The 227,500-nt window shown below is 41.8% G+C and overlaps 5 protein-coding genes across 11 annotated transcripts; 4 read left to right on the top strand and 1 right to left on the bottom strand.

The window, feature by feature from the left end:
* Positions 1-13,645: 13,645 nt before the first annotated feature.
* e2f7 (E2F transcription factor 7) lies at positions 13,646-28,617 on the top strand. Of its 2 annotated transcripts, XM_084049985.1 has the most exons (13): positions 13,646-13,821; positions 15,362-15,457; positions 15,755-16,057; positions 16,428-16,617; positions 17,238-17,471; positions 18,383-18,541; positions 19,157-19,294; positions 19,632-19,814; positions 19,905-19,989; positions 21,965-22,271; positions 24,483-24,654; positions 25,081-25,448; positions 26,826-28,617. In XM_084049985.1, the coding sequence occupies exons 1-13, from the start codon at positions 13,819-13,821 to the stop codon at positions 26,979-26,981; spliced, it is 2,394 nt and encodes a 797-aa protein (XP_083906111.1). In that variant the 5' UTR covers positions 13,646-13,818; the 3' UTR covers positions 26,982-28,617. The 2 variants fall into 2 exon arrangements, with proteins under 2 accessions (XP_083906111.1, XP_083906112.1); XM_084049986.1 differs by lacking the exon at positions 26,826-28,617 and having other exon boundaries at positions 24,483-24,590; positions 25,081-25,400.
* Positions 28,618-37,579: 8,962 nt separating this feature from the next.
* On the top strand, positions 37,580-49,977 carry csrp2 (cysteine and glycine-rich protein 2). Its single transcript, XM_084049369.1, has 6 exons — positions 37,580-37,732; positions 41,052-41,171; positions 42,410-42,578; positions 45,093-45,222; positions 45,936-46,029; positions 49,749-49,977. Exons 2-6 carry the CDS (start codon positions 41,060-41,062, stop codon positions 49,823-49,825), a joined length of 582 nt encoding a protein of 193 aa, XP_083905495.1. The 5' UTR covers positions 37,580-37,732; positions 41,052-41,059; the 3' UTR covers positions 49,826-49,977.
* Positions 49,978-50,088: 111 nt separating this feature from the next.
* zdhhc17 (zDHHC palmitoyltransferase 17) lies at positions 50,089-87,643 on the bottom strand (the record flags this gene model as incomplete). Its single annotated transcript, XM_084049368.1, has 17 exons — positions 50,089-53,276; positions 53,562-53,656; positions 54,516-54,673; positions 55,145-55,228; positions 56,205-56,298; positions 56,480-56,542; positions 57,841-57,965; positions 62,596-62,696; positions 64,093-64,235; positions 65,770-65,895; positions 66,404-66,566; positions 67,989-68,053; positions 68,455-68,599; positions 71,972-72,049; positions 75,051-75,173; positions 77,634-77,737; positions 87,581-87,643. 17 exons carry the CDS (start codon positions 87,641-87,643, stop codon positions 53,138-53,140), a joined length of 1,869 nt encoding a protein of 622 aa, XP_083905494.1. The 3' UTR covers positions 50,089-53,137.
* On the top strand, positions 70,736-71,350 carry LOC311040041 (chromatin modification-related protein MEAF6-like; the record flags this gene model as incomplete). The annotated part of the gene is made up of 1 exon (XM_084050114.1): positions 70,736-71,350. The coding sequence occupies one exon, from the start codon at positions 70,736-70,738 to the stop codon at positions 71,348-71,350; it is 615 nt and encodes a 204-aa protein (XP_083906240.1).
* Positions 87,644-90,073: 2,430 nt separating the features above from the next.
* Positions 90,074-208,074, top strand: osbpl8 (oxysterol binding protein-like 8). 6 transcript variants are annotated; one of them, XM_084049728.1, is made up of 26 exons: positions 90,074-90,415; positions 100,985-101,036; positions 115,835-115,929; positions 153,363-153,399; positions 160,309-160,485; positions 185,186-185,259; positions 186,241-186,321; positions 187,218-187,319; positions 187,736-187,939; positions 190,422-190,506; positions 190,991-191,156; positions 192,011-192,236; positions 194,353-194,537; positions 195,144-195,225; positions 195,739-195,837; positions 196,271-196,367; positions 196,679-196,777; positions 197,132-197,229; positions 197,674-197,691; positions 199,386-199,475; positions 201,077-201,213; positions 202,252-202,437; positions 203,765-203,852; positions 204,727-204,832; positions 205,020-205,125; positions 205,312-208,074. In XM_084049728.1, the coding sequence occupies exons 3-26, from the start codon at positions 115,888-115,890 to the stop codon at positions 205,445-205,447; spliced, it is 2,721 nt and encodes a 906-aa protein (XP_083905854.1). In that variant the 5' UTR covers positions 90,074-90,415; positions 100,985-101,036; positions 115,835-115,887; the 3' UTR covers positions 205,448-208,074. The 6 variants fall into 6 exon arrangements, with proteins under 6 accessions (XP_083905854.1, XP_083905852.1, XP_083905853.1 ...); XM_084049726.1 differs by having other exon boundaries at positions 115,835-115,932; XM_084049727.1 differs by lacking the exon at positions 100,985-101,036 and having other exon boundaries at positions 115,835-115,932.
* The last annotated feature ends 19,426 nt before the right edge of the window (positions 208,075-227,500 follow it).

The following is a 227,500-nucleotide window of genomic DNA, read 5'->3' as shown; positions in this document are numbered from 1 at the left end:
TACAGAATGCTTGAGTAGTGATTCATAATTTATCTATCTCTCGTGCACGCACGCACGCGCGTGCACACACACACACACACACACACACACACACACACACACACACACACACACACACACCTGCACCTCAACATCATTTCCCGAAAATGCCTGCCTTCCTCATTCATTCGTGTCTATAATCCCGTAAGGGATGGGTCTTATGACAAGACACGAAAATAAAAATGAATTCACACACACACACACACACACACACACACACACACACACACACACACACACACACACACACACACACACGCGCGCGCGCGTTTTACGAAGGTGCCTTTTTAATGCGGAAGTTCCCTGTCTAAGCATAAGAATTGCATTGATTGCACAATTTCTACTCCATCATTCAGCTGCGTCGTTGTGCTTTTTTTCCACTTTATTTTGTCCAACACTAGACTAGTGTCCTTTTAGCACCGGCCTACTCGGAAATGATGCAAGTTGGGAATGCATGCTCCACCTGTTGCAATAGAGCATAGCAGTGGCCGCCACTCGTGACCATAATACATTTGATTCTGTGTCAAAACATATTTTAATAGGCTATTTAATTATATTATATACTATTTAATTATTTATACATTTTTTGAGGTTTTCAAAAATATTTGGACACAGAATCAAATGTGGTATCATTACATACCAGGAGCCTGGATGGCTTGGTTCCATGCTTAAAATAATAAGTTAAAATATTTTCGGAAATCTCTATGAGAAAAATGAATGGGTTTTCTATCTGTTGAGCCACAAAATGGCCACCACTGCTATGCTCAATAACCAATTGTACCCATTGTCTGTACCTGTTGTATCGCCTCCCTTTCTCCCTTTTATATGGAGATATCTGTATCTGTCTGTCTGTCTGTCTGTCTGCCTATGTCCCATTTATGCCCATGTATGGATATCTCTGTATCTGATTGGCATTGTCCCCTGGCTTTATGCCTATGGAGATCCCTGATGTTATCAGTACATGCAGCTTGTTTGAAGTCGATCGGTTGGACGATTCTCGAGATATGCTAAGGACAGATAGCCTATACAGATTATGCACACACACACACAAGCACGCAGAGATTTGCTAAATTTCTAGTTAGATGTTATGATAGGGGTCGATGCAGGCCAAACTATTGGCTCTGGACTGCGGGCTGCCTATTGGGTATCATGGCATAGAGTGAGTGACAGGGTGGTGTCACATAATGGAAAACAGAACTACGGTATGTTATTGTGGTATAGTTTTCTGACTTTTAGTCTCTGTGGTGAGCAATTTAGTCTCTGTGGTGCACCGAGTCATCATAGGTTATTTCGAAATGTTCATTGATAACTAATTATTTCACTCTGTACTCCCTGCAACACTGCTGATTACTGTATATAAAAACAATTGTGGTTGCTCACCATCACGGAGTCTAGGGGTTTGAATCCGGGTGCATCCGGGTTGGCTGAGCGTCTGTACAAACACGGTCGATGTTCAGAGGTGGGGAACTGGACAGGGAGGGCCATCATTGTCAGTATGCATAGTCCAATGGGCTGAGGCAGCGACTGTAGCAGGGGGTTTTGAAAGGGAAAATTAGGCCATTTCACATTCAACTTCAATCAAAGACACGTTTAGAAGACTGTCTCACTTCCTGCATGCATGCATGTCTGGTCTGAATTTGTCTTCCGCAATTTCATAAATGTTAGACTATACAAAAGTGGACATTTTCATATACTTCCCAAAAATAACTATCCGTGCCTTTTGTATCTGTGGTTTGTAGTAATGGACCTCAAAAGTATTGTTCTCCACTCCTAGAACATCTGGCCATAACAGGTGTTTATGCACAAGAAAACAACCTGAGACCTCATTAAAATCTCTTTGCATATGGAGTATCAGGATGTAGCTTAGAAAGGAATCTTATTTTTGGATTCTCAAGGCTTTGATGTTATAGATAACCAAGCTGTCACTGTAAGCATAAGGCATAAGCAACAAGAGTGACCCCTAGTGGTTATGTTCTATAATAACAGCATAATAACTCCAATCAGTGCAACAATAGAATAAGGTTAAACTTCTTGCAAGGGCTACAAGCATCCGGGGCAAGGCCACTGTACCAGACAAGTGATTTACCAAATGTTCCTTCATCCTGAGAAAGAGCATGTAATTTACTCCCAAGCTAATGCATTTTGGTCAATCAATCAAACACCATGTGCAGTCACTTTCATGTTATTGTACAATGCAGCAGTGTCTCAATGCACACTCTTTGCCTAAGGCTGTGGTTTATTCAGCACTGTGAATATTGTGTTTTAAATTACTGCAAATCAACACCGGAGGGCTGAAGTTTGTTTGTGGCTAATGAAGTGTGCCTCAGGTCTTGCAAATGACATCTGTAACATTGTGACAAAGTAATTCACTGTCGCATCTTTCACAGATGAAGCCATCCAACACAGTGTGTGTGTGTGTGTGTGTGTGTGTGTGTGTGTGTGTGTGTGTGTGTGTGTGTGTGTGTGTGTGTGTGTGTGTGTGTGTGTGTGTGTGTGTCAAGCTATTAACTGACACAAAGGAATTTAGGCACCCCCTTTCAGTTCAAAACATGAAAAGTGGGGTCAGATTTTTTCAATTAACCTCCACATAGCACAGCAGAACGCCTTGTACCTTAACAGCAGTGGCCCTATGCATGCATCTACAGTACACATTCACTGAAGCGTGCACATACAAAGCACACAGACACACACACACACACACACACACACACACACACACACACACACACACACACACACACACACACACACACACACACACACACACACACACACACACACACACACACACACACACACACACACTATTGACAGATTGAGCTTTCTGCCCAGTGATGCACATAAAACATCAGTGAGCGCGTCAATGTCCCTCATGTGCACGCGCACTCACACACACACACACACACACACACACACACACACACCAATTCAGCCTCATCTACCTCCTAACAAAGCAGTTCCACAGTGAAAACTGAAAACTACACAGAACTGTGGAGGAACATTGAGGGATGTGAGGTGAGTTTTACGATTCAGCCCTGCTCTGCATTTAGAATAGATGCTCACCTCACTCTGCTCAGTGATGGGCTTAATTGGCCGGATGTCACACTGCAGAGAACAGATAAGGAGAGGATGGAGAGGAGAAGCTGAAAAGACAGAAGGGGACACAGACAAACTACAGAATGAGAGACATATTGACATGGTTTAAAACAGTGGGTCGGGACCTGTGTTTAGGTCGCAGGCCAATTTTTATGGGTCGCGAGTAAATATCCACTCTTTTTTCCTACATAAAAAAAATATATATATTTATATATATATGTAAATTTAAAAAAGTATTTAATAAATAAAATCAAAAAATCAAACCCATAAAAATTAAAATAAACATTTAAGACGTAGTGAAAATAGCAGATCCACAAGCTTGCAATGCGCGTGAAGCAATGCGCGTGAAGCAACGCTTCACGTATTTTCAAAAGTTTGGGTCCAAGGCAAACGTCTAATTTCTCTTTTGGGTCTGGTTTAAAACATGCTCTTTTGTCTATATTACTGTATTGTATGTGTATTGTTGTGTTTTTAGGTTTTGTGCTCTGTTCACACCTGGGAGCAACATATATGTATCCTGTTCCATTCACTGTGACAGAATGACAAAGCACAACATCTAATGTTCGTGTCAGATCCTGTGTTTAGGTGAGACATGACCTTTGACACGATCTAAATGTCTCAATAGAAGAGCAGGGAGACAAAATACAACCACCCCAATTGTAAAAGTTATATTGTATTAACATACTCTACCATACAGATTGGCCAAAATTACATTTTATTTATTAAAAAAGTTAAATTGTGAGGCTTTAAAGCCTAGTTCAGACCAAAGAAGGAAAGAAAGAAAGAGAGAAAGAAAGAGTTTTATTCAGTGTTTTCAGTGCAGAGTGTGACATTGAACAGTATGATGAGTCCTATAACATCCTTGTATCGACATTACTGCACCTGCCCTTCCACTGCTGTCTTCCAACCATAAAACACGCTCTAACATTAAAACCTAGGTCAGACCAAAGAGTTGTGAACGGACAAACCCGTTTTGAGTCAGATGTATACTTCGAAAATAGCCCTAAAAGCCTAAAATCTCACGATGCGTAGTGGATGCAACGCTTTCTGAGCTTGTAGATCTTCTATTTTTGGCGGGCAACAAAGTCATACGACAAAGCAGAAATTACACAGTTACATTGTGGAGAAAAAGCACACTAGCACAGCCTGAATTACCCCTAATCAGTGGTGGGAAAAGTACTCAAATTCTTTACTTAAGTAAAAGTACCAATACTGCAATATAAAAATACTCTGTTACAAGTAAAAGTCCGGAATTAAAAATTTACTTGAGTAAAAGTACAAAAGAATTGGCATCAAAATGTACTTAAAGTACCAAAAGTACTAAAGTACTAAATATTTGAAAATAGCAGATCTACAAGCTCGTTGTGAGCTTGTAGATCGGCTATTTTCAAATAGCCTAGGTATAAAATAGGGCTGAAGTGGTTAATGTATGTTTCATTATATCATAGTTTATATCTGAAAAGTAACTAGTAACTAAAGTTTTAAAGTAAATGTAGTGGAGTAAAAGTACAATATTTGCCTCTGAGATGTAGTGGAGTAGTAAAAGTATTGGAAATTGGAAATACTCAAATAAAGTACAAATACCTCAAAATTGTACTTAAGTACAGTACTTAAGTAAATGTACTTAGTTACTTTCCACCACTGCCCCTAATACATCACACACGTGCATTAACGGCAGCTGGCTGGCACGCCGCACCGCACAGTCCCAATGACAAATTGTTCTGTTCTTGTTTTGCCCGAGTGTATGATGGCCGTATTCAAAGCATCACAATGACATTCAAAATAACTCTCTTCTTCGTATTTTCAATGAGATTATTGGAGCCCGTATGCCGGGAGATGGAAACAAGACCAAATGTCTGTGAACAAAGAATAATGATAGTCATACACACTACTCAGGCAATGGCTTGTAGCCCACAGTAGCCCACATAAAACCCTGTGCCTGTGCATTTTGGTTAAATAAAATTATCCATCATTGTGCTTGAGAAAAGGAAGCACAGTGTCAGAAATAATATTACACTGTAAACAGGGATGCAATCACCTACAATGGACCACTGAAATGTACTGCCCTGTTTTACCATGTGTAATGAGCAGAGAGGATTGTTGTTTTTTCTCTTAACCAGATTACACTATGACAGCTATCATTTTTGCTCACATCATCTACTACACAACAGTATCTTGATTTATCTTATAGATTTATGTTAGTAGAAAGGAATGACAAGCAGCATAAACAATTCTTCTGAGCAAATCTATAGAATCAATACTAATCTCCATGTCCTATGATGTTTTATGGTTAACGTTTGTTCACCAATAATTCCAAATAATTAATAGACATATTTACATATTGTTATCAATGGCGACAGGGAGGTCAGAGCCTCAGTTTTCACCGCCAATTGATTTGGGACACATGACATGTCAACGTTGGGTATGCTAGAGTAACGTACTTGTATTATGACATGTATACATGAAAGCCCCCCCCCCCCCACAAACACACAAACACACACACACACACACACACACACACACACACACACACACACACACACACACAATCTGGAGGAGCCCCCAATGTAACTAGCCTGGTAAACCCCACAAGATTTCCGGAGGGGGGGGGGGGGGGGGGGTTTCCAGGCTACAATGTACCCACCTGGCCTGGAAATGTATGAGATACCTAATATGCTGCTCAGGCAATGGCAGGCAAAAGATGCCTGATCTCCCACATGGACCATGCACGATGCATGATAAACATCTATCCCCTAACAACATTCCATCATTGTGTCCACCATGTGGACACCGGGGGCTTCAGCTCAAAACCATGTTCAACAAATCAGTTCAGGCCCCATACAGTACTTAGGCCTACTGGTCACGCCTACCTTCCTACAGTTTGCATGACTTGGTGACTGGCATCAGTCTTTTACTGTGTAACGGATTCAATAGTTGTAGACATACAAGTGATTCCATTTACAGTCTTTACCACGCATCAAGATAACATAAATTCAGCTGTTTGCCATGCCTTCTGTATAATCGAGAGACAGCAATCTTAAAGTAGTTATCACCACATTGAAACTAAAAGCAAAAACCAGGGCAGATGAATCATGCTGTCATGACAGAGGCTGTTGAATAAGGTGTGGGGATGGCTGATGCTCAACGCTCGATTCACAACAGGTGTGAAGTCCCACACAGCATAGAGTCTACTCTAATTAGTTTGACTCAGGCTCTAATGCAAACGGTGAGGTTCTCGTATATGCCATCCTAGGCTTTCTTACTTCACCGGCACAACACATTTATGTCATCTTTCCAAGGAAAGACGTAGTATACTGTGTATATGTATATGATTCCTGTTGTGCAAATCAATAAATGAATCAATCAAATCAAGGTGTAACTGCTTAAATCAGCCATCACCCACCCTACAGTATAGTATCTCTCACTCTGTCCCCCTTCATCACTAATTTATGGATATCACCCACCCTCCATCCACCCGTCGGTCCGTGCATGTGCTATTTACTGTGGCAAATATGGTGCAGTCACTTTTACAAATACAATGTCCATTTACAACCATAACAAAATGTGTCTTATGTCCACACACCCAGGCCAGTGCACTGATCCAATGTAATAACAGAAGGGAACCAGACTTCTCATGTGACACCCGAATAAACTGAAATTGCAGCAAAACAATTATAATCAAATTTGTCCAGCTGCATTGATTAAACATTTACATTGTAAACATCATCCACTGCATGACAGCAGTTTTTTATCTGTCCGACAGAATTTGTGGCACCAGATGAATAACATGTAAGCAACAGAAATTAAACTAATTAAAAATGTATCCCAAACTAAGTCACCCAGTCTGGATTCTGGCATAAACATCACTATTAGATATGATATTAAAACACACACATACAGAAATAGGAAAGAGAGGAATCACATTCAGTCAGCTGTTCAGGTTAAGAACAAACTGTCAACCCAGCTGAGTCCTTGTCAACCTTAATAGCATCAACAAACAGCTGAGCATAAGAGCAAGTCACAACTTGTTCTTGTGTTTTTACGCACACGCGCACGCGCACAAGCACGCGCGCACACACACACACACACACACACACACACACACACACACACACACACACACACACACACACACACACACACACACACACACACACACACACACACACACACACACACACACACACACACACACACACACACACACACACACACACACACACACACTCACACACTCACAGGTATTACTATAATTGTGAGGAGTCATACATATTTTAGGATGGTAATTTTGTTCATGCCATTGTTTTAACCTACATTCTAAAATCTATTTTAACCATAAAACACTCAAAAAAACAATCAAAAAATGTCCTCACAATGGGCCCGATTCATGAACCGTACTTACGAACAAATTTGTTCTTAGACCCACTTAAGAATTTTTTAAAGAGATTTTGGCATTCACAAATGTTTTCTTAGCTGTGATTTGTTCTTAAGTTAAGAAGAAATCTACGCATACTAGAGAGCACTCTTAGGGTGGCCTTTGAGTTCTTAAGTGTGATATGTTTGTGCAAAAATAATTAATTCTCGAAGTTTCTTCAATTCTACAGTTGTATAATATAGGATTTAAATTACAATAATATATTTATCATATCTTTAGAGCAAAAAAGGTTCTCAAAGGTGTGGTCTGGGGACCCCCAGGGGTCCTTGAAGCTGTTCCAGGGGGTCCACAGCAAACGAGGAACAGTTTAATCACTTTAACCCTATTTTATACTTTGTTTGAAAATAGCTGATCTACAAGCTCACAACGCGTCCCATTACTGGCAATTTTGAACTTGTAGATCGGCTATTTTCGAAACATTTTGATAAATCTTGAAAACATTTCCCTAGCAGAAAATATTTTCAGGTGGGGGTCTGCAGCCAAATGCATCTAACCCAAACAGACCCGGTTGAGTTGAAGCCCAAGCCCCATACCCACCCATAACCCCCCACCCAACCCACCCTCATCGCCCCCCCCATACCCCCACCCCCATATCCCGACATTCGCCACACCCCCATTTTCAAGTCCCCTTCCTATCTGAAAGCCCCCCTATACCCACCCGTCACACCCATCCCCATACCCCACACAGCCCCCTACACCCCTCCTTGCACCACCATATCACCCACCACACCCCTATTTCCACCCCATTACATACCAAGCAGCTGCTACCTTAAAGACCCTCTATATCCACCCACCAGCTTTCAGTACTAAAATGTTTTATATCCACTACTAACGCTACTCCTGAACATGAAATATGGATAACATTTTTAACAGCTAATTTCAGCAAATTTACATTGATATCGAGTGGTGATATGTTGATTAATGTGAGAGAAATAATAAAATACATTCATTAATTAAATAAAATAATTTGCTGTTCACTTCAGAAGTACCTCCACAGAAATATTTATTTATTTTTATGTTTGGAGTCTGGTGTTCCACCATCTTTAGGCTTTAGTTTAGGTATTCTTTACTTTATTCTCTCAACTTTATTTCTCTGTGTGATTTCCTGTGATTTCTGTGTGCAGCAATCACACACAGGTGTGACTGCAGGCAGAGCCTAAGAACATTTCATGAATCTGACTCGACTTCTCTTAGGAATTCACTTAGGAAGAAATTTAAGAAGACAACTTACGAATTTATTGCTGAATGAGGCCCAATGTCCATTTCCTAAATTCTACTATATACTTGTAGGAACATTGGCCCTCAAAAGTAGGCCATAGTAACACACACACACACACACACACACACACACACACACACACACACACACACACACACACACACACACACACACACACACACACACACACACACACACACACACACACACACACACACACACACACACACACACACACAGTGTGTCAAGAGTCAAGAGGATTGTTTGAGTTCTCCCTCCACTCAACATATGAGACAATAGACTCCCCGCCAATCCACTGTGACTGATTGACTGTGGGGGCACGTCACTACAAGAATAATAAGCATTGGCTATGTTCCCCAATCCCCATGGCATTATATATCCTTTCTCACACACAGATCTCCTAATATTAATCTTCTGGCAAGTCCTGACACACTACTTATTACACCTCTCATGGTGATACACTGACGACACCTTGCACCTCTTATAAGGGGGTCACCAAGGTGCTAGCTGACGTTTACCAAACAGACACACAGATGAGGTAAACATTACTTCTTTCACTTGGAATATTAGCTTGGAGTAAACATCAGAAATTGAACAAAATAAGACATGGCCCTACGTGTGTTACACACTTTTAGAGAAGACAGTGAACATTCTTAATTCACAGAGATTGCGTTCACTCACTGTTGAGATTTGTCTCAGTCTATTCCAATACAGCTTCAGGTTTAAGTTCCTAGCAGGGTAGGAGTGTCCTCTGTATAGCCAGAAGTGAATATATCTGGAGAGATTTGGTGGAGGGTAAAAAGGAAGGGACCAAGTATAGACCCTGGGAAAACCCTGTCAATGAAGTAGTATAGGGTTTAAGTGGTTAGAATTCAACTGGCATGCTTTTCACCTAATCAACGAAAGCTGGTAGGCTACTGCTATTCTACACTCTTGGTCCTCTGCCAGGCTGCCCTCAGCAGACACCGGTGGTTTTATACAGCCACTTGTAAATGTGTCACCTCCATCCTTGGCACATAAAGGTGCAATAGAGTCTGAGCATAGGTGATAGTGGGTAGATTCAGAGGATCCACCTAAGCAGAATGGGAGAGATACCCTAGTGCAGGTGTGGTTGATTAGGTTTTCATTTGACCCTGTGATCCATGTGTCTCATTATCTCACATGATCCCATCAGAATGCAACATCTGAATTTAAACATGATGTGCTACTGTAAACTATTGATGAATGGGCCCTAAATGCCGACTGATTCATTATCCTAATCCTGCCCTGTTTATTGTTGACATGGTTACAGCAGCAGTCTCCATCATTTCCCAGCACGAGCAGAGCCAGAGACAGTAATGGGGCAGTATACTCCTGCACTGTTCAGTAGTCTACAGCAGTGGTTCTCAACCTTTTCAGGCCGTGCCCGCCCAAAATAATCATATTTTAACTGGGGACCCCCCACCTTGACAAGCACTTGGAATTGTAGGAGTTGAGGCATTACATTTAAGTTTGACTTGGTTCCACAGATAAATATGAAAATAGCCGATCTACAAACTCACAACGCTTCGAGCTAGTAGATAGGCTATTTTCAAAATCTTCTTATATTATTTGACAATGTGGCCAATATTTATATATATATATATATATATATATATATATATATATATATATATATATATATATATATATATATATATATATATATATATATATATATTTATATTATATCTTTTTTTATAGTATAGTTTGTTGATTACCTTTGATCCAGTAATGGCCCTATTCATTTAATTTCCTTTTTTGTATTGAAAATGCCTTAAAGTCCTTAAATTGTCTCTTTACTGTCACCTGGGGGTCCCGACCCACAGGTTGGGAACCACTAGTCTACAGGGACAATGATAGCTATCCCATTGTTGCTTCACAATGCTTATTATAGTGCTTAGTTGTGAATGCATTTGGTTTTTATACCCGAAGAATTGAAATACTATTCTGAAGAGCAAAGATGCGGGGGGGGGGGGGCTTTCTAGAGAGAGATCAGTTCAGTTCATTCATTGCAGAGATCAGTCTGCAATGTTTTAAAGAAAACAGGCATTTGCAATTTAGCTAGGCCTAAATGAAGTCAAGATAAATGCAGTTTGCAGTTGCAAACATGAAAATGTTCTCCAATAGCCTAAGCAGTTTAAAGCGTTTGAGAATAAAACATCTGTAGAAAGCATTTGCATATTTGCATTAATGGTTTGTGTCAATCGATTTATCTCAAGCAAGCGCGACTGAATCCTAAACCAGCTGGATGGTTTGTGGGCTAGCCTATATGACCAGTCGGATTTGATGATCTAAAATGTGTAACATTTTACGCCCCATTGTATTGGCTTACTCCACTGAAATTGACTGAATTGAATGATCTTGTTTATTGGGGGGTGATTATGCAAATCCACAGACAATGTTGCCATGTCCGCTTATTATAAGCGACTTTGGACTATTTTTCTGTAAAGTTGCTTGTAAATATTGGTAGGCCTAGTTAGTTGCTGGTTGCGGTCGGTTTGGGTCTGTTTTTATTATTATTATTTAAACCAGTGGTTCTCAAATATGTTCATGAAAGTGTTTTGTGCCAGGGAGCATTTGTGTTGTCCAAATATTCCACATTTTTATTGCAAGAGTTTTCGAAATAGTAGATCTACAAGCTCACAACATGTCATCGCGACATGTTGTGAGCTTGACGCAGTTAGGTGTAATTAAAGTGCTCATTCTCAAGTGCTCATGTGGCCAAGTCGCTTCTTTTGGGCTTGTTTTCCTAGACCTGGTTGCTTGTTTCTCTCGCAAAACCTGGCAATGCTGCTCACAGACTGTGGGGACTGCCTGAGGGAAGCCGGAGGCGGAGCTGCCGCGGGACCCCCAGAACGCAGTTCTCACATTACTACTTTTCGCGCGGAGTCCCAGGTAATATTAGCGCCAGCGCCACTCCCTGACCCCCATCTGTCTACAGAACAGACCTCAACCAATGATCATTACAGGAGGAGACAACAAAGCCTCGGTGATTAGGGTTATTAATAGGGGTTTCTGTGTGCTCTACATGACTCCAACAACACCGGGATCGATCTGGGGACAGGCAGTGTTGCCATGTCCGCTTATTATAAGCGACTTTGGGCTAGTTTTTCTGTTAAGTCTCTTGTAGTTGCGGGTTGCGGTTTTTTGTGATATTTAAGTAACCCACTGTTCTTTAAACTCCCAAACACAACACAACAACGAGGTCAAAAGTACAATAAGAGTTTATTTGCCAAAATAGTGCTGAGGTCAAAAGTAGGCCTACATTATAAGAGAGTTTCAAAGTACTATATAAGAATGTATTTGCCAAAATAGTACTGAGGCCAAAAGTACCTACATTATAACAGAGTTTCAAATTACAATATATGTCAAGGCAAACTGGACAACTTGTGGTCTGGCTATGAGACGGAACAGCTGACTGGCAGATGCTTAAAAGCAGGCTTGTGGATTGACTAGCCCTGTGCATACATAGTGATAAAGGGGGGTGGGGGGGGGGGGTCTCTGTTTTTTTCCCCTATCATTTTATAGTGTACTGTTTAGCTATGTTTTCTCCATCTTAACATTGATCATTTGACAATTTTTTTGGTATACTTTTCTTTTTGGTATTTCACCATTTTCCTAATTTGTTCTATTTTTTAACAGTAGACCTACTTTTTTTTTGTCAAATAAACTCTTATATTGTACTTTTGGCCGCCAAATCTTTGTGTGAAAGCATTCTATGTAAAGTAAAAAAACAACAACACTTAATTCAGGTGCCCACTCGTCCAGGTGCCCACATATCCCTAGTACCCAGATGGTTTTGGTGCCCATTTGTCCTGGTGGCCACCTCCCCAGGTGCCGAGTCGACCTAGTGCCCAGTTATCCAAGTGCCCACCTCTCCAGGTACCCACTCATCCAGGTGCCCAGTTATCTGTATCTCCACCCCTAAGTGCCCACATGGACCTAGTGCCCAGATGGTTTAGGTGCCCACCTGTCCTGTTACCATGTAGCCTAGCTGCTTCTTTTAGGCTTGTTTTCATAGAATGGTTGCTTATTTCTCTCGCAGAATCTGGCAAGTGGCAACACTTGGGACAGGCTGAAAATCCGAGTCCTCCAGGCAGAGGCAGTCCCCAGATGACTTCAGAGCGCGCCGGGTTCCCCGCCAACTCCAAGCTCTGCGGGCGCGGGTAATGAATAATGTCATAGATCCATGGGTCACGTTTATTGGACGAGGCGCGATGACGCTGCGTTCCGCGTGCTCTTTGATTGGCTGCTGTGAGTCAGATGGCCGAGAGCGCCAGAAAACAAGCTTGAGCGGGTGTTCTTCATGAAGTCTCTGCCCCGCCCCCCGGTCGGCCGGTCCGCTCTCTACAGACTACAATACAACATACCAAGGACACGACAGGGACGTCACCAGTGGTGGAAAAGGTACTCAGATTTTTTACTTGAGTAAAAGTATCAATACTGTCTGCAATGTAGAAGAAATACAAAAGTAGAAGTCCGGAATTCAAAAGTATTGGTATAAAATGTACTTTTATCTAAAGTAGAAACTACTCATTTTGCAGAATGTCCCATTTCACAACTTTTCTAATGTATTAAATGTATACAATTATTTTAAAAACAGCCGAACTACAAGCATTCCAGACTTTCACTTGTAACAGAGTATTTCTACATTGCAGTATTGGTCCCTAAAGTAAAAAAGTGTGAGTCCTTGTTTCCAACGCTGCGTTTAGTTGTGACGTCGCTGACTTATCCTTGGTTATGTTTATCCTAGGTCTAAGTTCCTCCCATAAGTTCCTCTCAGTCAGTCCCAGCAGAGAGAAGTAGCCTACAAGTTGAAGAGGAGTACTTATACTTAGTACCCGCTTATTCTTCTCAGAAAGGGACATTAATGTGCTGCTATGTGTTGATCTGAAGATAAAAAACACGTATCAACTGTAATATCAACTGTAAATACATCAGGCTGAACTGTGTGGGAATCTTTCATTCATAGGAAGCTGTGGGAATTATGGTGAGAATAACGTTATTTTCCTACTGCATGCATGCATTGCAATTATTATGCTGATCGTCGCCTGCTAAACTAAAGCTATTTTAGATATATTAATGCATTGATCAATAAGTTAAGACTTCTGGTTTAATGTTTCCCATCATCCCACAGCCGTACTGACTAAATGGGTGGGATGTATACTACTATAGCCCTGAAACATGGATGAACTTCAACATAGTGTTTGCACTTTCTCACTTTTTGTCCCGTACATCTACATAAACGATCAGATTTCAAATATAAAGTCCTTACCCCATGGCCACGGATGTTATAATTATGTACGGGCCTTCAGAAGTACTCGCATCTTCCGTATTGTTCAATAAAAAGCATTTTAAACCGATCGGTGTCCATTTTCTCCATATGCTTTCAACTACGCGACTGCACTCTGATACATTATAAATCTATGAGAAAATGGCCGCCGATCGGATTAAAATGCTTTTTATTTAACAACATGGAAGGTACGGGTACTTCTGAGGGCCCGTACATAATTGTAACATCCGTGGCCATAAGGTAAGCACTCTATATATGTAATCTGAAATGTTTATGTAGATGTACGGGCCATAAATGGAGAAAGTGCAAACACTATGTTGAAGTTCATTCACGACGGTTGTGACAGATGACCGTCGTGATCCATGGCTAGGTGGGATGCTACGTGTGAGCCCCGATGTTAATGAAGTTATGAATGGAAATGTTTTAATTTACCCATCAATATAGCAATAGCAATACAGTAAATCTATGTAGACTATTAAAGAGAACATTGCCAATACATGTTGACGTACTGTATATAGTTTAATGCCGTTAGCTTGCTATGCGCTAATTAGCAGTGTCTTTGCGCCAAATCGTTCATAAGTTGCAGAAGTTTACGTGACCCCCCTCAAGCAGTGGTGTAAAGTAACTAGTAAGTACATTTACTCAAGTACTGTACTTAAGTATAATTTAGAGGTATTTCTTTACTTTACTGGAGTATTTCCAAATTTCAGGCTAATAGGCAAATATTATACTTTTACTCCACTATTCCACTTTAGTCTCTAGTTACTTTGTAGCTTTTGATTATTATGATTACAAAACATACATTACCCACTTCAGCCCTATATACATTTGAAAATAGCAGATCTACAAGCTCACAATGCGTCACATCAAAGCTTGTAGATCTGCTATTTTCAAAATATTTCTATATTTGAAAACTTGTGAAATGGGACATTCTGCATAATGATTACTTTAAACTTTTTGTACATTTTGATACCAATACTTTTGTACCTTTACTCAAGTAAATTTAGAATTCCGGACTTTTACTTGAAACAGAGTATTTCTACATTGCAAGTGTTGATACTTTTACTTAAGTAAAAAATGTGAATACGTTTTTCCACCGCTGTCCTCAATCGATCCACATAAGTTTACTACCCATTCCTCACAGTGTTTTATCATTTGATTATCAAAATAGATTACATTACTTACATCTAATTTTGAACTTGATGTTATTCTCATGTCCTTTTTTTCTTTTCTTCAGATGGAAGTCAAATGTCTGGCCTTGAAAGACCTCTCAAGTCCTAGGAAACATGCCAGAATAGATTTGGTGGAGGATGGCACTGAAAACGAGCAAAAGGTAAAGTTATGCCATAATTAAGACAGACATAAACAGCATGGGAGGTTTCTTATGATGTGAGTGAATGTGGGAGCCAAAAAAATCCCAAACCAGATCCCATTCGTGTTAATATGAAACACATAAGAGGATACAAAGTACAAACCTTCTGTATGGCAGTAAGCCTCATTAATATTTGGTTGTTTGCCCAGTTCTCTAGTGTTGCACCCTTTTCCCACCATATTATTGAAATGTCAAGTATACATAATTATTGTAATATGTACTGAACAATAAGTCAAGTTTATCCTCTCTCCCTTACAGGAGAACATCTGCACAGAGAGGAGGAAATCCACTCCGCTGAAGGCAGAGTCCACTGTGCCCATTTTCTTTTTTAACAGCAAGGTCCCGACCCCTGAACTTGCCCACATCACCCCTATCAAACACCCGGACCGAGGCCTCCACGCCGAGCCCTGGACCCCTACGGCCAACCTGAAGATGCTGATCAGTGCTGCGAGTCCCGACATCCGGGATCGAGAGATGCGGAAGGTGCTGTTCAGGCCCATAGAGAACGAGAGGGAGAACTCAACACTGCCGGAGGACGCAAAAGTAGAGGAGTCCTGTCAGGTATGATCAGTTCCACGAATAAAAGCCAAACTTTGGACTTACTGTATATGATAATGACTTACTAATACTGTCATATTAAGATAGATAAAACTTCACTGTCCCCCACCGGCGGGGAGGGGGTGCACAGCTGTGTATTAGAATAATAAAGAAAGACAACATGAGGTACATCATGTGACAACTAGTGCTTTTCAACCTCACGTTAAGATCCAGAACGTTAAGATCAAGATTCTTATCATAAGAATGGATGGTTATGGATGCAGATGGTGCTCCGACATGAACTGAGGGGCATTTATCTTTATTTATTTATGTTATTTGCTTTGTATCTTCTGCCCACATAATAGCTTGTTTTTTCTCTCTCACTCTTGTGAAGTCTGATCAGCTTGATGTCATGGACGAGGGGACAGAGGAGGACGGAGAGACAAAACCGAAACACATACTGGTAGACAGGAAACAAAAGAGTTTGGGCCTGCTGTGTCAGAAGTTCCTGGCTCTCTATCCGGATTACCCACCAGCCAATGAAGCCATCAGGATCTCACTGGACGAAGTCGCGACCAGCCTCAGTAAGAGCCAACAAGCAAAGAGGGTGATAAGGAAATTGTGTGTGTGTGTGTGTGTGTGTGTGTGTGTGTGTGTGTGTGTGTGTGTGTGTGTGTGTGTGTGTGTGTGTGTGTGTGTGTGTGTGTGTGTGTGTGTGTGTGTGTGTGTGTGTGTGTGTGTGTGTGTGTGTGTGTGTGTGTGTGTGTGTGTGTGTGTGTGTGTGTGTGTGTGTGTGTGTGAGACAGAAACACTACTAGTCACAGCCCATGCTTGTGCCGTAATAGGAAAACGACTCAGGGGTGGGGGCAATAATGGAAATGGCTAATATCCATTTCACGAGCATCATAAAGTTATTTTAATGACATTGGATTTTGGGGGGTGGTTGCTATGGCTACCTACCTTTCATACCAACCATCCTATCCCATTGTGTATAGCATAACAGTGCCATAAATAGAGTTGCAATTTGTTACATGGTGCTCTTGTTTTCCAATTTTGCTCAAACTAGTACTACACATCAATCATCATATTGTATCCTCATATATATAACACACGCACACACACAGTATGTGTGTAGTTTATTCTGTTTCATCTGACCACAGTGAAGCCAAAGGCAGATTTCCATTGTATCCTGTTCTCTACTTAGGTGTGGGGCGACGGCGAATATACGACATCATCAACGTGTTGGAGTCGCTGATGATCGTGGGTCGCATTGCCAAGAATCGCTACACCTGGTATGGGCGCCAGCGCCTGAGGGCCACCTTGGAGGAGCTGCAGCGACAGGGACGGCAGCAGGGCTACCACCTCCAAATGGAGCAGGCGGCTGAGGGCAGGGAGGTGGGGACAGGTGTAGAGGCTGGGGACACAGAATCCTGCAATGGTAAGGAGCTGCCATGCGTTGATCTAAAATGTGTAAGCTAGTCTTTGCGGTGCAGTTAAACTGCCATGGCAGCTAACAGATTACGTACGTGTCAGTTGTACAGCATTTCCCTACCTACAACAAATTGAGTTTTTCTAGTTAATAAATGTCACAACTTGTCACCAAGTCTCAACATAATTAGTTTTGGAATAGAGGGTTATTAGTATCCAGCTTTGACAACAAGTCAACAAACACAAATACCTTTCGATAATCACTTCTCACTCATGAAAATTGGACTGGGAGAAAGAGGGGCTATGTTGAGAAGTTGTTATGGAAACTAGGCTGTGTTTTCATTTCCGCTGGCTTAACAGCTAATGGAGGGATGTGGCGTTAATTTGGCTGTGGTGTGTTAATTTAGTCGCTGCTGCTTTGTGGATGGAATGTATTACCCCCCGTTTATTCTTACAAGTAATTTGAGCAAACTCAAGCCCACGCATAATCCAGTGAGGGGGTTTCTCTACTGAGAAATAATTATATCAGAAATACTCGTGGTGACTCAGCATGTTGCCTTTCTTGAACAGAATGGCTTCATTAAGTGTAATTGACAGTAATTAGGTTTTTTCTCTGGATAGCGGGCTGTCCAGGGAGTAAATTAAGATGTTGGAAAACATTTGGTTGTGTTGCCTAGCATTAGCAGAAGCTCTAGTTTAACATACTTGTCCCTGGATGCCGTGGTTGCCACGGTAGTAGCTTGTCCCTCCCCAGGAACAACAAGTATGTCAGAGAATAGGTTTTACTCAATATCAGCCATGAGCCATGTTGTCATTAAGATAAGTTTGGATGCAGCTTCAGTAGCACAGTAATTGTACACAATTCTGTACAGCTTTGTACCGTAGTGATGAATTTGGCTTGCCTATGTGTTGTGCCTGCAGGAGCTGCTAGCAACAGGAAAGACAAGTCACTACGCATCATGAGCCAGAAGTTTGTCATGCTGTTCCTGGTGTCGAAAACCCACACGGTCACACTGGATCTGGCCGCCAAGATCCTCATCGAGGAGAGCCAGGATTCATCAAGTCATAGCAAATACAAAAGTAAGGACACCTGCAATATCACTTAAATGGATAGGTCACCCACAAAAATACTTTTATTGTCGCATTCCTGATCCAATGTTCCAGAATGTTATGAATTGAAGTAAATAGGAGGCCAACATTCGCTTATACCGGTAGTTTATAAATTATTTTTATATAGTTTTTCTGTGGCCTCCTATTTACAGTACTAATGAACTAATGAAAATATTAAAATGTTGAATCAGGAATGTGACAAAAATCTCCATGAATTGCTCTGAAGGGTGATGCTTTACTAACTTATATTTGAATAATCTGATGTTAATAATCTAATGTTTAATCTTAAGTGTCTAGGACCCACAACAATTTGCTATTCCTAAAGTTTTCTTAGCATCCTTTCCTTACAGAGAAGGTTTTGTGTAGTTGAGTATTGAGTATTTTTACATCAGCTACTTAACATTCCCAGTTCCTGCCAGCCTTTTCTCTCACATATCAACAATCAGTGTGACCTTCTGCAATGTGGTTTAGATGCCAGGTGAAATGACACGAGGCAGATAGATGAAGCAGATAAAGTGTTTTTTGGGGTGTTAGCTAGAATGCCTGCTGTGATCTCTCATTCTCTATTGGTGTCTGTTTCTTCAGCTAAGGTTCGTCGGCTGTATGATATTGCCAATGTGCTGACCAGCCTGGGCCTGATAAAGAAAGTCCACGTGCGTGAGGAGTGGGGCAGGAAGCCGGCCTTCCAGTGGATCGGTCCTGTCGATTTCACAAATGCAGACGGTAAGAATAGAAGAATCACTGCACAATGTTTCATGTATAATCTGTCAGTGTCCTGTAATCAGGGGAAACCCTGATTATAGGAAAAGCACTGCCTTTGATTAGTTAATTTTGATCCCTTATTACTGACTCCCTACTGCCTTATACTCCCTTATTAATGACTCCCTACTGCCTACTGCCTTATGTTCCCTTATTACTGACACCCTATCCCTTGGATATCTGTTATGGGGGAATCCCATAAAAATGCTAACTCACTTCCAGGTTTTAGGACTACCATCTGTAACATTTTTGTGCTCCTGACTACTGACTGTTGACTCTTACTGATTCTTTCTGCTTTCAGAAAACCGAGTGAACGAGGCAGCCGTCGGTCCATTCTCATGGGGCGGTCAGACGGTCAGGCAGCTGATTGACCAGACAAAGCCCAAGCTGGCACGCTACGCCTCCTTCAACATTACGCCCACCTCTGCTGCCAGCCAGCGGCTGGTCAACTCCGCACCTAGCAGCCCTCGCAGAGAGCAAACGAGTAAGAACCCCCATAGCTACCCTGATCGCACAATATGTGTTAAGAATTGCCAAAGATGTCTGACAAATTATTTCTCTTTCCCACTACTAGGTTTGGTACCCCAGCCTGTAGACTATTCCATAAGGACTACAAGTAACAGCACAGTGTATCAGCTGCAGTTTGGAAAGAGCACAGAGTGAGCACACACACACACACACACACACACACACACACACACACACACACACACACACACACACACACACACACACACACACACACACACACACACACACACATCTATAATTCTTAACCACACTCAACTCTATCCTGCAATGTCTCTGCAGTCGGGATTATTTCAATTATTATAATTTTCTACAGTAGTCCACCACTGATTTACTGCAATACAGTTGGCAGCAGTTTCTGAATTAAAGTAGCTTCCTTTGCCAACCTGTTCCAAATAATTCTATTATTTGCACATTAAGTGGTGTGTTCTTTGCTGAACTGAGGCCATACTGGTAGTTATCCCATTATTGTGCCACGGCCTGGCCCTGTTCTCTAATTTGAGTTAATAGAATAGCAATAGACAATATATAATGGAACAAACGTATATGATTAGCTGCTAATCGCTGTTTGTCCTGGAGGAAATGGAAGAGTCTTGGAACAAGGTTGCGATGATTCGGAACGTGAGGTCACAGTAGAGGACAGCCATCATGTCTGAAACTCCCATTAATACACCTTTTGTTGCCATTTCAATTGGGTCCACGTCTTTGTGTGGTCGCATGAAAACGTTTTATTCTTACAATGATCAACATCAGCCCTGAACTTTGACTGTGAAGCAGTGGATGAAAGGAGTTCCTGTTGTTTGTGCTTTACTCTTTTCTACTCATACTTTTCATTTGCATTCAGAGGACGCCAGGTTTATCGTCCCCAAATAACAGCCATCACATTCAGGCCACTCAGTGGAAGTTTTATCAACCTTTTTATTTATGAATGCTAGCGTCCCTATTCTGGGCATGATAATTGGTGAAATTGAGAGGGGCTCACATTTCGTCCAAGTCTGCACGGATAATTTAATTCATAAAAGGAGTTTTTCTTATTGTCTCTCTTACATAGTATTTTGCTCTAATCCCTAGTGTTTGCATTGGCTGCTGTGTCTGGCTTTAAGCTAGGTTTTACAGGAGCTGGCGGTACTGTTTTTCTTTAGACTGTTGTTTCTCGAGCTTTTCTCCTATGGATGTGTGTTGTACTGTACTGAGCTGTGCTGTGCCTGCAGTGGCGGACGGTTTGCTTGCTTGTGGCCAAGCCGCATGGCCGCCTTGAGACGGCTGTTAAGTGTTTCTAGAGAGAGGAGGCTGGGGAAAGATTGCTGAGGAGGAATATTTTATCCACGATGCCTTGTCAAAGTGTGCTAGTGGCCTCAGAAACGTGGTACTAATCCAAGGATACCTATCTTTGCACAAAGCAATTCAAAGTTTCACCACCACACACAACACATGTGCTTAACTAAACTTTATAATACGTACGTATGCATGTTTAAGTTACATTTATGGTATACTCTGCCTCCCACAGTATTTTCGATGTGCTATCCACAGGGTTCTTTAGCTTGAGAGAGTAGTCTTATTGCAACAAGAATGATGGTGTGGTTCTTTGTAACTTTCAACACTAACACTAACTACTCCTGTGGCATGTAGTTGCTGCCTATGCATAATTAAGGAATGGCAGTCACCAGGGCAACCATGACATTGCCATAATTCATAATACTCGTTCTTGGGGAACAAACAGGGGGAAGAACCGTCTGTCAGATAATAACAATAAGTAGGGGTGCCACAGTTAATCAAAACAATCGATTTAATTGATTATAAAAAATGATAAAATGGCGAAAGCAAAAATAGAAGATCTACCACCTCACAACTGTGAGCTTTTCGAGTGGCTATTTTTGCAATTTTTGCACGACACCACTGTAAGTCAAAGTATAAAGTAGGGATTAAATGTTTAAATGGACCAATTGATGTAAACTAGTTTTTTTTCATGTGGATTTGCTGACATATAAAACATTTTCTTGATTATTTGATTAATCAAAAAAGTTAGCGATAGCATAATAACACAGAGAATCATCAACAGCACTAAAAAGAGCTGGACCGCTGACGTGTGGCTGTTTCTTTTTGCAGTGACCAGCTAAGTGCAGGAGTGCAGACCTACACCCACAGCAGCAACAACCCCTTGATTCACGCCTCCGGCCAGTTCTCCCCGCTGGCTGTCCCGCTGCACCCCCAGGGTCCCTTCGCCGCCCCGTCCCACCAGCACCACCCCCACCTGGCCTACCTCTCCAGCCTGTCTCAGCCCTCCGTGGTGATGCTGTATGGAGCCGAGACACTGGAGCCCCCCGCATCAGCACCGGAGGAGTGGGGGAAGAGAGGGAGGGATGAGGAGGAAGAGGAGAAGAGATCTGTGAAGAAGAGGGGAAAGTCTGACAAGGTTTGTTTTGTTGTAGTCGGGGCTGTAACTATCGATTATCTTAGCGAATATTCTATCGATTACTTTTTTGATTGATCGAATAATCGGGAAGCAAGTTTTTTTAGAAATGTTTATACTTCAAATCGATTAACCACTTGACTGTTATTTTATACTTGGTCGCACAAATTTATCGTAGTTAGAATAGCAGATCTACAAACTCACTGTGATGCGATGTGTTTATGCTTATAGATCTACCATTTTACACTATTTTCGAAATTTGTTGAACATTTCGCCTATAATAACATGCTCAAAATAGGGATGAATCCCTATTATTTTATGAAATTGTCAATTATTTTTTATAATCTATTAAATCAATTAGTTCACCCAACTGTTGCAACCGTAGTTGTAGTCAGTGTTTTGTAAAGAGTCACCCGTAAACGGGTTTGATCAGACAACGCGGGAGAATTGTGCCACCGCCCTCTCCCCTCGCTAGTCTATCCCTACAGTAAACAGCGCTCTCGTGCATTTTGTTGTCCATAACGAGCTTCCTGGCATCATCGTGCGCCCCCATGTGAAACACAGCAATGCCAGGAAGACATCAAAACAGGTGTGTGAAGCCTAGCTCTGTTGCACGACGAAAATGGAAATGGGGCTCGACACTGACAGGAAATAATGATCATCCTGAATGTTGGTTGTTGCTTTGTCCCTCTGTGCTGCAGAGGTACTTGGGGTTCTGCGTTTTGTTTTCAGAGGAGACATCCAGCCCATCACTGTTTTTGGTTTGTCTCATTTCCTGCTCATTTACAGTTCAAGCATATTTTACACTTGAGTCCCTATGCTGGGCATGTCATAACAGGCACAATGCCCGAATGTTCGCCAAGGTGACGTGTTGTGAGTTTGTAGATTGGCTATTTTTAGCTAAGAGATTTGGTATAGGGGGGGGGGACCAAGTATGGACCCATGGGGGACTAGTATTGAACCAAAGCATAGGGTTTAAGTGGTTAATCGATACTTTTGCGTGTAGCATCAAGTGAACCTTTTAAAGGAATAGAAGATTGTTTTGTATTTAACCATAACCATATCTCCAGTTGTCTTGTATTCATGGATGGGCAGGGGTTAAGAATTATTTCTTTTTCAGCTCTAGGAAACAATAATAATCATAGCATTTGCATCATCAATGTCATTTCCTCTTTTTTTCCCTCAATTGAATTTCACTCCCTTGATCAGAAGATGTTAATAATTCTGGAAGGCAGATCATTAAATTAAAATTATGAAATGATATCAGCATGCTCACTGACTAGGGGAAGTCATTCCTGTTGTAATTAAAGTGTTATATCATTTCAGTGATGTATAGGGTGTTTCTTAATTAGGAAAACCTGTGAAGTTAATCTGCTACTTGGATTTCTCCAATATTCACAAGTCCCATTTTTCATGGCAAGATAATGGTCCTTTGTAAAAAAAAAAAAAAAAAAAAAAGAGGAAAAAAATGGTGGATTAAAAGAGCAGGCTACGAGCACTGCTCCGTTGAGTTATATTGCAAAAATTACGCTAGAAGCTTAGAGAAGTTAACGGTGAACGTTAATGGAATGAATCTATCTGCCCCATGAATCTTAATCTTTTCTGATTGAAGTTATTTCACAAGATGCATGGTTAGAGGTTGTGTACAGGGAAAGGCAGATGATGAGTAGTATGCATGCACTTAGGAGTGTTGCCAAGTGCCATGTGGTCAACACATAGTAACTAAACACACACTATTTACAACATAATGGCTAAAAAGGCTTAAAGCCCTGTAGTTGTTATGCTGTGGCTCTATAGGAGGCAGAGCTGTCTAGAAGAGGGTCTGTCTGTGTTTCCAGAGCTAATCCTTCAAACTGCTGGAGTCTGGACCAATCAGTGCCAGATGTCTTGTGCACACTGCCAGTAGGCCACAGAAATACCTCCACTAATTATGTGTATCGTTTTATACTTTATTACTTTTTGATACATTTAACTGTACATTTATAACGAAAGTCAATGGTGCTTTAAACAGGCTGAAACCTAGCCCAAATATGGAGTCATACATCGTAGATCATCATATTGTAGATGGCTGACGTCACAGACGGCCCACATGGCGTCTGAGATCCACATTGTAGCCACGCTGTGCCCATGTGGATCCCGAGATCCAGTTTTTTTATATTCAATCAACTGGGCTCTCTTCCTAACATATTTTCTTATTTTTTTATGTTCTTCTAGCCAAGTGCTGAAGCGCAGAGGGAGGCAAGGGATGAGTCACAGATGAGTCGTGCTGAGACCCCTCCACGATCCCCAGAAGCCCCGGCAATGGCATCCAGTGACAGGGAGGTGGGTGCATGTAAGCCCACCCACCTTGGCCAACATTACCTCTACGTACCAAATAATGCAGCAGGTAGACATTTCTGAAAACCACTACATGCCAACATCATTTATGTCTGTACTGCTTATTTATTTATTTATATATTTATATATTTATATATATATATATATATATATATATATATATATATATATATATATATATATATATATATATATATATATATATATATATATATATATATATATATATATATATATATATATATATAAAAAAATATTTGTCTATAATGACATACCCAAAATATGGACGCCAGGTTGAAAAGTGGTTAACCTCTTTTGGACGGCTCTGCCTCCACACATCCATGTACGCAGCTATAGCCATTGACATGCACAGGCTGTCTGGGTAGACTCACAGAGGACCAGTGACCTTACTGTACGATAGCGTAAGTGATGATTTTGTGCAGACGACTCATTAATTCTCCTCTGTCCCCGCCAGGCCTTAACTTCCTCCTCCCTGCTGGCCAGTCGCCCGGTGGCCTGGCGCTCCCTCCTGGCGCCATGCCCACCCTGGCCCTGCCCTACGTTCTGGTGCCATCCTCTGCCCTCTCTCACTATCCTCTCCTGGCCAACGGCCTACAGCACACAGAGGCAGACGCCCACGGCAACTTGAACTTCACTCTGCCCGCCATGGTGTCGCCCGCGCACTTCATGGTGGGCACCGCGCCCTACGCTATAGCGGGGTCGTCGGAGATCAGCATGTCATCGGTTCCAACCCCGTCCACCCCAGAGCAGAGCAGACAGTATGGTCCACACTCTCCCCAGGGGTCCAGCCAGCCAATCGGCATCACTATAACGGAACCACTGGTAAGGCCGATGACTTCTCCTCATGTTTTGTTTTCGACCTATGATATGTGTAAATGTAATTAATATCATTATAATTAATTGTAACTGTTGGTTGCACTCGTTTCTTTTTTTAAAGCTCTGTCCTCGCACAGCCACAAGCACAAACTGAATGAATTATTTCTGTGTTTAGGTGAAATTGATGTTCAGACAACACACCAAACCTCCTGTTGTAAATGCTTAACTTGCACATTCCTTTTACTACCAGGCACCTGCAAAATGCCACAACACTTCACACGGCTTCATGCAAGCCCAAGTATGGTGTTTGTTTTCAGGGCACAATTCCTCACGTTTAGGAGGTGTTTCTTTCCACCTCAGTACAGGCTGATTAATCTCTGAGCCATTAAACAGGGATTAATGCTCTTGACGGCAAAGCCCAACATAGCTCCGATGACATTTCTCCGCGTAGCCTCAGAGAGAACAGCTCTCAGACTCCCTCCGAGACCCCCAGGTGCCAAATTAACCGAGTATTATTAACGATGGAACGAGACGATGACTACGTTGTAACAAGGCATAAATCAGGGGCCGTCCGGCGCTTCCCTTCCCAGTTTCAACTTTAACACAGACAAACTGAAGCCTTTACGGCAACAGACACCTTGACTGAAGAAGCTGGGTCACTCTGTTTTTAATCACCAGGAAGTAATTTGCAAACCAAAATATATAGTACATGGAATTGCGTAATGGCAATTTGTTATCCCCAACTGCTATGTCACATTCTAGAACATGTACTCCCTCCCAGGGACTGAACACTCCCAACTGGTCTACAGGCATTTAGAAAGAAACCATTTTGATTGACACCATGCAACTCTCCATTATTGTAGCTATATACTGTATATTATATATTACTTAGAACTAACCAAAGTACTATTTTAACATATTAAGCTGCTTTTTTTGTATGTACACAGAACAGACTTGACGCAACAGTAGACAAATTGCTTCCACTGTCCCAAGTTGTGGTGTGTTCGTTCATTTTCTCCCTTGGAAAGTGCGAATGTTCCATACCCACCCTCCTTTTCCCAAGCTTGTTGGAACATGCGTACTTTCATTCGTCTTCTTTTACCATAGTTATGTGAGGAAAATGTATTCCCATTGCACTGACACTTAATTCTTTAGTGCCCGCTTGGAAGTAAAACCATCCCCGGGGGTGTTTAGTGCGGTGTTCCCTAAGCCTGGTATTTACATGATGGGATAATGGGGGATTGAATCGTGTCACGCTGATACTCAACTGTCAGTGTTGATTATTTTGGGAGCACAGGACACTGTGCAGAGGCGGTGCTCTTTGAGTGCGTGTGGTTTTGAGGGTCTCAGACTTTTCATCGCTCGCTCTCTTTCACTCCACAGACACCACATACGCAAAAGGAGGCTGTGGCGCCCGGCTCCCAGGCTTTCTTCCAAACCCCAGGCACCCTGGGAGGGGTGGTCAACGCCACCCCGGTCGCCCGCAAACGTGGTTCCGCCCAGAGGAGGCTGGACATCGGTCACCAACCGGCCAATTAGTGAAGAGATATGTTAGGCGTGTGCATACCTTGGCCGCTCCTGTGTGGCATTTTGGCATTGGATTTGTCATAACGGCGCCTGCCATCGCAATGTGCTGCTACCTGAGCTAAGCTAGGGTGCTATACGACATTACAACACTCAGGTGTTAGCTTTGTTTTAGTTTTTAGTTTAGTTTTTACAACAAATGTGTTGTATGAAACCATTGGTGCTTTATGTTACTTTATTAAGGAACAAATGCTGAGTGGTACGGTTCAAAGTGCCTCATCATTACATTACTTTGTATGGGTCACTGTCATGATGAATCAGTATTGCCGATGCAACAGTGCCCTCCTGTGGTGGGAGTAGGCCACTGCTGTATTTTATACATCAGCCTAAGAGCCCCAAACATGACCAGCTACCTAATCCCCGTATTGTACACCTGTTATTTATATACATATTGATTATAGGGGCTGTAATTGATCATTACTTGCAACTGTAATATTTTAGCATAGTATTTAAGTATGTATGTCAATTTCTGAGTAATGTTTTTAGCCAGGCCACTCAGGATTTGTTCAAATGTAGTTAAGGAAATCTGCTACTTCAAACGTTAATGTGAGGTGATATCACAAGAGCCTTAATTGTCCTGTCATCCATCCAATAGCACTGTAGCTGGGCACATTTCTCAAGGAGCGGTTTACAAACTACTTGAAATTCATGGTTATGGTTATTATTTGTCACCAGACAGAGTCACAGGCGGTAACTGGTGACCTTTGTTTCTAGACCTGACTCCAGCTGTACGTTGGTATGAATGTGTTTTAATCTATTTTAGTGCTTCACAGAGCGGTGGTCCTTGGGGGATCCCTGCTTTTGCTGCTGGCTATTTACTAGTTGGTTAACTACCTTCACCTGCACCCTAGCTCAGCCCACTAGTCCTTGATTAGACAAGTAGAGTGACTAGGATGGGAGGTGAATGTAATCAACTTCCTGGTATGAAAAAATACCTGCAGTAACAGGCGTAATCCCAATGACCAGCGGTTGGAAGCACTGTTAGAGAGACCACCAATTATAGACTTGACCACTGTCACAGACAGCTTGTGGAAATGTGAAACTGATGGCAATGTTCTCAGATACTTGAATTAACTTGCATGTGACTTTTCCTGAGTGATACTCTGGAGAAATATCGAAGTACTGTAAAATTATTTTATTATTTTTACTCTTGTTGATCTATTGTATGTACTGTAACAGCCACTCTATTTTGGGAATAATTGGGAATAATTCTAAAAGAATTGGGAATAACTTTAAGGATAGCTTAGCTATGCTACACCAAAGGGTGCAAAGATCATCCACTATGAACTGTGGATATGTAGTTCTTAATGTATGTACAGTCATATTTGTTTTATGTCAGTGATGATTTTTATATACTGCATTCCTACAATGCCATTTAATACCTTGATATGCAGAACGTTTAATTTAATGCTGCTTAATATCCTGTTTTTTAATGATACTTGCACTGCTAGTTTCTTAGTTATGACTGCAGAGTGATGACTTGTAGACTTGTTCAAACCTTCCAAAACTTGAACAGTTTCTTCCAACAACTGTGCTGTGCTATTTATGGGTAAAACTGGTTTTCTACATTCACACGCTTTGTAATAATAAAAAGTGCAAAATGTTTAATCATTTTAACGGTGTAGTAAGCTTTTTATTTAACATAGAAAATGTATTATTTATAGTTATAACAGCTTTATAGAATACCATTCCGGATGCAACATCCCAAACTGTTTATATAATTAGATAAACGATAAGCAAGGATTTACATTATAAGAGCTATAATAAATAAAAAGGATCTATATTATGAGCCGATTAATTGTCAATTTGCTGATCGGTCAATTGGTCTATAGATGGCAGCATACCATTTTATTTGGTGAAGTCTGACGATTGTCTGAGGTTATAGGCTATATTCATGAGGCTATTCCACACTCAATCTGTCAAACTACATGAACATCTATCTATACTTTATAGTTAATGTCAGCTGCACTAAAACCAAATGGGTAGCTGGGCTGTCAATCGGCCTGTGTTGGACCCATTAACATTATAGAGGGGACATTTTATTAACTACTGTAGCCAAGTAACTCAGATTAAAACAACTCTTTCCCAGATGAACAAAAAATGGTCATTATTTTCAGTATTTTTAAGATTTATTTTTAATGTAACCACTTAAACCCAATATACGTAATTGACCCCCAGGGGTCTACACTTCGTCCCCAGCTTTTTCCCCTCTATGCCAAATCTCTTCGCCAAAAACTACAAGCTCACAGCGTGTCCTATCGCGGTGCGTTGTGAGCTTGTAGATTTGGCTATTGCAGAATATTTGCCTATTATGAAATGCCCTGAATATGGATTCTATGGTTCACCTAGTCAGTGGTTCTCAACCTTTCTAGGCAGTGACCCTCCAAAATAATCATATTTGAACTGGGGACCCTCCACCCTGATAAGTGCTTGAAATTGTAGGAGGTGACTTGGTTCCACAGATAAATATTGTGAAAATAGCAGATCTACAAGCTCGCAACAGGTTGCGAGGCATTGTGAGCTTGTAGATCGTCTATTTTCACAATTTCTGCCTCCTTGCATTACTTGACTATTTGGCCAATGTTTGACCAGTTTTTATAGTATAGTTTGTTGATTACTTTTGATGCAGTAATGGTCTTTCTTTCTTTTTTTTAGGTATTAAAAAAGGTCTTAAAAAGCCTTAAATTGTCACTTCACTGTCATCTGGGGACCCCCAAAAAAATCATGTGCAGAACCACAGGTTGAGAACCACTGCACTAGGTTACAGTAGAACTTGATGTCACATTGAAATAACGATAGCCAACGGTAGAGAAATGCACCTGCAGCAGACAGTCAGACTGCACATCCATAGACAATGCTGTGTGTGAGACTTGGTCTGCTAGCTGCAAAGTGCTGGATCTTCCCAAATCAATTACTCAGCTAGCTGGGATTTATTCATTCATGTGTTGCTGCTTGTCCAATCCCCAAACCTGATGACCATGCGAGAAACTGCACTCAGTGGCCCTCTATATCACTTCTGAATGCCAATACTGTGTATGTTTACAGTTGAAACGCTACACATGTGGACATTACTCACTGAGGCCCGGTAGAAGGTTTCTATTGGCTGTTCATGCAATAGGCAATTTATGAGGTGCTTGGCTTGCACTTGGAGGCAAGAATATGCATGTTGAAATATTAATGTAATCATTTTAAGATTTTTACATTTACAAAAACAACATCCAAAGATGTATGAAATAGCACTCACCAACTTTTAAAACAACAAAACTATTTATTTTGGCCAAAGTGAATTGGTGAAACTGAGGCACTGTCTCTGTCTTAAAGGTGGGGATGCCATACTGTACATTTGTTTGTTTTTTTAAATATATATGTCTCTGGTTTAGCAACAGAAGAACTTAATTCTGAGAAGGGTCATCCAGCTCCTCCGTTGCAATGTTTGTACTTTCTTTGTCTAGTCAACGGATGCAAGTCATAACGAAGGCAAGGCAAGGCCATAACCTATAGGCTATGAATGTTATGATAATGCAAGTGGTCATTGCATTGAGGACGTTATATAACATAATCATATTTGAACTGGGGACCCCCACCCTGACAAGCACTAGGAATTGTACGAGTTAAGGCATTACATTTTGTTTGACTTGGTTCCACACATATTGTGAAAATAGCAGATCTACAAGCTCACAACGCCTCGCAATGCGAATGAAATGCTTTGCCTCTTATAATATTTGATAATTTGGCCAATGTTGGACCAGTTTTTATAGTATAGTTTGTTGATTACTTTTGATGCAGTAATGATACTTTTTTATTTCATTTTATTTATTCATTTTATTAAAAATGTCTTAAAAGTCCTTAAATTTACTCTTTACTTTCATCTGGGGACCCCCCCAAAATCATGTGGGGACCCCCCTGGGGATCTCGACCCACGGGTTGAGAACCACTGATGTAACTGATGCCAATATTACGTCCGTAGAATTCCTTAGCCATTTCTCAACACTTCCATGCATTGAATACCACTCCAATCTATCTCTGCTGCCTGAGGATTTCCTCCAGGCCTGTGACCATATAAGGATCAAGAGAGAAGCAACGCTACCTGGTCCATCTGTTTTCCATTATCATTGCTCTGCCATTTGTCCTTCCTCTACTGCAGTGCTTCTCAACCTTCTCAGGCCATGACCCCCCAAAATAATCATATTTGAACTGATAAACAGATAAATATTGTGAAAATAGATGATCTACAAGCTCGTGGCTTGTAGATCGGCTATTTTCAAATGCTTTCTTATATTATTTGACAATTTGGCCAATGTGAGCGGTTTTTATAGTACAGTTTGTTTGTTGATTACTTTTGATGCTGTAATTTTCTTTAGGTATTAAAAAGGTCTTAAAAGTCCTTAAATTGTCACTTCACTCTCATCTGGGGACCCCCCCGCCAAAAAAAAATCCTGTGGGGGTCCCGATCCACAGATTGAGAACCACTACTCTACTGCCACAAATTCTTTCTGAATGACATTTTATTATTTGCGTTGAAAGCTATGGCATTAGGAACACCTCACCACAGTGCTCATTCTGCTTGTGTCCGTGGTCATATAATAATGTCTGACATGCTCCACAGTGACGTAGGCCTAACCAAAATATTTTTACCTTTACTCAGGGTAGATTCACTGAGCACAAATGCTTTTTCTCAGCAACGCCCTGCTTAACACTCATACAGTTACTGGGAGCTGCCCAGTACAACCACTGAGCAACTCCACTGGGTTACACAATTATATTGCGAGAATTGCATAATCATCAGCTGCAAAAACCTTTTTAAAAAGCTGGTTGTGCATCGGTTATGCATTGACCCAACTTAAAATTAATATTTGGGATTACATGCAATACATGCAAGCATTGTAATGGTAATCCAATGACAAAGTGTGACGTTATACAATGCTCTTTTACCAGTCTCTATTGTTGGCCATGAATGTAGTACACTACTTTGTGACTTTAGGTCAGCATTTCATGACCTGAATTTGAATAGTGTGGAGCTAACACCCTATACCAGCCCAAATTAGCACATGCTGAATTGGTTTTAGAGCAGATCCGCGGACAACTTGGGAAAAACAGGTACTATGTGTGGACAGCAACCTAGTTGAATGTTTAAACCTGTAGAGGACAGAGCAACACTATTTGTTTGCACCATGTGAAGTAAGGTGATCTTCCTTGGAGCCAAAACAAGTTTTTGTATTGCTTAACCTACTAACCTACTAACACTTAATGTTTAATGTATTTTATAAAAAAGTCAATTTAATGTGTCATAGGGTGGTGTTTATTAATTCAGTTACCAAGCACTTCCTATCTGGTTTCTTGATTAAGAAACTACAAACCAGGAACTTATAAATCAGCAATGACATAATTAATATTGTTTGAAAACTAATTACAGCTTTTCTATATACAAACAGTCTTTAATTTGTCCAGCACCACTACCAGTCATCAATTTGGGCTCCACCTATAATTCAAGCCTATCATACCAGTCCAGTACACTCAACCATACCAGTTCACTCCCTGTGTCCTCCTCATGCAGAATTACAATTGAGTTAATGAAAGACAACAAGTCCATACCTGACCCAGTTTGTTTTGAATAGTTATTGTGCTCCCAGCAGATATTCTAACCTTTGGAACTGTATTTGGGCAGGAGATGAGAAAAAAACCTTTATAATTAGGATACAGAGAGAAAGGAACCTCTCATTCAGCATTCTTTAAGTAACTTGTGCCTCCACCGAAACTTCAATAGCTTTTGGTGTTATTTTTCTTCGATATCAAATGTCTTAACCTCCTGTATCAGCTGTAAGGCATCTAGTCACAGTTTGCTAAAGCCAAATATGAGAGACTGTTAAAGAACACACTAACCACAACTTCCATGTATTAGCCTATGCATAATTATCTAAAATAACATATTGCTCCTTGCTTTATACTTTCACATTCTTCTTCAGTCTCAGACTCACCACAGAAAATAACTGCAAAGCCCAGCTGCTATTCTCTATGGAAACTTGGTCCCTCACACACCGACAGACCCTGGAGCACAATCGCGCTTACGTGGCACATTTCAACTGTTCTATCATTTACCTGACATTAAAGACAAGCAGGGCTTAGGAGAGATGAACGTTGAAACTAAGCACCTGAAAAGCGTCTGAACCTGATGCTCTGGAAACAAATAATGACGTATGGGTAAACATGCAGTGGCCTCAAAAACCATTACTGCTGCTCTTCCTAAGATAGCATAGTTATATGGAGGAGGGAAAAAAAGAAAAACATGACAGAAAGAGCCAGAATGTGTCTGGCTAGCATCAAGCATGATGACCTCAGTGGGGAGGACAGATCTGGGTATGGATGAGTGTGCAAATTCATCACTTCCTTTAACCAAGATTTTTTGTAACATAGGAGTGGTGAGTTATTAGTGTTATGCAAGGGGGTGTTTGATGTGCATTAACTCACTGTCTGTGTGTTTACAATAGAGTAATATTATTTAATTCACTCCCCTAGAGAAGTTCATACTACCACTGTCAGCAGCCTTTAAGTGAATTTTCTTTAGTACGTAATCGCTGAGGTTGTGTGTGAATTCCTTTACTGGGGCATGACCTTGAGTTGCTGCAAAACTATTTGACAAAGTGCTGAAATTACAAGAGCAAAATGATGATTAACACGGCTTTAATATAGCAGCTGTGTCCATTTCAAAAGCGGTGCCTCCAAGTCTGCACATTCCTACTATCTATGATTTTGGCATTCTTTTTACTTTAAGGAACCACTGCATTCCCTTGGTACATTTCTACCTGTTTGATTCTGGCTGCCCATTTGTACATTAGCCAAGGCTCCGTTAACCTAGCCTACAATTGAACCTGTGTGTGTGTGTGTGTGTGTGTGTGTGTGTGTGTGTGTGTGTGTGTGTGTGTGTGTGTGTGTGTGTGTGTGTGTGTGGGGTCAGGTTATAATATATGAATATCTTAAGTTAAGGGTGTTTGTATGTTCTGTTAACTGTTAGTATGCTTGGTTGCAAAATATATAGTTTGCAACCAAAACATACATATATATGTGTGTGTGTGTGTGTGTGTGTGTGTGTGTGTGTGTGTGTGTGTGTGTGTGTGTGTGTGTGTGTGTGTGTGTGTGTGTGTGTGTGTGTGTGTGTGTGTGTGTGTGTGTGTGTGTGTGTGTGTGTGTGTGTGTATACATAGTTTTGGTTGCAAACTATATATTTTGCAACCAAGCATACTAACAGTTAACAAAACATACTAACAAAGGGTGTATCTCTTCAGTAGGTTAGTAAACAACAGAGAGGAGAGGGAGCATATGGAAATGTACCGACAACTGTATTTCCATCATATATGATTCAGTGTACAGACACATGAACTGGCCTATTACTATCTAAATGTATTGTTTTGTTTCTGTTTATTTGACAGGGAAATATATATATATTTAAACAAATTTCAGCAATATACATCTAATGCATTGCACCAGCAGTGGTTTTTTCAAAATTTTTCAAAATTTTTCAAAATTTACCTCAGTAAAAGTACAGAAGTATTGGCATCAAAATATACTTAAAGTACCAAAAGTAAAAGTCCTCATTATCAGAATGTCCCATTTCACAAGTTTTTTAAATGTATGAAAATCCTTTGAAAATAGCAGATCTAAAAGTTCCCAACACGTCGCATTGCGAGGCGTTGTGAACTTGTAGAAGGCTGAATGAAGTAGGCCTAGCTCTGGTTCAGAGCGTTAGTGAGTTCCCTCTAAGTTAGAGGGAACTCACTAACGCTCTGAACCAGAGCTAAAGTAGGCCTAGTTAATGTATGTTTTGTAATAATAAATCAAATCTGCAAAGTAACTAGTAAGTAAAGTTTGCAAATAATAGTGGAGTACAATATATGCTTCTGATATGTAGTGATAGTAGAAGTAAAAGTATTGAAAATTAAAAATACCTCGAAAGTGTACTTAAGTAGGCTACTAGCCTGGTTCCAGACCATAGACCCCGCCCACTCTCTGAGTGGACTGCTCCTCCACGCAGCTTCAGGCTGATAATCAGGCTACTTAAGTACAGTACTTGAGTACACACGTACTTAGTTACTTTCCACCACTATGCACCAGATATATAGATAATTTACATCTGCAGTATCTGGGCAGGTGTACAAAACTACTGATCAATAGAAGAAAAAAAAAATACATTATGACAGTTAGAGACACCATGCTTATTCTTGTCTCCAAGTGCAAGCCCCCCAAGGGGTCCCTGCTTCACCTCTCTGTCTCTCTCAGCTAAGGGGTCCTTGGGCTAAAAAACCTTGAAGACCCCTGATCTAGACTGTTATTTTTTTTTAAATATCTGATGTGTAGCAGGGCTAGGAAAAGCAATGACTACGCCACCCACACATATAGGAGTGAGGGATCCTTTAAACACATTAACCATATACTGTATATGTATAGATATAGGACTGAACAAGGTAAGGTTCCCCAGGAAGGTATGGGTTCAGAATTAACAGAACCAGAGGCTGATGTATCAAATGTGTCAAGTTTATTCAACAGTTGTTATAAAAATAGTCAGGTTAAAATACAGAACGGAAGAAAGCGGTTAGTGTTAGAGTTCTGCAAAAAGGGACTGAACTCAAGAGGCAAAGGGGGCAATAAGGGTAAGGGCTTCGGGGCCTCTAAAGTAAATATACAGAAATTAAACAAATCAAATCCAAATAATGCAAAACCAAAAGAAAATAAAGTAAATAAGTAACCAAAAGCAAATAAGCAAATAAGCAAATCAAAACAAACTACAAATAAGCAAAACCAAAACCAAAGTCATGCAATGCTAGCTAATGGCCCAGTATAGCTCTGTCCTCAGTCAACCCTATTGCACTCAGTCTAAATAGTATTTATATATATATATATATATATATATATATATATATATATATATATATATATATGACACAGTTCAGCTCCTACAAAAATCATAAAACATTAGACCAACCCTCCAACAATTCATCACTTCATTAGGCTCCTATAGCAAGATGACAAAATACAGAAAAATAACAAACATACCCAAATAGTCAATGTATGCTCATGGCTCCAATTGATAAAGGCCTGCACAGCCACAGAGTACTGCTACTCAAAGGACCTGGAGGTTTCTAGAAGTACAGATATATATTAGTATAATTAACAACAGGCCTAATATTGTCAGCCTATCTAAACTCTTATACATATACTATTGTTACAATGAGTTATAAAAACCTTGTCATTTGTTTCAGATTGTCTTACCGAGAATTAGTCTGTACCCCTCATGCCTCCAGGTCTCTCTCACAAACACTCAAACCAGGCTTCTGGCTAGACAGGAGGTCACAAACCTGGCCACCCCTCTTTATGCACTTTCCTTAAAGGGCCAGTGCTACAGATGGAAAAGAATTCCAAAGTACCTGCTTTAAATGAAAAGGTGTCTAGTCTCATTGACAAACACAAACAACACAGTAGAAGCCTAGAAAAAATAACATAAACAAGTGTGAATCCTTATCTCCCTCAAAACCGCTCTAAAGAGCACTTAGTTACAATTCGGAACGGTTTACTGTACATATTTTTCTTTTTGATTACAACTCGTTTATATGATATTTTTGCATAGTAAGTTGGTTGTTGTATATTTGATTGTCACTAATATTCTATGAATTTAATACACAATTATATAAACATGGACCCCAATGGAAACAAACCTGCTTTCTTGGGTTCAATCATTTTAGCATTGTATTTGTATTTGTATTAATTAAACTGTACTTTTCCCCCCCAAACTGTTAATAAAGTATTCAATCAATCAATCAAAAACACTGTCGTACGACTGCGTTGTCTATAGGCGCGCAACTAGCCATGGATCACACGACGGTCGTCTGTCATCGTGATACCTTCAACCTGGTGTTTCTACTTTCTCCCTTTTTGACCCGCACATCTACATAAACGTTCAAATTTCAAATATAAAGTACTTACCCCATGGCCACGGATGCTACAATACTGTACGGACCCTCAGACAGTACCCGTATCTTCCGTATTAATCAATAAAAAGCATTTTAATCCGATTGGTGGCCATTTTCTCCGTTTTTTTGCCATATGCTTTCAACAACATGACCCTATCGGTTGGGAGGTGTATGGCACTCTGATACACTATAACGATATGAGAAAATGTCCACCGATCAGAATAAAATGCTTTTTATTGAACAATACAGAATATACGGGTACTCTTGAGGGCCCGTACATAATTTTGACATCCGTGGCCATGGGGTAAGCACTTTATATTTGAAATCTAAACGTTAACGTAGATGTTCGGGGCTACGGGCTATAATTAGAAAAAGTGCAAACTCCAGGTTGAAGTGTATCGATCTTGTATAGCGTATAGCTTGTATAGCGATCTACAAGCTCACAGCGCGTCTCGGATGCAACCCGCTGTGAGCTTGTAGATCTACTATTTTCACTATAGTCTTTAGATCACGCCCACTTTGTTGAACCACTCCCTCCCTGTGTGTAAAACTATGTGATATAAATGACATAATACTCACGCATACAGTCACAGACAGCGCTGCACTGTCTCTCTGCAGGAGTCTCAGTCTGACCTGAACGCTTTGGACACTTTGTAACTTATACAGGCTTCAATCCAACACTTTTCTTCACCGCTGTTGAATCATTTGACGTCTGGAATTTATATACTTGGAAATCCGCGATATAAGGTAACATTTCAATGCGATTTAAGTTCTATTATTTATGGCCTATTTCCCCAGTAAACTGTATATTTTTTGTACGTCGATATTGTAACACATTTCATCCTGATAATAAAACCACGTATCAGATCACTCTCATACCATGGGGTGAGTCACGTATATTGAACTGTCGGCAGTGGTGGAAAAAAAGTACTGACATTTTTTACTTTAAGTAAAAGTATCAATACAGCAATGTAGACAAGTAAAAGTCCGGAATTCAAAATGTGCTTCAGTAAAAGTACTAAAGTATTGGTATCGTACTTAAAGTACCAAAAGTAGAACGTACTCATTATGCAGAATGTCCCATTTCACATATTTTCAAATGTATAAAAATCTTTTCAAAAAAGCAGATCTACAAGCTCAATGTGTTGCGAGCTTGTAGATCTGCCATTTCAAATGGTTGAAATGTATATAGGGCTGAAGTGGCTAATGTATGTTTTGTAATAATAATCATTAAGTAATATTAATAAACTAAAGTTTTCAAATAATTGTAGTGGAGTAAAAGTATAATATTTGCCTCTGAGATGTAGTTGAGTAGAAGTAAAAGTACTGAAAATTGGAAATACTCCAGTAAACCTCAAAATTGTACTTAAGTAGGCTACTTGAGTAAATGTACTTAGTTACACCACTGGTAGAAACGCTAAAAGCAGAGAAGAGTGAGATCATTTTGAACTGATACAGGTTCAGTGTGTCATTCGTTGTGTTGTCTACATTCTCAACCTTTTTCATTTGAAGGACCACAATCATTTGATATGCATTAGGCCACAGACCCCTTTTTGATATGATTTGATTTGTATCTCTGGAACCCAAATCCACTCTGTAAAATGGCCTAGTCTTCATTTCTGAGATTGTTCAAAAGGATCACAAGGCTCCATTTGGTTCCATTTCTTCCATGTCTAACTTTTTAGGTGTGCACAGTGGAGGAAGGCAAAGTAATAGTAGTAGACCTATATAGTGTGTAGTGTAAACACTTGTGGGTTTACTGTAGCCTACATATGGCAATACACTTGTATCATTTGCACACTCTGAGAGTTTCAGACCCATAAGGGTCCATTTGGTTCCTTCCTAACTCTCAGTCATGAGCTGGCGAGTGGGGAACCCCTGGAACTTCGTCGAGGAGCCCACGTTGAGAGCCACTGGTCTACAATCACCAAGGACCAAGACATTTCAGCCCAGTTCTAGGGCAGTGGTTCTCAACCTGTTGGTCGGGACCCGACCCCCACATGATTTTGGGGGAATCCCTAGATGACAGTGAAGTGACAATTTAAAGGAGGAGTTCACCCAAAAAATGACTTCTTTTCTATCAATTACACACCACATGAAGCCTTGATTTCATGGATTTATTTTTGTTTTTGTGGCATTCCTAAGACAATAATTTGATGACTGTGTGTATTTCTGGTAGGAGACACAAATAATCTACTTTGTGTCTCCTACCGGATACATTAGCCGGTAGGAGACGGGAATCAAATTATTAGCTTAGGAATGCGACAAAAACAAAAAAGAATCCATGGATTCAAGGCTTCATAGGGTATGCAATTGATAGAAAATAAATAAGTCATTTTTTGGGTGAACTCCTCCTTTAAGAACTTTTAAGACCTTTTTAATAGCTAAAAAAAGACCATTACTGTATCAAAAGTAATCAACAAACTATACTGTAAAAACTGTTCAAACATTTGCCAAATTGTCAAATAATATAAGAGGCAAAAATTGTGAAAATAGCCGATCTACTGTACAAGCTCACAACGCCTTGCAGTGCGAGGCATTATGAGCTTGTAGATCAGCTATTTTCACTATTTATCGAAACGAGTCAAACTAAATGTAATGCCTCAACTCCTACAATTGCTTGTCAGCGTGGGGGGTCCCCAGTTCAAATATGATTATTTTGAGGGGTCACGGCCTGAAAAGGTTGAGAGCCACTGATCTACAAGACATTTCAGCCCCACAGGTCATGCACTGTGAGCCATATACCAAAGACATCTCAACAGCCCTCGGCAAGCTGTGGCCCGATGAGAACGCAGGAGCAATTTTCGTCTTCCTTTGATCTCCTCTCATCATGTTTGAGCTTGTCACATAAGCTCTGTAATATAACTAGGAGGATGAGCTTATAGTGGCAGCACACAAGATTAATGAGCTGTACCAGTCTGTGGTCCTCTGCTTAATGAAAACTAAGACTGCTCTATATTCTTCGAAGGGGTGACATCATGACGTGCTGGTTGGCAAACGGGGACACCACAGGGAGCCCCGCTTCTTAACATGGCATTTTATTTGTCACTTTGAAAAGCTCAGCTTGAGTCTCCTAGCAGATTTTAAATGGGCCAGAGTCTGTAATTACAAACAGTTACACTGTAGTGCATGTGTGAGACAGAAAGTGACTGCGTGCGTCAGGCAAATTCCATGCGGTTACAATAGTGTTTACTGACTAACTTGTTTTTTTGCAGCTTTAGATTTATATCCTGCAGCCACAGGGCCATAAGAACAATGCTCAAAGGCATTGTGTTGCACCAGACCATTCCCATGGCTATTTGTCCTATTGTTTTAGGACATGCTCAGACTCTCTGGCTCGGTTTGAGGTTTTTCTGGGACATCCTCTTACTCAGCGGGTAATCAGTAAGCAGGATTAGAAACACTCTAGTGCCCAGTACAGGGTGTATACTTCAGTGAGAGACCCAACTTAGAACAAATTAACACCAAACACAGGACTATATTATTACAGGACTCACATTAGTGCATGTTGCAGAAACCTGCATTCAGAGTCTGTCAAATTAGAGAGCAGACATAGCTGTGATAAATGGTAGGCCTTTACTTTGTTCCACCAAACCATTCCAAAGGCTATTTGCCTGTTGTTTTTTCGAAGTCTGCAACGGCAACATCCTGAGTGCTATGTTAAATCAAGTTGGAGTGAAATGAGCACTCAAGATTTGACCGTATCTGTTGAGTGTCTGTCTGTGGTGCGTCCTGTCGCTCAGTGGGTAGCTTTTCCTCTCGTGACTGTCTTGTTAAACCAACAAGGGTGTGTCATAATATCTGTCAAGTCAAACAGAAGGATTATGCCTCTCCCTGACTGTTTTGTTGAGTTATTTGCACAGCGATAAAATACATAACGGAGGTTTCACACTGAAACTCATTAAAGATGGTGGGAGTGTTATTGTACTGGTGAGATAAAAACATCTCACCACAAAGCAGAAGGAAGAAACCCCACAAAACAACAACATGATGAGTGTCCTAAGGTTTTGTGCATGAAATGACCTGTGCACCATTGTGACATCGCCTCTGTTTTTCCTCTTAACAGCAGACAGAATGCCAAACTGGGGCGGAGGCAACAAGTGCACGGCATGCCGAGGGACGGTGTACCACGCTGAGGAGGTACAATGTGATGGGAAGAGCTTCCATAAATGCTGTTTCCTCTGCAGTGAGTACTGTTCTGTCCAGTTTTGCTCTTGAGCGATTTTGTGCTATATCCTTTTGACAGATAATATATGGTCATGTTTTGTCAAAAAAAACATCAACATTTAATTTTTAATATAATTTATATACTTTTGACATACTGTAATACAGTATCAGTCAAACATCAGTAATGGTCTAGGACTCTCCAAAATTAGGATTGGACCACAAAATCGGCCATCGGTCGGGCTGTACACCTGTGCAACGAGCACACCTCATCACTGGTCCTGAGATGCATTTGGTCCTAGACACTTTCTCCGCAGAGAACAGGGCAAAACATTACATTTGTTCAAGATCTGTCCTCATGTCCTCAAAACCAAGAATCCTTGGTACAGAGAAGCACGTGAAGATCATCGTTGAACTCGATGCGACCTCTGTGCAACTCGTCCACTCCAGAAACAGAGCTCACATTGACGGTTTCTTCACTGACATCTCACTGGTCAATGACTCTTCAGAGCCCACTCAGTGTGTGTGTGCTCACTGGACGGTAGGGGGGTGCGTGTCCTGCTCTCGAACCTCCTCCAAATGTCAGTGAAGATGTTCCAGAGAAACAGCCCTGCTTCAGACTGCAGAAGGGCGACTCATGTTTTCCCAGGCCAAATCGAACTGGGCCACAATAGAAGTGTTTATTTTTCTGGGCTTCCCCTTACAAAAGCTGCATTGTCCAGAACTCCCACTGAGGAGATAATGAATGATCTTAGTAGAGACCTAGTGCTGTTGTTCCTCCCTTGCATTTCATCCGGTGTCTGTCTCTGACCATCTCCAACTGTCCCCTTTTGTCTGTTACCGAACATGACATTATAGTGCATGCATGGAGAATAATGTGGTTAAAAGCCTAAGTTACTCTGTCACACGATGGTGACATTTGATGAAAATCTGTTATTTTGGTGAGTGTCACTTATCTTAGAGTCAACTCCTCATGGGTACTAGATAAACAGTCGAGGCCACAAGTCACTTGCTGATGAGTCAGTAGAGACGATTCCCATTCACCTGAAGCAACAATGTTTCCAACAATGAAACAGTGCTGACTGGAACCAGAAATCGCAAAGGAAAAAAACTCCCACTCAACAGACCATGATCTTGTCTTTGTCCTTGGGACCGCCATCGTTTAATCCTGGAACGAGGGGCAAGTTCAGGTCTTCTCAACCAACAGATTAATGTCTAATCACTATATTACTGTAAAATCATTCATCTCTGTCTCTGTAGTGGTGTGCAGGAAGGGGCTAGACAGTACGACCGTGGCTATGCATGACCAAGAGATATACTGCAAGTCATGCTATGGGAAGAAGTACGGTCCTAAGGGCTACGGCTATGGCCAGGGAGCAGGCACACTCAACATGGACAGAGGAGAGAGACTGGGGATCAAACCAGAAGAGTAAGTTCAAAGTTAAATCCTTTGTCTTCATTTAAAAGATGCTGTAGGTGAAATTGTTTGGTTAAAACAAAACATTTTGCTCTATTCCAATAGTAATCATTGCTATAGAGTGTTCAGTAATAGGTGACAGTGTCTCCCCGTCTCTCCAACTCTTTCGTAAAAATACATTTCATGTGGGACACCAATTCCATCCAATCAGGAGAGAGAACCTATTCATCAGCTTCAATTTATAGTGTTTCCTGCATGCTGTAGGAGTTCTCTCTCCTGACTGGAAAAACATCGTATCCCTACCTGAAAATGAAAATCTGTTCACTTAAGAGCTGGAGAAATGGGGTCCAGCAGACCTCTGTTACTGAACAAACATTCTATAGCAATAATTACTATCAAAATGTAGGGCTATTTAAAGGGGTATTTCACTTTAAAACACCACTGGTCATTTTAACGCTGGCATAACGTCATGGCTACATAAATAGCAGCCATTGTTACATCATCATTGTTACCGTTCCCATACTCACTTCTCAGAAGCGACATGTTGTACATGTTGATGAGAGTTAAGCGCCATTCTAATTTCTCCAGAAGTTATCAGATAAGAAGAGAAGAAAACCCTCCTCGCCCTGGCCTGCAGGGTGCTTCGCTGCACATCTGCCTGGGTTCAAACCATGACCTTTTGTTCTACTGTTACTCCCACCCGTCATCTGTAACATGTAGTACCACTTTTCGGTGCCTAGAGTCACCATGCATCTGGATGGAAGAAAACTCCCACACACTGTTTACTGCTAGCTGTATGTTGTTTTGCAGAAAAATGTGGGGGTTTTGATATCCCATGCACTGGTCATTCATTTTCATGGCAGTAGGGAATATGTTTTATGCCTGCTTCTGGTCAGACTGAATTAGCCAGTCTTATTTGATGTTTATGTTTGATAATATCACAATTTAGCATTTAAAAAAGAAAGTAGGTTAACCACAGTGTTTCCCGTATTTGGGGAAACATTCTTTGATTTATTCTTTTTAATATAATTTAAACAACAAAGTATATCTGCCTTAAGTGGGTAAGAAAAATCCTGCCATTTGTTTGTTTCTTTTCTTTTTTTTACAAAATCCAACCCTGGTTATAACAGCTACAGCATGTGGGAGTTTTCCCTACAGCCAGTTCACTGCCTGTCCTGTTCCTCTCCTACACAGCCTCCACCCCAGCTGACAGGTGTGCAAAAGACTCTAGAACAGTGGTTCTCAAACTTACAATATTTTTGTGAACACTGTGGCGTGATTGGTCGAATACCATTCCGGTCTGACCGTCTGAATAGCTTACTGTTCCTGACTTCTTATGAGGCGTAGTTACAGACTCTGTAGCATTAAAAGATTGTGGAAGAATTGTCTGGCTTGAAAGATTAAGAATAAAGCACCTGGTAGGATAGGTAGTGTCACAGAAATAGTGCAGTACAGTTTCAAACAGTCTGGGTCTTTACCAGATGTTCAAACAGTAATTCTCACTTCTTAATTTGAATGTACTTTTGAGTACCAATGACAGTCCGCACAAATCCAGGAAAGAAAGCACAAGTATTGTGGGATATTTCAAGAGTCATTATATTAGTGCAGCAGTGCATTAGACTCCTTAGTCTCTACTGATCTAAGCTGCCCTAACAGGCCTGGGAACAGGGCATGATGTCCCCTGATTAGGCTTTCATATTATATCCAATCAGTGACAGAGGCGGTCACATACATTCTATGGCAGTGGGGCAGTAACCACGTTTGTACACAAGCGCATTGCGCTATAATTAAACAAACACAAATGTACACACATGTACAAAACTGCAAAAACATCAACAACATGCGCACACACACACACACACACACACACACACACACACACACACACACACACACACACACACACACACACACACACACACACACACACACACACACACACACACACACACACACACACACACACACACACACACACACACACACACAGTTGTTTGTGCTGCAGTCGGAGCCTGGCTCTGGATGTCAGGTGATTATTGTTATGAATGGCTCCATTATGTAATAGGCAGGCTCCTGAGTTGACCTGTTCAACCTTCTCTCCCTCTCTCCCTACAACTGTCCCCAGCACAAAGGCCTTCATTTAGGGGCCGCTGGAGCAGGCAGTTCCCCTTCGTTAAACACAGCTCCAGGGCCCCAGGCCTCTTAACTTTGAACAAATCTCTCCTCTCCTCAGAGAGAGGAGAGGAGAGTGGGTACAGTGGAAAGACACAGAGTTGTCTGCTAAAACATCAAAGATCCAAGAAAAGTACATACAGTATATCTCTCCTGTTAAAAATAAATGTTTTAACATCCAAGATACACTTGCAATTCAATAACTTCAGAGTGTTTGAGTACAGATGTCGGAAATGAACCGCAAATACCTGTTTTTTTTACATAACTACAACTTAAATTAGGCTGGTGCTTAGATAATGTGCTCTTCTATTGCCCTGTGTTTTAAGCTAATTGCATTTCTTGTCTCCTATTTAGAACACATACTCACAGACCCACCACCAACCCCAACCCATCCAAATTTGCTCAAAAGTTTGGGGGTTCAGAGAAATGTGCCCGGTGTGGGGATTCGGTTTATGCAGCGGAGAAGATCGTTGGGGCTGGCAAGGTGAGTGAATGTAAATGTGTGTGTGATGGGGCCACCCTTCACAATGTGTGTTTGTGTATAGCAGAATATAGACAGAGCACAAACAGAACTTCAGGGGTATAAGTTCACTGGGAGCAGGCTCTGGATTGCAAGCAGGTGGTAATACTATACACAGTAGATCTGGCAAAGTCCACTGTCCTATTTTAGTGACGGGTAAAGAATCCTGTTTGTCGGACTGAAACTATTTAATAAATTCTGTCTTAAGAGTGCTGGCTTGCGAAATACCTTGTGTTGTGATCCTGCTGGGCTGGTTGTATTCAGGCTGCGCACGCACACACGCACGCACGCACGCACGCACGCACGCACACACTTGCATGAAACCTGCTGGGTAATGCTCAGTAGGCTGCCCTGAAGACCGAATTAGCTGTTGGGTCTAAAAGGTCAAAGGATAAGGTCACAATCAAGGGTACGGTCAAAATCACACACTCATATCTCAGGTGTTAGAGCAGGTTTGCACTCTACTGAGTGCAAGCTTTCTAGTTGATTCAGAAAGAACTTATACAGTGGCATGCCCTGAGACAATGACAACAGCGATGACATCAGTCAGACACAACATATCAATTACACTCCCATCGTGAATTTTCCTCATAGCTGAATGCAGATTCTGTCACAACTTGACCTCAGCATCTCATATTGTCAAGCACCATGATCACACCATTAATTCTCCTCCGCAGCCTTGGCATAAGAACTGCTTCCGCTGTGCCAAATGTGGGAAGAGTCTGGAGTCCACTACCCAGACAGAGAAAGATGGAGAGATCTACTGCAAAGGTGAGATGAAACCCTCTAGACATCAATTGGCACCATTGTCAGGTATTTCATGTTCAAAGGCGTTGGCTTTGCTCTAGCCCACGTAAATGAACACTTATCACACTGGTACGTGATAAAGGCTCCTATATTTTCCTATCACACAGTCCAGTTGAAGAGTCATTTGCATACCATGGGAAGGCAGAGACACAGAGATCAGATAGTTCTATTAGCTAGCAGGCCAAAGGCAAGTCTGTCTGACATTAAAAGATAGAAAGAAGGTACACACACTATAGTTCCCTAATTATAGTGCAATTCCCTAGTTATAGTGCAAATCATTGGTACATCTGACAGTGGTAGTGACCCGTCACTACCATACTCTTCATCAGACTACACAGAACAATTAGGCGCCATCTTAAATACAGCTGTTCTGGTTACACGATCGGCACCTGATAAAACTTTGTATTTTTCAACATAGTTTTTAAACATTGTCTTTTTAAAACAAATGTCTCCCTTGTTTATATTTTTAAAATTAGTTTTTGAAAACTATGTTGAAAGACAAGGTTTAAAAACCATGTTGAAAGACAAGGTTTAAAAACCATGTTGAAATACAATGTTTTAAAGGATTTCATGTTCTACTCCTACGGTAGGTAATGTTCTCTGGGCTGGAGATTGTAGATTCCTCACTGTGATAGGACATCCTAGTTTGAATTTATTTCATGAGTGCTTCTACAGTATATCCATATTGAAGGTATGATGGCCATTAGCCTTGATGTTATTTTTTCATGCTGTGAGGACCACAATTATTGTACTGTAGGTTTCTTTTTTTTTGCAGGTGACAGTCATGTGACCAGAAAAGATGTATTTAAGATGCTATCTGCATTTTCTGTTGATTCTATAAAATTATTTTGGGCTTGAAACATCACCACTATTGGACATACCGATTGTCAAAGCCGAAAGGCTCCGTTATGCATTATCAATTTAACTAATGCAATTAAGACTTATCTCTAGGTATAAACAGCAACCATCGGTGAAAAATGTTTATTCAACCGGTAAGCACATGTAGCAAAACAGGTGTTTTTCCAAGCATGATTACCTGTAGGCCACAGTCTGTTGGCGTGAGTCCCACTTGACTTGCTGCGATGGGATCACTGGACCAGCCCAAGCGATACCTTACAACTGCAAACTTGCCATCTTGGAAAGGAATTCATTATTTTGGTAGAGTAGGTTCCCTAAGTACTCCACAATGAAAAGGAAAGGGGAAAATGTCTGGACAATTTTCCATTTCACATTAGTTGTATGCAACTTGTGGTCTCATGTTCCCACTAAGGCTTACTCATCCTTACACACAGAAGGATAGCATTTTGTCTGAATCCCATTGACTAAACCTTAGCAGCTGTAGCTGATCTGCTTTTATCAGGCTAACGCTATTACTAACACCAATCAATCAAGCAACCATCTGTGTACTGACTCAAAAGGTGAATTCTCAACTACGACTACGAATGTGAATAAAATGACGGTGACGCCAACCGTCCGAATATATATATTTTTAAAGCAAACATTTGTTTAATATTTTGTTCCAGGGACCTCCAGAAGCAAAGATTTGAGTTGCAAATGTTCGCTTAAAAAATACTCAGAAATAGCAGATCTACAAGCTCTTGGTGCCACGCTATGAGCTTGTATATCTGCACCTGCCTTTAATGGCAGCACCTGCCTTTAATGGTTTATGGATGTGTGTGACTATTATGTGCTGTTGGAAGTCATTCCAACCTGACATGACACAACACAATAAAGGACCACAACACACACAGCCTAACACGGGAAGATTATGTGATTATATCAGCAGAGAGAAAAACTGGATGAACTAGTGTGCTTGTATAGCAAAGTATAGCACACAAAATCACAAGCATTACACACAATAATACTCCGGGCTGTCCCCAGTTTAGTGTTTTCTCAAATTGCGTGTTGTGCGGGTTTGGCTGGCGGCAGTGGACTTGTCAGGCTCGTCTCTCCAACAGTGCCGTTTATCATGCCAGTTCAAACTGGAGGCGAACAATCAGCTGACCTCAACAACTGTAATCCGCTCTCCACAATGACCGCTCTTTTCTCATCAGCATGACAAGGCTGGATATATTTTGGCTAAACAGAACACACACACACGCACACGCGCATCAGGGGTCATTGCCATGCTGGCTTGTGGTGGACATTTTTGTCAAAATTCTATTTTTGCCATGGACATACAAAATGAGTGCACAATGATATTGCCAGAAACACAAAGAGCTAGCCCAGAAGGACCATAGCAGGTCTGTAACTCTTGAGAGTGTAGAAATGGAACCTCACTGGTCCATTTGCTTCCATTTGTACACTCTCAGAGTTAAGGGGGTCCTTGCAAATAAAACATTTGAGAACTATAGTTGGACTCCTATTTTGCCATAGTGTCGTATTAAATAAGTGTCATATACATATTCTGAAGAAAACCTGGAAACTGCCATTCAGTAATTGGGTCTTATGATCAAAATAAGAACATTATAATGGCGTGTAAAAAAGAAAATCGAAAAGTTTCCACAGGCAAGACCAAGTCTTTGCCACGGACACGTTTGTCCGTGTACGGACATATTGATGACCCCTGACACGCATATATAGGTCAACAGATTGATGAAGTTGGACTGAGGGTTCCTGAGTTTTCGAATGAATCCCTGCACTGATTAGCCGGAATGTTGCAGCTCAGCTCCAAGTCCAAACAGAGCCTGCACTGTTATCATCCAGGGCTCTGGTGGTCAGATGGTTTACTATCCTCCTCACCATCAAAACATCTTGACTCCATTTCAGATTTTGTGGCCGACTTTATTCATGATTTCCTGATAAAAAACGTCCATAAAACAGATGCGTTCATCCAACCTTGCCTTCGTCAGACAATATTTGTGAATTCATTCTGGCGTTTCATTTATAGACAACAAGGAGGGTGGGGTTTATCAAAACCAAAGGAATTAAGACCGTGTGAGATATAGTGTCAATCACATAGACATCGACTTTAGCTGCTTAAAGAGATATATACGATTGTCATCGTCTGATACACAATGTGTTGACCTCTGTGTGGCAAATCCCATTGAACATCCCAAGCAGATAACAAAACCTAAAGATTGTTCAGAAAATAAGACACAATCCAGTTGTGGTATGACAAAGCATAAAGCAGGCAAATGAACCCTAACGTTCCTATTCTTGGGCATGTCATAATAGGTGAACATTTGGCAAAAATAGACGAACATCTTACTATAAACGCGTGAAATGTCTGTGTGTCTGCGTATCTGTCCTTTGTGCATCTCAAGAACCGCCCGTCCGATCACCTTCAAGCTCGGCACGCATATCGAGGACTCAAGGAAGTGCAATATCACCGGTTCTCCAGAACCGCCAATCCGACTGATATGTGCAAATCATGTCCATATACTGTATGGCATAATTGATGACATCAATTTTCTCCATATGTAGTATGGGCATAAAAAGGACAAAGACAGACAGATACCGAGATCGCCACATAATATGGGCGCAAAAGGGACAGACAGGAACAACGGTTATTGCATAACCGAGTGAAGCAATCATTCCCAACTAGCATCGTTCCCGAGTTTGTCTAGTTCAGCAAAATTTGCATCGCAGCGTGAAGCGTTGAACATGTGAACTTGTAGATGGCTATTTTCACTATTTGACACAATAACTTAGTCATGTGTTTTCCCTCCTCTCTTCAACAGCATGTTACGCCAAGAACTTCGGACCAAAAGGATTTGGTTACGGCCAGGGAGCAGGGGCTCTGGTACACGCCCAATGATAACCTCTGCTCTGCAAACTAATGGGGTCCACATGAAGACAAACACATATTTTGTACATTCCTCTGTCCAGGTTAGAGAAAAACAGTGAATTCAGACACCTTTTGATTTCATCTTTCCACAAACAGGAGTTTGTTATGTATTCTACTATGCAATATAGAAATAAAAGCTTTTATTAAAAATCTAAATAAAGACCCACTGAACAATGTCTTCCTAAAGTTCCTACAGATGTCTGGGGGGGAAGAAATCACAAGTGCACAAAGCGTCATTTTCACATTTGACTGTATTTTATTATTAAAGCCATTAAAATTGATCCATGCCCAATATGTTTACATCTGAAGCAGAGTTACAGTGATGTCCTGAAGTAGACGGAGAGGCACTGGAGATGAGCATGTGCTTTTCACATGGTGCTGTGTGATGGGGGTGGGGTGGGTGAGAGGGAGATGAACCTAGATTGCTGTCTGGAAGAACTAGTGATGGTTTCTCTGAAATGGCTTTAGATTCATGTTACGCTTGAATTATATGTTGTTCGCAGCATGTCTCACACAGAACAGCAGATCTACGAGCTCACAACGCATCGCACTGCGACACGTGAGCTTGTGGCTCTGCTATTTCCAGTGCGAGACGACGCCACGCAACTAAGTATTAATCAGGCGTATGGGATGATCTATGGGTTGCATGGTGACATCAATGATATACCGTGCCCCTTTGGAATAAAAAGGCTGCGGGGGGGGGGGTTGTGTGTGAAATGAGACACTGTCCCCTTCTGATGATGCAAACACGAGACCCAAAAAAATTGGGAGACCATTGTATAATATACCCCCATCTCTTGAATGCTATCCTTAAAACTATTGCATGAACACGTTTCAATTTTTAGAAAAACAAAACCAAACAAAAAAAAGAATCTGTGCTGTCCTTAGTTCTCTAGTGTCTTTGCTTTACAATTTGTACATCCAGTGGTATAACAAACCCAGCAATATGACATAGAAAAAAACCTTCAATATGACTAGAATTCACCAGCATGGAACATTCAAATATATTACACTTGCACAGGTGGGCCAGACATGATGCCTGGTGCCCTGCTGACCAAAGAGGCCTCAACATAACACACACTGGATGAAGAAAATGAATGAAAATAAAGAAGAGGGAAAAAAAAGACATGAACAGAACAGAGAAAAGTACTTGCAAATACTGAACATTCACTATATACAGACACGTGGCTTGCTGGGCTATCACCTGGGCAGCTTGGATGGCGACGGTTGGAACAACGGTATGGCGACAGCCCAGTGTCCAAGCATTACACATGCAGTGGAGTTGTCTCGCGAGTCGGGCGGGGTACGGGGTTAAAACGCCTATAGACAGCAGTGTCGGACATCACTAAAAGCTACAGTCATACAATTGGATTATAATCACGTATTTTTTTCGTCTTTCCTTTTGGTTGAATGAAAAAAAAAAAAAAAAAAAAACATTATTTCTTTTCCAGGAGCAGCTTCAACTAACACTGAAAAAAAAGTCACTCACAGAAAAAACAAAAGGCTAGATCAGTTTTATGTACAAGATGCACATTCTTTACACTTCAGTCTGTCTGGTTGCTGCTGTTTACAGTCAACTATGTGGGGGATCCAGAAATAAAGTGATGAGAGCTCAGAGGAAGGGGAGGGTCTCTGTGTGTGTGTGCGTGTATATATACACATACATATACATACACACACACACAGAATATATACATACATATACACAGCATGTCTGATTGGCCCCTCTCTCTGTAAACATGAAAGAGTTAATCTGAAGTGGCGTTGACCTCCCTTCAGCAAACGGCAAAAAGAAAAAGAAAAAAGGTGATCAGTGCAATGTTGTAGGTGGACAAAAAAGTAACATAATGGACATAAAGTGAAAAAAAAAGACTTTAGAAGTCTTAAAAGAATACACATGGAATGAACCTTTCTTGTAAACTCAAGACACCATTTCAATAAAGTCACAAATGAAATGATCTTTCCTTCTGTTCGCTCCTCGATTGTTCTCCTCCTAACATCTACTCTTACAGCCTAACTTTTATATTAATAAATATATGTACTGTACCTGCATATAGGTTTTCCTGTAAAAGTTCTTAGGGCACCATGTCAAACAGCTATAAGAATTGCTTTGAATTAGTTTCTCGGTCAAAAAGCCACTTGCTTAAAATGGCATAAAATGTAAAAAATAAGATGGTACTAGGACATACGCATATCATCTATAAATAGCTTTAAAATAAATATACTTGTATCACATTTTCTGTAGGATATCCTCTCTTTTCTGTGTCATCCAAGTAACCACCTTGCTAGGTCAACTCTGACAAGTTCAACAATGTTGGCAAATCCTCATCAGGTCTTTGAGAGGCCCCCCTTGAGGGGGTGGGGGCTACCCACTCAAAAAGTAATGATCACGGTGCAAAAACAAGACCTTAAAAAGGCGTTCCCTTATCTAAATATTACTTAGGAACGCACTGTAAAAAAAAAACCTCCTCCTTCATCTCCCCAACCATCACAATATAACAACAGGAACTGCAGTTTCCACAACTAATCCAAAATAAAACAGATTTGCAGCGACAGTGACGCCGTAAACATGATTATGGTTAAACTGAAAAGAAAAAACAACAACAAAAAAACCCAGGGAGAATGAACGATACTGCCGTTTGATCACGCTGTTCTCTTCGCAGAGTGGCCGTTCCAGTACAACGAACAAATAAAAGATCCCTTTTTCTTTTTGGACTAAAATGTCTCCTCGTTCCCTTTCCCCCACTTCCCCCTCCCCATGCGTGTCTGGCAGCACTGCACTGTCCAATGGGCACAGGAGAAGAGACAAGGGGGGAAGGAGGGGTCAGCCGATGCCCAGCCCCTACAGGGGGGTAGGGCGGGGGCATCGGGTGGTAGCGACAGCGGTACAGTAATTATAAACCAAGAACTTGGTAGAGTGTGGTAGAGCAGTGATAGTAGTAGTAGTAGTATAATAGGGTGGCGGTGGTGGTACTGGATGTGTGTGTGGTGTTGTCCCCTAACAGCATGCTAGTCCCAGCTGAGTTCTCAGTCTATTTGATCGGTGAGGAGAGAGATGGTCCAAACAAAGCAAGCGCTCCCGAGAACAGCATCGCTCCGATATGAACGCCAGTCAGGCAGGGAGGGCGGGACACGGGGGCAGGGGGGTTGGGTGGGTTGGTGGGAGGTAGGGAGGGAGGGAGAGAGAGAGGCAAGCCTTCTTCTTCTCCTTCTTCCCCTTCTTCTTCCTCCCCCTCTGGACTCCACTCGGCTCCCCTTGCTCCACCTTCCTGGTCCCCCTCTCTAGACCAGCTGGTATCCCGAGCCAGACGTCTGGTCATACTCTATTGTGTACTGCGTGGTCCAGTCCGTCGGCACAGGGCGGATCAGACCACAGCAGCGGATTTCGAAGAAGTCTATGAGATTCCGTATGCACCCGTGGCTGTGGACAGGAGGAGCAGAGAGAGAGAGAGAGAGACATGTTTGTGATGAGCAGAGAGAGAGACATGTTTGTGACTGCATTCATTTGTGGGAGAAAACTGTAGACAATGGGACACTTTTGACTGGCTGACTGACAACCAATTACAATGAAATTATTTTTTACTTTTTTTACTGTCTTTTTTACTGCCTATCCGTCGTAAAACGAAGTACATAGCGTTAGCTGTGCGTGAGGATCCCATTATGGTTGAATATGACTACATTACATCACTCTTGCTGGCTTACTTACTTGAAGGGGCTTTCAATGGATGTGGCTGTGACTTTAAAGTGCTTGTACCGCCTTGCGTTCATCCTCTCATTGGTAGTGATTCCCAGACCAGCGATCTGTGAAAGGGCAGACCAAAAAAAGTCAAGGCAAAACTCAGGGAGTACAAAACAACCAGATGACGCTTTGGTCTCCATTTAGAGGGAACAAGACTTTGGCTTTGGGTGCTTTAACTATAGAAAGGTCATAATCTTTATTAAAAAATGTTTCAAAAAAGCTTTGTGAGACTTGGATTTAGTTACATCATGTAACATGTCAGGAGAAAGTTGGGGCTGGCTAAAGGCCATTGAAAGGCTTAATCGTTCTTCAGGGCTGTCACACATTTTTACAGATGAATTTTCTAAACTTTTCCATACTTTTTCCACAATATTTTACCCCATTTCCAGGCCTACTGTATATAGCAAGCATATGGCCCATATAATATATAGTGGTATACTTTTGCATCTGTACAAGCGATAGTAGAGAATTCCATTCCATATTCCGTGCCTCCCTCTTCATTTCTCACATATTTTACAGGCTCAAGTTGTTTTCATAAATGAAGACAGTTGGAAAAGGGTAGAATGCCTCCTGTTCTTGATGAATAACCAACCCTACACAATATAAGATTTAATGAGGACACAAAAGGTCTGTTGCTGCTGTCAGTTAGGGAAACTTGTTAAGAAAAATGTCGGGCTGTAATCAGGTTCAGGGTTAGGAGAAAGGTGCGGTTCGGACAGGATCAGGCTCAGCTTTTGAGGAGCGATTAAAGCTCTGCCTTAGGGCCACCATTTGCTCTGCAATTAGTCTTTGCAGTATTCAACGTGATCGATCACAATGCTTAATTGTTCTTTCTCTCCGACGCTAAAGAAAAGATAATGATAAATAAAATATCTGTAGGTGGGTGGGTGGATGAAGGTATGAGCCGAGACTGATACAGACCTGGTACAGCTGGCACATGATGAGGACGGCCACCCACATAAAGTGGAAGACGCTGTTGAGGAACATCCAGAACATCCAGGGAGAGCAGGAGGCGATCTGGGTCAGGTACAGCCAGAAGCCATCCTTGGCGTAGCTGGTGGCGCAGTGGATCCTCCAGTCTTTGAAAGGAAGGGAGGAGAAAGTGTGAGCGAGGGAGGAAAAAGAGAGAGAGAGGAATGAAGAGAGGGAGAAAATATGAGAATAAAAGAAGATGAAGACAAATACATTATACTGGTGTTTTGGTGGTTTAGTTTTGGTGGTCTGGTAAATGATTTAGCTATAATAAAGAGTAATAGTTTTATTTTAAGTTTCTACAGTTCCGTATTACTCAAGATTCACTTTGATGTGAATGAATACACACAAGAGCAACTAACCTAATCATTTCCTCGTTCTGATTCATAGATAGTAGACTTTCCTCATATATACAATTTTATATTTCTCCCTATTTCCTTCATTTCTAGACAGAATTTTATTTTAAGCTTTTGATGAAAACAAAAGATTTTCCAATATTTCAAACCATCCAGACTCACACAGGAGACTTGGCTATCTAGCATGAGTAGTAGTAGTTTACTAAAAGGAGTTCCACTCACAGGCGATGCACCCGTACATCATCCAGCAGATCATACACAGCAGGAAAAACAAATATCCCATGAAGTACCGGTGGTTCCCACTTCCTGTGGACAAAAGACACAAAGAACAGAAAAGTACATTAAAAAAAAGTAATGGTCCAGACTTATCTGGTTATTCATTCTCTATATCTGCTTGGCATCATTCCATCAGGAGTCAGAAGACAGACATGAGAGGAGGAGAGGCTGGAAAAGCCAGGAAGCTGTCAGATGAGTGTGTCAACACGTTTGGTCTCGCTTGGCAGTGCAAGGAGGCAGACACCGATATCCAACATCATCTGAGACGATATGACAGACTATCGGAATACTGATGCGTTCCAAAACCTAAATGGATTATGTTTTGCTCTTTTCTTTGCTCTATCAAAGCAGGAGAGGGAAATAAAAATAAAAAACACTTAAAGAATTGGGGATCGACGTGCTGTGATCTGGTACTGGAGAGCTTACGTTTATCCTTGCTCAGGGGCTTGAGAATAATGATTCCCACCCAGTAGCAAACAAAACAAGATGATCTTCACTGGGAATGACTTGCTGTTTATCTACACTGCTTCCTCACTAAAAGACAAGAGCCATCCTGCCCACCTGGCATTCCAGAATCATTAAGGACACACAAGGACCCCACCCCCTTCCTTTCCCCATTGTCCCCCTCTTTGCTGCCTAGTCCATTTCAGAGAATGTGTCCATGTCTAGACACACGTCGGCCTTTGGTATGCCTACTTGCCTGTCTGTCTGAAGGCTCCAACAGTGGACAGATAAACAGGCAACGGCTACTACTTGGCTCATGTTCAAACACTGGGCCAATTCAGCTCCGGAGTTCAACCACTCCCCTCCACTTGTCCTTCTGTCTTGTGTCAGACCAGTTAATGAATTCACAAGAGAGGCTCCTTTCAACTTAGACCATGTGCTGCTTCTTAAACTGGAATTTTGTACTCATAAAAAGCAGATTTTAAATCTGTTAACAGAAATTACAAGCAGCTGATTGTTAGGAATCGCGTGTGTTGTTTGAAACTGGAATGTTGTAACGTACCGACACAGTTCCCCACCCATGGACAGTGGTGGTCAAACTTGGCGATGCAACGGTTGCACACGGCACAGTGTTTGGACCTGATGGGTTTCCGTATCTATGAAGAGGAAATACACAACAGTACACAATGCATTTAACATTTATTTAAGAACACCTGCATTGGTTTCCTAGAATGTTTGGCAAACAATTCAATCTTGTAAATACTTTGAAAAGGTAAAACGAAATAGAATGCCTTGGCTGCCAAAGGAGCTGCTTTAGGAAGAAAAGGGACTTCTTACCAAGCAGGTACTGCAGAATATACTGAGATCCAGGCTGCCTGTCTCTGCTAGTTCCACAATCGTCTGGAGGTGGAAAATAACAGAGTGAGACGAGAGAAGTTGAACTGACAGAGCATCAAATAGATCTGTCTACAAATCCTAGTTATTTTGAAGCGGCACCAAAACACAGATTTTGAGGTAGTGATTTTCTGGCTCAGCAATCACCCTGGAACTCAGGCTGTGAGACACCAAGACAATGGTGAAATTTAGCCTGGTAAACCCTCCCTCCGGAAATCTCATTTCCATTTGATTTCAGGAAGGAGTCTGGCATGAACGCCCATTCTGCAATATTGGGGAGTTTCCAGCGAAATCAGGACCTAACCGCGCCTATCAGCGTCGTCGCTCATCGTTCTGTGATTGACAGCTTACGTTGGCCAATCAGGTGGCGAGTTCGAGTGAGCCCGAATGAAGCCGAGTGCAGCCTGAGAGCCGCCGACAAAAGACGAACGGCAGCCATTGTTGTTGTCCGAGTGCCGTCACTTCTTAGTTTCGTTCTTAAAACGGTCTCAAACTTCTTTTTTGAGGCACGGAATTTACTATTAACATATCGTTTGGATAGAATTTAGTTGTTTAACTTCATATATGTGGTCAATTAATCATGACAGAGCCTATTTAAAAATATAAATTTAGAGAACCGGCAGGGGCGGGGAGTGACACGCATGTATCCCAATAAGGCAACCTATTTTCGGCATGGCCGTCCCAAAAGTCCCGTTGCGTCACATAGTCTGGAGCTCGTCAAAATGAACTGCTGATTGGCTGAAGGGGAAAACGATCATTGGTTGAAGGGGTTGTCAGTCAACGGTATTACTCCTGCCCAACTCCAGCCCACAGCCAATATTGCAGAATGAGCAATCATGCCAGACTCCTTCCTGAAATCAAATGGAAATGAGATTTCCGGAGGGAGGGTTTACCAGGCTAGGTGAAATTCTCCTCAGGGGTAAATGTATGGGTCAGAAGAGCACAGAATCCTCCATAAGGCAGTGAGAGATTTTCCTGAGCCTCTGGGCCCTCGGCGGCAGATCGCCAGTCCAGAGACGGATTTAGTATCACACTAGGCGCTAACGATGGTGGCTAAATTTAGCTCGCTCATCAATCACACAATGGGGAACCTAGGCCCTGCAATGAACCAGAGCCTCTATTATACACATCAGGGTCTGCTAATGAGGGACAGAGCGGCCGGAGAGAGAGCCACTGTGGATGCCTGTGGGCTGCGGGCCAGATCAGCAGGCTCAATACTGCACCAACAAATGAAAATACCTTCAGACGAATTCCTCTTTTCAAGGGACCTGACAAGCATGCTTGATGTGCGTCTGTCTGGTTACCTTTTTCTTCTGCTCCTCTGAGGCTTTGATGATGCCAGGGTCGGACTTCCAGGATTTGCCGAAATTGTAGAAGAGGCAGATGCTGTTTAACAGGAAGGGAATGTGGACGGTGGCAAACGGTAGATGTGCCATGAGGTTAAGGAACAATACAAGAGCGTGACAAGGCAGACTACCATTTTTCCCTGTGTCCCCTAAACATTTGACATCATGAACCCTGGAACTTCACATTAAGCCTGAGTGACACACAGTTACTCGTGAGTGTTGCACACTGAAAAGCTGGTTTGATGAAAATGTGGTTGTAGCTCTTAAGATGTGTCACACTCTTGTCTATTTTTAATAATAAAATGTACTCCATCTATATTCCTGTATCCCCTTTTTACCCTTATTATAAACATTTTGAGCATGTTGAATACACTTACACAAATTCAGTAATGGTTTCATTGATATTTACAGTCCTTATAGAGGTGCATGGGTGCTTTGAGAGATTTCCTTTCCGTCACTGGATGCACATACATGGTGCGGCATTCAGCACGATTTTAAAGGTGTCCACTATGGTACCAGGTAACACCATAGACCTAACATGATTATTACACCTGATGTATTGTAATTACCAGTGTATGTGAGTTTGTCAAAGCAATAACTCGGGACAGTTTAAATCCGAATTGGATTAAACTTGGCAGATGAGTTGGGGGTAGGGTCTGGACCTGGACCTTTTCCTCCATTGGTCAAAGGTCATGGTCACAGTGCAAGGACAACATTTATCCCAATGCTTATACATTGCATGATGATGTGACACAGGTGTAGCATCTCTCCAAGTGCATTTATAGCAGTGAAATGCATTCTGAGCAACAGTCTAGACGTTGGACTAACAGATTAAAACGCCTAGGCAACTCTGACTCATCTCCACCCTCCTGCCCTCCACCTGATGAAGAAAGTAGATCTGTTCTCACTCTGACTCACTGTGAAAAGAGACAATTCAGTAATTCATAAAAGGACACCTCTAGGCCAATGACAATGACAACAATGATAAGGCATTGGCCTCTATGCCTAAGTCATATTTACTTAAATATCTATTCAAATAGAACTTTGGTTGTAAAGCCACCTTCATATAAGGTAGTTGGAGAAGAACCACTCCAATGACTTAAATGAAGGTTAGCAAAGGGCAGTCTACAATTAATCACATCCCCTACTGCTGCTGACATATTCAGTAGAGCAGTCTCCTCTAAGACAGTACAGATGACATAGTTAAGTGCTGCTCTTATCCAGAGCACTAAATGAAGCCATAAATCTTCATAATTATCACCATTAAAAGAAAAAAACCTGCATGTTGACATTATCTTTTTCACTACAGGGAGTTAATAAGATAAATACCCTTAAATGACCGGTGTGGAAATCCCGATCCGCCCACCACGTCAACAGCTGGTGATACTGTTGAGATAGAGCTGGTTGATCAATGGAGCCGATGGTAGAAATGGGGTTTAGATGCATCCTTGAGCAGGCCTGCTGTGTATCCGTGCCCTCAACATGCATTCATCTTCTAAATGGATGAGAGGCCAGGGATGTTTCATGAGATGGCTCCCGGCAGCAGATAGCAAAATGCTAAATGAGACAGGGTCAGAGCCACATCCATCAGTCTGGCTGCACAGAGATGGCCAGGGCGTGCATGTTGCATAACGGTCTAGTAACAATGGTAGCTAACTGAAAAGGCATATAACGGTTGCTCTTTTCTTAATGCTTATGGGTTTATTCTCTAAAATTGAAAGAATTAAGTCAGTTTAATTCCAAGCATAGAATGCCTTCTGTTTAAAATCCCTTCAATAATTGTATTCCTTGCAGTTGTTTAATGTTTGCACCAACTCTCTGTTTGCATCAAAGTCACAATCTCGCCATTTTAAGACAGTCAAAGCCCTTTGCTTGTAACTGCTTTCACAAGCTATGCTTTTTTTCCTCCCTTGAAAACTGAGGTAAAGTCTGGTCTGGGCTTGAAAAAGAAAACTAACTAAACTGCTTGCTTGCTCCACCCATGCTACTTGATCTGATTTCATTCAACCACAGGCCTGAGGAGGATAATGGGCCTATAATAGCAGTTAGGGACTGCCTGGCACTCACACACCCATACCTGGGAAACCACACAGACACACTGAGGACCGGGCAATACTTCAGGTGGGACACCAATTTCATCCAATCAGGAGAGAGAACCATTCATCAGCTGCAATTTTGAAGTGTTCATCACTTACAATTTCACTTGTTTATTTAGAGCAGTGGAGCTGGGGAGACCCCTATTACTGAACATACACTTCATAGCAATGATTACTATGGGAATATAGAGCTATTCAACACTTATTTTACCACATAAATAACACATACAGCACCTTTAAGTCCCAAACTCTTCTCTTGTGAGCCAATCAAGAGAACTAGAATAGATTGGATAGTGTAATATAGGGCCCCATCTGACAGTTTATCAAACCAGGCCAGGGTAAGAGCAAACTGGGATATGTCCCTTGATGATTTATTTTACTTAAGGTAATAGAATGGGGATGTTCAGAGCAATGAAGTGAGTGTAAGCAATAGCTGTGGGGCAGTAATGGAAACTGGAGAAACCCGTTTTCAACCAGAAAGCCTCTGCATTTGAGGAAGAACCTGTGCACAGGTGAGACTTATTATGCCGTTACTCAGTGGTAAGTGATCCAGGTGCAAACAGATAAAAGGCTGATGGAATGGGGGAAAAGCCTGTGGGAAATAAACAACAAATAGCAAACTGCAAACGCAATAAACATTATTGCCGTTTGTTTAATCTAACTGGAGTACCAGATGGGTCATATTTACTTCCTCAAAACAATGCAGATAGCAGCGAGTCACATAAACAAACATAATAAATTGAATTCCAAATAGGCTAAGCCTTCAAACACCGCCTTAAAACAGTGTTGTCATTAAAGGACTCTTCCACGGCCTGTTACTGCAGATAAAACTACCAAGGTTAATCTTAAGGCAAAAAAAACTAAATAATGGGTGTTGTAGGTCCGAAAAATGTACATGGGTATCCTAGAGGTATATGCAATAAAGTGATTTAAAGGACGACAAAAGATAACCTCATTACAATAGTTTTGCAATCGTTTCACGGCTCGACTAATACAACTTTCCACAAGGGGCACAATTTTAATTTCTTCTTTGTTTGTGCTCTCCCGTCCCATTTGAATAGCAATGAAGCGTCAAATCTAATGTCTGTCACAGACAATACTCTAACGTCCAGCTATTAGCACTTTCTGTCCTGAAACGATAAAAGTAGCAGCCATCGTGAAGCCAACAGAAACTCATCGACTTGCTTCATTACACTTCAACCAGAGACTTCTGCTCACGACACGCTATTCTAAACACATACAAACACTGTGTACTCAATGAGGGCAACAGGCTCAAACTAAGCACAGAGGAACTAGCATAATATTAATTTATTCTTTTTAATGTGAGGTCTAGTGTTTCTCTCACAGTAAAACGCTATTTATAACGTGACTAACAAGAGTTTGACATTAATAGTTTCATTGTGAGACGTTCTTCATCGCCTCTGACCAATAACTCTTGTAACACTTCACCACTTTTTATGCATACTCATTTATTACACTGTAATTGGCTTTTAACTTAAAGCCACGTCCCTCCATTGACCTGGCATCTAGCGACATCTGGCAGCTAGAGTGGTATGAAAATTATTATTACTGGAGTAGAAAGTTCTTAGATCACAAATGGGACAAACAGGACTGGAATAAATGTACTGTATAGTGCCGTTACAAAACCACTGCTTGACTTATGGGACACCACAAACTAACGCCTCAAGACACCATTAGCTGCAAAGCCTGTACAGTGTACACAGATTATAAATGAGAGTTACTCCTTATTAGGGATGTGCATGACTGACAAAAATGACAAAAAACTGATTGAAAGATCTACCGTTCTCTGTACAGACCCTGATTCATCTACAAGCCCATTGATAGGCTATTTTAGCTTTAAATAATTAGGAAATAAGGAGTGGGCCTAGTATAGACCCCTGGGGGACTCCGGTAAACTAGTTTTATGGGTTTAAGTGGTTAAAACAGAGGTACCCAATGATACGGCCTACGCTCACATCCAGATGGGATTGGGTGGCTTCTCTTTAGTTAGAACGAACACACACACACACACACACACACACACACACACACATAGTGTGTGTGCAAATAAGAGGCAGAAAATGCCAGATGGGGGGGGGGGGGGGGGGGGGGGGGCAACGCCTGTCTATCAGATCCAAAGGACCGGTACACAGCACAGGAGGTGGTGGGCGGGACCAGAATGCAGCTTGACTGACACCCCAACATGCCAATTATAGCCTGTGGGAGGGCTCCTGTCCACACACACAGACACATTCCTCCCCTAAATCTGAAGCCTCTCATTGAGTGAAATGACAGTCAGCTATGATGCCTGCAATCAAGCTTATTCCTGCATTTCACAACTCACTGCCAAGTGAAAAAAACAACAACTGTGAAACCTGAGAATACAGCGCGAAAAAAAAGTACCACCTCCTAAAACGTGCTTGCCACCAAGTGTCACACAAGGACACGTAATTGTACTCGGCGACTTTGCAAATGTAACCAAGTGGACCCTAATGGGTCCATGTCGTTTCATTTGTACCCTCAGAGTTACAAATGGATAAATGAATGCAGAGCATTTACTGTGCACACAAGCCCAACCATAAGACAGTAGGGACTGCCTCTGTGAAAATAAGGATATCATTCCAGAACCAGTAGAACCAGGTGACGTACATCCAGAACTTGGTGGCCAGGTAGATGCCCAGCGGGAGGGCACTGTGCATGGAGTGGTCGAAGAAAGCCCTGCAGACAGGAGAGGAAGAAAATGGAGAAAGACATTTTTAAGCAAACAGCAATCTGTCTGGAATCTCAATAGAATATTCACAGACCATCCTTCGAAACATAAGACATCACATACTGAGTAATGTGTATGTTGGTTACTTGTTCACATATTTTATGCTATACATATTTTCTTCACCACAAATGCTAATGTTATTTAGCTAGGTTTGATGTTTACCCCCTTAAATCCATTTTCTTTGAAGCACACATTTCTTTTCCCCTTTGCACTCTACTTATGTGACCATTTACCCTGTCGTTTGATGACTAGGGTTCCCGCCATTTACTCTGATCTCGCACTTGTAAGTTGCTCTGGATAAGAGCATCTGCTAAATGCCTAAATTGTAATTGTATTCAATACATCAAGGCCAATTCACTATAACACACATGGAGGCCTGCAGAAGAAAGTCTTTGTTCTAACCAGCACAGGGAAAAAACAAAAAAACAACCATACTGTAAGATGCTGACATGCCTCTGCTCCGACTCAACAGTGCTGATAATCAGAACCACTTTTACATCTAATGAATGCCAGTCTGTGTCAATATACACATACGGTTTTGTTGGTTAATGTGTGCTGGTGCCGTTACAGAGCTAAACATTAGAGAGGTACAGCAGGCCAACAGACCAGCAGGAACAGATGGCAGTGGCATTGGGGTGTCAGTTTGCGTGTTCATTTGTTGTGTGCACAGTGCACACGTAAGGGTGTGTATTGTGGATTGGTCTAAGGTTGTGTGTATTCACTGAACATTCTGATAGTCTCGCTTACCAGACGATCAGAGATCTCCACCTACCAATACATCTGGGGACTTCTAAATGCAAACAAGTGTCTAGCTAGCAGGAGAGAGAACAGCCGCAACAAAGCCCCAACAAACAAAAGCCTACCGCTTTGTAAATTAATCATGTCACCGCCCCAATATGAAGGACCGGCCTATGGATTGGTTCTGCAAAGCACGTTTTTACCCTCCAATTGTTTCCACAAAGTTTTAGTAACAAAGGCTGTGTGATTGCCCTAGACTCTAGTTGGGTCGGCAGTGGCTCAGGGGTAGAGTGGCCGGGTAGAGTGAACTGGAAAACCGCAAGGTTCCCAGTTTGATCCCGGGCTGGGGCGCTCCCCTAGAGTTAGTGTCGAAGTGTCCTTGAGCAAGACCCTGAACCCCTAATTGCTCCCGATGAGCAGGTTGGTGCCTTGCATGGTTTCCTCCGCCATCGGTGTATGAATGCGTGTGTGAATGGGTGAATGGCACAATCAATGTAAAGCGCTTCGGACAGAAGCGCTATATAAATGCACCATTTATTTTACCATTTAGTTGAGTGAAACGTTTAGAAACTGACTAGTGAGTGACCCATTCGAGTGAAAACGTACTTGGAGAGGAACTGCACCGATACCCATACACCAGCATACATGAGGCTCTTAACCAGCCAGGAGTCGATGTCCAGGTCAGCGATGAAACCCACCAACCAGATTACCAGGAAGGGAGTTCCCAGCATCACCTTCTGTCTGAACTCCTGCATAGACCAAGGGGGGGGGGGGGGGGGGGGGGTGGGAGCAGGGAAGGAGATGGATGGATGGATGCATAGAGAGATAAAGACTGTGTTTGAAGCACAGCATTGCTGTGAGTGAATGCTACTTTGTAACAATAAACAGGCAAAAACACACTGGGAGAATTGCTAGCAAGTTAAGTTATAATAATAATAATAACACCCAGGTGGGCTGTGTGCATTTATCGACTATCCTTCCACATTTGGGAGGCATTGCTAAATACCTGAGTGGCATACAGTCGATAATGTAGCAAAACACTGCTACTATCTCTATGTGGGGAATGGATTTAAGGATCACTGGGGACATCTATAAGATTATTACTATATATATATATACTGTATCTTGATATATTCATATACCTTGATCCACTAATAACATCCAGATGATGAGTTGAGAGACATCGTGATTCATGAGATTCATTGTGTTTATGACAAAAGTAAAAACAATCAGTTATTTGAGTTACAGTTGAAGCAATCATTCAAGTCATGTTAACAAGTACAGTACATAAACAGAAAAAGTAAAATAGAAAAAGTTCAACACAAAAAGCAAATATTTGTCCAGGAATACTTTTATATTCAATATAAAAGATAGTTAAACAGATAGATGGTGAATTTCGAGACACCGTAATGTTAGTTTCCTGCTTTCAGTCTTGACTGTTCTCCATTTTGTAGTTTAAGACCCTGTTTTTCTATTCAGGGTCTTTCTTTTTTATGACACACACACACACACACACACACACACACACAACATGACAGTGTTGGACACTAGTTAATTGCTACCCAAGACAAGCCAGCACTGGCAGTCTGTGGAGCCGATGTGAAGGTAAATAGAGCGTTAGCTTGTGTTGTGTCAACCAGAGAGCACCAATTTATCCTTGAGGGGCTCGTTTTAGCTCGTCTGGTTTAAACTCTGTCAACATCATGCTGTGTTTGTGAGGGTGTGGGATAGAGATGTTTTCTTCTTGGTTTGGTTTCAGGCAAGAGAACTAGATTTTATTTAGAATAGGAGATAGAAACCTGCAATGCTATAGGCATTACTGGCAGGGTCCAAAATTAACACAAAATTAACACATTTTTCATTTGGTATTGGAAGCCACCCGTGAAGACTTTGGCGGGTGACTTTTATCACATTTGTATCGCCGTTGATGGTTCAGTGCTTAACTATAAAGTGTTATTAGATGTACAGTATGTATGATATGCAACAAAAAAAAGCCTGTGTGTATACATTTTACTTTTTGTCTGGTAAAAAAAAAAAAAAAAAAAAAAAAGGTTTGCCAGGTATAATTTTTCATCTACCAGACATTTGGCTGGTGAGACAAAAAGATAATTTCGGACCCTGATTACAGGTATTATTCTTATTAGTATGTATATATGATATGTATTGGTATGTATTCTTCCTAAAGGGGTGTACTTATACTTTTTAAGTGTATATCCGTCCATCTCGGTAAGTATATACCTATGCCATTGATGGGGCCACTGTGTGTTAAATATTGTCATGTACCTTGTCCATCTTGAGTCTCTTCAGGTAGGAGGGGCTGTCGTAGCCCTTAGCCTGCCGTGCTTCCTGTAAGTGGTTCATCATCCACACATTCTTCCTCTGCTTGGCGAGGTCCAGCGGCGTCTCGCCCTACAGCAAATAATGTTTTAGTCCAACAACAGATTGACCTTTAAGGTTATCAAGCAGGGCAATCAGAAGATGTCAAAGCGTTGTGTTTTTCCTTTGTACAGAAGTAAAAACTTGGTGTAATTTTTTTTATCACATAAAAGACATAAAACGCAATTAGGCGATGACTTCAGACCATAGAAATATTTTCTAATAAATGAATTGTCATTCAACTTCGTTCTACAGAAACTGTAGTTACTGTTTTTTTTACACTGTTCTTAAACACGCAACTTAAAAGGTAAAACAATTTCCCTTTCCATTCTGAATTACAGATTCAGATACATTTCCAGGTATTGGTACATGGCAGTTAACCCTCTTCAATGGTTACCACACAAACAACACCCAACAACATCGCCGTGTTTTCTTCACTGTAAAGTTGAGCTTGTATGTTGTCTATTTAATGTCATGGCCAAAAATTGGGACGGGACGGCAGGTTGAAAGTGGTTAGTATGTACCCCCCACACAGGCTAACCTTTATATTCTGTGCGTCCACGTTGGCATTGGCGTCCAGCAGGAGGCTGATGACTGTGGTGTTGCCAGCCAGCACGGCCCAATGCAGCGCTGTGTTCTTGTGGTACTTATCCCCCAGGTTGACGGACACGTTAAAGGTCAGCAGCAGCCGCGTCGGGTCCACGCTGGACAGTGGGCACACAGACAACATGGGTTAATGAAGTGGGAAACATTTGACACTATTCCTGGAATAGGCAATGAGCCGTGGTTCATGAAATGGGAAACAGAAATATGTAGCATTAACTCTGGGGGGGGGGGGGGGGTATGACTGGTAGATGACTGGATAGTGCATGCCTGGTTCAGTTCTGATTGGAGAGAGTGTTTCATGTCCTACCCTCTCTCTGACCTCAGTTTCCTGTCTCTCTGTTATCGAAATAAAGCAGAATAGCCTCGAAAAACATAAAAATAAAGAAAATTAACTGTATGAATCTATCAACATTTTGCCTGAACTGAAAATATTGAAAAGCTAAAACAGGATTGATAATTAGCTCGTCAGCCAAAAGTTTGTGTAACAATCTAACAAGTTGTAATTTTCCCCCTCCATGTCCTTTTGTTTACTTCTGCATAGTGTGTCTCAACCACATAATCAATACACCCGGAAGAAAACACCTGGCCCTTTAGGTGGAAGCTGGTTGGTAATCATAGTGTTGTGTAAAAGCCTGAGGCACTGCTGTCGTCTAAGGGCAAATTCACACCAGGGGCTCTAATCCGGACCCGGGTCCAATTGCTAGATGTTGTGACTAGTGTGAACACGCCAAGCCAAAAGGAAATCTGTCAGCGAAGCAAGACTTCCATACCAAGGACATTTGCGTGGAAAACACAGTCATTTCCATTGCACTTCCTTTATTTGATGTGTTTGACATCAAAGACATTTACTTGCAAGACTATTCAGGACAATCCAATCGAAGCAGCTGGACACTGTAGGAATAGCAGGATACATCTCTGTGCACAGGATGTCAGGCAGTGTTTATGAATCATGACTGATTTACAGGAGGAGGTCATGGGGTGAGCTGCAGTCAGCACTGCAGAGTTCTCTTTGTATATTCCACTGCATTGCAGACACATGGTGGGAGGGCAGGGAAGCAGGCAAACTTGTATAGTTTATGGGAATAGCCACCATCTAAATTAATTTAATTATTGCTTATGGGACAGGAAACCACTGAATTGGCCAAGAAGATTTGCCTTCTGCCACCCATCCTAAATATTAGGAGCACCCGGGTTACAGTTAAGCCAGAGTTGCTCATTGGTTGCTCATCGTGTCTTGCACCAAAATAGCAGATCTACAAGCTCACAATGTGTCGCAGACTTGTCTTGCAGCACAACACGTTGTGAGATTGCAGATTGGCTATTTTTGGTGCGAGACACTGGCACACAACTAAGTATAAATTTAAAGGTTCAATGTCTTGCTCAAGGGCACAATGCGCGGGAGGCAACTGCTCTATCCCGAGCCACTGCCGCCTGTTAACTGAAAACTAAATAAAAACACAATTTCAATGGTGTAAGTGTGCATGCACACATACAGTACATACTGTAGACTATGCACATACCTGTGTGTCCTGTAAGCTGCCCACATCAAAGGAGTCATGCCATTTTGATCCATCATGTCCACGTCCTATTTGGAAAAGAATACACCATCATCACACAAGCAAAAATAATTCACCATCAAAGATGGAGTGATTGATGTATGTAGGCAGTCAAAAGACAGTCATTGTCAATAGATCTGTCAGTGAAAGGTGATAGGGCACCCCCTGGTGGCCAATACCACTAATAACATCAGGACTGTATTGAAGAGCCTAGTAGACACTACAGATCAATTGCAGAAAGAAAAACAAAAAAACATGTTTCTTGTCGTTTGTGGTAACACTTCTACAACAGAAATGCGGGGAGTTGACTGTAAAAACAATCCAGAACCAGGTATTACATTTGAGTCTACCTCAAATGTAATACCTGTTTCTGTTGATTGTTTTTACAGCGCCTTTGAGGAACCAAACTTGGTTTAAAATCAGATCCTACCTGTCCCTTGGCGATGAGGTAGGCCACAATGGAAGTGTGGCCAAACTGGGCAGCCAAGTGAACACAGCTGCATCCCTCTCCATCGATTAGTGACGGGTCTGCTCCATACTTCAGTAACTGTACCACCATGGATAGGTGGCCTTGTCTAAATGCAAATACACATACACAAAATAATGGTCCAGTTACTGTGAAGACAAATTACTCTTGTACATACGCAAGCCTAGCTGGGAGTGGCGCTTAAAAGTAAAATTCCTAAAATGACTTGAGGATCATTCCACCTGCTAAGCTAAGCGGTGCAAAAATCGTGACATCTGATCTGTATGCCTAAATAGTTGTATTCTGTATGACTGTAGGATTAAAACAGTTCAGTAGTTTTCAGGTCGTACACAAACACTGAATTGTGTTACAGCGGTTGCCGGCCAAAAGTCTTGGGAAGCATCCGTTATGTTCATAAGTAATTTCACAGTGACGTCTAAGCAGCTGGCTATCTGTGATACATTATGGAAAATCAGGGAAAGTCAATCTGGAAACCACTTTATTATGTGTATGTGTAATACAAAGCAATCACATCCAATAATAGACTACGCTGATGTATAAAATCTGTGAAATAAAAAAATACAGATGACAAATAATATCAAAATAAATCAGAAAAAGATCTGACTCGTCTGAAACATGGCCCAGGTCTGTAAAGGTCTGTTTGCAGGTAGGGTGGCTGACATGACAGTCCTGTTTGGGTTGTGTGTGCGTGTGCGTGTGCGTGTGTGTGTGTGTGTGTGTAACAGGATGCAAGTGGATGCCCCCTGTTTAATCTATCAATTATGCAGTAGGAGAGAGCTTTCTTTCCCCCAGGGGATGACTGCAGGAGGTCCCATGAGACCCATTCCTTTCAAACAGGCCATTACACTATGGTAACACATGGCACATACACAGTGGGAACAAGGCAAGGTCTCCAGGAGATGGAAGCTAGGGACACTAAATATAACAACCAACAAACGTAAAAAAAAAACATATGGCCGTGGTTCATTTTAAATGTTTTCTAAAAACTGATATTTTCAAGCATCGTACAGCCTCGTTCAGTGCCTGCTACACCCGGTGTCTGTTGGGACCAGAAAGGCTCTGGGGTGACATGACCTGGGACAAACTGCAAATATTCACCTTTGTTTTAGTTTGCTCAGAGTAGCAGCGAGGAAGTGTTGACTACTAGTCTTTTAAATACTGCCAAGCAAACGCTCAATCACAAAGCAGCACTAAACTAACAGGAATGATATCTTTTGACAGCCTACACCTGAGTATATAGTCATACTTGGCTAACTCCATTCCCATGACAGCCAAGAACTACTACAATACAGAGCAAACATTATTCAGGCAGGATGTGTGTCCAATTCCTTTGAAGAGATATATAAATGCAGTAAAGCTAGGCTTATCTAAAACCAGATAACGTCCGTGTAGTACTATGTAGTAATATAGTGTCGCTGTCAGGCAGGCATTTAGATCTGCATTTTCAAAATTATTTGGGGGAAAACTAAACTTTTTGAAAAATGTCTATGCTCAAAATAGGGACACCAGGCTTAAAGTGGTTTAGTGTGTCTGTGGGTTTTATAAATATTTAACCAATGAAAAGTGTGAGCTTGTGACTAAATAATAACACTGGACCCATTGGAACACAGGTTCTCCCCCCTATTGCCCCCCCCCCCCCCCCCCGCCCCATTTCCTTTCCGTTTTCCACCCGATAGTGACAATATTACAATCCCATTCGCTCTCGTTGAACTGGATTAGGTTATAGCGGTGAGAAAAGCCTACCAGACAAGTCAGACACATAAGTGCAGCGGGGGGGTTTAAATAGCCTAGGCTCTCACACTCATTTAAGAAGCTTCAGATTATATAGTAACACCACTTTCTAGGCGTTTATAGGTTGTGATATTGCATATACAGAGTGGACATTCATTAGTAAGAGTCAAGATGCCAGCATTAGAATCTTCATCCTGTTACGGTTTGTTTCCAATCCGTTTTATACAGTGGAGGTTTACAAAATGTTGCTGAGGAAAATTCAGAAACCTTATATATCGAAGGCCATCAATAAAAATGTAAGAAATCACAGAGCCATCTATGAAGCCATCTTCCATCCATCTATAAATACATTTCAGGAATCTCTGTGTGTGTGTCTGTACCCAAATATGGAGATGACCCACGTCATAGTACTGACATCATAAACTGGCTACCCAAGTACTGATAACAGGTACTGTAGTAGTAGGGTTTTGTTTTTCAAAGAGGATGATCCATCATGCCGATGCACACTAAGGTAACACCGCCAAAGATCCCCAACACTCTTCAGGTGCTCGCAGAACTGGGGAAGAGGAAACAAGAACTGGCTGAAACATTGATGGAATTGGAAGGACAGATCTATGCATTGGAGAGCAGCTATTTAGAAGACACCCAGATGTATGGGAACACCTTCAGAGGATGGGGCAGATACCTCACCAACCAAATGAACTCCAACAGTAAGACGGACAGAAGAAGTAGGAAAGTCAAGGAAGCAGAGCGTTTGTTCAGCAAGTCGTCTGTCACATCAGTTGCAGCGGTTTGTGCACTTGGCGGTATACCAGACCATATGAACAGAAAACGTGAGCCGGGCAGTTGCCAAGAGAGCAACACTTCTCCAGACCTCCAGAACCAGGAGAATGAGCCCAGTCACAAGGATGCAGACGAAACCCTGCAGGATCTGAAGGCACAGAAAGCTGCTTTTTCCTCAAGCAGCCACCATGGCAACCACAAGAAGAGAGAACAAAAACCAACTCGTCCTTCTGCCATACCCATGCTTGACTATGAGTTTGACATGAAATTGAACAAGAAGCCAAAAGAAGACTATTTCAACTTAATAAAGAAGATATCTCCATGATTACAAACCTGAACATCTGGAGAGAGAAGAGGTCTACGCTGACAGTTTCTGGACTATCTGTTCACCTTTGTTGGTTGTCATATTTCTGTCTGTACTCGCATCGATTGACATTCCCCTTCGCCAATTTGTTTATACATGCGTGTTCATGCTTTTTTATAGTATAGTGTATAGTTTAAAATATATATAAAACTCATGTTTCCCCATTGTAACAAAGTTTTGTCTTGAACATTGGCGTACATTTTTGAAGGTGGTGAAGATATAATGTAGATGAATATCAACTTTATCAATTAAATGCACAGAATATTGGGGACAATTTATGTCTGCCGCCACCTGATTTGTGGGAAATCTTTGCCTATATATTCTCCAATATACTGTACAGTATTTCTGATGCTGGTTTTCAAACTTCAAAGACCCACGTGATGTGATGTCATATCAATATATTTTGCAATGTGGTCAAGTCACATCCAAATTTCTATACTAATTCTACAATTATCTAACTTTTGTCTGAGACCTCTGTGTCATTTTACACCAGATGAGGCGATAGAATGTCATGGCGGGTTCAGTCCAGGTGTTCCTGTCACTTTTTCCATAGAGACATAGTTCCAACTCCCTGTGTGTTACCTGGTGGCCCAGTGCAGTGGTGTGGAGTTGAGGTCTCCTCCCAGTTGATCCACTACGGCCCCTTTTGATATGTAGTACCTGTGATGAGAAGCACAAATATATATGATTAATACAATAAAACACATATGGTAGTAGGTTGACAATGTGTACTCTGTTATTGGGAGCTAAGGACAACTTCATCATTAATGGGAGTATAAACAGATTAAAAACACAGCTTTTTCCATGTGTGGAGTAATGTTTCATTAATAGGATATTTTCCCTTGGCTTTCAAACTAATACTTAAAATTTCAACAGCAGCCAAGTACAAGACCTATACTCGGTTTAATTTTTGGCATCATTCCTTGTCCAAAGAGCTGCAGGTGGCCAATGCTTCTCAACATACTGTAATCATAAGCAGATGCTTTAAGCAGCTGTTATGGCAACTTGGATTCTCCATATTCCACATACATACAAGTAAACCAAGTAACAATTTTAAAATAACTCCCTATTACGGCAGGGGTCATCAACATATCCGTAAATGGACGAACATGTCCGTGACAAGCCTGGTCTATGCCCGTGGCACTTTTTTAAATTTTTTATGTTTGAATAATTATGGTGACTCATAAAGTGTCGGGATGACATGCTCATTAATAAGTTGCAGGAGATTTGTGGTATTGTACATGGTACCCGTACATGTTTGCATCAGGTGAGGACAACAAGACAGCTAGAAGTAATGTTTGCTAATAGCTGCCCTGAAAATGTCAAAACGTGCGTTCAATCCTTTGTGGGATATTTGTATTTAAAGACAATGGATTAATGGAGTGTGTGAGGTGCGTCAGACAATGAAACAATTAATGTCAACGGTATGTGAGTGACCACAGTAAAAAATGGTGCAGGAAAAGAGCAAAAACAGATGGCATGTCATCCATTTTTGAGCACCAAGGCAAAGGAGGCCAGAACTGGACAAGTAGAGCTGATTTTTGTCAATTAAGAGAAAGTGTTTCAATTCAATACACTACAATAACACTCCACAATCATAATCCATGAAAACCCTTGATCCACAGCCCCACCATCAGACCTCCTCCTCACCTCTGATCAAAATTAGGCACCTTTGCATCAAACTATTGTGACACTGCATTCCTTTAAATCCTGTCATGCCTGCCATGTACATAATTATCTGTTTTGACACTCAAGTATCTTTTTCCATTGTTGGCATACCATAGACTTTCTCATCAACATAGACTACTGTACCTGTTCACCTTCCTGGAAACCTAATGAACTATTGAAGCTACCATGACAAACACAAAAGTAGTTTAGCTGGTAGAACTTCCTGTCTCCTCCTGTCCTCAAGTAACACTGTCTACTGAAAAGCTACCTGTCTATATAATAATAACCATAGTATAATATACGCACCCACTCACCTTTGCAGTTAAGTGGCCAATTTGCTCCTGCAATTTATGATGGAAGCACTGTCTGTACTGATAAGACCCAATTATTGAAACATGGAATATACTTGGACAATGAATGCCTGTCTCAGGACTGCCCCCTATTCTGTTGTTAAGCCGTGACGTTGCGCCCCGTCAGAACAACTTCCGGGTCCAAGTGTGTGTTTTGCCAATATGCGCAGTGCTGTGTCCCTCGCTGTTTTAACAGATCTGAGACTAAAATAACGACTAAAGTGTCATTCTACCGCTTTCCTGGCAACGACAAAGAGAAGAGGAAATCGTTATTTTATATATAAATATCTATATATAAATAAATATAAAAAATAAATATTATGTTAATAATAATAATAAATAAATAAATATGTATATAAATATATATATTAGCCTACTTTTTACTGTCTATGATATTAGCATTAAGACCCTTTTTAACCCTCAATGGTTCATCTCTGAAAAAGGAGGTTATTGTAAAAAGATTTACGGGTTCCTACATGTTTGTTTACAATAAAGACAAGAGTGGACGGCGCTGGTGCCTCTTGGACCCGGAAGTGACGTCGGACTACAAAATGACGTCTGACTTAAAAAACGATTAGCTGCCAGTATACAGAGGACGACTTCTCCAGGTTTTCTAAGTATAGCTAACCACTTTAACCCTGCCATTTTAGCCATTATAGGCTTTAAAAAAAAAAGAATAGCTGATCTACAAGCTCACAACATGCCTGAAATTTCTGGGCTTTTCCCCAAAAATATAGATTTAGATTTTATGTGTATTAATATACACATCGCTCGTTTTAAAATGTGTAGTGCAGTGGAATAGAGACACTATGACACATCAAGAGAACATTAGTGCTGTATACATTTAGGGCTAGCTAGGCCTATGTGTTTCTGGTAATATTATTGATAACCTGTTTTGCATGTCCGTGGCAATATAAAATATTGATGGAAATGTCCATTACAAGCTGGCATGGTGATGACCCCTGTTACGGTAAGTGTATCTCCATTTCATTTCGACAGCAATAACCCTTCACTTCTGAAAACCTGTCCATATTTTTAGTAATTAAAAACCACATATAGGGCAACCAGAGCACAGCTAATTAATCAAAATAAAAGAGTCTCCCCCCTAAGAGCAACAGACACCAGTATCGTACTGGGAATAAGCCAGCAATTGCAAACCATACTCCCAGAGAAAACATATATTGTATTTGTACAGGCTGCTACCCGGAACACAATGGAGCAGCAATGGTCCTATAGGATGAGCAGAGAGTGAACGTACTGGGTTTAACGCTGCAGAGGGACACTGCTGTCAGCTTCTATATTACACCGTCTTTATTTAAATAATTATTTAAATAATTACACACATTTCATGTGTAAAGTGCAATATCTGTTATATGTATTGAGCATCGGGAGCAAAATAATGAATGTTGGAATTATTTCAAGATACACTATGGAGGCCCATTTCCGCCACGAATAAAAATAAAACACGTTTACAAAAATGACTTAATATGTCATAGTTCTGAGGATTCTTTTTCTCACAAACGTGAGATAAACAGGTTTTGAGAAAGAAAATGAAAGACAGCGGAGATCAATTCAGAATTGCGAGTCAGGCCTACGTGGTGGAAATGGGCTTCCTGATCCATACAGAGAGAGATGTGACTCACTTGACCAGGTCTATCCTATTGTTGATGGCAGCCCAGTGCAGGAGTGTTACGTTCTCTTTGTCTGGCTGCCTCACGTCGTATCCGGCCTCCACCAGCTCTCTGCAACGCTCAAAGATACCATACCTGCGAAACAAATAAAGAATGGCTTAAAGCTATGTCACTACTCACACACACACACACACACACCTTCTGTTATGACTTGGCACACACAGTTAATAATCGCACCCTTGAATCAAAACAGCATAAATTACACATCCGATCTAATAACAAGACAGACAAGACTTTCTTTGTCTTGTCTTCTAAGTCATTTCCACTTGCAGAGAGCAAGTATGTTTGTTTCAAAAACACCAACACCAGAAGAAATCCATCAACTGGAGAATGGAATTCATTTGGGGACTGGGGCATTTAGCTTAGGCTTATTTCTGCTGCCGTCGGTCAGAAAACGTCCCAGGACTGAATCACAACATGGGCATCAATTCTCCTCTTACGGAGGCTTGCAGGAGGCGTGTGGTCGTCAATCTAGATGCTAAAAAACCCTCTCTAAGGAGAGACTGAGAAGCATTTGGTAGCCAAGCTCTAGCTGGCGTACGCCAGGCCTATGGAGAATAAACGTTGACAATGTGAGAGTGTATAATTGAAGGTTTTAGTGGATTCTTCCAAACTCATGGCCGTATACGCAACAATGGACCTGAATGCATTTTGGAAGACTATGTCAAGGTTGAGGACATGCGACTGTAAAGCCTGATTTATACTTAGTTGCGCAGCATTGTGTCTCACCCAAAACACAGCTGATATACCAGCTCACAATGCATTGCGCTGTGAAGCATTGTGAGCTTGTAGATGTTTGGTGCAAGCGTGCAACCAGCGTGCTACTAAGTATAAATCAGGCTCAACTGTCAGAACATGTCACTGCTACAATCTTCCTCCTGGACGGTTCAATGTAGAATCTTCAAACAATGAGGAGTACAGTAACTTCAAATGGTGTTGCAATCTTTGTGAAAAAGCAATGTATGAACTTTGCTCTCATGGCCAAGGATTGATATTCTGAGATCAGATGTAATGTGTTTGTAGATTATTTTGCTCAGCCCTACATATTACATAACAATAATGAATAATGTAGACCTTATTAATCCCACAGGGGAAATTCTGATTTAGCTTTGTCCAGGCCAGCTGATGGCCGCTCAGGTGGTCATATTGAGCGCCCAGGGGTCAAAGTTAAAGGGGAAGACCACTCATTGTCTCCGCCAGGCCGAAAGGCATGGCTAGAGAGTATGTTTTGCCCCCTGTCCGTCCATCCGTCCGTGTGTGTGTCCGTGTGTGTGTGTCCGTGTCCGTCTGTGAACAGCTAATCTCCCGCACCGTTGGCTTGATCGCAGCGAAACTGTGCACACACACTCCCTGGATGCCAATTCAGAATCTCTGCCCCAAATGTTTCACTTGGGCCTGTTATAGCACCACCAGGAGGCCGCTTTTTCCAAAACACATGTTTTGACAGTACTCCTACAGATTTTGGCCAAACATCACACAAATCGGTACTCAGCATCTCTATAGTCATTAAACAAAACCGGTATTTCAGATTTTTCATATTCCACCCTGATTGGCTAAAAATTGCTTCCAAAGTTTGCAGGAGTGCTCCGTTTTGAACAAAATGCCTCAAATCATGATCACAGCATGCAATTTCCCTGCAATTCTGCACGCACATTCCCATTATGCAGAGGAAGAAATGCCACTTAAACATTTTCAAATCAGCCTCATGGTGGCGCTATAACAGGCCAATTCGTGTTTTTACCTATAACTGCACCGATCTGTATAAAACTTTGCATACGCACTTCCTAGAGGCCAAGGGAAAACCTCTGTGTTGCCTAGAAAAGGATAATTGATTGAGGTCATGTGATCAGTGACATACGCAGGGTGTACCTTTTCGGCTCCGCCCCCTCAGCCAAAAGTACACCCTGCGTATGTCACTGATCACATGACCTCAATCAATTATCCAATGGGGGGGGGGCTTTTTTCTTATTTCCACACAACAGCTCTAAGGTGTATTAAAGACATAGTTCAATGTTGAAAATGAGTGGTCTTCCCCTTTAAGTGTTGCTCCTGGACACCTCAACACATAGCCGCCGAGCCAGGGCCGGGAATCGAACCTGGGACCTTCTGTTTTTGCCAGGCCTCTCTACCCATTCAGCTATGGCTGCCCCTAGATGTGCCATTTTCTTGGCTTCACATCATACAGCACTCCCAAACAGTAAGTGTATTGGACACACCTAGACTGTCTATCACAGAGCATTGTGCCAGAAAGATGAAGTTGAAATAATCAGAGCCAGTTCTGCTATTAGATAACACTTTCCTTATCGCACTACACAGGTTGACACTTCCGGAAAAAAGGGAGGGGACACACAGTGCACAGACACACCTACAGTATGCAACAAAAGCCCTACACAGACAACTACAGTATATGTAATAAGGGCTATCAAGATTGCACACCAGTCAGGAATCAAATCACCCTGCATAACCTCCTTCCAAATGATTTCTCTCAGCATGCACATGCATGTATGCACGCCCAAACAAACACAATCCACTCACTGCGTGGCTTTGACGATATCCCAGGTGCTGTAGTCATCCACATGGTTTTTGCGCCCGACATTCTCACTGTAGCCATGGTTGTAGTGACTCTGGGGCTTGATCTCCTGAAGAGAGGGGATAGACGCATATCAGTGAATGAGGGATGACAGAGATGGAGGGGAAGAGAGTTGAAGAAAGTAGAACAAATATAGTTTACAGTTTTCTAATTGTCCCAGCAAAATGTGCCAAATTATGCCTTTTATACTTAGTTGCGTGACACCAGCGCACAGTTAAAGGTAGTGTAAGCGATATTTTTGGTTAAAACAAAACTTTTTTCTTTCCCCAAGTTAAACCTTTACTGTATATTCTGTTCATTGCTATGTAGAGACGAGAGTGCTTGCTCAGTAACAGGGGTCTTCCCATCACTTTAATAAACAGAAAATACTTTTTAAGGTAGGTTGCCAATTTCTTCCAATCAGGAGAGAGAACCCATTTATCAGCTTCAATTTTAATTTTGTCATCACTTCAACATTCACTTGCTTATCGTATCCTGTATGAGTTCTCTATCCTGGTTGGATACAATTGGTATCCTGACCTTACAATGCATTTTCTATTCGCCAAAGAGCTGGAGAACACTCATATAGCAATGATTATTAAAGCTATTTAACCCTTATTTTAACTAAAGAAAATCACTTACTGCACCTTTATGTAAACAGTAACTGTCATGGTTTTCCTGTGACTGTGTACAACAGAGAAAATACGGCAAGAGAGCGAGGTAAGGGAGTCCTGAAGTCAACCTACACACACACTTTCTGTTGTGACTTGACACACACACACACACACACACACACACACACACACACACACACACACACACACACACACACACACACTATCATGTTCAATTTGCATCCACGGCAACGCAACAGAAGCAGCAATTAGCCTCCCTCCCCAACAGTCCACTGACTGTTACGTGCATCTGGAAGACATAAAATGCCTAGCATCCATTCTTGGTCGGTGAAAAAACACTCGGCAAAACAACTGCCAACAGCTGTTTAAAACATATTCTAACTAGAAAAAGTGCTCCTCGGAGCACAGGTCTCCGCCAGGTCAGGTACGTTATTCTGGCCTCCTGGTGGCGCTATAATAGGCCAATGTGAAAAGGGTGCCATTTATTCTTAGGTCTTTCACGGCAATCAGACACTGCATTCATGATTTGAGGCATTTTGTTCCAAAAATGTGTTTTGCTAAATTAGACCTGCTGGTGGCGCTATAACAGGCCAATGTGAAAAGGGTGGCATTTCTTCCTCGGCCTAGTGGGAATGTGTGTGTGAAATTTCACGGAAATCGCAAGCTGCATGCATAGTTTGAGGCATTTTGTTCAAAACGGACCAATCCTGCAAACTTTGGATGTCAACCATAGGCAATCAGGATGGAATATGGGAAATCGGACAGATCCGTGTTGATCTCATGACTATAGAGATACTGTGTACCGATTTGCATGACATTTGGATAAAATCTGTAGGAGTAATGTAAAAAAATGTGTTTTGCACAAATCGGCCTCCTGGTGGCGCTATAACAGGCCCATGTGAAAAAATTGGGGCAGAGGTTCTGAATTGGCATCCAGGGAGTGTGTGTGCACAGTTTCGGAGCGAACGGACCAACGGTGCCGGAGATTAGCTGGTAACACACAGACAGGACACACACACACACACACACACACGGACACACGGACGGACGGAAGGACGGACGGAGGGTAAAACATACTCTCTCGCCATGCCTTTCGGCCTGGCGGAGACAATAAATTGCCATCTAACATTGGGGAACCAAATGGGCACATGGAGGTACCGAGTAGGGGATACTGAGGTTGAGTACTTCTCATGTCAGGATTAAGAACTGAGAACCACTCTGTCAGAAGGCATCATTGCATGTTATTCTGCTTCATAGTAGCCTAGTTTGAGATTAGCATCATTACATTACAAGTAATTTGGTTGAGAGTGAGACATGGTTAATGGAGGGATTAAAATGGTCCCCATTTTATGAAAGTGGCAGTAATATAAAGCTAGACAGCACACTGGACTGATGCAGCCTATGGCAGGGAAATAGAGGAGTAGGTAGGATTGTGTGTAGGACATCTGTAGGACAAATCTGAGCATGGAGAGCAAGAGCGTAGGTGATGGGGAAGTCTTCAAACTCTAGAGCTGTCACAAAAGTAGACAACTGGGATGATTTAGCCATTTGAAATTATTATTAAGTGTTTAACAGCTTCCAAAGTTGATGTGCTTTGTCAGCAAGAACCTAAGCTCCCAAGTAGTAGGGATTTAATGATGCACGCAACTCACGATTCACGATACTGGGTTCACAATGAGATTTTTACCAGCTTGTGAAGCAAGCTGGTCTATATTCAGTCGCTGCGCTAGTAGTGACTTTTTCATGACTTTCTCCTCATTGGCTGTCCTTTAAGCCAATGGGGGTTCTGCTCTGGCCTCCAGTTTCATGCCTGCCTATCGGTCCAATGGTGCAGTAGACTAGCTAGCACCTCCAATGTTTTCATACATATTCTAATCTACCGTTTAGTTTAAGACCTGAGGCCGATTCTACAAAGGCCTCCTAAATTAGTAGTTCAAACACTTTCAAGATTTTTCAAAAATAGGTGTATAACTATCCAAATTTCGGTTTGAGTCTTTTTTTTGGACCCGTGAACAGCCCAAGAGTGTCTCCCTAATTAAAATCAGGTGCGAGTGGAGGAACGTTCATGATCAAGATTAATTTATATTCATAAGGGTCTATCTATGTCATCACGCAGTACGTTTGCAGGAAGTAATTCAAAATAGACTTTTGGGGACTTTTGACATAAGAATCCAAAAATAATCTACTGATATATGTCCTTATAATATGACCGTGGGTATGCTCTAAAAGTGTGGAAAAACGTATTTTTCATTTCACCACGTCTTTAATTATTTCTCAGACAAGAACTAGAAAATGTTATCTCTCATCTTGGTTAATGTACGGTATACTCTTGCTATTTTCAGGGATTAGGTTTCAGTTACTCAGGTCATATATTGTGTAACTTTCATTTCTGTAGTCTTTTTGGTGACACCAGTCATGAAAGCAATTCATAACTGCGATTCCCAGAACTCTGTTCGAGACAAAACTTCTCTTGCCGGAGGCACTGCCTAAAAACAATTACACCATGGTTTGAGGTGAACACGGGACTCCCTTTGAATCTGCTGGCAGACATGCAGCTCCTCCAGATCAGGAACATCTCTAACAGTAGGAGCACTGAAAACAAAGAGGAGTGCTTGTGGTGAACAGGCAAACTCAAAAGAGATTTTGCACTTCCTTGAATTCACTGATTTGAATCATCACATAATTATTTGTAGCGATAATTAATGGTCGTGCGATGCATGTTTTTGGGATCAAATGCAACTATAGCAAGTTAGTGGGTCTCAATGAGTTTTGCAATAATGAAGAACAGCAACTGCACATACTGGTGCTCTGGTATATTCAGCACTTTGACCATGATTGACCACGACTCATGGAGTACATGTAATTACTACTGCTAACCATTTTCCAAAGCATATTGTTAGATTGTGTTACAAGGTAGCCATTGTATTACATTAAATTCAGTATGGTATGTAAATCAACTTGCAGAGATTTGAAACTTGCTTGAGATAGTCGAACACAAACTTTGTGGCGCCTTTAGTTTTAGTCAAAGCCACGTTATTGTTCTATTCTGCATTTTAAAGCATGGATTGATTAAAAAAATTCTAGCTGAAAAGTAGCTTCTATGCATGATGATGAATAACCAGACGCAGCTAAACAGCCCCTGGAGAAAGACTTGACACAAAGGGGTTTTGTGGTTGGCCTTAGGCGTGTGCCTGCCTGTGGGCCATGTAGACTTAACGGTACAGGAGCACAGTACTGCCATCTCGCCTCTCTGAGTTTCACTGGGTATCCCTATGGACCCTGGTGTGATGTGCTGAGCCAGCAATTACATCACAGAGAAGTGGAGTGGGGCTGGGGTGTGTGGTGGTGGGGTATGCAACGTGCATGTGTGTGGGCATAAAACACAGAGCTCTGAGACATTGCAAATGTACTTTTGTGCAAAAGGATGTGTCCAATAACTGGTGAATTACAAACAATGACTTCCAAAATCCGCACATAATTAGACATCCCACTGAAAATAAGCCCCTAGTTTTAAGTTGACGAAAACAAAAGGTTGAGGGCTGTATGCTCACTAGGCTGATGTGTCAACTTATAAAGGATACAATGGGACTTTGATTATGTCTAAATTAGTAATAGCTTGTGTATAAAGGATATATTAAAGCAATAGGCTATAAATTGCCATAAACATCACTTGCTTATGCATGACATAATGAGAATGCTGACAGTGTGCAATGTATTCCGCTATATCATTTCAAAGCTTCCAGACTTTATGCCAGTTCCTTCATCTGCATACTTACTGGAACAAAGTGCTCATGAGTCTTTAACATAGACATTAACCTTTCTGTAGAGGAAGACCTGGGTCCATGATGACCCTAGAGTTAACCTCCAGGTCAACAACCACAGCCCCCACCTTCCTTATTTCTAAAAAAGCATGCTGGTGGTATTCATAACCGCAGTGATAATTGTGGCTAGAATTTTTTAATTTTTTTAATACCTTAATTATTCTGCATGTCGTACTTGTCGATGCATGCAGACTGGGTATGTAGGAATAAGTAGAACAGATAACATTATCCATTGAAACATTTTATCCATTTCTCACTAGCCATTGATTTTCGGTTGGCTGGATCCTCATCCATTTAGTGAAGCAGACTTTCGTCAATATGAGCTGTTCAGCTGGACATATGGCGACCACTCATTGGGGGGGTGTGGTGTGCCTAGAGCCAAAAATATTGGACAGCACTGGCCATGACCGATTAAATTCCCAATTTATGTGGAAAACTGTATCATATGTCATGGACCAGTCTTTCGTCGGGGAGATGCTACTGCCATTCAGATTGTAGTAGAATTGTGCTCTGCTTTCAGCCAAATGAGAGCTGTCTGAGAGCAGTGAGAAGAGTAAGGACCCAGGTAGCTGCAGCTGACTGTCACAATCTGAAATTCAATCTCAAATGAGGGCCATTTTGTAGGGTGGCCTAATACACCATTCCAACGCCACTTTACCTTTATGTATCATTACGATGATTGAGAAAAAAGTCTGTTTGTTATAAAGGAAGCAATCTGGGAACCCATCGCCAAATAAAAAGGAAAAACAGTGCCCTCTGCTGTTTTTTACTTATTCCTTAGGCTCTGGGCGGAGCTGAACGGACTACCCGTGCTCAGGGAAACCGGGTTTTTGGTCTGTCTTCAGCCTTTCACTTCCGGTGGTGCGACTATGTTTTCATTCCCACTAACAATATTTCTCCACAGAACAGTAACACCATTTCTCCCAAAGAACATGGATAATTTTGGTTATAAGCCCACTTGTTTCTATGATGAAAGAGCAATTTAAAATGTTACTAACTTTCCGTGGTTTTGTCGGCTTCGAGGACGCTATTGTTAAATGAGTTTCGGTTTGTTTCCAGGGGGGAACGAACGGCACACACGTAAATCCCGCCCACTACATTTGATTGGGTAAAGCGTGGCCTGCTTCCTGATCTGATGGCACGCCCACTTGTAGCCAATGGGCACGGGTTGTCAACACGGCTACCGACAGATTCTCGCGCAGCGATGGATCTGTTCTTGAGAGATTATGAAGGAAGAAAATACAGTATATTCCAATGATCACATCTTTGCGTTATAGAGCAAGCCTAAATATGGCACCAAAGTCTCAGATTGCACCTCATTTGGGGGAGAAAGATAGAGCAACACACACACACATACACTAATTTGCATTTGCAAATCAGGTCACACGCTGAGGACTTTCATACTTTGCACAACTATATTGAGTAAACATAGCATTCTTGTTTGGAATGAGGCATGTTCAGTATGGCTTTCAGGGTACAGGTGCACAGTAAAAACATTAGCCACATTGTTTTAGCCTATCCATTTGCAACAGATTTTACAAACGTAACCAAATGAACCCTTAAAGGTCTATTTGGTTACATTTGCACAATCTCAAGAGTTAAATGAACACTGAAGATTTTACAGTGTGCATGTCTGAGCCTCAGCTTCTTGTGTTCGAATGCCTTGTACAGTATGTAGGCCTATTTCTCAGGCCTCTGTCAGTACAGTCTTAGACATGACCCAGATTTCTACCACCACACTGAAAAGAAGAATAACTTTTCAGCCAGCCGCTGGAGCATTGGCTGGAAAATGTTTTAACTTGGTTCATGGTTAAGCCACAATTATCATATCCCGGCTACAATGTAATGGATATTACAGACAACAGCTGAGGTGTGTTTATGAACAAAGCCACACGTGTTGCCTTGAGAGGAGAATGTGGTCTTTCAGGGAAGTTGTTGCCATCTGTTGTGTGTTAACCACATGAACTCCTAGCGTCCCTATTCCGGGGGCGAACATTCTGTGAAAATAGCAGATCTACAAGCTCGTAGATTATAAGCTTGTAGTTCGACTATTTTGCCCCAAAGAAAAAATAGACAGAGGGACTCTCTGTCAATGACGTACGTATATAGGGTTTAAGTGGTTAATTTAACTTAAGAGTTTACAAATGGAATGGAAAAAATGAACCCTTTGATTCCATTACAGTGAGTTAAATTAACACTCAGGATTTCACTGTGCGAGAATGCAGATTCATCATGGCAGGTGAGGTCCACAACTCCACAAAACGGATAGCATACAGTTATTTTGTTATTTCTTAATCTATTTAGATATGTATTGATACTTGATTGATCCCAAAAGAAATATTTGCGCAATCAATAAATATTGCAATATATATATATTATTATAATAAAGTTAATCAGATTAACGTTCATGAGGCATTATACAGTATGTTAACCCATCCATTGCGACCTGAGGCCGATTCTATAAATGCCTTCTAAATCAGTAGTTCTCACACTTTAAAGATTTTAAAAAAATGTTCAAGAATAGCAGATCTGCTTGTATATCTGCTATTTCTGAATAGCCAACGCTAAAATGTAAAACGACACAGATGCTTTCCCGGTTTTAATAGGTAGGATGTATATTGTCTAATTATTGCCCACTATCGGATATATCACTGATATATATATATCAGATATATCAGTGCAACACAAACAAGAATGTGAAACAATATCCCCTGGGCCACAATAAATTCAGTCATGTTTCATTGAGCAGCAGCAGCAGAACAACAACAACAACAACAACAACATGTAAACAATCATCTGTCCAGGCCAGGCTTAAACAATTTGACTGGGCTGCTTGTTGTTAGTCATACAACCCTACCATTCAGAGAGACAGTTATGGCAATGGGTCTCTAGTAGTAGCATAGTCTCTAACAGTTAGCTTATAAATATGTCTGGTCTAAGTTTGGCAGAGCTTTCTCAAACATCACAATCTCTCTCACACACACACACACACACACACACACACACACACACACACACACACACACACACACACACACACACACACACACACACACACACACACACACACACACACACACACACATGAAAAAGAGCTAGAACAGATGGTAGATGGTACCCTACAGTACTTAAACCCCCCCCCCCCCCATGACTACCTTTGAGAGGTTAATGTCCTTCATACTCTAGCTTTGTTGCACTCTACATACAGATGGAGAATCCTGGGTTCAGTGCAATTTCTCTATTTTCAAGTTACACTATAAAATCATCTCATGGCGCCAAATAGGCTATACATGTGTATTATTATGTTTTCACTCAATGTTGTTAGACTGGTAGTTAAGAGTCAAGACAGAATTCCCAAAAAGTAAAGGTTTTCTGAAATGTTTACGTACCATAAAATCTATCCAACAAGTTGAAAAAAGCGTTTAATTCGCCTGTAAAGTGGAAAATGTGCAGAAAATTTTCACCCAAACGGCACCGACAAACGAGGAACCTCATCTCGGAGCTATACAGCGGAGGGTGAGGTTCCGATTGTAGCTAATAACACCTCCTGCAATGTTACATTTCCCATCACTTCAGTACTAGACACTGCAGTTGACACCAAATATGAGAAGTAACCTAACCCTGACTAACCGCCTTAACAGTCACACAACTTGCCACTTACAAACCATTGAAATAAATGTTGATTAAAGACCTGATCCACTATGATGTTACACAAGAAAGCTAATGCACATTATGAGATGGTCAGGGATGGTTTTGCTACCATATGTTGCATATACTTATAGTCTCTGGCAAACTTCAACTGATGGTGACATCACACACACACACACACACAAATCCTGAACATCAATCACTAACATCACAGTTTAACAGATAAGTAGGTGATCTGTTGATGCCTAAATAAAAGATTACCATGGAGTTCAGGTTCTACTTTCGTGCAGTTAATAGGTATGTTATTACTGTGTGTATGTATGTATGCGTGCATGTTCGTATTTACACATATCTCTTTAATTATTACTGGTATTTCTTTAAAATAATATGTATACTTTTTTAATATTATTGATGTGTTGCTTTGATTCTACAAAATAGGGGAAGTTATCTAGGCTTCTAAACTCCTCCTGCACATTATGATAATGTAAAAGAAAATCCTGTTTTTAACTCTATGTGCTAATAAATAAAACTGAACAAAAGAATAACAGAAAAAAAAAGTCCTGGTGACATTTCTTGGAGGTGCAATGGTGCATCATCAACGCAGCACATAATAACATTAGCTAATCATCAATATATTTATGAATTGCACGTCTTACATACTGTTTAATAAAAATGTTTGTTTATGCTGTTTTTAGTTTTGGTCTTTTTATATTTCGTAGGTAGGCTTGATGTTTTGTGTTGCACTGCAAGTGACTGAGGGGGAACGGTATTTCAATTTCTTTATGTATGCAAGTACATGGGGAAAGTGACAAATAAAGTGATTGGGATTCTGATCATATTATACACTGATGATGACAGCAACAGAATTGACGACATATCAAATACATGGGGTTAGGGTCAGGTTATTTATTAATGAAGCTAAGCTAGCTGCCTGATTACAGTGAGCAGCAAGGGGGATGCCATTTTCACCGATGTGTTTTGGAACAGTATATTTAAAAAAAAGAGAGAGTTGCATGTTTCTAATATGAAATCGTCAACTGTCAGTTAAGCTGCTTTATTTTTTGGTGCGCGTCTTTGAATAATCATGTTATTATTCCTGTCTGTTGGCTGAAAGGCTCTGATGCTCAAATGGCCTTTGCTAGTCGAATGCTAACTTTAGCTGTTCGTTAGCTAACATCTGCAGCAAGAGGCTAGTAGCAGTATTGCCAGGTTTTGGGAGAGAAACAAGTATCCAGGTCTAGGAAAACAAGTTCAAAAGAAGCCACTAGAGCCACATAAGCACTTATTGGCTATTTGAAAATAGCCAATCTACAAGTTCACATGCAACACATTGTGAGCTAGTAGATCTGCTATTTTCAAAAACTCTTGCCAAAAAAAATGGAATATTTGTGGGAAAAATGTAAACATTCTAACAACACAAATACTCCCCGGCAGAAAACATTTTCATGTAAATTATTTGAGAACCACTGGTTTAAATAAATAAGAATAACAAGCCCAAATAGGCAACTACGTTAGAAACAAGCCCAAAAAGCCGCAACAAGCAATATTTACAAGCGACTTTACAGAAAAACAAGCCCTAATCGCTTATAATAAGCGGACCTGGCAACGCTGGAAGCTAGTAGCGTTAGCAACGCTAGCTACCCCCCCTTCACCCACCCCCCCACTAATGATGCAGGGGGCATCGTAGTTTATCCAAGAAACACAGCGCAAAATGTGCGCCGCCACGCACGCGCATGAACGCACGCAAGGCATTTGCGTGCGCTTTTTTCTTGCAAAATGAGCATACATGGTCCGTTAAAGCGTTATTACCTCTGGGTGGAGGATAGGGACGCAGCCTGCTTCTTTCTCATATTCATCCATAGCGTCTGCCATCTTGGTGGTCGACCTCGCTAAGCATTGTGGGTAATGGATACTAGCTGTGTGGAAACAACGGTAAACGGAAACCTCGCCCCAAAACACGCTCACCCCCATTCTTTTCGCGGACCGTTTGCCCCCACCAGTTCTTGTATTTTTGTTTTTGTTTTACTGAGGATAAGGTTAGAAAGAAGTTTAGGTTTAGGCGTAGTTTTACTGAGTCACGTTTAGGAATAAGGTTAGGTTTTGGCACCGTTTTACTGAGGTCGCCAGATTTGCCCCGGCGCGACTGTGTTTTGGGGCGAGCGTTTTGGTATTCGAAACAACCAGGAGAGAGAGGAGAGAGGAGACTGGAGAGAGAGAGAGAGAGAGAGAGAGAGAGAGAGAGAGAGAGAGAGAGAGAGAGAGAGAGAGAGAGAGAGAGAGAGAGAGAGAGAGAGAGAGAGAGAGAGAGAGAGAGAGAGAGAGAGAGAGAGAGAGAGAGAGAGAGAGAGAGAGAGAGAGAGATGAAGAGCTCTAGCCTACCTCACATGTTGTGGTACATTACGTCATCGCCATCTCCTTGGCCATTGATAGTGGGGGAGTGAATTCATGTAAAGATAATTGATGGCGCTCAAAGTAAGTGTCAAGTCTGGTGTCACACACACACACACACACACACACACACACACACACACACACACACACACACACACACACACACACACACACACACACACACACACACACACACAAGGTTTCTTAAGCGTACACGTACATACAATTTGTTTTCAGACATTGTAGCACAGGGGGGTCATCGTCAACATATCCGTACATGGACAAATGGCAAGACTTGTCTATGTCCGTGCCACTCTTTTTTTAAACAAAAAATATGCCTTTTCATTATAATGTAAAAACATATTATAAATATTCACAATCTAATCTTAAAAAATGTCTCATAAAGTGTCGGGATGACATGCTCTGAATGCTCATTAATATGTTGCAGGAGATTTGTGGTATTGTATGTGAGGACAACAAGACCATACAACAAGATTCCCTGAAAATGTCAATTTGTTTTTAAGACAATGGATTAATGGAGTGTATCACGTGTGTCAGACAATGCAACAATTACAGTCAACGGTATGTGAGTGACCACAGTGAAAAATTGTGCCGGAAAAGAGCAAAAACAAATGGCATGTCATCTGTTGAGAAGGAACACCAAGGCAGAGGAGGGTAGAACTGGACACGTAAAGCTGATTTACAGTACGTCAGTTGAGACTTGAGAGAAAGAGTTTTAAAGTGGCCAATAATACCAATAACAATCCACAGTCTGCTGCTACAACAGGGGTCATCACCATGCAACTTGTAAGGCGATGACCCCTGTTGTAGCAGCATTAATAATACCTCATCATGGGGGAAATGAGGAATAATCAAGGATAGCAGCGCTATTTAGAGAAATAACAGTGCTTTGGCCTGCCTGCCTGCCTACCTACCTACCTACCTACCATTTGATCTGTTGTATGTGCGAGCAAAGAAAATAGATATATAGATTCTAATTATCTATCTAAAACAACAGTTCTTATTTTTTACCGCTGGGTGTCGCCTCTATGTCACAAAATATGAATATGGCAATTACCTTCATAACCCGCTGGTCGTCGCTCTTTCTTTACAAACAAATGTTACAGTACCTGCTATGGAGGAGACTATAAATTACATTATTATGAATTAGTAGCCTACTGTCGAAATTGAGAACATGGCATAAGTATATAATATAATATAATATAATATATACACACACACACACACACACACACACACACACACACACACACACACACACACACACACACACACACACACATATATATATATATATATATATATATATATATATATATATATATATATATATATATATATATATATATATATATATATATAATTATATATACATTTATTTACGGCTTTATATACATATATAGACCCCATAACGTTGCGCGCATACTGGTTCTTATCAGTGTGACGGTCACACTGATAAGAACCAGTATGCGCGCAATGAAACCCATTCTGTCAGGTTTCGCTAGGACGCGCCTCACTAGCCAACACACAAGAGGGGGTTGGGGTGCACCCCGAAACAACAGGTTGGGAATTGATTGCGTGAAACAATCACCTGTGCGTCCAGTCTCAATGTTAGTAAACAAATACGGTCTATACGCACACACACACACACGCGCGCACACACACACACACGCACGCACGCACGCACGCACGCACGCGCACACACACAAACAAAAAGGGGGAAACATACAACATAAATACAATATACCATTTTTGCTATTTCGTTGCATTTATGGACGTAAAAACAGATGAAGATAATATTGTTGTAGTCGAGTCAGACAAACACAATCGAATCAGAATTCTGCATTATAGCAGCAGCGCAGCCAGGGCATCCTAGACGATCACCGAGATGAAAGCAAAGCAGAGGCGATTGTTGTCGAGGGGACGATTACCCACCGTCCGAGAGGGACTGCCTCCTACGAGGCTGACTGAATTGTGGTTATGAAAACATTATCAGCAAGTAATATGACCAACAAAACATTAAAAACGGTAAACGAACGCGGTTTGGACTCGCAAATGTTGACCCAAGAGGAGAACGCCAGCTAATTTCTGATGTGAACGTTAGCCTGGCCAGCGACACAGAGCCAACTGACACCCGAGCCGTTGGCTTCCTTCCTTCCTTCCTGCTGTGGCCGGAGAAATACTCTCTCTGTAACTGGTGGAATAACCCCCCCGCGTGAAGAAGCAGCACAGGTGGGTGGAATAGACTAGTAACCATTACAATGTAGCCGTTATGTTGCCTTTGAAGCGTTTTGCCATTTTCCAGTGTTGTTACATGGTAGCTACTAGCTAGCATGTCTGCTAATAGCTGCTCAGATGCGAGTTGATTACATTGATGACTCTGCAATGTCAGCACTATTATGTAATGGATAGTCTGGAGGCTTTAATTAATGATCCCACCACCACCTCTTGAATTTAATCATCTCTAACCCAGTGGTGTAAAGTAACTAAGTACTTTTATCCAAGTACTGTATTTAAGTACAATTTTGAGGTATTTTTACTTTACTGGAGTATTTCCAATTTTCTGTACCTTTTTACTTCTACTCCACTACATCTAGAGGCAAATATTGTACTTTTTACTCCACTACAATTATTTGAAAACTTAAGTTACTTTGTAGATTTTGATTATTATTACAAAACATACATTACCCACTTCTTTATACATTTCATCCATTTTAAAATAGCAGATCTAGTTCTGCTATTTTCAAAGGATTTGTGTACATTGTATACATTTGGGACATTCTGCATAATGAGTACTTTTTTTTGGGTACTTTAAGTACATTTTGATGCCAATACTTTTGTACTTTTACTCAAGTAATTTTTGAATTCCGGACTTTTACTTGTAACAGAGCATTTCTACATTGCAGTATTAATACTTTGACTTAAGTAAAACATTTGAGTACTTTTTCCGCCACTGAGTCTTTGACACATCTCTACTTAAGTCCACGTGTATTGGTGTACTGTTACTGAGATGTGTATAAATAAGACTAGTAAAGATTATGTAACTGTATCTGTGTCACTGACTCTGCTTTGTTATGCTCCCATATAGAGCAGATAAACTGTTGTTGTTGCTTATCACACCACCAGATCTGTAGTTTGAAAACATCCTCCCGCAGCCATGGCATCCTACACAAAGTACACAACATCCTCCTGATGCAGTGTCACATAGTGTCACATAGTGTCACATGTCACAGCAGATGTACCATGTTACGACTTTCACTTGACTAGAGTGAGGAGAAGAGAAACATGACACTAGCGCACACAGTGGTAGCCTTGGATCAAGACTATCATAGATGTATTTTAACAAGTCTTGGCTTTTACTTTTGTATCTATGATATGTATAGTAATATAATGTATAATATATAAATGCAAATGTCATAATCGATAAAATACGTCTGGATCAAGTGTTGATCCAAGGCTAGTACAGTGGTGTGCTCTGTTGCTTTTGCTAATACATGTAATAACAAATATTATGGTGGGACACCCCAAACATTGGTGCCATTTGAACATAATGGTATGCCAAAAAAATGTGCTTGTTTAGTCCCGGTCAATTTAGTATTTACATATTTTCCATTCTCTGAACATTTGCATGTGAATGATGATGTGTAATCCTGGACTTTCCATGTAAGGAAACATTCCTGTCATCAGTGAGGCCTGCAGTCCAGGGTCACAGGGAGACACAGGTCATTTGCCAGTCAAATCGAGTTTCCATCTGTTCCTTCCCAAATAGCTTATTGCTCGTGCACTGCCTGGTACTGGTAGCTATATTGCTTCATTTGAATGTGTCCAGCTGCATGGATAAGCCCAGGACTGCATCGATCCATGTATGTACACAATGTACCTCCTCCCTTTACTGTACACTGCAAAGATTTAGTGCAGCATATAGACCCTGGCTATTGAGGTTGGTTGTCATTTACAGCCAAGTGTTGTTGCAAGTCATTGTAATTCATTTGAAAGTATAACATTTTCAGCAAATCAAATTTAGCTATGCTAGTTCTATTAGCTACTGTATTATGCCAGTATTGTGGGTTAGTGCCATGCTAGAGAAGCAGTATAATAATATTTCTAAGAACTAATCAGATTTTCAGAAGTGAAGAAGTAAATGGATAGTTTTTTGTCAGAGGATCTTCTGTGCATCGGGGTATTTTAGAGCACAGAGGTTTTGTTTATACATTTTGTGTTGATAATAATGATATCCTCACCTCATGTTAACCACTTTCAACCTGGTGTCCCTATTTTTCAGATGTCATTATAAGTGTAAAAGACTTCAAAATTGTCAAACTAAATGCGATCTACAAGATCTAAACGTATCAGAATGTGTTGTGAGCTTGCAGATCTGCTATTTTCACTATTGAAATAAACACCTAAAGTAAATGTACGTTTTTTTATTATTCTGAGATAGGGCTGTGTGATATGGACAAAATCAAATCACAAATATCACAATTTTTTATCAAATATCTTGAAATCATCAATATTGTGATGGGTATGACTATTGGTGCTTTCACAAATATTCACACAATGAGATTTTTTTATGAATAGGCTTAATCATAAATAATGCATGACTATATAATAAATAAGTGGTTAAAGGCAAATAATACAACAGCTAGAACAGTAAGTTAAGTTCATCACTTTTCTGTAATGCAGCATTTAAAGGCAGAAAAACACACTTATGCTGTATTACAATATCCCAAATCCCAGACGATATCTACTTTCATGTTACACTGTCAACATGAATATATTGATATATTGCCCAGATCTATTCTGAAAGAAGTTAAGAACAGTTTCTTTCACATTCTCTTGACATTTTGTTTCACAGAGTTAATTGCAGATTAGTTTCATTTGTATTCAGTTGCGTGTTTGTGGGTCGTGGGATGCAGAAAAATGACTGTACTGGTTAACCCATTCATAAACTCTCAATCAGACTATACTAGAGAGAAGAGAGAAGAGGTCTTGCTTGATAAATATTTCCAAAGACTGCAGACAACCATGGAAAAGAATAAAACTAAGGCACTCTGTCTTCAGGGGAAAATGTCAATCTATATGCCTGAGCACCTTTTTTCCATGGTTGTCTGCACCATTGGAGGCTATTTATCAAGCAACACTTCCTGATTCTGTTTTGTATATTCACCTGTCCTACTAAGAGCTAACCTGGCATTGCCAGACTGATCATGTGGGATCACTCACAAGTTCTCCAAGATATCGTGGAGGAACTTGTGAGTGATCCCTCGTGATCAGTCTGGCAATGCCAGGCTAACTAAGAGCACCTGTTACCGTATATGATCCATAAGAACGAAGCAACAATTCCACCTTTTGTTGTGTAAACCAGTGTTTCCCAAACATTTTGAAGAAGGAGAAGTTAAACTAGTGAAAATAGCAGATCTACAAGCTCACAACGCATCGCTTCGCATCACATTCATTTATGGAAAGTATTCGATTTTTTGTTGGAATTGCTTTTAATTGATGAAAAGTTGTGACTTTCTTCGTTTAAACCTTTTTAAATCTATTGAAATATACATATCGTTTTATGTTTTAATGTAGAAAAAATAAATAAAAGGGATATGTACTTGCAACCTATACAAATTGTTTGGGAAACAGTGGTGTAAACTATAGATTGCTATTGTTTGTGGCCACAGCAAAGTGGCCATATAGTCTTATAATGGACTATTAAAATGCCTGAGGCTTGTGCATCATTAGAGGAATGTATACATACAGGTGGGACATTTAGGCTCAGACTATTGGCTATTTGAGTGACTGGATGCAATTGTCCTAAGCACCAAATGCCCTCAAAAGATAGGTGGTTATCTCACATTTCACATCCAATGACATCACCCAGTGTAAGGCACATAAACAAGATTTAACAATCTGGCCAGCGTTGCTACTTTTAGCTAGCCGAAGGATTATGTAGTTAAAATTAAGCCTTTATTATGTTGCACAGTAGGTAAGTGAAAATCTAATTGGAAGCAGCTTTTGCTATACTATTATTTCATTTGTAGCTTTACACACGGGCCCAGGGTGATTTATTTCTCCACCGAACCTCAGTTGCAGTTGGCATCTGTTAATCAAGCTAAACTAAAAAAGCATGTCTATAATTAATAACCTGTTTAGTGTGATGAAAGGCCACACTTGAGGATGACTCCTTGTGGCAGCCTTCTACTGTAAGCCAGGTCCAGAGGAAAATGACGGAAATTACTGCAGAGTTTCTGGTTTTATTTTTAGTTTCCACCCCCTTTGTATCTCTGGTTACCATCAGTAGAAATCTGTTGCCGGGAGGCTGTATTCATGTTGCTGTTTTGACATTCAGACATGGTAAATCTGTCATCATTACTCCACTCAAAGTGCTCCACAGTGTCAAGCAGAGCTACAGTATGTGTACTTGAGCTGGAGTTGCTGGACATTATGCCACTCCTCATGCAATGACGGGCTATAGGGGAAAGTAAACACCCACAACCACAGTGATGGTTGTAGTGCGTTTGTGGATTTTGCCAGCACTACTAAATTAACTTATTAAATTAAAAGCTTTACCTAGTGGTGATATTATTAATTAGGTCCAATATTTTTTAACAGTTTTTGTCAACTCGGTCCAGAGTATTTTCCGGGAAATGCAGCAATGATATGTGAAGGCTCTTAGGATAGAAGAGCTGACATCTCTTTGCATAAATAGAAGATAAATAGATTAATCTCTTGCTCAGCCAAAACAACTAAACGTTAGTTGCATCAACCTGTTGGGAACAAATCTTGTTCAAATCAGCAAGTATTAAATAACTTGGATGTGCTGTAGTTGTGTACAAGAGTGCACATTATGAAAACATGAAACATGCATGCTGGTCAGTTCTTATTGCCTGGATTAGTCTATCTGCAATTCTACCTTTGTAACAAGAACGACTTTGATTAATAGGAGAACAAAATAACAAACTAGTTGCCTCTTTTTGATCATGATGAGCCCTGAGTCCTCTGAGGCGTGCTGTCTGGAGTCTGCCGTGACTCAGCCCCTCGCCATACCCTTGTGCAGGAATCTTGCTTTACTGCATGCTGGCATAAGGCATGTGTTATTGTCCACCCCAAAATAAAACATTGCCTGAGCTCCTATATGTTGTTACCTGGCCAGGGTGTGTACAGATGGCAGACATAAGAGCATATAACACAATGTCAGCCAGGTTGCAGGAGGCAACAAGAAAGACATATTTAACAAGGATGATGTATTTGACTGACAACACTGGTGTTGATATAGGCCCTATCTGTTGTTGAGAGATAGAACTATTACACAGCAGTCTGATGTGTTTTGTTTTTGCTGGTCAGAAAACAACAAAAAGACACAAGTCGTTTAGTTTTTCTTTTTTCTTACTGTACACGTGGTGCACAGACAAAACATAATAGAGTGCTACAGGGATGAAGTCTTTTTGAATAGAGACACGAAAGTTGTTCCCGTTATGACTTCCTATGGCAGATATGCATTGGGACTTTCTGCATTGAGTTTTGGATGAATGAAGAAAATAAGCTCTGTTGCAAAAAAATCCATGGTTGAGATACCGTATTTAATGGTTTAATTGCTATAATTAATTAATTTTATCAAACAAAATGGGGAGCTTTACTTGTCTGTCACCACAGAACTTGTTTATATAGCCTAAACTGAGGTTGGGCGATGTGGACAAAATCTAATATGTATTTTTTTGATCAAATACCGATATTGTGACGATAATATCAGTTATTTTTTAATTGTTCAAAAATTATCAAAAATAGCAGACCTGAAACTATAAAATAGGCTATAAGTCAGTGATTTAAAACAAGTCTACTCTCATATCACAATATAATATCAATATATTGCCCAGCTATAGGCTAAACCCTATGGGAAAAAGCATTGAGAATCCGATGAGGGAAACTATTGCGAATCCACTTCCGTTCAAGGACTATAAATTGCTCAAATAACTCATTCATTTCATTCCACAAAAAAAGCAGGACTGTTTCAGAGAAATCTTCCAGGACGGTGTTGCACATCTCTCCCCTGCTGTTAAACTTAGCAGAAGCTCTTGTGATCTATGTGGGTTTAGTCCGAGGCTGGGGAGACGGGAGAGTGCCTCTGACGTACGCCAACATTCTCATAATGTAATTCGACTGATCGACTCATTGTTTCCATTTTCAGGTGTTCTTTCTCTTAGCTTGCATAATTGTCTTTTTAAGTCCAGATGACCTAGGAGAGTCGGCCGTGAAGCTAAATGACTGGAGCTGAATAGAATCAGAGGCTGTTGTAATTAAAGAATTCTTTACAAGCACTGTCCTGCTGGGAATGCATCCAGTCTGCTCACTCTGCTAGAGACATTTAAATCTACAGCCATAACGGACACAATAAAAATGATCACATCGCTTGAGTCACAGGAGCAGACTTCTATTTCAGGAGCCAATTGAGGAAGTAGTTTGTTATTATTTTTTATTGTTTCCGGTGTGAATGCACCTACAGTAAGACTTAACCGTTGGCTTGTGGATGAGGTGGGATATAGTTACAGCTAGCTTGGCATTCTTTGGATGTTGTTGTGTGAGTGAGATGATATTGTTTTATCACATGATTGATGCAATCTGGATTTGATTTGAGTTAAACTTTGCGTAATGTCACCTTTGACTCACAAGTGGAAGAATAATCATATATTTATTTGAAATTCTAACTCAGAACATCACATTCCAGACTTAACCCCCCCCCCCCCCCCACAATGTCACAACAAAGCCACAGTCATTGCAGTTAGTCTTAATTTGTCAGGCTCATCATTTAGTTTGGCCCTTGCTTACTGTATATTTATGAGCTGTATGAGTTTGGAAACATTTTTATTTTGCTGCTGTTTAATTTCATTAGAACGTAGTAGTGTTGGTCAAGCACTAGAGAACTAAATAGAGCAAATGCAATGGCCTGGCCTGTAGAAGCAGTCACATTCACGTTTAATGTCTGAATGATTACATTGTGTTTTTTTTATAGGACAGTGCTCTCCCGGGGCCAAAGTTGTCCTTGTTTATTATCGGCTATGATTCCTAAGTGCCGTCTCCTCTGACCCGTGCGATAAACAGGAAGCTATTCATGCAGTTTATTTCTTCTTTATTTAGGCTCATGTCTCTGCTGTCCATTTAGGTTGTTTAGAGCTTTCTAATACTCAAACTAAGTATAATAGCCATTTATGCTAGTTTAAGGTATTAACTGGATTAGCTCTAAACAGCAGGGTTTCCCTATGCCTAAACAGTTGGCCTCTCATGCCAACACAAAGAAGTCCTTGAATGCACCCGTACTTCTTGGAAATACCTTGTTTCTGAGTCTGAATTGAGACTGTAGGCTCAAAAGCCTGTGCCACTCAGTGAAAGAAATCCCTAGAGACCATCAGCTGTCATTTTTGTTCTCTTCCGTTAAGAAGATGCTCACTAAACCTTTTTAAGCCATCAAGTGGCACCTGTAAACTCTCGTAATAGTCAAGGAAGGGGGTCCAAATCTTGAAGACATTTTGAAGACCCTTTAAGTATGTATTTGATTTTCTCTAGTTTCAAGAAATACATAGTCCCTTTAATCCACCTGGTAAAGCTGGGTGGAGACTGTTGCTTCCATGAAAGGAGGATAAGTCTCCTCGCGAGCAGAGATGTAAAGGCTATGATTACATGTGCTTTGCCTCGTAACGGGTCTCTGGCGTAAAGCCAAATAGTGCACAAATGGGGTTGGGAGTGATGACAGCATTGCAATCATTTTAACCACTTTTTTTATATTGGCACAAAAGCCTTTCCAGATGGGGGTCCACAGCCAACAACATATCAATGTGGGGGTCCTTGACATGAAAAAGTTTGAGAACCACTGCAGTAGAGGATCCACGATACAAAAGAGTTGTGCTGGGATCTCTGATCCCATGGCGGCAGTACTACAAGAGGTGGCCTCTCTCTTTAGAAGTCTGGGATTGTGTTGATTGATTCATTGATTGTATTTTATTTAATGGATAAATAAGAAAGAAAATGAGAGAGAGAGAGAGAGAGATTATTATCTATTTTAGAAACAGTAATACGTAACATCCATAGTATCTCACAAACAAACAAACAAACAAACAAACAAACAAAGGTTGATCTAAGTCCTTGACCTGTTCTCCTCAGCTCTGCCTCCTCCAGGTCCATCTGACTATCATGCTGCAGCCACCTGGCTGTGTTAGCTGGCTTCACTAGGGGCTCCTTGTTCCATGGAAGTGTGTAATGCAATTAACTTGGCCACTGGAGGGTGGAATGGAAGAGGAGGGGACAAGGACCTGTTTTTCCCTTTTACTCTCTCTCTGGAACATTGTTTATACAGACTACCATTGCATATAGATAACTATTTCTTCCCTCATGTTGGCCTATTTTATGCTTCATCACACGTTGGAAATAACACATTTTCAATTGAAATATACGACACATAGGCCAACTTGTCCATGTGCTTCAATGTTTTTCAATACTCGACTGTTCCTGTCATGTATATCAAGACAAATTAAAGGGAAAAACCAACATAAAGGGCCCTATCTTCCACTCAGTGCAAGACGATGCTGAGGGGCAGCACAATCATCATTGCTATTTTCCATCCAATGCGGCTGTAATTTTTCTAATACCCAGCACCCACGTATTTAGATATAAATGATATTGGGCCCATTTAGCGCCCATGTTGGTCTTAAAATGAGGTGAGGTGCAGTGCTATCTTACACACAGAGTGAAGAGTCAAAAAGTGATTTAGACGTGCAGTGAAATGGTGACGGTCTAATGTCTAGCGTAGTACCCCAACACAGCATTTCCCTGCTATTTTAGAGAGAGCATTAGATAGTAGATTGACCTGTTCGTATATTGTATGTGGGTTCACAGTCACAATGCGCCCCCACACTGCTTGCAATCAAAAGTCTGATTCAAAGTACCTATAGAAATGGCAGATAAGGTCTGCGCTATGAGCTTGTAGATCTGCTATTTTTGAATAGCCAAAGTATAAAATAATGGTGGTTACACAGATGTGTTGAGTGTTCCCGGTTTTAATGGGTTAAATGGTGACCATTCAGTGAACCCTGTGGATGTGGAAGAGACCACTCCCATCAGGATGGAATCATAATGATAAAAGTGATCACTCAGATATTATATTGATTTACAGTGAACCTTCCCTCTTAACGGGACAAGTGGACCCAAACCAGAATATGGTGAAGGATGACTCATCTGAACATATAATTGTTTCTCCATAGACCAGTATCCATGGTTTTTACGGCAACGCATTTTCAAACGTGCATTTGTCCCTATAATGAGGGGTTTATATACTGTGCAAACATGTACATGTAGCTATCGACGGACTGTTCTTGCTGACACGGACTGTTCTTGCTGACACAGTCTGATCACCTTCTGCATTGACATTCTCATCACCTGACAAAGAATTGCTCTTCTGTTTTTCTTCACATATTGCACTGAATGAAGTAATGAACGAGCATAAGCATCATGGTCATCGAATGTGCACTTTCGACCACAATTTCCAACCTCATTTACTGATGTCTTTCCCGTAGATGGAAATGCAGAGCTCAATCATGTGATTAGTCACATTAGTCACTGTTGTTTGTGACTAGGAATTAACCCTTTTTCATAGTTACGAAGATATTTTTCTCTTGCCAAAATCGAGGTCAACTGGCCTGCTCAGTATTTTATACATGCCACAAGCTGAGTGATTGGTTGCTAATTGCTCAATTGTGTCATGCTGTACACAGTAGTATACCCCTATGAAAGTAGATGGATTTATGTTATGCTTCTTTAGGTTACTGTTCATTTAATTTGTCACCCGTGTCACGTGTGTGTGCGTGTCCTTTTCTGGCTTCTGTGACACAGCAACCTCAGCTCTGACCCGCCCGCTTCTCCCTGGAGGAGAGTGTTCACAGTCGGATGCTTTCATTGGTAGCTCGTCTTCTTTGACAGCCAGAGCACCAGTACATGTGGCACGTGCACACACGCATGCACACACATAACATACAACACACCCTGATCAAATAACAGTAATCGCCAGCGGCCAGGCGAGCAAACTGCACAAGGAAGAGGATGCTCACACTAGATCTCAAGATCAAAGAAATAACCTCTCCCCCTTTCCGCCCATTTTTTAATGAATTCTCAAGTAGGCATTGCCCTTCTGTTTCATTATTTACTGGGCTCTATACATGCCTCTTACTCTTAGCTTATGCATTAATTACCAAAATGTGTACATGAACAGTGAACTGAGAGACCAGTAAATGTGACGCCTCTCACTGTCAGTAATGGCACCTCCCAGGGTCTTTCTGTTTCTCATGTTTGGGACGTTAGTTAATAGCTCCTCCATGTTGTCCCTAGTTAGTAGTCGTGCCATGCTGTCACACAGCATGTTCCTTCTGCAGGCCTGCATGCTGCTGCTGCCCACTGAGATAAATCCTGTCTGCCAGGACCAACGTTTCCCTGATGGGTCTTAGTTACCCCGAGACTGATGTGCTAATTGGCTGAGCCATTAATGGTCTCCGTCCAACGGGAATAAGGAACAGCGCTTCTGGAGGCGGGCCAAAGCTGCACGCCTACTCTGAGCCCACTGTCATGGATGAGATTAGTCAACCGCTGTTCGTCCATAGAAAAGCCATACACCCGCGCGGTGCGCGCACACATGCATAGAGGAAAATGCACTCTCGGTCCGAATAGAGAGGCGTTGAGAATGTAGGCAGCCTTCTAGCAGCACCAGCTTACATATGGGAGCAAAGGAAAAAACATTGTGATCATCTCTCTCTCTCCCTCTGTGTCTCATAGGCTTGCTGTGTTATTACTGTGAGAGCGCTTTCTGCTGCACAAGCTGCATGAGGTAGGTCCTATATTGGCTATATTTGTCCTCTGCTTGGCTGTATCATGTATATCTGAATGTTTGGGCTTCTCTGGATTTCGTGTGTGTGTGAGAGACTGTGTGTGTGTTTGTGAGAGAGAGAGAGAGAGAGAGAGAGAGAGAGAGAGAGAGAGAGAGAGAGAGAGAGAGAGAGAGAGAGAGAGAGAGAGAGAGAGAGAGAGAGAGAGAGAGAGAGAGAGAGAGAGAGAGAGAGAGAGAGAGAGAGAGAGAGAGAGAGAGAGAGAGAGAGAGAGAGAGAGAGAGAGAGAGAGAGAGAGAGAGAGAGAGAGAGAGAGAGAATACAGGACAGTCATGTGGGGCTGATATGAATCTGTATGAGGTGAAGTATTGTGTCCAAATACTATGGGACAGAAGTCCCGAGCTGAGTGTGCTCTACTGTCAGTGGATAGAGGGTGCAGACTCTCAGTCTATAGGAACAGTCCGCACTCACAAGGTTCCTATAGAGTAGTATAGAGAGTGAAGATGTATGTCACATACTGTACATACGTCACGAATGGATGCCAGGCTTGCCAGGGATCTATCGGTCTGTGTTATGTTTTCCTTTACTGTGCTGTCCCATATACAAGTAGGTGCTGTGCCTCTTTGTAGCAACTTCCTCTGTAATTGCTAATAGTTAATAGTACTAATATTCGTATTGCAAATAAAAATGTCATGCACATTTCACTTTAATACAAGAAATGCATATCAAAGTGCGTTAAATGTTTGCACTATATTAAAACAAATAAGACAATTCACAAGAATTTGCAATATCAGAGTACAATATCAGAGTAAGCTGTCATGTAAATAGAGCACAAAGAAAACAAGTACTGTAAGTGAAGGAAACAATTTGATCCTTTGCCAATTTTGCAAGTTTGCCCTCTGACAAAGAAATTAACTAGTCTATAATTTTAATGGTAGATAAATAAATAGATATAACCTGATTTGCATTTAATTGTCTCGCATACTGTAAGTATTTGATCTCCTTTCTTGGCAACAACGTTACTTGTATTTGGTCACCAGTTTCTCAGGAGGGATTTTGGTTCGAAATTCAAAAATGTAAGGAATACAAAATGACCATCAATCTGGGGCTTCACACAAGATCACGCCTCGTCGGGTATCAATGCTCATGAGATAGTAGGGAGCAGCCCAGAACTACATGGGAGGAACTTGTTACTGATCTCAAGGCAGCTGGGACCACAGTCATGCTTTGGGGTTGTTTCTCTGCTAAGGGGACAGGACGACTTCACCGTATCGAGGGAAGAATGGACGAGGCCATTCAATCTTGGGTGACAACCTAAGTGACAAAATGGGTTGTGGATGGGTCTTCCAGCACCACAATGCCCCAAAACATCCCTCCTGAGATGCGCACACACCTGGTGACCAACTACTAGAAACGTCTGACTTTTGTGCTGGCCAACAAACAATGAATTCTCCTATAAGTCGTGTTTTGATAGGGGTTCAAATGCTTATTTCACACAATTAAATGCAAGTCAATTTATATCTTTTATATTTGTGATTTGTCTGGAATTCTTTTCTGATATTCTGTCTCTCACTGTTGAAATAAAACTGCCATTAAAATGATAGACCATTCATTTGTTTGTCAGTGGGCAAACTTACAAAATCGGCTATTAATAATTTCCTTCACTGTACTTTGTGCTACAAAGTAACTACGATAGCAGTTAGACATCAAACCTAGCTTGTCTAAATGACATGCTCTTTAAATAACATGCTAAATTTCTGTGGGCAAAACGAAGCATAATCTATGATAGATGTATCCTTTATTTTGTCCACAGATACTAATTTTGTTATTCAGATATGTTGTTTATTTGTTCACAGATGCCATGAAGGTTATTTAGATTAAACCTCATAGCATCTGTGAACAAGTAAACAACATATCTGAATAGCATCATTTTAGCATCGATCTAACTAGGCAAGTACAATAAGAAAGAAATATGTTATTAGCTTAGCACTCTTTGTGCTTTTTGTTTTCCCCTTTCTATCACCATTTCTCTGTATTTCTCCCTTCGTTTGGTGTCCTATTTCTCAGGTGTCTCTCTGGGATCCTTCACTGATGTTGATGGTTGATCAGTCAGATAGCCGTGGTAGCATGTGCTTGTAGGGAAATGGGGTCAGACTCGGTGCAGTCTCCTTGACACTGCATGTGCCCTTACCATTCTCATCCAGATGTCCCTCCTGTGGATCAGATCAGTGAGTGATGGCGCACAGCAAAGATTTAGTTTTAGGCCCCTCATTTAATTTCAAAGTGTAACATTGGTTTGATTTTATTCGTCCTTCATCATCACCAATATCTGCTCACACTAGCAGAAATACACCAGTGTATCTCAGACACCCGCATTCGTATTTCTGCCCTTTCCCAGAATCAATGTATCCAACATTGCTTTATAACTTCAATATCAACAGGTTTTCTCAATATTGCTCTCACTGTTTCCATTGCTATTGTATAAGTGAACAATTCATGCTACTTTATAGCTGGCCAGGACTCTCTCAAAAACGAGATGCTGTGATCTCAAGAGACCACCATTCTGGAAATGTGGAAGTTGACAAAAATATAATAAAATATATGAATTCCTCTCAACTGAGCCAGTGAACCTCTGCAAGTTGTGTCATTGAGTGACAGGAGGGACACCAAAGAAGAAGAACCAACATTTTAAAGTGTGTATGTGTACAAAACTGGTATGTTTCCCCCCTTGGCTGATACCAAAGTGTTCAGTCAGAAGCAAAATTAAACAGGAACTAACTAACTAACCTTTACTTGGAATTAATTCTCATTAGCTCACTATAGCATTTGCGTTCCTCATGTGTTGGGATTGGTTATACCACACTGATCATTATTAGCATTATCAGGGAGTATTGTTGTGCAAAACATTCCAATCACTATATGCTCGTTCTGGACATTCTCCAAATTGCTAAAGGTTGTCATCAGTCAGTCATTTAAAAAAAAAAAACAGATAAGATAAGAGATTGGTTATATAAAACACATTTTGTATTTGGATTGGATGAAAATAGAATTTAGTGAAGAATGTGGCTGTGTTCCAGAGTCTGACACAATTGGATTTTTAATTATGTTGGCTTTGGGATAACATGCAACCCCCCCAATCACAGGTTAGCAAATAGTGTTCAATTCTCAGTGGTCATGGCATGGCTTATAATAACACTCCTCCCTCTGCTTACATGCTTGATTAATTTTACACAGACCCTGACCTACATGGGCATTTATTCTGTTTAAAGATGGCCCCTCAAGCACACACGCACGCACACCGCCACTACCACTTCCTGACAGGCTGATATTTCTTAAGTGGCTTGGCCATTGATTTTTCTCCATTGGAGAATCCTCCATCCTGTCCAGAATGCTCTGGCTCTTATAGCCCTCAAAAAATGGACCTCTCCATACAATGTTGGATGTCAGAGGAAATTAAGTGTGTCTGTTTGTCTCTGTGTGTGACCAACCGTGTACTGCTTCACCAGTACATGCGTGGCTGCGAGCGAGAGAGGTAACAGTATCTAGACTCGAAGACAGACAGTGTCCCAGAAGGAAGCTGCCAGCTAGTTCACTTTGTCACCTTTTTTGTCTGTCTCTGGCTGGAAATGCTCTTCCCTGCTCTGTTTTTACACTCCTCTGACACTCCACTAGGGAACATTGATTTACTTACCTGTGTTACACCTGTACCTTGCAATGGGGGAGACAGACACCCCATCCCCCTCGTCTCCCCCTGTCAGACATTTTTGAAATGCGTTTGTCTGTCTGTCTGTTTGAGGAGCAGCAGTCTCAAACCACTCTGGTCAGATTATGATCGCTGTCCCTTCCTACCCTTCGGGACAGAATGACAGTGTCAGTGAAAATGATTGACTGTAATCAATCAGGACTGCGCAACAGCACGAGGCACCTTGGCTCTTCCCTCTCCTGCTAATGACTGTAAAGATAGACAGAGACAGCTGGCCTTTCAATCCCAACCCATGCCTGTTTTATTCATATTTAAAACCACTTAAATCTTATGTACTTACTTGAACTTTTTTGACCAGAGTGCAGCAGGGCTCAATATTAGGTCTGCTTCTTTTTTCACTCAACACCAAATCTCTTCTGCAAAAATAGCAGATCTACAAGGCAAGCTCACAGGCCCCAGGCCAGAATGGGGATGCTAGGGTTGAAGTGAGCAATACAATGTGTGAGGGGTATGGGGGCATGACTTGACCTAAATTGGCTCATGATGTGCTCAACTGTAGCACCAGCACCACCAGTGAATGCATTGCCTTTTGAATCTTTATTTGAGCCACAAAGGGATTACAAAACAATTGTAATGAGACTACGTGTGTCACTCTTTTTTAAATGTATTTTGCTTTACTTAACATAATGTAGTTTGTAGAGCAGCGTTTCCCAAACTGGGGCCCGGGCACCCCTTGCGGGGACACCAAAGATCAAAGGCCTTGTGAGGCCATGTCTGTTTGTAGGTATCTTTTAAACTTGTTGCACAAAGTCATCTCTAACTCCCACATGTAACATCATTGTGAATACTAATACAATAATACTAAACACTAATAATATAAATGTAAGTAAAAAAATCACACCCAGTGTGAAGTGGGCGGTGTGTGGTCATCACAACATGACTCACTTTAAAAAAAGGATAAATGACTTTTTTTAAAGTCCATACTGCTATTCATAGGGCTGCACATGTGTCATGTGTTTCGCTAGCCAATCACAGTCCTGAATTTGCAAAGTCAGCCAATCACATTACAGTTAGTGGTGATGACACTAGCTGTAATGGGATTGGCTGATATGAAAAAAGTATCGATTTGCATTAACAATGGAAGGGTTAGGGAGTACACAAATGTTTTGGTCGGTGTCCAAAACTCACTTATAGGGGGCGGCTACACCGCCCCAAAAAATATAGCAATAGCAGATGTACAACATGTAGCAGATCTCACAACATGTCGCATTGTGAGGAGTTGTGAGCTTGTAATTTAGCAATTTTCGCTATTCTTGTACGAGTATAGAGCCTAAGTTGTTAACATGTTCAAATACACACACAAACACAAACACACACACACACACACGCTTGTTTTTCACATGTGTGTGTGACTGTGTGTGTGTGTGTGTGTGTGTGCACGTGTGGGGGGTCTCATCTTTGTCAGATGTAAGATGTGAGGGAAAAGGGTTGGGAACCACTCAAGTCAGGAAGCTGAGGATAGAGAGGGAGAAGGACATGCTACAATGGACCTTGGCCAAGAATCAAACCGAGGACGTTGCAATTATGTGTTCTTTGGTCCTTTAACGAGCCTCCTCATAGACAAAGAGGGGCCTTCCGCTTAGCCAGCGAGACCGTTTGCCTGTGCTTTCTAGGCCGCGAGGACAATTATACAGCTTAGATGAACAGCCCTGCTTCCACACCGGACCTCATGGTGCTCCAGTCGGCCGTCGCAAAATTGGCCACCTCCATACCGGCCCCTATGGCCGCGTTTGAAGACCTGAAGACCCCTACACCCGAGTCCAAACTCTACACCTCTTTGACCAGACTCGCCACGGCTATGGCCGCGCATGCAGACCTGAAGACCCCTGCACCCGAGTCCGGACTCGACAGAACTCGACTCGACACATTGTGCGCCCACATCGACCAACTGGGCGCCCTGGTGGCCAAATGACCTCCAGAAATGACCTAGAGAAGAAGCCTGCCTCAGCGAAGGCATACCCACAGCGGACCTGCCCGGGCCCCAGGACGCACCTTTTCGTGGCCAGGGGGCAGGAGCCCTTCAAGCAGGCCCTCGGCTGGAAGACCCTCGTCAGCGAGGAGACCCCCACCGCAGACATTGAAGACTTCGCGAGGTTCCTAAGGGCGACCTGCGAGGAGATGGACGCAGCTGGGAAGCGAGCTGTCGCGCGAATTTCTCGTGCTATCGGAACCTTATGGAAGGCATCATTCCGAAGCTACACCACGTCATCAGACACGACTGGCACCGCTATTCGGACAGCGTCATGGACGATTGGCAGCGCAGCGCCACTTTCGCCGACCTAGCCGACTTCGTGTCTCTGTACGCCGAAAGACGGACTTGCTACGAGGCCGGCGTCTATGACCTCCGAGGCCGCCCCCATTTCAGGACGGATGCCACAGACCGGTACCCGCAACATTTGACGCGGTCAAGGACGGCACACAGGCGTGTGACATCCCTACCGTCTCCCCAGCGCCGCCCCATCCCAGCACTGCCTCGACTGAACATCAGGCTGCAGAGTCGGAGACAAACCCATCGGACCTGCAGCCCAGGGTGTGGCAGATGCGGCTGCCCCTCAGACCCGTCATTCCACCTCTGTAGAGGCCGGCATGTGCGGGCTCGAGCAGGGCCCGCCGCTGATGTATGTTCTCATCGACTGTTTGCAGGCAGTCGGCAGCCACCATTCGATAGCGGCTGCCCAGCCGCTGGACCCATGGAGCCACTACGGGATCATACCGAGGAGAGTATTGAACCTGCACTACGCACAGCTATACCGGCGAGCGCAGAGCCAGGTCTGCTGAGCCCCACCTGTACCACAGCGCCGCTGCAGCCCGTGCTCCGCTCTCACGAGACAGACCAGCAGCAGCCTGCGGCAGAACCCACGGTCACACCCACGCCACGTCACCTAGGAGACATCCCTCCTCGTTGCGCCATCTTCTACGCAGATGGCTCAGGGGGGGGAGGGCCCACCAGCAAGACGCCCCCCTCCTGCAGCAAATGACATCAACCTACAGCTTATCCTCGGACACGAAGATTCCTTTAAGTCACCACAAGGAGCGCATGTGGTACCTGGACACCACAGTGACTCCATGCAATTAGTCCCTTACATGGGACCAACAACGATAGCTATCGCCTGGCAATCAAACGAGGCTGGGCGAAGCCCGTTCCAACATCAATGCCAGACTTCGCAGCAGTGCCTGCCCCCCGATGACATAAGACTAGAAATGACAATGCCATGCTCCTGGGGGGGGAGAGGCCCACCTGACGCCTCAAGGTGTGCTGGGAGAATAGAGATACGGCCCCCAGAATTACCACCATTTACAACGCAGAGAGTCTTTATAGACCCACAGGATGCAGACTCCACTGGCAAACCACCCACAAACACGACACGCCGATTCACAGCCGGCAGGAAGGGACCCCACGAGTCCCGGTCCAACCGAAGTACGAACCTCATCGGAAAGAGCCGGGAGCTACGAGAGGTCTTAGGAACACAGGTGCTCTCCGAAGAAGTGCTCTCCATCGCCTTGACCGAAGCCATTCTAAATTCAAGACCTTTGGGCTACGTGTCTAACTTAACAGACCCAGGCCCAGGGAACAGTGAAGCCTCGTTGCCTCAAGCCTTCTACCCAGAGACCGAGGTGGAGCGAGGCACGGGACCAGGAGGTACAATCCAAAACGATTCACATAGAGGTCAGGTAACAGAATCAATGTCGATGTCAAGTGTACGATGTGTGAGCGCACAACGTCTAGCTGGGAGCACGATTGCCATGATGTCGATTGTTACCCTCGGCTTTGTTACCATGGTGTTCTATGTCGTCGTGTTTACACACCGTCACAGACATAAGATCCTCCTAAGCCACTTAGGTCAACCTCCCCACAGCTATACCGGGATCACTGGCTGCATAGCACATCCATCCACATCACTCGTACCCGTCGGAGACGCAGAACTTGACTGGTACGAATTCACTCTCCCGGCCAATCATCGGCATAAAGAGGAGAGCGCACTCACCTTGCCCGACGTCCGTCATAGAGTGCCATCAATTGTGGCACAGCAACGCAATAACGCAATACACCCACGAGAGACCAAACTGGCCCTCCTGCCAAGGGAGCCCCTGGGGATCCGGTATGTCAGAGGCCCCAACCCGCAGGAAGACGAAGGCCTAGCGCACCAACGCGACAATCTGAAGGGGCACTGGCATTCCGCCAGCCTCACCTCCTCTACCCAATTGACCGTTTGGACGCACCCAACAGGATGGGTTTATGCGTTCATGCGTTGGAGGCAGACCCTAGGATGGATATGGTGCATGTTGAACGCCTTGCAGTATCTCTGACAGTCCGAACCGGGCAGAGAGCACGCACAGGTTCTCCACCCCTATCATCAGGAGGACATCAATCAAAGACTAAGAAATAATAACGAACATCATCGCTTGGTGGAATAGTGACATGATCCTGTCACTAGGGGGAGTGTTACCAAGGCGACGATGACGATGAGACGGTCGTCCCGAATATGGACACAACGCCAGTGTGACGTAGTCTTACGACTGCATGACATCATACCCTACCCATAAATGCTAGGGCGCAGTCAGATGGCACCAGTCGGACGGTTTGAATAAGCAATAATAAATAGTAATACTCAATAGTAATAATAAGTAGCAATAATCATTGGTAATAATAAATAGTTATAATATTCATAATAATACTTAGATAAATAGCAGGCCTCTTCACTTCATAGGTTAAGTGATTCAGGACAGTAATCCGGGCCTGTGAGCACACCGCGGCGGTCATAACAGCCAGCGCTTAGAAATACAGTCCTTTTAGATTCTTGAGGCTACCTCCTCAACAGACACTTTATCCAGTCACATACCACCGGCGCACCCTCTGAATTGTCCTTCTGAACAACAACTTTTGCAAAGTGCTCGCATTGGCGCGTCTCAATCACTGACTCCTCTTGGCAGTATCTCATATTTCTGGGAAAGCACACGGGCAGCAGTACAGGACGGACACGTGCAATGCACTGCTCCTAATAGATCTGACTGCCTGACTCTCATCTAAACGGAATTAACCCATTCAGACCTGAGGCCGATTCTACAAATGTCTTCTAAATCTTAACAGTTTTCTAAAACGTCAAGGACCCCCAAAATGATATGTATAATGGCCGCGGACCCCCATCTCAAAATATTTTAGTTCCAGGGACCCCCAGAAGCAAAGATTTGAGTTACAAATGTTCGCTTTAAAAAAATATATTCAAAAGATTTTTTTTTTTTTTTTTTTTTTAAATAGCAGATCTACAAGCTCACGGCACGCTATGAGCTTGTATATTTGGGTTAAGTTGTGTGCCAGCCTGACCAACTGAGCTAGACAGTGCCCAGTGCAAGCGACAGGTCAGTCTTGCACGCAATTCTGAGGATATTTGTGGATCCAAGCTTGGACTCTGCATTCTAGAAAAAGAAACAATGTGTGGTGGTCGTAAAGAAATTCGTAAATCTGTGTGTTGCAGGTCCGCGTGATGATGATGTAGCTTGTTTTCTCCACTAATGCTCATGAAGTAGGAGACTGTCCTTCCCACTCTGAAAGTGGCGTATACTAAGAGAAAATGATGAAGCCAGTGTGATGCCTGCAACCCAGACAGCCCAGAACAGGTGCTTTGGAGTAATCCCCTATAGCCGTTTTCTCCTGTTTCGATTCACAGCCGCTGCCAGGCCACTATCTTGGGATTCCCTGTCCGTGTGTCCTATGTCTTTGGCAGTGATGAATAATTCCAAGCTCACAGAGCGCTGTAGGACAGCTCAGCGAGATTGTGATGGGTAAAGAGTAGCAGGGTGGAGGGCAGACTAGTAGTATAGAACAGGGCGTAACTGGCAGTCCCATATGCTAAGCATTAAGCAGTACATCCAGATAGAGAGGAAGAGGAGGGGAGGGTTTCCATGTGGTCCATTTTACTCAATTCATCATCATGACAGACGATACATTATCAACAACAACACAAATAGCAATAATAGATTTTATTTATTTATGGGGGGTGGGGCTTGACCCAGTAGGTCAAATGGCAAGAGAATAATCAAGTTGGGACTCTGAAACATAATTTACAAATTCCTTCAGCCATGTTTCTCCTATAATTATATGCAATCACTAAGGCTGTTATCTTCAATCCTTTTCATGTCAAGGGCACAAGGTCACAAATAGATTTTTGTACAAGATAGTACAGCCGTATAACTGTCGGTTGATGCTGTGTAAAATTTGAGAAACGTATTTTTTTTAATGGGGATTTTATACGCGTTCTTAATGTGATATTTCACATTTTTATGTGGATGCTCTCAAACACCTCTTGAGGACCCCTTGTGCTTGCTGAAACTCATGTTGAGATCCACTGCACCAGGTTCATGGTATATCCATTTGCGTTGTTACCTCAGTTAGTCCGCCTGTTATCCTTGAGAAGTTAAGCTATAGTTCACACAGCATTGGTTTTACCAAGGCATTCATTGAGTACTAGTATCCTTCCGCTGTTGGCACAAAAACACTCCATTGCTTGAAAATTACGACAGAAATTCATAATTAAGCTTTATATTATTCAGTCTAAAACAAATGGATAAAAGGCTGTTACAGAACAGTGGTGTTGTTTCATGGTATAACTATCCAGATGAAAGTCATTTTTTAAATTGCAACAGGGACTGGAACTGATTGGCACCAAGAACCAAAGCTAACCTTCCCTGGAAAACAAAATAACCCTGAACCCCTCCCACTGCTATGCAAAGCCCAGTGGAGAAAAAAATGCTAGACCTATTAAAGACAACATTTGTTCATGTTTCCCACTTCATCTGTGTGGTAGCTGGTTCGGGCTGAGTCAGAGATTATCGTAAGGTTCTTTTAAGAAAGTATGGAACACATCTGTTATTCTCTGACAGGTCCTCGAGTGCCAAAGGCTTTATGAAATCTGTGTTGGGTCGAGTTAAGGATGCAAGAGTACATTGTCTGAGCAGCAGCAGCTCCGAATTTGAGATTCACTGCCTGCCTCTGTCTGTCTTTTTGCCTATTTGTCTGTAGAAAATCGAGTGGGGGGGGCGTTGCTTATTTGCCTGTGTCTGCTTGCTTGACTGGGTTCAACGGACACTTCAATGACAAAAGGGACCTTTTTTGAGGGTTAGGGTAACTTTCAGGATGAAGTGGATGGTCTTCTAGGCAGAGGAAAGAATATTTGTCACTTGCCATTTTTTCTTTGGATAGATCCATGTTGTCTTTAATTAATTTGTATGCCTTGATTTCCTCATCTGTTCATAGCTAGCTGTCCTTCCATTTTCTGTTGTGGAAGAGTTCCTTCTATTCCCGACCTATACCAATTTTGCCAGCCAGATGTGCACTCGCCTCATCTCATGTGTTATATAGAAGATGTTACATTGAAGACTCATGCATTCACCTTAGGAGCCAAAGTATGAGCAGTTCAGGAAGACCGACAGTGACCGACAGTGACTTTCTCTGTCGAATAAAGGACTTTGTGACGCCGCCACAGAGCGAGAGTCTGTGTGATGTGACACTGTTGATGCCGTGCCCATTGCTCAGTCTATTGCCATTTTGTAGTGTCACGTCTGCAGCCCGTCATCCTATTATCTCTTATCACTACAATGTGGCTTTAATAAATTGAACTTGAAACATCCTTGCCAACTTCCCCGGGGGGGCATGCATGGCCATCACTGTTCGAGAGGTCTTATTTGTTCCTGATGAGATTGCCCTTTCGATGATCAAGTTACTGGTCTGAGAGCAGCGGATTAAGGCTTTTCAAATAGACAAACAATGATCTCGGGGGGCAGGAGGTGGCGTGCTGAGGGGGGTCAGGTGTTAGCCCAGGTAGAACTGTGGAGCAAAAGCTATTAAAAAATATCCACGCAAAATGGCAATCAGCTTAAGTGGCCGCTTCTTATCAGCTTGAAAGCATTGGTGGCATAGCCAAGCTTTGTCAGGCAGCTGCTGAGCAGAATATAATCTTCCAGAAAGCAAACTAGCATGTAGAGCATTAATATCGGCCAGTCCTTCATTGGGTAGTAGAGTGTTGCAGGTAGTACTGCACCTGAACAAAGGGACCTAGTGATAATGCTTTTTGACAGCATACACACACACACAAACGCACACACAGACACACACGTTTGTTTGTTTTTATCTCTGCACAGAGCCTTCCACAAACCATATTCAGCATATATGAGGGTGGCTGCGCCTGCGGCTCACAAGATTCCTGGTTCGATGCCCGCCTCTTCCTGGTTTTGTGTCCTTGAGCAATACACTAAACCCTTAACTGATTCCGATGAGGGTGGTTCCTTCTTTGCATGGTTGTAATGCGCTTTGAATAAAGGCACTGTGGAAATGCAGAGCATTTATGTCAGTTTTATGAAATGGGGCTGTGTTTAAAATCCATTTAAATGTGTTTCCAGTTGCAGCCACTCTCAGCAGGTGTCTAGTTGTGCATCCGAGTTATTTTTGCGTTTGTTTGTCTGATGTCATGCAGAGATTATGATTATAAATTATAATTCTTTAAACGGTGGAATGAGTCATTATCTCGCTTGCAGTTTTCCATACACACACGTGCACACACACATACTGCTGCACGTCCTTTGATGTTGTGATACAGTTTTGTTTGCACAAAACCTGAACTATCTTTTCATCTGTGTGTTCAAGTGTTAACATACTGTGGTAACATATACATACTGTATCATAAGATACAAAGCACAAAACTTATAGCATTTATTTATTTAATTACACACCCCATGAATCCTTGATTTCATGGAGATTTTTTTGTTTTTGTCGCATTCCTAAGTCAATAATTTGATGACAAGGCAGAGACTCCCATAGGAGACTCAAATGCAGGTCATTTGTATCTATAAAGGCACTGTGGAACTGCACAGACCAAAAACTGCACAGACGTGCAGCTGGTCAATTCAGACCGCTGCAACTGGTTGCAAGTTGTAACCTTGTTGCATTGCGAATCGTTGGTGTGGACTGGGCTTTACCATAAAAAGGAAATGGATCATGTTGTGGTCACACACACCATGTGACGACAGAGGAGCACAAAGACATTTTGTCAGGTGACAGTCAAACAATGAAGCATGCGCTTTGTGTTTTCCATGACATTTTTTTTATTTCAACACTATATTATCGCTGTCAGGTGGAAATCTTGTATGTCCAAAAAGAAACACTTCAAGAAAAAAAGAGCCTGTATACCGTTGTAATTATTATTTAGTCAATGCAGTTGTGTAGCTGGAGTTCTGGACCAGGTCTATGGCTGTGCACCTTCTATTTGGCCCACATGCTCACAAAAATGGTGGAGGATTCTGTCCAGGGATGGCTAGAGTTGTGTTTTAAATATCTTAGTAAAATCAACATAAATGAACAGAACCTGCTACCACAAAGTACCATAGCATCCAGACCAGCTACAGAAATAAACATGACATACTGTACCCCATATCAATTATCTATTCATATGCTGTGCTCATTATGTTATTGTACTATTATTGATTATCCATTCATATGCTGTGTTCAAAGACTTAATGTCAAATTAATCAACCATAATCAAAGCGATGAAAAGCCTGTCTATCTAAGTATCTATACTTATTGGACCATATCTATTCACATGCCATGTTTGGTTGTTAATTCACATTTGTATTATTGTGCATATTAACTAACCTTAACTCAAGTTAGTTTCAATTGTGTCTTGTAAACATCCTTTAGTATTCCAAAAACTGGCTCAGGAGGTAGAGTGGTTCCCGGTTTGATCGGCTCAACTCCTCCTGTTAATATTGTGTTGAAATGTCCTTGAGCAAGACACCGAACCCATAACTGCTCCTGATGAGCAGGTTGGTGCCTTGTACCGTTCCCTTTTGTCATCTGTATGTGAATGTATGTGTGCGTGTGAATATGAGACACACGTTTATTTGTATTTTTTTTAATTTATAGTAGCCATATTTCTTTTACCTCTTTTTCTCCCCAATTTAGTCCTTATGCCAATTAATTCATCCCCAGACACATTTCTGTGTTGTCACTGCTGTTGTATCCTACTGACTCACCTGCCAGTGAGGTGCCCCCACCGGGAAGACGTAGAGCCTCCGTCCTACTCCTCCCGTCCAACACTCCCCACTGACGGGTGCCGCCCCAGCCCGCAGGAGTACGTACAGTGACAGATATCACTCTCCCCGCCCGGCTTCCCTCCCCCAAACACAAGCCAATTGTGTTCACATAGATACCCGACAAAGCCGGATGCACCACAGTGGATTCGAACCCACAACCTCGGTGGTGATGGCCATGAGACACACATTAAAAAGCACTAGAAAAGTGCTAAATGCAGACCGTCCATTTTACCATAATCTTCCTTCCTGTATCTGACAACCTGGCAGGATCTCCTTCGCCTGTGTTCACTCCGGAAACAGGCTGTTTATTTATTGTCTTGGCAGTCACCGCCGCACAGCTTTGATGTGGAAACGGTGGTATGGATTGTGATAAATGTTCTGCCTCCCTGGAGAATATCAATCCTTCTGTAATCCTTTGAAGACATTGGTAATTTCCCAAAAGCACGGACTCTGATACTGCTAGTCCTGGTTATTGACTTAAGGAGGTGACAAGGTTGATTGCAAGTAGGATCATGAGAGACACAGAGACGATCTCTCACCTCAGCATGTAGACATTGGGCCTTAAAGCTGCATTATTGAGTCTGCTGCATATGTATTTACAAGGGAGAACTGACACTGGGAGTGTGTACAACATTTGTTTCAAGTGGCAGGTGTGTGCTTTATGGATTACATTAGAGAGCAGATGGGAAATTATCATTGGGGAAAGACACCTGCTGTTGAAGAGCTGTCAGAAAATGTATTTGTTTTAGCCAGGTTCTTGTCATTTAGATTGGTTTTAAATGTTCTGTCTTCTGTTACTTTTGTAGTCCTTCTAATGGTGGGGCCTTAAAGGTGGCTATATCTAACCAGAGGTGATGCGGCATGCTAGCAGGTCTTTTTTTGTTTTCTTTTTAAAATAAATTGTATTTAACAGTAACTAACTAAGCTTGTAATGCCTTGTTTCTCTCCTGACAGACATGCAGGCCGCTGAGCAGCACTAACACGCCCCACTCTGGCTCAACGCAACTATGGAGTCTTCATCCGAGTCACAGGTGGAACCTGAAAAAAACGTGGTGAGTCATCCCATTGTTTCTCTGTCTGTCTGTCTGTCTCTCTCTCTCTCACTCACTCACTCACTCACTCACTCACTCACTCACTCACTCAGGAAAATGACATCACCTTCACTTGTCTCATCCCACCCCATCCTTTAACCTTTCCATTAACATGCAACTGGATGTCTTCAGTAATTGGTGCCTTATGTCCATACGTATCTGGGCTTGTTTGTACAGGCTTGGGGAAGGACGTGTCATTTTTTCCCACTGGCTACAATGACAGCGAACATGCCCGCAAAGCAGAGCCCAATCTAACAATTAATGATTAGCCTAAGGCAATAGTATCGCTAACCTGCCACAGGCTTGGCAGGTGCTGGATAGTGGTCGCTGAACTTGGCTGTGTAATTATATTTCTGTGTGTGTGTGTGTGTGTGTGTGTGTGTGTGTGTGTGTGTGTGTGTGTGTGTGTGTGTGTGTGTGTGTGTGTGTGTGTGTGTGTGTGTGTGTGTGTGTGTGTGTGTGTGTGTGTGTGTGTGTGTGTGTGTGTGTGTGTGTGTGTGTGTGTGTGTGTGTGTTGGCAGGGGACATGACGGATAACACTGAATCACTTTGTCTCGGGTCAAAAACTGTCCATTTTCACATCCAACTAGGTGTTTTGTGGTCAAAGCAGAGACAGGATGAAAATGAAATGAATAAGAAGTGCTCTGTTCCTCAGGTGTATACCTGTCATCCTCACAGATGACAAATGAGCTAATTATGCAACACAACAAGGAAGGTTATAAAACTATATAACCTGCTGCAAAAACATCTCCACTGTATGATGCTATCACACATTGAATATTGTTTCACAAACAGGTCGTTTGCTGGTGCCACAGTCCGGGAACCAATTGAACAACTTTCCAAGAGAACCATCAAGGTCTTAGATAAGAAACCAAACTCGTACCATCATTGTTACATTTTGGAAAAGTATCACTTTTTAAGCTTCGCTCATTTTTAAGTCTCTGCTTTGTCTATAGACGAATGCACAAGAGCGCTGGCACTGCGCTGCCATAGCTGCGGTGTCGCTGTACAGAGTGGAAGCCGCTTGACACCGCAGTTATGAATGCCGTTCTGTGGATTTGTCTATAAGTGTCTACATGGACTGGCTCCTCCTCCAGTGTGTGTGATTTTATCCACAGGAAAAGACTGGACGTGGTACTAGGTCAGACACCAAAGGGTACTGTGAGGTCCATCGTAGGCCGATCACTTTAGACAGAATGTACTCTCCATCAAGGAGCCTACGATGGAATGTAGCCTCCCTGTCACTCTAAGGTAAAGCCCCACCTAATGTACTTTTAAACTAAAACAATGGTTAAAAATGTCTCAAACATATGACCATTGATACATTAAAAATCTTAGATGTGTCAAAATACTAAATAGGTTTTGATTTTCTACTGGCTAGGTATTAGACTATACTTACGGTATTTAGGTTGTTTGTTAGGCGTAAATGTGGCATGGCATTTAATTTGTAGGCAGTTGTGTAGGTTTTTTTTTTCTATATTTGTCATGTTGTCACTTTGGTGTTTTTGTATGTGGGACTACGGATAGAAATTAGCTTCTAGCTAAATCCGGCATCTTTACATGCAATCGTGTGTATTGATTGAAATGTTCATTAATGTGCACTGTCCCGCAAATAAACTAATGAATAAATAAAATAAATGTATCAAAGTGACAAAATACCCCAAAACCCCCACATTTAGCAAATGTAACCACATGAACTGGGCATATTCTCATCATAATTCTCATCATAATAGGCAAGAAAATAGCACAAGTACATTGCGATTGACTATTTGTAGAGGTAAAAAAGGAGAGGACCAAGTATTGACCCGTGATGGACCCCTGTCAGCAAAGTATATTCGGTTTAAGTGGTTAATCATTGTGTGCATTAAAGTCAGAGAGAACGATGGACAGAGGTTGGCAATGAAACGTGTACAAAGAAAACCTTGTAGCAAATACATTTGTCAGTTTAGGGCATGGTGCAAATTTCCTCTTGCGAAGTGAGTGTGGGCCAAGTATGATTTGTCCACTTTCATTGTTTCGTGTTAATTGCTAGTTATGCTGGAATTGGCAACTGAAACCTCATGAAATCCCTTTGACATCTATCGATTCATGTACAGTATCTCTAGTGAACAGGTTGCTTTTTTCTTTCTTCAGGGACAGTCACAAATGTTAAACAAGTGAATTAGATAGCATGTTTTGGATGCTACGTTTCCTGGTATCCAAGTATCTCTCTGTACTCTCATGTGAATATTTACCTTGTTTATTGACTAGACCTCATGCTTACTCTGCTTATTCAGATTTTGCACTTGTAAGTCACTCTGGATAAGAGCTAAATGCCTAAATTGGAAATTGTTTTGATTATGGGCACTGTATCAGATCTTGTCGTTGACAATTAAAACAGCAGCCACAGTGGGGACACATGTTTCAATTGGTCACAAATTATGGTTTGACACTGGCAGTAACTGTCACTTTGTTGTCAATATGACACAATCTTGTTTGTTACATCCAACAATTTATTATGAGAGTCCACTTTAGTGTTTTATCATGTGGGACATTCACAAACGTTCATTATTTTGTCCTTTTAAATTTCATTACGTTTTTCGTTTTCCAATCATTCTTCACAAGCAGCACCATGTGAATTAGCCTATTGCACTACTTTAGGGTTAAGTTAGTCCTTGCATTGTGCTATTTAGTTACATAGCCTATATTTAATTCCTTTGCACTATTATTTTGGATGATTATTTTACCATAGTTTTTGTCCATGTGAAATTAAAGGCTGGCCCGAATGAGTTGGAAGCCCGAACCCTACCCATGCCGATCTTAACATACATTTTATCAGCCCAAAGCTGAAACGACCCGAAAAACTAAAACAAAAATTCTACAAATGGCTGCACGTGGGACTCGGCAGAGGCTCAAACAAATCGCATAGCACTACGGGATGGGGATGAGACCGAGAGAGAGAGAGAGCAGTTGCTGTGTCCATTAGCTCCCTCTGGCACAACAACGACTAAGTTCTGCTAATTGCCTGAAATATTGATGAAACAACAGGTTGCGTATTGCATTTTACTGGATTTAATTCTCTTCATTTTAGCAACCACCCTACTATTCTTGATCTCTCTGCATGGGGCAAAAAACGCTATAGAGTTCAATTCTGAGTTACATTTATTACTGTTCATTGTTGACGACTGGCATGGCAGCATAGTGTGAGACTCAGGAGGTGGACATATTGTGTAGTTGGCAGACATCCTGCTGTTCACTGAAAGGGCCCACTGGAGGAAAGGATGGCTCCAAACACAAAGATGAAAGCCTCCGGGAAGGCTTCCAAGTGTCTGCTCCTCTTCCCCTCTCTCCTGTGTTCTAAGACCTCACAATTAGGGAACGTCTCTCACTAAGGATTTCATTGGCCGGCGGTGGCTCACCTCCGGTTTCAGCTGTCTCTACATTCAGGCATTCACTGTTGCTCAATTCGGTCTCTTTGGTGTCATACTGTGCATATTAGGGATGTGCAGGACTGACCAAAATCTGTTGATTATTCTACTGCTATTAATAACGATTATTTGAATATTCGACCGATTCTGGCAATTCTGATTGGATGACTTTACAAACACATTGCATGTGCCCTTGATAGCTGTTACTAAACAGAGATAATATCTATTCAGAGATCAACCTTTCCAGTGGCGCAGCCAGAACGCTAGTATAGGCTGGGCCTGAGCAGGAGCGGGTGGGCACGCATGCACGCGCACGCGAAAAATGTGTGGTTATTGCGCGGATATTGGGCGTTTTTGGACGTTTTTTTGTTACTTTATTTCGGTTTTAGGGTTAGGGTTAGGGTTGGGTTAGGGTTATGTTATTTAATTCTTAGTTTTGCCTGATTTTACCGATTTTCTTTATCCAAAAATTAATTATAAAAAAATTTAAAAAGAAAAAATCCCAAATTATTATTTTTTTGCAAAAATCGATTGGGTGGGCCAGCTTTCTCAAGCTTTCTTTGTGAGGGTGGCCGGGTGGACCCACCCACCCACCCAGGCCTCAAGAGAAAACAGTTGGCACCATCATGCTGTTCCAGCTAAACACAAATGACAGATGACAAGTTTACAGTAAAATCCGGAAGGGTTAATCTATCACTGATCTCTGAAGTGTAAAAATTATCCCATGAGGGCACATTTACCCTTTTTCATAGATTAAAACTCCAGATTTTACTGTGTGTATACAGTACATTATGGACTTGCATGTTTGCCAGATGAAGACTTGGACTAGCCTAAGTAACAGTGTGGTTGTAAGTGCAGTACACGTGACGCAGCACGGCATGTCCAACACTGTCCAACTGATGTTCAGTGCCACATACTACAGGAAGCAGACATCCTCACTCAGGCTGTGTCTTCCTGTTGATAAGAGTACAATTACAGCTCCAGCTTCACTTTGCTTGTCAGGCGCAGAACACTGTGGACGGAGCCAAGCACAGAATGATAGCGCACATTTTTCTTTCCGCAGCATTGATAGATTTTTTTAAATTTAATTTGAGAAGTAAAATATTAATTATAAAAACTATATATATAAATAACACTCCATACAGGCTGATATGGACAACGTTGATAGATCTATCGATGTTTTTATATAATAAATATGAATTATTGTTTTAGCAGATGGTAGCAGCTTTATTAATCGACAGATTAATTGAATAATGAAAAAATATATAATAATATATATAATATATAAACGGATGAATCGATCATGAAAATAATTGTTGATTGCAGCCTCTTTGCCAGTCAACCTAAGCTTTGATTAACTCTAGGAAAAGTACATTTGCAATTGTAGCATTGATTCAGTTGGCAGTAATGACTTTCAAATTGTGTAGGGAAATGTCCTGAGTGACATTTAGATTTTAATTAACCAGTAACCACTGTCTTAGTGGGAGTACAGAAAGGTTGAAGTCGGGCTGTCTCTGCTATAAAAGCCTCCACACCCTGTCCCTGGTGTGAAATGCAATCCACGACCATGTGGCTGGTTTGGAGCACTGTAATCAGCATGGTATGGATGTATTGACTTTGAGGACCATTCAGGCCACATATGGCATGGCATATGCTGGCCGTATGTGGATTAGAGTGAGAATTACTGTGTGTGTTTGTATGTGCATGTGTGTGTGGGCACGCCCACTTGTACAGTATGTAGGACTGCTATTTAAGCAGAATATGGAGAACCAACCATGCTATTTACAACACCAAAACACATATTCCCACATGCACATAATGACACAGTGAGTACCTCTCCTGAATTATCCAGTTACTACAGTGTAGCCTGGGAGGATATACTGCGCACACACACACACACACACACACACACACACACACACACACACACACACACACACACACACACACACACACACACACACACACACACACACACACACACACACACACACACACACACACACACACACACACACACACACACACACACACACACACACGCACACACTATTCCACAACTCTATGTTATACATGTATCTCGCACTCGTAAGTCGCTCTGGAAAAGAATGTCTGCTAAATGCCTAAATTATAAACTCCTTCATACTAGGTAGGATACCATCTTGGGTGGTGTGGGTGACTTATTTGTTACATTACTTTGAACTGTTGACAGCAAATACTGTATGCCAAACGCAACTATAGCTACAGTATATTGTTTGGGTCTATCCCTACTAGAAACTTCAAAGAAACTGCAATCAGATGGTACTGTATGTTACTAAAATATTAAAGTTGTGAAAACATCAACCTATAAAAAATGGATGGGACACATGTGGATCAAGGGAAACCAGGTCACTGTTTGGTGTGTCAGTTTGTTCTCATATGAAACTGTTTAATCCTTCAAAGGCAGCCATACCACCCATGGCCAAAACATTCATTTTAAAACAAAATGCCAGATGCCAGAGGGTTGCTGTATAAAGCCATCTTCTATTTGTTTCAATAATTTTGAAATGCACACTATGATTGTATGTGATGATCTGTAGTAATCTCTGCATCTGATCATCAGCAATTTTCTAATGGGGACCAAACATATTTTCTATGACTCAAAGGATTTCCCTTCCCATTCTTGGATTGTTGGTCAGTTTTTGGTTGCCAAGAAGCTACTGAAGAATTCATGGTGCAGGCACTCTTGTGTCATGTGAAGTGTAGCACTAGCATATTGCTATGCAGGAATCACACAGTGAGGCTGTGGTAGAAGTATTAATACTGCTAGTAAACTAAAAGGGGCCTTCACTTTACTTCTAATTTATTTATTGTGTAAACTTAATCCAACTCTATAACTTGTATCTCAGCCTTGCAGGAGTTTCCAGAGTAGCGTTTTTCTTAAATCTAATTTCCATGACGAATAAGCTGAATATCTATCTGTAATACATACTAAATGTTTGGTTGACTTGTTGTATTAGGATCCTTTAAAAAGTTGTGAGTTCCTTGCCAGCATAGTACAGTGTGAGAAAGTATATTTTGTAAATATGCAAATTAATCACTTCTCCCCTAAGCCCATGACATGAATCATAGCCCTCTCTCAGCAGGCTAGATTTATACTGTTCTGCCACAATTGTCCCTTTGTAGGAATTGTTAAGGACAATTTAGCCTCACTCAGACTTCAGCATGAATGGTTGTTTTTCTAAAGCATCACTTTAACGCGTTGAACCTACCACCAGATGCATGCTTTATTGCACGCGCAGTATCAGATTTGCACATGGCTGTTCTCACCAGCAGCTTTTTCATAGGGCATTTGTCTGTCTCAAAAAGCAGCTGATGTGAAAAGTTGTCATCAGCATACACATAACTGATTTCTGTTCTATATTTGTCTGAAAGCCTGTATCATCATAATATGTAATAGATAAGGGAAATTAAAAATGTTCTGATTGTTTTGATTCTATCCTGTTTGTTAGGACTATCATTTCTGTAGATTTTTGGAACGGCATGCACGGCCTTCGGAAATTCTGTGATGTGTTTTAATGTGTACATCTTGGACTCTCTTGCCCACATACAGAATTTGATAGCTTAAGTCCAGAAGTAGCGTATCATATTCTGAACAAACAGTTTGTGCCTGTCAGAAACAGGTCACAACAATCTAGTTATGATAAGCGGGACATAAATGATCGTCAAATCAGCGCTCATCTAAATTAATCATCAGTCAGATTAATTGTATAGATTAATGAAAGAACGTGGCTCATGTAGGCTAACCGCAGCTGACAAGTTAGGCCTACACATCAGATTAATTTCAGAATGGGTTTTGTTTTGGGTTGCACGAGGCTAGTATGCAGTCGATAATGTAAACAACTTACTAAAGGTCCCGGTTCTAAACAAGATTGAATTCCATATTGGTATGGTTTAGTGCCATTGATATCAATGGAGAGTCATTTGCTTCTTTGTAGCCCACCTCGATCAGTGATATACATATAATAAAAACAGAATTAAGCATTGTCTTCACTCATTTAGAATATATATTTCTATACTGTAATAAAGACAAAGCATGATAATAAAATTAGAATACTGGTTATATCCAAACTGTATGACTTGATCTCACTTTATTAATGCCACAATGGTTATTTTCTATGTGTAAAATAAATACATTTATATTATGGGTTGATATGATATGATATCTATGAAAATAGCATTCATTAACAAAGGAGCGGGAGAAAAGGAGCGGGAGAAAAGCAGCATCTGTGCGCTCATTAGCGATGCGCGGGTCGGGTTTTTTCATGACCCGCCCCGCCCCGCCCCGCGACGGAACCCAACCCGCCTCAACCCGCCCCGCGAACCCATATATAAATCTACGGCTCAACCCGCCCCGCGACCCGCGATTTTTTTTTTTATTCTGTAAAATCATGGTTAGAAAATAATCCCTAAGTGTATTCAAACTGTTTTATTGTTATTATTCTTATTCTTAATAGGAATAAAGACAAAACAAGAGCATGTTATTATTTTTATTTTTTTTGCGTGTGAGAGCGCGTGACCCGCTCACCCGCAGCCCGCATAATTTTCTCCGAAATTCTGACTCGACCCACCCGCGCCGCGGGTTGACCCGCGGGTCCCGCGGGTTACGGGTCAACCCGCGCATCACTAGCGCTCATGCTTGGGGTTCTGTACGTACGATAGCTACAAACCGATGTCCCTTGATGCATGCTTGGCTGTTGTTACACTTTGCTGGTAGGAATTGCTGTTTGTTTACTGTTTGTATGTATCAGTATTGCCTGTTGCACTTCATGAACATTACTTGTTCTGTGATGGGGCAGGGAGGGAGGGAGTGTGTTATACAGTGTGAAAGCAATTGTTACATGATCCTATCAACGTGAAATATTGGTTTTCTGCAACGTATGGTGTGATCTTTTTACCCAACATTATGTGACAGCTACATACATTGCACAAGTAATTTGATGCATGGAAAATGTTTAATGTTTGTAAACCATTAAAAGGCAACCAACCTATTAGTACAAAGAATGGGATATTTGCCTTTTCCTCTACACAGTCAAGTACTGTAGCTAAGTGATGTATTCTATCCATAAGCGCGGATTGAGGTAACAGTCAACAGTCATATAGGTTAATGGAAGCAGGTCAGCAGCAGAGGAGAGTACATTAATGGTTATGTACTCCTCTGTAGGTCCCTGGGGTGCTTGTTTTTTCTGTGCTGGCTGAGGAAATTAGGTGGCCTGCTTTGGTTTATTGGTGCAGAAAGGCCTGAATTACCAAGACACATGGTTTGTATGTGAGTAGGAGCTCTGTTGCTGTGATTGTGTGTTTGTGTTCAAGATTGTGTGAGACAATGTATGTGTTTGTAGTTTAGTTATGTATGTGTGTGATAACACAGTGTTGCGGAAGTTACTTTAATATATAATGTAGTACATATTACTTCCAATTAAAATGTATACATTGTGTTACAATTGACCCTTTGTCAAGTCCTGCCCGTGGTTGTGCCCCTCTTTGCACCCATTGGTTGCTGTTTCTTTGTTGGACAAAAATCCTCTCCCCATCCACTACCATTGAAATAACGTGTTTTTCAGTTGCTTCGTACTTATATTCAGTATATTGAATTCTTATTTTAAACTCGGTCTGAGTAAAAATGAACAGGTGCAGTATAGTTGTGATTGTCATGCAAGCATGTAGGAGCTCGCCAATCAGAGGCAGTACCGTAGGACCATAGAGGTATGCGTAGGACGCGCAGCTTGTCAGTCACCGCGGGGAGGCGGGACATGGGAACTGGAGCAGAGTGTGAGAGAGGAGTTTAAGTTTTACTAAATTATTAAAAATGTTAAACGGCATCGCCGATCCGAGCGCATTAATGCAGATTAACCGCGCGCTAGTATTGCTCTTTTTGGTACCTTTGAGAAATCTCTGCAACTTCTAAGCGACGAGCTATTAGCCCGAGACGAGACAGTGGTACCCGCGACTTCGAGAGAGAGTGCTTTGAGCGACAAGGGACCCTGGATACCGCCTTCCCAAATACAAAAAAGGTAAACAGGGTCCCGAAAGGGGCTATGCATTACCCATAATACTGTGTGTGTATTTGTGTAGGTGGTAGACTGCCATTTGAGACAGACGTGTCTTTATAGTATGTTCTGAACAGCAACAGTGCACACAGATAAATGGAGAAGAAACTGAACATTATGAAAAGCAGAGGTGTGAGAGAGAGAGGAAGAGAGAGAGTGGTAGCATACCTTCGCTGTCGAGAAGAAACCTCATGTGTCCAAAATCGTACATTTTCAGCAACTGGAAAAATAGACTTTGTTCCAATTGATCCAATGTAATTATTTAGTCACAAGAGTTGATCATTTTAATTGGTTAAATATGTATAAAACCCACAGACAGATGTATGAACCACTTTCAACCTCATCAGGCATTTTTCAGAATTCCTAAAAACATATGCAAATAGCAGATGTATAATATCCCAAAGCATTTCTAATGTCATACGATGAAGTATAAAATAGGGCATTCATTTATACAAATAAAAAATATTAAATATGGAGATACAAGGCTTCTGACCAACAGCGCCAAATCTACGGAGTAGGGAAAGACTGAGTATTAGGGCCTAACTGTTTGTCTGAAAAGAGAAGGAGATGGGAAAGACTAAAAGGGAGGAGAAAGAGAGCCAGGGTTGTGGGCAGCAGGACAGCATGTGAGAAGGAGGGAGGGAGGGGCTAGGTCTGTTTCTTGCCTGTTCTGTGTATGTGTGTGTGCATGTGTGTGTGTGAGAGAGAGAGAGCTGAGCTCAGTGGCTTGTCGTACCAGGTTTATTACCACAACAAGAAGCAGCAACAAGCTCGTCTCCTCGCCTTACGACGGACACACGGTATGCATGTCCTCTCTTCTACAAGTGTGCTCGAAGTCGAACACATGCAAAGTGTGACACAAAACGTCAGTGGGTGAGGGTGTGTGACTGACTGACTGATTATACGACTAGAGCAATCCAGCTGTTGGAGAGCTGTGGTTGGTCACAAGAGTTAGTGCCGTTTTAGTGTTGTTTTCATTGGAGCTGGTTGGTACAGTATTTGTTAAAGGTACGGTGTCTGAATTCAAAGTTTGGCCATGTGTTGCTCAAGGGTTAAGTGTGTGTGTGTGTGTGTGTGTGTGTGTGTGTGTGTGTGTGTGTGTGTCTGTGTGTGAGAGAGAGAGAGAGAGCTTGAGTGTGCCCCTTGTTTGTTTTGAATGGCATGTCTTCACAGAGACCCTTGTATGTCTGTGAATGGGGGTTGTTCTGGGAGTTGATTCAAGCCTAATCAGTGCTAATCAAAGAAGGCGAGGCTTCTCTCTCAGAGAGAGAGAGAATTATTGAAACATGATATCTCCTGAATGTATCTAATGTATCTCCATTTTAAAGTCATCATCAGATCACCCCATCCAGATCACAGCAGCGATCAATTTCCTTAAGTGCCAGTGAGCTACTTTCTGGTTGAGCAGCATTTGCTTCAAGACCATTGCTGTGTGGAGAAGAGAAAGATAAAATTAAAGATTGATCCCTTCCTGGCATGTGTTATTGTTTTATTTGTTTGTATTATTTGTGGTATTATTATTTTTTGTAATAGTGTTATTTCAGGAATGGTTGTGTTTACTTTTCAATTTGTTTTTCATCCCACTGTGAACTGCCACAACTGGAGCCTTGACTTGGACACTGCATCAGAGATGCAAGCAGCCGGGTCTGGCTATATGTAATCAGATTGATACCATTAGCCGCGGCCTGCGCTAATTCATTTCGGACAGTTTCTGGAGTCAGGCGATTGACTTTACTCTCTTTCCCAAAGATTGAGAGGAAATCTTTTAAAAGCAATGGCTTTTCACAGAGGTCTTTACTGACCCAAGCAAGGGTTCCTCGGGCCCTGCTCACATGCTATTAGTAGTGGATGTTTCAAATGGACTGTAATTACATTAGTGGATAACAAGATACAGCCTTGGTCATATTTCATGGATTTATCAGGAATTTGCAAAAACATACCAGGAATACAGCATAAGACTTTAGCATTAAAACATGCAGAGTTTTAATGACAGCTCTCTTGTGTCATCTGAAGTGGAATGTTTATACTTAATATGACAATTAGGGTTAACCCTGATTCTTCATTCATCACTACCTGTTTTAACACAGAGATATACCAAATGACCATTCTTGCATGCACTTGCAACATTATGCTAATAGTTTCTCTTAGCTATACAGTGGTTCTTAATATAGGGTCCAGGGGTTCTCCTGTTAAATGATTGATAGTTGGGAACCAAATGGACCCTTACTGGTCTGTAAGGGTACAAATGCAATCAAATGGATCCTTACCGATCCATTTGGTAGTCCGTTTGTGAGAGTTGAATGAACACTTAAGATTTTACAGTGTAGATTGGGGTCCCAGAGATGCCGTCTTTACCATAGAAATTCATGACAGACAGACGCTGTCAGCTCAAAAAACACTTTCTGTGGACATGGCCCCTGAGGGTCGACTTTGCTATTTATTGTCACCCTACCCCTTGAGTGATCAACCTGTCACTTGCAGAGTGTCACTGAACCCAAGGACCCCTTGCACTGTTGAAACAGAGACACGACCACATAGGGCCACCCACAAACTCTACTCCTTCCCCATGTTCAAGCGGGTTGAAAGGTTCCATGTAATGACATGGTGGTGTCTGCAGCATCCTGTTTGAGGTTGAGGCTGTGCAGCAGAAGCTTTGCAGTGGGGGGGCACAGCTTCTCCCTTGTGAAAGTCAAAAAGCTAGGGGAGACGTAATGAAATTGGTTCCTAAAGCCTAGTTCAGAACCACGGTTTGCGATGAGACAAAACCACAAAGCCTGATTTATACTACTTCCGGCATGTGACGATGGACCATAAATTAAGCAGTAGAACATAGTGGATACTAGCTGTCAGGAATAAAATAAAAGCTCAAAGATGTTATTATGAAAGTTCACATTAATCATTATAAATTTTAATCTAAATGTTTTATTTTGTTCTATTAAATCTAATAACTTTTTATGGTTTCCAGTCATTTTGCACAAGCCGCACTTTGAGAATCATTGCACAACTTAGGTTTAGTTACTTGCATTGTGCACTTTAGTTACATTAGATGTAAAAGGGGGGGATTCCCCTTTAGGCTTGTCACCAGCCGCTAGTGGTTAAGATGTTTGGCTTTAGTGTCCCTTCCCACACGCGAGACCCAAGTTAGAATCTCCGGTGTAACATAATATCCATTAATTTGTTAATTGCTGATAGACTTCACATATTCATTCATATGTTCATTGTTGAGATTGTTGATAGACGACGCTGCATATGCTCTCCATCACTATGGACAGCAAGTCACTCCCTCACAAAAAAAAGCCTGGGCACTGAGGCTACTCCCTCAAAGAATTAAATATTTTCAAGTCAAACAGCTCCACTTTTTTGTCTCCTTGACGACCAGAGAACCACTTCACTTCCCTCAATGATGATGCTGTCCATCCGACAGCCACCTGATGAGCTCCCCGGCCCAATGGTGAAACATCCTGCGGCGGGTTATCAGATGTGTGTGAAGTGTAAGAGTGTTAAGACTGCTGCGATCTTGCGTTCCCCAGTACCCACACACACCTACAGTTGACTTTCTGCCCCAGTTCTTGCAAACACTTTTTTTTTTTCTTTTTTCTGTCACCTGCTATTTCATGCTCTTCCTGTCTATTTAAGGTTTCGAGAGCCTATCAGGCTTCGAAGCCTTATTGGGATACTAGGCTTTCTTTATTATTATTACGGGGCCAGGCTTCCAGCATGGACCCGTTTTGTTATTGGCATTATTCCATTTCTTCTTCTTCTGCCACTTTTCGCAGTTCTGGCTGAACCGTGCATACGCTTTTTACGAAACTCGGCCATATGATAGATGATTGTTCAATTTTGTAGCAAATCGCACTTTCTGCGTTTGATGCAGCTAAGCTACAATCGCTAGACCCATTGAAAGGGTTCAAGAAGAGTGGAGAGAGTTGTAAGCACATTACTCATACCTGGTGTCTTTGATGGTTTTTTATTTACTATACAAACAATCTAGTCTAAAACTTAGTTACCAGTTAGCAACGGTTAGCACTTTAGGCACCGGTAGTTAGTGGTTAGGTAATAAAACCTGAGAGAGAGAATAAGCACATAACACACAGAGTATTAAGGATATGACTTCACATCAGACGTACACATCACAAGTACAAAATTACAATGTTACTCACTATTGGTCTCTCACTCTCTTGTAGGATCTCGGTAAGTTACTTAAAACCCATATTTCAGGTAACCCACGGCACTGTTCCTTCTGAATCTAAAATCCTGTGCTCAGGCAGCCTATTATATCAACTTCACACATAAGGTCCGCCTTTAGGGCAGATCTTTAAGCAACAGGAAGTTCTGGTTACCCACAAGGCTTTGCGCTTGGTCCTGTCTCTTGTTACACATCACACAAGGGCCGGCTAGCTCTGGCCCTGCTCAGTCAACCAAAGGCTCTTATCTCACAACCTTCCCCCGCTTGGTATGCGAGGGGCCCTTTGAAGCAGCTACCTCACCAGGGGGTCTAATCTGGCCTGCTAGACTCAACTTAAAGGGACATGTATTCTCCCACAGGACAGATGACAAAGTACATTACTATATCATTAATAATAATCCACGATTATCTTTCATAATCATAGATTATTTCCACACCTGCCACCTGTGTGTCTGATCTAGGATCCAGGACACACACAAAACATTCCTCGTGAGCTTTTTGGCTCTTTAGATAACGGCTCGGTAAAACAATTATTTAGTATGGCTCTCTGTAAACTGCTTTGATCCCATACTCATACAGGTTACATTTTCAACACACATTGTCTCTCAGTGGCTCCAAACCCATATTTTGAAACGATTAACAGTTCAACTTAATGTTCTCAATTTGTTTGAAATACTTTTTGGACATTGTGGCTAATATTTGATCTCAAATTGACTTTACTTCATAGTAAATCAAGACCAATTTAATTTAGCAACAATTCTTTTCCACTAGTTTATCCCTGAGATTTGTCCTAAATCCCAGGACAACTTAACTTTAATTGTAGTTATTATCTATATTCAAGCATGAACCCTCCAAGGCCCATTTGTTTGACACCCACGTGTCTTGTCTTTTCTTCTCTCCTACCACTAAGTCAATGTCCTATTTTAGGGCATTTTGCCATGGTAACTGACATTGCAATTTGGGCAAAAGGGTTAAAAGATTATTAAAATAGTTGATCTACAATTTCACCTTAAGAAATTTTAACTTTAACCTCAAGCACACATACAAAAATGCTTATACAATCAACAAATAATAATTCAAACGGTTTGGTTACTCAGATCATGAGTCAAACATCAGTAAAGAATATATTTTGTTGGGCGGAAGAACCTCCCAACCATAACTTGGTGGCATAGTTTTGGAAGTTACAAGTAGCTTAATACATTTCATTTTGCGTTAAGTTTTTCTTCTGTGGTATATTGCAAATCCTAGAAATGATACATTCATTTACAAAGTATATCTCGAAATTCCTATGTAAACAGTCGCTTAAATAAGACATTTCGATTTTTTAGACACCGCGCTGGCATCTTTTCGCTTCTCGTTTGCACTGCTCCCTTACTCTGAGGGTGGCAGCGCAAGTGTCAGTTCTCAGCTGTTGCCAAGAAAGAGCTGGTTGCTCCCTCCGCAGAGGGTGAGGAAGGCTTATCTTTTATCTTTACCTTCTTTTTTCTAATTATTCCAGCCCCACCAGGACGAAGCATTCTCTCTGCCTGGATCCTGGCGGTAAGAACTGAAAGGACCTGTACGCCAGGCCACACCCACTCAGACTTCCTTCTGAGTGGTTTTGGGGTTGCTGGGTTGGCGCCCAGCCCCCTATTTCGGACAGACCCTGGTCTGCCTTTAGCTTGTCGCCTGCTCCCAGGCCTGCCACCTTTGTGACACGCGGATTTGGGGCAAACGCCGCCCTTCTTGAACGCCACCAGTCTGCTTTTAGCTGGTCGCCTGCCACCTTTGTGACACGCAGGCTTGGGGCGAACGCCGCCCTTCTCGGATGCCACCAAGACGCTTTTAGCTGGTCGCCTGCCACCTTTGTTAGCCGCAGGCTTCAAAGGACCTCCCGGCTGACTGGCCATGGCTCTCCGCCCTGGCGTAGTGGTCTTCTTCCCCTCCATCTTGAGTGGGCTGGTGTCGACGTCCGTCGTAGCGGCGCCCTCTGGACGGTCCTCCATGACAGCTGTTGTGGCTGACACCTCCGACGGTGCCTCTCCTGGTGCAGCTTCTCCAGTAGCGACATCCAGTGGCTGGCACCCCTCTGCATTGAATGGTTCGGTGGCGACGTCCTCTGACGCCCTCGCCTGCGCGGCTCCATCGACCATCTCCCTTGCAGCTTCTCTCGCGACCTCCAGTGGCAGCTCCACCGCGCCCGCAGCTTGGTCTGCGGGAGCAGCAACGCTGTCTGATGGCACCTCCTTCTCAGCCGTCAACGGTTCCTCTCCTCCAGCTGTCACGACGACGTCCTCTGACGCCCTCGCCGGCGCCTCTCCTGCGGCCTCTGGTGGATGGTGTCCCTCTGCGTTGAGTGGGTCCTCCTCCGTGACTGTCACGATTGACGCCTCTGCCTCGACCGCCACGTCACCCGTGGCCTTGTCTCCAGGAGCTGGTTCGACCTCCGATGGCACTCCCTCCTCGGCCGCCGACTCCTCTGCGACGTTGACTCCCTCTGGAACCTTCTCAGCGTCGTCTTCTGGAGCAGTAGCAGCTTCTGGTTCAGCCGCTTGCACAGTGGGAGTAACTTTCTCACCTCCCTCTGCAGCGTAGAGTGGGGTCTCTGCGTTCGCAGCTTCGTCTGCAGGAACAGCAACGCCTGGTTTGACCTCTGATGCCACTCCCTCCGGATGGCCCTCTGGACGGACTTCCTTCTCAGCGTGGTCCCCTGGAGCTGGTTCGACCTCCGATGGCACTCCCTCCGCCGCGTTGTCCATCGAGACTGCTCTGCTGGCCGCCTGCTCATCTGCGATGTTGGCTCCTAGCACGGCTCCCTCCGGATGGACCTCCTCCTCAGCGATGGCTGCTTGTACAGTGGGAGTAATTTTCTCACCCCCCTCTGCAGCGTAGAATGGGACCCCCGGGCAGGACCCTGCGTTCCTCCCTGGAGTGGTGCCATCTGGGTTGACTCTGAGAACTGCTGGCCCAGGTGTGACATTCCAACCTCCAGCTGCTCTGTCCTTTACGACCGGATCTGCTGCCTTCTTATCTGTGGAGATAGTCACTCGCTTTTCCCTCACAGCAGGGGGGTCTTCACTCGCTTCGGCTTTTGACCATCTGGTCAAAGTTGCCTCCTTGATTCTCTCTATAGTCTCGTCATACTCAAGGCAACAGACATCCTGTATCCTGCAGATCGCAGATGAATCGATGCCAACAACTTCCAGTATGGCGATAGAATATGTAACAACCTCTAGGAATCTATCTAAATCAGCTCTTACCTCCCATGCCAGCCTTTCGCTTGGTAGACCACAAAGAGCAAACTCTGCATCTCTCCTAAAAACTGCTTGAGCTGCTTCACACCTCTCTAGTAACTCAGCTAACACTTCCATTCCCCTTTTTTACCTGGCCTTCTTGGCTTCTACAGGACTTTTAGGTAGGCTTTTTCAGTTAGTCTTAATTCAATAGGCTGTGAAAGCAATCGTCAGTTCTTTTAGCAAGTAGAGTGTTGTTCAGCCTTTAGCTCATAACAACAATAATTAATTAACACTGTGTTTAACCTGTAATAGCACCCACCCTGTAGCATTCTATGCAAGAAGCCTGTTAATGGTCTATTCACATTTAGTTATTTTGTTAATTAATACTGGCAGGATTTATTTAGCTCTACCAAAGTAAATAATAGCATTTAACCCACAATGATGACTTAATCCACTGCTATCGTAACCATCTAGTTGCTCCAGTTTTAGTCTATCATAAAGTCTGGTTGAACATGGTATTACACTAGTGGTAGAAAACCTCCCCCACCCCTTATCAGTAAACAATGGCCTTTAACTCCCCATTATAAGATCCCCTCCTAATCACTGTCATTTAGTCTAATCTTTAGCTATATTGCAGTGGCTGGTCTCTCATAAAGCCTAGTTAAACCATGAATACTATTTTAAAGGTTGTCTAATCAGCTTAAAGCAAGCATCTATGATTAGATTATTAACCAAACCTAACTACTTCTCCTCTCAAGGCGTGTTAGAATTTGGCGGTTAGCTTAGCACTGTCTTGTAAGTGACAAAGACAATGCTAATTTTCTCCCCCACCACTCAACAGTGGCAGTGGCAGTTAGCTAGCAGCTAGCACTTAATGCTAGACAATAGATCCGTTAGCACTGTGAGCTAGCGACACTAAGAGTAGCTCTCAGGACTGTTAGCTTTCTAAACCCCCTTATTGGTACGCTAATCAAACTTTTAACGGTAGCCTAGCTACATAACCTGTGGTTAGCTTCTAGCTTCTCCCTCAGCTCCTTATTCTTAGCACGCAGCGTTTCACAATCTACAGTCTCTTTGTCCTCCACGGTCTTCGCAGAACTGTGGGGCTTTGTTCATAGCAACCTGATAGCGAGTCTCTTCCCGGTGGTTCCTCGGGCCCGTACGGTATTACTGCCTCGGTCCTAGCGTCGTGTAGGCCGCCGGCTCCGTGTATCTCCCTTCGCCTCCGTGGACAGATGACTTCCTCCAGTTTGTGTTAGTTGAGGCCCTTTGTCCCCTTTGTTCACACAACTAGCACTGGTTCATTAAGCCAGCGTTAGTTCTGTGAGCCTATTTCAACCTGTCCCATACCAGGCCTTATAATTATTTTGTTGCAACTAACTCCTCATCTAAAGAGACAGTATAGTTATACGTTCCGCTTCAAGCGCCATAGGCTACCACGGCTTTATAATTGTTTAATTACTCTGTAACATTTAAACTCTGTTTAATGACTATGTAACCAATACACACAACTAGTTGTCCCTCTCAGACACACTAGTGGTTTAATTACTGTGTAACACTTAAACTTTGTTTAATGACTATGTAATTAATCGTCAAACTAGTTGTCCCTCTCAGACAAACTAGTGTTTTAATTACTGTGTTGTACCCCTGTATAACACGGCTAATCCACTTAAACTCATAGATGTCTCTCTTTAGGAGACTCTATAGCTTAATATCTGCGTACTTTAACGCTTAAACTTGAAGAAGTCCCCTCCGGGGACTGCTAGAGTTTAATACCTTGTAATTAAACTTACAACTGATAGATGTCTCTTATATAGAGTTTAATAACTGCGTAGTTCAACGCTTAAAACTCAAATATGCCTCCTCCGGAGGCATCAATAGTTTTATTACTGTTCAATTTTGTAGCAAATCGCACTTTCTGCGTTTGATGCAGCTAAGCTACAATCGCTAGACCCATTGAAAGGGTTCAAGAAGAGTGGAGAGAGTTGTAAGCACATTACTCATACCTTGTGTCTTTGATGGTTTTTTATTTACTATACAAACAATCTAGTCTAAAACTTAGTTACCAGTTAGCAACGGTTAGCACTTTAGGCACCGGTAGTTAGTGGTTAGGTAATAAAACCTGAGAGAGAGAATAAGCACATAACACACAGAGTATTAAGGATATGACTTCACATCAGACGTACACATCACAAGTACAAAATTACAATGTTACTCACTATTGGTCTCTCACTCTCTTGTAGGATCTCGGTAAGTTACTTAAAACCCATATTTCAGGTAACCCACGGCACTGTTCCTTCTGAATCTAAAATCCTGTGCTCAGGCAGCCTATTATATCAACTTCACACATAAGGTCCGCCTTTAGGGCAGATCTTTAAGCAACAGGAAGTTCTGGTTACCCACAAGGCTTTGCGCTTGGTCCTGTCTCTTGTTACACATCACACAAGGGCCGGCTAGCTCTGGCCCTGCTCAGTCAACCAAAGGCTCTTATCTCACAACCTTCCCCCGCTTGGTATGCGAGGGGCCCTTTGAAGCAGCTACCTCACCAGGGGGTCTAATCTGGCCTGCTAGACTCAACTTAAAGGGACATGTATTCTCCCACAGGACAGATGACAAAGTACATTACTATATCATTAATAATAATCCACGATTATCTTTCATAATCATAGATTATTTCCACAATGATCATGAAAAACGATCAAGAAATAAATCTCACAATCTTTCGTCAAAAGGTGGCGCTATAGCACTCAATTGAAAATGCCAACTTTGAACAGGTACAACTCATGCCCTGTTTGACCTACAGCCATGAAACTTCGATGCACACATGCGTCTCCTCATGCCTAACAACTTTCACTGTTTGACTTTTGACCTCTGACCTTTAGATCTCCCACCATTTCGAATTATATGAAAAGCAGTAAAAAGCAGTTAAAACCTATCTCCTCCTGGGATTTTTGAGCAATCTGCACGAAACGTTTTACACATGAACTTTGGACCTATGCCGACAAACGTTTGCAAAATATTTTCCATAAGTGAAAAAATGAAGCTTTAATGAGCCAATGAATATTGCAGTTTTATGACAATTATTCATCTGCCCCTAGTGCTAAGTGAAAAATCGTTACGCGGCGGATAAAAGCATTAAATTTGATACAGATGTCCCTTGGGTCATCCTAAAACATCCTAGAAGGGGTGCCCAAAAAAATCTTAAACAGGAAGTGAGTTATGGACAAAATCCAAAATGGCCACCTAAACTGTTGACCGTTGACTCAAAAGACACCAAAAGAATCTCCAAAAAGCATATAATTTGCCACACGTGTCCCTTAGGTCATCCTAAGACATCCTAGAAGGGGTGCCCCAAAAAATCTGAAACAGGAAGTGAGTTATTGACCAAATTGAAAATGGCCGCCTAGTGTTGTCGATTGACTCAAAAGACAACTAAAGAATCTCCAAAAAGCATAAAATTTGGCACACATGTCCCTTGGGTCATCCTAAGACATCCTAGAAGGGGTGCCCAAAAAGTCTTCAACAGGAAGTGAGTTATTGACAAAATTGAAAATGGCCACCTACAGTGTTGGCGATTGGCTCAAAAAGCCTATAGAATCTCCAAAAAGCATACAATTTGGCACATATGTCCCTTGGGTCATCCTAACACATCCTAGAAGGGGTGCTCAAAATAATCTGAAACAGGAAGTGAGTTATTGACTAATTGAAAATGGCCGCCTACAGTGTGAAAGATGATGCAAGATACCTAAATAATCTCATAAAAGCATGAAATGTGGTACAAATGTCCCTTGGGTGATCTGAACGCATCCTACAAGGGGTGCCCAAAGAGGTTTTAAACAGGAAGTGACCGCCTAAAGCAGTTGACACAAAAGAAAACATAAAGGGACGTCATAAAAGTGTACCAGTTGGTACGTACATTGAGTGCTTCTTAATATATCCTAGAAGGGGTTATTTATTTGTTTGTTTGCTTGTTTATTAAACTTTTTAGGAAGGGACCATGTTGAAGAAATTCTAAATGGCTGTTTAAACAGTTGACCACGGCAGTCTGCATATTATGCAGACTCAATACGACAGGTTATGCAGTGCATAACCTGCCGTATTTTGTAGTCTACCTTCTGTTTTCATTTCTACATCAAATTATTTATTTTACTTTCTGCATTATTTTTTTTATTTTACTCTTTGAATCTTCTTTATTTATCTAACTATCTGCATATTCTTATTTATTTTACTCTGCATCTTATCTTACTCTGCATATTCTTATTTTACTCTCTGCATCTTATTTATTTTGCACTCTACATCTTCTTGCTGGTTTTACACTCTATCTTCTCATGTATTTTCTTCTTGATCATTACTGTTTTTTTGTGATTAGTGTTTAGTAACTACATGTATTCATGTGTGCCATTTCGCAAATACCAGCACATTGGCATAATGCTCTGCAAGGTAACCCAGCATCCCGGCATCTACACTTTCTCGAACAGAAGGGCTCAGCTTTGCAGCCACACTTGAGTTCTCTACAAACTTTGGCAGCCTCTGGCAAGAGTGTCCATAAAGGTGTCCACGAATCAGCTACTTTAATCCATCCATATTTGTCAGGAGATGGTAGAGATTGCATAGCTTTCAGGCTTCTGGACCAAATGCCAGATTGGCAAACTGTTCGATTTGAATGTTGTAGCAGTGCAGCCCGTGGGGGAGGAGTGTTTTCCATTGAGAGACTATTAAAACTTTTTTTTGGCACCCCTTAAGATGCATTCAGATCACCCAAGGGACATTTGTACCATTTGTACGTATCATTTCAGGCTCCCCTTCTAGGATGTCTTAGGATGACCCAAGGGACATGTATGCCAAATTGTATGCTTTTATGAGATTCTTTAGTTGTCTTTTGAGTCAATCGATAACACTGTAGGCGGTCATTTTAAAATTTGTCAATAACTCACTTCCTGTTTAAGATTTTTTTGGGCACCCCTTCTAGGATGTCTTAGGATGACCAAAGGGACATGTATGCCAAATTGTATGCTTTTATGAGATTCTTTAGTTGTCTTTTGAGTCAATCGACAACACTAGGCGGCCATTTTCAATTTCGTCAATAACTCACTTCCTGTTTCAGATTCTTTTGGGCACCCCTTCTAGGATGTCTTAGGATGACCCAAGGGACATATGTGCCAAATGTTATGCTTTTTGGAGATTCTTTTGGTGTCTTTTGAGTCAACGGTCAACAGTTTAGGTGGCCATTTTGAATTTTGTCCATAACTCACTTCCTGTTTAAGATTTTTTTGGGCACCCCTTCTAGGATGTTTTAGGATGACCCAAGGGACATCTGTATCAAATTTCATGCTTTTATCCGCCGCGTAACGATTTGGCCATTTTTTGTGGTTAGCACCCCCTACTATAACACATACATGCAGACTTACCATTCTTTGAAACTTTGCAGAAATGTAAAGGGCCATTCCAAATATCACTGAAACCAATCTTACTCCAATTGGTCAAACGGGGGCGCTATAGCAATTTTTTGAAAATGCAAACTTTAAACAGGCAAAAGTCATGCCTCGTTTGGCCGACAGCCATTAGACCTGCTTACACATGTGCCTTGACTAATGAGGAACACATCTATCACGTTGACCAGTAAGCACCGCCCTTAGATTGTCCGCAATCTTGAGCAGTTTGAAAAACACTTAAACCCAGTAACCCAGTATTTTTCAGCTATCTGCGTGAAACTGTATCATCAGTGTGATCTCTTTTTTCAGAGGTTCGTCTGTTGGTCCAATAGCTTCCCGCTTAAGTGTATGTCTCACAACGTCAAGGTCACAGGTTCAAGCCTCACTTGGTGCAGACTTCATCTAAGTTGCATTTCACACAACATGACTATCAATGAATACATCTGCAATTGTTAAAGATAACATGAAATACTTAATTGAGTGTTTTTTACATACTTCATTGTGAAAATAGCTGATCTACAATCTCACAACTTTTCAGATAGCAATGAGAGTATGTTTTTTCAATGTATAACATACTTCATTGTGAAAATAGCCGATGTACAATCTGACAACTTTGAATGGTTTGTGAGCTTGTAGATCGGCTACTTTCACTAGTTTTGGTTCTGAGGAGATGTACAATTTCTTCATTGGTAAATGGTTTGTAAACGAGTGATCTTAGTGTTAGTGAAACAGGGGCTTGGGTCATGACAGAAGGCAAGAGTTTCTGATCCTCAACAGACAATATCAGCCTGGATAAAGCTATAGCACTATAGGTAGTGTTGCAGCTACCTAAGAGTGCCTCACGACCGTAAGGTTGCAGGTTCAAGCCTCACTTGATGCAGACTCATTTAAGTTGAATTGCAAAAAACATGACTCAATCTATTCCGTTTCCATGTCTTTCTCTTCAATCTATTCCGTTTCCATGTCTCTCTCTCTGTCTCTTCAATCTATTCCGTTTCTATCTTCAATCTATTCCGTTTCTATGTTCAATCTATTCCGTTTCTATCTTCAATCTATTCCGTTTCTATCTTCAATCTATTCTCTGTCTGTCTGTCTGTCTGTCTGTCTGTCTGTCTGTCTGTCTGTCTGTCTCTCTCTCTCTCTCTGAGGGGCGGCCATAGCTGAGTGGTTAGTGAGCCCGCCTAGGGAGCCAGAGGCTCTGGTTGCCGCAGGTACGATTCCAGGCCAGGTCAGCAAATGTGTCGATGAAATGAAATTTGTCCCTGAGCAAGACTCTTAACCCCCAATTGCTCACAGGCCCTCATTGGAAACAAGACCGCAAGGACTTTCATGAACTGACCTGTTAAAGGAATTATCATTTCTCTCTCCTGGCCCCGTTTTATCGCTGCTTGCAGCTATATTTAAGGTTTTGAGGCCATCAGGCTCAAAGACTTTCTTGGGATACTAGGCTTTCTTTATTAAGGTTTTGAGGCCATCAGGCTCAAAGCCTTTCTTGGGATACTAGGCTTTCCTCTTCCGCCGGTTTTGGCAGTTCTGGCCTAACCGCGTGGTCACTTTTTATGAAATTCGGCAATATGGTAGAGGGCTATGCCAAACGGCTAAGAAACGAATCTCACAACTATCGGCCAAAGGGTGGCGCTATTTCACTCAATTGACTTTGAACAGGTACAACTCATGCCCTGTTTGACCCACAGCCATGAAACTTCGATACACACATGCGTCTCCTCATGCCGAACAACTTTCTCAGTCTGACCTTTGACCTCTGACCTTTAGATCTCCCACCATTTCGAATTCTATGAAAAGCAGTAAAAATCTAACTCCTCCTGGGATTTTTGAGCAATCTGTACGAAACTGTCTAAACATGAACTTTGGACCAATGCCGACAGAACTAAGCAAGCGGATTTTCCATAAGTGAAAACGTTAAGCTTTTATAAGCCAATGAAAATTGCAGTTTTATGACAATTATTCATTTGCCCCTAACACATACATGCAGACTCACATTTGTTTGACACTTTGCAATATTGTAGAGGGTCATTCCAAGTATCACTGAAACCAATCTTACTCCAATTGGTCAAAGGGGGGCGCTATAGCAATTTTTTGAAAATGCAAACTTTAAACAGGCAAAAGTCATGCCTCGTTTGGCCGACAGCCGTTAAACCTGCTTACACATGTGCCTTGACTCATAAGGAACACATGTATCACTTTGACCAGTAAGCTCTGCCTTTAGATTGTCTGCAATTTTGAGCAGTTTGAAAAACATTTAAATCCAGGATTTCTGAGCAATTTTCATGAAAGTGTGTCATGTGTGTGAACTCCCTTTTCACTAGTTCAGGTCTGTTGGCCCAATAGCTTGATCGCTTAATCATCTGCCTTGAAACCGCAGGGTTCCTGGTTCGAATCCCACCTGATGTAGAATTCATTATAATTGCATTGCACACAACATGACTGTATCAATGAATGCATGTGCAATTGTTAACCAGTAAGCTCCGCCCTTAGATTGTCTGCAATTTTGAGCAGTTTGAAAAACATTTAAATCCAGTATTTCTGAGCAATTTGCGTGAAAGTGTGTCATGTGTGTGAACTCCCTTTTCATCAGTTCGGGTCTGTTGGCCCAATGGCTTAATCATCTGCCTTGATACCAGAGGGTCGCCGGTTCAAATCTCACCTCATGCAGACCTCAACTCAATTGCATTGCACACAACATGACTGTATCAATGAATAAACATGCAATTGTTAAATTAAACGCTTATTGAGAGTAGTTGTTTTCAATGTATGATGTACTTCATTCCCTCTTTTGTTTTGTTTTGTTTTGTTGGATTCTCCCTTCTCACTGACCAAGGCTGTGGATTGAATAGCTTGATCAATACAGTGTTAGTCTCATGTGCCAAAGGTCCACGGATCAAACACCACTCGTCACAATTTACATTTAAATTGCATTATACAAAACATGACCTTGTTAATTCAGACATGTGCACTTTTTAAACAATACCATGAATTGCTTTTGAGAGTAGTTGTTTTTTATGTATGACATACTTTCTTGTGAAAATAGCTGATCTACAATCTCACACCTTTTTAGATAGCAACGCGTTGTGAGCTTGTAGATCGACTATTTTCACACAAAAAAAATTTTATTGGTAAATGTTTTGTGAATCAGTGATCTACAGTAGTTAGCGAAACAGAGGCTTGGTCCATAACAGACGGAAAAACCTATAGATATCAACAGACACCATCAAGGAGGCCATATCTCTAGCTCAATGAGAAGAGAGGCAGCCTGTGAATCCATAGGTCGCTGGTTTGATCCCTGTCCCCAACAATGCATTGAGGTGATCATTATTTGGAATTCTTACTTTGTTACAAACATACTCCTGGTAGCCTGTCTGTCTGTCTGTCTGCATCTCTCTCACTCTGTCACTGTCTGTCTGCCAATCTGCCACTCTGTCACTGTCTGCCAGTCTGCCACTGTCTGTCTGTCTGCCAGTCTGCCACTCTGTCACTGTTTGCCAGTCTGCCAGTGTCTGTCTGCCAGTCTGCCACTCTGTCACAGTCTGCCAGTCTGCCACTCTGTCACAGTCTGCCAGTCGGCCAGTCTGCCACTCTGTCACAGTCTGCCAGTCTGCCACTCTGTCACAGTCTGCCAGTCTGCCAGTCTGCCACTCTGTCACAGTCTGCCACTCTGTCACAGTCTGCCAGTCTGCCAGTCTGTCACAGTCTGCCAGTCTGTCACAGTCTGCCAGTCTGCCAGTCTGCCACTCTGTCACTGTCTGTCTGTCTGCCTGTCTGCCAGTCTGCCACAGTCTGTCTGTCTGCCAGTCTGCCAGTCTGCCACAGTCTGTCACAGTCTGCCAGTCTGCCAGTCTGCCACTCTGTCACAGTCTGCCAGTCTGCCACTCTGTCACAGTCTGCCAGTCTGCCAGTCTGCCATTATTCTCGAAACCGCTCATTGCTGCTTGCAGCTATATTTATTATTATTATTCCGCCGTTTTTGCCAGTTCTGGCCTAACCGCGTGGTCAGTTTTTATGAAATTCGGCAATATGGTAGAGGGCTATGCCAAACGGCGAAGACCCGAAACTCACAACCATTGGCCAAATGGTGGCGCTGTAGCACTCAATTGAAAATGCCAACTTTGAACAGGTACAGCTCATGCCCTGTTTGACCTACAGCCATGAAACTTTGATACACACATGCGTCTCCTCATGCCTAACAACTTTCACTGTTTGACTTTTGACCTCTGACCTTTAGATCTCCCACCATTTCGAATTCTATGAAAAGCAGTAAAAAGCAGTAAAAATCAAACTCCTCCTGGGATTTTTGAGCAATCTGTACGAAACTGTCTACACATGAACTTTGGACCAATGCCGACAGACGTGAGCAAGCGGATTTTCCATAAGTGAAAACGTTAAGCTTTTATAAGCCAATGAAAATTGCAGTTTTATGACAATTATTCATCTGCCCCTAACACATACATGCAGACTCACATTTGTTTGACACTTTGCAATATTGTAGAGGGTTATTCCAAGTATCACTGAAACCAATCTTACTCCAATTGGTCAAAGGGGGGCGCTATAGCAATTTTTTGAAAATGCAAACTTTAAACAGGCAAAAGTCATGCCTCGTTTGGCCGACAGCCGTTAAACCTGCTTACACATGTGCCTTGACTCATGAGGAACACATGTATCACTTTGACCAGTAAGCTCTGCCCTTAGATTGTCTGCAATTTTGAGCAGTTTGAAAAACATTTAAATCCAGGATTTCTGAGCAATTTGCGTGAAACTGTGTCAAATAAATGTTTGAGGCCCTTTTTCACAGGTTCAGGTGTGTTGGTTCAATAGCTTGATCGCTTAATCATCTGCCTTGAAACCACAGGATTACCGGTTCGAGTCCCACCTCATGTAGACTTCATTGTAATTGCATTGCACACAACATGACTGTATCAATGAATACATGTGCAATTGTTAAAGATAACGAGAAATGCATACTTGAAAGTAGTTATTTTCAATGTATGACGTACTTCATTCGCCCTTTTGTTTTGTTTTGTTAGATTCTCCTTTCTCACTGTCTGATGCTGTGGATTCAATAGCTCCACCAGTAGAGTGTGAGCCTCATGTACCGAAGGTCCCTGGTTCAAATCCCACTGATTACAGTTTACATTTAAATTGCATTGTACAAAACACGACCCTGTTATAATCCGTAGGTCGCTGGTTTGATCCCTGTCCCCAACAATGCATTGAGGTGATCATTATTTGGAATTCTTACTTTGTTACAAACATACTCCTGGTAGCCTGTCTGTCTGTCTGTCTGTCTGTCTGTCTGTCTGCCTCTCTCTCACTCTGTCACTGTCTGTCTGTCTGTCTGTCTGTCTGTTTGCCTCTCTCTCTCTCTGTGTCTGTCTGTCTGTCTGTCTGTCTGTCTGTCTCTCTCTCACTCTGTCACTGTCTGTCTGCCTTTCTCTCACTCTGTCTGTCTGTCTGTCTGTCTGTCTGTCTGTCTGTCTGTCTGTCTGACTGCCTCTCTCTCACTCTGTCACTTTCTGTCTGTCTGTCTGCCTCTCTCACTCTGTCACTGTCTGTCTGTTTGTCTGCCCCTCTCTCTCTCTCTCTCTCTCTCTCTCTCTCTCTCTCTCTCTCTCTCTCTCTCTCTCTCTCTCTCTCTCTCTCTCTTTCTCTCTCTCTCTCTCCTATTCTCGAAACCGCTCATTGCTGCTTGCAGCTATATTTCTAATTGTGATTAGGCCACCTGTCCTGGCTCGCCACATAACACTACGAAGGGGCCAAAGGGCACACAGCTCTTCAAAGTTTCATACACTTTGCCTGGGTTGCAGCCTTGAAAACCTGTGAGGTGGTGCTGATGATTGAGCCTTTCAACACAAGTTTCACCTTCCTTGCAGTTGAAACTGTTGGTACTCTAGATAGGCCGGTGTAGTGTGTTTCTGTTTAGGCTCACGTTTCAGCATTGAGATATAGACCAGGGAACATGTTGTGACCTCATGCCAATGTATGGAATCTAACATTATTTAGTGCACAGATGGATGCCATTGAGTTATTCTTTACTGCCTTGGCTCAGTGTTTGTTGTGGACAGTGTCTTGGCTTGCCGGCTGATGTACAGTAGCTGGTTCTTACTGTTGTGCTGTCCACAAAGCATGCCGCTGAGAGCGTTTAATTTATGTGGCCCTGTCACTGTGACTGGGACCCAGCTGTAAATCAACCATATGGCCAGCCAACACCGGCATCTCACAGCTCTCCAGCAACCAGGCCTTAGCTTTGAGACGTGTACACACACACACACACACACACACACACACACACACACACACACACACACACACACACACGGACAATAGATGCTTCTTGATTAGAGATACTACATTCAGCATCTAGAAAGGGTTTACACTACAGGGACAACTAATACTCTTGTTTTGTAGTTGTATAGCATTATTTGCAGACCATTTTTAATGATTTACACTAATGAAGATAATCAATGTGGATGTTTTACATTACTTGCGTTTGTACGGTTATGGAATTGGTGCTGACTCAGCCTCAATGTCTGTCCTGCATGACTTAGTTACCATGCATTGGTGTTGACTCTGCAGACGAGAGCTGCGCACCGCCGACCACAGTGGTGTAATATTTAACAGAGAAGCTTCTTAAGTTTTTGTCATGAAGCAGATGTGAGCGTGTCAGTTAGGAACTACCTCAACAAACTGAGGAAAGTTTTTCTTACGGACATTTGGAATGATCAACCTCCTTTATGCTGTCCATTTCTCTTTATTCAGTGTTTCATTGCATTGCCACAGCACCAAATGTGACCTCAGAGGTTGCAGATAAGGCCCGTGCCAGCATTGTTTTGAACATGATATAATATAGGCTACAGTTTGAACATAGGCTAGGCTACATTGTATGTTCTTATCCTATTCTCATCACTTGCACAATTAACAGTAAAAGGAAGGAACTCCAATGTTTATGGGGGGGGGGGGGGTGTCTCGAAGACTTTTTTGTGTAAGATGCCTACATTTGCCAGCATTTTAGCTGTTTTATCAGTCAACTACAGTACAGTTCGTGAATTGAGTTGACATTGACAATGACAATTATCTTTTGACTGTTATTGCCCAAATGACAATTGGTCAGCCAAAGAGCCAACCAGCACGCCAGCTGGTAGAGTAGACCATCCTAACCACTGTAACCAGTAATCCTTTGTCTCTTCAGGAGAACCATTTCTAGGTGTAGAAAATAAATGTTGCTGTTCAGGTTGTTGACAGACAGAATACTGTTGTACCTGACTGAGTGCATCAGCACATGATGTACTGTGCTCCATACAGTGGCACCACATGAGCTTGATATAAAGTTGTGTGCTGCTGGCAGCACGCAGCACTCGATATAGCAGTGACTGATTGATGGAAACATGATCAGCAGGGGCGCCCGCCTGGGTGCAAGTGGCTCCCTATTGATTGCACATGCACAGACATCCTTGCACAGGCACAATGACAGTCGATGCAATGCAGGCACACGAGAATCTCAGGAGATTTTCAAAGAGTATTGATACCTAAAATGATTGATCATGCATGCCGTCTTCTTGCACATTCAGAGTTACTTTATTTTAGTGCTTTTAGGACATTTTATTTGAGTGCTTTTAGGATATTTTATGTGGTAGGACATTTTATGTGGACATTTTATGTGGTGTTTTATGTTTGGCGAGTATTACAAATTAAGAGCATTTGAATTATCTGGAAAGCTATAAATTCCTGGAGTTCTACCCGCCAGGCTAGAACTGCCAAAGGCAAGGCATCATGTTTTCACTCCTTTGAGTCAGTGGATAAATCAGCATAATCATACACCTGTGACTCACACACTACTTAATATACATACAGTGTATCACACAGAAGACAATACTACACCACCCATTGTACCTGATACATGCTGTCAAAACATAGTCATCATAGTGACTCATTCTCCCAGGTGGCAAGGCAAGGCAAGTTTATTTGTATTTTCAAAGTAGAGGGGATCAGCTAGGCCAGTCGTTCTCAAACATTTTTATGTCAAGGACCCCCCCAATTAATATGTATGTGGCCATGGACCCCCATCTGGTGCCTTGGTGGCTTTTAGCTAGGCATAGCAAGACCAGCTCGGATGAGCAGCTCTGCATTTGTGTGAAATCATGATGGACATCTGAAAAAAGCGGTCCACATCATAAGTGCATTTCTGAAAGAATGTATTGAATGTAACAATTTTGAACTTGTGAAAGTGCTCTGTACGCCCAGAAAAGGCGCTCTGATCTGTTCTTTCTAAAATGTTGGTAATTTGTCATAGGGTTTAATTTAAAAAGGCGGTGCCTACATTTTTTTTTTTAAAGGAACGTAGTGTGAACGCTACCTTAGAAGCCAGCCAGCCACATCATCCTGGATAATAATCTTTTGTGACAGCACAGATGACAGTGATGGAATAAGCACTTCCTCTATTTCTATCAGTGGAAATTGGTGGCAATTGTACACTGCTGGCCATAACGGCTGCTGTTGATGACTCTGCAGTCTGTTTGACAGAAAATGTAGCACCTTGCCAAAAGTAAATTGATACTCCTTTCTGTTTCCTGCCCCCCCCCCCCCTTTCTTTCTCTCCCTGGCTCCCTCACTATTCTTTATGCGAACGGCCTTTTTGCATGTAGTTGAAGCGCAAGGGGGCGGGGGGCGGGTGGGGAGAGAGTCAGCACACTGAAGTCAAGGCACAGACTACTGTGTTGTTGACAGACTACTGTGTTGTTGACAGACAACGGATGCACGCTTATGAGAAACAACAAAAATAATAATAATAATGCATTAGCGCAAGATGAGGATAAATTAAACATTCAGTCTAAATGGCCAGTAATTCGCAACTACTACCACTACTTTTGTATTTGAAACTTTAGATTTTTCTAAATATTATAAACTTTCAGGACAGCGTAATACAAATATAATTTATGAAAAGGCTACTATAGGCTACAGTGAAGTCGGACTGAATGACTGAAACGTTTTTTCTTTTTTAACTCTCTTGGTGATTATCTGGCACAGTAGTTGTGAATTAGCAAACTGGACATTTAGACTGCACTGAATGTTTCCTTTTCGCGTGCGAATTACTGGACATTTAGACTGAATGTTTCCTTTATCCTCATCTTGCGCTAATGCACGCAACTGTTTTGCCAGGTTTTATTTTTGTTGTTTCTCATAAGCGTGCATCCGTTGTCTGTCAACAACACAGTAGTCTGTGCCTTGACTTCAGTGCGCTGACTCTCTCCCCAGCCCCCCAACCCCCGCCCCCTTGCGCTTCAACTACATGCAAAAAGGCCGTTCGCATTCTTTATAGTGAAATGAATGAAACAAAACGTGAGTAATGGTAAAAATCCTCTTTAACCTTTTAAAACCTGCTAAAGCTTCATTTGGTTTTACACTAGGTATCAGATCTAACCTTTTATTATATACTGCTTCACAACTGTTCAAGATAAATCGTTGAGATTACTTTTAAATGCAGGCTTTGATTGGGTATTATCCTTAGGATTAGGACATACAGTAGCTTGAAAAAAAAAAAAGGCTTTGGTAGTGATATCTTTCCCCACTATGCAACCAAAAGAGAATTGGGTCAGAGATGTGCTGGCAGTTATGTTTCAACATTATGTAATATGTCAAGGCATTTTTTCCTGCACAAGCACTCTCCGTCTATTCCAGAGAAGGGAACATTGCTACGCTGGAGGAAAACCCTATACTGAAGAAGCAGTGTGCTTGTCTGGTATCATACTAGTCTAAGTATTTGCTTAGTATTGAAATATGGTATGTCAGACATAAATCACAGTAAGTGGGAGCTACACTGTGCGTACCATCTTTCATGTTTTCATTTTAAATCACTGTAAACTTGCAATCCTGCATGCTATCGCAAAGACCTGAGGGGATCTTTGGCATTTATGTGGGGTTTTATCTGAAGGAATAAACATTTTTCTCAAAGATAATTTGAAAATGTTACTTTGTTTCCTTAGAGGAACATAGAAACTAGTAAAAACTCTATAATCCTCATATCACACACATTTGTTATTTTGAACTCACTGCTCTGTGCTCCAGCCGGTGAGAACCTGAAAGCCTCAAGTCATAAAAATACATTTACCCAGATGAGAAATATATAACTTTAATCTTCTCTTTCTAACAGTCTACTCTACACAGACTATACATGATCTTAACCACTGCTGGCCTGGCGTCCTTAGTTTGTGCAGGTCGCTATAGGTGGAATTTGGCAAAAACTATCAATTTCAAAACAGATCAAAAGATCACAATGCATCATAATCGGTAGCTTGTATATTGGCTATTTTCACTGTGAGACAAGAACGGTATTATATCGATATCCAGATAAGTGACTCAATAATTTGTGCAGGACGTCATGTTTGCATTTATCTGCCAGTAATGCTGTCTAACCTATTGTGCTTCTTTGAGAATGAATTTGCGATCTGCAATAGCCAGCCCCGGTAGCTATTTGTCAATAGACCTATCGGCCCGTGTTGAAATAGGGATTAAGTTGGTAAACGCACACTTATGTCATGGATTACTCGCAATGGGTGTCGACTGACCTTTTCCATTGTATTGACACAGGATCTAAACGTGTGAGCGTCACTGTGAGTGTATTGGGACAGATTCAGCTTAATCAAATGCATTGGCACAATGTCTGGTATGCACCCTGTATTGCACAACTCTCGTCACAGCAAATCTTGCTGTGTTTAACTTGTGTAAAATGGCATCTCTGGTCACGCTATCACACTGTGTGGCTACGGCGGCACCTCATGATGCCATCATGTGTTGGCTTTATGTCACAATTTGATCATTGACCTCATGTGTCATCTTTGAGCATCTAGCACACACGTTTGTTTTAATTCATTCCGATTTGGTCATTCATTTTTTATTTATTTGTTTCTAGTGAATGTGTCTGTGTGTATGTAGTCTCGCGTAGCCAGACGATGAGAGATCTCCCCCTACAGATACTGTATGTCTGGTGACATCTAAATTCCGTGGGGCTAAAACTGGGTGGAAACAAAGTGGTAGTAAACGGTTTTTATTTGAGAATAACATGGGATGTACAAGTAGCAATCATAGATAAAATCATAGATTGGATCAAAGACTGAATTGTGGGTACATCATTACAAATAAAAGCATAAAAAGGGCAAACAAACACAAACATGCAGTCAAGTGAAAGACTTGACTGCATGTTGTGTACAAAGCAAAGACTTTGGGGCGGTCCCTTCATATGGGATGGTATAAGGATTAGTGTTCAAAGCAGTGGGCGTAAGTTTGTTGGTACTGCTGTTCTTCTCCGCCGTCCAATCCCATTAATTGAATTTAGATTTCCCCTGAGCTGACAACACCATTACCAGACACCCCAAATGAAAGGCAATGAGCCATGCGGTTCAACTATGCACACCTGTTAGCTTGCCTTGTTTTGAATTATTGTTGGAAGGAGATTATGTCCATCAGTATTGGTGTGTGGTTTCTGCAGTATAGTAAATAGACTGCTTACAGTGCTTACAAAGTCAGCACAAACAGTCAGCAAAACGTGAACCGGACATCAGTTTGCTGTAGAAGCTGCTGTGGTAAATGGGGTGTTACTGAGCTTGCAACAAGGAGAGATTGGCTTCTATTACTAACGGTGTCAGCATAGCGCGCTAATTATTTCTGTACATGGCACTTCTTGAAAAATAATTGTTGCTGATAAGTTGAAGCTTGGTTGGTCATTTGTATTGTCTATAGCCCATTATTGTCCATTAGAAGCAGGTTCCTCTATAACATTTGTAAAACATTTCTTTTATTGAAATGAATCGTATCAAAAGGATCGAATCGTAGTGAAATGAGAGATTTCATGATGCATTGAATCCATTTCCTAACGAATCATAATTGTATCAAACTGTTGTGAGGTCAGAGATTCAACACCCCAGTTTGAAGGAACTACAAGCACAATCTCTTTGTCAACGAGCTACCAAAAGTCCAATAACCACTTAAACCCTTTATACTTCTTTGTACAGTACATCGAATAGCCAAAAATAGCCTATCTACAATCTTACAAAGATGTGTTGTGAGCTTGTAGATCTGCTATTTTTGCTGAATGTTCTGCAAATCTTTGCCTATTGTAGCCACATGTGCAATTAAAGCACAATTAAAAGAACCCCAATAAACGTTGACATTTCTTTCATCCTACACTTAGACAAGGCGTACGCCGTTTATCCGTTCGGCTCCTAATGGCACACCAGTAGTGCAATTTGCTCCAAACTTTGCACAAATATAATGCATGCCATGGGAAATCCAGCAAACTACCTTTCATGCTTGCAACTTTCATATTTTCCTTTAAACTTTGGTTAAAACTCAGATGTTGCCCCTGATTTTGCCCAGTAGAGGGCGGCGCCACAAATGAACACGGTCGGTGCAGGACTCGCTCGTAAGCTACAAACAAGGCATGCAACAAGTTGACAGGAGAAGCCCTATTGTCTTTTTTATACAAACAAATCATGCCACGAACAGTCAACCCACTACCTCTCTTGCTATTACTAGCCTTACATGTCAGACGATGTGCGTGTGCACATTGTCTGACGTGTAGACTGTAGATCTGCTTGTAGATCTGCTTGTAGATCTGCTTGTAGATCTGCTATTTTTTGATAGCCACGCTAAAATCTGAAATGACACAGATGCTTTCCCGGTTTCAATGGGTTAAAACCTGAGGCCGATTCTACAAATGCCTTCTAAATCAGTAGTTCTCAAACTCTTTCATGCCAAGGACGGCGGACCCCCCATCTGAAAATGTTTTGTGCCAGGGACCCCCAGAAGAGAAGATTTCTTTGTAGAACTGCTATTTTTGAAAATTACACAGATGCTTTCCCGGTTTTAATGGTTAATAACCCATTGCTGATATGTCTTTACTTCTGGTTGGGTTGAAGTCTTGGTAAAATGTTGATGGCTGTAAGATCTTGGTTTGTCTGTGTCTCCTCATTGCTGGTTGGTTACAGAGATGGATATTTTCTGAGGCTGCTGAGGGGATCTGTCCATTCCTCAGCATTTGGCAGTAGAGATCGTTGAGGCTTGTACTATGTAGGCATGTACTGTATTTATGGAGTAAGACCTGAGACGTAAAGGCATATGGACACTCGGAACAGGAGAAGGCGTGGGAAAATTGGGACTCACTCCTTCAAGGAGCAACAGTTAAAAGGGCTGTGACACACGATGTGCGCATGTAGATCGGATATTTTCTGCGAATGTTACGGTACCCCCAAAATAGGGATACTAGGGTTCAAGTGGTTAAAAGCTGCCCACTCCTGCGATTCACATTGGGTCCCACGGGATCACAATGCAGGAGTCTATTTTAAATCTTTGCTACTCAAACTCTGCCCTTCTGTGACTCCTCCTTTCTAATCTTCTTGCCTTTTTGTTGTAAGCAGCTCATAGTATTGTCTATCCTCTCAATCAGTGGATCATGTGGCTGTAACCAATAAGAAATCCTCATTAGTACTTTCTCCTCTGGATTATCGCAATATCCAATCAGTGGTATTGTTTTCGTGGAAAATAACTCATATTCCTACCCTTCCCAGAGCTTTGTTATCTGTCTGGGATAAAAACTGCCTCATTTGCTAACACAATCCCAAATAAGCTTCTAGGTGCTATGCAGATTGGGACCGACATTGTGTGTGTGTGTGTGTGTCAGTGTGTCACTCTGACAATGGGTACTACATGTACAGTACTCTGACAACCATAAAGGTGTGTGTGTGTGTGTGTGTGTGTGTGTGTGTGTGTGTGTGTGTGTGTGTGTGTGTGTGTGTGTGTGTGTGTGTGTGTGTGTGTGTGTGTGTGTGTGTGTGTGTGTGTGTTAGAGCTAAATAGCACTTACAGTATGAGTGCACTTATTTTTTACAGTCTATGGAACATGATAAGATCAAGATTATAAGGAGTATCCACCATTATGAATAAAAATATGACATATTTTTATTCATAATGGTGGATATACTCCTTTTAATATGCCCATAATATACCACACTACAGAGCTTGCATGCTCAAGTAATATGGATTCGAAAATGGAAAAAGCTACAGCTGTCCCCTTGCATATTGCATATAGGCTCACATAAAAATGGAAATGTTGTGTGCTGTTCATCTCACTCCCTTATAAAGTGGAAGGTGGTTGATGGCTGTGAGACACTCTAGGGTGTGTGTGTGTGTGTGTGTGTGTGTGTGTGTGTGTGTGTGTGTGTGTGTGTGTGTGTGTGTGTGTGTGTGTGTGTGTGTGTGTGTGTGTGTGTGTGTGGGGTAGAGTTTTGGGTTGTGCAGTTACATGCATGTACCTTGTCATGATTTGATTTAGCTATATGTATTAGGAAGGAGACCTGGACTGGATCTGTGGATCCAGATATTCAAATAGTAACAGGAAGTTTACAACCCATGCTGGGTTTTGTGATGTTATATATCGGTAGAATCAGCTTGATTTACATGTGTTTATGGGCTAAACTAGTGACTTTGAGAGCTGCTTCACCATGCAATGTAAGTCAATGAGGAAACTATTTTTGGAATATCAATTTCTAATCAATGGAGCAACAGAGCAAGGTATCTCTCTATTTGGACTAGTTATATCATGACAAGGTAACTACACAACCCAAATCTCTACCAAAGTGCCATTGCGCATTTAAGCACGTATAGACTATAGAGTACACTCTTGCGGGTTTGAAATGTCATAATAAGGATAGATAAATAGCCACAGGTGCAGATTAAGATTTGATTCAGTGTATAGAATAAAGTATATGGGTTAGGTAACATTGATGTTGTCAATGGTGGCCTTCACAAGCAATGGACGTCTGTTTGTCTGGACAATTCTGTACCACCATCCAAACCTGTTAATTCCCCCTCTGTTACCCGGCCTATTCTGTTGCCAGTGTTGTCATGTTGTGTCCTTCGTTGCATTTTGGTTCAACTAACGTCTGTTAATTTTTTTTTCTTTCTCTTTTTCTTTTTTTGTCGTTCCTGTGTGGTTTCTGCTGCTGCTGTGCCCACCATCACCATGCCCTCTGTGTGTGTCCACCCTTCCTCTCTGCTAGCATCATGCAGAGATTAAAGAACATCATGCCACATCAGGTAAGCCAGTGACATTTCAGTTTGTCGGGAGAGGGTCAGGGGCTACCGTAAGGGGGAAGGGACAGGGTGTATCGTAAAGGTAGTACCACAGGGTGGTAGACCTGTTATATATTGCGGCACAATATTTTTTTACAGCAAAATGTCATAGTAAGGTTGTGTTAAAGGATAAAGAAGGCGTATTATCATTCATAAGAGCATAAGAAATGATAAATTACAAAAAGTAATAACCTTGAACACTTTCATGCCATTAAATTGGACTGAAAAGCAGACTACAAAGGACTCTTCACTTTTTATTGTAATATTGCATTGTCTGTATAATACTGAAGAGTTATTGTCGGTAAGATGTGTGCTATATGATTAGTTCTGATTTAAGCAGTTTGTCGTTTAAAAATGTTCCAGTTTGACACATGCAACACTGGGTTTGTTTTCTCACTGTCATTTAAGTTGCCCACTGTATCACAGCAAAATTATAGCTTTTGCCACTGAAGAAAGGTTTTTAGTCCCTGGTGACAAAAAGTGCAGACAGAAAAGTTTTCCGCTGAGACCCTAATTTAAATCTAATTAAAAAAGCTGGATAGAAGCCCTGTTATTTTCATTCATACACACAAATACACGGCACTGCTGCTTCACTTTTCCCAAGCAGCCTGTTAACCTTATTCATGTGCAGGGCCGGCGCACCCATTAAGGCGACCTAGGCGGCCGCCTAGAGCGGCAGTTTGCGAGGCGGCAAAAAAAGTCGGGGAAAATAAATAGTAATGATAACAAATCGGTAAAATTAGAATTAAATAACACAACCCTAACCTAACCCTAAAACCAAAATAAAGTAACCAAAGACACAAAAAAAAGTATCATAATCAGAATCTCGCCTAGAGCAGCTATCAGCCCTCCACCGGCCCTGTTCATGTGTCATACAAGTATGACTTGGGATTCAGTCTGATGGCTTTTAAAGGTGACGCAGATCTTTTATGCCCGGATTAGAGTGGTAATAAACTGACCATAGGAGGGGACAAGCCTCTAACTTGGAATGATTAGATGAGCTTCCCCACAGAGCCTGTTCATACCAGGTGTTTTGTATCCACATTATATCCTGATTGTCTAGGTCCACTTGAGACAGATTGCTTCTTCACACATTTGATTAGGAAGGCGTCTGAAAAACGTCTCGGGAGACCAATTTTGATTGGGTCTCGCATCCCTGCTCAAATAACCATGCTGAAAGTCCAAACAATACAGACTGCCGTCTATTCTTGGCTTCCAGCAGACAGACGACTCGCTGAAGATGTTTCACACTTTCTTAACCACAGGAACCCTATGCCATAATAGGCGAACATTCGGCAAAGAAAGGCAAATGTGGTGCAAAAATGTCAGATCTACAAGCTCACAGCGCATGACGTTGCAATGAGTTGTGAGCTTGTAGGTCGGCTATTTTTGTTGAAGAATCTTGGCGTAGAGGGGAAAATAGGAGCGGATCATGTATACAGTAGACTCCTGGGGGACTCCAGTCAATGAAGTATATATTGTAGAGTTTAAGTGGATAATAATATATATAGACTTAGAGACTGCACTAAGTAATAGTACTCTGACAACAGGCACTGACAATGGGTACTACATGTCAGTGTTGATTTCGTCGACTAAAACTACGACGAAAAATGTTTGTCGACTACCTTTTTACACTGATGAAAACTAAATAAAAATGAGGGACGAGTGGAGAAGAGATCCAGTAGAACTAAAAGACAAGTCATTGGTTGCTCATGGGTGTTGCAGCTTGTAGATCAGCTATTTTCAGAATGCAACCAAGTGTAAAATCAGCCATTACGACACCATCAAGGCACCGCCAAAATACATTTTAGTCAACTAAATCAACTGTAGATTTAGTCGACTAAAATCTTATATTTAGTCGACTAAAACTAAACAAAAAACGTTTCAGATGACTAAAATATGACTAAAACTAAATGGAATTTTATTCAAAAGACTATGACTAAAACTAAATCAAAATTTGCTGTCAAAATCAACACTGCTACATGTACAGTACTCTGACAACCATAAAGGGGCATGTGTTCCCAACGGGCATCAGCCTAGTACGTAGGCCTACAGTAGGTGCCTAACTTTGATCGGAGGTGGGGTAGCCAACTTTTTTATGTTGGAGGTCTAGATGCAACTTGCATTGTTTCCAACGTGTGTGGTCCCCATGAAGACCGGTGCCCGGTCTAGTATTATACACAGGCCCAATAGAGACCGTAGTCTCCTAACTTCCTAGTACTTGGAGGCCAAGTACTCTGAAGGCTTCAACAATGGAAATGTTGCCACATGCCTTTTAATAATCACAAGCAATCCCCAAACAATTGTTGTCATCAGGTTGGTTGGTTTAATTGAATATTGCCTCTGAAAGGCAGCAACCAAGAGAGCAAGGCTGAGAGATACTGTGTGTGTGTGTGTGTGTGTGTGTGTGTGTGTGTGTGTGTGTGTGTGTGTGTGTGTGTGTGTGTGTGTGTGTGTGTGTGTGTGTGTGTGTGTGTGTGTGTGTGTGTGTGTGTGTGTGTGTGTGTGTGTGTGTGTGTGTGTGTGTGTGATTAAGATGAGGAAGAGGGGAATCGGCAATGGAAACACTTTGCTACGTTTATCAGCCTTGGCTTGACTGTTTGAATATCCCAACTACTTCACAGATCAAAATGAATCAAACCTTAAGACCTCTACACACTGTACGATATTTGACCCGATTTGTCTGTCGGGGATTTTTTTTGGTGATCACCGACAAAACCACCGATATGAGTCAAGATCGGGCGTTCCTCGGCGAGGGGTTGATCGCGCAGTGGGTAAGGTACTCCGAGAAGAAACACCCGATAAAGTACGGTCGGCGAGGTGTTCCCGACAACTTTTAGAATTCAAACTTGTTGGATATTTGGGGCTAGCGGCCCCGATCTAGTGCACGCTACAGCCAATGAGAGCACATTACAGCCACGCACCGTGGCTAGTCCTCCCGCATAGAACCGCAATATTACCGTCCAGACAGTCCAATCCTGTATTAGTTAAAGGGGCTACACCATGAATTTCATTTTTTTTTAGGTGTTTAGTATTTTTTGGGCTCCCCAGTGTCTCTTGTACCCAAAAAAATGTTTTTTTTTAACATTCAGTCATTCATGCTCATTTCATGGATTTCCTGAATGGGCGTGTCTGAACAGGCCATTTCAGAATGGCTGTGCAAGTGATGTCACTTGCACTGATTTTGCATTGACGATGGCCAGACAGAATTGCTCAGTAGCTCCCCCCTGCCCAATAGGACGTTTTGGTATTGCAGCTGAAAAAGCTTGGAATGACAGACAGTCAGATTGTGAGAAAAAATATCTGGATGTTTTTTAGGCTTACAACCTGTTTAAAACGTATTAGGGGGCAATATTTATATATAATATATATTTTTTTAATTCATGGTGTAGCCCCTTTAAACATGATGTTACGTGTGGCCATGACACTATTATTCATTCACTAAACCCCACTGTCTCTCCTCTCACTCAGGCTGGCACACCTGCAGCTGATCAGTGATTGCTGCCGCCCCAATCAAGGCACTATAAAAACAGCCAGCTTCAGTCCTTCTGGAGACACAGACCCAGCAAGACCTCAGTTCCCACACCTTGTTGATTTTGGCTAAAAAGCCTTTTTCTTTAAGTATTTAGTTTGTTTTAGTTTGGCCTGGAGATGGCCGGCAGTTCCCTGTTTTTGTTTAGTTTTTAGTTTAGTAATACTATTTTGTTAGGTAGGGAGGGGGGAGCAGCTTCGGCGTGTAAAACAGATTGATAGAGTGAGCGAGCCTGCTCGACGATGGGGCTGTTTCATATTAGAGAGGAATAGGGCTTGCAGACAGAGAGAGAGCTGTGTGTGTGTGTGTGTGTGTGACGCATGTATGTATCTCTGAACAGTATTGCCAGGTTTTGCGAGAGAAATAAGCAACCAGGTCTATGAAAACAAGCCCAACAAAAGCGACTATAGGCTGCATGAGCACTTTAAACCTATAAACAAATAAAATAGCCGATCTACAAGCTCACAACGCGTCGCAGCTATTTTCAAAGAAAAAAAATAACAACATTAAGAAATAAAGCCAAATAAGCTAAAAAGAAACGCAACCACCAATATTTTTACAAGCAACCTGCTTATAAGCGGACACGGCAACACTGCTTCTGTTCTGATCTGAATTCCACCCTGGTTGACTTTTGAAACGTTTGTTTCAGAGAGGGAGAGAGAGAGAAATGCAGAGAAATTGAGAATTATTTAGCCTTTCACGTTTTTGTGAGACGTTTGAAATAAAAACAAATGTATGTATTGGGTCGGGATCACATCGTGGTGAAATATCTTGCAATCAGTGAACCCCTTTTGCCGACCAATCAATCGTGTGAGAATCACAACGATATATTTAGCCCGATTTCAAGAGAGAAACTCTTTCAAGGTGAAATGCTCACTCGCCGACCATTTCAAATGTCGGGCAGTGTGTAGGGGCCCTGATGCCATTCAGCATGATATGGAGTTGAACATTATGCTTGTAAGGAACTTTATTGTCTACGGTATTTTGCACCAGTGACTATCGGCCTGCGTAATGGAGTGCATTCAGGTGTTAGGATATAGTGTACATGATTCTCTTTTTGCATCCCTCTTGAAATGATTGATTGAATACAGCACAGAAGTACAGTACTTGGGCTAAAAGGATAAAAATGTTTCCATTGTGGTCCTATGTATTCAATTCATCAACAGAGCATAACATATTAATACATGTCACCAGAAGATACACATACTGTACTGTAGCTATATTTACAGAGGGAAAATGGAGCAGCTGCGTATGACCCCTCATATCAAAGGGATTTAATATCTATCTCCACTTGTACAGGCCATTTTTGAAAGAGGCCAGTGTCACATCCTTTAATGGATGATGTCAGGGCATTCCCCATTTTGGTGGCAGAGTAGTAAAAAGTATTTTTGTGCTAAATTTGGGGGGTACCAGATCGTAGGATTTCTGCGTGAGTAAAATTATTTCAGCCATCTTCACAATTTCCTGAAATAACTGAATAATAACCCTAGAATAACCTAAGCCTATTCAATATAATCCCCTACTGCTATCTAGGTGCCAATTAATGCTGCTGGTATTTCTTCTTCTTTTTTCAGCATCTCCACAGGTGTCTAGTGAGTCCATTTTCCATAAAATACATGAATAATAACCCTAGAATAGCCTAAACGATATGATCCCACCAATCCTGCTGCTATCTGACACACTATTAGAAAAGAGTGGATTTTGTGTGTTTGTTTGTGCCGCTTCACCAGTTGTCCAATTGGCCCCAAACTGCTACAAAGAATCCATTCAGATGATCAAATTAATAAATTATGTTAATGGGCAGGACACGTTCTAAAGGTTACATTTTAATACAAGATCTTAATGAGTTCATCATCATAATACTTACTCTCATCAATACTGACCTCCAGGTGGGTTGTGGTACACTGCAACCCCAAAATTGAGTACCTATAGCTGGATAAAAGGTTGGATGAGGTTGGAAGCTCCAGTGCGGCTTGACCCCGCCCCCTTCCATTTAAATTCCCACAGCTCCTTTTTACTTAGGATATACAACAAGATACGGAAATTAAATACTCACAAAATACCTTTTACGCTTGTTTTTAAGTATAAGACAAATATCTCAGGTGTGTTTTATTAGCCTCATATCACGTGAGCTAGTGACGATATCCTTGCACGTGTCATTGTGCTTGTTGTGTCTTTCCTCGTCAACCTATTCTAACACACATTTCACCAGATGTAGGCCTACTCTTAATCACTAGTTAGTGCTGGAAACACGCTGTTGTCCATGCTTCTCTGGTCAGATTGGATCCTACTTGAGCTGGATTATGACCTGGATTATACCAGTGTGTGTGTGTGTGTGTGTGTGTGTGTGTGTGTGTGTGTGTGTGTGTGTGTGTGTGTGTGTGTGTGTGTGTGTGTGTGTGTGTGTGTGTGTGTGTGTGTGTGTGTGTGTGTGTGTGTGTGTGGTGCATGCACACACAAATACTGTAGCATTATACTCATATGGCTCCATGATGCCTGTTGCTTCTATAATCTTACTGCTGTGTATGCTGTTGCTGTGACCCCTCTATAAGGGTTGTTAGGCTATATAGAAGTCATCAGTTTGTCGGGGTACTATACAGTGAAATGTGTAGGACCGGCCTGTTCTCTACCATCGTTTGAGGATTATGTGTAAGTGCTTGATTCTGTATGGACTGTATGGATTAGAGTAACTGCTACATGCATTATATAGCTTTGATTATGGTCAAGATGCTTTGTAACTCAGTGATATTGGTTCGAATACTGTCAGGGTTAAGGACAAATTGTACTTGCCATGTCTGCATAGCTGCGAGGGTCCAATAGCGTCATATGGCTGTCATCACCAGCTCATGTCCGTGGGGACGTCCATGTGCATCCCCGATGTTATGACTTTTCGTACTCTTTTTGTACTATGTGCGGACGTGTATGCTAACTGCATTTGAGAAGAGGTTGAGTAAGGACATCCGTCATTGTCCCCTGTATTATGGACTTGAAATTCAGAATCAGGTTTATTGTCACATCACAGGTTTACAAGGTAAAAAAGTGGGTGAAATTCGTTTTTGTACATCATTTGTACAATTAAACCTGTGCAGAGAATAACTTCAATGTACAGAAATAATTGACGCAAGATGGAGTAAAACTAGGACAGTGGGATGAAGTAAACAGTAACCGGTACTTGTTGTGAAACAGACTCTGGCTGTGAGTGGTGATTCTGTGACCTGAATGTATTTTCTACTTTCTCTCCCTTCTTTCTCCCCCTTTCTTTTCCTGTCTTCTTCTCCTTCACAATCCGTTTTCCTCTCTTTCTTTCCTTATTTCTCCATTTTCATTGTCCTCCCTTCCAGCTGCCATAGTGTCTGCTGATGACACCGTCCTTCTGACCCCAGGGAGGATGAGCCAGCGTCAGGGGAAGGAGCGAGAGAGGGAGAAGGAGAAGGAGAAGGAAGGGGGCCTCCACACTCCCAGCAGAGAGCACCTCAGTAGCCCCTCCCCGCTCAGCCCAGGGGTCAGCTACAGCCACGGTAAGTGCTATCTTCCAATTGTACGTTTTATGGGTTAAATGTGTGTATGTGTTTGATTCCCATCATATAGTGTGTGTGTGTGTGAGAGAGAGAGAGAGAGAGAGAGACAGAGTGTGAGAGAGAGAGCAGGATTTCCTGACTCAAGCTCGCAGCCTCGGTTAACTTGACCTATATCACAAATGCTGCTGGTCTACTGGTGTTCTCAGAAATATTCAAGTCCGATGGTGGGCCTTTTGACCGGATTGCGCAGTTACACGTCTAAAACAAAATGGAAATCATAAAAATGCATTGGGTTAATTTGGGAAAATATTGAACATTTTAAAGTGAAAAGTTGTTCAGTCATTGATCCTGACACACAGCTGTGCACTTCTGAACCACAAACAGAATTACACAGATCTAATCTAATCCCTCTTAATATCTCTCCTTTGTTCGTGTAAGAGTTTGCCACAGACTAAAATCGTGGTGTTCTTTACTGACTTTCCTGATGATCGTGTGCTGTATTAAGTTATTTTGAACTTCATGCAGTTTTGTAATTTCTTCCCATGATTGATGGTATTGTAGCAAAAAGACTGCTCTATATCCCACACGTCCCCAGTGTGTTTAGTTCCCAATAGCTTCGCATTTAGCTCCCTGTCTAGACTTGTTGAGTCATCGCTATGATCATCTGGCTTGGACTGTTAGCCAGAACCAGTTCAAGAGCCACATGCTGAGTCATGTGATAAATATGAGCACAGGTCAGCTGATCATACAACATTTACATCATGACTTATTTAATACTCATTTATACTTTTTCGCTTTTCTCTAGGAATCGGTTGTTTTTGGTGAGGAACATTGTTTTGTGACAATGTATGAATTAGGCTTTATTTAAAATATGTTAATGCAAACAGAATCTGTTGTCTTTTCTTTGAGGTGGATGCTGCTTTCTAAGCACCAGCCTGTTTCGTTATGTCAATCAGAATTGGAAAACTATAGAAGTACTATCTGTGCTTCTCTTAGTGACATTCTGCTCTGGTGTTGCACTGCCCTCTTGAGGTTTTTCTGCTAAGTGACGTTTGCTTTTTAAGAGAATTATAAAGCCGAACAGTGTGAATCTGGGGTCGGTGTAACCTGTTGTCTGTCTTGTTGTTTGTCTTGATGTACATTGTATGTCTTGTTCATCCAGTCAGATCTTCTAGTTTGATGACCATAAGGTGAGGACTAGACAATGATATGCGCACTTTGCGCGGCTTCAGAAATTGATTAATACCTCACTCTTTATTTTTTGAGACTCTGGTACCCCCCCATTGAGATTATTCTGTCCATAAACACATGAACATCTTCATGCTCTCTCTCTCCATCTCTATTGGAAGTGAGTGAGGTGTTGCTATATGGAGAGATGTGTACCATGTCTAAAAGTTTAGCTGTGCATAGGAGATGCATGACACTGAATTTGCTTTGTATGGTTTAAGGACTGTTTTTAATGTTTGTGTTAAATGTATGTAATAAAATAAAATTGTTTAGGCCCTGCAGCTTTTGAAACATCCGTTGTTGTCACACATTTGTTAGATTTAGCAGTTTCGGGTAAAATGGGCCACCTGATCAGCTCAAATGGGCTACTTTTTTTTGACCCTATTAGCTCCTTGCTCTTTAAAGTTTAACAGCCAATGGATGCACATGATTCTTGCCACAGTTGTACTTGACATAAAACAATTGCTTTGATTGGTCTATGGTTGTTATGGCGTCGTAATGCCTCACATCTGATATGATGCAATCACATCAGTCACATGACTGCTGAGGGTAACTGCCAGGTGAAAACAATCTGTTGTCAATGATAAGATTGATAAATCAATTAAAAAAACAAAAAAAATGTATAACACATGTTATGGTGGCCTTCATTACGGTACATATAATGCTGATGTTTTTCTTAACTGACTTATTTCTTTTATGAAAAAGCGTTTTTGGCTGTGACTCAAATTACCTCAAAGGTGTTCAGATAAAATGAGCCACTCATCATCTATAATGAGCCACTCAAGCAGCTGCAAAGAAAAAAAGAGTAATTTCTGATAATAAAAACAATCTCATTGATGAACATGATTTTTTAACACATAACACGGTGTGACATTACATTTTATTAATAAAACAATGAATGACATTGAATGACACCTGCCTAGTCTGCTGTTCTCTCCCTACACTACAGCATATAGCAGTGTTAGGCAACAGGTGGCCCGTGGGCCAAAATATACCTATCAGTGATGACATCTGGCCCGGCAAATTATTTTGTAAATAATTGACAATATCTAACAGTCCCACGTATAGGCTACTGATTCTCAAAGTGGGGTTCAGGAACCCCCAAGGGTCCTTTAGGGGCTTCCAGGGGGTCCCCAGCCCCCATGGAACCTATGGGTCCACTTGGTTTCATTTTTAGACTCTCTGAGTTATGGGGGTCCGTGACCTAAATACCAAACTGGAGAACCTTTTAATTAAAACGTTTGAGAAGCACTCTTATTATGTCAAAATAGAGAATCTACCCCCACCTTAAGAATGTTTTTATCCATGTTGGCAGTGCGTCACAGGCATGTGTTTCATAAAGTTTCTCTCCATGTCTAAGAAGACCTTGAGCTCTTATTCAATGAAAGAGCTTGTTTATCTCTGTTCAAAAGAGTATGTCTGTCTGTCTCCAGGTGTTTTTTTATTTTATTAACTAAACATCCTCATTCAAGGATGTGGCCTTCACAAAATGATTACCCCAAGTATTTATATCTGCACTTGTGACATTTGATTACACTCACAGTTGGAATGCAGTTAAAACCCACAAATCTTTCTTTAGTAACTTTAATAGCAATACATAGTAATTTATATATTGATTATTGTATAAGACAGTCTGTCAAAGTTCCAATTCTTAACTCATTCAGTCCCCAGCGTATTATGGAATTTTGGCTCTGAGTGCCACAGCCAAAATTCATTGTAAAAAAAAAAGTGCTCAGGAGCCGAGATACAGCCTTTTTCAGTAAGAAGTTAAACAAAGAGTGAATGGAGCAGCAAATCTTCAAATCATCATATCTTGGGTTCTGAACACGTTTTATTTATTTTTTTACGTTTTTTTCGTCCTGTGGCACTGAGGGCTATATGCCACAGGATGTTTTTTTTTCGTCCTGTGGCACTGGATGAGTTAAATTAGCCTTTGACTGTGTTCTGGCCCATCATCTAATGACTTAGAAAGAAATTGGCCCGAGTCCAAACTTACTTTCAGCATAGGTTTCTGCACACACACCTAGGTTTCTGCACACACACCTAGGTTTCAGCACACACACATACACACCAGAGTTACAAAAGGCTTTTGGAGTTGTTTTTACATGCACATGAATTTCTTCCAATTTACATGAGTTCTTAAAGTTAAACAAATTAACATGTTAATTAATGTTCATTGTTTTATTAATTTATTAATGTAATGTTACACACTGTGTTACATGTTATTCATTGTTTTATTAATACAATGTAATGTCACACTGTGTTATGTGTGTTAAAAGTTAATTGATGATTGTTTCATCAGAAATTACAATGATTGAGTGGCTCATTTCAGATGAAATGGGTGGCCCATTTTAGCATAACAAATTCAGGGAAATTGAGCCACTAACAAAAACATTTTTTTCAGAAAACATAACTCAGCTAAGCAATACATCAGCATTATATCTAATAAAGGCCACCAGAGCATGTATTATACATATTTTTTCTATAGATGTAGATTTAGGTAGAATTTTATTGATTTATCAACCTTATCATTGACATGTACGATTTGTTTGCCAAGACACTGACCTAGTGATTTAGTGGACATGCCGGCAGTACAGCAAGGAGGGAGTTGCAATAGTCAAGCGTGGAGATAACTGAGGCTTTGATAAGGGGCTTACTTCCCTGAGGAGGAAGGGTCTGGTTGTTGAAATGCATAGGCTGGGTGATTGCTGCTGCAATGTGTGCCTTAGGCACTAGAGGGAGTCAGCATAAAACTGCACATCCTACGGTTCCCTGTCCCATCTCATTCACATACTCACAAACACACATGAGCACAAAGTGCCCTTTGAAACTTGTCAAAGGAGTTTTTTGTAAGTGAGAGTTTTGATGGAACTGACACTGCAACATTGTGTGTATGCTCATTTAATGCAGTGTCATGACTAAAAGCAGTATGATTCTGTAGTATTTTATTGTGAAATTCACTCTCTGACCATAGTGCTGCATGTGTTCAGATAATGGTTAACAAAACTGGCTGAAAAGAGAGCATGATCAATTCTCTTGCCGACATTGTAGGCACAACACTCAAAAGCCTTGGCTCTGTATCCATGGCAACCTACTTATCCTCAGGAAGCCCTTTGTAGTGTGTGAAGGTGATGAACAATAGTGTAAGCTTGGTCATTTTTTCACTGGCCAGTGTGATAATATCACTGTCTTTGTCATTCAGTATTTTTTTGTAGTAACTACTGCACCGTTGGGTTGAGGTATAGTGATTGTACCTTGTTGTTTGTTTTGTAAAGGTTAGCAACCCATGTTTAATCTTTGTCCCACATGACCTCAGTCTCTTTCTTGCATGCGCGCACACACACACACACACACACACACACACACACACACACACACACACACACACACACACACACACACACACACACACACACACACACACACACACACACACACACAAACCATGTGGGGTATATCAGTCATATAAACTTAATAAAGCATGTCTAAGAAAATTGCCACATTCATTTGAGAATTTTCCAAAGCCTTTTACCTGCCAATCAGGTTCACTAACTGACACATGCAGTACATGGCTCTTCCAAAGGGATTTACTGTTACTCTCACTTTGACGGCTTTTAACCAACTGTCACTCATGTATGAGGTGTATTTGTTGCGTGTAAGGAAATGAAAATAGGTCCTGGACTTTATTGTGTCATATCCCCAATTAGTTATAACTTTTGTTATTATTTTTCATATAAACTAAACTAAGCTCTACTAAACTCATCGTCTTCTCCCCAGGTAAATGGAGAAGTGGGGTGGGAGGGGAGAAAAGCAGGGGAGAGAGCAGGTGGGACCATCATGGATTTAGGCTCAGCCATCGGGGATTAAGCCCTCTCAACTAGGGTTAATTACACAGGCCTGGGGGCGGTCTATCCTCGCCTTCTACCAATGCCAATTGAGTGTTCCTTTTTTCCACAACGCTGTCCTCCAATGGCTGGCAGGGTAACGGGAGCCCTGAGAGAGCGTGCTTGACGGTGTTGTGCTTCAGATAACGTAGTGTCGGTGGAAATAAGGACAGTACAACATGATGGAGGATAACTGGGCTGCAAGGCCAGAGCCTCTGGCTTGGCTGGGCCGATGCAATGTGGATGTAAAGCCTTAGTGATTTTACTTGCGATAAAGCCACTTCACTTTGGACTATTTATTTCTTCCTCTGTACACATCTTAGCCTTAAGGAAACCAAGGTACAGTATTGAGTTGTATTAGACAACAAGGTAGCTTACTGTATGTACTGTTAGCTTTTGAGCTAGAGCAGAGCTGATGCCCCCCACCACCCCTTTTGCACATGAAATACACCTTAGTTTGAATCCATATCTGTGTTAGAAAAATAGGCCTATATCTATTCCACAAGGGAAATTCAGTTGCCATGTTGTGTTGTTGCTTAGCTAACAACGTGTGTGCTTTGTTGTGCATGTGTGTGTTTGTGTCTCTGAGGATAGAATGAATTTAAAACCAATGCAAATGCTTTCTATTGCTACATTATGAGATTGGGAAAAGAAAACACATACATTTCCCAGTGTGTCACTCCGGTGCCCAAGTCCAAGTGGAGGGCTGGGTCGCGTGAGGGAGATGCTTGTAGGCTGACATTCAGAAAGCCTCTTTTGTTCAAGAGTTAATCCCAGGCTTATAGTGTCTTCTTGTGGTCTTTATGCAAGACAGAGATGTCTGTCTGCATCCAGGCACACACACTCGTGAGTATTGTTTTGGCTGGATTTCAGCTAGTCAATTATCACAAGGTCAGTCCATACCACTGTGGTCTCATGTCCCTGTCATGTGAAACAGATACCTTTTTAAGTAGATGTATTTGCGCTTAACCATTCCAGTGGCTATGGTTTAGATTACAATCTACAATTTAGACACTTATACAGAGCGGATTACAAAGTGGCATGAACCCTACTCTGCAAACTTCTAGTGCTACAAAGTTGAATATCTTAGACCCCAGGTACACATCAATCTCTAAATAACATGCCAAATAGTGTTCTTAGCATTTGTGGTCAAGCAAACATACCGTTTGCTTGACCACAAATGCTAACAATACTATTTGGCATGTTATCCCTATCTACATAACATATATGACACATGTGAACAAGTGACTAACATACATCTGCATAGTATAACTGGCATCTATCAAATAGGCAACAGGAAGTGATAACGGTAATGAGGAGTGCTAGGGGATAAGGTAGAGTTTGAAGAGATTAGTTTTCAGACTGCAGTCCTGACTGAAGGGGATGTTTCATTTCACAGCTTTGAAGTGAGAAGGGAGAAGAGCATTGGTCAGGGTGTCATAGGGACGGGAGGGACAGACATTTTGTGTTCGCTGATCTAAGTGTGGAGGAAGGGGTGTAGGGATGGATCATGTCCTGAAGGTAGAGGCTTGATTGCCAACCAGTGTTTTGAATTGGTAGCAACTGGAAGACGATGTGAAATGTTAAAATGGGTCTTCAGCCTTCCTACATTTTCCCATGCCACGGCATTCTGGATCAGTTGTAGGAGTATGAGTGAGCAGGCCGGAAAACCTGTAAGGTTTGTTGTTGCAATAGTAAAGCCTGGAGATGACTGGGGCTTGGATAAGGAGCTGGGCAGACTCTTTTCTGAGAAAGGGGTTGATCCTCTGGAAGTAGGCTACAGTGCACACCCACAGGATGTGTGCCTTGAACAACAGGTGGCTGTCCAGGACAAATCCTGGGTTCTTCTTGGCAGTTGGAACAGGAGCTACCACAGTCTTCTGGAAATGGAAAGAACCTGTGGGGGCAAGACCTTCCAAGCTAGAGGAGTAGCTCAGTCTTGGAGGGGTCAAGAGTTGGTTTCTTGAGAAGTGGAGTAACTGTTTTGAAATTTTAAACTGACTTTAAACGGCTGGCAGATTGGAAGCAAGCTGAGGTTATGGATGTGTTCATAATGGTGGTAATGAATAAGAGTAGATCAAGGCAATGGTCTGGAAGATGGAGGGAGGGATGGGGTCTAGAGCAGTGTTTCCCAAGCTGTGGGTCAGGACCCATTTGTGGGTCCCAGAGCCATTTTTATGGGTTGTGAGTACATATCCCTTTTTTTCCTGTTTCCTACACAAAAAAACTAAACACATTATTTAAAAAGACGTTCAAAGGATTTTGACATTGACATTTTTCATCAATAAAAAAAATCTAACATTTTTCAAAATAATTTAATACATATATAGATTTTAAAATCTAATTACATACATTAAAAAGTAATGAAAATAGCAGATCTATAAGCTCACAACGCGTCACATTATGACACGTGAGCTTATAGATCGGCTATTTTCACCAGTTTGGGTCCCACATAGACATCGAATTTCTCTTTTGGGTCTCGAGCTAAAAAGTGTGGGTGGTCGGTGGATTACCCGTTTCAGTTCCCTATCTGGAGCTAGAAGAGAGAATGAAGACAGGATGATATGTTGGTGTTAGCATTAGATAAGTTTGATGATTGGTTAGTGGGAGGATGGAAGAACGTCTGATATCAACCTTCTTATCAAAGTAGGAGGAGAAGAGCTTCCTTGGGTTAAGGCAGCTACACACTGTACGACTTTTGAAGTCGTCGGGGAGTCATCAGATCGTTATGTATTTCACACTACACAAGTCTCTTTTTGAAATCGGCTGGCATAATATCGTTGTGGTTTTCACACTATACGATTGATCGCCGACATGGGATCACACACTTCAAGATAGTTCACAGGATTTAACACAGAGAGTAGAGCCCTGCAACGGCAGTGGGATCCCATGGCAAGCAAACAAGCAAAACCTCGGCGAGTGAAGCCTGATCTTGCGTCAAATCAGGGGTTTTGTCGGCGAGCAGCAAAAAAGGTCCCAGACTGCATAATCGGACCAAATATCTTGCAGTGTGTAGTAGCCCTTAGAGGAAAGAGGACTAAACTAAATCTTAGTGCATATGCAGGTAGCAGTGGATAATGGTAGGGGGAAGGCTAAGAGGAGTGAATGTGGGAGAGGTCATCTGATTGGCTAGTTTTGTGCCACTTCCTTTCAGCTGCTCTGAGACTTGTTTTCTCAGCTCAGTTAATCAAGGAGCTGGAGGACACAGGCATGCCAGTTTGGAGGAGAGAGGGCCGTGAAGGTCAAAGACAGGTGAAATAGTGAAGAGAAAGGAAGTTGCAAAGTCAGTGGGATGGGAAGGAGTAATTGGAGGATAGAAGACAAGAGAGCAGAATGTTTTGGAGACCTCAGGTTCCGTCAAGTGTAGGCCTGTCACAATTATTACATAATCACCTAATCGCAATTGTTTGAGATAATCACAATTCTTTTTTGCGTACCGGTAATCGTCATAATCATTTCCATGTTGAAAATGTTTCATATATTTTCAAACATTTTAAGAAATAGTTGAAAATGCCGATCTACAAGCTCAAAACACATCACGATGTGACACGTTATGAGCTTTTAGATCGTCTATTTCCACTATTTATTCTTTGTTTTAATTATGTAAGTTATTTGTTATATGTGTACCTTTTTGTTTATGACACCTAAAAGCCTAAAACAATTATAATCTAAGAAATTCCATAAATTAGGGGGGGAAAAGTGACCCAAACTATTCTCACTAGTTTGGGTCACGGGGAGACATAAAATGTCTCTTTTGGGTCTCGAGCTAAAACGTTTGGGAACCACTTATCTAGTAGAATGAAAAAAGACTGCCATCTTCTGTGAAGCAGATGGTAAAAGCGCCGGCCTGCTCTTCAAGGAAACCCCCAAGTGGACGTGGTTACGTCCACTTACGTCCACTTGGTGGATAGAGCACGATAATGTAAAGAGGGACAGGGTCTGTAAAGGTCCCTACTCACGCCTTTAACCTGACTGAGCATGTTGAATCAATGATGGAGCTCATTGGGAAGGGAGAGCTCTCTGTTAGAGTTCTCAAAGGGCCTGAAAATGAAGGCCCGGTCCTAACTGGACCCTAACTGGGCCGGCCTGAACAGGGCCTGGCCAGAAATATTACCATAATTTTAGGCCCGAAAACCCAGAAAAATTGTCATTGTGTGCTTAATGTCCTCAAAGTCTCACATCCAACAAGCTTTGAACTGAGCAGATTTGACCTTCCATTCCAGAGATAATGGCCAAAACGTCTCGAAAACTGCCACTTTCGCCGATTTTCAATGTTTGGGTTTTGGCCATTTTTGACAGTTTTTTTTATAACATCATGGGCTAGGAATGTCGGACGGCAACAAGCTAGATACCTGAGAAAAGTTCACTTGAGCTCACTTGACCTTACTGTTCGGCCGCTAGGGGCAGTTGAAACTTCTTTTTTGGGGGAAATTGACGTTTTTGTTTTTTTATAAAAATATTTCATGTTACCCGAGGTACTAATTAGAATGCATTTTCGACCCGACCCGAAAAGGTCACTTCGGGTTTGGGCAGAATTTGAGAACTGTACTCTCTGTTTGTCTGTCCAGCACTAGCAAATCAAAGCACAAGAAGTGAACAGACAGCCAGCAAAAGAGGTCACACACATATTATGTGTGTTTGGTGTGCCCCATCTGAACACATTAAACTAATGTAAAAGTGTTAAAGCTACACTATATGACTTTATTTTAGTGAATAAAATGATATTTTTTGACCACTGTGTATTTTGAGTATGAGCATCTGAGTATGTTAATACAATAGAAGTAACACAAACTGCTATGGTTGTGTTTGGGCTCCCTGCTCTTCTACTGAGACATTTTGATCCTATGGTTTGGTGTGACCACTATTGGTTGACAAGTGGTTCTGCCTGAAGGTCAAAATGTAATTTCTCATGTGTAAGCAGGCATTCTCTACTAGCTCAGTGGTAAAAATGTCAGCACTTGAGTGGGAGACCCAGGTTGAAATCCCGGGTAGGGCAGGAAAGTTTGAGCCAATCTGCAATTCAGTAATACTGGCCTAAATCCGTACAGTAGACTGCCTACATCGGTTTTAGTTTAAGTTGTTACTATAAAGTTATTCACATGCAGGCACAGAACAGTGCCATCAGCTGATTATGAGTAGTGTGTGTGTGTGTGTGTGTGTGTGTGTGTGTGTGTGTGTGTGTGTGTGTGTGTGTGTGTGTGTGTGTGTGTGTGTGTGTGTGTGTGTGTGTGTGTGTGTGTGTGTGTGTGTGTGTGTGTGTGTGTGTGTGTGTGTGTGTGTGTGTGTATGGACAGTTCAAGAGCAACTTGAAACATGAGACGTCACCCGAGGGAAAGCAACCTGATCAGTAGTCGCAGTTACTGTATTAGTAACAAGTCACCTTGGTGTGTCAGAGCCTTAATTGAGACTGCAGGAAATTCAAATGTGGAAAGTGATAGATGAGAAGGACTAAAAACACAGACATTCCCCTTGGAAAATAAACTGTACCACCACCTCTGTCCAAGAGAGGCTCTCCTAATGATCTCTTAATGATCCATGCCTGTGCCTATCTGGGTTTGACCCAGTCTGGAGCGTACCCATTGGGCACCCTGGCACTTCTAGTACCTGACACCCACTCACCTGATATACATGAGACACAAACAAATACACACTCACCCACCTATACACACTCACCCACCTGTACAGTACTGTACATGAGATACAACTAGTGTTGCACACAGATCAGATGCACAAATGACTAAGTCTGTCCAGTAAATGCTTTGTGCAAAGCTGGGATTCAAACATTTGAATTTGTAAATCTGCACCAGATAGGAAGGGTTGGTTAGGAACCAAGAATCCATAATGCTATATCCTTGTTGCCTGGCTAGCAAAAAAATAATAATGCAGGCACTTTCTCAAGCATTATTTTTCTTTATTTGCATTTTAAAAGGACAGGTTCTCAAGAAGGTCAACTGTAATTTGCTGCTGAGGCCATGGAAAAGGTTAGCTTTAGGGCTGCTTAAAAAGAAGGGGGGAAAATGAAGGCGATCTGAATTTTATGTCTCACAGACTCTTGAGAAGTATAAAGATATTTATAACACCATGTATTGAGGTTAATAAACAGAGTCACTATGTGTATAAGCTGGTTAAAAAGGTTGGCAACGAAGGTCATCGACAAAGGATTTTGCCTGAGTAAGGCAAAATTCCACAACACTGTGTACATTCAGTGCTTGAGTTGTCAGTGAGTGTTATATTGACCTTTCAATGCAACAGCAGTGAGGTTAGGAGAGAAATGGCACTGTTTGTCGACAAACACTCTTTGGTTGGGGTTCTCTAATTAGCCACAACGCAGGTTTACCTTACATGATGGTACAGTACATATACACATAGCGCAAGATGCTGATCCTCTTTGCAGAGTTAGTATTGCCTTAATATAACCTAGAAATTGGATTTTCAAAGTGTAGATCTGTATCTTGCTGCCATTGTCTTAATTTGAGTACAGGATTACTCCAGTGCCAGTACTTGATGCAGGTGCAAAATTTTACTTTTCTTGTGCGCGAAAAGTAGGTTAATTCTCCCACAGTGTGAATTATACATATAACACATCCTATTTCCCTGACCCTGTGTTAATTATATCCTGTCTGACTGTGGCTGGCACCGCAGAAGATTTATCAGTTTGCTCAGGGAGATTGTATGTTTCGTTTCCATGCAACGCCTTGACACCAGAGTGTTCTTAACTTGCTGTCGAGGTCAGTATTTTGGCTGTTTACCACTCCAAAAGGTCTGGGATGAAGCCTTGCCATGGACGATTGATGGCACACCTTAATGGGCGACATGACACCCTAGTCACCTCTGTTGACAAACCAAAACAGTGTAAATATTGCAGCTTCTGGTCAGCCAATGTGGAAGCATAAACAAGGCAGGTCAGCTGAAAGAAATACCAGGATGCCAGCAGACACTATGTGGTCAGATCAACAATAGCAGTCTGCCCGGGAGATTGGGTTTCAGAGATAAGTGCCAAAGCCAGGCCTATTCATTTCCACACAGATAACCCCCTGTGAAAAGACTTCAACACATGCAGTCCTGTCACCTGGAGTGGGGGTATATGGGCAATGTATTGTCACCCTGCCCTCAAATGTCTGTCATCCTGGCCCTCAGCAATACAGTGCCCTGCAGTAAAGATAGAGAACACCCTCCCCTGCCGGCTTCACACGTTGGCCAATTGTGTTTATTGGAGCGTCCGCCAAGACAAGACAATCGAACCCCAGTGTCCACGGTGATGGGCAGGTATTTTACCCCACCTGGATGCCCCATCTCTTAAATGCATAAATAGGTTCAGGTTTCAGGTTTTAATTTAATGTTTTCAGCAAAACAGTAGATAGGAACAGGATTTGTCGCAGACATCTGGATATCTTTGCTGAGCAAATCAATGCCTTGAGCACAAAGTATCGTGATGCAAAACATAATTGTAATTAATTGTTGAAACTTCTTGATGCATGCAAAAATATATATATTTAAATGTTGCAAATGAGAAAGATCTAAGAATCTTACTCCAGGATAAAGTGTCTTTCAGTATTTTTGTTAAGTTGTTGTTGTTTTTTTTGCCAGATATGCTCCTATCAGTCTGTGACTGGTTGATAGGCAGCTTGTTTGTCTATAAGGATAGTTGGTAAACTGTAAGGAATCTGAGTATTTCATTCTATCCTCATTGGTTGTCTGTCTGTATTATTTTGTGTGTGTGTGTGTGTGTGTGTGTGTGTGTGTGTGTGTGTGTGTGTGTGTGTGTGTGTGTGTGTGTGTGTGTGTGTGTGTGTGTGTGTGTGTGTGTGTGTGTGTGTATACCGTATATGTGACTGGGCGTGCACACGTGTGTATGTTTGTGTATGTGTGAGGCAGTGAGTGTTCTCCCTACAGAATTTAATCTGTATCACAATTACTTTTTGCCAGCACCCTTCAGAGGGTGAGCTAGGATGTTGAAACGTGATGGTTTGAGGATAAGAATAAATGAGTGACTGCAAGAGAAAGAGAGAGGATAGCAACAAACAGAGATAAAAAGTTAGACAAAAGAGCTGGTGTGTGTTTGTGTGTGTCGTAGTTGTGGAGAGAGGGAGTGGGTGGGAGTGGCTCAGCTGATTTGTCAGTTAATAATTGCAGGCGGTTCCATCTCACCCAGACACACAAAGGAGGCAGAGAGAGAGAGAGAGAGAACAGTGTAAGGGAAGAAGTGTGTCGTGCTGGTTCACTGCCTGCTCTACTACAGTACGTACGTGCTTTGTGTGTGTGTGTGTGTGTGTGTGTGTGTGTGTGTGTATGCTTGGCGGTTTGGTGTCTGCTCGGATTGCTTGCTGCTACTGCTACTACTGGGGGGGGTGGGCAGATCGGAGCGTTCAACGACTCCCGGTGCCTCCGCCCGCCACGACCCCTGCTCTGCTCTGCTCCCCTGCCGTTCCCCGCACACGCCGCGGCCGCAGCCCCTTCCCAGGGCTCTGCCGCTGGCCGGCGGCCCCATGATGAAGGAGGAGGGTCTCCTGTGTCGGCGGCGTTTCTCCACGTGCGGTGGTACCTCGTCCGTGCGGCCCCAGCATCCTGGCGGACGCAAGCTCATCCGTAATGCCTCATTCGGGGGTTATAACGAGCTGTCGCCCATCTCGCTGCCAGGTGGGTTGCTAGATGACTGTGCTGTGTGAAGACCGTGTTCAGTGGCTCTCTGTCCAACAGAGCAGAGTTAGATCCCCGTTAGATCCCTTAGTTTTACCTGGTGATGGACTCTAGAACATTCGTGTTTCGTAGCCATAGCTACGCTTGTTGTTTATGTGAAAAGTAGAGTAAATAAAACTCTATTGTTTGGACCGGTGACAGTAGATGTTATGCCTTATGAAGCTATGAAGTTGTGCTTTGGAGAAACATTATCTGGACTGCTTATATAGTGTTTGAAGTCATGTTACTTTCAATCTCATCTCGTTCGGGCTGGTTGGAGGTAAAACCTCATAGAAATCTCGACACATCAACTTTGCTAGACTTACAGAGTTCACACTGGAAGCACTGCGGGGAAAATTACGCTAAAATGATTACTGAACATCAGGAGCTGGCACGGTGCTTGATGCAGCAACCCGGGAGGTACACGTATAAACAGCCCAATTAGTTAACATGGGTCCTGGTGCATCCGACACGAAGCACCAGTGTAAACACAGCATTAGACCTGTCAGGATTTTAAAAGAAAATATTTAAAGACAAATTTCTCCCAACCACATGGTTCTTGTTTTTCTCTCACTTCTGTGGTGTTGAGAGCTTGAGCATACATTACAGGAGTTGTTCTCACTGGCTCTATGCAAAAAAAGAACTTAAACAGAATTCCTGAATGCTTCCAGCTACAAGGTAACCAAGGCTGGTTCTGTTGCCAAATAGTTTTGGATGGAGATGTTGAACCCTTATTGTATTTCATTTGTTGCCATTTGATATGATTGTTCTCTAACAAACACAAATAGTACAGTAGCTGAATCCCACTTCAGTTTTGTCAATTGAAAACGGGCAACTGTCTGATCATTATACTAAATGAATGTGTTGTTAATCAGTTATTAGTGCCTCTCCTCTCCTATCCCCTCTGTTCCCCCCTGCATTATAGAGCAAAGTGGATTTTTTTTTTGTTTAAAAAAAAAAAGATTAAGCCTTTCAGCTGATCTACAGTTTCATAAATGATCAAGGCCTCTGCTCCAACTTTTCGGACACGCTAATGAACGAAAATGATAATCCTCAATCCCAGAAATGCATCTAAATCCTGAAACACTTTAACATTAAAGGAGACACACCATGAATTAAAAAAAAATATTTGATATTTAATATAATATGGTGTATGTCCCTCAAACCATTTTCAAAAGGTTTGAGCCTAAATCAACACTCAGATATACTCATCCCAAGTCAATTCTCTCAGGCTTATAAAGCACTTTCAGCTGCAATACCAAAACGTCCTGTTGGGCAGAGGGGTGCTGTACTGCGGTACTGAGCAATTCTGTCTGTCAAAATACATGGGCAGAAAGTTTGGTGATGTAAGCAAACTTGCCATTCTGAGATGGCCTGTTCAGACACGCCCATTCTGAAAATCTCTGAAATGAGAATGAATGACTGAATGTTAAAAAAAAAATATTTTTTTGCTGTACAAGAGACACTGGGGAGCCAAAAAAAAAAAGAAGAAAAAAAAAAAGTGAAATTCATGGTGTGTCTCCTTTAACTCAATTTAACATGCATTTGTGAAATGGGTGAAAACTACACAAGCAGCACTTAAAAGCAGGCAAATGGCAGAGGAATCCTGATCCCAATCATTTCTCTTTATGTTCTTTGTGTCTGGAAAATGTAAATGCTGCCATTTGGCCAGGTCTTACTTATAAAAGATATCTGTGACTACCTGGTAAAATAAAGGCAAAATATAGTGATTGCGATATCCTCCATCCACTTGATCACTCTCTCTCTCTCAGAGTGATTAGTTATTTGTGTGGTTGTGTCATCCATGAGTCATTCATTGTCCCCACAGCTCCATTCAGCTTAATTTAAGATGCTGTGTGAGAGACATGCACTTGGACAAACAGGCAGCAGCCTGCTTAAGATGCTGTGTGAGAGACATGCACTTGGGCAAACAGGCAGCAGCCTGCTTAAGATGCTGTGTGAGAGACATGCACTTGGACAAACAGGCAGCAGCCTGCTTAAGATGCTGTGTGAGAGACATGCACTTGGGCAAACAGGCAGCAGCCTGCTTAAAGATGCTGTTTGGAGACAGCCGCCTTGCGCTCGCTTCTTTCTTATCTTTCTCTTTCACTCCCATCATAGAATACAATGAATGATATGAATACATAATATACTGTATACTGGAAAATGAAGAACACATCATGTAATTTCAATGACATTTTATTACAAATAAAAATCAAATTAAACAGTGTAGTAACATCCCTTTTTGTACGTATAGAATATATAATACATATAGGCTACTACTACTATATAAAACATCTCTAAAGTCCAACGTGCTTCAGCCAAGTTGTGGGATAAAATGAATAATGTCATATCACTATTTATGCAAATAGGCCATGCATCCTTAGAATGTCAACAAACAGCATGTGCTTCCTTGCCCTTCTCAAATAGACTACCCAAATAAAATACTGGAGCACTTGGGTCTGCACGTTGCATTAACCCATTCAGTACAGGAATGCATCCGTTTCATTTTAGATTTTAGCTATAACCATTATTTTATACTTTGGCTATTCAAAAATAGCAGATATACCAGCTCATACTATGAGCTTGTACTATGAGCTCATACTATGAGCTTGTAGATCTGCTATTTCTTTTTTAAATCGTGAACATTTTTGCAAATCTTCGAATATATCTATATTTAAAGCGAACATTTTTAACTCCAATATTTGCTTCTGGGGGTCCCTGGAACAAAATATTTTGTGGTGGGGGTCCTTGACATGGAAAAAGTTTGAGCACCACTGATATAGCAACCAATCAGCAAAAATGATATGTATTTGGCCGCAGACCCATCTCAAAATATTTTGTTCCAGGGACGACCCCCTACAAGCTCGTAGCACGCCATTTGGTGCCGCGCTGTGATAATAGACTAGAAAAGATTGTAATGATCGTAATGAAGATTTCCTTGTCGCAAAGAAGCCTGAACAGCCAACTGATATCCAAATGGACCTGTCACGTTAAAAAAACACAATTGAGAAGAACTTGATTATGACATGCCATAGAATGACAAAAGAACAAGCTGACAAAGTGTCACTAATCAAAATCTATCAAATCAAACTTTATTTATGTTTCCTGCTCTTCCTTCGGTAAATTAGTTTCTGACACCAGGAACGTGTGGATTGGCTGTCAGTGGATTCGATTCGGGAGGTAGAGGGGGGGAGCTCCTCGTTTCTCAGTGGCAGGCACCTTGGATTGGCTTTTGGTAGACGGGGGTGGGGTGCGGGAGTGGGGGGAAAGATTTCACTGGTCGGTATTTCTTTGAAATCTCTGTGAATCCAGGACCGCGATTGGCCGCCCAAGCTTGACTAGCAGGTTACAGCAGACGCCACTGCCACTCCACCCCACCCCACCCTACCCTAATTTCCTATCTCTCTAAAGGACCTGACGCATGAACATGCCAAAAATAAATCTTAAACAAAAAAAAGTAATAAACAAAGAAAGAAAAACCCACACAGAAGGCTGGTGACTCACACTCACAGAAAGACTGGTGTGTCTTCATTTGATGTTAACTGTTATCTGTATTTGTTGTGATTATCTTCTCCTTGAACAGAATTTAACATTGACAGTCATCCTCTATTATGAACTTGTCACAACATTGAATTATGCGTATGAATGAGTTTTTTTTGTGCTTACATTTTTTTGCACTCAGCCATGATCCTCTGTGCCCATCTAATACAAAATGTTAACGTGATTTACAGCAGTACTCTGAAATACCAGAGTACAGTCTTACCTGATGCAGTGCATTGTCTGGAAAAGCCTACATTTCCCAATGTTAACCCGGGAAAGGGTTCTGTAGGATGAGGTCAGTGAAGGGCCACTGCAGATTAACCATTGGTCCATTGCGCTATTTATAGAGCTCACCTACGCATTGCGTCTGCCTGGGGTAATATCACTGTCTTAATGCCTCCATCCTCACACACACACACACATCCTGCTATCTAACTATATAAATGGCGAGCAACTTCCGCACCCTCGGTGGCGACACCCCACAGCTCTGTTATCGGATAAACAACGCACCGCCAGACCACATGTCGCCTACTGACTCGCCACGGCGGCCGCACTGAATTTACGCCTCGCGTAGGGGACATCTCACTGTTCACTACACCTTTTCCACCGCGCAACATAATTAATTCTACTCACCAAATGTCGGACAAAACGGAAGGGGAGGCAGCTTCGTACCGTTTACCGTGCGCACGACCTCATCACCACAACAGCAGGCAGCCGCTGCGGGGGTTTTTTCCTTTTTTTCCAAACTTTTTTTTTGGTCACCATTTCTCCAGGCACCATTTCTGGTGTAACGTCGGGTGTTTCTTTTCACCAGCCAATCACCTTTCACGTTGCCACGTCCGTTGCCACGTCGCGCTGACGTACGCTAAACAAGCGCTGCCGTGCGCACAATGCAAACGAGCCCAAAGGCGCGCAAAAATAAGCCGACCATTGCTTAGACACAAAGTCAGACCTGGCAACGCAGCCTACGCCAATCATGTGTGAGAGATCTACAAGCTATGGGGCAGAGACGCCACCGTATCTTAGCAACAACTACAGCGCTCACTCTCATTGGTCGTGCCACGCTAAGAGCAGTCTCCAGACAATGGCATCGCAGACAGCTTGCTGTTACTGCTGTAGCCATCACAGGCAGTTGCAGCACGACGGACAGGGTGCTGTGATAGCTGCCATGTCGCTAACGCTAACCTGCTTGTCATGCCTGCAGCGGCTGTGCAATCACTTTGTCAACAATGCACGTTCGTGTGGTGAATGTCTATATTGCTGCTCAGTTCGTCCATTGTAGATGGTGTATGTTTGTGTGTGTCTTCTGGAGAACTATGTAGCTCCACAGCAACTACAGTAACTAACGTAATGGCAGGACCGCCCCGTGCAACGCATGTTAGGCTGCATTATGGTCATGTAGTAATTTCAGATAATTTCGCTCCGATTAGAGCAGTGTTTATCAACCCTTTCACGCCGCCCCCCCCCCCCCTAATACACGTACTCACAACAACACCAGGCGGCCGCCATCTTGCAGAAAGGGCTGCCATTCGCCAGCTTTCAGAAAAACAAGCAACCACCTTCATATTTTTTTTTTTTTTTTTTTTTTTTTTCCTTTTGGAAATTTTCATCCCACGATTTCCGCGCGGACCACCAGGGGGTCCGCGGACCCCCTGGTGGTCCGCGAAACATACAAAATATAATTTCTTCTACTTATTTTTCATCATTTTGTAACTTTTACATTACACTTTCTTACAATTTTTTTTTTTTTTTCCCTTTTTGCAAATGTTACTTAGACAATTTGTCTACCCCCATATACACACGCCCACGTGGGCCCCGTGCGCGTACATGCCTCTAACAGCCATAATCCCCATCTATACTGCCCACTCTGTGCTGCAGCTACACGGATACAGACACAGGGACACGGCGGGACCAACAAACGCAAAGCCCCGTGCGCGGCTGGGGTTGAGGGGGGCGTAGCCCCCCGAAACTCTAGTTTGGAATATTATCCCTTCTTAATGTGAATTGTCTGGCTGAGGCGGCTGTTTGCGGATGGTTCATGCGGGTCGTGCAACGTGGTGTCTGATGATGATTGTTGTTTGCTGTGTTGTTGTTGCTAGGGGGCAGCTAGCAGGCTGCAAATGAAACGGGAGCATGAAAACTTTTCATACGGTCAGTGTAGAAAACCTGGGAACCGGCTGTGCTCCGGGTTGGCAATTACAATGGATGATCTCTCCATGGGCAGAATGACTCCACTTTCACTGTGCTGTTACAATCGATGGAGAATCATTTTAGTAGGGGCTGTATCACTGATTATTATTGACTCAGGGATGAACCACTTTCAACCTGCCCTCCCTATTTTGCCTCCCTATTCTTCCTATTCTTTCTTGGTATGTCATTATAGGCCAACATTTTTGCCACATTTCTTTAGAAAATGGTTAAAATAGCAGATCCTCAAAGCTCTAGATTGGCTTGTATTGTTAATTCATATCATGACACTTTTGGCAGTGCCATGTCTGTTTAAATGTTTGAAAGTTGTTGCTGATTTCACAATGTTGCTGAAATGAAAGTTTTGGAACACAGCAGAAATGTCATACTCTCTGTGCTGGCTTAAATTGGATACATAAACCCCCTCCCATCCATTTTTCCACTTTCACCCGGCTCTAAGCTATCCAGAGTCAGATTAACTGAGATACCGTTGCCATGACAAGTTTCCCACATAAGTGCACTCTCTGTGGTCTGTTCCCTAAATTGATGTGTCGTACAAGTTGACGCGGTTCACAGCCTGCTGTCGTCAGTTCACCTGTTGCTATAGCAGCCTCTTCATCTTCCACCATCTTACAAAATAGCAACATAGCACGCTGAAACATGGCTTTTGAGCACAGTTTGAAGAGGAAAACATAACATTGTCTGCATCTATGTGGAGCCTACAGACGTGGCTGAGCATATTTTAATCCAAAGTGGACATTACCTTCTTTGCCAGCTTAGCATTGATCCTGGAGAGCAGCCTGCTTTAAGGTTTCAAACATAACTGTCATCACTGTCTGCCTCACTGAACAGTCTGATTCACATTAATTTATCTGCCTATCCATTCGTCCAAACTCTGTATTTTTGAATAACATCAAAACCAGTGTTAACTATGAATTCAAAACATTCTCTCTCTCTCTCTCTCTCTCTCTCTCTCTCTCTCTCTCTCTCTCTCTCTCTCTCTCTCTCTCTCTCTCTCTCTCACACACACACACACTGCCAAAAAATGTATTAGAAATAACCTCTATTTCTCTCTCTCTCTCACTCACTCACTCAAATTGTCAAACTAAAGAGCTATATTGGCACGAAAAGACAGTGCTGCTCATATTGCCAAAGCAAACATGTTTACAGATAACAACGGTAGTATTATAAATAACCTATCTTTCATTCTCTCTCTCTCGCTCTCTCTCGCTCTCTCTCTCTCTGTGTGACATATGTGTCAGGTTTGTCGCAGAGAAGAACCACTGCAGTATCAGTAGCAGTCATGTGAATGCTATAGCCAGTCTGAACCACACTCTCCTGCTACTCCAGCCGTGCACCCACATATTGATATTCATGGACATTGACGCAAACTCCATTCTCCATTCCACCTTCGCTTTATTAATTCAACGGAAAGATTCTATCTAAGAAACATACAGTACACGCTTTCATCTGTTTTTGAGGGATGCTCATGGTTTCCGTAAGTCTTTCTCTTCCTGCAGTCCATCCCAGTGATCACTACCAAGCTACAGTATATCTCTCATATTAACCAGGGGTTAGTATGAGACAGTAACAATGAGCACAATGATCAGATCTGGAATTACTGCTTTGGTCAAAAATGTACTACTGACTGAAATTGTTAAACGTTTTAGTGTAGCGTGTTTGTGTGTATGCGTGTGCACAAGCTTTGTCTTTGTTTTAGCTCTGTTTTTGGCAGATGGTTCTGTGCATATTGTTCCATCTGCACTCTCTCCTGTCTTTGTACCACAAACATCACCAGACTCAAACAAACCCAGAACAGCGCTTTCGCTGAAACGCCTCCACTGTCTAAAATTAGTACTGTCATAACGGGTGCATTTAATGCCAGAAGCTACTATATTCCGTTAGGTTCAGTAGTGTATAACCACAGTTCCTAGCGAGTCAGCAACTGAAAACAAATGAACAGTATTCAGCCACAGAATATTTCATCAGCACCTGTTGAAACAGTAGGCGTACAGAGACAGCCAAGGTAATCTATTCCGGAGACTGGTCCTGACCTCAGCTGGTCCCTGAGGCATCCATCTGCAGCATTACCGCAGTGTATCACCGACAAGGTAACACAACTATTTAATGCCTTCTGATCTTTGTGCATTCTCTGAGGCATTTCCTCAATCCTCCCTGTTTAAGTACAGGAGAGATTGTCCAGAAGAAAGGCATTGGCTCTGCCATATTTCTGTGGCTGTAGATATGAAGCATTTAAGGCTCCAGCTTCGGGGGATACCAGCATCGTGTCCATCATCTCATAATAGTCAACTCTTATCTTGTGTTGGCCAATCGATTACTTTATCGATACAGATGATACAGTATGAATGTGATACAGGAAGACAGCACACAAGGTCATAATGATGCCATTTATCTTGTCTTTGACACACACACACACACACACACACACACACACACACACACACACACACACACACACACACACACACACACACACACACACACAGACAATGAATGTTGAGTTTGGTCCCTGTGTTTCTTCCCAGCAGACTTCTTAATGTCACTCTCTGACTCATGTCCCAGTGCTGTAAGCATCCATAGGAATGGAAAGCTTTGAGTGTAAAATGTTTAGAATGCTAGTCCATCTTCCACGTTGTGACATAATTCTTTGAGGCAGCACTGTTCAAAAACTAAAGAATACTAACAATTAATAAGCCTTCAACTAAATGGGGATAGTTATTGGAAATCAATCAATTGGAAATCAATAATAGATTATCCAGCAAGTTAATGTCACCAGGTAATGAACCTGGTTGTTGAAATCATGCCATAAAAGGGACCGGGACTGACGGATCTAGAGATGTCCAGAACCGCCGATCCAACCTATATGGCCATTCCAATATATGGGCATATATCAGGAATCTCCATATATGGGCATAAATGGTACATAGGGTACAATGGGTACTCCGACAAAGACCCAGACACTATGACTCACACATATTGGTCGGATCGGCGGTGCTGCGTAGGTGTTCGGGCAACCCAAACCTCTAGTGTTTGTGTGTGTGTGTGTGTGTGTGTGTGTGTGTGTGTGTGTGTGTGTGTGTGTGTGTGTGTGTGTGTGTGTGTGTGTGTGTGTGTGTGTGTGTGTGTGTGTGTGTGTGTGTGTGTGTGTGTGTGTGTGTGTGTGTGTGTGTGTGTGTGTACATGCATGGTGTTTTTCAAATGATTACAACAGATTGAAAGTTCACCTTGAAGAATCACTTGGTGTAGATGTTGCTTAATTACCCTAATTATTATTTTATTAGAAGCCTCACGATACCCTGATAATCATAGCATCATAAAATGACCTTATTAGAAGTAAAGTAAAAGTAAAGGTGCATTGATGATCACATCTCATCATATCCATATTTATTACAATGATATGTGTGGGTGACACTGCTATTTGCATTAAGAAACAGCAGTGAATAACCTGGATTTTGATTAGCTTAGTGCTCTTTACACACTTATCAACTCACTCTCATGTCAATTTTGATTGTCCATCTTCTTCACATAATCATTATTTCTTTCCTTTAGTAAATTATGGAGGATTGCTAGTGGTTGAAATATGTTGGCAGTGTTGCTGCCTGAAGGGCTCTTGAGCTGCCCCTCTGGCTGAGGTAGGCATGGAGATGACCCTGACGAGTGGGAACAGATGGTCCAGTTGGACCTCTTGTATGTGTCACTGGAATACATTCTGAGGCCGATTCTATAAATGCCTTCTAAATCAGTAGTTCTCACACTTAAAAGATTTTTCAAAAACGCCTGGAAGCACTCCCAGGCAAGCCTATAAGCCTTCCCCATTTGATACGAGTTGGATGGATAATGTTGCACATTGTAGGTGCATAGTACAGTAGGTCCAGGCTGTTTACAAATGGGTCTCTGATCAAAGCATCATGTTGATGATATTTACCATGTTTTATAGTCAGCGACTCGGCTCACAAGCTTTTATTTTATGAACGTCTGGGTGATCTGAATCCAGAATGACCAGGATGATTTATTTGCCTGACTGCAGAATGGGAAAGGCAGGAACACATAATAAATGTCTCCTGATAAAACCCAAATGTATAACAGTGCCTCTTCCCAGCCAATCCGCTTGAGTGACAAACTGAGTCAGTCGATATTTAAAAGCCTTATTGCAGACTAATGGAGTTCCTAACATGTTGCATAATACTGATTTGCAAGCTTGTGATTTCTGAAAGGCCCATTACTATAAATCCCTCAGGATGAGGAAATCGCCAGCTGTTAATTTCATATTAGATGTAGACAATAGTAAATTGTGCTGTGCTGTTCACACTATTGAATAATGAATCTGCTGTTAATTTAGAGCATGGCTGTGGAAATGTCCTCACTGACTATCCAGATAGTTGATCATGCATTTTAGCAGCTCAAATTGATTAGCAACTTCCCGGTTGGTCTGGCAATCAAGTACCTTCTTAAATCTAATCAAAAACTTTAAAAGGAAGACTCCTTAGACAGAGACTAAGACAATATATTTTTAGCCAATGAATTAAGTTGTTGAAGGAAGTAATCTGAGTAAAGCCGAAGCATTTCGCTTTACACCCCAATTCCCCACTTGTTTCAAGAAAAAACATCTAGAATCTCTTGCAATCTCCACGTCCGTATGTTGCATTCATAATGCAGTCGCAATGTCCAGCAATGTAGTTGCAATGTAATAATATTTTGTCCATGTCACTCAGGCATTCTTGCCATGGAAGTGATGGTTCTTTAATCCCCATAAATCATTGTTGAAGGTCTTGATATGAGGGAACGGATGCCATGAACAATTCAGAGCTTCTCGGTGTGCTAAGAAAGTGCAAGGGAACTGCTGCTGATGTCATCAACCGCAGGCATCTCACTGCGCAGTATATTTTCTCCTCTGTGTTTGACTTCTGCTGAGGTATCGGCTAATATAGTTTTTCTCAGTCAGTTATTTACACATTTGCACAGACTACAATGTTATACAGGTAGGTTTGAATCTGATCTGATGATCTGTGAGTTGTATCGACTACTCTTATTCTGCCCCATCCTTCCTGTCTCTATCCATGGCACTACCTAATACGTTATAAATCCCTTTAAATATGGTCTTAAAGAAACCCTTTAATGTTGCTCATCATTGTTGATCTTTTCCTGTTGTGTTGTCGTTATAGGTTTCGACCGAGGGAAGGAGGACCTCCTGCCATTGCCTCTGAAAGAGGACTCACATTCCATATCCAAGAGCAAGGTGAAATCAATAATGTCAAAGCCATCTCTCCTCACTTCAAACGCTATACGCTACATGTGTTGGGTAGATGGCTGATCTAAGTAAAATCAAGCCAGAACCCTATCAACATCTAACCCCTCTATTTCTGTTGTTTCACTTTCGGCATCAACGTATCGGCATCAATATAAACTCAGCCAGAGGAAACTATTCATGGTTCTTCTCTGAATAACAAGAGCAAAGACTTGGAAAACTGTACTTGGCTGGTGATACTTACTCTGTGCCCTCAAGCTCTCTCATCTCTGCCTAGAATCCCATCGTCTTGATTCCCACTCTCTATCCCATCTCACGCTCGATTCTTAAATCACTCCAGTTAGGTCATGGAGTTAGCTGACACAGATGTAGACCTGATTTGACATCTATGTGCTTCCTCATTAGAACAGCTGAGCTAATTCTGGGCTATAGCGTGGGACCGTGGGCACTGAAAAACTTTGCCGGCCTGGCAGGAACCAAGCTATCATATTTCTCTGCTGTGATAATGCTGCTCTCAACTTGTTTCCCGCCTCAAATAGAGTAGGTGTTTACTTATTTAGGCAGTATCTTGGTGGTATCTTGAATCAAACCACTGAACTTCAGTTCTTACAGATTGTCTTTTCCTCCCTGGAAATGTCACTGGTTAGTTTGATCAGCCTGCTAACTAGCCCGGTCACAGTTATTACATAATCGCCAGACCTCAATTATTTGAGCTAATGACAATTATTTTGCATAATCGTTAGAATCATTTCCATTCATCTATATAAAAACTGCTAGATACAATTAATGTCAATGCCCAAAACACATTTATTTGTATGACTGCTAATGGCCAGATCCAGCCTTAATTGCAAGCCACAGATAAAAGGATTGCAATGTGGGTTTGAGTCCCGCTCAGGACCCGCATCATATCTACCTCCTCTTATCTGTGTGAGTTCACTTCACGGTCTGAAATATCCTCCTCTGCCCTTGTAGTCTGAAACAAAGCTCTACAATGGCTCTGACAAAGACGTGTCGGCATCCGGAGGAAAGCTCACGAAGAAGGAATCCCTCAAGGTTGGTGAATTTACCATTCCGTATCCACACGCACTAATTCATGATCCTAGAAAATCTCCCTGTCACTTCGCAACCATGTACTTTAATCGATGTATCTGATGCATCAAAATGAAATAGAGACCCATGTCACGTTCAAAACAGAATGATTGCAACCCAAATCCCTACCAGTGTGAGATATCAGTGCAGTTGCAATTATACATCCATTACAATTGGAAATATTCAACTTAAAAAAAAATAAACAATAGATGTAATGCTATGAAATTGCCTTAATCCAGCTCTCCTGAATTCAAATTAATCAGATTTAACCTCTTTTTGTAACTTTGAGTGTTAACAATTCTTTGTAACTTGGACCTTCAGTATGAGATACTATACATTGAATACCAATGTAGCCCTCATAAACGCAGTAGTTATTTAGCATCGGTAACTGGCCATGGACTTCACATACAACAACAAGTTGTCGCTTTGATATTTAATTCGAAATAAATAAATACAAAAATCACAAAAAATCATCCCTTTCATTATTTTCCTTTTCAAATAGCCTAGTTTGAATTTGAATGTCCAGTTTTGTTTGGTGTGCACCATACTGTAGTACACGTGTATAAAAGTACTTGTTTAAAAAGTCCCAGTGTATCTTTCTGTCTGTCGCTCTAACTACACACATTCACAGCAGGTAATAGTATCAATACTGGGGAGATAGATAATTGATATAAAATATGCAGTGTGTACAAATAGTGGTAGCACAGTTACATATTATTCAAACAAGGAATGTAGCCTGATAAAAATGCATCAATGACTTGGTGTTCAGTATTAACAACCATGAGAAATGTAATTTTTCGAGTTGGTGATTTCTCCGGAGTCAACTGATAACAACCTTATTGGCGGTGTGTCATCTGCAGGTGCAAAAGAAGAATTACAGGGAGGAGAAGAAGAGGGCCACCAAGGAACTTCTCAGTACCATCACCGATCCCTCTGTCATTGTCATGGCCGACTGGCTAAAGGTTCGATCACCCGCTGTCACTCGGCTGTCAGCCTTGCTGTTATGTCCTTGCATGCATCAGATGTTTTCACACTTGACAAAATGTACAATTCTGATAATTGGATGCTCGCTACCTTGAAATGAGGCCAAGAAATACAAAAGGGGGTTAGTTTCTCCTTAGTTTCACCTCAGAGATGTTAACCACCATGAACACTAGCGTCCCTATTCTGGGCATGTCATAATAGGAGAACATTCACTGAAAATAGCTGATGTACAAGCTCACAACGCATTTGGACTCCTTGGAAAAAAGTATACATTATATATCGGTCAGATAGGCTGTTCTGGACAACTGAACCTCAAATCTATGCCTATAATTGTGCATATTGCTTGGACAGGCCGTAAAACATCAATGCGTGTGTGCGTGTGTCCTCATCACAGATCCGTGGCACTCTGAAGAGCTGGACCAAGCTATGGTGCGTGCTGAAACCAGGGGTCCTGCTCATTTACAAGACCCACAAGAACGGCCAGTGGGTTGGCACGGTGCTACTGAACGCCTGTGAGCTCATCGAGAGGCCGTCCAAGAAGGATGGCTTCTGCTTTAAGCTCTTCCACCCTCTGGAGCAGTCCATCTGGGCTGTCAAGGTGAGGAACCAACACAATACAGTAGTACATCTGAATCTTTTCTCTTTTTTTAGGATAGGTAAAGGTTTGAGCTTTGTCTTTCTTTTAATTGTTATTATGATTTGCTTTTTTTTTTACACTTGTCTAAAGGAAGAACAGTTGAAAAAAATGTTCAAACAGGTCATTGTAGAATATTGTGTATACATTACCAGAGAAGAAAGCATCACATGCTATGAAGGCACTCCAAGAAAGGACCCCAGATTACTGTCTTATTAAACTGTCAGTTAAGTCACAGATGAGAGGTGGACCTCCAATCTTCAGTATGATTGTTTGACAATCATACTGAAGATTGTTAAATCATCAGTGTTCATTTAACTCTGAGAGTGTACATATCAGGTCATTTTTTTATTTTAAGTACAAATATATCCCCTGGACATGACGTTAGTATGTCGCAGGGGTTTCCCCCCAATCCAACCCTTGATGCGAGTGCCAAGCAATGGGTATAGCATTGTCTCGGCCGGGTATTAAACCCTGACCTCCCAGTCTCAGGGCAGACACTCTAACCACAAGGCCACTTAGCTTTTATGTGGAAGTGTACTGACTAATTTATCACTGGAGCCCAGGCCTTTTTTAAATAGCTTTTCAGGAATTATTATAGAAAAGATTATGCTGCCAGGCATGATAATTTGTTAGTACATTTTCATATCTGGAAGCCTTTTCATAAGGGAACAGACATTGTCCCTTTGCAGTGGGTTCAGCTGGTGCATTGTCTGTCCCAGTCATTATTTGGTATCCATTAACGACTACTCAACGCAGGTCTCTCTCTCTCTCTCTCTCTGAATGTGGTGTAAAAGGGTTTAATTGGAATTAGGCTCTCCGTATTACAGTACAATGATTTCAGAATCTCAATTGTATTGATGCGTGTTGAAATAAGCAGTTAAGTTGCGCAAAGCTTCACAATTATTGATTGGGATCCCTACACCCCCTCCGTTAGCCTGGCTCCACCCCCTGAATCGTTTGCCTCGCATTCAGGGCCTGGTGACGCTGTCACCAGACCCTGAATGGGTCTGGATAATCCAGTATGAACCAATCGCGTTGGTTCATAGTGGAGTCCCACTTTGGCCACGCCCCCATCTCAGAAATCGGCTGCATAGACCATAGATATAGAAACCTAGATACCTCATTGGCCTCTGCAGTTCATTGGAGCAACCTGTATCGCAATACCCTTGTATTGCTTCCGCCCTTAGTCGCGTGCGTCACAGAAGGGGGTGTTCAGTAGGCCTCTGATTGGCCTACCGAACGTCCCCTTCTGTGACGCACGCGACTGAGGGCGGAAGCTGGTGAGCGCCCGAGATACAGACGCCTCAGAGCCGGAGGAGGCGTCTACCTTTATATGTCTATGGCATAGACCATATTCACACGGCGGCCATATTGGAATTTAACATTGAAAGTGCCGCCACCCGGGGTGGCTACTTTCATTGACTTCATAGAAACATGGCCGCCGTGTGAATATGGTCTATTGAGGGGGCTTTCAGACTGAATAATGGAGTGAAACGAAATGAAAATTCAGGCTGAGTGTCAGGCTACCCCTCCGTCCCTTGTGGCTTACATAATATATTATGGTCTTATTTTTAATCAAGTGATTTCAATCTACAAATGGAATAGATAAACTTAAACATATATATCACTATGAGTGGCCGTGGTTTTAGTTGCTTGCTAAATTTTCACTATTTTATTCACAAAGAATTACTCATTAGCACATGAGGGTGACAATGTGGGGTTTTCAGGAAAAACATGATCTTTATTCCATAGTCTAAATGAGCCATTGTCAAGACATGATCTTTTTTCCATAGTCTAAATGAGCGATTGTCAAGACGTGATCTTTTTCCATAGTCTAAATAAGTCATTGTCAAGACATGATCTTTATTCCATAGTCTAAATGAGCCATTGTCAAGAGACTTGGTAAGACCAAGTCCCAATCTCATGACTCATACTTTGCCCACAGGAACAGCTGTGCAAAATAGAAAGCTAGCTTTGTGGAATAGACTAATGCAAATATAAGAGAATAGAGTTGCCAGAATCTTTTGTTTATTTAGGACGTTACTGTAAAGGTGTATGGGCAAACTAAATGGAAGATATCTTTATAGGAATTGAGGCATGCCATATATTCCAAAATAAAGGTATTGTTGACATTTCCTTGGATAAGGAAATCAGAATAAATAGCCAGAGGATACATTGTTTAGACCAGTGGTTCTCAAACCTGTCAAGGACCCCCAGATTAATATGTATTTGAAGATACGCCAAACTTTTTCAAAAATAGACTATCTATAAGCTCACAACACGTCTATAATCCCCAACGACAACAAAATCCCCCTGGAACCACTTTGAGAAGTAGTGCCATAAGGGATGGGCCTTAGATAAGACACGGAGAGAAAAAAATGCATTCATTCATTCACGCTTAACTCTGTCTCTTGCTGTGTCCATGTTCTGTTGTGATAAACAGGGTCCCAAAGGCGAGACGGTGGGCTCCATCACCCAGCCGTTACCCAGCAGCCACCTCATCATCCGTGCCGCCTCAGAGTCTGACGGTAATCCATAACCCTTGCTACTCATAAGTGTCTTCATTTTGAACAAATCAAAATCCATGCCTTTGATCTTCTGACTATTCATTATTTTTGTAAATATAATTTTATTTTTAATGTCTTCTTTATTTGTTTCCAAAAATTGCGAGGTTGGTAGATCTACAAGCGACACATTGTGAGCTTGTAGATATGTTATTTTCTCTATTTGTCGTACAAAGAAGAATATTCTCTATTCACCTGTTTCCTAGGCTTTTCACTTCCTGTGTGTGTTCCACTTCCTGTCGATTTGATCCAATGAAATCCAATGAAACTGGTCAGATGACTAATGATATCCAATGAAATCCGACAGGAAGTGGAAAACACACAGCCTAGGAAACAGGTGAATAGGGCTTAAGTAGTTAAGAAAATGTACCCCCCCCCTCTATTTTTGTCACAAATCGAACCCTACTCATGTTCCTGAATGTAACATGATTTTCTGTGACCTTCGCAGGGCGTTGTTGGATGGATGCTCTAGAGCTGGCCCTGAAGTGCTCCAGCCTGCTGAAAAGGACCATGATCCGGGAGGGCAAGGAGGACGTGAACATCGCCCCCCCTTCCGGAGAGCACTCCATTAACTTCTACAGCCTCCTCCGAGCCCACAACATGCAGGGCTTCCAGTGAGTGAGAACAAATACTTAATTAAAAATGTTGATCTCTGACTTCATGCGAACAGCCTATAACATCGGTCGTCTGTGACGTATTAGTGATGTATAACTCCAATTTGGGCAAAGTTTCAGTATAATCACAGCCCCATTAACTTACATTCTACAATTAAATGACATATTTCAGAGTATAAAACATCACGTGAAAAAACTACTTATGTGGCCTACTGGCAGCATTCATAAAATGTTTGGAGTTGATCGGTCCAGCTGTTTGTGAGATTAGCTCTGCACAGACAGTATGATTTACCAATGGATGGTTATATCCATTTCCTTCAAATGATTGTGTGAAAATTAGCACTTTGTTGTTGTAATAGCTCTATAGAGTTTGTCTGATCTGAATTGTTAAAGGGGCTACACCATGAATTAAAAAAATATATATTATATATAAATATTGCCCCCTAATACGTTTTAAACAGGTTGTAAGCCTAAAAAACATCCAGATATTTTTTTCTCACAATCTGACTGTCTGTCATTCCAAGCTTTTTCAGCTGCAATACCAAAACGTCCTATTGGGCAGGGGGGAGCTACTGAGCAATTCTGTCTGGCCATCATCAATGCAAAATCAGTGCAAGTGACATCACTTGCACAGCCATTCTGAAATGGCCTGTTCAGACAAGCCCATTCAGGAAATCCATAAAATGAGCATGAATGACTGAATGTTAAAAAAATATATTTTTTTTGGGTACAAGAGACACTGGGGAGCCCAAAAAATACTAAAAACCTAAAAAGTGTTGTGTGTGTAGCCCCTTTAAGACATTTATTCCTCTTCCTGTGTCCCCCTCTCCTCCGTCCACCCTGCTCCACACTAGGTTCAACGACAGCGACCAGTTCAAGGACCCCGACCTGTACTCGGACAAGTCGGACCGTGAGGGCGAGCAGGACCACGAGGAATCAGATCCCGAGGGCTTGGAGAAGAGCGAGGAGAGCGACAGTGACACGTCGGAGCGCCAGGATGACTCGTACATTGACCTGGACCCCAACGAGGCCCTGAGGGAAACGCCATACTTAGAGCAGTCGCACGAGGAGCTGGGAGAGGTATGCACCGGGCCACACTACTGCCTAATTTATACTCGGTCATACAACGGTGTCCTGTGTATTGTGAACGTGGATACTTTGTGCGGGACACCGTCGTAAAACTAAGAATCAGGCTACTACTGGTTTGTCTTAAGTATGTGATTTCAAAGGAATTGTTATGCACATCCATGTTGGTCGCTGGTGCAGGACAAAAAAAGTACATAATAGAATAAAAGAAGTCAGAATAAAATAAGTTTATGTGCAAACTGGTACAGTACATACCATAAAAATCTATTCGGAGCAGCAGCTGCCTGTGCGGACTTCTTTTATTCTATATTGTTCTTAAGTATGTCTATAAATGTACACATTTGTTTCTTCAACAACGTTATAGGTCGTTTCCCGTTCACTTGAGTCTCAACTCTAGCACTTCCTTTTAAATTGAATTCTAGATATCTCAGCTACTGTATATTGTTGTGATTGTCAAACAGTAGGGTGTGTGTGTGTGTGTGTGTGTGTGTGTGTGTGTGTGTGTGTGTGTGTGTGTGTGTGTGTGTGTGTGTGTGTGTGTGTGTGTGTGTGTGTGTGTGTGTGTGTGTGTGTGTGTGAGTGAGATGAGGTGTGTGAAATATTGATGAGGTGACATTCTACTAATGAAACACCTGCTAAATTTAGGAGCTAAATCTATTCATTCACAGTGTGTGAATCCTTCATATGAAAAGATAACAGCAACTAGATATGCAACCTGTTAAAGTCTAGCTTGCGTGTTAACAGCTACTCTTCATAAATGCAATATTGTTGGCATCTAATGTCATTATTATTTTTGAACCAGTTTGTAGACATTCATTAAACTCATCATCACATATAAACACCAAACTGCTTAGCTAAGTTGTTGTTGATGTAACTAATAGTAATGGTAAAACAAGTGTTTTAACTGTGCCAATTGCTTGTAAAGGTTTGATCATTTATTGTTGATTACACTAGCTTGTGCAATGCTGGCCAGCTGGGGCTTTGGTTAGCTACAGTATAGGCCTAGAGATAGGTTAAATTTGCTGCCAGCGCATACATTTTTAATGGTGGATAAACTTGAGCCGAACTATGTGTGCGCATCGCACAGTATTAATACACACCTTCCAACCAATGACAAAATAGCTTTCATAGACCATGCTACTGTTAGTTCGGATCTCACATTATGATTTGCTGAGGGACATTCTACTGAGTGCTAATATCTCCTGATACAAACACATCCACCATGTTTACCATACCTGTAACCTAGCAACAGCCACCGAAATAATGAAACTCTGGTATAATCATATTAATACACTCAAGATTGCGCTATTCCGTTCGACATTGGCACACCAGTGCCATTATCCCACAGCCTAATGCTCCCTTTCATGTACTATTTTATTGCTTAAATATAACTCCTAAAATGGGTGAATGTAGCAGCAGTATAAAGCCTAATGTCTTTGCTGTCGGACAGAAAATCTCCACATATTAACGTAGGTTTTTTCGTCACTCACTGCCCTACTTCATCATACAGGAGTGTCGAGCAAAAGTGGTGAAAATAGCCAATCTACAAGCTCCCAATGCGTCGCAACGCAACACATTGTGAACTTGTAGATCAGTTGTTTTCACAATTAAATTTTATGTTTTTTAAATCATAATAAAAAGAAAACGGTTTGGGATAAGGTTTCCACCGACATATGTGTGTTCACGTACAGTATGTGTGTAAGTACATGTGTATCATACAGTATTTTAGATTAGTTTTTTTTACCATAATTTAATCAGGCAGTTAAAAATGTAATACAAATAAACCACTAAATGTAAATGTAATATAAAACCCAGTTAAACGGTATACTTAGTAGACCGGATTCCCAAGGGTTCTATACTAGGACCCCTCCTTTTTCTTTACAGAAAATAGCAGATCTACAGGCTTAAATCTTAGCCCCAGAGTAGGGATGCCAGGGTTAATGAATGTGGGTTAAACTATAGAATTGAGTGTCACGTTCTACAGATTAAAAAATAAAGCTCACAAATAAATAAGCATAGGAGCAGAAATAGAAATGCGACAGATGGCACACAGATGATGGACAGGGACTGTAGAGCATTGCAGTCTAACGACATGGCCTTCCTCTCCCAGGCTGGCGAGGAGTCCCAGACAGAGACGGTGTCGGAGGAGAACAAGTCTATGATCTGGATGCTGCTGAAGCAGGTGCGACCAGGGATGGACCTGTCCAAGGTGGTGTTGCCTACCTTCATCCTGGAACCAAGGTCCTTCCTGGACAAGCTCTCCGATTACTACTTCCACGCTGACTTCTTGTCCGAGTAAGTGCCCGTCCACTTTCCGTATGCATGACGCGTATATCCATTTTGCAAACCGGTTCCGCAAAGACCCGCCCCCGCCTGCCTCTCATTGACCTACAAAATGGCCCTTTCTGTGACGCACGCTCCCTAGTCACTGTGTCACATTCCAGGAGGACAGCACAGCGCGGTTATCCTCCGTGGTGGAAAATAGTGCTCTGCGCTGGCACTGCCGTTCGGTATTGCGACTCGCTCACCTAAAGGCTCGCTCGGCGGTGCCTCTCGTTGCTCAAGTCCACTAGAGACGGCACGCCTCCGACGTTGTAACTGTTTTTTTGGCCAAACTGGTGGCCGGTTCTTTGCATTAGTTGGCTCCAGTCACTTTTGAGTGGGGTGTTTTTGTTCCACAAAGACTTTATGACTGTATGCTTATTTTTTCATACAAAGGGGAGTTGTGACCTGAAAATTGCATAATGCGTCACAACATGACAAGTTGTGAGCTTGTAGATCGTCTATTTTTGGACCTGCGACTATTTTTGTACAACAAAGAGTTACAGTATGAATATATAAGTTCTATGAATTGGATGACCGCCTGAGAAACGGAACATGTGTCTTCTTGTTCCCTCCCAGGGCGGCAATAGAGGAGAACGCTTACAACCGCATGAAGAAGGTGGTGAAGTGGTACATCTCTGGATTCTACAAAAAGCCAAAGGTCAGAAGGACTGGAAGACACTTTCTTTCTTTCTTTCTATTTGTTTTTTGAGCATCATACATTTAAAAATATTTTAAAGTCACAATAAAAGGTAAAGAATTATACAGAATAAAATTAAAACAAATCCAACCATCTCCATAAACAATATAGGAAAACAATCGTGTTTGAAAAGGATCCAGGAAGAAGCTATATTCTTATCATGTCCTAACTGTTTGAACAGTTTTATATTCACTCAAATCTTATGAATAAAATAATTAAACATAATTACACATTCATTATTACAACTTCATAATGCAGTACCCTCATACAACATTTCCATCAGTATCAACAATTTCCATTTCCCTCCTTATTTCTGTATTTTTGAAAATGATTTTCTTATATTGGTATTAAAACATTCTCGAAGGTTCCTTGGAAATAAATATTTAAGTTTAGTTGACATTAAGTTGATATAGAAACAAACATGGGGTATATTCAAATGTAATTGTTTGTAATTGTTTAATTTTTTAACCCCAGGGGTTGAAGAAGCCTTACAACCCCATCATCGGAGAGACGTTCCGTTGCATGTGGCTTCACCAGAAGACCAGCAGCAAGACGTTCTACATCGCGGAGCAGGTGACAGCTAACACGACAGACACAGATGGGTTGATTGCATTAAAACTGTAATGAGAGGAGCTGTTCTATTGGGAACTGGGAAGAGAGAGAGAGAGGACTAATGGAGCTTGATGATTGAAGAGGGAAATATAGAGGGGTGAAATGAGGTGAAGAGAGAAAGGAAGGGAAAACGAGACGGGAGGGAGGTAGAGTACAAGACAAACTATGAACAGAAAACTGAAGTGTATTTTCTATAAACCTTTCACTATTTTATCATTAAAACATTCCTAGATACAATATATAATGCTCTCTTCCTATCATTCCCATGTGAACTTCAGATTCAGGTTCCATTGTGATTTGGAATTGATTAGCGTAATACTTTATGTGTGTATCGTGGATGTGTGTAATATGAGTCCTACCAGTGAACTTGGTTGGTGTGCGTCTTCTCCTTCAGGTTTCCCATCATCCTCCAGTGTCTGCCTTCTACGTCAGCAACAGGAAAGATGGTTTCTGTCTGAGTGGAAGCATCCTGGCCAAATCCAAGTTCTATGGTGAACGCACATTTTAAATGTCTTATTTGAATCAGCTTTGTTATGTTTTAACCACATGAACCATAGCGTCCCTATTCTGGGCATGTCATAATGGGAGGAAATAGTTGATCTACAAGCGTACAACATGTTTATACACAAAGATAAATACACACACAAGGCTAGAAAGGAAGCACTAAAACAGCAGAGATCTGCTATTTTCGGCACGCAACACCATCGTACAACCGGAGTGTAATTTTGGCATTACAGGCTGTTGATGATGGCTCATGATGATGATTGCTGCAGTAATTAACATGCCGTCTGTGTTTCATCAGGAAACTCGTTGTCAGCCATACTGGATGGAGAGGCTCGTCTCACTTTTCTCAACCGAGGAGAGGACTATGTCATGAACATGCCCTACGCCCACTGTAAAGGTCAGTGGGCGTAGGGCACTCCCTTCCCTTCCCTTCCCTTCCCTTCATGTCAGCAAGGACTATACTCCTATGAATACGCTACAGTACCTTGCTTGCTCACATTGTATTCAAAGTGTCTTAATTGTTCACCAAGGAAATTAAACAGTTTAATTTGTAAATGCCAGTCTCTATCAGTGAAATAAATATTGTCTACTACCAATGACTTTGGTTCATCCATTTGTAACTCCGAGAGGGTTTTAATTTTTATACACTCCTGAGCGTTGAATCAACACTCAGGAGTGCAGGCACTTGCTAAATAGTTTGACAGTTATCCATTTGTACCTACATCCTTGAACATGATTGTCTCTCTGCCAGGCATCCTCTATGGCACCATGACCCTGGAGCTGGCCGGCCAAGTCACCATCACCTGCGAGAAGACGGGCTACAGCGCTCAGCTCGAGTTCAAACTGAAAGTATGTCACAGTGTGCCCCAAATATTTTGCTAATGTCATGTCAGGCTTATCCGCTTTTAACCTGGCATCCCTATTTTTGGCATGTCATTATAGGTGAAAAGTTTCCACATTTTTCAAAATATGTCAACATGACAAAAATAGCAGATCCACAAGCTCACAACGCGTCACGATGCATTGCGAACTTATAGATTGACTATTTTTGCCGTGCAACAAAATTACGGAAGTATAGAATAGGGCTTATAGTGGTTATACCGTATTATTCATATGGAAGAGACAAACTGTAAGGCTAGTTTATTTGTATAGCAAATAACAAGGAAATTCAAAGGGCTTTGCATAAAACATTGAGATTTTCATTTCATGTCTCTGTCACTGTCCATTACCCATCCTCTCCATTCCTCTCCACACCCTTCCCCATGCCCACACACACCCTGTCCCATACCACAGCCTGCACTCTTGAGCCAGGTACAGTACATTAACCACATGAACCCTAGTGTCCCTATTCTGGGCATGCCATAATAAAGGAACATTTGTAGAAAATGGGTATACATTCGGTGAAAACAGCAGATCTACATGCTCACAACGTGATGTGTTCCGAACTTGTAGATCAGCTGTTTTCCGCAAAGAGATTTGGTGCAGAGGGGAAAAGTACTGACCCCTGGGGTCAACAAAGTATATACTGTTGGGTTTGAGTGGTTAATACATTCCCATTGATATAGCCACAAATTAAGATGATCCACTCCTATATAAACCCTTTGTATCAGTACATCGAGATTCAATATCAAGATTAACTTTATTGTCCAACAAAGTGGAAGATTTGGCTGCAGTGGTAAAAGAAAAAACATTCTGCATACAAAACAACAAAAAACAAAAAAAGATGCACCTAGAAAAACTGAAAAACAGCAGCCCTGGCAACCAACTTCCATTATTTTTCTCATCCATTTTCTTAGCTGCTGCTATTTAAATGTTTTATTGACACGGGGATAAATTAATATTTAAATCCGTTTAGTCTGCAACAAGGGAACCCTGAACCTCCTCCCAGAGGGCAGTAGTTGATACTCAGCGTGTAGAACATGGGATGAAAGATGTCTCACCTGTATAATATTCCCTGCAGTCTGCATCAGTTGGACCAGTTTGGACTTTAGTTGCACGGAAAGGTTACCAGACCGAACTGTGATGCCGTATCTGATAAGGCTCTCCAAGACTGCATGATAAAAGACTGACATAAATTTTTGATCAACACGTGAACTTAAGTCGAAGCAGGAAGTGCAGTGGTTGTTGTAATCTCCTGCAGACACTGTCCACATGGGTGATCCAGGTTAATGATTTGTCAATGAAAATACCAAGGTGTTTGTATGAGGAGACTCCCGGTTTCGGAGTCAAACAGAGGAAGTTTGATATTAAGTTGCAGCAGGCCAGAAAATTATACACAATAGCTGTTTATGAGATACTGACGGACATTTAATAGTGAATTAAGTTTTATTCCATAAACCAGTGGTTCTCAAACATTTTCATGTCAAGGACCCCCAAACTGATATGTATTTGGCCAGGGACCACCATAAGAGAACATGTGTATGGTTAAAAACATTCCGATTTCTTTACCGTTTTTCCACTATTACATTTTTTTTTTATTGTGAGCTTGTAGATCGGCCAAAAAGCTGAAGTATAAAATAGTGTTAACCCATTTAGACCTGAGGCCGATTCTAAAAACGCCTTCTAAATCCTGACCTAAGTTTTCTGGAAAACTTCAAATATTTATTCAAAAATTACAAAAAATGGTTGTTGCTATGTTACATAGCAACAACTTACCCCAAAAGGGGTTCCCAGATTGAAAGGTATAGTTACGTATTGGAGTTCCCGGTCTAAATGGGTTAAAGTGGTTAAACTGTTCTCATTTTTCAGAGGACCCCCTAGAACCCCCCCAAAGACCCCTGGGGGTCCCTGGACCCCACTTTGAGAACCACTGCCATAAGTGACTGTTTCCCAGTCAGTGATTGAATTCTATGCATATCTCTCCCTCCCTCTCAATGTCTCTCCTTCACCCTTCCTCCTTCTCTTCCTTTTACCTCCTTTCTCCTGACATTACCTTGTCCCCTCCTTCCACCTCCCCTGTGTCCTGTTTCTGTCCTGTCCCTTGTCCCCTGTCTCCTGTCCTCTAGCCGTTCTTGGGCAACTATGACAGTGTAAATCAGATCGCAGGGAAGATCAAGCTGGGCAAAGAGGTGCTGGCTACGCTAGAAGGACATTGGGTAAGAAAATTCTAAGGTTTGTGAAATGAATTAAGAATGGATGATAGTCATATCTGTTGTAGGGTTGAAGTGATCCATTGAATTATCAATCCATCAACCAAAACTTAATTGCATAGATTATATTAGAGATTAAATGAAAAACTAATCAACAGATTGCTAATCATTAATTGCAGTCCTAATCTGTTGCTTTTCACTGGTTGTGTGTTGTAATGCTTGTGGAATGGAATTCCAACTCTATGAAGGCGCCTCTCTCTCTCTCTCTCTCTCTCTCTCTCTCTCTCTCTCTCTCTCTCTCTCTCTCTCTCTCTCTCTCTCTCTCTTGGAATGGCTGAGATTTTATTTTAAAGACAACTTTTACATTTTGTGCTGCAGATTGGGGCAAAAAAAGCCTGGCGCAACCTGCTATATTATGACTATGTCATTTCTTGTTTCTAGAAACGCTACAGAAAAAGCTGCATGTCAGAATTTCCCTCCAAATAATATGTAATCAATTAGTTTGATTAACTGTTGCACCCCTGATTAATACTGTGACAAGGACAGTGGGGACGCAGGCTGTTGTCACACAGGCCTAGACGTCTCTGCATCGTGTATCCTTCATGCTGTGTTTGATTTGTTTTCACGGCAGCATCCAGCTGTGTCTTTGGCTCTTTGATGTCCTCTCCGTTATTCAAAGACACCCAGGCATGATATACTGTGGGTGTACTGCAGACAGAGGAGATTGAAGCATTATTAGACATGGAGACAGAGCAGAAGAAAGGATGACACGGAGAGAGATGGAGATGGAAGAATGAAGTGTAGAATAAATAGGCTAGGGTTTGAGGTGGAAAAGGAAAATAATAGCCATATTAGCCTGAGCCTGCCCCATCCATAACAATGGGCTGAATCATTATTCTCCCTCATGCCTGCCACAAGGCATTCTGTTTTGTGTTTGTTTGTGGGGAACCAGTATGGTTACTGCTTCTATAAGTGAGAAGAACTGGATGTTTGCAGGCCAGGCCCAGGCCAGGCCCATAGAAATGAGTCAATACTGTTTCGGTGCTCTCAGCCTTTTCTTTTTTTCCCCAGTTAGTCTTTACTTTTATAAGGTTTTGAATTATAAGCATGTAGCAAAGTGTCTCTTCTCTGTCTTTCTTTCTTTGTTTGTCTCTCTCTGTCTGTCTAGCTCAACATCTAGCCTGTTCTTAATTGGCCATTAATTTAACTTGCCTGAGGCTTCCAGCCGTTCTGCTAATAGTGATTCAGCACTTTGCCATTTCAGTTGATTGCAATTTAGTTGTTTTGACATTTTGATGATAGAACATGTTGTCTCTCTGTGTGTGTGCGCGCGAGTGAGCATGCGAGTGAGCATGCGAGTGAGTGTGTGTCTCTGTCTGTCTGTCTGTCTGTCTGTGGTATGTGTGGGGGGCAAATCTGCTCCTGGTTTAATCCCTAATATGTACTTTGTTGCGTATCGTGTCACACAACATGTTGTGAACTATTTCACCGACACAACCAAGTATAAATCAGGCTTAAGTGCGTGTATATTGTGTGCTTCAGCAGTGAGTGAAGCTATTCTGGAGTGTGCACAACATAACATTTCCGCATCCCCTCCTCCCTTCCAGGACAGCGAGATCTTCATCAATGATAAGAAGACAGGCATGAGGGAAGTGTTCTTCAACCCCACCCCAGAGCTGAGGCAGAGCAGACTGACCCGTTGCACCGTCCCCCCTGAGGAGCAGAACGAATTTGAATCTGAAAGGTCTTTTACCATCTCTCAGTCATCTCTCTGTACCGTCCTTCCCACAATAATGTTCCCTGTCTACGTACAGTACGAGGCTCCCTAGGAGTTCCTCTGTGTGTGTTCTGTTCTGTTTATGAAACCCTCAAGAAAAATGTTGGAAACTTTACTAATACTGTATCAATAGCACTATATATTTTATCATTGGAAAGTCCATTTCCCTTTAAAATATGTCATCATCATCATCATTCATTTAATTCAAGACTATGTTCACATGGTATGGAGCACAGATTCATAAATAGACAGTATCCAATATATAACAATATTCGTACAGACATAGCAAAAGGCAGGACATGCATTATTTTAGTTAATAGAAAAGCACCCAATTTACAGATGCATTTTGGCTTATGTAGCGTAACTAATACATTTTTAATGGCAGTAATCTTGTAATCTGACAAGTTAATTCTAAAAGTAACATTACCCAACACTGCCCATTTGTAATGAACATGCATTTGTGGTTGAGTCCCAAACAAACACAGTTTCAATGTAGTTTCAATGTAGGCAGTGATGTTGTGCTTGGGGCATGTTTTACACAAGACCCTTCCGCTCAACAAGTGGCATATTTTCAACCAGAATGTGTCAATGGGATTTTTGTCAAAAGAAACCTGTTGAAGGGTTTGTGCAGGAAAGTATGAAGTAAGCTCATTGTTAGTAGTAGAGGCTAGTCTATGGTGTCAGTACTATGATGTCCTGTTCATGACATCAGGGATCATAAATGCACAAAACGCAGGTTTCCCTTCATTTATGCACTGTCCAGGGTAACATTTCACACAGCAAAAACGCTGGGAGTTAAGTAGATTAGTAAAGTTTTGCTCTGTAAAAGAATGAAGAGAGAGAGAGAGCAAAAAAATAGTTAGTACTATCAATATGACATCATCTACATGATATCCAAGATCCACATGGAAGATCCACATTAGACCCTATCTTTCTTCCTTGTCACCGTTTTCACCGTTTCTCTCATGAACTTATTTTGTTGTGTTGTGTTGCTTCTCTCTCCAGGTTGTGGCAGCACGTGACGCGGGCCATCAACAACAAGGACCAGACCGAGGCCACCAATGAGAAATTCATCCTGGAGGAGGCTCAGAGGAAGTTGGCCCGCGAGCGCAAGGTCAAGTGCGAGGACTGGATCCCTGCATTGTTCGAACAGGACCCCATTACTGGAGAGTGGCATTACAGATATGCTGAGTGAGTGGTTAACACACAGCTGTGAAATCCTCGGTGTTAATTTAACCCCTTAAGCTCTGTACTTTGTTGACCGGGGTCCCCAAGTGCTCTCTACCTGACCCCCTCCTTTTCCCCCTCTACACTAAATCCCTTCGCCGAAAATATCCAGTCTGCAAGCTCACAACGCGTTGCATCTCTACACATTGTGGGGGCCCTTGACATGAAAAAGTTTTGAGCACCACTGATATAGCAACATATGTTTCTCAGAACACTTTTAGGATTTAGAAGACAGTTTTAGAATCGGCCTCAGGTCTAATGGGTTAAAAGTCTCAGTGTCCTGTTTGTTTGTAAAGTTTTTTTTAACATGGGTTTGATGGATGATAGTTCAAGAATACATTATGCTCTAATATAAAATATGAAAATCAGCCCCATGTTGTGCAGAGGTCAAGGTTAAAAACAGGAAGAGGGAGCCATCTACTGGTATTTTTCTGTAAATACAGGGAATATTTTCTTGCCTCCCCACTATGTTCACTGTAACTTTGTGAATACTTATGTTGAATATTAACCTTTTATAAGAGGGCCTGTTCATTAACTTTCAAGAGTAAAAATTATACAGCATGTGAATATAAAGCTAAACTACTTTGGTTGAAACATCAAGACAGCATTTTGCAAGTGTAGCTAACACAGTTTATTTACAGTACAGTGACTAAATGATACAATTCTGACCCCTAGTGGCTGTTTGGTCTTGTACAATACCAATACTTGACAACATTAGCCTGTGAAAAAGAGGTAGATTTTCTGGGGTATATCGGCAAATGGCAGCTTCATATAAGCCTCCACTGCAGATTAATAGAATAAACACAAGAATGTGAAAGTAAAATTACTTTAACTCATTAAGACCTGTGGCCTAACTCTAGACTGTAAGAATGTAATACTTTGCTTCCTTGTCTCTCAAACAAGTATAAGGTGAATAGTTTAATATTCAGATTCAGATCTCACGTATATAGCCTTGTACTGGAAGTTGCTGGATTGAATCATACATTTACAGATGTTAACAGATTTTCTTCAACATTTTCTCCCTATTTTTTCCTGCCATTGGGTGGGTGTGTTTATGTTGCTCATATTTTCCCAATTCTCTAAGTGTAATCTGTCTCTCTCATTTCTCTGTCTCTCTCTCTCTCCGTCCTTCTCTGTCTCTCTCTCTCACGTTAATGTGTGTGTGTGTGTGTGTGTGTGTGTGTGTGTGTGTGTGTGTGTGTGTGTGTGTGTGTGTGTGTGTGTGTGTGTGTGTGTGTGTGTGTGTGTCTGCGTGTACGTGTGTGTGACTCTCTCCCCCTCCCGACCTCAGCACGCGGCCGTGGGACCCCCTCAATGATCTGATTCAGTTTGAGAAAGATGGCTGGATTCAGACTCAGGTCCGACACCGCACGCCTATGGTACGTTCTGGCAGTGTTATTAGTCTCAGTAACCAGGGGCCGCGGAGGGACAAATGCAAGTGTCAGGTAGGTCGGCCCGATCAAATAAACCGCCGCCCACTCCCTTCCAAATTGTATTTACAATTTTCTTTTTTTTACCTCGCTCATCTCACCTGCCCTCCGCACAGCGCTCGTTGCATTCATTTGACCACCTAAGTGTCTCGTTTGGCCTCTCCCACCGCCTGCCTGCGCTGTCTGTGTCCTCTCTGATCCAACCACCGATATCAACCGACACACGCGTGCCTCCACCATCGCTGATTGGCGGCCATTTTCCCACCCTTCACCTCTTCATCCATTTCCCAGCTATGTTTTGTTTTCCGTTTTCCCCGCGTTGTGACTCAGTGTGGTCACATAGGTTTTTGTCGTTTCCGTCTTTCGTTGTTAATAATAAATAACTACTTTGGTTGCGTGCATGCTGTGTTCCATGTGCACTCGCTGGAAGCTGCGCTAGTCCACTGTCTACGCCTGGCCGTGCTTGTTTTGAGAGACATTAGATAGTTTTACTTACTTAGTTACTTTATCTGGACGTGGCTGACAAGCATGCCTCCTATGGATGACAATGCACTGCACGGCACTGATGAGCACACTGTGCTGTAGGTGTGTGTGTGTGTGTGTGTGTCTCAAATGATTTGTGCTAATACTAGCAGTTGTGTGGTAGTAGTGTACTATTTCTTATAAATTATATAGTTTTTATAACATAGTTATTGAAAATAGACTGCATAGTGTTTGTGTGGCATGGATGTGTTTGCTGGTGTTTTGTCTCCTTGTTTGTTTGACTCGGGTGTTAACCTGTATTGTGTGTGTGTGTGTGTGTGTGGTGTACTATTTACTCCAGGTGACGGCACCAAAGAGAAAACACAAGCATAGCGACAAACCTAAGAGTACAGAGAGTGGCTGTTCCTCACCTGAGCTCGACCGCCAAGACTCCTCTGGCAGCGAACGTGAGTCTCACGCACGTGCACACACACACACACACACACACACACACACACACACACACACACACACACACACACACAATACAACATTCTTTCTCATCTCACTATGTGCTACCTTTAAATGTGCAATAGTGATAACCAAAAACAAATGTAGAAACACACTCAATAATGTTGCACCACTGTTTTGCAGGACACAAAAGCAAACACAACAGCCGGTTGAGGAAAAAGGGAACTGACCTCAGTGAACTTCAAAGTGCCATTGAATCTATCAAACAAACGCAGGAGGACATCAACAGGTGACACACCAGACTGTTTCTCGCACTCTTTTCATGCCTCATTTTTGTAAGAGAGAGCATCAAATGTGTGTGTGTGTGTGTGTGTGTGTGTGTGTGTGTGTGTGTGTGTGTGTGTGTGTGTGTGTGTGTGTGTGTGTGTGTGTGTGTGTGTGTGTGTGTGTGTGTGTGTGTGTGTGTGTCCTCCAGGAGCATCGGTGTGCTGAGGAGCCGTACGGCAAGCCAGGTTTCGTCGGCGGGAGGCTCCTTCCTCCATCAGCGTGACTATGTCATCATCATCTTCCTTGTCCTGCTTCAGGTCGTCATCAATTTCATCTTCAAGTAGCAAGTTCATAGCCCTCACACACACACACCCACCCACACACACACATATACTCACACACACAACCGCACTCTTGAACTATGAACTCAAGCCATTATGGTGACGGATCACAGCCGTGAACTTTGAGCTGGCCGCCACTGGATCATAAGATTCCCCTCCATCTTGAACCAATACTGCCCCCCCCCCCCCCCTGCGGATAAACAACCAAGTTGTGGTCCTGACAAACACGCCCACTTACGTTAAAGAAAACAACAAACAACAAAGAGACGTTTTTAAAAACTTGTTATTTATTTTTTACCTGTTCTTAACTGCTCTAAATCCACAAACTGTGGAAGTGATCCTTGAATTTCAAAACGGAGAGGAGGAGGTCTTGATGAGACTGCAGCACGGCCCCGAGTGGAAGGTGATGAGGTTTTTGAACTAACACTGATAGTTGGCAGATTCCCCCCCCACCACTCTCAATGGACTGAAGGTTCACATTTCACTTCGCTCCCAGACTACAGGGACCATTTGACAATGAAGAGACTAATACATGAAAACATTTTTTTAATTTGACTCTCCTTTTTTTTCTTTTAAACTAAAGGATTGTGCTGTTTTTATTTTTTGGGTGTGTGAGTAGACCTCTACTTGGAAAGGACAAACAAAACAAAACAAAGGAAGGAAACGAGTGAGAGTAAAGGAATAACAAAATGAAGTGGTCCAATATATGTGATTTTTATTTTTTATTACTGGTGTCATTATCAAACGCTTTATCTGGCTTGAAGTTCCAAACGTGAAGGGGAGAATGGTAAATGGAACGGTAATAAAGCAAAGTGACATTGTAAACCAAAATGAAAGCTACGATTACTGAGGTTTGCTTGCGATTCTTTTCACCTTTTGCATACGAGGTCGATGTAAAATAAAACAAAACAAGAGAACCAGATGTTCTTACTGTACAGGTAGCATGTGCAGTATAAGGAATGGTCTGAACATTAACCCTACGTATGTTGTCTTAATGTTACTACAGTACGAGACATATGGTAGACACTTTACTGTTAGGAGGCGATAGATTTTTTCTAATTATAACTGTCACTGTTGTCGATCGTCCATAATGACATAAGTACGTAACAGCCAAACACAGTGTGTAGAATAGAAGTCGGTCCCACCCACTGTGTAAATAACCAATGGGATCGGCTAACTCAAATAGCGCGTGTGTCGTTTCTGTGAGATGCCACACGCAGGCACTCACTCACATTCTGTGCACAAGTCAGTCTCTTGTATCTTGTGTTTTTTGTTTCGTTTTGTTTTTTTGCCGGTGATTGTATTGATAAACACGTAGAGTTGAGGCAAAAATCACACACGCAAACCCACTCTAGTGAGGCATGAACTCACACACACACACACACACACACACACACACACACACATCTTGGTGTTCACCATATCACCGGTTAACCAAAACATAACCTGTTGCTTTTGTTTTTTATTGTGTGTTGTTGTTGTTTTTTATTCTTAGCCATGTAAATGTTTACAGATTTGGCTTTCTCCACTGTAGGAGGTCTATAAAGAGGTCATGCTAGTTTGATAGAGAGTTAGCTGTGCATTGAAGGCACCCGGATGGACGTGTGTAACTATGTGTTGTACATTTTTTTTAATTATTTTTTTTATGTGCGTCTTCATTGCCTCAATTGCTCATCTTAATAGAGAAGCCAGACATGAGAATGTGGAGAAAACAAAACTTTAACACCAGTGCCTTCTAGAGTTGGGCTGGGAGGCGTAAGGTAAGGGGTTTGACTGCTGGGGCGGGGCAGAGCATCACATAAGTCACATTTATAGAGAGGATGTGCCATATGAAGCCTTAGCGAAGAGTCCCGATTGGCTCCCCACCTCTTAGCCCCACCCCTCTCCTGGAGTCACGGTAGCGACACAGCTGTGCGTCTCTGGATGCCGATTCCTGCCACTGGAGAGAGAAGGTCTCTTTCTCTCTCCACCTCATCCCTCCATCCTGGTCTGTCTGTCTGTCTCTCTTGCCACGCTGCTATCAGTCCTTGTTGCTGCGTTGCTATATCTCTCTCCCTCTCCCGCCCTCCCCCCCTCCTCTCTCTCTCTCTCTCTCTCTCTCTCTCTCTCTCTCTCTCTCTCTCTCTCTCTCTCTCTCTCTCTCTCTCTCTCTCTCTCTCTCTCTCTCTCTCTCTCTCTCTCTCTCTCTCTCTCTCTCTCTCTCTCTCTCTCTCGCTATCTCTCTCTCAGGCACCAAATCCAGGGGAACAAACCATGTCTATGCTCGTCACTGTCACTGTTTATGTAAAAAAAAAACTAAAGATGTTATTTTTCTTTTCTATGTGGGTATGTTTTTGCACGTAGTTGTAGATCGTTTTCCTTGTTTGTTTGTTTATTTTTGTTTTGTTATCGTTTGTTTTTATTCAGTGCGGATTTTTAAAGTTCCATGACTCACTGATGCCGTTTTCATTCTTCGTCATTTGCAGCGTTGCTACGCTTGACGTGCGCACACTGTCGATGACATCAACCCCACCCCTTCTCACACAGCCCTCCCTTTCCCCACCATATTTATTTCTATGGCAACTGTAACTTCCTGGAAGTTGATGGTCACTTGTAACATATCACCAAATAAAAACAAATGACATCCTTGACTGGTTTGTCTGGAGGCGTTTGTCATGGAGGGGTGGTGGTAATGATGTGTCATGAAGGAACTTAATTGGAAGTACATGTACATAGATATATTAACATTTTATTGTGACTTTTCTCCATTTCACCTACTTTTTAAATTACTATTTTATTTTCATTCATTCATTATTTTTTTGTTGCTGTTAGTCGCTTTTATGCAAATGTTTATTCATCCTCTCATTCCACTTAATGATTTGTATCTATTTACTGTTTCTTGTGACCATGGCCAACATGGGTGGTTTGTGGTTTTCACTTTTTTATTTTTCTTCTACAGACACCTTGCCATTCTATACAGTACAAGCTTTGTCATGTTTGCTGAAATATGAATATTCTAAATGTCCTGCTGGCAGCTCCTAAAAGTTGTGCAGTGCTGCTCCTTGACCAAAGTGTTTTGAACTGACCGACCCACTCTCAACATTATTCTTAGGGGCCTGGATCGCTGGCGTAGAGGTCCGGACACCACCTAGACTCTAAAGTAGCGTGACAGCACATTGTGGCTTCGAGTCCTGATCCCGACGGCCTTTGGTGCATGTCACTCCCCATCTCTCTCCCCATTTCCTGTCAGCCTACTATCCTATCAATAAAGGCATAAAAAAGCCCCAAAAGAAATCAAAAAAGAAAAAAACATTATTCTTACTGTTAGTAATACTGGCTCTAATAATTATAATAAGCCTGCACATTTCAATATGTTTGATAATGTGAGTGATACAGTAAAGCTGTAAAAAAAAAAATATATATATATATATATATATATATATATATATATATATATATATATATATATATATATATATTTATATAGAGTAGTCCGTCGTGTATACCAAATTCAACACTGTGTTTCAAGTTTCAATCCAATAGTAGTCCAATTTGATTGATTGAATACTTTATTAGACAGAAATGCAATCAGCGTGAGTACAGTCTAAAAGGATAACCCAAAGAAAGTCCTGAGGACTTGTTTCCATTGAGGTCCTATGTGTGGCCCTTCACTCACGTTATAGAAGTCAGTATGGTCCCCTGGACAACAATGCTGCCCACCCCTGTGCTAGAGGAAAGGACACAGGGTCACCAAAATGAGCAAGGATCCAACTCTGATGCAACAAGTCGAGATATCACATGGGATTTGGGAGATATCATTGGAGGATGGACAAACCAAACGACTGGCATTGCATGTAAGTGTACTCTGTGTATTGTGTGTGTGTGTGTGTGTGTGTGTGTGTGTGTGTGTGTGTGTGTGTGTGTGTGTGTGTGTGTGTGTGTGTGTGTGTGTGTGTGTGTCACTTGTCACATTTCATTTCATGTCCAATGTTATACCTTGTTATTATTTCTGAGTGACTCAGTGGAAAAGTCTCAAAAGCGTTTAAAATGTAAATGGTATGCTCATGGAGGAAATGGTGAGATGTGCACCTCTAGTGACTACACTGGTGGCATGGAACCATACTGTCACTAGAGGGCATTGTAGAACCTCCATGTCTTTATCCCTCCCCTGTAAATTCATCATCACAAACCCATATTTTGTCAGTACAGGTTCAACTTTGTGGGGGGATTTCTTTAAGACGTGATCAACACATTTTTGTGCATGCATTGCATACCCACAGCAAAATTATTGAGCAGTGGTGCAATGTAACTTAATACATTTACTCAATACTGCACTTTTAGGTACTTCTACTTTACTTGAGTATTTCCCTTTTACAATACTTAATACTTATACTCCATCTCAGGGGAAATAGCCTCTGTCACCTCTGTGCATAACTGTAGTTCCCTTTTCCAGAAGGTGTCATAAGGGGGGGTTTGTCATAGCTTCATTTGATTGGCTCAGCAGCAGATTTGAACCGGAAACACAGAGGAAGCTTGAGTTTCTATTACTGTAAGTTTTACTCCATTATTTGACAACAACTATAGTTGTTACTCTGCAAACTCTTGATTGTTATTACAAAACATACATTAACTCATACATTAATGTATTTATGTATAGGTTAAGTTACCCAGCAACCACATTTACCCAGCTGCAACATATATAAAACAATAATATTGTGATATGGGCCATTCTGCATCATGAGTACCTTTTTATGTGTCTTTGTGGAAACTATATTTTGATACCCATACTTTCGTACTTTTACTCAAGTGAATCGTGAATGCAGGAGTTTTACTTGTAACGGAGTATACCTACATTGTGGTGTTGCAGCATTTACTTAAGTTAAAAAAAAAGTACAGTGCTTTGTCCACCACTGTCCTTGTGTCACCTGTAGCCCAATGTGTATCCTGAGCTTGTGTTTATTCATTACTATTTAAATGGCACATGAAGAAAACACTCTGAACTTGTCTCCCTTGTTGCTGAAGCATGTCTGTGAGTGACGAGGCACTTCACCAGAGGTGTCAAGGTCGAGGAAGGCCAGTCACTGAATCATACCGTCGCTGTCGAGGCCAAAGCCTCACATGTCCAAAAAACATTCCTTGTTTTATTACTATTTAAATGATAAAATAAAATAAAATAGTGAAAATAGCCTATCTACAAGCTCTCAACACATAGCATCGCGCCACGTTGTGAGGTGGCAGATGTGCTATTTTCACTACTTTAGTGCGACACTCTTGTATGATTAAATTACGAAACAAAACCTAAAAAGTTGAAATACGGAGAGATTACGAGGTTTCTGCCCAACAGCAACAAAATTGGCAGACTACGTATCCCTGGTGCTCTCGTTTACACCTGCAAGGGCGCAGAGGAAGGAGGCGGGGGGGGGGGGGGGGGGGGTGGGGGGGGCAAGGACGTGAACAGAGCAATTCTTCCTGTCCCTCTCATATAACATGAGGGCATCTGATATCAAGCCCTGCTCTGGCCCTTATCTGTTTCCCTGTGCCACTTACTTTGCACTGACACTGGGCACTGGTAGAAAGTAACTAAGTACATTTACTGAAGTTCTGTACTTCAGTGCAATCTTGAGGTACATTTACTTAAATTACGTATTTCATTTTTATATATATATATATATATATATACTTTAAACATCTACTCCACTAAATCACAGCTGAGATGTTGTGGAGTAGAAGTATAAAGTATTGAAAGTTTGAAACATGGAAGTACTCAAGAAAAAGTACATCAAAATTGTACTTAAAGGGATATTTCACTTTCAAAAAAACTTTTGGTGATTGTATCGTCTACTCAGGCTTTTGTGAACCCCGCAGACAGTTTTTAAGTTGCTTGATTCAATATTTAGATATTAGATATTCATTTTATCAGACACGCCCCCTTTCTATATAAACCCATTGTAACTTCAAACTCTTTTTTTAACATGTTAGATTCATCAAAAACACCCGTCCTTGGTTCACCCGTCTGCTACCGCCCCCCTAATACGCGAGGGGGCCGTGTTTTTTCAATTACTTTTTTCATTTATTTTTAATATTTTTTTTGGAAAATTAAAAAAATAAAATACAATAAAAAAATTAAATAAAATAAATAAATAAAAATCTCGGAAAAACACGGCCCCCTCACGCATTAGGAGGGCAGGGTGAATCACTAGAACCAAGGACGGGTGTTTTTGATGAATCTAACATGGTTAAAATGGAGTTTGAAGTTACAATGGGTTTGTATAGGAAGGGGGCGTGTCTGATAAAATGAAAATCAAATATCTAAATACTGAATCGAGCAACTTAAAAACTGTCTGGGGGGCTCACAAAGGCTTGAGTAGATGATAAAATCACCAAAAGTTTTTCTGAAAGTGAAATATCCCTTTAAGTACGGTACAGTGCTACTTAAGTACAGTTACTTTCCACCGCTGTTTAGCAGGGAGCCATGTGTTCGAAAGCAAGGAAACTACTGTCACAGCCAAAGTAACCCGCTGTAGATATGATTAATTATAGGAATAATTGGAACTCTTCCCTAGGATTTGACTATCACAACTCAGTGGTGAGCATAGTCGGAGCTCAGTTACGTAGCTCAGATACAGCCATAGATGTCATTATGTGAATTGCCTATTTCCCGTAGTGTCGCTATAGTGTACAAGCCTTGGCATTCGCGACTGTGTTTACTGGTCAGCGCTGGTCTTCTGCTCCAATCTAGCAATGTCCTAGATCCTTGGTTCTCAAAGTGGGGTCCGGGGACCCCCAGGGGTCCTTGAGGGAGTTCCAGGGGGTCCCCAGCTAAATGATGGATAGTTAGGAACTATATGGACCCTCATGGGTTTGTAACTCTGAGAGTGTAGAAATGGAACCAAATGGACAGGCCAGGGTCCATTTGGTTCGATAGAAATGCAGTTAAATGGGGGTCCGTAGCCTAATGCATGTCAAACTGGGGGTCCTTGAAATTAAAATGGTTGAGAATCACTGCTAGAGCCGTACAAATCTTCTCTTATGGGGGTCCCTGGCATATCTTTTCAAATGGGGGTCCGCAGGCTAATAAGTGTCAATTTGGGGGTCCTTGACATGAAAAAGTTTGATCCTTGGAAATGTTAAACCACTTGAGCCCTAGCATCCCTATTCTGTGGGGAACATCAGCCAAAAAAAAGCTTATCTACAAGCTGTTGGTGAAAGATGCTGTGTCTGTATAGTACCTTGTGTGTTGGTGACAGATGTCTATAGGCCTACCCAGTGTTGATGACAGATGTACCGTATCCTAAAGTGCACTTAAGTACAGTATTGTGTGACAGATGTTACCTTCACAAAGTCTTCAGGTCCCATAGACTATTTACAGTGGATTTATTCAGTTTGCCTACCAAGCAGATCTGATTGCCTCCATGTTTCATTACATATTTCTATTAAATGTAGGTTCTATTTTAATTCCAGGGCTTTTCCATGCCTAGTGTAGGTTTTAACTAACTATATTAACTTTGGCACTGAATAACTCATGTTAGGAAATTAGGAAATGGGCCTACAGTAAGTGGGTAGTGTCATCTTTTCAGCATATTTGGCTGCAGGGTCATTAGATCCAGGGAGAAATGAAATAGTGATGGAGAAAAAAGAAAACTCGGCTTGAATCCTTTACTGGCACCTTTAAGGAGATATCTTTTTAATCGACAGGTCATAGCTTCAGCCAACAGCTGATGTGGCCTTTTTAGTTCAGATGACTTTGTACAACAGATAGAATGTGGCAGTGCAATCAAGCACAGTGCTTTATCAATGATTATTTTTATTAGGTTTTTCTACTATATTAGTCCATAGGTTGGGGGCGGATGTATGGTAGGTTTGCTTTCTGTTCATCTGAGATCTGGTCTGGAGCGTATGTCCTATACCTATGGCATAATAAGGCCTACGCTACAGTAAGATTACCAAACTTGGTGGTTACATCTAGAGAAGGCAATGCATCAGTAAAACTCGTCAAATCCCATCATTAATCATCTCTGTGGTGTAATCCGTAGGTTCAATGTGGGGGGTCTTTGGCATGAAAAGGTTTAAGGATCACTGGTGTAATCAACTTTCATTCTCTATGCATGTCTTTCTCATATAGTTTACGAGCTTTACGGGTCATCAAACTCAATGTAACCGTCACTCAAGATGTGTGTTTTCTGGGAAAATGAACAATGTCGCTGTGGGTCTTTAACCAATGAACCCTAAATAGGAAGGATCACCTGATTGGTAATGATGGGGCCTAATTGTACAGTTTTGTTCTTCTGATCCTACATGAATTTCATGTAGACTGAGGCCAACTGTCGAATTTACTTAAACTTGCAGATATGTGCCCACACACTCACTCACTCACTCACTCACTCACTTTGCTGAGAGCATGACAGAACAGTAAGGCAAGTTTATTTGTAGAGCACATTTCAACAACAAGTGCTTTACACAAAGCGTCAAGTATGTTTTGCCGTTTATTATGTTGTAATCCTCATATCTGCTGAGGCATTCTGGGAGCTTGGAGGCAACACCACTGCATCTCTCTCACACACACACACACACACACACACACACACACACACACACACACACACACACACACACACACACACACACACACACACACACACACACACACACACACACACACACACACACACACAATGACTCTGTTCCATTTTTCTCCCACCTGTTCACATATTATTCTGATAAGGGGAAGGGAAGAAGCAAATGTTCAAATTCTGATTAGAATGAGAAAAATATATTGCAATTTTTGCATATCCCTATCTTAAACCATATCATATATCTGCACTGTAATGGCTTTTGTTTAGTTTGACTAAGCGCTTTCCCTGTTGAGTTGAACCGTCTGTGGCAGTGGTTCTGCGATGTGATGCGTTGTGGGCTTGTAGATCTGCACATTTCAAAAACATTGTCGATACCGCGGTCAGCTTGAGGCCAGGTGATAGGGTTACATCTCTATCATCATCGGCCTCTTCCGAGTCCCATCCCTGTCTTCACCCCCCTCCCCACCACCACCCATGGAACAATCTCTTTCCTCCAGCCCTTTTCCATCAAAACATCCATAGGTGAATCCAGTTTGTCCTAGCCAGCTAAGCCTGCATATCGCAGTTGCTAGCCCCCCGCCCCCCCCATCCTTGTATCTGGCCGGCCTTTCCTCCTCGGAGCCACAGATCTGAGAAAGGGTGGCTGCCCGCCACATGCCTCTCCAGCATCCTCTGTCCTCTGTACCCTACCCTGGTGCTCCAGTGCCACCCTCACATGCCAACCGGGAGACGTGAGTTCAGTGTGAGTCAGCCCCCTCCCCCAGTGTGACAAACTGAAGGAGAAGCGGAGTGAAGGATCGGTCGACATCAAGGAATGGAGCAAGGTCAAGTTTTTTTTAAACGTATTATGCAGATTACTCATTCAGATTACTCATCATAAAACGTTTTTTTTTAAATAATTTGTAAAAAAAAATGTAATATAGTGACTAGCCCTATTTAAGCCGTTCTACAAGCTCACAGCGCTATTAAATTTCCCTCTCTCCTGTCGTCTGATTTCCTCGCCTCTCGTCGTATCTCAGCTCCTCGCGCAGACTACGCCTCTTCCTCCTTATGGCACACAGCAGCCACCAAAGCATCCTTCCAGTTGTGGGACATGGATGTACTGTGGTGTTTATTTAGAGCAGAGCCATGTACTATAACACCATGTTCAGTACAAAAAAAGAGGCCACGCACTGCCATGGCTCACTGCGATAAGTGCCGCCTCGCTCTCCCAAAAGACACACGCACACATGCAGTGGTGTCGTGTTTTTATTTATTTTATTATCTAAAAAATTCATGCATTGGAATTGATCATTTCATTAGTCAAGCAGCAGTCACACTTTGTCTCTCACACACACACACACACACACACACACACACACACACACACACACACACACACACACACACTTCCATCCAGCTGTCCATTGCTTATTTGATAAGGCAACATCCCTCCCTCCCTTCTAGCCCATTTAAAAGAAAAGAAAAAAACGACCAGGAATGCCCTTAACTAACATAAAATGAGGTAATCCGCAGTGCTTGCAGTGTAGTGGGGTCGGGGAGGGCACCGGTGTTGTGTGTGTGTGTGTGTGTGTATGTGTTTGGGGAGAGAGAGATAGAGAGAGCTGGCTCAGCATTGCATTTATCCCCCTGTGGAATCGACAGTGCATAAAAGAACTGCTGCAGTGAGCCTCTCTCATTCACAGCAGGATTAGAGGAGCATTACCCGTTTTTTCTTCTTTTTTCCCACCCTTCTTTTATTTTCCTACCCTGCCCGTCCCTGTCAACACAGACACATGCATGCGACATTCAGCACCGCCATCAACTCACACACACACACACACACACACACACACACACACACACACACACACACAGCGCCCAGTATCCACGCTCTGCCGATGAGGGAACCCCTTCAATATCTCTGGATCCTACATCCTTCATTCTCCTCCTGTCGTCGTCGCCCCCCTCTCTCTCTCTCTCTCTCTCTCTCTCTCTCTCTCTCTCTCTCTCTCTCTCTCTCTCGCTCTCTCTCCTTCTTTCTCACTCTCTCACTCTCTCTCCCCCTCTCCCCCCTCTCTCTTTCTCCCCATCCCCTCATCTCCTTTTTATCCCCTTTATTATCCCCTTCCCCCCCTCTCCCCCTCTCTCCTTCGCTCCCCCCCCCCTCTCTCTCTCTCTCTCTCTCTCCCCCATCCCCTCTTTTTCCCCTCATCCCCTCTACCTCCTCTCTCTGTCTCTGTCCATCTCTCTCTCTCTCTCTCTCTCTCTCTCTCTCTCTCTCTCTCTCTCTCTCTCTCTCTCTCTCTCTCTCTCTCTCTCTCTCTCTCTCTCTCTCTCTCATATTTGAATTCATGCCTCGTTCCCTTGAGTGGAACCCCACCTTCAGCAGTGATCATATATTTGCTGTGGTCCAGGCGAGGCAGAGCTGCATGGAGCTATTTTTAGAAGCAGGAGATGCTTTGGGAACAGCAGTGGTGGAACCCCTTTAAGTAGCCTACAGCTACAGTACTTCTCTCTCTATGTCTCCCTCCCTCCCTTCACAAACACACCCAATCGCATACACACCTTTTGCAGTATTATATGCTGAATTATTTTTTTTTATCTGCTGTTGCTATGGGAGATTTTTTCCCCCGCCTTCCATCTTCTCATGTGGTGCATATGGATTTAAGCCGGGTTTATACCTTGTCATACGACACGGCGCGTGCCCCCCCAAAAAGCTGATCTACAGTACAAGCAGATCTACAAGCTTGTAGATCGGCTATTTTTGCCATATGGCGGGTCGCAGGACAGAAAGCAGTGAACATTCAAAAGAATTGTCAACATGGCTTGAAAATACGGTGACCACAAATCTCTGAGAACGGGTGACATGGCCGACAGACAGCGCTGCTCGTTTCGAATGCTTTTGTAAAAAGTGTCATTATTTGTGTTTATTTTCACCTCCATGCATGCTAAATGGGTGAGCCTGCCATGTAGGACAATGCAGCGAGTGCCAGGGAGTCGAGTCAATCGCAGGAAAGTAGTTGAAGGTCAGGCTGAAAGTCATGCTGCTGTGCACTGATACGTGTAGTCTACCGTCTAGAGCAGTCTCAAACTTTTTCATGTCAAGGACCCCCAAATTGACACTTATTAGCCCGCAGACGCCCATTTGAAAAGATATGCCAGGGACCCCCACAACAGAAGATTTTTACGGCTCTAGCAGTGAAGGACCCCCAGTTTGACATGCGTTAGGCTACGGACGGACCCCCATTTAATGGCATTTCTATCTCTGGGACCCCAATTTATATTGTAAAATCAATGTTAATTTAACTCTGAGAGTGTACAAAAGGGTCCATTTGGTTCCTAACGATCCATCATTTAGCTGGGGACCCCCTGGAACCCCCTCAAGGACCCCTGGGGGTCCCCGGACCCCACTTTGAGAACCAATGGTCTTGCAGTGAGTGAGTCTCAACCTTTTTAATTTCAAGGACCCCCACCCCAGTTTGAGATGCATCAGACGGACCCCCATTTGATACGATTTTCATCTCTTGGACCCCAATCTAATATGTTCATTTTAACTCAGAGAGTGTACAATTTGTTCATTCGCCGAGTTACAGACCCGCAAGGGTACATTTGGTTCCTAACTGTCAATCGTTTAGCTGGGGCCCCCTTGGAACCCCCTCAAGGATCCCAAGTTGAGAACCAGTGGTCTCTTTTTGCTTTCTACAATTTTGTTTTTTATTATTTCAAAATATTTTCAGAAAGTAAAAAATAAAAAAACAATTCAGAAATTAAAAGGACATTTCAAACATTTTCAAGAGAATTTCCTATATTTAAAAAATGATCCAAGAAATTCTATAACTAAAAAAGTTTAAGTATTGAAAATAGCAGATCTACAAGCTCACAATGCGTCGCATCGTGAGCTTGTACATCGGCTATTTTCATTAGTTTGGGTCCTGGGAGACATCAAATGTCTCTTTTGGGTCTCAAGCTAATTGGGAACCAATAGTCTAGACTAGAGCACACCCTTTAACAGGTGAGAAAGTATGTAGCTAAATGTGTTGTCATACCTGTATCACCAAGATGAATATCCTTTTAACCACATGAACCCCAGCATCCCTATTCTGGGGGCAAACATTCGTTGAAAATAGCTCACAAGCGCGTCGCAAAGTGTTTAAATAGCAATATGTGATGCACTATATTAAGAAAAAGGAAGTTATATCTTCATTGTTACTCTTTTGTGTAGTGTTGGACCAATTAAAGGGCCCTAAACAAATGTTTAATTGTTTATTGGGATCATGACTGTGTGTCCATGACCAATGATAAAGCTCACCTGTGGCTCTCTGTTTTATTAATAGACTGCCAATCCCCTGCCTCAGGTTTCCTCGTTCAGCCATCCATCCAAGTTAAAACAAAGCTAATGGATGTCCATATAGTAGCATAGATCAATACAGGACAGTGTGCTCCGATCAGGTTTCCTGACTGCACCATTTTGACACTTGGACTGGACAGTTAACAGAAAATATATCCAAACGGACATTTTGTTTTATTTGTATTTGGAAAATCCAGTGTACATTCAGTTTTTGAATCATGTCCATAAATCACTTAGTGCAATTCCAAAGTTTTTGTTTTTTCCCCCCTTTTCCGTTTTATGAACGTTTACTGTCTTGTTGGGGCCAAGACCAAAGACTCAAGACCAAAATTTTAGGTTGTTCCAAGCCGACATTTCTAACCTCTAACCGACTTAAAGGGAAATTTTGGACTAAGGTTTTCTTACCTTTTCTATGACGTTATGATATCTTAGGATGAATGGTACAGTAGAAAAATGTCATAACTCTATCCCGAGACCACCACAGCTTAAAACGTGCGCCAATAGGCCTTGCGCTAGATCGCTTATTTTAATAGATTTTTTTTTGGTGAGATCTGACGTTCATAGTGACAGAACACTATGCAAAAAAAAACAAAAAAAACTAAGTCTCGCTAGACGAGATTGAAATCTAGAGATTTCGATCTCGTCTAGCGAAAAAAATAATAATTAAAATACACGATCTAGCGCAAGGCCTATTGGCGCACGTTTTAAGCTGTGGCGGACCTGGGATGGAGTTATGAAAGTTTTCTACTGTACCATTCATCCTAAGATATAACGTCATAGAAAAGGTAAGAAAACCTTAGTCCAAAATTCTCCTTTAATGTTGCTCAGGTAGGTTAATTGAATAATCGAAAAAGCAGGTTTTAATGATTTTAATATTTTTCTATTTCTTCAACGAATCGACACAAAAACATATATTCAAAATATATTTTTTATAATCAAACTGAATCCATTAGTCTCATCAAACACTTGGTTGGCATAACCGTCTGGGCACCTAGGCTGGTAATTCAGCTTGACAGCGCGTCACGGGTTCGACTCCCGATCCCGACGGCCTTTGCTGCATGTCTCTCTCTCTGCATCTATGTTTCTGTTCATCACACATGCCACATTTAATTTCTGTTGCGTACACAGTACACTGTGTGTGTGTGTGTGTGTGTGTGTGTGTGTGTGTGTGTGTGTGTGTGTGTGTGTGTGTGTGTGTGTGTGTGTGTGTGTGTGTGTGTGTGTGTGTGTGTGTGTGTGTGTGTCTGTGTGTGTGTGTGTGTGTGTGTGTGTGTGTGTGTGTGAGCATCCTTAGTCTAGATGCAAACAATAAGCACTGTACTGTATGCCAAGGCTGGATTTACACAAATACACTAAATATATTATACCGGAGAACAGAATATTGAGTGTTAGTCTTATCTTCGAGGTAATGTGTACATATAATTGGGAGATCAATCTACAAAATATTGTTTCAAGAAACTCACCTCATCCTTTTGTTGTTGTTGCAAATGGCCTTACGGCTTACGAGCACTAATACTGAGAAATAGTATTCTTGAGAAATACTTTGAAATATCATTTTTGTACGAAACATTGACACAGAATACTGCTGTGTAAAAACGCATGCCAGTAGGCCACAGAACATGTTTAACATGTTTTTGATTAATTTAATTAATTTATGTGATTGCGCTGAAACCTAGCCCAAATTTGGAGTCATACGTCATAGATACGTAGACCAACGTGCAATCAGCCTGTGACTGATGTCACAGGCTGGTCACATGAAGTCCCAGATCCACATTGTTGGAGCCTTAGCCTTTCTAGGTGGATCCTGAGAGCCACATCATTTCCTAGTTTTTAAACCTTTGTAAAAAGAAAACAAACCCTGTCTTTCTCAAAATGGTAAATGGTGTGCATTTATACAGCACACTTTATCCAAAGTGCTTTACAATGTGCATGACATTCACCCATTCACACACACTTTGAATAGCGCTTTCATCCAAAGCGCTTTACATTGATTGTGCCATTAACCCATTCACACACACATTCATACACCAAGGCACCAACCTGCTCATCGGGAGCAATTAGGGGTTCAGCGTCTCGCTCAAGGACACTTCAACACTAACTCTAGGGGAGCGCGCCAGCCCGGGATCGAACTGGGTACCTTGCGGTTTTCCAGTTCACTCTACCCGGCCACTCTACCCCTGAGCCACTGCCGATTTCTTTGGCTATTTAAAAATAGCAGATCTACAAGCTCAAAGCGCGGCACCGAGTGCCACTATGAGCTTGTAGATCTGCTATTTTTTTGAAAGATCATGAACATTTGTGCAAATCTTTTAAATATATGTATTTTTTTAATTAAAGCGAACATTTGTAACTCAAAACTTTGCTTCTGGGGATTCTACAATTGTCTAAATCCTTGCAGTTTTCTGAAAAACAATGGTTGTCGAACCTTTTTCATGTCAAGGGTATTTGGCTGCGGACCCCAATCTCAAAATATTATGTTCCAGGGACCCCCCCCCCCCTCCCCCCAGAAGCAAAGATTTGAGTTAAAAATGTTCGCTTAAAATGCAGATTTGCTGGATTTTTACAAAAATAGTAGATCCACAAGCTACGAGCTTGTATATCTGTTATTTTTGAATAGCCAAAGAAATCTAAAATGACACTGATGCGTTCCTGGATTGAATGGATGAATCTCCTCCAGGTCTCCTTACTGAGAGGGGAGGGGGGGGGGAGTCATATACTGGGATAATGGATCCATATACAGAGGCAAAGGTATCCCCAGTTTACCAGACACATACCCCTAAGATTAGACCTGCTCACGGTCTCTCTGGCAATCTGTCTGTCTGGCAATCTGTCTGTCTGTGGCTGCCTGTGTCTCTCTCCCTCTCTTTGTCACACCGGTCTGTAGTGTCTGAATGGCATACTGTATGCTCTCTTTCCATTCTTCCCTCACTCCTACCTCCCCCTTCTATTCACGATGGCTGGCAGCTTTCACTTCACCCTCAGCCCTGTCGTGCCAAAGGCAAAACGTCTGGCTTTAAAAAGCTCTATTTCCATGCACTGTCAGCGAGAGAGGTGGCTGAAACAATAGAGAGACAAGGGAGGGAGATAGAGAGAGAGAGAGCAATCAAAGGAAGTCAAACGATGACTCGGAGATTGTCTCTGAGTCATCGTCTCTGTTCGCCGAGCCTGTCCATCAGTATAGTCCACAATTTTCGCCTTTTCACCTCTACTTAAAGACCAGGGTAAATGGCTTTTCGCTTCCATATCGTGACATATTTCCTTGTGAAACAAGGGTTGGGCACGTCTCGGCCAATGACAGCGTCACAGTGATGGGGTTGGTGGGGGGCGGGGACTGGGGTTGAACCACCGGAGTTTAAGATCAACGACTTGTATATGGATTACATCTGGCTGTGAGGACCAGCCTGAATGTCAGGTCAATGTCGGTCTAAAACAAAAAGTCAAACAAGGCAGTGCTGAATCATGTTTTTGTTACTTTATTGCCTATTTCTCACCTCAAATATTTTCAGAAATATATTGGTGTACTGTGTTAAAACAAGATTGTAGCGCACGTCCGTCTGCCATCTTTGTTGACTTTCAAGAGAGTAGCACCACCCTCTAGTCTAGTGTTTAATGAATCAATGCTCCTTGTGGAATAGTGATTGACTGGTGTTTGTCATCATTTTATTGGTAGAATGGTTAGTACCTCAATGTAATAATCGCTTATTATGTTTTTGTTTGACAGGAAGTAACTAAGATTGGACTAGTAGGGACTTGTGAAAGTGTGAAAAACATTTTGTTCCATTCAACTGGCCTTTAAACTAGCTATACTTTGTTGACCGGGGTACACCAGAGGTCTGTACCTGGTCCCCTCCTTTTTCCCCTCTACGTCTAATTCTCTTCACCAAAAAAGACAATCTACAATCTCACAACATATCGCAATTTTTGCTGAATGTTGGCCTATTTTTGCCAAATTGTGATCCTCTGTTTACGTTCACTGTTATGACTTGACCACATACATGTTGCAGCATGACAGAAGTAATATGTAACATTACTACGGTAGCAAAGAGGCGCTGTTTGTGTATCAGCAATGTTTCACTTTTGAGCCATTGATTATGGAAGTTAGATTGGTGAATATTTCCAACTCAAACGCTAATAAAAAGCCAAATGAATTAACTGTGAATTCAGTGATCTTATCTCTCTCTCCAAACACCTCAGGAGTAGGGGAGGCTCCTCTCTCTTCGATCATAGAAGCGTCATCAACACGCCCACTCGCTCAATGTAAATTCACCAGAGTATCACCTTTCACACATAGAGCCGTTTGGGTTGAATCGAACATTACACAGACTTAACTCAAGGGAGCTGGCAGCTTAAAATTTGTTGCATGTGAGGTCCTACGCAGTCGGACATTTACACTCATACTTTACTTTGCATACAGCCACACCGTTTAAGTCTGGAAAACGTCCATGTTATAGTTCATTTGTGAATGAGGCTTAAGTATAGACGAATCCACAGAGCATTCCCCTGGCGCAATAGTAAGTTCGGTGTCAGATTGCGCAATGCAGGCCTGGACCGTGGCTTGACGGTCCAGGCACCTACGCTCGAAAGTAGCCTGACAGTGCATCGCGGGTTCAAGTCCCGTTCCCGGCGATCTTTACTGCATGTCCCTCCCCATCTCTCCCTGTTTCCTGTCCATCTCCACTATACACTATACATAAAGGCAGAAAAGCCCAAAAAAGGAATGCACCCTGCATCAGGAGTCGGTGACACCGCATCGCTCTGTGGATTCGTCTATACTAAGTGGTTAATAATTTAAAAATCCAGTTTAAAGAGCCAGACAGCCTCTAGGGGCTGCTAGCAGGATTTTTAGTCTTGTTTAATTTATGGCACTCTCTGCTAATTTGGTCTCCTCTGTAGTGATGTAAGTTTCTCTTATGAAATGGGCTAATAAAATGAATCGCGTCAACCCCCTTCTCTCTATTGTCAGTTTCCTCTACTCTACAATGTCCTAAATAATGCACACACACACAAAAACAATTAAGTAACGCTTTGCTTTGCAAGGTGTTGCGAGCTTGTAGATCTGCTGTTTTTATTTTTATTTGGAAAAATGTTGAAAGTCTTTACCTATAATCCAAAATAGGGACACCAGCAGGTTGAAAGGAAAAAAGGGATACATCGGCTGCATAACTGCCGAATCAGTGCCGCTCAACACTGATGTCATCAAAAAAGTCAAATAATGGCCGATATATTGGTCTGGCTCTAGTATGGACAAATAAACCAAACCAGCTCCTCCGTCTGGCTCTTTCATGGCTGGAATTTCTAGGCCGTGCAAAATGCTATTGATGTCAAATACCCACCAAAGATGTGTCATGCTTTTTTGTTCAAAATAGCACACCCAAACATTGCATCTTACTATTTTTGTGAGTGCTCCATAACACCCACAAACCGGTAGCGGTACCTACGGACATTACAAAAATAGCGAGCTTGTAGATTTGCTATTCTTTGCTATTTTTGTGCGACAGTTGTACGACGAAGAATAAAATAGGGCTTATTTAAAGGCCCATCCTCCTGAGAGCTTACAGAATAGAAATATTATTATGTTCCAGAGCACCGGATGGCGGTTATCAGTGAAGAGGGGCCTTTGAACTTCCTGAAGTAGATCACTACTGGAGTTGATAGTCAGATAAACGGACATGAGTGGTACGTAGCTGAGTAATTTTTTCCCACTTTCACACACAATGTCCTCATGGCCTTACCTACCTACGAGGGAATGTTAAAACGTAGGAAGGCTAGTGCACGCACATCTAAGCAGCGCTGTCATGTTGTCTGCTTATTATTAGCGACTTTGGGCTTGTAGATCGGCTATTTTAGATGTGGAAATCTCTATTTAGGCTTATGTGATTATGTCTTTCCTGATGGAAAGTTTCATACGGTTCATAAGTTTCATATAAGTGTTGCCTTGCCCTTGTGTGATAGACGTTACTGCATAGCTTAATGGTCTTTAGGTTTGTAGCATTCAGCAGAAACATGTGTGCGAGTCGCTGGCGTTAAAGCTCTCTGTATGGCCTTTGACAATGGAATGCATTACTACGAATAGTCTATGACGCTTGTTCCAAAATAGCCGATGTGGCGTTTCTCATTTAACCTCAGGATTAGGACTCTGCTTGTCCATCCATCTTTCCTCAGAGGCCCAGCCCGTGCTTTCCCCTTGAACAAAGATGAGAAACTGAGTTTAAACTGTTAAAAAAAAACGCACCATTAAAGGAAAACACACTATTACACATTTTTCAAAACTTACCTTTTATATGTGTGCTTATTTCTTATCTAAAATGGCTGTTTTAATGTCTGTGAATGTTTAATTTTCTTTTATAAAGTCCTCTGTGTTTTATTATTGTTTTAAGTTTTATATTTAAGTAACGTTTTACATAGTATCGTAAAGTATTATCAGTGGTGTAAAGTGACTCAGTACCTAAGTACAATGTTGAGGTATTTTTTACTTTCTTCAGTGTTTACAATTTTTAATACTTTTACTTCTACCCCACTACATCTCAGAGGAAAATATTGTACTTTCACTCCACTACAATTAAAACTTAAGTTACTAGTTAGATTTTGATTGTTATTACAAAATAGACAACATAGGTAATATATATATATTTGAAAATAGCAGATCTACATGCTAGTAGATCAGCTATTTTCAAATTATTTTTTATACATTTTGTGAAATGGGAAAAGCGACTGCACAATGAGTATTTTAACTTTTGGTACTTTAAGTATATTTTGATACCAATACTTTTGTACATTTTTAATTACAGACTTTTACACTTTTTTCTACATTGCAGTACTGATACTTTTACTTAATTACATTTTTTGAGTACTTTTCCCACCACTGAGTATTGTTTAATGTATTATTTAATGTGGCCTCTTCTTTTGTACACTTGTATACCTACCCAGGGACTGCAGATGAAACTCTTAGCTATATCTGGTACAATGCTTCAGATTTCCATTGCTGAAATCCATGTTAAAAATTGCACATTGTGCCTGTTAAATAAACTGAATAAACAATAGCACTTCATTGTAATATGTAAATTAATAAAAAGGTGACTGCCATACCTCCATACCATTACCAACTCCCTGCCCTGTGTATTGTCCACATTGCTCTCATTGTGTTAGAAGGTTATGAGTGGATTTGTGTGCATATGAATGAGCCGCCACACTTCAGGCGTTCATGGCTAATGGATTCACGAGTGGCTCAGTAAATAGGACATGGCACACAAGTCCAATGGCAGGAGCCATTGGATCTGAATAATGCATTGAAATACTAAATAACTTGCACTTTGAGTGAGGCTATACTGAGACGCCTTGCTTTGTAGAGGGTTGGAGGCAACGTGTTCAGGTTTCCCTTCTTTTCTAACGCTGTGATATAGATTTTTCATTCATTTTGTTCATCACTGCTCTTGCACCTTTTGTCTCATGTGCACACAAACACAAACCTCACCAAAGTCAGTACAGTGGGATTACAAAAATATCCTTGACTACTGTAATTGTCTCATTAGTCTGCAAGAGAGCTGTTCTGCACTGGGTGAAACTTGTTTCTCATCAGTTGTGTTATAGACGATTGCTGCTGTGTGCTTCTGTTTTTCTATGTGAATGACATCCATATCTCACTATTGATCTCTATATGTGTCTAATATAGGGGAATTTGCCTCCCTGTCTGTCTCCCACTTCGGGCCCAGTCACATCTGCATGCACATGTGATTACCAGAGGGAGAGTGGGTGACATTTAGATTGTAGTACACAAGATCAGGACAGACGTTCTCACAGGGAGACAGGCGCAGCGAGTCGACCTAAAACGTCCACTGCTGCACACAGACAAAGAGGCAGATAGGGGTTGATACTGTACATGCATTTATCCAGACTAAACCGTACACTGAAATATGGGGCTTTAGCTTTCATATGATATTCTTAATACTTCTCCCAAGCAGACGCCTGCACAGATGGGGCAGATCTCTATGGATCTAAGGATTATCGTTCAAACGAAAACATAGACACTCGCTGCTTGACAGTTAATTTTCTCAAGTTTTAAATAGAAGTCTCCAAAGATATCCATGCTGTCAGTGTCACAACTCACTAAGTCATAAGAGTTATTTCTTTGGAGTCATTGAAGTTGAGCAGAGTTAGAGGGGGGGGGGGGGGGTTCTGATAGTGGGTAATGGGCAAGCAGCTGTTATTTCACTGGTCAGAAAGTCTACTGACACACTAGGGCAAAGGCACTGAATAGGATTATGTCTCAAAAGAATCTATCTATCCATCCATCCACCCCCATTTTTTATATGGCAAGAAGAGGGGTTGAAGATGTTACGACAACCCTGTTAAAGCTTGTTTTGAAGTATCAGGCTGGGAACAAAACATGCAAGACTGCTCTTCAACTTTTAATTGTATTCAGCCTCACATCCCTGCACATACTGTAGGCTGCTTTAATTTGGATTTTAATATTGTTTATTGGTTAATATATATTTTGTTGACAAACAGAATATTGAGTTTGAATGAATGGTTCTCTGTGTAGTACACTCTCCTCTTCCACAGGGTCTCCCCGGGGCTGCATTCACTCAGTCTCCAATGTTGTCGTTAATGATGTTTGTCTGTCTGATCACTCGCCCATCATTTTGATGACACATTCCCAATCCAACTCATAAATCGCTCCTGCCTCCTACCCTCCATTATAGTGGCAGGCAGTTCTCTGATGCTTAAATAACTGCTCCCCTAACCAGGCCTTCCCCTCCTTGCCTCACAAGGCACATGGAAGATGGTCTTTATTTAATTCCACCTGTGCTAACATTTTAAACTCTGTTGCTTCACTAAAAAAACAAGAGACCTGAAGTGAGAGCTCTGGCTAAATAATTGCCCTTAGACAGCAGTGCAGAACATTTGAAAGTAAATAGAAGAAAATAAGTATCCTACAAAATTACGAAAATACTTTTCTAATATTATTTTAAACTAGTCCCAGGGTAATTGTTTTGCATAATCAGTTATTAATCCAGTTAGCCTGTTGCAAAGATGATTCTGATTCTAATTTTGACCGATGAATCCATTAAAGCCTATCAATGACACTTAACAAGTTCACACTTTTGGTCGTGACGTGTATGATGTCCTAATCTAAAACCAGATGTCACACTCACATTTATGTCTTTATGGCTGAGG

The sequence above is a fragment of the Gymnoscopelus microlampas genome (assembly GCF_963454915.1).
Source record: "Gymnoscopelus microlampas genome assembly, chromosome: 23".
In the NCBI taxonomy this organism is placed as follows: domain Eukaryota; kingdom Metazoa; phylum Chordata; class Actinopteri; order Myctophiformes; family Myctophidae; genus Gymnoscopelus; species Gymnoscopelus microlampas.
This window is presented reverse-complemented; position numbering and strand designations above follow the sequence as displayed.

Bases quoted from the DNA above. Each gene is read 5' to 3' on its own strand.
- e2f7 (XM_084049985.1), top strand. The intron at 17,472-18,382 runs GTAAGGAGCTGC...TTGTGCCTGCAG, and splicing joins GGACACAGAATCCTGCAATG to GAGCTGCTAGCAACAGGAAA. The intron at 25,449-26,825 runs GTAAGGCCGATG...TTCACTCCACAG, and splicing joins TCACTATAACGGAACCACTG to ACACCACATACGCAAAAGGA.
- csrp2 (XM_084049369.1), top strand. From the start codon at position 41,060: ATGCCAAACTGGGGCGGAGGCAACAAGTGCACGGCATGCCGAGGGACG. The intron at 41,172-42,409 runs GTGAGTACTGTT...CTGTCTCTGTAG, and splicing joins TAAATGCTGTTTCCTCTGCA to TGGTGTGCAGGAAGGGGCTA. The intron at 45,223-45,935 runs GTGAGTGAATGT...TCTCCTCCGCAG, and splicing joins AGATCGTTGGGGCTGGCAAG to CCTTGGCATAAGAACTGCTT.
- osbpl8 (XM_084049727.1), top strand. From the start codon at position 115,888: ATGGAGTCTTCATCCGAGTCACAGGTGGAACCTGAAAAAAACGTG. The intron at 153,400-160,308 runs GTAAGCCAGTGA...CCTCCCTTCCAG, and splicing joins AGAACATCATGCCACATCAG to CTGCCATAGTGTCTGCTGAT. The intron at 186,322-187,217 runs GTTGGTGAATTT...TGTCATCTGCAG, and splicing joins CGAAGAAGGAATCCCTCAAG to GTGCAAAAGAAGAATTACAG.